The sequence below is a fragment of the Ciconia boyciana genome, chromosome 3 (assembly GCF_034638445.1).
Source record: "Ciconia boyciana chromosome 3, ASM3463844v1, whole genome shotgun sequence".
NCBI lineage: Eukaryota > Metazoa > Chordata > Aves > Ciconiiformes > Ciconiidae > Ciconia > Ciconia boyciana.
The window spans coordinates 10,605,318-10,893,675 of NC_132936.1; the positions used below are offsets into that span (position 1 = coordinate 10,605,318).

The following is a 288,358-nucleotide window of genomic DNA, read 5'->3' on the forward strand; positions in this document are numbered from 1 at the left end:
TATGCATTACTCACATAATTTTTTTATTTGCTACAGAACATGATTCAGAATCATATTCACTCTGGATTTAAAATCTTCATGTAAAGGCAAATATACCACATCTTTGGAACGGTGGATTTAGTCATGAAAAATAGACGATACAGCCCTAGCCCTACAGTGAAAGAAAACCCACAGTCTGTTCTGTTGTACTGAGTGCAGCAAAGGATTAACTTGAATAAAACTGATCACAGGTTATGCAGATAGTTCAGAATTCATATCAACTAGCACAAAATCCCCAGGATGAAAAGAGTTATCTAAATTAAAGGGTTATATGGATATATACAATACAATATAACTTGTAAATATTGCTTCTATTGTTTATCTTAATCCTAGGCAGTAAACTCACAGGACCTTGCTGGTTTAAATAAACCACAAGAAGGAACTGACTGAAGGATACATTTTAATAGCCCTCTGTCAGAGAGAGTTAACACACTTGCACCTCTAACAACAGCATTTTTATTAAATCTTTATTATGTTGTATTAAAAAAAGTCCCCTTAGCCCTCAGGTAGTTGGTTGATGCTGAGTTTTCAAATGAAATATTTATGAAGTTCTTTGTTTAGAAGTTTAATTGTATCTTTAAATGACTTTCATATGTTTATATGCTTTACCCTCCAATATAAATGCCATATGATGCTCTATCATACTGTCCGGAATAGTCATTATGCATTTCACCATCACAACTGTTACATAACAATAAGCAGAAAAAAAGGACAAAAGGATAACTAAGTTAAACCAGATCCTATACATACTTATTTTGTTGGTAACACAGATCGTATCTCCAGCAAAATGTGCTTCTAATCATGTAACATAGCATAGTACTGTAATACTTTCCATATTTAAACTTTCGGTCAATGTATAATACTATAAAAGATGCTAAAATGTACTCTGCACTGACCTTTCTATTTCTCTGCCATGGGCGAGAGGAAGGAGAAGACTCTTACAGATAAAGAACAGGGGTGGAATGAGGAGACCTAAGGTCTATTCCTTAAATGAAGTTCAGTTTTGCTTTTATAAGGGCTGTAGAGATCCATCACTCTTGTGGTACAACATTTAAAGGAAAAGTCTGATTTAGAAGATTTATTATCTTTCCAAGTAATGGATGACAATTTTGAAATCACTTTTCTGATTTAGGAGCTAAAGGGACATTTTCTAAAGTGAAAGCACGTTAGGGATCCATGTCACTTCATGTGAAAGCAGAACTTCATTAAGTCTGATCCCACTGTCTTGTACAATGCTCTTCGGGTGTTTCCTGTAGAGCAGATTTTGGCCATCTGCTCCAGGAAGTCTCTATGGTTAGTCTTCAAGGGGTTTAGACCAGCTAGATGACATGATAGGAGATCCCAAATAATGTTGTTCGCAGCTTTACACATGCAAGACACTCACCCATCCACCTGTGCAGCCCTTTTCTGACCCACAGCTAGGGAGTGGTATCATGAAACCATCTAAATTTTGTTGTGAAAAGTGACACCCTTCTCCATGCCCTGGGCAGGCTGGAGAGTCATCACAGGCAAAAAGTAGAGGAAAGAAAACGGTATGAGGCAAACTTGAAGGAACAAAGGAAACTGTGGATTCATTACGTGGGATACTTGCTTTGGTAGTTGTCAGAGCAGATGGTGAAGGATATGGTATCTCTGGTTTATATTAACCATACATCACTGTTATACAATTATAGGTATTAATACAGTACGTTAGCTCACAATGCTATGTGAATACACTCTGCAGACTTCTTATTTGTTGTTCAACTACTACATTAAAACCCTTTGAGGGAAGTAACAGTTCACAGCTCATGAAAGCCATTAGTTTTGCAAAGCCAGCATAAAAACCACTGTTGATCCAGAGGACTGTCAGTGTATGACTGAATAACATTCCCCGTCTTTCTAAAATAGCAAATACTGTCTTGCTAAATTTGTTCTCTTGATGACAATTTTCATTGTAACAAATGGCCCCTAAAATCTGTCTTTCCATATAAGGAACCTACTCCAGTTGTTATACTAACAGCAAACAACATCTGAGAAATAATCTCACTTACCTTTTAAGGTAGAAAACAGTATTTTCTTACATAATACATTAGAATAAAGTCTATGTGAAACAGGAAAAGCTCTGTAAAGTATCTATGGGGACTATTGGTTTCAGAAATGGAGTTAAGGAGCATTAATTCTTTTTTTAAACCATGCTGCTAGTCTATCACAAAGTCCACCTGCAAGAACTGACAATTTTGCAAGTTTTTACAAAATTGGTCCAGCAACATGTACGTAACTTTGACGTCCTGCATGTCAATTACATTAGCTGAAAATTAATGGAACTCTTCTCATCAAAATGCCTATTTTGGAAAGACAAACTTTTAGCCAGACGTGATCAAACATGGTAACCTTTTATGTCACACCAAAAAAACTAACTGCAAGTTTTTTCAATATTTTATAGTGTAAACAACATTTGCTGCTATAATTTTACACTCAATTGACAAAAGTATTTCACCTATTTCAGTAACTAGTTAGTTAAATGTATCACACATAAAATAAATATTTTTCTTCCCTGTTTTGTTCTCATACAAAGGCTGGATTTTATTCTAGTCTCATTGATATAATTCTATTTATTTCACAGTCATTACTTATTAACACCAATGGGAAGAGAAACAGAGCCATTAAATCAGAGTTTCCTCTTTTTTCCTTGATGCAACCTGATGCTTTTTGGTTTACCATGGAATGGTTGCATGGTGAGAGAGACAGATTTGCTTGTGTTTTTAATAATGTGTTCTCTTCAGAGAGAGTCAATATTTGCCCTGCCTGGTTTGGCTGGCTTCATTTAAAAAATCTTTATTTCTGATTTTAAAAGATTGGAGATGCTAGAGAATACATTCATTAGGACACTGCTACCATTGGGGACATGTGACTGAGAGGAACATCCATTTTCATCAGAGGGGAATGTATTATGCAATTTCTTTTGCGAAGTGAGCAAGTTCTGCCCTAAAACTAAATAAAGCCCTTTACATCCACTGGAATGTGATCCAAGAATGTGACACTTAAAACCCTGTCAATTCTCCGTGTCAGACTTCATGACTATTTCATCTCAATTTGTTCCTGGGCCAACACTGTCCAATAGCCATTCCTTGTGTGTGTTCATCCCTTTCCGATACACTACTAGACAGCAAGTGTGCACCCCTTGCCTCTGTTTCCTGCACTGAATAAGCTTGGTACTTCCATCTCATCTGATAAGAATTTAATTCCCCTTATTGTGCTGGACTTTTCTGCTTTCTTGAAAATGCTTACCAGAACAGTACATGCTATTCCAGATAAGGTCTTATCAGAGAGCTGTATCAGGACAAATAGCCTATCTTTATGGAAGAACTGTTTTGGAAGTATTTCAATTGAAATTTAATGGAAATACCATTAAGCTTTGTTTGGCTTTGTAAAAGGTGATACAAAATACCCTGAATCAGTGCAGCTGAAAAAATACAGTCCTCAGTGATGTTCACTGAGAAAAAAAAAAATTCCCTTTTGAGATGACTTGGTTAATTATTTTGCTTATTTGTGACCCAAAATGAAAAGAAAAAGCAAAAAGCACTGTCATTACTCATTATGTACACAATTTATCACAGAATACAGTTCTGTCCCTCTGCTATTAAGCCTCTCCCAGACATTCTTTTGTGTTTTGGGCTTCTGAAAAAGCCTTAAGTAAAACTGATGCTACCTAACTGAATCACTGCAGTCTTCTGCAAACCTCTGAGCTCACTGCTGTTTTCTCACCAGTATATCGAAGTTGATTTGGGATTTTAAATATTTCATGCGCTGCATGAAACAAAAGAACTTGATTATTCATGCATTGCATGGGTTACTCTCTTTTTTATTATGAAAAAAATTTGTACTTCTTGTTATATTTCATTGTGCTCAGGCAGGAGCCTATGCTGCTGACCTCTCCAGTGCAGCCTTCTGTTAGTGAAATATTATACCTGGCATGAATGGGTGAGCAAATGTACCACACGAGAATGCAAGGGATCACTTTGCCTTTTATTTCTTTCTCCTTCTCTGACTGATCTCTCCTTTGAGAAACTCTTGCAGGCATTTGCCAGTGCAGTTACAGTCCTCTGCTGCCCAATAGTGTGTAGGTCTGTCAAAAAGATCCAGGTGGGTTGTGTAGTTATTAGCTCAAGAGACAAAGGCTAATTGCCCAGTGATCCTTGGAAGCCATCTGGAGGGAGTCAGCTCCAGCAGTTAGCCAAGACTGGTGGACAGGAACAGACCAGAAGAGTTTCTCAAAGGAGAGATCAGTCAGAGAAGGAGTCTGCAGCTGTAGAGCAGGGAGGTGCTCTGTTATTGCTCTTGTTCTTTCTTTCCTTTTTTTTTTTTTTTTTAAATAAAGTAGATTATTATTCCTTGAAGTAAATCAGGCTCACCCACGTTAGCTGTTTGGTTCAGCTCTGAGTGTTATGTTGGAGCTCTATGCTGAAAATAAGGCTGTGATTTTCAAAAAGCCTAAGGACTTTGCACAGACAGAACTCAATTAAAAGCTGGGATATTTTATGTTGACATCTTTTGAGTGATTTTCAGAGTCGTGCAGATGAAACAGAATCTGAGTTTGCAGTGAGACCTATGCAACAGCTGAACCACATTCCCACTCCTCTGGGCTGCTTCTTCTCCCTTGTACTGCAGAGAACAAACAAAAGGGAAGGATCAGGCTGTGCTGTATCAGGCAACGTTCTTCACTCTCTTCCTTCTCCCTCCTTTTGTTCTGTGCCACTGCAAGAATGAGAGGGAACGTAATCCTAACACCATGTCCAGAGTGGAAGAGTGACAACCCAGTTTTTGCCCACGGTAGATAGGAAAGGTTCAGTGACAAATCATGAAGTCACAGGCCAAGATCACGCTGTGGGCATGTTCAAGCAGGCTTACGGGCTTTCCTCACCACAAAGACCCTGGCCATGCCCTACCGCCCGCCCCAGGGAAGCCTTGCTCAGCAGCTCAGCCCTGCCAAGCCATACCGCTTTGATGCATCATGCTCGGCGGAGAGTATTTCTTCAGGAACAGCTTTGCACGAACAGATGCTGAACCTGAACACCAGACAGTAGAGGTGGTATCAGGTATTGGTGAATTGCTATTAGTAGTAGTAAATAAAATGTAAACATATGTAGCTTGACTTTACAGTGCCTCTGTCTACTGTAAGAACTTTTCCTGGGTGTAGGCATATGGATGGCACAACAGGCTCCCCCATGGGAGGTGACACTAACAGCCAGCAATGGCTATTCAATTTCTAGCTTCTTAGCAAAAAGGCAATGAACTATCCTAGTTCAACTTTTTCCCTCATTTTTGCAAGCCCCAAACCCCTCCCCTACCCCCAAAGCCCTAATCTTTTTATCTGGGAGAAAAAAAAAGAAATAGAGAGGAAGAATATTTTTCTGATGGGTTTGTACGGTTAAAAATCACAAACAGTAAAGAAATCTACGTGCTAAGGTTCCAACAGAAACAGAGACTTGGCTGACTTCTGTAATCTGAACTTTGCATTAATTAAGTGTTTTGAATTTGATTAGAATAAATTAGCCATCTCATTTGGTCCAGCATTTGCCCCTTTCCAGCCATTTTAAAAACCATATCCAAGATGATCCAGGATCCTAACCAGAGGAATGAGAAGAGAGAGCAGAGGATGGGGAGTTGAGGGCAGAAAGATAAGCAGGGACCAAATGGAAAAAACAGTTGCCATTTGCCTAGGATTTGCATTTGGATTGTGTATTTGTCCTACCTTGTGAGAGCTGCACTGATGACACTCCCATCTTAATCCTGAATTCACATATTTTATGCATGTATTTTTTCATTGGAACATAATTATTTTATGAAACTAAGAAACATCAAATAAACATGGTAACAATTATTGGTGCTTTGTTCCTGCTTTTGTTGGATCTTGGAGAGGCACTTGACAACCCAGACCAGGGCTACTTTGACAATGTTTGAAGAACCAGTTCAGCCATAGGTTGACGTCAACTGCACTAATCAGAACTCTGTCAGTTGATAACTGTATTCATATGTTGCACTACACTACTCAGATATGCGTGGCAAGTTCCACGGGACACACAAGCTATTTGACATTAGCTTCTTTTCTAGACAATTTATTCTGAAACTATTAATTCAGCTGTGGTGTCACTCTAATTTTCCTTCAAATACAGATTCACTCATTCCTTATAACACGCATAGAAGTGTGACTGCCTCACTCATTTTGAAACCTTGGAGAAGCGTTCATTTTTACAACACTGTAGCCTTGTAAGGAGAGCGCAGAAGCAGGAGGAACATACCTGGAGTTCAGTTCCCGCTTCAGCTACAGAGAGCCTGAATCCTCAGCTCCCATTTCCCAGTGCTCTGAACAGCAGGCTACGCACCACGCTTTGTTTGTGCAAGCATGCGAGCATGTACACATAGAGAGGAAAGGGGGAAGGTGTTGAAATCTGTTCTGTGCCGCAGCCAAGAATTCAAGATTCATGGGGCCAGACAGACACTTAACCAAGTCTGATTGTGTAATCTGCTGGGCGACCCACAGTCCTGGGAAGCAGAAGCAGAAGCTGCTGATCTGAATTCCCCATCTTCTCCCTCGACCTTGTATTTTAAGTGTAGCTGTGGCTGTTATGCTCCATATTGGATTTAACATTGCCTATGCATCAGGCAGCTCGCGCACCATGCGTTGTTTTCTTGTGTAAAAGCTATACGGCCTTCTGGGGACATGGTTTCAAAACATTCGGCTGCAGCAAAAGGTGTCTTAAAGCACATGCTGCAGCAGAACTGTAGACACTTAAAGCTTTTACCAGAATATTTAGGACCCTATAACAACCCCAGTTATTATTCTTGGATTTAGATGTTTCACATTAGTTGTGTTCCGGGCAACTTTGTGTTACTCTGGATCTCATCTTAGACAGCCACAACTAAACAGACCTTTAGCTCCTGCTGTTAACTCCTGCAGTACCCCAGTGCTTTAGGTTTTCTATTGAATGAGCAGAGATATGTCTGAGCTGAGTCCAGTAGTTTCATTACTGTGCCACTTAGGATGTGTGTGTTCCTGTTCAGGAATTTAAACACTGATAGAAAAATTGGGTATGTTGAAACGTTTCACTTCTCTTTTGATCATCTAGAATATTTTCCCAAGTGCTATATGTAGCTTGAAAAGCAATTTTATGCTAAAAGCTGTTGCTTTTTTAATGCAGAAGTGAAACAGAGAACCTGCAAACAGTTTCCTTTCCAAAAAAATGGTGTGTTGTCAGAAAATTGCTATGGAGTTGCATTAGGATCTTAGTCCTGATGGAGTTTTATCACTTGAAGACTCATCTCATGGGAACCACAAGACCCATGTTAGCAGGGGGAAGAGAGTATGCTGAGCACAAACTGGTAATAACATGTCTGTTGATCCGGCAAGTTGCCACGTTGGGCCCTCCAATACTGTTGTGATAGTGGCAGAAGAAACAAGGTTTCTTCCAGGTTTCTGACTCAGCCATGTTCCTTTCCTCTCTGTGCGGACCTGGAGCCTGCAGCCAAAGTCCATGGTCCCAGGCATTTCAAAGAACACATGCAGTTTACTTTCTATAGTTACTATTTCACATTGTAAAATACTTTTCTTTTTATAACACCATGCCTATGACATGGCATGGTCCTAACTACAGTCTTTGTCCTTGCCCAAGGCTTATGTATCAGCAAAGCAACCTTTTGCTTGGTAAGCCTTGTTCTGGTGTATCTCACTTGGAATGTTGTTTGCAAGACAAAGCTCACAACCCCAGTGCTCTACTTATCTGTATTAAGTTACTCATCCTGTTGCTACACAATGAGGAAACTTGGTATCAGTCAATTTAAAATGGATTGCTCTACAATTGTAACAGACCACAAAAAGATTTCTGAATGCTCTGTTTATAATAACAAACAGGAATTTTGTTTCCACCCAGTATTTTCCATGATGTCTACAAAACAACATTAGAGAGAATGCTAAAGTGCTGAGATCACTGTTTGTCATGACGACCAAAATTATTTTACCATTGCCCCATGCTCCCCATTCCCCTATAGCTATCTGTTGTCTCTTCTCTTATAACCAGACTTTTTCCAGGTATCCTTTTCTTTGTTTTTACAGCACTTAGCACAACAGGATCCCAAGGATCTCAAACGTTTCAGTAATACTACAACCAATAATGAAATCTTTGGTGTTTAGTCCAGTGTGTTTTAGCTGCAAATCTGTAAAGATAGGGAAAGAAAAGAATTATCTTTACAGTTCACCTTTTCCACCTCCTTTTGACATCGTTCACACAGTTCGTATTAGGAGGGCTGGGTTGACTGTGTGGTCAGTCCAGCAGTACAGTTGTCTCCAGCTGAGCTGTCTGCCTGCTGTACAAAGCTGAGCTCAGTGGGCTTTATTATCAGGAACAACACGGGCTATGGCATCCCCTGCCTCTCTAGTTATGTTTGTACATAATTTTTTTTATTTACTTAATCAAGAATACCCACTCATAATAAATCAACTCAAAGTCATTCCTAAAGATCCTCTTCAGTACCAGAAGTGTGAGATTACACCACCCGACTGACAAGAAAGCTAACTAGAGGCAGATTTCCACATGGAGTAGCCACAAGAGAAGTTAAATGACCCCCTCTCTTCTTCTACAGAGGAAACGTTTCACTTCTGAGACATGAAATGGACAATGCTTGAGAACAAGAGAATCTAGAAAGGTCCTAGGTTACACCCGAGGAAGAACGTAGATAGCATTTGTGCAATATAACCATGCCACTCCCACTCTCTCACTGCTCATTATTAGCAGACAAAAAAATTATTGGAAAATGCATTTTGAGTGGCTGCTGTGAAGGAAAAGGAGAATAAATCAGGGCTGATGTAATATTTTGGCAATTCGACGAAGAGGTAGGAATGGGTTTTGAAGTGACAATGGAGAAAGTAATGACAATAATCATAAGAGAATTAAAAAAATAAGAAAAATAACATCTATTGTGTGAATTTAGGCGTCGGTGAGCAGGTGCTATTGCAGGTGCTGACAGGTGGGAAGGAAAGCGAGTGGTTATGCTTTGGTTCATTCTGCTGCAAGGATGAAATGTTTCGCTGCATGTGTAAAAAAAACCCAAAGTGGGTCAAAGAGAAGGAGATGGCCAAGGAAGAAGGCTCTGTGGTGCTACCGAGACAGCTAGGTGGCAGAACAAGGGAAGGAAGAGAGGGAAGAGGAAGGGGAAAAGGAGAAGAGGGAAGAGGAAGGGGAAAAGGAAGGGAAGGGAAGGGAAGGGAAGGGAAGGGAAGGGAAGGGAAGGGAAGGGAAGGGAAGGGAAGGGAAGGGAAGGGAAGGGAAGGGAAGGGAAGGGAAGGGAAGGGGAAAAGGGAAATGCAGAAAGCAGAGAGAGAGATACGATCAATCAGTACACCGATCAGTAACATCAGTGGCCTCAGGAACTCGCTATTAAAAATCACTCCTGTAGATGGAAAAAACTGAAGAAAAAGCTAAAAAAGCTTCTCATTTTAGGTTTGCTTCCCTATTTTTAAGTCAGATTTTTTTTTCTCTATTTTTTCCATATGCCCAAAGTGAGTTTCTTAAATTACTCTGTTTAGAAATAAACACATGGAAACAATAAACATCTAGAACATTAGCTTGCATATTTCCTTAATGTATGCATATTTCTCTCCAATTTTCCACATGAAATGAGACTAATTCACTTAAATTTCTTGGGATCCACCCTCTGTCAAAGTTTCCATGATGTCAGGGTTAGCTCAGTAGTTGATTAATACCTTTGAGAGATAATACATAGAGTTGTGGACTTATAAATTTTAAGTCAGCTGCTCAGCTTGTGCATAGCACAATATTTACACTGAATTCAAGTGACCTCTGTCAATTTACACAGATGGTCCATTATTTCTTTTTCTTATCATGAAAAAATAAGGAGAATATTATGTATATAGAAGTCACTCCTAAAGGAATACAATCAAGGTTTCTTCAAAGGTTTTTCTACTTCGGGATATTTTGTGCCACATTTTTATATATTCTTTGAAATTTCAATGTGCTGGTTTATATTCCACAGTTATTTGCAAATGTAAAATTAACTCACCTTTGCTCATGTTCACAGTCTTCCTCTGGATTAATACTGAAAGCAGAATTTTGTTCAATAGTGTTCCCTCACTATTCTTTTCTTGCATTCTTGGAGCAAAGAACTTGTCCTCAGACCACCTAACGCTGCTGTCCCTAGAAGTGACAAAAGGAGACGCACATGACAGCACATGATCGTGGCTACTTTTTGTAGTACATGCCCTTCAAAAAATCCCATGCCCCATAGCCATCATATGAGGGATGCCAGAGAATACATACCTGTCTGGTCCTTCTAATATCTGCTAATGGACTGTTGTCCATTAATTTGACTAATTCCTGTTTTGAACCTGCTGATGCTGCCTCCACAACATCCTGGGGCAGCACATTTCAGAATTTCATTCTCTCTTTTATAAAGAATAACTTTTTCTGGCCTGTTTTCCCTTTTTTTCATTATTGTGCCCTGTGACAGTTCAGATTCTGTATAGGTGACTCATGCCAAATTCTCACTGACTACTGTTGTGAATTATCCCACCCAATTCAACCAAGAGAGACTATGGCCTGTTTTGCTTTTAATTTTGTAGTGACAACAAATTCCCTGGCTGGAAGGGCAGCCTGGCCCAATTTGCAGGAAGAGGTAAAAGGGAGAGGATGTAAGCACAGCAGCATGCACTCCAGGTACCATGAACTAAGAGAGCAGGTCATGGGCAGCTGAGGAGATCTCTTGATATATTGAATTATTCTCAAGGACTAGTTTAACATATGGTTGGAGTCAGGCAAAGACAAAAAAACCTCCTGAACTTGAGAGTCCTTCCCCTGACACATATTTTCATAGAGTTCCTGATGTTACCACTAAAGATTTTATGCTGTTCTAACCCAGTGGTCCCCAACCATTACCAGCTCATATGCCATAACACTGGTTAGAAACAACCTGTGTGTACATCCTCTTTTGGACTTTCTGTCTGATTGATTTCAAATGTCTTAATGTCCTGCAAGCATGAACAATAACAAAAGACAAAAAATCCATCACCTTCTAAAGCATGGTATTAAGATCTCGTCTGTTGAATAGCAGAGGCCAAATACCTTATACCAAGTGTTATGGAGCACTGGAGCTTGTTTACCAAGCCCCGTAGTTTATCAATGGACAGCTAGAGTTTATCTGTTACAAAGACTTCCATTATTTATTTATTTTACATGATGTCAAACCCACTACAGCCCTCACTGCACAACACTCACTGTGAATTTCATCACTGTGAAAATCAAGCTGCATACTTCTGTTTTTCTCCTGGTCTCCAAATCCTGTGCTATTGGATTCTTTCATCCCTTTTCTTTGTTACACTGAAGAATGCTGTAATATTAAATATTTTGTTCTCTGTACACACACATGTGTTTTAATAAATCTGTTAATTTGGTGTATATATCACTGAATTCCTTTATGCTTTATTTTCCAAATCGTGAACCATTCTTTTGCTTCTTCTTAAATCTTTTAGTTTTATAAAATATGGACATGCGGAATGGACAGAGCATGCCAGAAGTGGCTGTATTAAGTGCAGAAATTACATGAGTGATAGAAAGACAGAATACTCTCCTCACTTCTGCCCACTATTTGCCAGTCTCCATGTGACCTAAGGGTGTGCAACTCTGCACTTCAGTCGTCCCTGGGATAGCTTACTGCTTGTTGCTACGGATTCATCATTATGTATACAACTACTTTAGCAGTTATTTTTCATGTAGGAGATTCCCATTGATGTTTATTTTTAGGCATCCAGTTTATTTTCTTTTGCTCTGTTTAAACCAGCATTTTCTTCATATGATACCTTCTTTTTCTGTGATCAACTGCCAGTGGTCCTCCCGTAGAATCTTATCTCTCTATTCCACCATACCCTTAAAGGTTGTTTCATGTAAAGGCTATAAAAATGTCAACATGGATTAGCTACATTCATATTTTTAATTATCCAATCATTTGTGAAGGAGCCGCTTTCAACTGAATGGCTCTGCAATTGCTTCATTCCCTTCACTCATTGCTTTTATTAAAACCGACATGCTATACAATGTCTTTGACAGCCACATAGGAATCACACAAACAGAAGACAAGGAGCTGACAGAGTTTCACCCAGGTGTTTTGACATCACCCCATCATATGCACCTCTGTGGAATATAGAGTTATGACTTTCAGGTCTACTGAAGGATAATCAAGTCTGTCGGATGATGCTCTTTCTCCCGCTGCTGCCTGTACTCTCATAAATGGAAAAGGGATTTCCTCTATTTGAGATTTACTAAATTAATTTTAATTTGGGCAGATAATAATTTTCTATAACTGAGCTACAGCTGAACTTACAAGAATGATCCCTCTATATTTTTATGAGTTTTATAACTTTTATAACTTTTATTTTATTAGAGATCATTGTTAATGTCTCAAAATTTAATATTTCAAAAGTTGCCAAGGCCCAAAGTCAAAAAGGAGCACTTGAAACTTTTAATGGGCAAGCTCTTGTTTGACAACATACCTACCTACACATAAGTATAAGCTTAAGGCAGAAAATTCAAAGTAGGAAAAAGTACTCATTTTCAAAAGTATTCACTGGAACAAATTACACAGTAATATGATATCTTTTTTTCCCCTTAGTATCTTCATATCAAGACTCTTCCTGCAACTACAGGTTAACCAACCACAAGGTATCACATGCAAGAAGGAGTAATTGTTTGACATTTACCATATATATACTGAATAATAAAATTATATTGAATAATATAACATTATTCTGGCCATGAACTCCATGAACTTTATAGGATGTACTTATGTCCTGGTTTCAGCTGGGATAGAGTTAATTTTCTTCCTAGTAGCTGGTATAGTGCTGTGTTTTGGATTTAGAATGAGAATAATATTGATAACACACTGATGTTTTAGTTGTTGCTAAGCAGTGCTTACACTCGTCAAGGACTTTTCAGCTTCCCATGCTCTGCCAGGTGCACAAGAAGCTGGGAGGGGGCACAGCCAGGACAGCTGACCCCAACTGACCAAAGGGCTATTCCATACCATATGGCATCATGCTCAGTATAGAAACTGGGGGGAGTTGGCCGGGGGGCAGGGATCCCTGGTCAGGGACTGGGTGGGCATCGGTCAGCGGGTGGTGAGCGGTTGCATTGTGCATCACTTGTTTTGTACATTATTATTATTATTATTATTATTATTATTATTATTATTATTTTATCTTCCTCTGCTGTCCTATTAAACTGTCTTTATCTCAACCCACGGGTTTTACTTTTTTTTTATGATTCTCTCCCCCATCCCACCGGGGAGGGGAGGGTGAGCGAGCGGCTGTGTGGTGCTCAGTTGCCGACTGGGGTTAAACCACAACATGTTATTGCAGTCTATGACAATAACAATTCATTTACTTTGAAATTCACATGTCATTCTGATGCAGTAAAATATATTTTAGAAAGGCAACCCCAGTAAATCTTGATCTTCAAATTTTTTTTGAAAAAAATTTCTACACAAAAAAGCTGAACTTCTTGACACAGTCCAATGATGTTCTGCCAAGATGTTAAGGTAAAAAAAATATTCCAGCTGGGCAGAGGTGCATGAAGCATTCTCAGGAGAAAACTTGCTTCTATGACAGTAAAGGAATTCCTTAGTTCCACGTTTTGACCTTTCTACAAAAATAAAACTTTCCCTTTTTTTTCCTAACCTTTCTAAAATCCACTGAATATAGATTCTTTTGCTCAATCAGACGTATCTATCTGCCTATTTTCTACCCAGCATGTTTCTCTGCTCAGATTGCTTAACTGCTCGACTGTTCCTCAGAGAAGCAGGAATGGGAGACCTCAGCTTTCTCTATGGCCTCCAGTGAGGTAGTGGGTTGATGGATAGGATGTAGACGGACAGTAAAGGTAGGTCTACTTTACTGGATGGTCAGATGGAAAACAGGACTTCTTTTATTCTTGCAGCATTCATGTTTCTCCTGTTTGCAGCAATAGGTCCTGATTGCATTCAACAGGTATGGTGATATGGAAATAGCAATCCCCTCCTGACCTATTAATGAAGAAGCGTGTTCCCAATTCTCATCACATTTTAAGCTCTGCAGACCCGAGGCTGCAGTCAGGTAAGAGACTCATTGCAATTGCTCCTCCTAGGAGCTTTGGTTTCTTTTGTGAGATGCAGCATTTATTTTGTGGACGTCAAGAAGCTGGAGGGGATGGTTTGTTAACAGAGACTTACTCTAAGATATGCAAGTTGAATCTCAGCTGAGGAGGCGTGAAGACTGGAGGCAATAAGGGCTGCATTCTTATGTATGTCTCAAGGGAACTCCAAACAATACTCACAAAGGTCTGATAAATGAGCAGAGGATCCGGGCACAGACAATGAATGATTCTTTACCACCTTCCTCCAAATGTAAGTATATCCTGTTCCACAATTACAGACTTGAAACCAAGCCAGACCAGTGGCTGTGAAGGTAGGTGCAATAAGACTTGGTCAACTCATGCTGTGTGAAAGGTGTATGTGCTGTGCCATTACCTTCCCCTCTCAATTCTAGCTGGATGTTTCCTTAATTGTTAGCACATCATTTTTTGTTTTGTTTCTCTTTTGACTACTTTTATTGGGAAAATATTCAGGTATTTCCCCTGAAATGCAAGCTGGAAATCAACCTGAGATATGATGGGGTCAGTCTCTGTTAGCAGATGATCCCTCCCAGCCCTTTCACATACTCAAAGTAAACGCTGGAGCTGGAGTGGAATTTAAGTCCCACAGGTTCAACGCAAAACAGATTTTAATCTACAGTTTGTATTTTTGCTGGTAACACACATTAAGATACTTGATATCTTAATGAGTTGCCATATTCAAAGCACAGAATTGGGAAAAATAGATTTCAGATGGAAGCTCAGCCCCCTGTAAGCATCCTGAAGCACAATAGCTATTCAGACTGTATGTTTTCCCTTTCAGAGGCACACATGGAAACGGATCGTTTAGGGCCTCCTCCCAGGCAGTACATACCTCAGGAACTTCAGTCGTGCCTCTCTGCAGAAAGCATCTTAATGGCCCCATTTACAGCAGTAATGAAAATGAACCATGACTTATTCTCTGCCCAACTGACATGGTAGAGCTTTCATCCATTCAAATGAACCGTCTTACTCCCCAAACCAGGTGGTACCTCCGAACTGTTTTTTGGGAACCACCTCTGGTGTATGTCACCCTTCGGCCTCTGTTCAAGCATCACCTGGAAGACAGCTTCTTGGCACAAGTGAAAAGCATGCCCAAGACTGTGTGCTGACAAACAATATGGATGATCATGTGGCAACGCTTGGGCCCATGCCAGCCCTGGTTATTTTATTAGTAGCGATGGAGCCAAAGTATCTAGCTCTAATAATTTAATGTCAAAGTGTTCAGTAGCCATGAGAGCCCAGCCTGGGATACTTTCAGTGCTGCTTTTGGGTGCCTTATCCTCTAAGCCTCCAAACAGAAATACTGCAATGAACACATAAGCAATGTCTAGGATGATGCTCGTTTATCAGGATGAATGGCCAGGGCAGCTGTGCTTCCAGTAGTTTTTGTTGTCGTAAGTAAACCCAGTGGAGCTGTATTGGTCAAACTGACAGACCATCCATCCAGTCTGCTGTAGAGAAAAGAGACTCAGATGTCTTTTGTCCGTGGCAGTAATTCTTCCATAGTAATACAATGCAGTTGAATGGGTGCTTTCCAAACACAGTCTACACTATTCTCACAAGCCTGGAGAGCTTTTATTTATCTGTGCACAATGTGTGTTTTTTAATTGGACATTATGGAAACTCTGACAGTAATGTAAAAGATGATTAGCAATAAAACAAAATATAAACCAATGGCTTCTAAATTTAATAATAGGCTAAATGTCTACATTCAGACATGGTTAATCAAAACCAGTTTGTAAACTTCATTTTATTCAGGTCAGCCAGTCAACAGCACATGTAATGCATACTATAAAACTGATTTAGGGCTTTTGGACACCCAAGCATCTACATAAACCAAGCAAGGATTAACTAGGTCTGTCTACTCATAAATTACAGCACATTGTTTTTAAGTGAACAGGATAAAAAGCAACATGCCGTGAACCATCTACATCATGCTTTTTTCTCCTTTGACCAATTTCCCAGTTACTCTCTCAAATTATCACTCCAGTTCCTTCTTTGTTCATCCCTGTATTGTTTCCATATAACTGTCCAAATCCGCCTGCAAGGCAACTAATCAAAAAAGGCTGAAGCACAAGAACATTGACCACTTGATAGTTTGCCCAGCTTATTAAAAATATGAGTTTGACATCCTGCAGCATGTTTTAACAATTGGTTTGCAAATTACAGCATGGCTAAATACAATTAAATTCATTCCATTGTACACAATAACTATTTAACATATGCTGTGAATCTTGTACACAGATCAGGACTCTGCAGTGTTTTTCTACAGCTGTTAGTCAAGTCTTGTTGCCTTCTGCTACAGTCCCATCAGATCTCATAACATAAACAGGCTTGGGCTGGGTCATAGCTTGGTTGGGATTTTAACAAAACAAAACAAAACAAACCTCAAAACCCCATTCAGATGGTTTTTGGAAGCGGTGATGGCCTTCCATAAGCAAAGTTCTTCACTTCTCTGTAGTCACTGAAAATCAGTACTGGGTTCAGTCACTGCTGTGCTTGTAGAGGTGAACCATGCCTAATCACCGGACCAGTGCCTTGACTCCTTATCTCAAATACCTGAACACATGCAGAGCTGTAAGCACTTACCGCTTATTCCAATTGCAGATTTTGCATAACTTTATAGTACTTTTCCTCCCCTTTCACAGGTTGAACCTGCAGATTACATATTTTATCCAGTACAATATATGTGATAATATATTGGCTCACATGAACTAACATGATATAGTATCTGTCCCACAGATATTACATGCCACTCCATATGCACCAGATCTAAGCAGCACATGATATACAACTCTCAGGGGATATGAAACACATGTGGGTCTGATTCGCCACTTTGTTATCCCAACTGTACACCGTTGCAACTCTAACGAAGTTACACCAGTGTAAAACTGTTGTACTGAAGTGGAGGATTAAACCCATATGTCTTTCTATATGAGCCAAATTTATGGGACAAAGTTATTCAAATAAATTCAGTAAACATTCAGACTCCTTCAGAGTCCTATACCTGCTTAGTCCTCAGACAGTACTTTTCCTGCTTCAGGAAAAGCTTTACCTTAAAGACAGCAACTATTATTTGTTAGAAGGATGTCAATAACAATCTGAGTTATTATAAAAAAAAGCAAAAATATTGAGAAGATTTGTGACCTACAAAACATTTAAAACAAGACGGCATTTCCTCAAGCTCACTCAGCCATGATTAAAACCCTTTTTGCCTGCTTCTATGCATACCTCTTTGTATAATTAAAAGCACGACCCATCACCATTTGCAAATTCTTATGATTTCACTGTGCAACTTTTCAAATGTTTTTTCTGGCCTCTTTCCATACAGTACGCTTGTGTATTAGTTTAGCAACATTTTACTGCAATTGAAAATTAACTAATTCTGTTTGATTTAGATTTGTATAAAATTCTGAAAACTTATAAGCTACATGTTTATATACTAAGTCAGATAGATACATTTATCCACCAACAGATAAAAAGACATTTATAAAACAAATATCAGACTGATTCACATAAAGTGTCGTTTAGAAATAGGAATCTTTGCTGGTGCTCTGAGGGTATATGATTAATCTAGTTCAATGGACAAACCAAAAAATTCAGATTAGCTCCATATATATTTCTTCAGAACATTTCACTGTATTCAAAAAGTTGAAATTTCCTTCTGATTGAAGAAAAATGTTTCAATCAGCCTAAAGAATCAATCAGGCTTCATTTCCTTTCAAAATTTTGATTGCTGCTTTTAATGCTACACAAAAATACTGAGGTAATGTAATAATGAGAATAATAATAATTATTATTAGTAGTAATAGTAATAATAATAGTAATCGTAATAATAATAATACTTTATTTGGAAGACATAGTAAAAAGAGTGGTAACTTTTTCTGCTTTAAAGTTATTTCTACAATTCACCAAAAATACACTTTCAATAAGTTTCATTCACTTAAATTCTACATTTGCAGAAAGAAAAAGCTTCTTCTGAAAAAAAAAAAGAAAAAGAAAATCCAGCCCCAGCCTCGCTATGATCAATTCCAGTGCTACTGAACTCAATTTGATTACCTAATGAGTAATTTTTATGTCATATATGTGGTGACTGCAAGATCAGTTTTTTATATCATCTTCTGGGAAGTTTTACTATTAAAAACATTCAGCGATATTGTTCCAGTGTCAACCTAAATAATTCTAAAATAATATGATGAAAAAAAAAACCTTTATGTATTTTAATTTCAAACAATTCTGACTATATGTTATGAATTCTTTTCCTCCTGGAAGTGTCTTTGATAAAGGCATCAGTTTATTTGTTTTGTTAAGTATTTAAAAACTATTCTATACCTCCCTACTTATACCTGCAATGTGATTAGATCTGGCAATCAATAAATAAACTCTGCGACCAGTTTTATATTTAGTTATTATACTATTATATATTAAGATAGTTGTTAACATGGTAACCAGGAAACAGTATTGACTTCAGTTATTGGGGACCATAAATAATATCTCACAGAAATATTTGTGAAGTACGTTAGAACTAAAGGGCATATCTAAATACCAACATTTCTATGATATAAATACCTTTCTTTTTTTAAAGAATTACATCTAGACACTAATTTAGGGTGTGATCCCTCTCACCTAATTCTAATATTAATGAATGTTAGGGAGTTGGTTCAGTCACTTAAACTTGGGTGTCATATACTTAGGTGATGGCGCTGAAGACCTAGGGTACAGCAGGGGACCCAACGCACCCACAGAGCTGGCAGCTCTGATGTACCGCTTACACTCATCTGGAGCAGCAGCTGGAGGTCAGTCAGGGAACAATTATATTCCCATTACAATCTGAATTTCCAGTTTAAGCAGCACAGTCAGTAGCACTGAAAGAGCAACTCAACTCACCTGGAACACTTAGGGTAGGATTCAGTTACTTAAACATAGGCATCTGCTGCCATTGGAAAGCGTGAGGGTCCTCTGAGAGTAACATCCATTCATCCCAACCTAATAGACATGTGTAAAATAGGACAAAGGAAGTAACCATTCCTCTTCATTGAAAATAAAGAGACTTTCATAAAGCTGAATTAGATGGTGAGCCCTGGGATTCCATTCATTTGCCTACATATAGACATTTGCCTACAAATGTCTAGTGTCATTTTAGATTCCCTATTGTGTCTGAGCTGACCACGTGGTGATGGACATTCTGCAGCCTTCTTCAGGCCTTCTGCAGCAGCAGCTAGGATGCAACTGAATCAAGGTCTTATGGTGGGATCCAGACATTAGAACCCATCTGAGATGCCATTTTAGATATCTGAAACTTCTGCATGGGGCTGACAGATATTAAAGAGAACCTATAGAAAAGCCACATCTTTCACCAGCTGAAAGGCAGGTGGGATCTCACATATGATGTCTCATGAATCCCATCCATACAGTCTAACACCATTGTTCCATCCCTACTCGGGATTTGATCCAACATCCATTAGCTGGTAGAAACACTTGGACTGTTGGTAGGAGCTCTGCTGTATGGGAATTTAATTAAGATAATTGACCAGCGAATCCATTTCACCTCCTCCCTAGTCTCTATGCTCTCTCTGGGATCATTTCTGTTTCTAGCACAGGTTTCCCACAGCTCTCTGGAGAATGACTGGTCACTTCACATGTGCTGCTGTTTCCCAGAACTTCAGTCTCACTAGATGATATTTTGCAGTATTGTGTTCTCATGGACAAGATCTTACAACTAATGCTGCTAGAAATACATTAATTTTGTGTAGTTTCACCTCTAAATCCTATAAACACCGAGTCCAGGATTTGGGTTTTTTTCCCCACATTTCTGAGGCTTCAACATTTTTATATAAGACAATTAAGCACCATTCCAAGCCTAAAATGTTACAGAAATGGGTAAAGATGGCAAACCTTTGGGCTAAGCCCAGCTACGAAAACAGAAGGAAATATTACGACACATTTCTTGTACATCTGAATATGTACCTAGCATCTGAATCAAAATAATTTCTACTTAAAGGACAATTATATTACACGTACTTTTAATAATACTGCATACAGCATGAGACATCACAAAATACAAAAGCCTTTGTGATGCTTTGGAAAAGCAACCAGAATTTAAATGAGATAAAAACCAGACATCTTTTAATCCTTCTTCAAGTTTTGTCCCTTCTTTTCTTCTTCTTCACAACATGACTCAGAGGGGCAGATCCTCACCTGATATAAAACAGTCAGTCCAGCTTTATCAAAGCCAAAGAAGCTTTAGTCACACCAAAGGAAGATCTGGCATGGTGCATCTAAACTGCAGATATAACATTAACTGTGACTAATTGTGAATGTTGTAGATGTTTCCTTCCTACGCACGGTTATGTCTTTACCTGAATATCTTTTTGCTTTTTATTATTAGGCCTAAATAGGACATCAAAGGTTAATTTTTTTAAATCTGCATGGAAAAATGTCTCTCATTTGTATACGACTCTCTAAACTTCTCCTTCTTACTTTAATTTGCTTCTAAGCACTTCAAAACATCTTCTTGTCCGCAGTAGAAGAAACATCTGTTGAAGTCATACATAGTTTATGGCTGGAATCAGTGATAAAAGACAGCATAGAGACTCACCAAAACATTTCATTGCTATCAATGTAAAACAAAATATTATAAAAAGCAAGCATGGGGAAAATTTTGCAAGCCAAATAGACAAGAAAAACTGTGACTTTAATTCATCAAGCCTCACATGACTGTATTTTGTATCCCAGCCAGCTAAGGCCTAACTGTGCTGCAAAAAAAGTGTTTTAATTAGATAAGAAAGAGAAACAATTTATGAACAATGGTACTTCTCTCCACAGGATTTCCTGTTTAGAGTAATTGCTTTCCACACTACAATTGATTTTTGCTCTTTCTACCTACTGATCTGTTTTACCACTTGCCTAGTGCAGCCTGATATTAATTACTACTCTTTTTTTTTTTTGGCATAAAACACCAATATGGCCTCAACATTGCATTTCAGATCTAAGCCAGCCTCCTAGGAGGTGAGGTGGGAAGTATATGCAGTGAATATAGCACTGGCATATTTTTTCCCCTTTTTATTAGTCTTCTCCAATTCAGCACCTCCCTGCATTAGGCACAGAGAATTCAAGAAAGAAGACCACCTGGCAAGCTTACTGAAACCTGACTATCTTACTGACCTGACAATACACAGGCAAATAATTTGGATAAAGCCTCTGGTAATGAGGAGGAAGAATTGCAAGGTGATACATCTGAAACTTCATTTCACAAGTTACACTTCTCATGTAGGAGCAAGGATGACTACATCATCAGAAAGGACTGATACATAGCAAGTGCGGTTCCCTTCAGATATTTTGGCAATTTGATACACTTGTCTATTCAATTTCCGCCTACTTGCAGGTCTTCAAGCAGGTTCTAGTTCTAGTGCTTTTGCTCAATTATTCTTTACTCTCTTGTATTTTGATATTCGATTTCCTTTTTAATGGTACCCTACCTACTTTTTGCTTTATGTGTTGTTTTTTTTCTCCCTTACACCCTAGAAAATTAAAATTTGCCCATTTTCTCATTATCTAGTTCCATCTTTTCCTTTTGTAGATTCTCTCTACTTTCCACCATCTTCCTTACCCTTATGCACAATTCTATGTGATTTGTCTTTTCTCCCTTCTGAGTCCTACTTTTCTTCTTTTCCTATTAGCACTACCTATTCCCTTTTCTTTTCCTTCATGTTCATTTTTGCCTAGTTTATTTTATTTTCCATTTCCTTTTCTGCCTTTTTTTTTGAGGCTCTCCGTTGTACCTCACTCTCCATTGTACACACACATTAGCATTAGAGAGCGTGGAATAAGGCAACAAATGAAATGAAGCCTACTGGTCAAAGCACTGGGGATCTGGTTCTCTCTTACACATTTCTTTTCTGCATTTCTCTCCAGCTTGACGATCATTTTATTCCTCAATGTCCTTCACACTTTTCCAATAGCATCAGTTGTTTTTGCTTGAGGTAAGCACTGTTTATTCAACAAAAAGTGTTTTGCTTCTGCATATACAATTGTGAAAAAGGCACAACTATTAACTATGGATGAACAGATAGGTTTTGCCTTTTTGTGCCAGATTTCTTAATTCCAAGGTTCAGAGGTTTATGACTTGTTTCTTGTAGTTCCAGATCTGCGGTCAGGATGCCCTAGCATTCAGTTGGAAGGATCTATGGCTTCTTTAAATATTTTTTGTATTTTGCTATTTCAGACAACTCTGTAACATTTATGTCAAGATAGATATTTTAATAAATCCATAGTAGCCATGAGGATCTTCTTTATAACCTTTTTTCTAAAGCAGGTAAGCATTCTGTCTCCTTCAAGGAAGCTGCAGAGTATCAGAATATCAGAATTAAATATATTAGGATAAGTCAATGTCAATGATTCAGAGCAGAATCTTTACAAAATTTAGTTTAACAAGGTAAGAAGTAATATGTTATAGATATCTACAACGTAAAAAGCAGAATCTGTAGCAAAGAGTCATTGTTACTTGCTCCTACTCAGAAAATGTTTCTGCACTTGGCTGCTTCTAGAGATGCTAGAAACAGCACAGAGCTTCTCTGTTTCTGTACCTGAGTTTCTAATCTCTTCCCATAGTTGTGGAAGAGAAAAAAAAGTCTTAGGATACTACTGATTTAAACATAGATTAAACAAGATTATGTTCCTCTGCAAAGATGCACACTTTAATGGATCTTGGGTTTTACGATGCTTATGGATGCTGCCAGATTGTGTGATGAGCAGAAGCTAAGAGATACTATCAAGATTCATGGAGTCAGAGAATGTAGCTGTATCATAACTATACAATGAGATTTTTAAAGTCACACTATTGTTTTTTCTTTCCTAAAAAAAAGTAGTAAAGTTGGCATAATAAGCAGTATGCCATATTTTCCAGTGTAACATCTTGTTGAATTTCTGTAGATGAACTCCCTAGAGCTTTACTAACTAAACTAAGCAGCCACACAGTCTTGTTTCTATAACCTTAGTCTTGTATATTGTAATTTCCTGAGAATACAGACCTACTACATTTATGTCTGTTATGGTGATTATCAAGCACATAATGAGTAACAGCAAATAGATTGGGTCAGCATTCAACAGGTAATCTAAGGCAACACACCCACTTGCTGCTTCAACAGAAAGATATATTTTTGCTGAAGAAACCAAATCCTAAAGGGACTGTATGAACTTAACAGTAATGGGAGAAGTTGTTATAAAATGCCGATATATAATTAAATGTCACATTCTTTTAAAAAAAAAACAGGATCATTTCACCAGAGCTAAGGAGACCTGAGAATATAAACTAAGTAATTTTTGGTTGCTGGTTATTAACCATTTGACAGGTTTTCTATAACCTGTATAAAATGGAGAGGTAGTCTTAGTCACCTCCTTAGAACTGCAGGCCATTAACAATTCCTTTTGTGCTAAAAACTCTTTCCATAGGAAGTAAAGGTGTGATTTGTCTCACCTAGCTCTATGGCTTGATGGCAGGTGCCAATACAAAGGAGTCCCATGCCATTTCATATGTCTTATGGTATCTTGTCTGGACTCCAGATGGGTTTATTGTAGATTGCATGCTGCTCCAGGTGGACAACTCAGGTACTGTAGGCCACAGGCATCAAGCACCTACACTTAGGCAACTGCAGAGTTAGTTACCTACGTCTTCACTAAGTACCAGGGAATCTTAGATACCCAGCTCACATGCAGATGCATAAATATTGACATATATTTAAGTTTAAGCTCTGAATTTGAAATACAGTTCTCAATTTAAAGTTGAATTCTAACCCCCAAATTATGGAGGATTAATCCTACCCTTCATGTTATTCCCCAGCAATTACATCACACAGAAAAGATGCTGTTTTGTAACTCTAGAACTTTAGCTATTGCTATGTCAGGTACTAGTTTGCAGGCTCCTGGGGTTCAAGTCTGTTGCCTAAACTTACACACCTGAGATGGCCTGGAGTATCTCAAACACCCACATGGCACTGGCAGATATGGCTTAGGAGCAAGAGGAGATTCATGCCTTTCTGAGGTGTCAGTTTGAGGCCACATGGGCATCTCAAGTAGCATGTTGGGGCAACTGAACTGCACCAAAAGCATAATTAGCTCACTGCTGGGAGTGGCTCTTCAAGATCAGAGATGAGGCACAGTAATAAGGTGATGCCTATTGAAGTTTATGATGCATTTAGTGAATAAAAGGACAACTGGAACATTTCTGTTCCTCCTTCAGTGCATTGGCCTCTATCAATCAGATTTACACTCCCTGAGAAAACAGAGGGGAAAAAGCCAAGCACAGTTGCAAGGCATCTCAAAATTGAGTAAGAAGTAGGCTATCATAGTAAGGAATATTTACATCCTCTGGGTTTGAGATGTGTTAAAATAGTCAAAATAGTAGACAGAATTGTGTTAAAGGTTGTGTTCTTACATATGTTCCCTAAATTATTGTCAGTAGTTTTGGTCAAATAGTGCAGGTATTTTTCAAGTAAGTGCAGCTGATCTTCAGGGTCTGTAGCCCCTTTATAGCTGGTAGCCTCTACTAACCCTCTGGTTATATAGACCTAAAATGTTAACTACCATTAAAAGGTACATTATTTTTATTACAGAATGATGGCAGTGAACTCATGGAAGTTTCAGTGGGATATACTGCAAATAAAACAGTTTAGAAAAAGTAAGATAAAACTTCCAGAATTTTCAGACCATTCATCTAACAAGCTCCATACATATGTCAAAATATGATGAGAAGGTTGGCAGATCATAATACGGCAAGGCACTCACTCTGTTATGTTTAGTTGCATCACACAATGCTAGTTCAAAGAATTAATAGTAACAGTTGCTGTGTGTGATCCAAAGCTGGTAGCCAAAAGGAAGATTTGCTTATGCTATGCTCTTAAGCTAAAGTCTCACCATATTTAAATTGTTTAAATTATTTAAATTCATAAATCATTTACTCTGCTAGGTCAAGAAGAATTATGTCTTTGAATTATGTCTTTCAAAGAATTATGTCTTTGTTCATGAGGATTTATTATTGGTGTTTCCTTGATTACTGATGGTTGCCTGCACCAGCTGAACCATCACAGGTAGAGCAGTTATTTCTGCCTTTAAACAAGTTAACAATTCCAGTGCCTTATACAATACTGTGTAACAAATTACTAATATTTGGCTTTTCTGGTAACCACTGAATTCAAGGAAGTCAAGGAGTTACAGATATTTTTATTATCTTTGGATTCTCAACGGACATTTATTTCAAGTTCATATAAGGTACACTAATTAAGTGATAGAGGCTTATCTATCTAAGTAAGTGCTTCGATATTCATTAACCTCACAAGTAATCATTGCAATATTCAGCGTTGAGTAAATGCAGGGCAATACAGGATACCTATAATTCACTGAGTTTACCTCTCTGCTTTGGTCAGTCTGGATCAGCTTTAAAGACTACCCTGAACTGATCAGTCATGTTATCAGGATTATTTGCTTTCTGGTAATGTCAAAGAGATCAATGTGGACTGAAACCCCGTTAGAGCAGACACTGTGCCTCCTTTCCTTTAATAGCCGATCTCTGCAGCAGTGCTTCCAGACTTCAAAAGGCAAGATCAGCTAACTCTTCTTGTAAAATAGGCCAAAGTCTACTCAGAGAGTGCAAAAACATGTGTAAAATTGGATACAAACTGACAAGGTCTTCAGATGTACTGTAGGTAGTGAAAGAACTGTACTGTAGGTAGTGAAAGAACTCTGAAAACATGAAATACGTGACTGAGGCTGGAGCCTGTAAAATTGCTGTGGTTTTGCCAGAATAACATTCTCCTACAGAGTTGGAAACACTCAAGAAATTTAAACATTAGAGAACAAAGCTAGGATAAAATGAACCAAAAAAATTAGGATTTTATGCACTTTATGGTGAATTATACTTTTAGGATCAATCCAATTGATAATTTTCCAAGATTATACAATGAAAGGGTTCCTACTTAAATTGAGTACTTAATTGGCCAATGTGCTGGGTTGACCTTGGCCTGCAGCCAAACACCCACCCACCCGCTCGCTCGCTCCCCTCTCCCATGGGACAGGGAGAAAGTAGAAGGAAGGTGAGAAGACTCACGGACTGAGATAATGGCAGTTTAACAGGGAAAACAAAAGCTGCGTGTGCAAGCAAAGCAAAATAAATAATTCATTCACTACTTCCCATCGGGCGGCAGATGTCCAGCCTCTTCTTGGGAAGCACGGCCTCTGCACATGCAGTGGTTACTTGGGAAGACAAACGCCGTAACTCTGAACATCCCCCTTCCTCCTTCTTTCCCCCAGCTGTTATTGCTGAGCACGAGGTCATGATGTATGGGATATCCCTTTGGTCAGTGGGGGTCAGCTGTCCCAGCTGTGTCCCCTTGCAACCTCTTGCCCTCCCCCAGCCTACTCGCTGCACGTAGGGAAGGGAGGAGAAAGCCTTGACTCTGTGCAAGCACTGTTCAGCAAGAGCTAAAACATCGATGTGTTACCAACACTGTTTCAGCCACAAATCCAAAGTACAGCACCACATGGACTGCTGTGATGAAAATTAACTCCATCCCAAGCAGACCCAGTACAGCCAAACCAAAGAGAAGTCAGAATTTGTCTGGCTAGATACTAAATACATAATAAAGACTAATTCAAGTATAACTGGTAGTTGATGCATTGTGGAAGGAAAAAGGGTCTAGAAGAGTCACCCACTACCAGTAAATAGGGACTTAATTGAGGATCTCATTGTCCAACAAACCACGTGCTGCAAGAGCTTCCATGACCCCACAAGAAGGCAGAGGAGGAAAAAGTGGCATTTCATGGAGGTGAAGGATCTCATCATCATAAATAATACAGAACTGGCAATTACACCCATTCTGTAGGGAGAAAACAAGAGGGCTGTAATGCAAGAAGGGTAATTAGAAGAAGTCTAATAAACATATTCTTGAAAACACTGCAATACGAATAATAGGTGCAAATTCTTCCTTCTGACGAAGAGGAATTATCAAGCCAGCAGGTCAGGCAAGTTATTTCAAAGTTGTTCTGGTTTTGAGCAGTTTCCATAGATCTAGGCACACTCCCTGCTTTTCGCACTGTTTTACGAGAGAAAGTGGTCATTTTCTTTACATTAGCATTTCCCACAGACCCAACCACAAGTGAGCTCACTCACCCACTTGTGCAAATGGAAGTGGGTTTTCAAGCCCGGCGTTTTATGCAAAAAAGTTTTGGAACCCTCATTTGGCCTGGAACCCATTCAAGTGTCACAGAGGACAAAAATTTTGCTGTCACAAAAAAAAAAAAAAAAACAAACCCAAAAAATCATCTTTTCTTTGATGCTCTGTACCTCAGATCGTTCTCTTCAAGAACTTGGCTTATCCTGTTGTCAATGCAGATTAAGTTTGGTCAGTGTTCTGGATTTCTTGCTATGCACAAGAAGTTTTCTCACTATTTTTTGTAAATTCTTCCAAGCATGAATCTGGCAGGGTGCTGACCATTCTGGCCTGATCCAGAAAAACACTTAAGCCTGTCTTTAAGCACCAGAGTAGTTCTAACCAGATTGAGCTCATAATACTATTGTTTTACAAGATGGTGAAATATTTGTTTACTCATTAAAGTCTGAATATTAAGATTCGAGATTGCTCGTTATATCCATTACAGATGTTTTCTCCTCATAAATGACAATCAAAATTTCATTTGTTTGATGTTTATATCTTTGTTCAGTTCTCTACTCCATTGGATAACTCGCAGTGAAAAATTCCAGGCTCTTCTTGAACAATTTATTATTCTTTTCTCTTTCTTCATTATTATTAATGGGAAATTCCAAACTTTGCAGATAAGATTTATATAGTCTTTCAAATGGGTCAGAACAAGGGAATATCAGAAATGTTTAAAAAGCCTGTTTTGCAATTTATGGCTTTATTAAAAAAAAACCCAAAAGCTTCAATTGCTTTAAAAAGAATAAAATTGCCAAAATCTCTGAGACTGATGCACCACAAAGGAATCCGTCTTCCAAACATTTATGTGCCCAATTAATTTTAAGCACATGAGTAGCACACAACATTGTATACTTTCATTAATGACCTAGATAATAGGAGACAGAACATGACTATTATGCTTTCAGATGACACCATGAGAGGAGAATTAACAATGTCATGTCGTTAAAAAAGTTAGGCTTTGTGTTTGCTGCATAATAATAGATTTATTTCAGTTTTTAAAGGGATTTTTCTGCTTTTACTTTTAAATTAAATGTAATTAAATTGGGGACCATAATGATCTTTCAACATGAAAAACCTCAGACTGAATATTTTCAAAGAGCTCAGCACTTCATTTAGCACAAATCTATTAATCCGAAAAATCTTGCACAGCTCTAATATTCAATGACTATCATTTCTTGCAGCAAAACACAGTTACCTGTACATCCTTATTCTCTCTCAGGATCAAAGCGTGTAGGGTCTTGACTGATACAAGAGATGATAGCAATAAAGTCTTACTGCCTTTTGCAAGACTTTTTTGACTATTTCTCTGAATTCAGGATTATTCATGTTGATTCATAATTTCTCATCTAGAAATTAAATTGCTGTTTCTTACCAGAAGACCACTTTCAAGTTCAAGTTCAAGTTCAAGTTCCATGTCATGAAGTCATCTCACACCTTTTGAGGCTTCAGGGCTAGAAGAACACCCTGAGTAACCCCATCCAGTCACTTGTTGATGCAGGTTTCATACCACAAATTCCTTCCATAAACTTTTTAAAATCCGTAACAGAAGAGGTAAATTTATTTGCCCCAACTACCTGAAACCTTGCTGGTTGCTCTCTATTCTTGACCCTTGCAAAGGCCATGGGTCTATTTCTAATGCCCAACCTAAGTTAGTCATGACTTGTTTATATCCAGTTGTCCTTACGCTATTCTTTAGTTTAATTAGCTCTTTTCCCTCTTTGGTGGTCACTTTCTTGATACAGCTAGAGATAGCAATTATGCCCTTTTCCAAACAATCTATTTAAATGCTCCTGTAATTGATCATCTTCTCATCTTATTATCATGACTGTGTTCCAGATTGTGCTTATTTTTCTTAAACACATATGACTTGAACTGCACAGTGTTTCAAGTCAGTCAACCATTTTCCTTCTTGTATGATATTCTGATTCTTCCTGTCCTCGGGCTATTCCTCAGCTTTGTATCAGTGGATTTTATTGGAAATGTCCTTGTATTTCTTCTGTAGTCATGAATATTTTTTGCCTTGGAGAGTCCATTTAGTCAGGGAAAATTCGTTCAATCATTTTTTTTTCTGGATCCTCAGGTTTATTTTTGTCTCTGAAAGGAACTGAAGGTAGTGGCTTTTAGATACATAAACCACTATGACTTTGGTCATGTAAAACTGATAGATATTACCTCTCTTTATAAACTATTATAACAGTCCAGCTTATTTGCACGAGTTGACATTAGAGCATACAGATTAAAACACTACAGTCTATCAGTAGTATGGTATCCTCAGTGATATTTCCACTCTAGGATTCTTCATCTTTTTCTCCTCAATTTTCAGACAAGGTATGACTTTTTGTAAGACTTTGCTCAAGACTTTTCTCAAGCTTTTGGCTGTGCCTTTTTGCAAAGATAAGTGTTTGCATTTGAGCAGAACTACAATAATTTTTAATAAGCTTAGTATCTAAATGTGTGCTGTACAGTTTAGAGTACTAAAAGACGGGATGAGAAGCATTGAAACACAAGAAATTCCATTTCAAAAAAAAGAAAAAACTTATTTTTTTTTTACTGAGAAGGTGATCAAACACTGGAACAGAAAACTTGTGGAGTCTCCATCCTTGGAAATGTTCAAAACCCAACTGGACACAAAGCCCTGTGCAAGTGGATCTAATCAACCGTACTTTGAGCAGGTGGGTTGGACTAAGCAATCTCCAGAGACCTCTGACAACCTCTGACAACTGTGAGTCTGTGACTCTATGAAACCTGACTCTTCATTGCCAATGTTGAAGTACCCAGCAAGGATGTTGAAAACTGTCATCCAAAAACTACAGCAGTAGAACATTTAGTTATCTTACAAATTGAAGCCGCTCTAAAAAGAAAGATTGATAGGAAACCCAGCAGCAAAGAGAAAAGAGCACTCTGCTGGGATATTAGATGCTGACCTTAGGATTGTTTATAAGTTTATGTTAGACAGTCACTGGATATAAAACCAGCTTCCATACTCCTTAGCAGTGAATACTGAGTAAACTGCAAAGTCAGGCTTCCTTGTGCTTCCTCTCCTTCCAGCCACCGTAACTTCCTCATTTGTAGGTGCACAATGTTTTAGCTTCATCAACAGAGGTAAGGTATGAACTGTCTTACTTCTTCCTTCTCTCTTCAGCTGCCAGACAGCTTGATGGTTAGCATAGTCTTAGACCAACAGATAACTTTACAGTCCCTTCAATCCTATTTATTAGGTAAATACCTTAACTGAGAAACTGTGAAACTTCTGTACAAAAGACATTGCTCCATTGGTTGATGCATAAGGGCTTAAGATATTAAAATCTAAGTGAGTGCTGACTAAGGCAGTCTTAATTCGACCGTGACTAGATGCTTAATATCATAGCCAAGTGCTCTTGAGCATTGTTCTGAGGGATAAGCATAAAAGCTTATAAATCAGTTAAAGGGTTTTTTACATTATTCTTTACTACATGTATATAATATAGCAAAGAAACTAAGAGTTCAAACACCAGTCATAGGTAAATGATATAGGAAATGTGTGTGTATATATAATTATAATTTGCATCCTGTAAAGATAATCTTTGTTATGGAACAGTGAAAGCAAACATAGAATCAAAACCACAGAAAATGGGAAAGAACGAGCAGAGAGGAAAAGATAACAAGTAAGATTAATGCAATCTGCAGTATATTAGTCTGCTATCTGATACTCAACTTGAGAGTGTGTTCTGTAACACTGAGCTACGACTCGACTGATCTGATTGGAATAAATGGGTCAGTCAGTCAGGTTGTGACAACCAAAAAGTGCAGCCATAACTAGTGTTACATATTCAACTTATTTACACGGAGCAGGTTTTCTTCTGTACAAAGCTTCTTGCTCCTGATAGAAAATCTTAACATTGCATCATAAGATAGTTCTTAATAATAAAAAAGGATATTATTTTGATCATATTTGCATTGTATGCTTAATATTGCAAACAGGAAAGTAAAATGAAAAGACTAATCAATTTCCTGATTTCTATTTTGTAGATATCACTAATCCTCTTGTAGCATAACATTTTATAGAAAATATTTATCTTTTTCCGTTGTTAACTTTTCCTTACTCAAGAATATTTGTCAAAATGTGTTTGGCTAAAGTCACAAGACCAAGGGTATTGGTTTTCAAAAGTGCTGTGCTGTACAGGCCTGCCAGCTCATTTGGAAACAACTCAAGAATCTCTAACATGGCACTGTGTAACAACGACAAAAACCTTAACCTAAAAGTGCTATGTCACCTTTGAAAATAGGACTCAAACTCACTTGGCTGGTACCGCTAGAGCCTCTAGTGGATTTTCTTTTACATTGCAAAACTATAGTGCAGATACCAAATTCTGTAGTTGATAGATCTGTTATTCTACTGGAGAAACAGTGAAATTTCACAGCTTCCAATATAACTGCCTCAGTCTAAATAGTATCATCATGACATGCCCTCCTGAGGACCTCAAATATTTTTCTCTGTATGCAAGATTCTTCAACATGTACTTAGAAGTAACCTTTCATACTATGCTCAGGTTTTGAGGGAAGACTCTATGCCTTTGTCTGGAAATTGGAAGTGCTTTGATGAGAAAAAGACGCATCTTTGTAATAAATATAAGGAGGTGGATTCAGCTGCGCACACATAAGCTGCTCATGTCATTTTAGATGAAGCAGGATTTACTGTCCAGCATGCAGATGCTCCTTGAGTAAAACACTGTTTTTCCCTACACTCTATGTCTCACCTGCGAGCCTAATGTAGATGTCTCAGATATTTCTAAAGCATCTCAAATAGCTATGTATACATCTGTAGGCAACTGAATGGAGCCCAAGCAATGGGATTCAGATGCAGACATCTGAACTTAGGTGTCTACCATACAAAGTATCTACAAGTGAGCTAGATGTCTAAGCTCCTATTATAGCCAGTGGAGATGTACTCAATACAGTCACTGCAGCCTAGAGTAGTCCCACCTTACAGTAGATATCTAGGTCAGTTGCTTATGTATAGGCTCCATTTACGATGCCCAGGGTATTCCACCTGGCTCCAGCCACCTCTTCAGAAGGCCAAGGAACTCCCACAGACCCTTTGTCACATCTGCCAGCCAGATGCAGTTGTCTCAAATGCCCAAGGGCATCTCAAGTGGCAGCAGACACTTAAGTGCGGACAACTGAATCAAGCCCATACATTTTGTTTACTTACCTAGGTCATACATAGATACCTATACTGTAGACATCTCAATTTAGATGCCTGCATCTGAATCTGAATCTGAATCCCAACAGGAGTTTTGACTTGGCATCTAATATTAGGCATACATTTCCATAACTGGAAAGAAAGAATTTTCCAAGCCAGCATATTAACCAGAACTCTGTTACAAAAAGCTTAAAGGAAGTCAGTAGTAAAATCCCTAGACTTTTACTAGATACCTAGAATTAGATACTTAGAAGCTTTGCAAAATCCAATGTTGCATATCTATGTGCTTTGGTCCTTCAGTATATTAAGTGATGACATCAAATGACCTAATATGTGAGAGTCTGCAAGCATAGGACTCCAAAAAATCTTCTGCATTCTTCTGAATAAAATGAATTTTACAATAAAGTAAATGCATTGGCAGGAGTAGATGATTTTGGTGAAATACTTCAGAATTTATAAGCAAGAATATTGACATGATGGTTGCACAGTACCATCACGATATGGTGCAATTACATGTAAAAGGAGTTTTGTGCATCTTGGCCATTATATTAAAGTGACGTATTTTCTCTTATACTGATTTAACATCTTTTTAATGCTTTCTTATAGTACATCAAATTATTCCTGAAAATGCATGGTCACGTTTGGAAGCATACAAATTTATTTTGTAAAATTGCTTTCACATTTTAAGAAAATATTTCCTTTACTGATTGTGTTTTAGAGTAATTAATCGCAGTAAGAAGAAAATTGGGATTCTTCTTCACATGTCAGCGGCTGGCCACACTTGTAGTTTTCAAAGCACAAAAGCTCTAAGGAAGAAACAACTGTGCACTTACAAATGACAGATAAAAGCAGGAGAACTGAAAAGGCTGGGGTTTGTATTTTTCTTAGCAGATTTCTTTGAGGATTTTTCATTTTAGAAGTTCATCACTTAATCTTTTTTTCATCATACATACTTTAAACAAAATCACCATAATTTTCAACAGTCTATTTATTGTGCTACACATCACAATTAGTAATTTAGAAAAATTAACAGTTTCTCTAGAACACATTATCAAAGAACATGTATGACTCTTATTTACCAGAAGGATTTTTTCTTGCACAAAATCCACTGATGCACATCCAAGAAAGCCCTGGACAGAGCCTGCTGAAGATCTTTTGCACTTCATGTATAAGACTACTCAATTCAAATAATGTGTGCAATGCTGAACCTAAAAGGCATTAATGCCAGAAACAACAACTGCACTATATCAAGCCCAGGAAAAAGTAATGGGACTAGAAAGGGAGATTTTCCAAAAATCAGAGTTTTTATTTCATCTGTAATATTGTTGATAAATGGAAAAGCTACCATACAAAATCTCAGGACTTTTTTGGCCGGAAAGGCACTCATGCTAATATAATGAGTCTGTATTACAGAGGTTTGCCAAGCTTAGATCATGTATAGATTAATAATGATGTCTTTTAATGTCTTAATGATCTCTTAATGAAATACATTTATAATGCTACGATTTGGTGAGGACTCACTAAACATTTTTCATATCAGAACATGATGTTCAAAGCTAGGTTCTTAATAATAATTAACACATGTACTGCGCTTTTTCTCTTCAAAGTGCTCTAGGAACATTAGTAATTAGTTAAAAACCCGTGTGCTGCATGTATGCTATCTGTTTAGGCTCTAAGAGGCCCACAACAATCAAACTGGAGCTAGCCAGGAAAGTCCAAGCAGAAAATAATAATTTCTTCTGTGTTCTGAAGAATTTTAGATCAAGGCAGGGAAGACATGTCACAAGATAAATTAAATGCAGGTGGCGGCCACTTCATACAAATACTATTAGACAAATAATATAAACATAGACTACACTTTAAAAAATGTATCCAGAATATTAAAGCTTAATTAATTTTTTCTAAAAAGAAGTGAAAGAAAAGGCAACCTCAGAAAAAGAAGACTCCCCCAAACAATCTGAAACTGCTTATTTTGCTATTTCTGTTCTAAGCATCCAAAGTGAGGATTTTAGCATAAGCAATGAGAGGCTTATGGTGCTGCTTCAAAACTTGCTAATACTCAGTATCTGCAAGTTATAACAAACCCCTATATAAATCATATCCATCTGCTCCTGTGGCTGATACCTGGCAGCACAGGGGTTAACTGAACAAATAAGAGATTGCAGCTGGCTAATTTGCAAGGGCTTATCATCTGCCAGACAAGTACAGATAGGAAAAGAAATTAGAGATCAGTTGTAGCCAAGCAAGACAGGGCTTGAGTATCCAGAGAACATGGTAGCTTGGGAAGAGAGACTTTCCTTCTAAGATTCACAATAATATGTCTCCCAAACCAGGGAAAACTTTATTCTGAGAAATTCCCTTCAGTGCTAGAATAAAAGAATTGTTTCACAGCATTGTACTGCTTTGTATGGAAGAATTAACTAACTCATGATAATGTGAATTCAGAGACTTTGTTCTATATCTGCGAATATTACAGAATTTTGATTTTCATAAATAATTCAAATACATTTTTGAAAACTCATGCAAGAATCTAGCTGTATATAAAAATCTGGGCTCTCTAGTCAGGCTAGATTTTAAGGTTGTTTCAATATGTAATGCAACCAATGTGCTTGTTTTCTAAGTAGAGACAACAGCAATTCCTACATTCACAGGGATATTGTGAAGATAAACATATTAAAGATTCATCAGTAATAGGGTTATGTTTTTAAATCTGTAGCTAAATTTAGTCAGTTGAAGTTGTGAAAGATTTGGTTGTCTGCTCAAGATCTGTTTCAAGGAGAAAAAAAATCCTAAGTTATTATACTTAGTTGAATTTGAACTTCAGCAGTCCAAAAAAGTGTTAACTTTTATCACTTCTAATTTTCTTTGCCATTTTTCAGCAATGTGAGATTTAAAATAAACAAAAGAGATACTGCAAGCTTAATTAATATGAAGCCCTATGAAAAAAATCTAATATTAATCCAGTATGCTTTAGCAAAACATACATTTTTTTCTATTTTATTTGAGAAAGGAAGAAGTTAGGGGGAGTGGAGGATTCAGTGATCAAAAGAATGGCATGAGATATTCAAATAATAAAGAACTGGTTGTAACAAAGGAAACACCTTTAGTAAAGGGCAGAAGCTCAAAGTCTGATTCTTTACACATTGCACTCACTTGGACTTCTTCCAGCCATATACTGGAATGTCACTTTATCTTATGTGAATTTTTTGGCAAATGGCAGCATGATGCTTGTGAGGTCTTCAGAAATATGACCTAGAAAAAGCTGATAGCAAATTCTTGAACACCTTTGTTCTATTTAAATTATACAGATGGCACAACAGAAATACAAGGGAAAGGGAGAAGGTTGAAAAATGCAGAGCGAGGCTATGGGATCTCAGACTTCTGAGTCTGAAGAAAGAAGTGACCAATTTCCATTCTTTTTCTTGGAAGCCGCAGTGAGGCCAAGTTTCATGGAGCAAGACTTGCCCTACCGTAGCCACCTCCCTCCTGCCTGCTGAAGAGTCAGTCTACCCAGTAAGGCAAGCAATTCCAACAGACCTCTGAAATCTAAGGCAGGAAATTCCTTTCAGCACAGCTTTCAGCAATGAAACGGACTGTCAAAACATCTTCCCAGAGGATTACAGGGCTCCTGCCCAGGAGTTAGCAGAGAAAGTTTGGCACTTACATTAGTACAATGCCCCCGGCTCCACTTCAGGCTTAACAAGGGCAGCTTTAACGTACATTTATGCTGAGGGTAGTTAACACTTTCAAACTCAGTGCAAGAATGTCACTTTTGTAATATAGGCTATTAGAACTTCTAAACACACATCAAATGTTAGAAAATGCTTCCTCTTGTCTAAAGCACAATCTAGTGTGTGTCCTTCCCAGCTTGTAAATGGAATTGCTTTCTTAATTAAACATGCAGTCTTTTTTATTTCTGTCCCATGTCTTACGTAATTTTATTAAAGACCTTTTTATAGTCTTCCCAAAGATCCCAACCCAATGCATATGCAATCACATTCTGCATATACAGGTGTCAGTGGGAGGAGGTATGCATTTATATGTCTTCTGCCCTCTTTCAGCCATAGTAACTTGGTGAATTTATCGGCCAATTTGGAAATATTGTTAATTCTAGAGGCTTTTTTAATTCAGTTGATAACGTGGTGCTGCTCACTGGAATTCCCTCAATGATGGCTGACTGCCAGGACAGGATTCAGTTGCATAAACACATATGAAAATGCTAGCTGTCCCAGTGTATGTCGCTAGTGCCCTGAGATGTTCAGACACCAGCTGACAGACCAGAAAGTGCCTGATAGGTCCTGTCTCATCTTTGCCAGATCCCTGCAGATGTGTTAAATGCACAAGAACATCTCAAATAGCACTAGATGCCTAGGTTTAGGCAGCTGAATGCAGTTTCCAATGATTTTGTGAACAGAATGAACAGTGTAACTGCCACAACAGCAAAAAAGCTGACAGCTGAATAGCTGCGGTAACAGCCTAACCCCACCTCTGTGCTACTTCAAAAAATCATAATCTTGAAAATAGCAACTATTTGAAATGTACACCCTCCCCTCCAAAAAAAAATCCCAACAGGTTCCCAAGATTATAGTGGAAAATAACCATAGAACATTAAAGAGTATCGCTGAAATGGAATTGCCTGTTTTTATTATCTTGGTATACCTTGTAATTTAACAGGAGTTTGTTTGCAGTTGGGTGCCAGCAATCCACAAACTAACATTTATATGTTTGTTATATTTTTTTCTTTTTAAATAGGTAAATATCCCAGAGCAACAAAGAAAGACCATAATCCCTGGCATCCTCCCCTTCCTTTCCCCAAATTATGTAGTAAATGCACCTGCCTTGGACCCAAACAATAAAACCAGTAGAAACTGGAGTGATGTGTCTGTCTATAAGCCAGAAGGAAAGTCTGCCATCTTTTAGAAGCTTGTCAAGGAAAAAGTGGAGTAATGTTACAGAAAGACAGATGGAGACTCTCTGAAAAGTCTGTGCCCAGGCAGCATTCTGGAGGGAGGCGTTCAGGAAAAGCTCCATTATTGCTAAATGACAGAAAATATAAACCAGAATGAACTTCCCTTCTTCTGTACAGGGGAAAAAGATGTCCTGTGAAGTCAGAAACACTAGGTACACGGAAAAGGCAGAAGAATTTATCTGAGAATAACGGATGAGTCATTCTAGGCACTTTCTCGCAAACTGTAAGGAAATCTGATGCACTGCATGTTGGGAAGCCGTGCCAGAAACCATGGCAAAATATCAACAACCAAGAGCCAGAACTAGCCAGTGGACAAGCTTCTTTCTGAAGAACAGGCTGGAAAGCTAAGGAGGACAACTTCATGATCTCTGCAAAAGAGAGGCTTGAATGCAAGGAGTTTTGCTTTAGAAAGAATAGTCAGATGAGAGATCGCAGACAGGGATCAGAGGCGAGATCAACGCAGGAGACTTCGTAGCAGGCATCTGCCATACGCTCCCTTATCAAGAGGACTTTAGTCAGGCTTTTGACACTGCCTCCCATAACATCCTCATGGACAAATTGAAGAAGTACAGGCTAGATAAACAGACAGTGAAGTGGACTGAAAGTTGGCTGAACTGCTGGGTTCAACTGCTGGGTTCAAAGGCCTGTGATCAGTGGCACGAAGTTCAGCTGAAGGCCAGACACTAATAGTGCACCCAGGGGTCAATACTGGGACCAATACAGTTTATCCTCTGCATTCACGACCTGGACAACAGGGCAGACTGTACCCTCAGCAAAACTGGAAGGAATGGAGGTAGAAGTGCTGCCATTCACAGGAACCTCGATGGGTTGCAGAGATGGGCATAGAGGAACCTCATGCAGTTCCACAAAGGCAAGTGTGAAGTCCTGTACTAGGAAAAGGAATAACCCCACACACCCGTGCAGGCTGGGGACCAATTAGCTGGAAAGCAGCTTTGCAGAGAAGGATCTGGGCGTCCTGGTGGACAAAAGTTGACTGTAAGCCAGCAACATGCCCTTGCAGCAAGGAAGGCGAACAGTATCCTGGGCTGTGTTACGAAAAGCATCACCAGCAGGCTGAGAGAAGTGATCCTTCTGTTCTACTCAGCAGTGGTGAGGCCACATCTGGAGTGCTGTGTCCAGTGATGGGCTCCCCAGTGCAAGAGAGACATGGATTTACTTGGGCAAGTCTAGCAAAGGGCCACAAAGATGACTGAGGGATAGAAGCATCTGACCTACAAGGAAAGGCTGAGAGAGCTGGGACTCTTCAGCCTGCAGATGAGAAATCTCAGGGGGATCTTATCAATGGGTGTAACTATCTGATGTGGGGGAGTAAAGAAGATGGAGCCAGATTCTTCCCAGTGGTGCCCAGTGACATGACAAGAGGAAATGGGCACAAATAGAAATACAGGAAATTCAATTAAGAAAACCCAAACCAACTTTTTTACTGTGAGACTGGTCAAACACTGGAAGAGGTTGCCCAGAAAACTTGTGGAGTCTCCTTGGAGAGATTCCAAACCCTACTGGTCACAAAGCCCTGAGCAACCTGCTGCAGCTGACACTGCTTTGAGCAGGGGGGTTGGTCTATATGATCTTCAGAGGTCTCTTCCAACATCATCCATCCTGTGAGTCTGTGAATCTGTAAGTGTAGTTTAAAAGTACAGATGAAAAAGGTGAAAAATAAAAATTTTGTTTTGTCTGTCCCATGCTTTACTTCAAGTAGAATTATATCTACCTACCTACACTTGTCCATGTACTCTATTCACCATTTGTGCAAGACTCAGGAGCAGACAGATTGACCTCTCTTTCTTTTGACATCTAAACTTCATGTTTGTTTTGGAACTACATGTCTTTCCAAAATTACACAAGGAAACAGAAAATCTAAGTCACCTACTCTGCCCTATAAAGTACTGCACCAATATAATGGTGGCAGGGAAGGGAGAAAGAGGATTTGAAATTGCTAAAACTTTCTTTCATGTAACACTGACATACATTAAGTGAAAATTATAAGACATCCCTAAATTAAAAGACAGTGGTCACAGTATTAGATTGTATTTCACCAACACAATACAGTTTTAGAGTACGAAGAATATTGCAGTATTATCAAAGATACAGACACAACATACACAGCTTTTCAGGGGATTTAATGTAGCTAAACTTGTGCAAAAGCTGTTGTAAAAGAGAACAATTTCATGTATTTCAAATGGCTGAAGCAGAAGGAATTTTAATTTACTATCTGCTGAGGGACTAAAACCAAAACATTACCACAGCAGGTCTTTGCTGCATATTGACCTCAAGGGAAAAGTAGTTGGTTGCATCAATAACAAGAATGAAAAAGTGTAGAAAGGTGTTTGGAAAGTTCACTACTTTCTAGTGGTTTAGATTTCACTGTCTCCGTCTAACTTTGCATATGGGTCTACAATTGCTTAGTGGGAGACCACGTACAGGTAATCATAAATAACAGTTCGGAATAAAATTCACTATTCTGCAAAGGCTAAGCAGAAAAGTGATTCATGGGGCTTAGGAAACGGTTAGGGCTAGAGCTGACTTTTTGCAACAGACTAAATTCTATACCTGAGCTGAAACCTGCATCCTCTGAAACACCAGAAAATCTCTGATGAAGAATCTTGGCCAAACCTTTGTGTGATTTACGACTTACAGTTCCCATGGTCAGTTTTAGATAGCAACAGGGGAAGGCAAGGGGAAAAAAAAAGCAAATGATTTGACTAGTTCTCAAATGTACTTATAAATGGAATTTACTTTCATGAAATTCAATGTTTTATTTCATATTACAGTTTGCAGCTATTAAATATGAGGCAGTTGCTGTGTGAGTTGTTCCAGTACACACAGCTGCATTAACAGCTAACTACAAATACATTTTACACTAGTGGGTACTTTCAAGAACCAAATGTCTCTTCAGAAAGTTTTACCAGTACCTTTTTTTCATGTATTTACGCAGTTCCAGCTAATTCTGTATGTTACTTTCCACATATATGCGCTTTTTTTCTGTCTCTGCTGCCTGAAAACTAATTTCCACTCATCTGTGGGGCAAGATTAACAAAGACACTACCATCTGTTCCTCGACAGGATTTGCTATCATGTAACTATGGACATGTAAAGGGTATTTTATATTTTCATTGGACATTAATTGTGCTTTCTTTGGATTAAGTATTTTAAACTGAACTATGAAAATAGCCTTAAATATATAGGTCATGGCAATTATTGTGTTATTTACTTTACTAAACAAGTACGCAGCAGATGGCCTCCAGGGCCCTGGCCAGAAGAACCTATCTCCTGCAGATTTATTTGGTGCTTGGAGATACTACCAACTAACCTCTCAAACCCATTTGAATGCCATTGTGCCTCTCATTTGTTGCCAGCAAAAATATTCCAGGCTTGTTTGTTGGTGTTTATTGGTTGTGTTGGTGTATTGTTGGTTGTGTTTATTTCAACACCAATATTTCTCAAGGCCTTCCTGGCACCTGGCTATACAAAATGTTCATACTTGGGCCTCGTCAGAGGCCATGCCCCTGCAGTTAAATGAAGTAGCACCAGGGACCCTTAACTAGACAAGGGGCCACAGTCTGGCCACATCTACACTTCTCAGTACTTGGCCCAAGTCTCCTTTTGGACCTGGGTGGTACCACTGTGGCCATTAGCCATAATCGTTATATTGTGCAGGGTTTTTTCCATTTATAAGTGCCTGAAAAATACAAAGACTGTATTGCAGCCCTCCACTGTGATTCTCCATTTCACGAAACCTAGGTTGTATGCAGCATGACAGTATGTGACGGTTGAGAGAGCAAAGCCTGCTAGGACAGCTTTGGAAGACCACGCGAGGTGCAGAACAACACGTTTGGACCAGTCTTGTCCATCCTGCCTATTGAGCACGGCTTCTGGTGCAAGCCCGTACCCTGAACTGCACCCGGGATTGTTCACAAGAGTGTTTACGGGCCCAAAACAGGTTAAGACTTAACCAATCTGGACAATCAGTGGTCCAGCACTGAAGGACACTCACTGGTCCTGTTTTATGTAGCAGTAAAAACATAACCAGGGAAGTAATGCAAAATACTTGGGAAGATCTGACCTTATAAAGCACTGCCCCAAGCTTTCATGACATAAATTCTTTCTTTTTCCTATCCCTGAGTTAAACGGGCCCTTAAATGTACTTACTCTGTTCCACCCTGATCTAGCAAAACTTTTATGCATGTGAGCTGCTTTAAGCTCACTGTTTTCAAGGGGGCTGTTTGTAAAAGCAAAGTCTATGCATGCTCAGGAGCTCTGGGACTATTGCTTTATTTGAGACCATTCACATCCTCAGTTTTGTGTTTGCTGTACTCCAACTTTATATACTTAAAAAAAGAATCACATGAGAGTAATACTATATATACAATATATAAAAATATACAACCTCCAATTAACTTCCATTTCCAAATGGTTGCAGTTAGCTTTTTTAGTCTTATAATACAGGAATACATACTAAAATATTATTGCTGCCATTTATGACATGAACATACTCAAATGCATACCACAAGGTCCGCATGTGCCCACACATAAGGGCACAATGACCCAATTAACACTATGTCAAGTCCATTTTTTTCCATAGAGATGTGGAATAATAACCTTTTCCTACTTAAAGTTTCCCTTTCTTACATTAACTACCTGTAAAGCCAGCTTAGTCATTGGAAGAACTTTATTCATTTGCAATCTCTGTTTCAGTTGTTTTGGGAACTGATGATGCAACTACTTTTTGAAACATTTCACTGTCTCTAGGACATCACTTCTAACTCATAATTTTAAAATACATGCATTTCCAACTGCTCTGTAATTAAAAAAAAAATGTAATCTGAAAACCACCAAGAATTTATTTTACATACTTCTGAAAAATTCTCTTCAGACAAAATGAGTATGCACACAATAGCTGAACTGTTCAGTGTGAAATCTACTTCCATGAGCAATCTAAATATTATATGAACCATGTATATTTTTAAACTCTTAATTTTAAGATCTTGGTTATATAGAGGTTTGAGATATTTAATTCTGAGAGAGTGAATAGATCTACTGAAAATCCATTTAGGATCCAAATGTTGCAATCTATTGTTTGCCTTCCCAGTGCAGTCAAATGTCTCCATTTAGCTAGTGCAGTGTGTGTTCACAGAATAGGAAACATAATGTTAAAAAAAAAAAAAAAAGAAAACAGGATTGTATATAAATAAAAAATTGTCATGGAAGCTGGACATAAGATGCAGATAAACCCTTTTTTCCTCCCATTGATTAAACAGGTAATTTAAAATATTAGCAACACTGCAGACACATGGACTTCTTCAAATACAATTATATCAGTGTCCTGTGAGAGATCCTATTTATCGTTATTGTAACTCTACCTTTAGTAAACTGTCTCCAAAAATACTATGCTTTAGCAAGACGAAGACTAATGTTTTAACTGTAAAAGAATCACTGAATTATTTTCTCTTGACTGTAGGCTACTCTTATGGCATCACCTTTCCCTCTATCACCTTTAATTTATTATGTTTATTTCTGTGGGTCCATCAAAGAGGAGCCACACAGACCAGAAACATCTTTCCATTGTGTTCAAAGCACCAGAGAACAGAAGAAATAAAAAGCTGGAGAGTAAAGGCATTTGTATAATTTGGTGAATATTAAAGATGACTGGTTTTCATATTTACAGACAATCTACTGAAAATAGTAAATCATTAGGTGTGTCTTATTGATACATATGTATGTACTCATATATACTGTCCCACTTTAGTAGTAAACTTATACAAACAGAAATTGGGAACAATTTGTGATCACCTGAAAAGACGTTCTCCAGACTGAATGGTAATGAATCTTTGAAGAAATCTTTAAACACTGCAAAGATTCAAAAATCTTTGATTCCTACATCATACATAGAAATTTGGCTTAAGAAATAAGTTCAGAAATTGGAGAACTGATGATTTTAAGGGGTTAAGGAGATTTTTCCCCTTATGTGAGGATATAAGTGATGAAAACACATATCTAAAAATCAGTTCCGGAGATGAAAGGAATGACTGCCTAATGCCACAGGTGAGTACACAGTGGCTATGCAAGTGATGAGCTGAGATCATGGGCTATGAAACAAAACGTCACCCTCAAAATACCTGCTTCACCTGCTTTATTGACTTACATTCTGCCACTATATTATTGATTCTTTAGTGTAGACACTGGTTTGATTAACTTCTATTTTCATCATTTGTTTACTACATTCAAATACCCAGATCAACTACAGGTCTGTAATCCATAAAGTTAGTTGTTAATTCGCAAAGAATACCTACGAAAAAAAGCACATTGCAAATACCAAGACAGAAAACAAATCAACAAATAGCTAGCTTATACTGAACTATTAGTAGCAGTATTATTATTACTACTAAAATATTGGTGCATATGAGCAATGTTTTGAGCAATGCAAATGCATCACAGAACCCTGTTTGAACAAAATGCACGAGATGCTTTAAACCACCCCTCCGTGCTTCATGCCAAGTGAAAGAGTTGTTCATGCAGTCCCTTCCCCAAGGGAAACCACTACGAAAATTCATGCTAATCAGCAATTTTATGGTCTCACTCAAGAAATTAAAAGTCACTGAGAACCTATTAAAGTAAATTTAAGAAAATAAGCCCAGCCAAGTTACAACACAGCCACTGATAAACAGAATATTGGTATGATCACACTGGGGTGACCATTCAAACCCCCTCCTCCCACTTTCTGTCATCTGCCCTCATCACAACTAGCAATCAGATCACAAAGTGCTGAGCAAAAGCCTAATGTTGGCCCTCTTGCAGGGAAGGAGCCAATGCCAGCAACCTTGGAATTTGCATCTAACCATTACGATTTGGGTTGTTTTTATTAACATTTTTAAGTGGGGAACCTAAATGTCAAAACATTGAAATGATTTCTTCAAGAACAGAAATTCACATGTAAAATCCAGGACAGAGCTGAGGAATTCTGATTCCTTTGAATGTCCATTCAGAACAGACCAGGGCAAACTGCCTCACGCTTTTACAAAGTGAAAGACAGTATTTTTTGTGACTTCGCTGCAGGAACTTAACAACTCCAGTTCATATCAAATGTAATACACACAGTCATTATTTTAATATTCAGCCATAAGCTTACCTGCTGCTGACAGTCAAGTTTTAGAAACAGTTTAATAAAATGACGTACTCAGATCAACAGTAGCTCAAGCACCTAGATGGCCCTTTGATATTTTAAACGCACATGTTAAATTGAGTTCTGGAATAAGAAATGACCTGCAGGACTTGACGTGAATTTCAGAAAAAAGCAATGTTAATTGCAAATAGGAACATGAAAACTGTATCAGATCAGGCCAACAGTCCATTCTGTCTTTGATAGCATCCAACAGTAGGTGCCAAGTAAAGGGCAAGCACATTGGGCTACTTCCCTGGTACAACCTGCAGAAGACTGATGGCTCTCAGGGCTTCCTGAGCCTTTAAGCAGCACCTTCATGTTTAATAGCCCCTGATGGACTTCCCTTCCATAAATCTGCCTTATCTTTTGCAAACCCCTATAAACTTTTAGGAATCTGTGACACCTCCAATGAAGTTTAAGACTACATTAAAATACTTCTTGTTTTGAAACTGCTGCCTATTAGCTTAAGTTGCTTTCCACAGGTTTTGCATCAGAAATCACAATGAGGAATCACTGTCCATTCAATTCAGTTTCACAAACCATTGTATAGGCTTTTGTCATTATTCCCCCAACCTCCTTCTCCCATCAGCTTGTCTTCCGACTTCCATTTTATTTAGTGCTCTCTATGCGGAAGAATTTCAGACTTGTGAAAAACTTTGGCACACCTTTCTATATCTTTCGTAGCTTCACTGTACGCTTTCTGAGAGGTGGGAACTTCTAGATCTGCAGACCCCATCCAAGCAGTGAGCACATCACCATCACAGAGTGACAACTATGGCATCCATTTCCAAATGGTTACTAAATCTTACTTGATTTTGACCACTGGAAGCACAAAGCACTGAGATTTCATAGAGCATCTGTTGTGACTCCAAGGTCTCGCTCGTGAACAGCAATCATTTGTTAAGAGCTTTTTATTCCATCTAAACACTCAGTTTTATCTCATGCGTCAATACATGTCTATCATTTTACTGCTCTCACTAGGAATTCAAAGGTCCTTCTGCAACCTGACAGTTACTTTTACTAACATGAATAAATCGGTATGAACAACAGATTTTACTACTCCGCTATCCGCCCCCTTTTCCACACTATTTACGACTATGCTGAACAGTACCGATCTTCACACAAATTCCTGTAAAACCCTACCTGTTACGCCAATGCATCGAAAAAGATGGTAATTGATTCCTACCTTTGCTTTCCTATCTTTTCACTGGGTATCCATCCATTTGAAGGTTGTAACCTTTATCCCACAACAACTGAGTCTTAGAAGAACCTTTGACAAAAGCTCTTGCCCAAACACCTTTTCGAAATCCAGGTTCATTGACCCAGCTTGCCTTGGCCAGGTGTGGTCACTTGGCCCCTCCAAAGACTCCCACAGATTTCCGAGGCACGATGCCCCTCCATGAAAAACAATGCTGACGTTTCTCCATTGTATTGCATCTATTCCTGTTCCACTTGCTCTTGTCCTTGTTATTCTTCCTACCGATTTGATCAACATGCACATCGACCTTAGGGGATCCTCTTGGAGCCGTTCAGGTTTCAGCTACAGGCGACACTCCCCGGTCCTCCAATGCCGTCTTTAGCACATGGTTACATGGCATGCTCAGCAGTCCAACTGTTTCATACCCAAATCCCTCTGTAACTCCTGGATAAACACACTCTGATCTTGCCAATGTCCTATTATTAAATTTATTTATTTTTACCTCCTACCATAACTTGAACTGGAAACAGCTCCTCCAACGTATTTCTCAAAGCAGCAGCATTTCAGCATGAAAACTTCCCTGAAGTCCTCTTTGACAACCATGGGGTTTAGTTTTTTTCATTACAGCCTATCTTCCTTGAGCTCCTTTCACACCTTATTTAGTGGACAGGAGCCTGGTGGGTTGAGAAAGGATTTACTGCTACTTTTTATGCCTTCTGCAAGTTGATCCTTTAAATCTTTTATTTTGGGGGGCCTGCTTTACTGTGGTGTTACACTCGAGGTGCCCGGGTCCAGTTTCCTCATTTAGATGCAACTTCAAACACTTTGAAGGGCGAGTCTGTGCTTCTGCTATCGCTTTCTCTGCCTTTTTTTTAAGCACCCCAGCTTATTTTGCTTTTTCAAAACTACCTTTTTTTTTTTCTTTTCCAGAATTCCCACAGAAACTGTGATGTTTGGGCAAGCGTGCGTGACAGAAACTGAAGGAAACCCTCAAGGCGTGCGCCTCGGGGGAGCTCAGCTCTTGCTCCCGCCTCTCCCCAGCGGGCGACGGACGCCGGCCCTCGCTCGGCGCCTCGCCTGGGCTGGGGCTGGGGCGGCCCTGCCGGCCACCGGCCACCGCTCCGGCGGGAACGGCCGCCCTGTCGCTCCAGGGGCCACTCCGCCAGGCAGGGAAGGGGCTGCCCAAGGCGGCTGCCTCGGAAGGGCTGCCCCCTTTCCTCTGGGGGGCTCGCACGGCCGCCGCCCTCACAGAGCGGGGCGGCGGCGGCGGGAGGCGGGGCGGGGCGGGGCTGCCCTCAGCCCACCCCGCGCGGCCCAGGCGGAAGGAGCGGCCCAGCCGCAGCCACCCCCTCCCGCCGCCGCCCTGCGCGGCCTCGCCGGCTGCTTCCGCCCGGTTTCGGTAGACGTCGCTGGCTCCGGCTGCTTCCTCGCCGCCGCCGCTATGCTGGGTGTCGGGGAGCCTGCGAAGGGGGAAGGTACGTGGCTCAGCGGCGCGGCGGTCTCTCCGCTCCCCGCCGCCTCGGGGTGCCGTGTGGGGCGGGGGCAGCGCGGAGGGGCTGCGCCGCCGCTGAGGGCGGGCGGTGGGCCGGGGTGGCGGGGCTGGCCGGGCCCCTTGCGGGCTGCCGGGCGGGCCCACCCGTCCCTGCCCCTGCCCGGCGGGCGGTGTCGGGTCTGAGAGCCGTGCAGCGAGCGGCCGTGCGCCTGGGGCCTCGCTGAGCCCCTTGCCAGACACCTACTGCTGCTGTGTGCTGCGGCAGCCGGTGACCTGGCGGCGGGGCTGACACGGTGCCTCGCTGAGCAGGGAAGTGTCCCCTAGCCCTTATGTAACGGCCGTGCAGCCGTCAGGTTTATGGAAGCGTGTTCCGCTAAATAACGTTGGTGATTTTGAGGCATAAGGGTAAGGATGGAGTAGCGCATCCCATGCAGTAAGCAATGTTTCGTACGTGCTCCTCTGAGTTGTTTTTCCTTGGATTGGGAGGAGACTTCAAGAAACAAGTCCCAAGCAGTGTCTCCTTTTCCAGAAAATAACTGCGGTGATGCTGCTTGTAGTGTTTTTTTCTATGACAGTCCTTGTTCCTGTGAAACATTTCTTGCAGCTGACTGGTGCTCATTATCTATGCAGCAAGTTCTAAAACAGGTAGGAAGAAAAAGTCTGTGGACTGAAGGGTCTATAAATGAGGAAAATAAGATTATGAATGCTTAGAAGCTAAAAGCAAGATGAGATTTGTAAGTGGAAAAAAGTGACTTTTATTAGAGGAATTCATCTGGTTTGGAAAACCAGAGAGTCTAGCAGGCGTACACACCCTCCTTCAGGAACCCTCTGTCAGGTTTGTTCTTAGTACTGGTTCCTGAGCATCATCATTGTTAGTAAATGCGGCCTTGAAGGTAGCTCCTACAAAAGAGAAAAAATGCCTGTGCCAGACAGGAGGTGAGCAGCAGGTTCAGGAAGCAGTGTAAACAGTGATATGGTAAAAGAAATTACGATAAAGATGAAACACTGTTGAGACATGACAGTTGTCGAGGGCTTTCTCGCTGGTAACTTTTTTTGTTGTGTTTGCAAAAATGATGCAGCAGCTTCTTGTCTTGCAACTGAAGTATAATACTAAAGCCTTATCATCAGAAGACTTGAACGGCTTGAATGATGCAGACCCTTATTTTTTAAGGTGCAGTATACTCCTGGCCCTCTGGGACTTTATGATACCCAGTTAAGGTCTGGCAGTCCATCTGCATGAACCTGTTGCAGAATCTGGATATGAATTTGTATTTTGTGTGTCTCAGAGACTAGAAGCCTTCAATTATTAATTAGGATTGTTGCAGTTCCCTGTTTTCTTGTGGCGCTTGCTTATGATGTCAGTGAAGGTAGCGGTCACACGTTTACAGAACTGGGTAAGCGACAGCACTAACATTTAATCTTTTCCATCTTGGTATTACTACAAGGATTGTATAAAGGCAGTTGAAGTCAGTGATCTTTCAAGAATCTTTGACAGTACCTTAAGCAGATGCTTGTGAAAGAGGCAAGCGTATATGATTCTTTACCTAGTCCCGCTCTGTAAGTACCCACTCAGCCTGCAACAAAGTGCAGCCCAGGAACTTTCTGGAACAGATGTACTGAAGACTTAAAGTTCCAAAACAGATTTCTTTTTCCATCAACTCATCCCTGCCTTGCACCCCTGTGGAGCTCTAGTGTTCACAACATCCAGCATCGAGTAGTTGTGTGGATCAAATACACATTAACTTAGGAGGCACCTCAGTTGGTTTTGAACGTGCTTTCTGCTACTTCTATTTAGTATTTCCTACTCTTTAAATTAGAAGAGACATTGATGGGTTATTACCTATTTATCTGCTTCATGAGATTCACAAAGGCAATTACAATAAATTGTGTATGGGTAATGGTAAAACAAAATTTCCAATATGACTGCCAAGCCAAAGAACTTACCAGTAAATTTGACAAGATTTACTCTAAAGCTTCCTAATAGCACTGTTTTTACTGGTTTTTTTAATTGATAGCTTTGATTTATTTTAAATTACATTTTTTCTATTATTGTGATTTATTATAATAAGGGCACCTTGTCTGCAAAAAGAGGTAGTCCCCATTTTGAATAATGTCTAGGTTATATTTACCAAGTATTAGGAGCAGAATTTCAATGTTTAAGCTTTAGTGGTGTAGTGCATGCATTTGTACAGACAACATGCATTCAGAATATGAAGAACAGGTAGTTTTTGCTTATTTAAATGGGGCATGCTCTTAATAGTGGTATAACTATGTTTTTTCTGCTCTTGAAAAACCACTGTGTAATACTGTGAATTTTCAGTGAAGTGCTTGACTGAATTTGATTCCATCTTAGACTTTGAATGGTAGTATTTAGATGTCCAGTAAGGTTTGTAAACAGGTTACACAGGGGGAAATAAGTCATTGTGATAAAAGAATATTCGTAATAGGAAACAAATGTGTAATACGAAAGGTCTGAACTTAACAGAGTCTTGAGCTTGAAACAGATCTGGAATTTCACAGCAAGATACTAGCCTGACTACATAGTTGACTAGTAAAATCAATGAGAACACTGTTTATTTACCTAGCTGGGGTTGCACAACCACCTAAAGCAGCTGTGCGTTGTATGGCAAGTGCCTTGTTATCATATGTTAGGTAATCCAGATGTTCCAGAACAATGTCTAACCAGCGATGTTACAACTCCAAGCATGGCACAATCTTTCCTCAGTATCCTCGCTTCCTCCTGCTGCTGCCAGTAACTACGCTGTTCTTTTGCTTTTTCCTTTTTCTGTCTCATCTCCTGCTTCTGTTTAGATCCTGTTCCCATTGTCCTTTGTTTAGACAGGTTCTTTACTCAAATTTCTTGTTTTTTTAAAAAAAACCTTTACTGATACAAAGTTTTAGTGGAAATCCAACCCTCCAAATTTTACCTCTCAAAAGAAATTGTAGCACTAATGGGAAATAAAATGTGTCACATGATAACTGGATTATTATTTGCACCTGTGATGAATGCAGGCTTTGTTTAGGTGTGTATTTGTACCTAGTCATGTGTTGTCAGGGTTTGGCAGGATTATTTTGTTGGGAGGAGCTGGGTCCCTGTGCAAAATAGTGATGCTTCAAGGGTTGCTCTCATTTTGAGGGATAAGCTAGCAGTGTTTCCAGCACGGTGAATTGACTTGGATCCTCTTGTTACTATGACTGTAGGTCTGTCTGTCAGAGCACCAGCATGTGCAGGCCTTCCTGCCGCACTGGTTCTAGGAGAAACCTTTTGGCTACTGTACCATTTTCTCCAGCCTGACTGTTCAACTCTCTGCCCCACCCACCTGATTAGCAGAATGATGATCATCACCATTGCTTCTTACTGGGAAGGACTCGGACTCCAGGCCTCATACTAATCGTATAGACAATTATATTACTGTAGTGACTCAGAAAAGGATCTAATGCTGTCTGGTATTATTCTTTGTAGTCTCTTGTTTATGTCTCCTGTTCATTGATTTGATTCTTCTGTTTGATTTCTCTTGTCCTTTGCACAGAGCTGCATATAGCCTATTTGTTTTCGTGTCTCTGCTCGCAGTGCCTTCCTAGCCTGTTTAGGTTAGTAAATGAATATCAGAATGTACAGCTGCTGCAGCAAACATAAGAAGGAGGTGGTAAGCAGCAAATGCAGGTTGAGAGATTACTGAAGAATGCTGTTGTGACTAGGAAGTTGGTCCACTGTAAGTAGACAGTATTTTGACTAATGCTTTTATGTCCTTGCTAGAAAGCAAGAAAACCGTCAGTAGCTAGAGATATGAGTTGAAGGTGAGATAAACAGTTGATGTAAGAACATATGCAAGTTGAAATAATAAAACAAGAAGAAAAGAAAAAAAGTGTTTTGAATTCAGAGCATATGTTAGGCTAAAGGAGAATGTGGAAATATGGAAGAAACATATAGAAATAAGGGATAGTTCCATAAGGAGATTCATGCTGAACAGCACAGCAAAGGATGGGGAAACCCAAATCAAGGACAGTGTGAGGCTAATTGGATTGGTGTATGGTCTTTTTGCTTTGATAGCTGCTTCTTGCTAGTATTCATTATGCTCTTTGAGCTTTGCCTTCCTTAACAAGAACAAAGAAAGAATAGTGCTCTCCATTGAGTAGTGATCTTATTCTGATAGGAAGTGGAAAAGGAGTTATTTACCATAAGATGAAATAGCAGTTGCTTTTTACTGCTTTTGCCTGTCATTACTGCTGCTGAAAGATGAAAGTTTCTTCAAATGCCTAACCTTTCGGTGCTGTAGTTTACATGCATATATAGGTTACTGTTACTTTAAATTCTTGCATTTTTGTGTTTCATTGCATGTTGTCCAGATTACTGGTATGACTTAAATGGCTGTCCAACAGAAATGTGGGGCTTGTAATTTTTTGATGTAGGAGGAAAAAATAAGAGTATAGAACATACGGTTGCAGAGCCAAATGGTTCTTTGACTTTTTTTCTTTTGAAAAGGCACAAAGTTCTCATTTTCCCTAGAGATAGCAGGAATCAAATGGCAAAGAAGCATCATCTTTGTTTAGTGAGCAAGCATTTTTTTCCAAACCCTTAGACCACAAGCAAACCTATTTGCATGTGAATGTTTTCTCTCTCTCAATACCATTTTCAATTTCTTCTTGTTCATGTGTCCTTGATTATCTGTTCTTTCACTTTTTACGGTATATTCTGCTATTTCTCTCTCTCCTATTGAAGCAATACCCTGTGAAAGGCCGTGTCAATTCTTCTCCCACATAATTCACATACCTGTTCAATTTTGAACCTGCTCTGTTTTGCATGGTGGTATGTGCTGAAGTTTGAAGGCCACTAATGTTTCTTTTCTCTGTATCCAAACATAGGCGTGATGGGTTCTTGTTCATGCAGTATAACATTGCCACCTCTAACTTCAACAAGTTTTTAACCCAGTCTGTAATCATGGTGTTCCATTTCAGTTTTGCCCAGTGGCTCCCCAAAAACTGATATTCAACGTAATCCACATTCAAATAAACAATTAAACACATTGCACACTTCACAGACTTTACTGTATTTGTGACAATTTTCTCATGCTATCCATTCCAAACTGTGATTTATTTCCCTTTGATTTTCTAATGTAGAATTTTTGCTTTTTGCTTGGTTTCCCTGCAGGCAGCTGCGAAAGTTCATTTACAAGATTCTCTTGACATGAGTCTGCTCAGAAGAGACCTGGCATAGTTTTCTCCCTGGAAACCTTCTTTACCATGAAGACATTGTACTTCAGCAACAGCTTTTTATATTCTCTCGCATAGAAATTCTATCTTTACTTGACTGAGGTTTTGCTAACATTGCAGTCTAATATCAGAACATTATATTTAAAGTGTATTTATTATACCCACCTGTTATTCATGCCCACCACCTTCTGTTTATTCCTCCATGAGATTTCAGTTATAAACTCCCCAGGGTTTTCCTCTGGGTGCAATACTTTTATGCAGTATTTGGAGGGAAAGCTGTCTTTGAAAGTTACTTTCATTTGTCCAGTAGATCTCAATATTATGTGCAAATGAATACCTTTTTCTTCCATTGGGACTAAAAGGTTTCCCAAAATCCCATTTTCTCTTCTGGAAAATACCCCATATTACACAAAATTAAACCATCCTATTTGTTTTCATGCAAATGAAATCATCATTACTTCCTTGAGTGCACTTGTTTCTTTAAGCAGTTAATTTATTGCTCATTTCTTTTTAGGTCATCAACATTATTAGCTTTATCATCAGGCTTGCATATTAACTGGGAAATGAGGGAGTTGCTAGGAGTATAGCTACCACTTTCTTGTAATCTGTGGAATTCCCCACCTTAATTATGCTTATGAAGTTACTTTAAGAAAAAACAAACCAAAACAAACTTGCACTCTCTTGGGGTCATTTTCATGTTGGTAGCTCTGAGCAGTTTACAAATGGTTTGTGATGCTTTAGCTCTTTTGAAAAAGTGAAAGTTACCATCTGGGTATGATTAAATAGATTGACAGGACATGATATGTAGGACCTCTTCCACTGCATGTTGAAATGTGTTTGATAGAACATATTCCACTTTTAGAATGTCATGTCTTTTTTCTTTTGGGTACATTTATAGTTGCTGGTATTGTATGAAGCCTCAGGAGACCCTCAGCTGCACCAGAGTAACTTCTCAGGGTTTGCTTATGCTTGCTATGACTCTAGTACCACATGTTTCTAACTGAATGTTAAAGTTGCAATGGCAAATGGAAGACCTTTTGATCTAACTAGTAACAAGGGACATGGACTCTGCTATTTGAGCACTGGGCAAGCATAACTGGGGTTTTGAGACCTTTGTTAAAGGAGCGTCAGTACAAACAAAAACTGAGGTCTGTGATTGCCAAAAGGGAAAAAGAGACTAGGCATAAAACTTAGTGTCTTGTTGCCAGAACTGCAATGAAACGTCAGATCCCCTTGCCGACTGTGGTGAGTGCTGTAGACCAACAGTTGATGCTTTCAAGCTTGTGACCGCTTTCATAAAGGTTGCCATTGTGCCCGATTCCCTTGGAAGTCTTTCATTTGCTGTTTCGTCCTCTTGAGAGTAGTATGGAAGTCAAGACCAAAAGTGCTGTAATAGTTCTATTATGATAATTAACAAGAGCTCCATTTTTTTTAAGTCATTAGTACATGCTGAACTTTTTAAAGCCAAAACTCTCAGTGAGATGTAAAGACTGGTTAAAAGTTATGGTGGGCCTTCCTAATCCATTTCCCCAGGGTTTTGACCACCCTCTCTGTTGAATAATTTTGTACCAGACCAAGGTAGACATGTATCATTGCGGGATCTGAAAATGTTTTCTGATTTCTTGATTCCTTACTCTTGAAACTCTTTCAAATTGTTCATACCAGAGCAAAGCACCTTGTTGGAACAAGGTTGATGGGGAATCCATCTATTCCTGATTTCAATCCACAAAATCTAGACCTTTCTAAGCTAACACTTTTTCGATTTGTGAGTCCTATGCTGCTTTGCTGAAAAGGTGTCTCAATAACTGGTTTTATAGTGTTTGGCACTGACAAGGGACAGCTTGTCCAGTACAAAATTGATACCCAGAAGTTATTTTCCCTGCTTCCCTTCTACCGGGACAGTACACACTTTCTTGGTGATTGCTACAAGGTTATTAGTGGTAATGAAATCCAAATTTTGTGATGATACCATAGGTTCAGTTCTTAAAACTAGGCTTCTTCCTACTTAGGTCTATGCACAGTCGCCTGTATGATGTCTCTGTACAAGGTTCAGAAATGAAAATTGATTCCAGTTTTCATTCTGCACTTTAGCTTTTTATCATTACAACTCTAAGCATGAGTAAGCTGTACCCCATTTCCACGCATTTCACAGATATTTTTTGCACAGTCACCAGTGAAATTCTCCTAGCTTTTTTACTGCTTGAGGGAGGGGCATGGGGGGAACGACACAAGAACAAAACAAATTGAGGGCATCGGATTGCTAGGTCATTGAGTGATCCCTGAAAATAAGGCCACCTAGTTACTTCACTTGTTTTAGACAAAAACAGCCTGCTGCTCTGAACTGCCTTAGGTATAGATGTTTGGGTTTTATTGGGTTATTTCATGTAACTACATTGCTTTGTTTAATGTGTCCATAGTGTTAACTTTTTAGCTTTGCTCATTTTTACAAATAACACCTAACAATTTTTATTTACTAATTCAGAACTAGTGTGAAAGGGACTAGCAGGTCCTTGCCATCGTATGACTTTGACAGAGAATTATACTGTAAAGTACAATGAAGAAATGTTTCAGTTTTATGTGCCACTGGCGGTGGCTGCTGCTGCTTTTCTTGTACAAAACTGGTCAAGATTTGTCACTGATGTCACAACAGCTTGCAAAGTCTTTGGCCTACGTTTGCTGTTTTTCTGGCATCCACTGTTTGTCTGTAGTTTGTTCAAAGAAATCCTTGATGAGATCTAGGCATCCTGTGTTTTCTCCCCCCTCCCCTTGTTCATCTTTGCAGGTTTTCTAGCAGGTTGGTCAGTCCGTCCCTTCTGCTTCTAGTTCTTAGCTATGAGCACGTTAGTTCCAGTCTGCAAATCAAGGAGCTTATGTCAGGTCTGGATGATTCTCTTCTGGGGATAATGTTGCAGAAATTGGTTGAGCCTTAGCATAGCAGGCAGCTGAAGGAATCTCGCTTTCTATTTTTCCAGTTACTCTTTTGCATTGTCATATTGAATTCAGTCACATAAGCTCACCAATTAGGGCAGTGTTTCTTTTTTATTTAAGCTGGTACAGCTAATCCATGGAATACATCTACTTCAGTTTCCTTTGTTTTGGGGGGGCTGATCTAGTTTAGATTCCTTTTCTCTGACCTATATACTTAGTTATTGTCATCTACTGTATTCTCAAAGCCTTCTACGTTTGCTAAGGTACTAGAAAAATTGGCTGCAACCCTTGTTGCATCTCACCCTTTATCTTTTTCTGGTGTTTTAGGGCCGTAAGAATTGTAAACTGTTGATTTATAGAAAACTCTGGAGAAAATTTAGTCCATCCTTCTGTTTAGACCAAAATTATTGTTTTGTCCAGCTGTCTTAAAAACCTCCAACAAAAGAGGTCCTGCTGCCTTCCTAGCAATCTTCCATTGCCTTCCTAGCAAAGATTTTTTTTTTTTGTAATGTCTTAAACTGTCAAGACACAACTTGTAGCTGTTGTCTCTTCTCTTACCATCTGCTATTGCAAAGAAATGTCTGGCTATGCTATCTTTGCAGGTCTCTTTCAAATAGCTCCAGGTTGTTATTCCATTACAACTTAGCCTCTTCTTGGCAGACTGAAAAAGCACAGTTCCTAAAGCTTTTCCTTAGAGGTCATGTGCTCCAGGCTGCTCACCCTCTGGGTAGTCATCTACTTGACCCTCCCAAGTTTCCTTATGTCCTTCTTGACCTGTTGGGGTGAACAAAACTCGGCTCAGTATTGCAGGTATGTCCTCACTGCTGTTGAATAGGAGGGAAGAGTAACTTTCCTCAAACTGCTGGCCATGCTTCTCTAATTTCAGTCTGATACATAGTTTACCTTACTGTGTTGAGAGCACATTGTTGTCTTTCAGTTTGGCATCCATGGTGACAAACATATCTTTTTCAGCAGGGCTGCTACTCAGCCAATTACTTCTGAGCTGCTTCTGATGCATGGTGTTCTGCTCCAGGTGCAGATCTTTGTGCTTTCCACTATTGAGCATCATAAGGGATTTGTTGGCCCAGTCCTTAAGGTTCTCAAGGAAACAACCCTCTGAATTGAAGCTCTGCTCCAGCTGTATCCACCATCCCAGATGATTTAGCATTGTTTGCATTTTTTTGTCTCATCCAGGTTTCTGATGAAAGTGTTGAGCTTTATAGGCTCCAGTATTGACCCAAGATTACTTGACTTGTTTGACATTCAGCTGACAGCCAGTAGTTGACTATCTTTTAAGCTTGTTCTGTTAGTTTTCAAACTATGTGAGTCTGTTTATTCAGCCTGCATTTCCTTAGCCTGGAAAGGAGAATGCAGTGGGAGATGGTGCCAAAAGTCTTAATAAGGCAATGTGCATTACATCTACGTCTTTTCTTTCATTCTTGTGGCCAGGTATTTTATCATTGAAGGCAATCATTGAGCATGATTTGCCATTGGGAAATTGGTTTCCTATTCTGGATTAATGTCTTTTCCTTTATGTGATTAGAAGAATACATGCTCCTGTGATTTTTCTGAGGACTCAGCTGAGCCAGATCAGCCTATAGTGCCTTGGGTGCTCCTCCTTACCTTTCTTGATTGAAAATGGCTATGATTTTGGATTTTTTTTTTTTCCTGGCTTCAGCCATCAAGAGCTGAAGCAGATTTGACATTTCTCCTTTACTTTGGTTCCACCACTGTTTTATGCAATTTATCTTTGCCCTTGTGACTACCATCTCTTGCTTCAGCATCATTCTTCAGTTCACATACATTATGCGGTGCTAGACTGAGTTTGTGACCATTCTTTTGTTAAACACTATTTTGGATGCAGATCACAATTTTTTTTATTCCCAAATTATCTTTCAAATAAAATGTCAAGTCCAAGTAATAGAGTAGAATGGAACAGTTAATATGCTATCAGGACAGTTGCATAAATAATTAAGCACAATGTGGTCAAAGGAAACTCATTGTTACTATCAGCATTTTACTTCAGAGTCAGCTGAACCAAAGATGAATATGAAGAGACTTAGTCATATGGCAGAAGTAATCTGCTCCCTGTGGATAATTCTGTTTCCAAATATTCTTCTATGAAACAATGACAGTAGTGGAGTCCAGATCAGTAGTGAGACACGTAAATATATGTGTTGGTTTGTCAGTGCAAGTGTATGTCTAAGTTCTCATTATAGGCTTTGCTAACTAGGGGATGATTTCACAGAATTGTATAGAGTCAAAGAATCATATAGGTTGGAAAAGACCTTTAAGATCATCAAGTCCATTTGTCTCATCCTGAGGTAGAAACCTGGTGGCTGGTCCCATGGTTATTCACTAATCAGTCCATCTGCTGTCGCCTAGATCTTTGTATCCTGTAATAGCAGTTTGTTTTCAGGTAGACATCTCCATTAAGTGTGTGTTAATCTAGTGCTGAAGTCCTACCCTGTAAGTCAAAGCCCACATTAATGTATTCTAGCAGAAGTTTTGTTGCTAAATTAAGTACTGTTGACAGAAGCTGCCTTTCTTGTAATATTTTTCCATGTACGTTTAGAGAGTTTATGGGCAGGGGTTGGAGAGAAGGAAGAAAATACTGAATGGGACATAATAAGGCCTGGTTTCCTACATGGTTGCATCTCTTTCTCTTGCTCTCTTACGTTCCTCCATGATGACTCATATGAAACTCCCACCAGTCAAGTCTGTGCTTCTGTCTTCTCCTTAGTTTGAGCTGCAGCGCAAACTGTGCCCTCTCTGCCAGCGGACTGAGCTGGTAGGAGTCTCATCTGTCGAGACCTCTGCCCATTAAATGTGTTTGGAAATTGATAGGCCATCTTAAGGTATTTCTAGGGGAAACGCAGGCAATTCATGCCAAAGATAGATGCCTATAATGGAAATACTGTTCTTCAAAGCTTCATTTATGAAGAGGGAAGGAGATTCAGACATGTTTTTGGGTATTACTGATTTCATCTTAAAACAGGTCTGAGTAGTATCGTAGGAGTATATCTACTGTCTTTTATCTGTTTTTCTCTTCAGTCCATTTCTATTACTAAAGGCCATAAAGTTACAGATTAAAAACCCAACAATAAATAAATAAAAATCCTTCAGCTATTATATAGAGTTAGCACTAGGAAACCTTTTGGCATTGTCTCAGATGGGCAGTTTTTCTGAAAACCTTTTCTTCTCTAGTATACAGTCTTGCTTTCAGTTACTGCAACATTGTGCATATTGGAAATCAGAAGTTAAGTTAAAAACTAGACCAAAGCTGCTACAAGAGTCTGTGTGAACCTTAAAAGCCTACCATTCCAGTCCATAATGTGTTGCTGAGCTGCCTTTATTCGTTGCTTAATTTAAGACCTTACGTTGCAAATGCTGCTTGTGAATGAAGAGTTGTCAGTGGGATTTCCATTTGGAGTTGTTCAGTGGAATCAATTCAAAATGAAACTTTACAGCTGATTTTATTGGTTCATGATCAGAAACTTTGTATAAAACCTCCTTTCTTGGGTAAGGAGTTGTAACTTTTGCTGCTTGGATTGTAAACACCTCAGGAAAGGGATGACAAGCTCAATGTCTACTTTGGTTGTTGATGTAACTGGGTTTCTCTGTCAGAGCTGCTCTTGACTTCCTTCAGGTTCGAATAATGAAGAAATAAAAGCAGGAATAATGCATTGCAAAAAATACCTTATCGTTTGACAATATTTGCTTCAGTTACTTATGTTCCAGTCACTGTAAGTTAAAGACAATAACATGGCAAATAATGAAGTAGTAAAGGTGTCTCCTTTGGCATTAAATGAACTTTTGGGGGGGTGGGGGGTGTGAAGTAGGGAGGTGAGGAAAAAAGCTTCATCCAGAGAATTGTGCTGTAATTGAAAGTATTAAACAACACTTCTCCCTTCCCTCCAGAAGCATTTTCTGTTTGCATTATACTAGGCTTTTTTTTCAAGGTACTACTTGTTAGTTCAAATAAAGCATTATCTGTCTCTTCTGTATTGCCTGTTGTTTTAAATTCATGTGACATCTTCGTTCGGATCTGTTCCTCTCAAGTTGTGTAACACTGAGAATTTTCCAGTGACTGTTCGTGAAGGTAGTGCCCCCACCTCATGGTCCTGCAAATTTTGTAGATCTTAGGCATGTAAACTGAAGCGTAAAACTTCACAAACTGATTAGGAAATAGAATTTGGATCCTTGTACTCAAAAACAAATGGTCCTTTTTCACTGAGCAAAAACATTTGAAAGGCCTAATGTTACCCTTAACTAGATGCTTTTGATCTTTTAAAGATCATGGTGGTATACAACAATATCCAGTTTTATTGTAATGTTTTTTGTTTGGGTTTTTTTTGTTGCATCTTATGTGATCATATTCTTATTTTGTTTGAATTATTTATCCTAATTCCATGTGCTGATGGATTGCTGCTATATAAGTTATACATGAAACAATGGCTTTTGAACTCAGGAAAGATCATCTTAAATAACATTAAAGGTGGTTGCACTTTTGTCTGTTAATTTCAAGATGAGGCTTACTAAAAAGTTTTCCTGCAGTGGCGGCCTATGAAGTCCTTGAGAGTTCCTTTTGAGAATTGCTGGCCTATAATCTTGGGTTTTTTTGCTTACTATATAACATAACATATTTCAGTCAACTTTCAGGGTGTACTAGATAGAGACACTATAATCTATTTTTTCCCCCTTTGTACGTGACTTGAATTACAATTTAAATTGGAAACAGTTAAGCTGGACAGCCTTTTCCATTATAGATGGTCATGTATTCAATAAGGAATGCATAGTCGTTCCTGTAATAATTTAACAAAGTTTTTCAACTCTGTTTAAGCCGGATCTGTTGCTTCAGAAGCCTCAAATGTGTTTCTTATAAGATTGGAAATATTTTGTAGAACTTAAATAGCCCTTGAAGTTGATACAAACAGCTTTGTGGACTTAGCAAGCATGGGTCTGTTCCAAGCGATGCACATGTGTGATCATACTCCAACAAGGGCAGGCTTCTGACTCTTTGTCTGGTAACTGCACCTGTAGTTGCAAATGGTAAATGGTTATTTTGGCAGATGCTTGTGTATGTCGTAGTTCATCTTGAAGACATTTTAATTCATAAGTAGTCACTTGATGAAGTAGCTTTTTTACTGAAGGAAAGAGATGGGAGTTTGGTCAGTCAGCCAGTTCCAGAGTGATAGCCTAATAATTATTTCATATATGATAAATACATGAACTGATGAACATGCCTTGTTTATTTGGCAGCATACTGTTTTATTTCGTATCACTGTATTCAGATAACCAAATAATTTAAGAAAAGCTATAAAGGTGAGCATAAATATTTGCCTGAATTGGTCAAATCTTGATTAGCTTTAACTGACAAAGACTCCTCCTTTAAACCTTTGAAAATTTCTGGAGAAGTAAGTTATGCTGCAGTTAAAATGAGGAGCCCACCTAGTGCTGGAAGGCAATCTAGTAATTAGCATGTTCCTTTTGGCCTCTGGTATTTTCTTTTGGGTTTTATTCTGGTTGGGTTTTGTTGGGTTTTTTTGGTGGTTGTTTTTAGGCGATGCTGTGCTCCCCTGGCTGAGGCACACAGAATTTGCAAAGACATTAATGCAGTAGTTCTGTTTGGTATGTTTTCTTTTGTTTGCCTTCAAATAGGTTTTAACTGAATCTTTTCAGTGGACAGTGTGAATAAGACATTTAAAATTATTTGCCTTTAAGGCAAAGTAGATCTTATTGTCCAATTCATCACCATATATTTCTGTGACAGAAACTGAGAGATGCATTCTCTCATATAGTAGTAACATGTATCAACTTCTACAACCTGTTCAAACATCAAATATTGAATTGGACTTCTGTTTACTGGAGATGGCAGCTGTTTGGGAAGGGTGGTTTGGTTTTTTTTTTTACAATTATTCTATGGGAAGGTATAGTAGCAAAGAGCCAGAAAATACTTGCTGATCTGTTATAACAGTATCTTATTCTGTCTAACAGCAAACATGAGGTCAGCATCAGAAGAGCCAGTCCCATTACATGAAGAATTTATCTACTGTTGTGGAGCTGCTACCCATGTCTTAAAGTGTGGGCCCTGGAAAGACCTCTCAAAAGATGAAAGTAAAAATCTACCCAGGCTCTTATTCATGATTATTCCTGGTAAGGGTCTTTTTTTTGTTGTAAGCCTAGAAATACGATGATTGGAAAGGGTATGTTCAATTTCAAAAATCTCACTAGATAAGTGGTAGAATTTGGTCTGTGCATATGGCCAAAAAGTCAATAGTATTGCAATGGTGAAATTGCTTTGTTATATTTGATTATTACTATTATCTGTATTCGTAATGGTGCTGTAAGGTAAAACTGAGAAATTAGGATGTCTCACTCATTTACTCTGTGGTGGTGGTTTGCTGACAGCATTGCGGGTTGTTCTCCCCCCCCCCCCCCCGCTCTCTTTCCATTTATCCATTTATTTCTCACACATTAAAGTGATACTGTAATGTCAGCTGTGTGCCAACTGAAAGATGAAAGTTTCAATATTTGAGGGAAAATTCTGGATACAGTAGTTTTCAAAGTGGTTTTTTTATAGTAAATGTTTTAACTTAGATTTTTGCACATGAATTTTTATGATAAGCCTCTTGAACTAGTGAGCATCATATAGTTCTGAGTTATATTTAAATCTGATCATCTTAAAATGAAAGCTCTTAACTTTCATTTAGCATATGTTAAAATTAATGAAGTCCTAAATTCATTGAAGTCTGCCAATGAACGGTAGGAGTTCTGCCATTAGAAAAAGCAGAGCTTGAGCATGCTCAAGCACAGATATTGTGACTCACTTCACTGTCTTAGAGTTTGCAGATTTCTAATGCTTCCTGTAGTTTATTTGAATGTTTGGATACTATTGTTACTTCCCCAAAATTAGTGGTGCAAATAATGACTTTTTTGATTATCCAGATTTTTGGCTTACTGTTTCTGTTAAGGTATACTCTGCTGTTTATGGGCCAGCGTGTGGCTTGGCCCTTACTTAGTGGTGAAAGAGAGCGCAGGTTCTATTTTTCAGGTTTTTTGCAAGGTTTTGGAAGCCCCATGGAATATTTTATGTTAGTTTCTTTGGGCACAATGATTTTATGCCCTTGCCTCCTGGAGTTGAATAATAGTGTAACTTTTAACCCAGTGACAGTGAAGTTTAAATTATTTCCTGAACTGAAAAGAAGAAATAAGCCTCCTATGATTACATCTTGCTACTGTTTCGTGGGAACAACTTTTAAAGCCAGATACTATATAGTGTAACTTTTTAGTAAAAGACTATCTGTATGGATCCAAATAATCAGTTTTCTGGAGGTACAAGCCTGATCTGATGCTTTTCAATTGCTGCTTTCTTCCAGTTAAGGCATTTCTGGAAGGCTTAAATGAACAGCTAAGTTAAGTGTTTCTTTTTCCCCCAAGTTTTGGAGCTTTCGTCTCTCTTCAGCTTGTGATACCCTTGTGTTTGGATTGGTGGTAGAGCCTGTAACTAGGGTAAATCTGTAAAGCTAACTCTTATCAGTAGAAGGATTTGTAGGGGAAGAGCACAAAAGTCAAACATTAGCATCCAAGGCAAGATACCTCTGCGAGGCACCTAAGTTATTCTGCTTGAAATATACTAAGTCACACAGAACTTATGGGCTCTATATTCATCACAGGAAACTTTTCGTGCAAGAAAATGTAGTGGCAGGGCTACACGGAGCTTATTTCCTGCAGAACAGTTCTGTGGAGACTCCTTAATAACATCATCTTATATTAACTAGATAGGTACCCAGAAATAGACATCAATGAAATATTTAGAGTGCTTCTGTCATGGTCTGCAAGATTTTGCAAGCAGCTGATTTATGGTTTTGCTCTTATTTCAGAATTATATTGGTAACAAACTAGAAATAGTCTCACTGAGAAAACAATTAAAAAACACAGCAACCACAGTAATGCTATCTTCATTTTAGATACCCAAATTCAGCAGTGAATCAAGTTACCCAAGCTCCTTGCTGTGGCTGGCAGGGAGCTGACTAAGACCTGACATAACATAATGCAGTTTTGCTTCTCATAAATTAAATGTTTTTTTCCTACTGTATATGGCTCATTTTTAGTCTTCAAGGGAAATTCTGTCTGCCAACACAAAAACATACAGCCCTAGGAGAGATCCGGACATTTGGGTCATCTGGCAACATGTTTGTGTACCTAAACAGTTAGGATTAGATAGCATTCCCCTCATGCTTTTGTAACTTCCCGAGTATGAAATGCGGAGCCCTTCTGGAGTCCAACAATTTTCACACTTGAAAGGCATGTATCCCTAGTTGAGATTCTTTATAGAATGAAATAAAGAGGGGTAAAATGATAGCTTGGTAGAGGTCAAGGAAAGAAATACCCAGACAAAGCCAGCCCTCACTCAAAAAGGAGAATATGCACAGCCAAGTGTTCAGTGATCCAAACCAAGCATGGTTAGTCCTACTGCATGTGATACATTGTTCTGCATATTAAACTGCTCTGGTACATATTTTCCAGTCTTAAATGAAATTCGTGCGTATGATTTTGTTTATATGTAATCAAACAAAATGGGGTCGGTGGGTGCATATAGAAGAGAAAGATAAAATTCTCAGCTTCTGCTGGAATCTAATTGTTGCAAGAGATTTGAGAATAAATCCTATATACTTATTTTCTTTTTGGTTTTTTTAGCCAGATTTCTTCATAATGGGGAGGATTTCTCTCTGATCTGACTTATTTTTTTAAAAAAGGGGGGAGGGGGAAGAAGCTGACTCCAAAACATTCTTCTACTCTGAAACCGATGGTGAAATTCCCATTGACTTTAAGTGAGGCAGGATTCTGCCTCCTGAGGACTGATGGCTCACTGTACTTGAAGCACTTGGAATACAGAACATGCAGCAGAGTTCAGTCTCATTTAACTACAACAAGCTAATGTTTTTATTGATGGCAGTCTGTGTAAATTTATCATTTGAATAAAGTTTTACTGTATTAGTTGATATGTTTAATGTGCACTTTTTTGTTCCGTAACATTTTTTCCTTGTGTAAGCAAAACCTCTGTATAGGAGTAATAATGTGTGTACTGAAGTAATTACTGTGTGAAAGGCCCAATTTTTCCTCAGCCCAGAATATATGCATATACTTGTTTGCCTTTCTTAATATGAATTCTTTTCTATTAAAATCGATGAGATTTACTCATGAGAGTAAAATTAAATGTGTACAGTTGAAGGATCAGGTCCATGGTTTTCTGGAAATGTAGGCGTTATGGAAAGGACAGGAATTACTTTTTTTCCTCTTGTGTCATAAAGGTCTATTTTCCCTTTTGCAGTGTTTGTTTAGTGTAAAATTAGCAGTGAAGTATAAAATCTACTACAGCAATATTTAACATTGCTTGGGTTTATTGGAAACCAGGATCCACAAAAGTGTAATGGAATATTTTTTTACTGTTTTAAGAGTATCTGTCTATTTGTGTCTGTGTATTTATGAAACATTTAACTTTGTAAATAAATACAGTACAAACTTTAAAACCACTGTGCTGTTTAGCTCATGAAGTTTTGCTGTTCATCAAGTTTTTTTTGTTTCATTGCAGGCGTGCATTGCAATACCTTAATTCCAGGCTTCGTAATTTTTGTTACCATTGCTGTAAATGATGCAATTTTGTTATTTGCAATCTTGTACTCAGGAAGCTTAGTTCACAGTTGATAATGTATAATGTAAATAGCATTTTTTGTGGTGAAGCATGCAACACAAGTTTTGTTCATTAATATACAGAAATCATTTCAGAATTCGGTTCGTTGATATGCATGTGGAGTACTCCCTATGCTTGCCAAGTTTCTTGATCTGCCTACTTGCAGTTGGATTGCTGCTGGGTTATTGGATCATCTTATTGTTATACCAACTCATGCAGTGACTTGGTGATGTTTAAGGCCTATGAGGACTTAACCAGACACTTTTTTTAAAGTATAAAGATTTAATCTCCTGAGCTAATCCTCTGAATCAACCTCTGCTTATGGTTTTCTGCACAACAAAGCAGGGGCTTGCATTCTGATCTTTTCCTAGGAGTAGTTACATGTACTTACTTCAACAAGACTCTTGTCACTTGAAGACTACTGTTGCGTTAAGAGTTACTGTCACGTACAAATAGGAGTCTGAGGAGTGGCTGTGGGGGGGGAACCCTCCCGTTGAGTCATGAGGTTCAGACGGGAGCCCCTTGCTTTCTAAACTCCTTCTCAGAGAGGAGTCTAGGTGTGGCTAGGTCCGGTCTTAGTCTCAGACTTGGTCAACGGTTTATTTTCTAAGGACTGTGTGTATAGCATCGTTAAGGAGACAGCATCAGTTTTACACCCCCCAGTCTGGTCGTGTTGAAGGAACTATCACAGCCAGAGCAGTGAAGAGTGCAGTTTATTGGAGCAACAGACACACAGATTCTTTGGATTACCGGTGATAAATTCACTGTCTGCAAAGCACATACAAATGCCAAGAATATGAGTATGAATAACATGGCTGGACACGAACAAGTATATAACACGGCCGGACAAGAATATAAGTAACACGGCCGGACACAAACACGTTAAAAGAACAAGAAAGCGACTCTAGAGAGATTTTTAAGTTTTCCACGGAGGCACTTGATATAACCAAGTGTTCGACTCTTACCCAAAGGCATCCCGATGGGGGGGAAGAGAAGCTCAGCCCGTCGACTGATCCCAAACGTCAGAGTGGTACACGATGGTGTCTTCCCTAACATTCTCTTTCTCTTAAACCATTTTATACTATCTTTCACCTTTTGGGTGGAGCTTGAGCGACTCTAGTCATACATACCTTTGCTTAGGACTGGTGTAAAGTTTAAGCTAGAAAAATTCAGTGCGCAAGCTCAGTGAGGGGTGCTCGCACCTTGGAGGCAGGTAGCTTTTGGGATGGAGGTGTGTCTTGGTATTATAATGATGTTATAATGAGCAGAGTTCACCAAAAGGACAGCATTTTGTCAAAAACGTGGCAGGCTGTTGGCCCAGGGTAGTAAATATGCAGCTTATCAGTTCCATGACACCTTTAAGTTCCCCTGTTATTGCAGAGGCTGGCCGTGGCATCTCCACACCGCTCCACCCTCTGGGCAGCGCCTCTTAGAGTCAGCACACCAAGTTCCCCTGGCGTTACCAACACCTAAGGTTGCAGGCCTAGGGAACTCCCATGGAATGGATTCCTTACATGTCAGCCGCATTACACCTGGGGAGCTTCTTCAATGCTGTGCCTTACCTAAAAGTGTGAATATAAGTTCTAATTTTTAAGTCACCTCAGCCATTATCCCACAACTACTTAACTATTTTTCAGCAGCGAAAATAGTGCAAACGATTTGTCTGAATTATGACAAGTCTTAATGTGGTCTCCCTTGAAGTGAGACTTCCTGTTAGCTTTAAAGTCTTTGAAGTTCTGGTTTTGACTGTAATGTAAGGACTCTGAAAAGCTTTCAATACATTATCTGGCTTTGTCTGCACCTGCTGTTCTGATATTTAACAAACATCACCCTCAACATTTGCATAAGAAAAGTTATATTAAGAATCACAATATAATAATACTTTGCACTAAAACTAATTGTATAGCCCTGAAGCTTAATTCCTTTGTATTTTGTTTCTTTGGCTCCCACTAAAAGTGTTTTTTAAAGTTGTTAATCATTCCCTCTGCTCAGCAATCACTGGAATGAATAGTTTTTCAGAGGTCTACTGTCACCACTGAGACCAAGGGGTTTGCTTAATAATGAAAGAATCTATTTCCTCATTCTACAAACCATGTAAAGCATGTTTACTCCAATTATTTTTAATTTGGGTTTAGAATGTGCTTTAATTTATACAAAATTTATGTGATTAAATGTGCTTGTTGGTCCATAATCTGTAAGTTACAACCATTCATCTGCAAGAACTGCATTGGATCTAATAAGGACTCATAGTATCGGCAGATTAGCTTGCAGTATATAGCTTCTGGCAACCTTGGCCAGAATGTAATCCAGAATCCTGTATGTGAATCTTGGTATTTAATATGTGATTAAATCAATTAAAAAGATGGATCAGAACTGTTCATGTGAAGCAAAATCTGATTTTGGAGTATAGACCACTGAGTTACCTAAGGATGGTACTTCCATCTTCTCAGACACTACTTCAGTCAGCAGTGTTTACCTAGTGCTCACTATTTGCCTTTGAATACATCTGGAGGAAAGGAGAATGCTGCTGGCAATGGACAGCCAGGTTAAGAGGAAAGATGACTTTTTACCTTCTGGGCAAGGGGACTTCTGCGTTCTAGGTCATGTTCTGCTCCGTATGCTTTGTGCTCAGAGTCACCGAATGAGCCCCAGCAACAATTTTATGAACAAAGTTGAGAACCTCTTCTATCTGAGTTCATTAGGCAGTAAAAGCTGCTTTTTTTCCTCTTTCTGGTTTTATGGTTTGGTGGTTTTTTTGACTGATTAGTGCCAGAGCATCAGCAGTAGGAAAAAATGTCTGTCCAGCCTCACCTCATCTTTCACCTCTACAGTTTTGTCACTGTGGGCCTGGTTATGAAAGCTCTGCTATGGTTTGGTTTTTTGGCTTTTTTGGTGTTTTTGGGGGGTTGTGTGGGGTGGTTTTTGGTGTTTGGTTTTTTTTTTGGAGGATCAGGCTGTGTCCATGTCACATAGTTCAAAAAGGGACTCTAAGGCCCGATTTCATCCAGCCTAATATTAAACACCTAATTAAGATGCTAAAGTAAGGAGCATAAATTCCTAGGTACTTTGTGTAATCAGTAGTTAGGGATGGGCACTGCTATGAGCATTTCTGCCTACTAGGAGGTTACATTGCCCTGAGATGATGTGAAGTCTTCAGCTGTGAAGATAATCACAACTTGACTGGGTGCAGACCTGGGCAACCTGCTCTAGGTGACCCTGTGTGAGCAGGGGGTGGGCTGGGAGATCTCAGGTGATCCCTTCCAACTTCAATGATCCTGCAAATGTGACCCAGGGACTGGCCATCCAGGCTTCTTGTCCAGGTGTAGATTCTGATCTGGACTGATTTTGAGGTACCCTCAAAAGCTAATAATGATAAGTATATGGATAATCTTAGATAAATACTTGATTAGAATTAGCCACTCTTGAAAGAGCTGTAATTTAAGGTACCCTCTCCTTGCCTTCACAGCCATACTGTATAGTAAATGCCTTAACACTGAAATTGGGTTTGTTGAGTGTTAGGAACCAAACAGAATTAAATATTCGTAAGGAATGTAGTACTTAAACATAGTATGGAAAGAGTATGCCAGAAGAGGGAGCTGTTTTAAAGATTAGAAAAAAATACAATGGTTTTTGGAAAGCTTATTGCTGTAATAGCCAGCTATACCATGTACTAGCAGGCTTCAGGGTGTCATCTGAAGGCATAGGTAAGCACTGAGTGTTTCTCCACTGTATGGATATCACAAAAAAATTAGTAGCTTTATAAGACCATTCATGTGACAGTGATTAATTGGTTATGCTGGTTGTTGAGGATCATAAAAATGCCTTTTACTTGCGGTAGGAGTGAAATAAAGGAAGTCCAGTTAGAGCAGAGAATATAAGGATTGGAGTGCTGGGGCTTTTGGTCCTAGCCTTTCCACCGGCTTGCTTTTCAACAGATGCCCAGTCATCCTCACAAATTGTGTACCAAACCAGCAAACAAATCTTCTTCATCCACCTTTCCAAAAGTTATATAATCTGTCACCCAAGTCTCTAAGCTAGTATTCAGTTACAATCAGCTAACACTGAGTAAATAAATTAACAATAAAAGCATAGCTGCCTAGAGTAAGACCATGAATACTTCCTCTCCTGGAATGTTTAAATCATTGACCAACTCCATGGGCAGCTCCACTCTCACTGATTGTGTGAAATTCTTGCGCCAGGACATATATCGTCTTCTCATTGTACAGCAGTAAATACCCAAAGGACATAAGGGAAAATAACTAATCACATCTAATCACTAATCATATCACTAATCACAAGGTCTTTATTAAAGGAATCATTCATTTAACTTTGGATTTTGGTGGTTTGGATTAAGTAATCCTTTTAGATGCAATGAGAATTTTTAGATGGAAGTCATAGAGTGTAATGTTGAAATAAGCTTCATAGGACTCCTGTTTACACACTAAGTTGCAGTTTATTTTGCTTAATCCTGTATCACATCGTTTTGATGACCTGAAGCTGAGGCTGAAAAGCTGTGTTCTGTGTGGATGTATATTTTCCATCATATTAACACTGTGCTTTACGTATTTATCTTCATTTACCTCTGCTAGTGTAAGATACAAGAAGTTGCATGGGTTCTATTACCTGTGCTTATTTTGACCATACCTCCCCAAGTAGAGCAGTGCTGCTGTTGTCCATTCTCAGCTGAAGCAACGGAGCAGAGAAGAAGGGAAATTTCGGTGCTCAAAAATGAAGGTGATGCTATTTAACACACCTGGTCCAGAGAATCAACTTAAGAACCTTGTGTGGTTGGAGTCTTGCCTCCCCTGACAAGGCGTGTGGAGGATTATGCAGCTCAGAATGGCATCTAGGCCAGCTGGCACACTTGAGTCACAGGCAGCTAATCAGCAGGAACCAAAAAAGTCTCAATTTTGCATCTAAAATTCTGTCCTGAGGTAGATGTTTATATCCAAACAGCTGAGCAGGATCCCCTCTCTGTGTGTACACAGATACTCTATTTATTTATTTAAGAAAAGTTCTTCTTTTACACATTAGCTTAGCAGCAGCATTCATCTGTTCTCCGGTATTTGCAGTGCTTGAAATTAATCTTAGTCTTGAAGATTGTTATACTTGAGCAGAGTGTTCACTGTAGAACATCATGCCTGACTGCGAGTTAGCCAGGAGAGAATGGCAGTGAATCTTCAGCCCTTTCATGGAGAATGGAAGAGAAACGCTATACTCTTTTATCATGGCCTCTCCTGCACAGCTAAAGCATAGGACTTGAAGCAACCACTTGATGCTTTGAATCTATTACTTGCCTTCTGGGCTGCTCTTCAGTCTGGCTCTGGGAAAGCTAGCTGGTGTTCCTAAAATTTTCAAGAGTGTCTTTCCCTGTATCCCACCTGTCTGTGTTATGACCTTACGTGATCAACATCACGTAATCGGAGTCTTCCTGGAAAGTCTCTACCATTCCCTGCTTTATTAGCAGGTGAGACTTAAGTAATTGAACCTCTGTTTGCATTTGGGCAGCCTGTAAGGAGACTGGGTGGCAGGACTGGGCTATTCATAGAGCTCTTGCCTTCAGGTACCTTTTAGAACCATCGAGTAAGGTATAAAGCAGACATTGCCGAGTCTAACGTAGTGTGGAAGTTAGGAACTGTTTGTAGAGTGCATATTAAGACCCACCAGGCACTGGAAATCTAAGAGCTTAGTGCTTGGAGCACTTAAAAAAAACTTCCGAAGGCCATTATTTCACAATCCAAAATGTTTGTCAACAATACTGGCATAAGGTATTCCTGTTCCCACCACACTGTGCCACTCCACCCCTCGGTTATGCCAGAACAATAGTTTGAGAGATCATGCTGTGAATTAAATACATACATACATTTATTTCTGGGGTCTTTTTAAAGCTGGAACAGTTCCCTGTTTGGGTTCACAGCATGGCCCCACAGAGTTGTGCCAGTGTAATTCAGGGGCTGGTGAGCCATGGTAGGGGGGTGGGAATGACAGTGGAGAAGGTGGGAGTTCCTTCAGCTGGACTTGCTGCAGAACTTTCTGTTGTTAAATTATGGTGTCAGTCCACAACACGCAGCGCGTGTATGTGGGTTCACACGCTTAGTCTTGAGACTTCTCTGGAAGGAGTTGGTGCCCCACCAGTCACACCAGGTGGTAGTGATTCACTGAGAATGCCTCTCCCTTGAGGCTTCTGCTTTTGTTTACACTGCAGCTCCAGATGAAGCTGCCAACTCTTTGCATTTGACCCTGAGTTCTCAGATTTTGACATGGAGCATTTGTATTTTACATTGCTTTGAAATTTTGTATTTTGCCTGAATAAAAAATTTGACAGTGAGAAAGGAGCTTCCTTACTCTCCAGTAACTGGTATATGTGATGCAAAAGCAATCGATGAGAACAGACTGTAGAGTTCAAAGTTTCTGTAGTGTAACAATCCAGGTAAAAGGGTCTACACAGAGCAAGATAATGTGTTTTCACCTTTCCCTATGATGACAGGCAGCCTTATCAGCCGATAAGGTAGTAAGAGCACAGCTTTCTATTTCAGTGAGACATAAACACAGCAGAACACTTTTCATTCACATGCTTGCATAGGATATGTATTATACATGACCACATTTTTTAAATTTGCAGTTGAACAGGAGCAAAAGCACACAGAAAAAACCCCAACCCTATCTTCCTGATACTTCCAAAGCTGCTACTTCTAACTTTTCTAGCCACTTCTTTATTTCTAGCATGAATATTCATGGCTTAATTATCAGAGATCAGTCTTATTTTCAGCTGACCACGTATTTTCTCAGATGACGATGCATATAAGGTACTGTTAACTGGTGGAGTTCTTAGTGGTTAGTAATGCTTTAATTTTCATGCATAGATTATTTGGTCTGTTTCTTTCTCATTTATAAAACAGGAATAATGAAATCTCTCTCAATCAAGTGTTTGAGGACTTGTCAATGGGATGTGTTGTCTTGACTCAGACCAAGGTTCTTTGAGGGCTCTCCCCTTTATTCCACTGAGCTAAATAGTTTCGCTTTCTGAGAATATTATTCTTGGGGGATAACGCTAATTTGTACCTATTTGATTTCTACTTTCAACCCCCATAAAACTTTGAATACATCAGTCAATTTTCCCCAAATTTTTCTGAGAGATAGGGGACTCAAAATACCAAAAAAATAAGAGTTTGGCTGGAAGACATACATGCTGGTAGAGCATCCCCTGAAGGAAAGGTGTAAGTGTGTTCTATCCCATATTATATATTAGAAAATTCAATTCTTAGGACACTGCTCTCCATTATTTTTACTGCTTATGGACCAGTTGTTTGTGACTAATATTTTAAAGTATGCTGACAGTTGTGCCTTGTTTACTGGGTCAGCCCACCAGCTCCCATTGTCTTTAGAAAAGAAAAAAATCTTTCATTAAAAATAAAAACTTCCTCATGCAGAGAGGAGCCTGTATGTCAGATCTAGGCTTGAAATATGCCACTTTTGTTGAATTTCCCAGTGCTCCAGAAGTACCTCTGATGGGGGCTTGGCACATTTGAGCTTGTTAAGTTTGAGGAGGCAGAGTAATGACAGGATGGTTGAACATCCAACTGTGCTTTACAGTATTTCCCTCCACTAAATCTGGGTGGCAGATGTGACTCACTGAAGTGACTTACTGAAATTTCTCAATCCGCACTCTTCTCTTGGTGTCCTCTCCCTGCAAATGAGGCGTCATTTTCAGCATGGATCCTTCCTGCCTGGCGGCGTGCAGCATAATCAGGAGAGGAAGTGGTCCCTCTCCTGCAGCACGCAGAGGCTTGAGTTGGCTGGAGTTATGGAAAAGCTGTGTTCTAGGGTATTTTGCTTGATTTGACCATTTAAAAAAGGATCTCTTTCTCTTCATATGATGTCTGAGGCGGAAGGGAAGAAGAAATTACCTACTGAAGGACCTACCTATGAAGGAAATCCAGTGTTTCCATGTACATCATGTACAAATAATGCAATTAAAATGTTTAAAGCTACAGCACCAGTGTATAACGTACTACTTCCTTTCTGGCAGCTGCCAGAAGTACCTGAGCTGATATGGATTTGCCTTGGCATTATTTTGACCTAGTTATTTCTGAAAATAATAAAAAATAAATATCTCCTTTCAGATTCTAGTTAACACATGGCCTCATTTCTATCCCAATAGTAACTCCTATGGATCATTAAAGCTATATTAGAAATAAATTTGACCCATTATGTTCAATAGATATGGAAAACACTAGAGCCAAAAATGCAGTAAGTCATAGCTCTTGCTCTTGTTTTCCTGTTAACGGGCATGATGGAAGATTTTGATCATTGTCCTGACTTCCATTTTTGAAAACAATCCTTGGTTATCCTTGGTGGATTTAAAAAGTCCCATAAGAATAAACAAATATGTAGTAATACATACTTATATACTGCCTTCCACCTTTAAGTTTTAGATCTTTTATCTCTGTTATCGCAGTCTTCTCTTAGGAGGCAGAAGCTCTTCACAATAGGTCTTAAATGGGTAAACATTTGTGCTTGTGGAGTGACTTGTGTTTATGAATGAGGAAAGTGTTTGCCTGAAATAAGTGTTTGGATTGAAGTCTTCACGGAGCATCTACTCAGGACCAGTACTAATATCCTAACTACAAGGCCTTTTTCCTCAATTAGAGATACAGTGGTGTCAATGCAAAGAATTTTTTCCTAAGGTTGTGGATTGGTAAATCTTGGTTTATCCATATGCAGAACAGTTTGTTCTTTTGTGTTGCGTTTCTGAAGACCGGTAACAAATACAAATGCAAAATTCGTTTGCAAAATCACCTTAGACTGTTCATTTCAAATATTGCATTCCCTTGACAGTCTTGATACACAAAAATTGCAGGAGCACATTTTCAGTCTTTTTTCTGAAATTAACTGTCTTTATGTTCCCCATTGCTAATTTTTTCCTGTCTGTCATTTTATTCTAAAAGTGATCTTAAAGAACAAAAACAAACCCAAAAACCTAATAACCCCAAAGCCCCCAGACCTATGCTTTTCTTTTTCATAACTCTGACCAATGGTACAGCATCGAGAAATCTGTGATACAGATTTGAAAATGTACTTTCTGGTGCCTTTTGCATGTATTGTTTGCTTCGTCCTTGTATATTATTTAAAAGTGATCAAATCTGCAGAACTGTTTATCTGCGCAAAACAAATAATTTGTGGTTATCTTGGTTTTGAATTGTTTATTTTTCTTGTCTTTGTCTTTTTCCTGCTGATGATGTCTCATGAGGGTTGTTGTTATTCAGATGTGTTTCATAGGCTTTCTTGTGAAGCCATCTGACACCAAGTCTCATGTTCCTCTTCTGCACACTTCCTTTGTTCTCCCCCATTCTTTCAGAAGGAGGTTTGTTTTCTGCTGGTCCAATTCTGCTTCAGTCCCTGAAACCGACTGAAAAATTCCCGCTGGGAATTCTAGACCCAGTGCAGAGCTCATTGCAGCCTCTCTGCCAGCATTGGTTGTAGTACAGATTGGATCAGAGAGACCAACCACATCTAAGGTGTTAAAAGTACTTAACTGTCTTCATCTGCATAAGCAGATGCTTAAGAGACTGTATGTGTAGGTGTGTACCAGGAGACCCAATTAGATGTGTTAATTTTTCATTTGCTGTGGAGAAAATGGAACAAAAATTATTTAATTGTAAGCACTAGAAAATCCTGGTTTCCATCTTTAAAAAATGTAGTGACAAATTCACTATTCCATTATGAACTCCATTTTTTCAGTTTTACATCTCAATCTTAACTACCTTCCAAGAACCATTAGTTTACAGGCATATGAAAAAAATAATAATATCAAGGCTTTTTTATATTTATGTACCTATCTTACCTGGTTGAGACATTAGAGGTGACTATTGAAATACATGCGTGGACTTTATAACCCTTGCAATATCACTTAATCACAAAGTCCAGTAGGTTTGCAGTGGGCAAAATCTGGATTTCAGACTTTGTATCTTATGTGCCTGGAGAGATGCTGTTAATCATTCATATGAGAAGAGCGGCATGTGCTGTCCTGTCACAATTTCTAGCTGGGAATTTTTATTCACAGGCTTCAGGCACAATTGTCACTTGGGCAAAACCAGGTGTGTTAGGTTAATTCAGGTTTATCAGGCTGTCCGTGAGATTTCTTTAGAGGTAAATGAACCCATGTTTGTCCTACAGGTGGAACAGTGTTAGAGAATAGCAGGCAAGCTTATTTGCTCTGCAAAATACATACAAAGAACGTGTTTTATAAAATCCTATATGTAAGTTTTATAGCTGTATCAAGCTAAAAACTCTGTGTGTGTGTGTGTATATATATAGGGAAAAAATGTGAAATGTTCTTGAAAAACCTCTCTAATAAGCTGTGTTACAGGCACCTGGCTGAATCCTTCTGAGATTCCCTATTTTCACAACCCAAGCAAATATATTAATGTGCTTTCCAGCCAAATTCATGATTCCAGAGTTAGAGAGGATCAAACAGAGTTTTCACATGTGTTTCTGCATAACGTCCTTGTAATTGTTTGCTCTTTGGCTGATGCTGCTCCCCTAGTGTATGGACTATAAATGGAATACAGCACCAAGAAAGCCAGTCCCCTAGATGCGCAAACAGGTGAAAGCTTAATTGACGTGACTTTATGATGATCATTCAAATGTTATTTGACATGTTTTATTTGAAATCCCTTGACCTTCCATGTCAAGAGGAACCTGTGTGTTTCCTTTTAAGGCCTGATCATCAGCTGTGGTGTCAGTTTCTGCAGTTTTCTCCCAAGTGTGAGAACATCATTGTGTTTTTTACATGCTCCATTTAAATCCTTCTGACATCTGCGTGGGCTGCTTTCCATTCATTAACATAGGGGAGTTGCATCTTCTTCCATGGTGGCTGGTCAGACGCCAAAGGCAGATTAAGTTTCCTTGAGCGAGGAACTTGTAATTTAGGCTCTTCGAGCTGGAGCTGGGAGCTTTGGCAGCTCTGCGAAGAGGCAGTGAGAATCATTGCCACAAAAATGATTTTTGTGTGGTCCTGCTGTGCACCCCTGGATTTCAAATTTGATTTATGGCTGCTCATTTAAAAAAAAAAAAGTCTGCATTTGATTTTGTTGCAGGAGATTATCATGTAAATACTGCGGCATACATACTTAATTCTGAAACTGTGGATTATTTCTAAAATTAAACTCATAGTAATTGCTGGCATATTTTCCAGTTCCTCAAAGTTCTCTGTAAACCCACTGTTGGCTGTGTATTTCCCTTCTCTATTCATGTAGCTGCCTTTATTCTTTATGCTCCTGCTGAGGTCCCAGAGCAGACAGAAAGCAACTGCTAGAGAAGTGCATGAAGCACCACAACTGAATGCCAGCTACTACTCCTGCAGATGGTCCGACTTCTGCAGACATGGCTGAAAACAGTGGGGAACATCTCACAGGACAGTGCACACAACTCAAAAGCTTGTTTCAAAACAAGGTGCAAGAAACCTCGTCGCTGTTTGGGATGATTTAGCTACACGTAAATTTCTTCTCCTTCACTCCCCACCACTCTTGGTATTTACTATAGACTGCTTAAATAAATCCTTTTCAATTTAGATATCGCTTCCAGAACTGCTAAGAATTATTTTCATTTTGTGCTTTAGTCTCAATTTCATTTGAGTAAGCTCTATATATTTTCAACCTACCCCTTTCTGAACAGAAGGCTTTTCCTATATGTTTTGGTGTATACCTTTGTTTCTAATCTGAAACATTTTGCTGTTGTGGTATACATTGTACATTCCTCAGTAAGTCTGTGAATTATTTTTGCACAGGGTTACCTAATGCTAGTGCTCTCTTAATCATAGTTTACATTTTGCGTTAATATTTTCCGTTGCAGAAGAATTCAAAATGCTTGATAATTTGTAAGCCACAAAAGCTGTCGTTGCTTGTGGGGAGTAGCTATGGTCTGTGACTTTAAATGAGCATTATATGTTTGTTGTTCTGCATTCAGAATTAAGCTGATTGAATTGCACTGATGGCATACTGTATATAAGTTTAAACTTCCCAAGTCTAAATAACTGATGTGCAACATCTCAAATATTAGTATGTATTTCATTTTAAGACAGGCCAAGTTTGACTTTATGACATTTTGTATAGGAAATCATGTGAAATCAGGGTAAAAGTTATTCTTTATCAGTGATATCCTGGGGCAGATGTTTAGTTTGTACAAATTGTTCTCTCTCCACTGCTAGCTGTCTTCATAAGAAGGAAGTGGTTGGTATTTAAAATCTTGATTTGATGGAAAAAGGATTAACAAGAAAGTCCTTGAAAATGAAAGGCAGGCAAATGCATGTTTATAAGTAATTTTAATGTTTTTAGCTATGTGGATGATTAAAGAGTAGTATCCCCAGTTCTTGAAAGCCTGTATCTGCAATATATGTAAGTGGAGAATATTTACCTCCTAATATAGCTCAAAGTTACACCTCTGCACATTCAGTCGTTCTGTACCGTTTTGCTTTAGCTGTGGGTGGAACAGATTGGAAAAGGAAGAAGTGGATTCCCGTCTCCAAATTAAAAATAGAAAGACCTTGGGCTTCCCATAGAATAGCTGGATGAAATGCTGTGTATTACAGAGAACAGAAAAGGTGGCAGGAGTCCTTTGGTTATTGAAACTTATGAGTACATCAGATGAAGTGGCCCCAGTGTGTTCTAATGCACTGTGCAAATTGTCCCTTTGACGTACTCTTCCCATGAAATGCTTAGAAATCTTTTGCAAATTAAGCTAATATGCAGTGTATTGTAGTTTTGTGTCTTCTTCTGTTATGGTCACCATTTACAGCTATTGTTTAAAAGATTTCTGAAACAACTTAAACACTGTTGGAAATTAAGCACAGTTGAGAGTAACTGCTTAAGATGTGCTTCTCAGTTCAGATGACTGCAACTTGAGATTTGCTGGCATGCATGAATGATTCAGGTGCCCTGAGATGTCTGAGGATTGACGTGACATTCAAATAACTGGAGTAACCTTCAAATCATGGAGGTTAACACTGCATTTACTTATGGTTTCCATTTTTTGACAGTTGCTGAGTGAAAGAACATACGCAGTTTTGGTTTGATGTACTGGGAAATCCTTAAAATGCACAAGTGAGCACTACATTGCCTGGGTGCCTTTGTGATGAACCGGGTAGTTCTTCTGCTATAAAATAAAATAATTTAATTGAACAATATTTCAACCACAGTAGATGAGCCCAAAATATTGTTGATCACAGACTGCTGTGCATATTAAGCCCGTTATTTCCATTAGCTGTTACTGTAACTCTGTGGTATGAAAAAAATCTTTATCTGTTCAGGTTTTTTGTTTGCTCCCCTTAAAGTATTCTGACGGATAGCAGCTAAAGTAAAAACATATAAAATGACTGAAGTTGCAGAGATGCGAGTTTGAGCTATATTAGGAGATAAACATTCTCCACTTATAAATATTGCAGATGCAGCTTTCAAGAGCAGGGACTATTAATCTGCATTTACTTAAGTGAGTGCAAATCTGGAATAACTTCACTGAAATGGAAAGTTCAATAAAGAATAAATTTATAGCTGCTTTACACGTGGTGATTTCTCTACAGAATTCTTTGCTGTTAAAATCTTGGTTGTTGATTTTCCTTTCCATTTGTGCCAACGGTTCTCATTCATACCCCTTCAAGGCATTTTAAAGTATCAGTAGCAGTTCTAACAGCTGACCCCTCAGAATGTCTTTTACCATGAGCAGATGCTTATGAAGAGTGGGGAGAGGGGTTTTCTTTTGCATTTAAGGATCTTCTCTTTTCGCTGCCTAAAATATACATCACATTTATCACAGGATAAAAATCCCCTTTCCCTCAAAAAAGTATTAAGAGCGCCTTGAGCTTTGTATAGTATTTGATGCAAAGCCTCACTGTTAATAAGCAGTTCTTACTTCACTGCTCTTCAGCTGATGACTGAATCCTGAGAATATTTACATGTTAGGTTCACCTGGCTGGTGATGGGAAAGAGCACCAAAATGTCTAAGACATTTCTATGTCTAAGAAATGTCTAATACCATTTCTCCCCCTTTCCTTGTTTTGCACTATTAAAGGAAAGAAAAATGTAAAGAAAAATGTCTGGTTTTGAGATTAATTTTGTAATTGCTTGATCTCGAAATACCTAATTGCATTATATTCCAGGACTAAGCGTAGTGCCAAAACGTCATGATCATTTCTAGTACAACAGACACACTTTATTTTGGATTGCTGCTACTTTCATCTTCAACCTTGCTGAAAGGTTTCCTCTATGTAACATCAATCCAAGGAGTTTGACAGATGATGTCTAGATTTGATTTTATTGTCTCTGGGGCCCTCTCTATTATATATTTTTGATGTATGAGCGTGTTGTACAGTTGTATGGATGTGTGACCCCTGTGAATTTTAAATTGTTTTTCTGGAAATCAGTTTGCAAAAATTTGATCATTCATTCTGGAGTTTATATATACAACAACTTTTTTGTTTTAATTCTCCTTTAATGTTAAGCTTACAAAGAGATGCTTAGGACATAGGATAACTGATATTGTGGTTTGAGGGTTTTGTTTTGTCTTTTGATTTTCCAAATCCAGGTACTCCAGTAAAAATAATGTTTTAAGATCCGTAATTTTATTAAGGTTTAAAAACCATCAGAGACACTTTTTAAATGTAAATGAGGGATGAAGCATGTGTGATACATTACTTAGAGTGGAAGGCTTCCCTACTCTGCCCATGTATCATCACTGGTGTGAGCAATGGCATCAGCTCCTACGCAGGCATCTGTGCTGGAGGTGGCTTTGGGTGGCTGGTGCATCGCTGCTCTGCGACGAGCAGGCTCTGTTCTGGAAGCCTTGGATTGAGGGAGGGTAATGAACTTACTGTGTGTTACCTGAAGAGCAAAAGGGTTGAAGTAAAAGAAGACAAAATGAAAATGCCCACTATAGAAAGGGAAGAAGTGGAATAAACCTAGTTTTTAACTCCACACACCATTTCTACAAGTACTAACTTGATTACAGCTCTGATTCTTCTTCTCTGTCACTATCAATACTTACATGGCTCAGCCTCTGTTATTACAATTAGACTGATATAAAGGAGCTTACACAATTTTAGTGAGGTTTTGTGGTTTTTTTTCTCTCATACCCTTTCAGTAATACATTTGTGTTATTTGGGATGTCTTTGTCTTAAAAAGTAAATGCCTTTACACAATACTGCTCTTGCCACCTTTTGCTGTTGATGATATCCAAACTAAGAATTGCCTAGTATGTGAGTGAGACATGTAACTGAGCAATCCTAACCAAGATGGCAGGCTTTCCTGGTGTCTAAATGATAATAAGAAATCAGTGGGACTACCCTGGAAAATTAATAAATAAACAGAGAGACATTATATGTTTTTATGTCTGTGTGGAATTTTTATGCATCCTGTGGGAATCAGGAAACAAAATCTGCTTCTTCTTCATATGGATTTACTTTCCAAGTTAAGTCCTTTGACACTGTCACTACTGATATCCAAAAGAGAGAGAAAAAAAGGAGGAAAGGAGATTAGAGTTTTGTATGGAAATCCTGAAATCCCTACTAGATATATATTTTTATCTTTGGGACAGTATTTCAGTTTCCACTTCAGCAATGGTACTTGACTGTCAATATCGTCACTGTTAAACAATGGATTTAGAACAAAGTGGTCTGCTCTCTCAGGGCAAGCCAGATTTGTTCAGACACCAGCCTCTTCTAAGAAGTTCTCTCTAAAGCTGATGGGATGCGGGAGGGAGGACAGATTATCCCATGGTTCTAGAGCATGAGGGTTGAAAAGGAAAGAGCTTCTCAAGAGACGTGGAAGAGGACAGAGAGAATATGAAGTTGCAAGCAGAAAAAATTAATTTAGTCCAATGAGTTTAAAAGAAAATCATCCTCTCTTTTAGGGTCAGTACAGACCTTTGTATTGTCAGATTACCACATACCTATTTTGAAGTGGTAACACTGAGATATTCTAGAGGGCAGACATTTGGATCAAGTGATATACGCTGTAGTCTTTGGGATATTTTTATAAGATCTGGGGGTTTCTTTGCCCAATTTTCATGTATCTGTAACTTGATGAGATAGCTAAGCAAGCTGGTTGACCTCTGGTGGAAAAAGATATTTTTCTCTGGTGTTGGGCTTCAATTTTACGTTCTGCAATTTCAAAGTAATTCTGTAATATGCTTCTCATGGGTGCCATTGATCAATGGAATTAAACCAGTTCAATAGTGTAGCCCCTGAAATTGGGAAAATAAAAATCGGAAATGTGCTAATAAATTAACAAATTGCTGTATAATGCTGTTTATTTTGCTTTGAAGCAGATTGCTTGCTGTTGGAAGGTTAATACTGACTGTGCTTGTATGTTTTGGTTTTTGGCAGGTAACCCTGGACTGGCAGGTTATTACAGGACCTTTATACAGGCCTTATATTGCGGACTAAATCAGCAGTATCCTGTTTGGGTTGTGAGCCATGCCGGACATTGTAAGCCTCCTAGTGGTATGGAAATGATAGAAGGTACAATACTATAACTTGTACATACAAATATTTGTACGCCCCCCCGATTTCACTAGCAGAACTTGTGCCTATTAAAACAGCATGACATGGTTTTTAAATGTCTCCATTATATTTCCACAGAACAGTTGCATGAGAAGAAAAGTTACTGAGGAAAAGGGTATTTTTAGGTAAATTAGATTTGCCAGTCAAATAAGTGCCATTAAGAGAATAAGAGAGTTTGCTGATTGCAATCTTTAGAGTCAAGTTATAGAGAAGAAGGTCTAGAATGTGTTTATGTTGCAAAGAGTAGATTAGAAAAGTACATTTTTAATGAAATGTCCAATTCAGAGGTTGAATACTTGAGGAGAGACTTACTTATCTCTGAATTCAAAAACAGTTGTACTAAATCAGCAAATTTCCAGGAAGCAAGTAAATCTTTCTGAGACTGGGGTATGGGGCGTTTGCAGGGTAGAGGTTGCTTGTTTGTCTGTTAAAAGTCTTTTGACATGCAAATCGCCAGCAAGACATGGTAGCCAACTCTAAGTGGATATTGGTAATGTACGCCATTGTAAGATGGGAGGAGCCAATAGCGAATCCTGTCCTGAAAGCTGCTTAGTGTCAGAAGACCTCTGGACTTGGTCAAGCTACGGTGATGTAGGAGTAAATCAGTATGATTCCTTAGGACCAAAAGGTTCAGCAGTGTGAAGCAACCTGAACATTTTGAAGAAGAAACTGTATTAGCTGTTTAGCATAACTTTCCCTCACTAACCTTTGCACCCAAGCTTTTAAGGCTTTTTATTGGTTTATTTAATCTCAAGTTTGAAACCGAAACATGAAACCTGTATTTCTTTGGTAAAATTCCTGCCAGTTGTTGTGTTCAAGTGTCGAACTACCAAATGCTAGCACTTTCTCCTGATAGGTGAGAAATCCCTAGGTTTATAATTTCTGGTACAATGTTAACTGTGGGATACAGGTAGAAGTATGGCAACTGAATGGAGCTGAGTTTATTGCAGAGAACATTTGCAGGTCTCATAACCTGCCCTGGGATCATGTCTGTGTGTAGTTAGTGAAAAGAGCCTTTGATGGAGAGAGATGTGTTTGGTGGCTTGAGATGGCTGAGCTAGGTGAAATGGAGAGGTTTTTAGATGGGGCCAGCAGGGATGTTGTACAACTGTCCCGCTTCCACTGTGACAGCCCGTGTGCTGCTAAGGAGAATGTAAATCTGGGGGAAGGAGAGCATCCAGTAGGAAAGAGGGAGCTGATATCTAAGTTGAAACCAAACCTCCAGCTGACTTCACGTTGTCCTTTTGCACTGGCAATGCTCCTGTGAGAGAGGGGATTTTCAAGGATGCGATAGCTTGTTAGGGTGGACAGGTCAGAAGTGAAATACCATAAGGATTGGTGCTCTGTCAAGTTTTATTCAATATATTCACCCATGACCTACAGAATGAGAGTAAACAGTGAAATTTCTCAGTTTGTGGATGGTACTTCATAGCATTTAGTTACTGGGAAGATATTAGATGTCAGGGAAATACAGAAGCATCTTACAAAACATAATCTGCGGGCAAAAAGATGGTAGATGAGTTTCAGAGTAGGTAAATATGAGTTCATGCATCTGACAAAAAAGATCTCCTTTAACTGTGCTTGGGCGATCCTGAACTTGGAATTCATTTGTAAAACTCGGGAAGGATACTGGCATCATCACTGACAGTTCTCTAATATCATCTCTCATTGCACAGCGGCAGACAAAATTTAAGTCAACGAAATATTGGACATAGCCCGTGTTACAGACAAGGCAGAAGGCATTGTTTTATTACTGTCTATAACCATAGTGGAGCTGCATCTTGAATATTAAAGTGCAGTTCTGGTGGGCATTCCAAGGACAACATTTCAAGAGTGAAGTTGGTGACTGTATGGAGGAACGCAACTAAAACAACAGAGGGGAAGCAGTGTCCTTGTTATGAGAGATTAAATGGCTCTTCGGTTTGGGGAGCAGAATGCTTCTCAGGAACGTGACTGAGGTTTCCAAATCATGACAGTAAATAAAGTAAATGCATAATAAAATACAGCAGATTCAGTAATGGAACTAATGGTCACTTAATGGTACTAGCAGGTTTAAAACAGATAAAAGAAAGTATTTATGCGACAGGTAGAAAATTTAGGGAACTAGCAGCCAAAGCACTATACTGTGGGCAAATTATATTAGCAGACTTAAAGTGATAAAACAACCTCATGGACAACTGGTCCATAAACAGTTGCTGAAACAGACAGGTTCTTTGTTGTGCAGGTGCACTGAGGTCCTTGCTTTGGACGCTGACCATCTCCACACTTCCCTGTGCCGCTCCTGGTCCCAGGGCCATCTTGTGGCAGGGTTGTGAGCCTGAGAGGTTCACCGCAAGGGGAAGGGATGCAGAAAGTGGCCAGGCTTGGTTTCTCTCGCTGACTAGCAAAATACTGGCAAAATACTCTTGCCACTGCTGAACTTGGGGGACTCACTTGCCTGACCCAATAAGGTGTTTTGTGTGTTCTCAATACCTTGTGCCAGGATCTGTACTTACTGGTGCACTTACTGTAGCACCATGGAGCTAAGAAAAGCATAGAAAGCCACTGATGGATAGTTTAAAAAATAATGAAAAGACATTTATGAGGTTGTTTTCATATTTATTTTATTAGGAGCACAGGAGCAGGAAGCTCACATCCTGTCATTAGTATACATTTAGACAGTATTCCAGAATATTCCACAGGGAGCCTTTTTCAAGCTAGTCTTCTAAGGAAACCCTGAAAAGTTTAGTGACCTTTGTAAATAATGATGTTACTACAGTTGCCATGGGTAATACACTCTGCTTTGCAGTAGCTTTGAATGTAATGAAAGAAATATGGTTCATTTAATACAAACTCAAGGGAAGGCACAAAGTGGCTAGAAGGCCTTATATTTTGCCATTTTATGACAATGTAGGTTATCTGCAGGGGGAGAAGAGATTTGGGGTAATTTGCCCTCATCCTTATGATGCAAAAGAAATGAAAAGCAACTTTTAGATATTAGAAGCTGATTCCCTTTCTTTTATGTATTTATTGCCAAAAATGTAATTTTCATTAATTGACTATAAAAGTGTGATCAAAATCACTAGACAAAAAATTGAGCATCTTTGCAATTTCCCAGGTGACTGACTGAAAGGAATAGGGAGTCATGGACTCCTTGCTGATATTCTGCTCCTGCTCAGTCATCCTACAGGAGTTCTTAATTGACATTTTGTGTCATTACAGCAAGAAAACCCAGAACTCCAAGGACCAACAGAAGCACATGCATAGGGACAGATAACTCTGTTCTCTGCAGCTCTTCATTGCCTTCTAGGTTCTGGATTTCTAAGGCAAAGTTCCTGTGTCAAGGACCACTATATAGGATTGTGAAAACCATGTCAATTATTAATATGCTGCACAAAACCAGAAAAAGGGGATAATTTGGCAAAGAACTAGGCACGGAACTGTTATTGTAAAAATTCCATGTATTCTTTCATGCTTCTGATGGGCATTTCATAATTCTTCATTTGACATAGCCTCCTGCAAATCCTCTGAGGAAGTTCAGTATTTCTTGATAAGAAGGATGAGGGCATAAATTGACAAAGACAACATTTCCATCTCTGACACCATTGATTCTTGAGGTTTTTCTTATTGGAATCTAGTAAATGAAAAAAAGAAGGGGGGGAAGCTACTATGAAAGACTAATTCATACTGATTCATTTAGAACGGTGGTCTACAAGATTTTTTGATCAAGCACTCCTATCAATAAATAATTTCTATCAGTAAAAAATTTTTCAGCATGCACCCCCAGTATATCTTTTTTATTATTAATATAAATTGTATACATATGTTACTGAATTTCTAATATTTTCTTCCTGCACCCCAATGTGCGTGCACCCCACTTTGGAGACCACTGATTTAGAGTGTGCAAGTATGTAAATAGTGCACTTAACATATAAATGATGCTGCCTGTAAAGTAATAAAGGGTTTAAAATGAAAGAAACTGTGTTGGAATAATATGCCCGGTTATATTTAGATCAGGTAGATTTTGAAACTCTCAGAAAGACTAAAACAAGTTTTCCAACAGCAGCCATCAATCACAGACTAATTCCTAATTTACTGGAGTCACGTCACGTAGTGATTTGAGAACCGAACAAAGCTACACCCTTCATTTTTACTTGTGTATGATATCCTTCTATTCAGAGAGCTCTTGCAAGCTATGCTCCACAGAGACACACAACGTTAATTGAACATTTCACTGCTCCTAGCAATCAATTCTGCTCCTAGCAATCACTCCATGGTGCAAAAAGATTTGAAACTTATTTTTACTCAGTGAATGCAATAAAAAAGTTATGCCTGAAGTTCAACTTCTTTATCCTCCTCCTTAGCTTTTAAAAAAGCAGTTGTTTTGAACACTGCTGTGACTGTAAAACAGGCCAACATCAATCCTTAGGTGCAGGCAAACTTACAAAAAGGAGAGTAGTTTTCTATATCTCTCTTAGTTATTTTGTTTAAAACTGGCATAATCTATATATGCTTCATAAATGTTCATATAATCTTAAGTGTTGCTTTTTTTCTTTTCAGTGCCTGATACTGAGACTTTGACTCATAGTTTTCCTAATGATTAAGGTGTTCATGCCTCTTGAACAGAAGCTACCTATGAACAGGTTCTTTTAGAATACCAAAACCCCTGCCTACTTACTTATTCTGATAGTTTACCATGCCAAATATATTATGATTGTAATGTAAGTCTTTTTAAGGTGCAGGTATTTGCACATCATTTGGTTAATTTCTACCTTATGAAGACATGTTCATAAGAAAGGAAGAATGTATACAAATAGATCATAATTAAGATATGTCAAATTTTTCCTTAAAATTAAAATAATAGGTATACCCACAGTTGATTTATTCTTTTAAGTTCTGGAGCTTTTTTTAATGTGTTGCTTCACTGAAGAATTTGCATTACACTTCTTTTGAGATTTCTGATCTGATAAGATATTGTCCTACGTCTAATGTAGTAACTTATTACATGTTGTGAGGGTTGTTTCCTATATGAATATGTTAGAAGTACACTATAGCTCAGTGCCCTTGCTGTCAAAACAGAGGCTACTGCCTGAACGCTAGTATCTGTAAATTAGTATTTTCCTAGGGATTAAATGGGTGGTCTTTTGACTTAGTTACAAGACTAAAGGCAGGTCATGTTTTCATCGTATATAGCCGTCACTGAAAGTTTTATTTTATATGCAGTGAAATCAGAAGAAAATAAATTGTCTTGGATTGCTCTCCTTTAGACATATGATTTCCCTTAAACAGGAACAAAAAATACTTTAAGAAAAGAATGAAAAAGTATTTTAGTGCTTCTTAAAGAAATTAGATCGTTAAACAATGTTACTCTCAAACGCTTTGTAAACTTCTTGATTTAAAAAAAAATATAAAGGTACAACTGAAAAATAAAATTGAAATAAAAAATATTCCATATTTATTCATACTCAAATTATTCTGTCAAAATGCCAGTATAGCTGCTCAGCTTGTGGGCATGGGCATTACAATACATTACGAATTGTGGAGACTCGTGCTCTATACTTTATATTACGAAATCCAGTTGAGTAGAAATGCTTGAGTACTGCAGAAGGACTAAAGACTTGTGTTTAGGAGTAGCTCCTCTGATGGCAATGAATGGTAGCCAGTTGGAAGCTTTTTGACAGCCTTTCCACTTCTTTTGGTAGGAAACAAGTGTCTGGTTAAAACTAACACTTATCAGTGAACAAATCCTGAAATTATTCATTGCTAATTTTACGTGCATTGCTAATTGAAGTGCTGTGTTACAAATACCCCACTTTAAAATAAGGACTAAAAGACTCAATCTCACACAAAATTTCTTTAAAAACTGTGGAAAATAGGAGATTAGATAGGAAACCCTTGACACTCAGTCCCTCTAACACATCCCTCACGCATCTTTTTAGCACCCTGATTGGCTTTTGCCAGGAGAGGCTGTATAGACAGCAGGTGTACATACACAGCCATGTAGAATGGTGTAATTCTGTGGACATCTGCTGTAGTTTGATAAGAAATAAGAAATACAACATCTCAGACAGAAATAAGTATAGAAGAACACAGGTTTGGCTTTGTTTCTCCTCAGGACCGCCAAGATACTTTTCTTTGTAGCAAAGTAAGATTGAGAAGTAAAGAAAAATGAAATCAGAATTAAACAATTTATTGATTTTTGGTAATATTCTATGTATGTCAAGTGCTATAGAAATATGAAATAGTATGATTCATATCTTAATTGATTAAAGAGACACAATTGATGCACTAAAATATCATAATAAATGGCTAGTCATCAGTCATGTCTTAATGATACAATATTTGGTCACATCATAAATTATATTAAAGATAAATCTCTAGAACTTTCTAAACTGTACAGATGAGTATTGAGCTATACACAATCATAATACAAATAATTTCTATTGTTTTAGCAAGGTATGTTTATCTTTTGGAAGAGATTGTTTACTGAATTTTCTGTTGTTTTGTTTCTGACTCAGTATTAGGTAGCTTCTGAATGACAGGGAAGTTTGAGTGACATTCTTAATAGGCAAGTTACAAGATAAAATTCTAGTTTGATCTTTTACGTCGCCTGTACTGTAGAAGATAATAGTGTGTCCTTAAAATCTGTTAAACTATCCTTAGTTCATTTTCCATGATAAAAAGAGGTAGGTAAGGATTGATTTATAGTCCATCAAAAGGGTATTTCTGTTGCTTTTTCTTTATACAGGGAGAGTAGGGCCTTCAGACCATTTTGAAACTGAATTTTGTCCTTAAGAAGCAATATGGGAAAAAGCACAGAAGTGGTGGAGGGATAATAAATTATCTATGAAGACATTGATTATGTGATCCCCAAATGTTAATGTACCATCAGTGTGAAGTTTTGAAGTGAAATGAAGTTTTGTATAAAAAAAAAAAATTATAGTGTTACGGGAAAATTTGGAAGCCATGTGCAGCTTGAATTTATTTGATATATTGCTTCTTAGCTGTTGTTACAATTCATCTGAATGGAGTTTGCTTTTCCATCCCTCTGACTTCTAACGAAACTGCAGAATTGACTATGAGTGAGATTCTGCCTCTAGCTAAAGTGATATAAATCTACAAAAAAAATGACTGAAATAATGTGGGTAAAACTGAATTTATACTTCAGCAAGTTAATCATCTCATTGATTGATGGATAGTTGTCCACCAAATGACAGGTATAAGTGTGGGCATGATTAGCAGATACAAGCCGTAAGTTTCTACCATCATAATATGCTGTGCTGGCGGGAAAAAAACTTAAAATAGTAGCCTGAGCAAGACAAGGAGCATGGTGTGCTATAATGAGAGGGTTGTGAGTTATTTAGGACAGTGATTCCCAACCTGTGATCTGTGGGCCACTGGTAGTTCCCAGGACACTTGCTTGTGGTCCAAGAAGAGCTGGCTGATCAGACGGAGTTGGCTCTCTCACCGGTTTCCACTTGCTAAACGGAATTAATGGTAGCTAAGAATACTTTTCCAATAACACTTTTTTTGTGTAAGCATTTGCTGCGGTAGCCTTAGAGATGTTGTGCCACCATGAATGTGTGGCGATGGTGGGGAGTGGGGTTGTGGTCTGCACTGCTGCAAACAGGAGGGGAAGGAGATCATGAAAGTTAGGTGTTCCAAGAACTGGGTTCCTAAAAATAGGGGCTCATCCTTAGCTAACAGCCTTTGTCCTTGTTGTTGTACATAACCCCAAAGGAGAGAAGTTACACAAAGGCACAGGGAGCCAGTATTCATTTGGTAATTTTAGCTAGCTTGTGACTTTCATTTATTTTAAGTAGTACGGATGTTTTTAATGATTGCTGATGTTGGAGAATACCTACACTGCTGAATCAGGTCAATCAGAGCTACTGGCAATCTCTTTGGTCGGTACAAAAACACCTCAGAATTAGTGTCTGTAGTGCTTAGAAGGTTTTTGATCAGCGAATTCTTATCTGGGCTTCAGCACTGTTCAGTTAGATATCAAACAGCAGTAGTAATGGTAGGTATCTGGCCACATTCAGGTACACAGTGATAGCTGTGTTTAAAAGGCATTTACGTCTTGTATTATACAAGTAAAGGGAGAAAAGTAGGAGAAAGGCAGCTGAGCTGGCATCCTACATGCATACTTTCAGCCTATGTATACAGACATTTAATTCACATTACACACATTTAATTCACATTAATTTATATTCCAGTAATATTTTCTGCTTCCTAGGCATATAAATTAAAATATCTGAGAGTTATTTAAAGATGGGTTATCTTTAATATAACTTCTTTACAGGTTTAGTCAGTTACGTTTAAATATTATAGACCCGGAGAACTCTGTAGTCATGTCTGTGTCCCAGAACACATAGCACTGCTTAATTTTAATGCAGAACTATATGGCAATGTGTCTCCCAGTCCAATGGTATCACACTACATTAAAAAGCTCCATTAAAAAGAACCAAGTTGTAAGCATGCCATCCAGGTAGAATTAAGCTAGTTTCATATCAACGTGACAATTTTTTTTTAATCTATAGAGAGGAGAAGCTTCCTGTTTACGAAGCTGGCCTCGGCACTGATTAATCACATTTTGCTCTTCACATGGTATTCGTCAACAGCGAGGGATCCCACACCGGGGTGTGCATGGAGGAACTGGTTGTTTTCACAGGACAGGACAGGAACCGTCGGCTCAGTACAGTGCAGTCCTGCTGCCCCTCCTGCTGTAGCAATTGCTGCTGCCCAGAAACCTTATTCCTGCCTTGTCTTTGGAAAAGGCAGCTTAAGGAAGGGAGTCTGTGTGCATATGTAAAAGTTATGAGGCATTTAAATGCTGAGGTTTTTGTCTTTGCCTGGTAAGATCTGCATTTTACTGTATGTTTTAGTGGTAGGTGTCTATTTTAAGGAAACAAATGATCATTTCATGTTATGATCCCACTGGAATGTTTTAAATCTAAATGTGGGAAAAGTAAGCAGCCTTAGGGATGCTGCAGTACTCCGTTGATGTAACACTTCTTTCCTTTGAGCCACATTCAGTTAATTATTCATAGAGGTCCCATAATCATGCCCATAATTATGCAAATAGATCATTTGAGTGAAATCTTGGCATTTGGAGTTGACTTTATCAGTTCTGCTTAATTTTAAGCATGTGTTTAAAAATCTTGTTCCATTCAAAATCAAAACTAAGAAAATAAAGTTTTGCCATATGTGAAGTATTTCTAAGTTGCTCTGTTGTTTTCTTTTCTGGCCAACCAAAACGATATCAATTTTAACTGCTCATAGCATCATACCTTAACAGCCATGTATTTATTTGTAATGATCACTTAAACACCGTTAGCTGATTCTGGTACCACTTAATGCATAGCTCTATATTCCATTGACTTTGATGGAGTAGTGACCAATTATTGCTGGTGTTACTAAGAAGAGAACTTTGTCTTTACTTTTATTATACCTATATGAAAAATAGGTTCTCTATTTTCTCTGTTTCTTTCAAGGTTTTCCACTGAGTCTGTCAACATAATATCTGTAGGCATATTACTAAAAAATATCCATGAATAGCTTTCTAATCCACTCTAGTACTTTATTCAACTAATTCCCCTGTTAAAAGAACAAGAATTTTGCATCCATATCTTCAAATAAGGTTAATCTAATTCTGTTTTTAAAGATGTGTTTTAAAGTAACAAGTTTTGAAGCCTGATACAGTCTTCTGGATCCTTATCCAGAAAACAAGATGTTTTTAAAAAAATTGACATTCATCCATTGGAGAGTATAATGTCTTTACTGCATTCCAGGAAACTTTGGTCGTAGGTTTTGAGATTGTTTATGGATCATTTTCTGCCTTTCACCCCATGACATAGGTATGTCCTCCAGCTGATACCATCGCTTCTAATTAGATGCAGATGGCTGTTAGTGGGGGGAAAAAAAGTGTTCAAGAATGTGAACCCTATGAAAAGGTAACATTTATATCTTTTGGTGTCTTGACTTTAGAAGGCATGTCACAGTTCACTGAGATGAGCAGTGCTGTGATGTGTCAGAGTAACTCATTTAAATGTTTACCATACTATTGTAGGGAAAGTAAAAAAGTAAAATAATTTAATAAACAAAATATTGAGACGAATCAGATTTTTTTCCTCAGGGAGAATGCTCAGGAATCTTTTAATCCAAGTCAGTTTGAAAGGTATATTTACATCTGCTACCAGAATGAAAATGGACTATCCCCACAGCAGAGAATAATCTCTTCTGTCTGAAGGTGTAACGGATCTGGATTTGTTTTGATAGTTGAATCAAAAAGTTTATTCAGTACATAGGTTAGCTGTAGGAATAAAGCTGATCAATACTTCTATTTATTAATAATAATTTATACTTTATGATATAAACCTTAGATTTAATTTTGATGCCCACAAAGCTTGCAACAAATGATGCAGATCTTGATGGGATCAATCTAGTGTTTAATGGCAGTTTTATTTTTAATTCACAGTAATCTACAGTCGTAAGACTGAGGAACCATCAGCAATGCACAACATAATTCCAGATTCTAAAAATAATCAGGTTTGGAACATGGAGTCTTTCTGCTTGCTTTGGTTTTAGGAGTTGCCCTTTCTTTAAGGAGCAATGTAGGCATTTCGGGGAAGTGCAGGAAACTGTAAGGCAGACTATGCAGGAAGAAGTAACTGCAAATGGCCTCATTCGTAGATAATCAGCTTCATTAATGAATTATTCTTACCTCTTGTGCATCTACTTAAATCTCTCGGCAAGATCCGAGTAAGGGCTGTGTGCTTCGAGAAATGATAAAGGACAAAATGATACAGTACTGTGGACTCAGGTTGAATGAGGGGGTCTCATGGCTGCTTGCTGGATGAAGCAGTTTTTCTTTTTTCCTCCTTTTGGTACTGCATGGGACTATTCTTTTTCTTTAAGCTAGACATATTCTTATCTTTGTAAAGGTTGAATTTTATGTTTTGTGCATTAATATATTTATTCAAATAATCTAATTTACTACAGCTATCAAATTACTGGTGTGGCCAGGTGACTACTTAGTTGCCAAATTAATCCCTGTTGGGTTAAATGTTATAGCAGACTACTAAAATTGTCTGGGATTGTCATTGCAGTGTCATTTTTTCCACAACAAAACTGTGGTTTTGAATAGGTTACCACTGAGTCTTTGCTGTCAGAGACTCCACTGACTTCTATACTACTGTTTACATGATTTGGAGGAAGAAGTTTTATCCTGCAATTAATCATGAAGAGACCAATTTCAGTATTTCTGAATGCACTTTAGTATATATTAAACTCTACATGATCCTATTTGGTTCTGTTTATGTGTAGAGTGCAGGTCAAATTCAGTCACTGTCTTTTTACATAAATTATATTGTAAAGCTGCAGGCAGTTTCAAAGAGTTTATAATGAGGTATGGCTTCGATGTCTGCTAATGTAAATGAATGAGAAAATCAACCTTTGCCAGACGATGACCCTAGCACTGCTTGTGGATCACAGGTGAATTGGTTTGCTTTCTGTGTAGCACATCTCGCCTGTGTAAAAATGAAGACCAAAAAAATCCCTTATTCATCTATAATGACAGTTCAGCTTTATAGCGGTGGCACTTTAGTCTCTATTTCAGCTATAATGCAAAACTTCAAGACAAATAAAGCCATCACAGTATCTTTGGCATGTTGCCATACTTGCTGTGCTAGGCAGTTCAGCTAGGTGACTAAGAATGAAACCTTCAGCATTTTCTTCAGGAAGGTTGGAAAGGAAACTGCTATCTTGGTAATAGGAATAAATCTGCCAATTATTTTTTAAATAATGTAACAGAACACTGGAGAAGAGAAGATATAAATCATAATTTAAAGTGGTCAATTTGCCAAAATGTGTTTTGTCCCCAAAGATATATAATTTGCACTATACAGCACACGCAGATGGTTATTTAAAGCATCGGAAACTGATAAAGAAACCTGCTATATTTAAAGACAGTACAAGGTGAAATTCTGTTTCTTCTCCTCAGTTTTGCCACTGATTTTAATGAATTCAGGCTTTTACATATGCTGTTTTATCCGCTTCTCTTTTGCCTTATGCTGTGCAAAGCGATGAAAGATGGAGCACGGAGTGCTCAATCAAAATCGTGGCCTTTTCCGATGATGGCAGAAAGCATAACTCAGTGGAGGGCGTCAGACCAGAGAACTAGATTCTCCTGGCTGCTGGATTCACTTCACGTCGTCTCAGCCAGCAGCAGACCCCCTGTTGCTCTGACGTCCAGTGGGGATCAATGCCGGGAGTCACCGAGCCACAGCTGGTTCCCTTTGCTGTCAGCTTGCACCCTTTGTGCAAAGAGGAGCCCAAACAGAGACTTACAAGGCTTTTCAAGGCAGGTAGTGATTAGAAGCATTGATTGAGCACTGGGAGGTAGCGCTGCATTGCAAAATATTTTGCATACGTTTTGTGCTACAGGCCACAGCGCTGGTAGCGCAGGGCCACGTTCTCTGCTGGAATAAACTGACATAGTTCTTTGCAGTCAGTGGTGTGGCACCAGTTTACAGTGTCAGGGAATCTAAGATAATAATGATGAAAATTTCTTATAATCCATCAATTTTGAAGGATACAGATGAAAGATGGAAAAATGTTATGTTTGCCTAAGCGGGTCGTTTACTCCTTAAAATAAAAAGGATGCTAGGCAGTATTGTTAAATAATTTGGATCTGTTTACCGCAGGTAGTTGTTAAATTTAACTTTTCCATGGACAAATGAAGATAGAAACCTACACTTTCCTTTTTACTTCTATTAAAATAGTATGATCCAAGATGACTATACACAAGAGTAAAGAAAAAGGACTAAGTTATACTGAATGCCATCCTAATGCCATTATAGTAGCTAGTGAAGTAAGAAATGTATTAGTGTTATTTTAGTGTTACTCTAAAGATGGGTGTTATTTTAGTATTATTCTGAAGAGTCATACTTATTTGATCATTTCAGTCTTGGTCTCTATCACAGTTCTAAATAAAATTTTGGGATGGATTTTCAAGAGAAATCAGGACTGGCCTAACAAATTAAAAATTTTAGCTTGGATTCAGTGGAAGCATCGAGCACATCAGAAAACGTCACCCATTGATCTGTCCAGTCGCTATGAAGTACAAATTCTGTATTGTTACTTGTGCTACTGTATAACTGCCCCTCCAGGTGTACACTCAGCTGCTTGCTTTTTCCCCTTTCCCCCTCTTAACATTGTGATGTGCTCCTTGTCATTTTCTCCTACTTTTAAAATAATTCTTTTTATTCCCTGTCTGTCAATAACATGGGTTGTCTTCCTTGACCAGCTGTCTTACTTTGCTCCAAATTTCGGCTCTCCCTTGTTTTTTCTCAGTCCCTCTTTCTCTATTTGTATCGGTTTAAACTTCCCAAAGTTTTGAAGTGCTGTTTTCAATAGGTGTGACTGTTAGGCTTGCCTACTGTGGCGCAGCACCTCATTTATCAAACACCGACTGAATCAATTCCTGTAAGTGATATTCATCCATTTTTGTTCCCTGCAACACTCACACAATTGCCACTGTCCTTTCTTCACCTCCTATGCTATATCTACCCAGTCTTGGCGATGTGCAGAACGTCATTATTTTATTTTTCTTCCATTGTTAAACTGTACAAACGCAAGTTGTTGTTAAAGTATGCTATTTACTGAAGTAGCTTTTAGTTGCTTCATTCAGTAAGAAAGTTCTATGCCTCAGTTTCAAGATTGAATTTTGCCCATGTTAAATTGGAAGATGTTAGATCTGGCCAAACATGAAAAGGTCGTGATACTGATACGCTTTTCAGTAAAGAATTACCTTAAGGAACATTATACTCTGTGTGCATTATTCCTGGAGAGACTCATATGTCACATGCCTCAGGCTGATGGTGCAAGATCATGCAAATACCAATGAAGCACATTTGCCCTTGCAAAACTGGGTGATACTATTTCAGATCATACATGAAATGAGTATTTGTCAGGGAAACACACAAGGTAAACATTTGCAGGAGTACCACTTTGGTACTTTGGAGAGTCAAAGTGCGTTTTGGGGGGCCTAGACTGATTTTTGCAACATAGCCTTTTTTTCTTGTGTAAACTCAGGAAATCAGCAAGATAATGGAAACTGCAAGGTTTTCTCTATGTTGCTTGGACAGACATTATTGATACAATGATCCCGTCCAGAGGCTCAAACTGAATGTAGAGCATGTGCACACCTAGGTGCACACTTTTTCCTGAAGGACTTGTTATTGACTTCATTTTCTCAACCACCAGATCTTCAAGTAGAATCATAGATTCATAGAATCATTTGGGTTGGAAAAGACCCTTAAGATCATTGCGTCCAACCCTTAACCTAACGCTACCAAGTCCACCACTAAACCATGTCCCTAAGCACCACATCTACACGTCTTTTAAGACGTGTAGTTTTAAGTGGTTGAGTGACCTCCAGGGATGGTCACTCAACCACTCCTCTGGGCAGCTTGTTCCAATGCTTGACAGCCCTTTCAGTGAAGAAGTTTTTCCTAATATCCAATCTAAACCTCCCCTGGTGCAACTTGAGGCCATTTCCTCTTGTCCAATCGCTTGTTATTTGGGAGAAGAGACCGACAGCCACTTCGCTACAACCTCCTTTCAGGTAGTTGTAGAGTACATGAGCTCTGCTTCCTCTCATTGTTTATGAAGTCTCTGCCAATGCAAGGCTACTTCATTGCTTTCTTCCTAATCCCTCTTTTCATCTTATTTTTTCCTGCAATGCCAGAGAGGTGTGCTTCACTTCAGCACCTGGTATGGAAAGGCTGAGCCTGGTTATGTTGACAACTGCTCTGGTGGCTTGTCTTTGCTGTGGAGTTACTCTGGAATGCCCAGAGACCTCAGCACCCTAGGAAGAGTAACGTGTTCAGGGGTTCCCACTACACTGGTGTTACTGGTTTTGTTTGGTACCTGTTTGCTTGTATGTAGTCCTAACTATTTCAGGCTATGTTCAGTGATTCTTCCATAATAAGCTGTGGTAGAGCTGATTCATTTTGGGATTACTGGAAGAGGGGAAAATTGCTGGAAGGTTTTGAAGGGCTGCCAGTACTGAAATTATTCGTTATTTTGCAAGTGTAGGCATGCACACCTAGACATGGGATGACTTTGAAACTGGGAAAAAATGGGTAAAGCCTAGATAAAAGCCTAACTTATGGTAAAGTAAGGGCATACTGTTGTTTTCTTGTGCTCTGTAGTTACTTGTCTCATTGAGGGTATCCTGCAAAGTAAAATGGTGTGCTGAGTGGGATACCTGGTGTGTTGGAATGACCTTACTCGAGTTTTACAACCAACTCAGCTACATGAGCATGATGTTACAGGTCTTTCTCTTCAAAATAGTTAGGACCGCTGAAAAGCGATCCTTAATAGTCCAAGTAGCGTGCTGCCATAAAATGTGCAGCCTAGAAGTGAAAAAAGTATGAGACCAAAAAAGTCACAATGAGTGTTATACTTGTTCCTGTATCAAGATACATTTTACATAGCAGTCAGGCTCAGCAAGGAAGTCATAATAAAACACTGTTTAATGGTGTTTGCCTTGTCAAAATTGGAGACAACCAACAAAATTCTACTTCAAAGTTTATACTGTTATCTCATCATACCTTGGTAATAGCTACTCTGATCAGTTAGAGGGAAGCAAGACTGGGAAAGCAAAATAAAAAGAAGTCTCTCACCAATATCTTAATTTAATAAGTTCAGTGTGCTCCTGTATGCTTTTAATAAAAATTTGGGGTTTAGTATTTGTCATGTTTATTAGTTCATTCTGTCAGACTATGCTTGTACTAATTTAATTATAATACAGCTTCCTTTGAAAAACAGATTAGGTGTTAAACAAGTGTCCCAGCAATAGGTATGTAGATAGCAAAGGAAATCAGCCATTCAATTTGTAAATTAAGGTCTTGTTATTTTTCTAATAAAGAAAATAATACATATGACCACTTCAGTATCTTGAGTAAATGGTAATTTATTTGTGGAGGATACCTTTACAAAAAGTAATTGCTCCAATAAACACTAATGAGTGCTGTGTTTATCTTAAAAGTTGCATGAACAGCTCCTGAGGGTACTAGGGCCAGATTAAGGTCTAAGGGTTAATCTAAAACACAATGCTTTAAGACCTTGTTCCTGGTGTCAGGAGGAGTTCTTCAATATTTACTGAACATTCTTTCACGGTTTCCGTCCAATTTCTTTGGCATTTTATCGCTTGCTGATACAAATTATAGAGGTTTCAATAATCAAATGAAAGATTGGGTGAAATGTTCAGACTTTAAGCAATATATCTTTAGGGGATGTATTTTCTACACATTTGCCCATACTAGACCCACAAACCTGAAATCAGTTTTTAAGCTTACAGTTGTATTTAAACATTTTCAGATGGCATCATTCAATGGTAAGGAATGACTGTGTTTTCCTATAAGAAAAAAACCAATCAAATAATTTATTTAATTTCCAGAATTAGACTTTTGACTATGCACACCACTTTAACAGGTAATCCTTCTACGTAATTTAGTTGTGGGGTTGCTTTCTGCCTGTCACTACATGAAGGCAAAGATAAACTTCCCAAAACTTTCCACGGGTTGCTCCATCTAAACAGTAGTTACTCAGTCACAACTGCTGCTCCTCCCACCAGTGTTTGGATGTATTTGTAGTGGAAAAAGGAGGTGGGGCATAAAGTCTAAAACATTTGGCCCTATATGTTGGTGGCACTTACGGTATTTGATGGAGATGGCAGTGGACTTACCATGACCCTGAGCTAGCTCTCCTGAACTATTTGGTTGGCCGTACTTGATGCCTTGTGCCTTCCCTTTTCATAGACTTTGATACTATCACTGACCTTTCAGTATCTTCTCCCTCTTTGCTTTTCTTCCTCTTGATACTTTCTTGTGATGTTACTGCATTTTCAGGTGTTTAAACTTGTTATTTCTCCTCACTGTTAACATTAAGCAGTATGGTGATGTGTCATGCAGCTGAAATGAGCAGCATCTTCAGAGGAAGAGGTGAATCTTTGTCCAGTCCCCTGGTTCAGTCTCCAGATAGTTCCTTGTCCTTATCCTGTAAAAGGCCCGGTTCTGAAAAATCTTGACGACGAGAGTTCATATGCTAGGTTCATTAGAGTTTGTCCTTAGAGACCCTGGTACTACCTCCTAGAGTAAAATGACCCAGGGAAGAAGAAGATACAGTGCAGGTAGGGCAGTGGGTTTTACCTCCCTTTCCTTCATGGCATATAATTACAAGTCACCTTTTCACACAGTTCCTTACTTGTTCATGAGTAATTTGGAGGCCTTCTGTATGAGCGGATCCTGGGACAGGCTGTAAAGTCACTCCATGACAAGTGGACAAGTGTCCATATGTACTCAGCTCAAATGTTCAGTCACCTCTTGTGACCAGGGTAGCTGGGAGTTTGGACGCACAAGCATTCCCTTGTGAAATTAGGGAAGTACCAAGGAATGCAGAAATTTTATGCACAAATTTGAGGGTAGTGTTGGAAAATCTGGCTTCCAGTATCTTTTTGAATCATCCAGTAAAAAGGAGTCTATGATTTTTGGAGATTTTTTAATGAAAGGCTAAATTTTATGAATCTCCAGTCTAAAGTCTGCTCACATAACTGGAATGCTTTTTTTTCTCTGCCTAAGAATTTCCCTTGCATACACAGCAGAAAAACAAACAAACACAATTCGCTGTTATTTCCCTGAAAACCAAAGTCCTCTTTCCTAGCAAGATTAACTTGTCGACTAATCGTAGAGCAAACACTTTATTTTAATCTATCATTGTTTTCTGACTGTGGGTTTAGCAGAGGTCAGAAAAAGAGATTCATTAAAGTGATTGCGCTTTTGTTTTTCCAAAAGCACATCAGAAGATTAATGCTTTGCCAAAGAAAATAAAGACATACAGTATTTCTTTTAATACACTTCAGCTAAATAAAGTCTTAAAATCACATGTCTTGGCCCAGATGGGCTGTTTGCAGCATAAGGTACAAGTCATATAATTTCTACTATCTGAAACCTGCTTAAATGAGCTCTGCTTCAGCCGTGCCATTTATTCCACACCTGAGGTGAAGTAACTCTGGTCCCTTCTCTGATGTAGAGCCATCGGAGAGCTGACTGCCAGTGTGTTTGTGCAAGTCTGTTTGCTTATATAAGGAACCCATTTAAGCTTCTCCACCCAAGAAATTCATGTTGATTTTGGATAATCCCTGGGCGATTTTATTCTGTAAAATAAATAAATAAATCTTCCAAACCTGTGACGCAGCCCAGCTCTCACATATTTTGGACTATTAGAATTGTAGCATTTGTGCTGGGGAAACATGAACTGACATGAGGCATGGGCAATTTTATATTTGTCCAGAAGAAAAATAGGATGCGTATTTCAATATAGGGTTATGTGACATTGGAGTTTCACCTGACAAGAGTGCAGGGTCAGTCTGTGATGAGGAGAGTTTTGCGTGTGGATCACCACGCTTATCCTCCAGTCTGGCTTCTTTAGGAGTAGCGCCAATGTGATTTGGTTTGGCAACAAAACAGTATTTCAGAAGAAAAGGAACAGTTGTATTAAACAGCTGAAACAAGTCTCTGGGGTCAGCATTGGCTGTCGGGACTTGCTTTCAGTCTTAGGGAGATCATATGTGTATGTGGCCAGTAGACATGGGAATCTGAGCATCCTTGCTCTGAGTGGTGCTGAGCAGGGCTGCACTGAGGATGCTTTGGCCCAGTGCAGTAGAACAGGTCTCTGTGATCATCATCAATCGTAACTAATCCATCTGATTAAAAATTTCTTCTGCAAGCTCTGCTCTGCTCTCCCCTGCTCCCTTAGGAAAGCACTAGTGCACAGGCTTGAGTTGGGTATGCTGAAGTCCTAAACTCAAGTCTGGGTAAATGAGGAAGAAGCCTTTATTTTCACTCTAGTCTTAATCCCCACCTGTATGATGCATATCCTTCCTCAGGGTTCTTGCTTTGGCAACAAACCTGATTCTGAATAGGCACATCTCCGCTGAAATCAGTAATAGCTATAAATGTTGCCCTGAATCTCTACACTGCTATTTATTAGGTGACTAATTATTAAATTAGATATCTAATGTCTTAAATAACTGAAATAATTAGCTGTATCTGTGTAACATAGTTATCTACCTTAACTTGGAAAATGTTGAGACTGGGCTAGACTGTCTTTGCTGTATTGTTTATTAATTTCATTGCAGCAACGTTCAGCATCTCTTGTAGCAGATACTGAATTCGTGTAGTGAAAAGCAGCCGTTAACCTCATGAGATTGAACAACACAAATAAAAATTTGGTTTGTTTCCTGCTTGGTTTCTGGGGTCTTGTGAACCATGAGAAGTTCTCTAGAAGATTTATACACCTACTTTACCTCCTTTTTCCTTGCTGTAACCTGGAAATAAGCTGAAATTCTTTTAAAATCACTTATTTTCAAGAACTAAAGCTATGAATGGAATGTCAAACATTAAAAAACATGCTGATAAATCACTGGAGATGGCAGTGCCTGAGTAAAACAGTATGGAAATGATAGCAAATGTTTACAAGGGAAGATTGACCTGCTCAAGCTAACGCACGGTAACATACATATGCTCAACATAACATACTCTTTCACTTGTTGCAGTATCCAGTGGGCCATCATATTTCTAGTATTATGTGTTTTATGTGTGTTATATATACCCTTAATTACACTTGCGATGTAGACAGCCTACTTCTGCATGAGGTTAAGCTGCTGTGTAAATAAATAAAAAGTAGGACAGACAGCTTTTGCTAAAAATAGAAACTAAGTTTAAAAACAATGTTTTGGCCTTAGGCTTTTATTTAGGGTTTCGGAAAACAGAACAAGCTCTTTGTTTTCCGTTACTTCTAGAAAGCCTAATAGGCAAAATATTACTTCTCATCTAATTTTGCATTCCTTCAGTGTGTTTTACTAAGCCCCTTTTTCATTTAGAATAAACTACTATAAATTATGCTGGGATATGATCATTAGTAGATTCAGTAGAAATATTATTTTAACTGAAGAACTTCTTTGTTGTGACCTCTGTGGTAATAGTTTAAGCTCAGAAAAAAGGCATCAGAACACATGCGTTAGCAATTATTTTTCTTCAAAAGATTATGTTTCATACCGATGATCAAAAAGGCAATATAGTGCCAGCCCACTTAGGCTACCAATTAATACTATCACTGTCAACCCCCCGATAACTTCACTGCAGTAGCATTAGTAATTTTTAGCATTTGAAGTTACTGACCAATTGCCATCAAATTTACCACATGCATATTAAAAAAACAGTCAGCCTTTATAATTTGATGAACTATGTTCACAGCCAGAGGCAGAAAGGCTTCTGTTATCACTTTCTCCAAGCAGGCACAAAACCAACTACATCTGAAATGGATCTATGCTGCTAGCTAACTTTCTCTTACAGTAGTTTTTCAGTGCCTTTCAGTCTCTTTAATGTATGTATCTTACAGTGTCTCTGCCTGATGGATACTTTCTTCCACATCTATTTTTCACATAAGGAACTGATGCAGAGGACATCAAAAGAAACTAAGTGGGAAGTTAAACACTTAATACTTGGTGGGCTGGTTAGGGCTCTGTGTGTGCTACCTCTGTTAGCTGCTCCTGAATTGTTAGAGGTGGGTGGCTTTTGCCAGGAACCTATATGCTGTCTGTAGGAACATGGCTCAGTAATGAGCCTGTCCCCATCATGTGTCTGAACCTTGCTGCAAGGAGATTTGGCTTATTCCAGACTAAAGCTGCATTGGAAGTCAACGTGTAAGGAGTGTAAAAGATCAGGGGTTTAAAGTGGAGTAGGAAATTGAGCCCTGAGATGATAGCATGGATTTAAGAGATAAAGTTATATTAGTACCAGTACATCTCTTTCAGATAAGCTATAGGCATACGTTCCGTCGTGCTTTCTGCCTCTTTTCTTTCACTCTTTTTTTCAATATTTCTTCTTACAGTCTTTTCCATCGAGTAGTCCAGCTTAAATTGGAGTTGTGTATCCTTAATATAGCTTTTAGTTTAGTAGGTAGAGCACTTTTCTAGCAGATGAAAGAGCTGTGAACGCCCTTAGATTGGGGAATTTGAGAGCCATCTCACCCACCTCATGAGGAAGAGTTAAAGATACCTAAATTGCTGTAAATTGTTACAGGCACCAGATCGTCCTTGTCTTGTTGACAGGCCAGGAAGCAAGTAGCGAAGTCCTCATCGTAAGTGATTGCCCAAGCTCCTTTAGGAGGTCCCTGGCAAAACAGGAATGAAATTGCATAATAACCTAGAACCATGAAGCTTTAATTTGATCTTCCTTTTTGTAGCTGGATTGACAATAATAAGAACCTGCCTAAACAGGGGTAGTTTATGTAAGTGCTAGTGCTCCATGTTGACACATATGCATTTCATATTTTTCCTCATTCCATGGGACTTTTTTGTGCATCTTTATTTTAAGACAGGAGATTTTGGATATCTGAAGGCTCTTACTGCATAAGAACATATATGGTAGTTTGTCTTGAGTGAAGGGACTCTTGTTCCTGGCCAGTATTGCTGTTGTAGGTCCTGATCTCTCAATGTAAAGTTGAATTGATTTAAACTGGTCCGTTGCCTTGAGTCTGGTCTTGTACTGAATGAAGGGGAACACAATGCTAGATGATGTGCCATCAAGTTCCATGTGTTTCTGTATCCTACCCTGGTTCCCCAGATACACATAAGGCTTCACATCCTATACATGTGATTCATCAGTCTATATTTACAAGTGGTGGTAACTTAAAATTAATTTTTTAAGTTTGTTTTTTTGTAGGCTTTTTTTTTAACTAAAAAGTTTATTTCAGAGTTTTCCAAAGAAGTGAAAAAAAAATAGATACTTGAAATTTCTATTATTAAAAAAAAGGACTTCTTTTCTTTTATGTTTCAGACACAGATATTAAGGAGCTAGAGGATGTTTTTGGACTTAACGGACAAGTAGAGCATAAGCTGAACTTCCTCAAAAAGAACGTATCAAAAGATATAAAGCTGGTACTGATTGCTCATTCTATTGGTTGCTACATCACACTGGAGATGATGAAGCGAGCATCAGAACTTCAGGTACATTAACCTTATAGAATGGGAGTGATATTATTAGCAAAGCAGTGCACGTGCTTAGCCTATGGGTAATGCCATGTCTTTCCTGTGGAAGCTCTATTCTGCTATACACAAACTTTCAACTAACATGAAATAAAAACATTAATGCCTAATCCTAATAACATATAATAAAGTAGTTTGATGGAAAATAAAGTTCTTATTCTGAATTTGGACCTTTAAATGCCCTTGTAATATAAATGATTAATAATGGTGACAAATGTATTTAGGACTTTCTTGTTGTCTTCTCATCTTTAAATAATTTATAAATGGATCACTAGATATTTCACAATTACATTATGGTATTAGACCAAAAATTAAGACTGGTTATGATTTTAATAGCAGCTTCTTATCTCAAGGCAAGCAGATTGCTGGCTATACATGGGGAAATGTATGGAAAAGTATAGTAATATAAATTGTGGTGAGTAGTACAATGAAGAACATTGTTTTTAAAATTAAATACATATGCATATATCATTGCTTCTGCAACTCAGTCTTGGTTTGTGTAACTTGATGAGAGTGGGAGGTGTTACTGCATGTTCTTGTGTATCTGAACATTTTTCTTTGTCGCTGTGAATCAGTAAGAAGGCTGAGGCAGGACCATGTCCTTGCAACTCTGGAAATGGCAAACTGTTAGTGCTCAGCAATAACTCACTCTGCTAGTGGATGATGAATGAAGAATAGTGAATTTTTATTCTTAAACATTCACTCTTGCTAAATGATTGCCTCTTCCTTTACATTATAAAATCTTCAGTGGAAGGAAGTGCAGTGTTAGCATAAAGTCTGTGTTTAATACATGCATGAGTAGGTTCTTCATTTCTTCATAACCATTTCCACTGCCCATCTAACTTTTTTTTTCCCCTTTAAAGGAAACAGCAACTAAAAACATGAAACATGAGGTTAACCTGATATATTTCCACAAGCGTATTTCACTATGTGATTATAAACAAGGGCACTTTTTTTGAGAGAACTTTTATTACTGTTTTTATCTTTTCAAGAGGAAGTGTTCTAGAAAATATCATATGCAGTAATTTGTCCAAAAATATCAACTTTTCTTTGGTCAACATCTGTACAGTCTTTATTACACAAATGATTTTATCTGGTTTCAATTAAACTATGAATTGTTGAGTAATTTTTTTACACCTGGCTCACTGGATACTGGCAGCATGCTATTCATCAATGTTTTGAAATGTAGGTGTCTTTGGGACACTCTTAGACTGCATGGTGCACTATGTGATATGAAGTTAATATATAACAAGCTACATTTAGGATGCATTTAACAATAGAAAATATTTGTGTAAGCCACAGTGTTGTGCAACCTTTGTCCCTTTGCCAAAAATAAGTTAACTGTTAGCTTTTATAACATATGAAGTGTGATAATAAGAAACTTGTGTTTCCATCTCTCCCTTTATTTTTACTGGCATATTTGATTCCCACAAGATTTTGAGCACATATGTGTATTTTAGTAGCTAGATCATCTGATTTTATTTTTGTGTCGTTCTTATGTGATATTCTTTTATTACATGAGTTTTGGTTTTGGCCTTAAATTCTCTGCTTTAAAAGCCTTTGATTGCTTACAGTTTATTATTCTGAGTTAGAGGTTAATGTGTTGTATTTATTGTTCAAATAATTCAGTAAAAGTTTGTATTTGGAGTGTATGTTTAGCAGATTTGATTTTTGTTACCCAGTTTAAAGCCCTTTCATAGTCTAACCAAATATAGACTGGATTGTCCCTCTCTTGTACAATGATGAGGGAACCTGATGAACTTGAGCTGGCATGCATGAAAAGGAGAAAGTACTATCTCCTTATCTCTCCTTCTTGGTTGCTTTTCAGCTGTCCACTTTGAATACTGCTAATTTCTTGGGCCCTTGTGCTCTGCAGGTTAATGGGGTACTGTGGGTTTTTTTCTTAAACTTCTGTGAAATAATGCTTTCTTATTTCATTAAAAGAGAAATGAAATAGGAATTGCCAGTTTACCCAGGATAAATTCAGTTTTGGACCCCATCTCTATTTTCCTATTGACTCTCAGGGAGGCTTCTGTTAACAGTTGCTTCAGGAAACCCCTTAACACAAACTTAGTCTTAGGTTGATGCCTTTAACTAAGTCTGATTAGTAGAGAAGGGCCACACAGGTTACATCCATATTTGTAAGTAAGTGGAGCTACTGCATGGATTTGAGTACTGGGCCAGCCATGTAATGACATTTTTGGACTAGTCTTTAAGAGATTTATTGGCCCAAAGCAGCCAGCAACTCCCAGACAACACCCTGGCATGGTTCTGGACTTGGCGGAGGCCCAGGACCATTTCCAGTAGTTAGTTTGGATGCAGACATCCTGTTTTGAGGCAGGAGGAAATTCAGCCATGTGGACACAGACCATCCCATGCCATCCTGTTCAACGTCAGGACCAGGGAATAGTTCTTAGCCGGTCTGTTTGCTGGTACATATGTAACCATGAACACTTCTCAGTTGTCATGGTGGGCATCAAATCTTAACAAGATTCCCCTCTTCATGGCAAGCGGAGCATCCAGAGTTTGTCAGACTGCTAAAAAATTTTGACACTGGGAAGGAAAAATGTTGATCAGCCTTACTGTGTGGAGACGGAAAAATGCAATAATGTATAGCTTACTTGATACTTGGTCTTAGCCTCATAATCTTCTTCGCTCTTCATTCAGCCAGCAGAACTGAAAAATGAAGCTGAGTGACAAAATGATTTTGTCAGTTGTTGGAGCTTGAGCCTAACTCGTAAATATGCTACATCCTCCAGGCATTCTCTTCTAAAACACAAAACCTTACTTGGAGGATTTCCTTGTGCTTTGCTGGCAACACTACTGTGTGTTTCCTAAAACACTCTGTTTGATCATTAATTTTATCAAAAAATTGACACATTTCCTTGCTAATGAAATTCAGTCTGTTACAGCATTAGTTTTCCATTTGCAATGATGCTTTTGAAATGCCAGCACCTTTGTGGTAATAAATTAACGCTTATTAATGAGTGAAACTGTCATACAATGTAAGCATTGCTCTTCCTGTAAAACTCATTGAGTATGTATCAGTTAAAACCTCTGAGTATGTATCAGTTTAAGCAAATAAATTTTGTGTAGTATATAATTCAAAACCATGCATTGCTACGTCTCAGTGGTGCCAAAGAATATTGGGTATTGCTAGAACTTGGTTTATTTTTTAAATAATAGCTAACAAAACATAAGTTGGAATAGTTGTGTATAAAGGAAGTTCATACCTTGGAAACCCTGTCACGTCATTTCTGTGCACACATTCGAGTGCATCTGCCTTTCCTTCACTGTGTTCTCTTCCAAGCAGAAGTCTTTTGATCTGTACTTTCTTTTGAGAAATCTGATGAGCCTAACAAATTAACATAGTTTGCATTTAACAATTCCACAATTTTATACAGTAGCATAACCATATTTTCATGTTTTTTGTTTTGTCTGTATACGAATTGCATTCAGGTCTTTCACTTGAGGAGCTACAACTTGTTCAGGATCTGGTAATGTATGTAGCTTAGAAGGTTTCTGCAATGTGTCTTATTCTTCATAAATTGGTACTGACTTTCACCCTTCAGGAGGCTGTCCACTAAACAAGCTTTCTTGAGTTAAGCAAACATTTCTTCATTGCTGACTATTCTAATTATTTTATGATGTATAAAATGTTGGTGCTATTCATTCCCTTTTATAAATAAATTAAACATGCCTAACAGGAGGTACCAAGCATTTTTTGTTAACGTTTTGAGTTACTGAAATTGGCTATATATCCCTGCTGTTGGTTTTCTGTCTGTTTAGCCAGTTTCTACTCCATATAAAAATGTTTCTCTCACCCATTATTGGTATTATTAGTCGTCACAGGGATTGAATCACCTCAGTGGGAAGCATTTTGTTGGAGCTTTTTGAATATAGTTATTTTAGATGATGGTCCTATATGAGCATGGTAGCTTTATTTCTTGCTTCTTTTTTTAATTTTTCAAAATATTTAGTTAAAAAAGCAAAGGAGCTTTCATCTATACAACATTATTGTTGTTACTTCTGATGTTAGAAAAAGCCAGAAATATATTTTATCATTCTTTTTTAAATTTAGCTGATAATAGATTAGTCTTTCTTTTTTGTCATTCAAAGTTTCTGTTGTTGCATTGTTAGTAATCAGGTCTTTTATTACCCTTGGTGCTCCCCTAAATCACAGCTTTAGTGTGACATATGTAGTCCTCATTTTGTGGTTTCATACTTCAACCAAAAGGCCACATTCCATCTGTTGTGAACAGCTTGCTTGGAAATATTGATGGCCTACAGGTACACAACAGAATGACAGATGTCACGACTCTGTTAGCTTTTTTTTTTCTATTTTCTAGAAATCTGCTTCTTCCTGATTACCTGCAGCCCTTTGCAACACATCTTAGTGGGAGAAGACATCTCTGCACATGGCCCTTCTGACAAAGACATTGATCGGGATATGAAATTTCAGAAACACTCTTCTCTTTGCCATCTCTTGGCCAGGAAGGTGGTTTTTTTTCCGCATGTGTGAGAAATTACCTGTATATATAGAAGTAGTTTGTTATAAAAGAAGCTTTACTAAACCAGTGAAAAATGGCAATAGATAGTTTGCGTTGCAATGTATCTTTGTATACAACATAAAATGCAATAAATCATTATTCACTTACAGAAGAAATGAAATAAATTTCTCTTAATGAGTGAACATCTATCCATAAATACTGTTTTACAGTAAGACACAATATGAAGTTTAAAGCAATTTAGCTATTCCTGAGTAAGTCATGTAAAACATTCTGATTCTAAACCAAATGTCTTTTTCTGATATAGCTTAATCTATTTTCACAATAGCTTAAGACAATGGTTTTGAATGTATTCTAGATTAATTCTGGACAAGAGTGTTCACACATGAAGTTATTCAGGAATAATTCCATGTTTAGATATTCTTTACTCAGGAGTTAATTTATCAAGTCTGTTGGTCAACATCAGTTCTGTGAGTTATCAAAGCTTTTCCAAAGTTTACTGGCAGAGGTAATCCTCTTTTTGAAATACAGTTTCCTGAAGATAGAAGCTTCAAGTAGGTGTCTTTTTTTTTTTCTTCTTTTTTATAAGCTTTTGCTTCTTCCAAGAGCTGGACTGGACTGGCAAAGTTTTATTTTGCCACTGTTTGCAAATTCATAATTGGCCATCATAGCAAAAAGATCCCACCTGCTAAATGAGTTGTTTTTCACATCTTTTTGTGTGATGAGAATAGTTACTTATGGGGAGGGAAGAAGGAGTGTGTAAGTTATTTCGTAATGGTTTAAAATCTCACTTGGACAAATACTAGGTTCTCTCATGGCTGCCTTTCTGCCTCAAATCAAGTTGGTTCTTTTGTCTCTGGTTTACACTTAGTTCCTTTCTGTTGAAGTACTTGGAAATCTCCCCCTAACTTTAGTGAAAGTAGAATTAGGCCATAAGAGAGAGAAACATGTCAGAATTCGTCTGCTAAGTGATTTATTGTGATACAGAATTCAATGCAGTGACCCTTTACGTTAATAATTTAGTTTCAGTTGTGTTGAAAGCTTAATTATGAATCTGGGAAGCACTTTCATAATGTTAGGAAAGAGAAAAGTCACCATGTTTTTAAACATGGTTATTTCTACAAGAAAACAGAATTCTTTAGTATAGAATTACCAGAAATCCATAGGGACTATGAGACTATGAGATTAAGAGGGAGATTTTTTTAACAGTACAGAAAGTGCTAAGCAAGTCTGGCCTTTGAGATAATAAGGGAATCTTTTCAGCAGCATGAATGAGTGAGGGAAAGACTGTATAAAGGCAATGACATTTGTTCAGTTCCTATTTTGCTCAGATTAGAACCTATATATGTAATCCAAGACTGGTGATGTCATCATTACAGAAAACATCTTTGGAAAGGACACTAATTTAGCAGGTTCGGACGTCCTTAGAAGTTCTAGTGCATTTTTGAAGTAGAAAGAAAATGAAAATATAAACACACCTGAGATAAATAGGAATATAAATTTTTATTCCGTTTTTGAAAATTAATTTAATGTAATAGCATCTAATTGAAATGTTGATTACCTAAATTAGAATCATGGAATCATAGAATTGTTTAGGTTGGAAAAGATCTTTAAGATCATTGAGTCCAACCGTTAACCTAGCACTGCCAAGTCCACCACAAGAGCACCACATCTACCTGTCTTTTAAATACCTCCAGGGATGGTGACTCAACCACTCCCCTGGGCAGCCTGTTCCAGTGCTTGACAACCCTTTCGGTGAAGAAATTTTTCCTAATGTCCAATCTAAAACTCCCTTGAATTAGATGTCACAGGACTTTAAACAAAGTCAGTTTGCATAGCTGTTGTCTGGGTAAATTAACTTCTGATGATGTCACTGACAATTATGAAGTTTAAAATATGCTTAGTGAACAAATATATTTTTTACCACCTTGCATGCTCTCTTACAAAAGTAAGCTTATCTCAGATCTTTTGAAGAGTACAGTGAGACTGCATAAAATAGAAAAATAGTCAGAAGATTTCTGAAGAGAGATAATTTCTTCTCTCATGTAGAGGATTATACTTCGTAGACCTGTGTGCCAGGGTGCAATGTAACCAACAGCACAGTAGAAGCGTGAATAAATGTCCATGGTTTGTGCAGCCTTGTTTTGATTTGTCCTTCCTGAGAACTGTTTGCTGTTGGTTCCTTAATGGATCGCAGTGATGGGTAGAATATGGATACGTAGTTATGTCTAGCGGTAGGGATCATGATCTGGCAAACAGAATGGAGAAACGCTATTTTTGTATGAATTTCATGTTACTTGCAGGCTTAAATGATAAAGTGCAAAAAAAAAGCCCATAAAAATTAAAATGGGTAAAAGACTTACAGTAACACAAACCCAATGACAACATTAGCAAAATTATTGTGCAGGAAAAAGATAGGTGGCTATACTTAGCAGACCTCACAAGGGAATTGGTACACATTTCAAATAAATGTGTATCTTGTGAAGAAAGCTGCAAATTTCTAGGCCATAGTATAAAACTAAATTGACTCTGATGTATTTTTCTTCTCCTTCAGTCCATCCATCCAGATAAATGAGCTTCATATTAAAAAAACAAGCAAACAGCGTTGAGCTGATATACACCCACCTTCACCCCCTTTTAAGTGTTGAGGGAGCAAAAAAAGAAAGACTCTAACACAGTTTTGCACAGATTTAATAATGAGTCTAAGTTCATCTGCCTTCAGTGAGATGTGTGTGTTAATTTAACCTTATGGATGTTTTAAGTTGGTCACTAGATTGGACTATTTCGATAATATATATATTTTTGGTTCTTGATAGATAGCAAGTCTTTGGGAGCATATACAAGGAAGCACAGGTGGTCTGAGCCAGCAATTAGACTAAAATTTGCTTTAGTTGACAGTATACACATTGCAGGGTCTGCATAATCCACCTTGCAACAGATGACAAAGTTCTGACGAGTATGTTCTCTCAGTGACGCCTCAGGCAATATCAGTAAATCTAGTGGAATAGCCAGTAAAGCAAGCAATAGGAACTTGGTGCATATGCAAACATTGTGCAGCTCTCTTATTTGGAAAACGTGAGAAGTAATGCAGATGATTTATTAAACCTGACCAAATAAAATAAATCAGACACTGTATCTTTGAAGCATCAAGGAAGTTTCTACAAAGATTTGTGGAGAGATTTTTTTTTTAAAAAAAGGAAAAAATGAAAACAACCTTCATATGAAAACCTAAGACAAACATAAAACCTTCTCTCTTTGGGGTGGGAGGCTGCAAAGCAAAGAGCAATAGTGGGTGAGTTCATGGCAAACAAAGATTTGTTAGAGAGATACTGACTTTTGACGGAGACACTCATAAAAGGCCACCAGCCTGAATTTAAAAGCTCAACAAAACTTCAGAATGCCGTCGGTGATAACTGTGGATTGGGGTTGAGAGTGTCAGCTCACCCAAGAGACCACTAGCAACCATTATTTTCACTGGCTTGATGACAGACTCTAATCCTGATGGTCCCAGTCATATTCTTTTCTACCTCTCCCCGCCAAAAAAAAAGCTTTAAAAAATGTAAACTGTAAGAAAATGCAGCAGTCAACAGGCAGATGGGATTTTCTGTATAACCCTCACTGGATGCCGCCTTTGTGAACAGGAACAGGCACTGTCTAGATTGCCATGTGCTGCGTAGGTCTGCCTGAAATTACTTTTCTCTTCACAGACAAACAACCCACCTTGTAATATAGAGGACAAAAGGATGTGAAATATCTCAAGGATACAAAAAGAAATTTAGGAAACTTAATATGTAATGAGAAATAAACTGTTGAAGGTGATACATCTTCAGATGTAAAATGCCTAAGGGCAAATTAAATAAGGAGTCAATTTGCTTTCACTAGGGAGAGGCATGCATCTTTCTCCACATTAAGAATATAGTTTTTATCATGGAAAATTGACTTCAAGCCAAAGTGGCATGAACTGTCAATTGTCAGTGAATAACTGAACCTATCAGGAACTTAAATGTGATCAACAACTTGAGAATAGTCTTCAGTCATGCTGTGAAGATACCTGACCATTATTGCTTTGTGTCTGTCTGGTTTTCTGTTTTCTGCTTTCTTGTCTTAAGCAGAGAAATTAGCTTTTAATCATACTTGTGTATGGTTAAATACATCTGACTCTTATGTTGTGTTCAACAGTGTATAACTGCTTGCTAGTTAACAATCCAATATCCTCTAAACTGAGATAACAGGATTTATGCTTTAAAGTTGTTCCCCCCCAAAAAAGAGAGAGGAGAGAAAGAGAGAGATAAAAAAGTAAAAGAGATTTCCAGAGGGCTCTACTTTATATAACTGTCCTGTCTGCAGTCCAGACTTGTTATTGCTTGTAAATGTAGAAGTAACAAGCAAGAAACAATGAAAGGTGAGACTCAAGTTACCAACATAAGATGATAAAATTCTGGATTTTTTGACAACATGAAGCTTTAGGATTAAGAACATGTAAAATTTTCGAAGTTTCATGTTGGGAAGGATTACCTGTTGAACTATGCCCTTTTCAAGATCTTCTGTGTCGTCGCTGTTGAGGTCTTAAACTTCTAACCCAAAGCCTAGAGTTTACCAAGGAAGCATGAGTGGGAGGTTTGGATGAGGCTTATGGTGCTGGTCAGCCTACTTGGCCAAAGCTCATGCCTGATTGTCTGATCCAAAGGAAGCTTTTTGAAATTAACCTTGACTTGAATTGCTTTGTTTTATTCTGCTCACTAGTGTTTTATGCCATGTTTCTGTTATATTGTGTTAGTACACCATGGCTAACCTCATGTTAGCCATATGGAAGCTGTAGTTCAACATATTGTCAAAAGCTAAGTTGTGGATTTGCCTGTCTGAGTTTAATATCTGACCAAAAAGTGTCGATACAGAAACTCAGTTTAGAAAACAAAAAGCTTAAAGATTGCAATATGACAGTCTTAAGAATAGAAAAAAAGGATATATATTAAATGAAATAAAACTCATTTTTAAATTGACTCTTTTTGTATCTACCAAATATAGACAAAAGGCACTGTCTTTATGTCTTATCATTTGATTCCTAAATGTCCCTCCTAAAAATAGAAATAGAGATTCTAGAAAGATGAGGTACAGTAAGTATTAAAGCTCTGTTTTGCCTTCTAGAAAAGGCTTTTGAAATATATATATCATTCATTCTTATTACTGCCTTATACGTATTTTGAAAACAAATAATGCATTTCTGAACAGTGCTGCCATGTATATATGTAGCATACCTTGTGTGGTTTTTGAAGCAAGTGAAGCAGGTAGATATCACCTGCTCAGTCCTAGAAGTTTATGGGAAATACTAGATTACATATAGTTCAGTACTCTTCTGAGTCAGAAAAACTTACAGGCCAGAAATGTTGAAGATCAGATGAGACTGGAAAATAGTAGAGTGATAATTAAAAGCACAAGTGCAAATTTAATTAAATTTGATGTCTGGTGCAATTAAAAGACAGGCTTGACAAAATCAGCAACAGTATATCGATCAGAACGTAATTACCAAGCATATGAATACAAGTTTCTTTTTTTAACATTGATCGCATTTTTAAGAGTGAGGATTCAGAGTCAATAATAACATTGCCCTAAGATTAGCTTGTTTAGATCATAAGCCTGTGATAAGAAGGCCTGAGAAAAAACTAATTCCAAAGAATTTCTGAGGAAAATCGTATTTTGTTCATAATGTTCACTGAAACTTCAAATTCTGTCACCTTGTTTAACATATTTGGTTTACTGCTCAGTTGAATATAGAAACAGTATGAAAATTGAGGTTTTCGTCTGTGATAATTCGAAGTAGGAAGACATAAGAACAATAATTTTAATTTCAAGAGACTGAATTTGTTTAATAACGTGTTCATTTCGCTGCTAATGAAACATCTGATTTCTTTTCAGATGTATGTAGTCAGAATTCAAACAAACCTATAAAAATTATTTTTTCTAGGAAGTTAAAAGACATTAAAGTAGCCAAATGTACAAACAGAAAAGGAAGAAAAATAAACTGAAAAGCGGAATCTGTGATCATTCATCAAGAATCCAAAGTAAAATATGAGAATGAAGAGGAAATGAAGGACTAAAAATAAAAAGATGGCTAGAATGGTAAATGGCAGAAAAACAGGATTTATTAAGTACTGTGGATTTTTACAGATTTGTTCATAAAATCTTGTTATTTTGAACCTCCAAAACTTTGGATTCATATTGTAATAACTAAGTGAAATGATTCTATAAAAATGAGGGAATCTTAAACATATAACAAGAAGTGAATTTCAAAAACAATTAGGATTTATAGCATATGTTTTCAAAAGAGCTCAACACCCTTTTGAAAGCCAGATCCCAAAGAACTTTTTATGCTGGGTGGTGAGATCTTTTGAAATTCTGTCTGCAGATGTGTATGCATAGCACTTGAAAACCAGAGACTCATCTCTTTGGAGAGTTGGACCAAACGATCAAAATTCAGTATCAGGATATGCCGCACATAGCTTGAGTTTGTTTTGTTTTTCTACTGCAATTAATATGCTTTTACAGAAGACAACAGAGCCAGAAATCAGCAGTTTTCATGCTAATTTAAAATTGAGTAAAGGGGAAAGCCATCAGTTAGGGCTTTAAAGAATTGGTCATGAAAGGAGACTGTGAAAGGACATTGTGGAGTTTTTGAACATACATAGACTTTGCAAACATGTAGTTAAACTTTGAGCTTGGCTATAACTCTAGTAACCAATAGCTATTCCTAGAAGCTCTATATTAAAATGTAATTTCGCTGGCAATCCTGAGCCCTCAACAAAGAAGTTGAACTGCTTCATCAGCTCTTGCCTCTCATTGTATGTGATACAGTTACTCAAGCAGTGAGGAAAGACTTGGCTTGGATCTGCCAGTTAGAAGAGGTTACTTAGAATGGACAGTGTTGTAATTAAAAATATTTTCTACTCTGCCATATTGTTAATTTGTTCATTCCCCATGGTTTACAGTGAAGTCTAGGGATGCTTACTTTAGAGGCTAGAGTGGAAAAACGTAGTCCTCTGCATTAGCTTCCATACTGAGCATGATGTGTCCTGTTCGAAGAGTTCACTGCAGGAGTGAAAGGAATCTGAAAAAGACACAAACTTTATACAAAAAAGTTATAAGATCTCTGAGCTTAGATTGCACATTCACTGCATTTAGGGCATTTCTAATACACTAATGAATTAAGTTCAGATAAATACTGGAGAAGTTTTTTTCCCCGTCTTTTTAGTATTTCTTTGATTACTGATTTTTTTAGGGAATTTTTTGCCAATGCCATGAAGGATCTTTTCAGATACCTGAGGATATGTTGAGTGACTGTAAACCTATGTTTAGAGAGCTAAATCAAGCCCCTAGATTTCTTCTTAAGCATCACCCTCTGTACTCTTATGACTGAGGTTATCTTCAAAATTAAATGTAATAGAAGTCCGGTTCCATTTATTTAAATGTATAAATATTCAAAATGCTTGATTTCTATTGTTTGGACGCAAGTCTACTTAACTGTGACATTTTGGAAAAAAAATCATTGGAGTTTGCCCTTTCACATGTAATTCAGTGTTAAGTATACATTTAAGTGGAAGTCCAGGAACCACAAATGTATTTAATAAACTTGTTACCTTTGGAATCCTGCAAGAAAGTTCAATTAATGTTAATGAAAATATGCTTCTAATAACTTTGTTACAGCATTTCTAGTCACTGGAAAATTGTAAGAACATTCCACTCCATTTCAAATTCCAAAACGAAGCATAATTCTGTATGAGGAGTAGAATTCACTGGGTCCTAACTGTTCTTGAAAACATTAAATATCTGCTCCTCTATTTTAAAACAGCAGTATGACTACTGTAAGTGTATTTTACTGAAATCAAAGGTACAAACCCCAGATCTCAATAAATATAATTTGAATTGTGACCTTTAATGGCAGCTGGCAGAGTTCAGAGTTCAGACTTTTTATCTGGCATTGGCAATTGAAAGGTATTTTTCAAATTCTTGTTCTCAGTTGCACAAAAACCCTTCCTACCCAATGACCAGTTTTATTTGCTTCATAAATTAGATATGATAAGTTTGCTATTTTAGCATATTCCCGCCTATATTCCATTTGTCATAATAATTAAGGATAGGAACAGTCTGTAATATTGCGAAGGAAGGAGTTTTGTATTTTTCCCTTATTATTTAAAATTGCTTACAGTTCTGGGAAAGTCAATGCAAGGATGGAAAAATGAGCTGACTGAGAGAATTCCTCACTCCCTCCTCTCTCTTTTTCTCTTCTTCCGATACCCTGACAAGACTTTGGGATATAAGTTTTATTATGAACCTCAAATATTCCTTGTTTCTTTTCTTCCTTTGACAAAAATACAAAGTTCGGCTTTGTGTTCCGTTTCTTCGCAGTGTATACTTCCTGACTCACTCATCCTTTTGTTCTTCACTGATACCACAAGTCAGGACTTGTTCTGCTCTTGTTCCTCCAGAGTACATCCTTAAATAAGCCACTTAAAATGGTTAAAGTGGTAATGGACTGAACTCCTTCCAACATCAAATGTCAGCTCAGCTTTCCTTATCTGTCTACTAACGCTTCTAGCCAAGAAGGGCTATAGGCTTGGGTTGACTGGATGCCTTTTTGAGGGCTGACTTCAGTGAGTGGTGAAATATACCCCTTCAAAATGTCTTAAATGGAGCACTTAAAATAGAAGTTCAAGGATCTCGAGGCACTGATGGAAAATCATGGCCTTCCCTTTTCATCAGCAAAATGAGATTGTAATTGTAGAGCTGGTTTCTCATTCACCTTGTTCAGCCACTTTTCCTTAAACTGAATGGATTGTCATTGATATTTATTGGTAGATATGGCTGTATATTGATGACTGTGAAAGCAGTTGGTTCAAGACAACAGAAAATCTGATTCTTAATACTTTCTTTTTGTTGAGCCATCTCTCCACTTTAAGGACATACTACTGGTTCATCGTAAGTGGTAAGTGTCCCGGATCATGTCTACAAGGATCACATTTACCAATCTGTGTACTGCAAGGTTACCTGCAGATGCAGTGCAGTGATCTCATGGGAGTGCTTCACTGAAAAAAAAAATCCCACCCTGTACTTCCAAAATGAAAACGGAAAGAATTTCTTCTGGAAAGTGGCAGCTGCATTCTGACATTCATGTAATGGGAGCAACTGAAAGCTTTATGGTGTGTAACTGTGACACTGCATTCCAACATAAGCTTCTCCCTGCCCTTCTTCCAACCAATAAACTATTCTTCCTCTCTTTTCACTCTCACCCCTCCTAATCTTCTTCTGTTTATATGCTTTAATCATAATAGCAACAAATCCATCCCTGCCGGTATTATCACACCGTTGCAAATTTTGGCCGTCTCCTTTGGCACTTCCCTTGTAGATGGAATGATATTGCCCACTTTGATGGGGCTTAATTCTCTACGTAAAATACTGCTCTGTCAATGAATATTTTCTCTATTAAACTATTTTCAGTCCAACAATAAGATACAGATTTTTGGGAGAACAGTTTTCTCATTATTACCTTAAACCATAAAAAGGCTTTTTCTTTTTTTTTTCCAAACATTTTGGGCAGGTCTTCAGCTACCCAAATATTTGTAGTACAGAGTAATTTGCATTTCAGCCCTGTGAGACTTGTAAATGTAATGAACAGTCTGTGTTTAATATTTTTAATATTTTTAATAAATCGCAAATAGTTCAGTATGTAGAGCTGACCTGTTGAGAAATAGTTTGCAGTGTCTGTAGAGAACACTTCTGAGTTCTAGTCTTTTGTATGTTTAGCAGAATTCTGGGCTTTGTCTGGAAAAATTCTAGGAGTACTTCTTACTGGAAAATATTTCAAGTAATGTGAAACAACAGATAATTTTTTCCTGAGCCATGACCCACTTGTAAGGTGAGGTATGGATGGTCCCTCCCCTGTTGCCATTAAACAGGTTTCAACGTGGGAAGTCAGGTATCATAGAAGATACTGACAACCTTTTGAAAAGTGGGATTGAAAGCGTATTGATTTCAAGGGGAATTGTCGAAGGTCTCAATTTGCTTCTCCATCCAAGAGGTTATTCTGTAACTACCATGATAAGTGTTTTATGGCAGCCGTGGTCTTCATCTGTCTATCCAAGAATAGATAAGAGAATCTTGGTGTCTAAAGCTGGGAATATTGTGTCTTTGGTGAGATCTACGTTGACTGTAGACTGTCATATTTAATAACTGAAAAATAAATCCTTTAATCAGAATTTATTCATGGGGGAGAATTAAGGCCCATTACATTGATGGAAATTTTGCCACTCGTTTCAACAAGAGCAAGATCACACACCCAGCCGTACAGTAGGTGGAATCACAGAGGACCAGAAGCATTCAATAAGATATCGGGCATGCTGCAGTCTCAATAGGGTTCTACCTTTTCATTTACTCTTCTTGTGAACACTGTTGGCAAAAGTAATTTGTTACTCTTAGCAGCTAAAGTTAGATACTACCAAGATTTCCATGCCTCTGACTTTCTTGCTACTGAAAGATATATCCTGAGTTATTTTCATCCCATTATAGTTCTTCTGTAGTTAAACTCTGCAGAGCAAGTTTTAGTATACTCCTAATAATATTATGTAAAGTTAATACTGTAGAAGCCTGATTGTGATTCACATTTTAAAAGGGCTCTTCATATGGCTGGTCCAATGAGTTTAGATGCAGGATTCCAACATATAAGGCTCAGAATCAAATTTATGCTAAGTCAGTGGAAAGTGGCCTTAAAGTAGACATAAATTTAGTCACACCTCACCTTGGTGCAAATGACACTCAGGCATACATACCTAAGGGTGTTATCATTGTACCCAGTTCTGTATTCATCATTATGCTAAAGACTACAGTTTGAAATACAAATACATTAAAAAAAATGCTGGTCCTTGAATTTTGTTTCCATCTAAGTGGAACAGCCAGGAAGCACTGGAGGCTTGGGGCATTAAAGATGTACTTCAAATAAAATTGGATAATATATGTTAAATAAAGAGGGTGCCAGGACATGGAAAAACCTTGTGATCACTGTAGAGCATTTTAAACAAATGAGAATATTGCCTGCTATTTATATCATCAGGTAGAATCTCAAAGAAAATAGTAAAAAAATAAATCCAAGTTTTCATTCATTTGAAAAATGTGTATTTTATATATATTTGAACTTAGTGGGTCAAATTCAGATGTTGAAGGAGGTGTAATTTATATGATAATATTGGATATATTGAATGTAAGAAACTGTAAGTATGAGTGATAGATGGACAGATTGGGAGAAAGTGTAATTTTTAAAATGGTGTGGAGCAGGTACATTAACTTTTATTTTCAAGGCATCTTAATTGCTTTTTCTGCTAAATTCTTCTCTTCTTTCTACCACATAGAGTAGAAGCAAAGCTGTGCTAGATACACAGCTGAGTTAAGGAGACTCTTTGCTGCTGACAAAAATTGGTCATAGTTCTGTTGGTTTACACAAGGGAATCCTGACATTTTCCATCAGCTGGGAAGTTGAATTTTTCTGTTTCCACGTCACTGAATAGCATCAGCTAAAAGTTAGCATCTACTTATATCTTAAACTACTCCTGTCTTCTTTTTCCAGGGTAGTCTGTAAAAGTACAGCACAGGTTAGCTGCTTACGAGGTGCTTCGGTATATTAATTTGTCGTCTGCATTTAATTAGTAAGGAATAGTATGGGTATTTGTAGCTAGTGTATGTGCTACAGCTAAAAGAATGCCTTCGACTAACTTGTCCCAGAAATGGTGACGTACCTCAGGCAAAGAATATACCGGAGCAGAGTATGAAAGCAGTACATGCTCCTTAAGGTTTTTTTAATAATATTTCTCTGATTAAGTCATGAAAAGTAAGAAAATGATTTGGGATTGTGAATGAGCCCGTAGAGTGGGGAAAGATAAAAAATCAGTTTGTTGTGATCTATTGTATTACACTTGACTACTTCAAAAGTACAAGAAAACTGATGGTTTGGGAAATTATGAACCAGCATACACAACAAGGAAGTTTCCCCATAAATTTCATTAACTGTTGCTTGGCTCACAGATATTTATGTGCCATTTACAAAGAGTGACTTTGTCTAATATCACTGAGGACAGCATTGTCCATACAACTGTTTAATCTTCTCTTTAAAAAAAAATAAGTCTTAATATTATAGATCTTATAATATTATATAGATCTATTATATTATTCTATATATTATATATTAATATATTATTCTATATATTATATTATATATTATATATTAATATATTATCTTATTAATATATTAATTAATAGACAATATATTAATATATAATCTATTAATATATTATATTGATATATTATCTATATAATATATTAATATATTATTCTATATATTATATAGAATAATATAATAATAGATCTTATATTTTGCAACAGTTAATACTACAGTAGAATACTGTGAAGTTGTGAAGATTATGCACAACTTCACAAGATGAATATCAGTGTGTCCTGTATGTTTCATTGCCCTGTATCTTGAAGGAAGTTAATGCTATTGAAATGTTTGGAAACAATGCATTTCCGAGGTTTTCAGGAAGATTCCTATGTATGTTGTTTCTTAGAGAAACCTGTAGAATGTATAAGGAAGTATATATGTATGTATACTGTTTCCTGAAGAACCGATATAGCTGATACTTTATGTGTATGTCCAAATAGAAATACGTAAAAACATTGGACATGTGGTTGTTTGAATCTGTTACCCTGAATCCAGTCTGTTGTAATCTCCAAAGTTCTCTCTTTTGTAATTCAAAGCGATGGAGACATACCTAAGTTGACCAACTCCCTTAAGGTCAGTAATAGTCATGAAGTTTTATAGAGGTCAGAAGAGGTCCGCATGGGTTCTGCCTGTGGTCACAAGAGAAGCACGAGTGGTCTCTCTCTCACACACTTTGGTAATTCTCATTTTGCCTGATTTGTTCAAAACCAGAATAGGGATTGAATTGAATTGAATATCCCAATCTATTAGACCATGCTGTAAGTAATTTTAACTATAAAAACATGAAGTTAAGTATGAACAAAGGAGAACACATCAGATGCCAAGAGACAGAGACATCCCTGACATCAGACAAAGATGAACGGAAAACAGCACTTGAACAGGAAACAGCCCTTGTCACAAAGCCAACCTGAGCTTAGGATGTGATGCAACACAATATTAAGGCAATATTGTTTTCTTAAAAATATGTTATGAATTTCTAGTTGCTTTGCTTTGCAGATCTCTAGAGGAGACATTGATTGGAGCTTGGCTACCACTTCTCCCCTGCCTCAGCTCTTGCTGACTGTGCTCTAGTTTGACCTTTGAGTGACAGTCTGGCCAAGGAACATGAGTGAGAAGGTTGAGAAGACAACCATGTCAGCAGAGCACTTTAAGGAGGCAGCCTCATCTGCTGTACACATATTGTAAGAATTAAAAGTCTGGGTGTGCAGGAGAGGGACTTAAAAATGTTATCTTCATATTCTCTGTACTTACTGTTTCTTATACATCTCATGAGTCATATTTGCACAGATGAGGTTTAAGAAAACCCTGCTTTTCTCACTGCATGCGTGGAGTAACAAAGTATACAGTAAAGGGCTAAGGGTCTCCATCAGTGCTTTTGTGAAGGTGAATGACATATGTCATCATGGAGAGAACTCACACACATTTTCGTTCAGCATAATATGGTTTATAGGACAGAAAAGCGTAAGTACTATTGTACAAGGTAATTTCTAGCCAGCTGTGTTCAAGATGAATTCAAACTGAAATAAGTAGAGGGAAAACCTAGGAAGATAATAAGGAACCTAAATTATGGGAGGAGCTCAGGGTATCTTGGCTGATTTAACCTCATTAAACAGAGAATGTGTGTATGAGTGCCTTCTATAAACATTACAAGGAGTAAATGCAGAGAAAAAATAAAATTGTTATGCAAATCCATTATGTTATATTAGAATGCAATATTTATATAGGATCAGATGGATATAAGTAAATTCAGAAATTAGAAACTACTTTCTGGACATGAAAATATGAAATCTGAAGTAATCATCCAAATAAGTAACAGCAAGAAAACGATATTGGTTTTATTGAATGTGAGTAGTTAATGGAAAAGACTGTAAAAAAAGGTAAGAGAGTACGTTTGTTGTGGTTGCTGTAGTTTTTGCACCACGTATAATTATATAAGTTCATATATTTAAGTTATATATTGTAAATGTCATTCATATATATATGTATGACATTTAATTATTAGCATAAAGTATGTCTTATATTTCAGTATTTAAACTCCTGTTTGTGGACTTTCCAGTAGTTGTCCAAGAAATACTTTTTGCCCTGACTTGAGGTATAGCTTCTGTGGCCTCAGTTGCTTTCCTTGGAAGCAGTAAAGATTGACCACAGGTAGACAGTATATACAGTGTTCCCCATAATACTGAAAACCTTGTAGGTGGCAACTGGTGTGTCTTGTTTACATGCTTACAAGAAAATTAATCAAAGATTTGAAATCACAAAGGAATTCTCCATCGGCACTGATCTCTGTGTTTTGTTTTGGTAGCATTTTCTGTTGGCTGAAAGAAAAATCCTTTCCTGGGATTTTTTTAATATTTTAATTTAATGAGTTCTATATCAGAAAAGAGGGGCCATGCCAGCGGTAGTGCTGTGAGTCTGCCATCTTCTCATCCTGTGCTGGATCATCAGTTTTGGGGGTTTGGATCTTTTTCCAAAGCATCATAAAATATGTCATTGGGTGCTGAAGGATTTCTTGTGGCTTGATGGGAAGGAAATGCAGAATGGTTGTGGACTAGGTTTAATGATCAGTCTTGTGCTGGAGTGTTAAAAAGTTCATTTTATCAACAGAATTCTTTGAATTAGAGAGAAATGTTTTTTCTGTAGTGTTCTGAACTTCATGTTTCATCCTGATTTTTTGGAGGAGGGGTAAAAACTTTTCAAATAACGTTTGATTGGTTTTCTCCTCCTGAAAGGGTATGTTTCGTTCCTGGGCACAACCACTCTGGAAAGATTCTGCCAGCTTGCTGTATAACTGAAACATGCTTTAATTTATTTTTTTTTTAAATTGTGGTAACTGTTTACAGAAAAGGAGGGATAGAAAGAAAAAAACCACATTTTTAGTCAACACATTTACTTTTCATTCTTCCTGGATTATTAGTTTAGTCAGCGTATGTAATATGCTGTAGTCCCAGGACAGTGTAGTTGCATGAGAGAAGTGAATGTATAAATAACATTATCAGATCTTATGTTAACTTTTTTACAGCTTCCTGACACAATGTTCTGGTTTTGGAAATCTAGAGTGTCTGTCACATCCATGTAAGCTGGCATTTCTCGCACACCGTTTCTATTGGTAACAGTTCTACAGTTGGGACATGATAGCTTGGTGCAGCGTAAAAGTTGATGTCAACACAGACTCCTGATACCTGCTTTAACATTTGAATTTTTTCATTTCTTTCCATCACATCTACTTATGTCACTTGTGCCACCGAAAATATATTATTTCACATCCTTTGCGTTTATGGCCCTTAAAAATAAGTGGAGTTACGGTTCTCCACCCCATTGCCTCTTTGCTCCCACTTTGCCAAGCTATTCATATTTTTATATATATATATATATATAACTTCCTTTAGAAATTTTATCATCCAAGCTCTCCATTAATTTTATGCTGTATTTGTGGCTGGCTTTTGGTTGAAATCTTCCCTTTTAAGGTGTACAGCACAGAATGCAATCTGCGTTGTCTCGCAGGGAGTCAGAGCTTCCTCTGGCATTTGTGATGTGTTTCCTCATTATATGTAACATTAACTTGCAGGGCTTCTCTCTCGCTTGCTTTCTGCACCATATCATATTGCAAACTTGCATATCATTTGCTGTTCACCATCTCCCATGTGTCCTTTCAGCTTTATTACTTGCCAGGTTTTTTCCCACTCATTCATGCTTTAGATTATTTTTTCTGGGCATATTTAAAGATAGTAGTAGCTTTAGTAAAAGAGTAAAGATAGTAGTAGTTGGTTCTGTGAGCTGAATAATTAAAGTACCAAATTTAACTTAACAGAACCTCATTATTATACTGCTTCTTTCCATTTCTGGGTTGGTTTTTTGTTTGGTGTTTTTTTTTTTCTGTACTTCTTCTTGGAAAAATTGCCTTAAGCATTGTTGAAGCAGATATCCAGATTGGATCTCAGAAAGCTGGTTTGGTGTGTACTGAAGCACTACATTCACTGGAAACTGCAATCTAGCTACAAAGGAGAGGTAGTGACAGTCACTGTGAAATACCTCTAGTTTCTCTTCTTCTACTGCCTATCTGTAATTTGAAGACTAGATCCGCAAACATTGACCAAATACATAGTATGTTTCTTATTTCTAAGCAGACCAATGTCAAGGTCATTTGGTGCAAATGCAGACTTTGCTTGACTAAAAAGTAATAGAAAAGCAGTAGATAACTTTTGCTCTATATCAGTGAAAGTTATGTTATAGCTAATTGAAGAACTCACTTCTTAGCTGGATCCCCAGTATGCCTATGAAAACTCTGCCAGAAGGTCCTGTGATCAAGAGTCTTCATCCAATCTGTTCTCAAGCTATGAAAACTCAAATACCCCTTAGTAAAGCTGAGCTGACAGACATTGCCATGATGCTGTTAGTGGCACTCAAAAAGTTTGCTTTTCCTAGGGAGCAAGAATTCCTTCAGCCCATCAGAGAAAATGTAAGTGTATTATTTAGTTTTAACAGCACGTTCACAGAGTTGCACACACTAACTGTGCTTTTGTTTGGAAAACAAATTAAGCTCTGCAGGGAGCAGATTATGGTCCTCATATACAAAGAATTTTCTTAGAAAATTAAAAAAAAAATCCTCCTTTCTGTCACTTAATCTCACAGATTATATGTAACACAATGAGAAGTCTGGAATGAAAGGAATAGAAAAAATTAAATTAATCTGATGCCAAAGTGAAAATTTGGGCACTAATAAATAGGAAATGCAGAAAATTTAAGTTGATAGCATGAAATCAAGTGCATGTGCCCCTGCCTCACAGCAGTATGTTGGGAGGGGGCTTTAGAAGATGGTAACAGAAGACTCTCATGAACTAAGCAGACACTGACAAACTAAGCCACCATGGCATTCATGGTAAAAAAATACAAACTTTTCTACAAAATGTTGCTTATTTACATTTTTTTTACTACTTTGTTTTACAGAAACAATTCGGTTACCCAGAAGAGTAAGCTTTGGTTAGAGCAAAGGATTGCAAATTACCACACACTTGTTTTAAATCTTCCTACTTTCACGATGTATATTTTTTTGTGGAGTCATCTGACTCCCTGGTTTTCAGGTTATTTGTCCATAAAAAGCATGCTAAGACCTCTGTGGGACTTAATTCTTACACAGGACTGAAATTTTCAGTGATAAGATTCTCTATTAACTGTGAGATACTTGTTCTCTAGCCTATTTAATATGCCCAAACATTCGTTTAGGATCACAGTAGATCCATAAAATAAAATAGAAGAAAGTGCACACAGTATGTTCTTACTTCACACCAGGAGTGAAATAATTTTTTGGCACTTGTGTTCATGCTTTAGTTCTTTTGCTGTCATGAAATCATGTGGGTTTGTTGATATTGAGCTGTGACAGACAGCCTGCTGGTACAAGAAACCAAATAGCATCTTGAACAGCTGAAGAAGAAATTATTCAAGATTTTAAAATATAACCCTGTATTATATATTTTATATTATATTATATTGTATTGTATTGTATTGTATAATATAATATATAATTCATGACTGAGCAAAGTGAACTGGCAAGTCCAGAAAGTCCCACTCTGGTGAGAGGAGAGCCCAAGCCAACGCTGTCTGGTTTGTCCTGTGCGTTTTCTTGGAAATCTGCTCGGCACAGCTGTGGTAATAAAGCAGGGAACACTTCCCTGACCCTCGTTGTTTTGCCTGCAGGTTTCTGCATACTGAGTAAAGGAAATTGTGATTAATGTGGCACTCCGTGTCAAGGGTAGACTGTAGATTACCATTAAGTGCATCATTATGTTATCTTTGAAAAATTTACTAGATTTCACCTGACAGATAATAGCTTTTCCTCTGCCAACACAAAAGAGGAATAATAAACTATATATGGGATGAACTAAAATGTATCAAAAGAAGTGTTACTTTTGACAGAGAAAAAGCTTTTGCTTTTTGTAGGGTTTTGAAGGAGTTTTAAATAAAACTTCCTTGCTCATTTTCTTTCCAGCCCTGTGATTGGAAGTCATGCCTCCTGTGCACGTAGGGATGCTATTGCTGCGGAGCAGGGGTGTGTGGCTGCAGGGTCTGCGGGCGAGCTGCAGAAGTGTACCTGGGTGCTTCTTCACCGAGCGTCGGTCGGTGCGATGGGTTGGGTATAAAACGTAAGAGATTGCTTCCTGCTTCTGCCCCCTGATTTGATCTCTGGAATTCCTTGTGGGCTCTGAGTTGCATCACCGGTGCAGAATCTGAGTCTTATGTTCTTTTTGTTGGTGGTTATTATGTTAACCATTTCTGCACCCCCAGTGATTAAGAACAGATTATGCAGCAGGAGCAAATACTTTCCAAAACCTTTCCTGCTCAAAAGTCGATGTGAGCCTCCAGCGACCGCTGCTTCTGCCATTGAAGTGGAGTGAACCAGCAGGTTATTTCTGAGGAATTTTCACTTTCTGATGGTGTAGGAGGGATGTTTTCTTCAGTGGGTCAGTCTTGTTGTTTTACCACTTTGGTAGAGAGATCTGACCGTGCCTGTGAGGTGTCATGGGCAGGGACGGTCTGTCCCTTGAGAGCCAAGGTATGGGACTGACAAAGCCTCGCTGTAATTAATGAATTCACCTACTTGGGGTCTCTTCTGAAACAAATCTTTAAAAAGGCCTGTACTCCTTTCTGTCAGTCAGTGTCTGCCTTTTCGCATCCTGCCTGCTTTTCTCTCCCATTTTGTTTCTCTGAGCAAAATGTCACTCTATATTAAGAGCAAGCAGCACGGTGTCACAGCTCTCTGCACGCCCTTGGCTGAAGTGTCTGGGTGTTGTGGTTTAACCCCAGTCGGCAACCAAGCACCACCCAGCCGCTGGCTCACCCTCCCTGCCCCAGCGGGACGGGGGAGAGAACCAGAAGGGCAAAAGTAAGAAAACTCATGGGTTGAGATAAGAACAGTTTAATGATTGAAATAAAATAAAATAAATAAAATAATAATAAAAAATTGTAATGAAAACAACAAAAAGAGAGAGAGGAACAAAACCCAGCGAAAACAAGTGATGCAACTGCTCACCACCCACCGACCGATGCCCAGCCCGTCCCCGAGCAGTGTTCCCTGCTCCCCGGCCAACTCCCCCCAGTTTCTATACTGAGCATGATGCCATATGGTATGGAATGGCCCTTTGGCCAGTTGGGGTCAGCTGTCCTGGCTGTGCCCCCTCCCAGCTTCTTGTGCACCTGGCAGAGCATGGGAAGCTGAGAAGTCCTTGACGAGTGTAAGCACTGCTTAGCAACAACTAAAACATCAGTGTGTTATCAATCAACATTATTCTCATTCTAAATCCAAAACACAGCACTATACCAGCTACTAGGAAGAAAGTTAACTCTATCCCAGCCAAAACCAGGACACTGTGTGATCTCAGGAGGGTACACCTGAGGTGCCTGAATCTGTAACCAAGATTTCTTGTGCGTAATCAAACCAGTCTGATTTCGAAAGTATTGAGCTCCTCTTGTTGGCATCACGGGCGTTAACAGCTCTGAAAAATCAAGTCACTTTTCTGTATACTGGTTGTAAGTGGCATCCAGCTTTTAAGCGTGGTGTTATATCCTCAGCACTGTCGTTGACCAGTCCTCTAACAAGTAGTATTACCTGCTCAAACTTCAAATCGTAGCTGATTAATGTCTTTCACCTCTTCAGTAGAAGGCATTAATGAAAAATATTAGTGTGGGGCTTTTTTGGCTTGATCTGATTTGCATACTTTTCGTGTTTTTATAAAGAAACCATTTAAACATTTTACCAAAATCCTTTGCTGGTGTGGTTGAGACTATTAAATTGTGCAATGATAAACAACAATTTGTTGTAAATTTAATTGTTTGTCTTTTTGTACTCTGTTCTCATTTTAATCAAAACAAAAAAACTTCCAACTGTTTCTGCAAATCCAAAACCATGTTGACATAACCATTATCCAGTGAAGACCTGAATGTACTCAATTGTCACCTTGTCATCTTGTTTTAGATAGATTAAAAGCTGGATAGAAAGCCCAGATGTACAGGAATGTATATGTTCTTTATGTAGGTAGTTTGGAGGAAGCTTTTGTTGTATTCTTTAACACTTACATGAAGCAGTGATCACATGAAGTGAATCATACTCATTTAAGGATCCTGCCTAAACAAAGCTCCTTGGTCAATGCCCTGCTTTCAGGGAATGGGCATTTAATATTCTTTGCCTTGAGGGCTCACTTTTCCTATGAAATAAGTAGTTTCTCTTCCTCTGTCTTGTAAACTTTACTGTGCAGGTCATACATACCTGAAGTTGATGGACTGATAGCTCTAGACACCAAAGTATATAAACAGTGACAAAAGTGAAACTCCGAAAGTCCCCACACCTTCCTACTACGGTGCATGTTGAAGGACTAAAGGGCAGAACATATTGGGCTTCTAGGACAATTTGTTCTCTGGACACGTGCTCAGGCCATGCCCTGTTCATTTTTTCAGTGATACATATACCACTTGACTCAGGACTAGGAGCTGCCTTGGCACCCACATTGAATTATGTGAAGAGCTTGCAGATAATGTTAGCTTTTTGTTGTTAACAAGACTTAGAACTTGCAAGATGCTGCATCATATTACAGTCCCTTGAACCATTCAGGTCTTGAGCCCTATGTAATTCAGAGTTAAAAATTGATGATGAAAATAGAAGCAACTGCCTGGTGACTAACCCAACGAGCATCTGTGCCTTACACATTGAACTTTAATGTATGCATCATCCTGAGTGTTGAAATCTTGCAATTTAGTAGTATGTTAAATAAATAACTGTTAAATAAATTAAATGACAGTTTTACAAATACTGTTTATTGTCACAACAATCAACAGTGACGATTCCAGTATAATGTAAGAATACATGTACTATTTTTATCGGGTTGACCAAAGCACAGCAAGGGTAGGTGATACGACCCACAGCTCTCAGAGACTCGTGGGCACAGGGTGTGTTTGCCTTCAGTAGATTCACTGGCCAACTTTCAGAAATCCCCAGATCCGCTCAAGTCTCTGTGACTAGTGTCTCTAGTTGCCCAGCTCTCTGCCTTGCCATGTGCTTAACCAATAAAAATCACTGGACTTTGCATTGGGGGTAGTTTAAACCAGGTGAATCTGGATTTGTCTCTCTAGTTATGTGTAATATGTTTTGTATTTTGACTGATTGTTATCACAAGAAACTTCTATCATTAAGGATGAGAAGGGTTTCCATAAATAAAGGGGTCATTAACCTTTACACATTACTTAATGGGTCATTAACCTTTACAGGTTACTTAATGGCATATACCGTGGCATTCATAGGTGTGACAATACCTGGTGCTTATGATAGGCGATGTCCTCCATCTTCAGAATGACTGGTCTTATAATAATTCTGAAAGTTGTAAATTGAATATAATTCTGTGCCGTCTACTTGATTTCAGCAGTGTAAATTGCATATAGATAAGATCCTGGCATTTGAAAAGTAAAAAATTATTAACGGATGTTAAGCATTTGAATCTCATTAATTTCTTTCATTTTACCTGTATGTTTCTACTTCACTTATTTCAAGACACAAATATACTTTTTTATGAACATGTGTGTCATTATAATAAAATACGTTAAATCTGTTGTATCTGCAGTTGTGTCACAAAGATGTTGAACTACATCTTTAAGCAATTCTGCAGTCAAATGCACATTTCAAAATCCTGTCTCGGGAAACTAGCAGTAAACTAATAGTTGATAAGTATTTGAAAAATATGCATTTTACATTTCTTTATTATTGTCTGCAAAAGATTAAAAAAAGAAAGAAATAAAATTATCCTCCATCTTACCACCATCCTTTTAATTGTGTGCCATTAAAAAATGCAGGAATGCACGGGACATTGTAACAGCTTTCTTGGTTTGTCTGCTTTCCTCCAAGGTTTAGCAACTTCCCCCAGTGGTTAGTACAGCACTCCAAGCAACTAATCCTGTATCTATAAACTGCAATGTCAAAGGATTAATGTGTGCCTGGGAACGCAGGTCAAATCTGCTTTAGATCACAACAGTTTGAGTTCAGCTCCTAGCTGAAATATCACGAAACTACCATATAATTTAGTACAAGTCTTGCATTCCTATACTTCAGCTGCTGGTTGCCTTTAATAAAAAGAGGCCCAGGATTGATTTCCCTGAGAATGTATTTTTTTCTTTGTCTAAACCCAAAGTAGTATCAGCTGGAAAGTAGAAGGATTTCTTAAAATAGTTCTGTATTGAATATAAATAGCACTTTCAAAGTCTGCTTTTAAAATACTGTAGAAAATACAGTTACTGTTATTTCCTGAATTTCTTCTGTTTGCTATGTTACAATGCCCAGATCTTGTAAGCATCTCTTGGTGGCATGCCCTGCCTCCCACTGGATACCTGCTGAGACCAGTGGCATTGCACACAGATGCAGTGCTGAGTCTCATCTGAGAGTAAAGACAATTATTTTTAAAAATTTTTTACAAAAATGTTAATCTAACTTGCGCAATATGTAGAATGATACATGCAGTAAGCTGACATATATAACTACATCTATTTTATTTATGCTGAGTCACCAACAAAGCACAGCAATTTATACCTTATTATCTGCAAATGCAATATCCAGAATCTCTCTTACTTTACTTTCTTGATACTTCTGTTAGGTACCGTAGTCATGTGTCTTCCAGGGTTTTTCCTGTATGAATTCTTGTAATATGTTTTTACTTCCAGAAAAAAGTGGCAGGTATCCTTTTAGAATATTTGTTTGATCTCAACATTGAAATATAAGTGAGAGTAGGTATATTTATTCACTTTTGGTTAGTGTGGGTGGGTTTTTAGTTACTTTCATTCTATTTTAAGGCTACAGTGTATTCTGTTATCACAACATAAAATAATTACCAGCTTTAGAATATGTCTATTTCATTATAACATATAAAAAGCAATATCGTGCACCACTGTACACATCTTGTGAAGGGGCTGTGTGCTTAGACTCTTGTTCTGACCAAGTTTACCTGTATTGAACTGCAAATTGAAAACGCCGTGTGTTGTCAAACTGTGAAGTTACCGTCCCCGTGGCTGGCATTTTTAATTTGTTTGGTTGGTTTACTTAGAGAAAATAGATTACCAGATGAAATAAAAAGCAATGTACTGTTGCTGACATAAAAAATCCGCCTGGACTGAAGTGACGGTTCCTGCCTGCTGCCCTCTGGTGGGGTCACCATCCTGCTGGAGCAAGTGGCTGTGCTCGCCCTCCTGGGCGCTTGTTTCTACACCGATAGCACTCAGCATTTCATAACCACCTTCTTGTTTGCTTCCTCTTTTAAAAAATTTAACCTGGGCACACCGCAAAGCCTGCCTATGTGTCTGAGGTGCAACGCACCTGGAAACCCAACGTCATTTCAAGCAGAGACTCATTTAAAAATTAAGTCTCCTAGGCTGGGGTGCGGTGCTGTAGGACTTTGCTGACAGTCATTTTCTCATGGCCTGACAGGTTCTTCGCTCTGTGCTGCTGTTCCCGACGATAGAGCGTATGGCTCAGTCCCCTCAAGGAAAGCTCATGACCCCTTTGCTGTGCAAACTTCGTTACGTTCTGTACATGCCTGTCTACCTGCTGTCCTTTCTACCAGAGGGAGTCAAAGCCTCCCTGGTGCGGTTTGCTCTGCGAGGAATGAAGACCTGTGATGAATCTTCCATAACAACCTCTGTAAATCTCTTCAGCCTGGACTGCATTGGTGAGCACGTGTTTTGTGGTTTTTTTGTTACACCAACTTTTGTATTATTCTCATTTAGTAAATGTTGATGTAGTTTGGTGGGCAAAAGCTTAATACTAAAGCATGAATAAGTTTTGAAGGACAGGTCTAATCTTTTCTCAAATTAAGACCATAGGTACAGGAAGATCTCAAATGAGTCAATTTTGAAAAAAAAGTTTTAAGGGGAAAATAACAAAATATTTCCCCAAAGAATATATATTTCTTAAGAAAACTCTGACCTATACTACTAACAGTATCTCACGTGATTAAAACACTGTTTTACAATCTAGTTTATGTTACTTATGTCTGCTTCCTTTTTGCATTTCACTCATATTGGATGGTGAAAATAAATCGGTAATCAGTTTCGCAAAGGGTTCTTTGCATCTGTTTTTTTAAAGCTATAGTTTAACCAGCTGTATAGATTTTGTCATCTGAATTGGAATATTGGTAAATTCAGAAAAGGGCCTTCAGTCTACAAAGACACATAGAAGTTATTTTATGCACAGAAGAATTTCAGCACTTTTTTGGGCATACGGAGAAAGACAGAAGATTAACGTTCCTCCAGTGCATATTGTACGCATATTTTGCACATTCTAGCAAGAGAAACAGCTTTAAGAAAGGGAGTAATTTCAGATAAATTATGTTAAGTTTAGAATGAAAACCAGAACGTGGATTGTGCTATACTCCAGGTATTTTGGTAAGTTAGCAGTTGAAACCAATTTGGAATAGAATTGACGTGCTAACACAGTAATAATAGCAAGAAGGAAGTTTTGATTGCATTAATAGTAGTAAAAACACATTCCTACATTTCCAGTTGTGCTCTGTCTTTTATCAGTTAAATTTTACCTACTAATCATCCAAACGGATATGCCAGAGTAACTGTGATTGCAGTGAGGTCCCTTACCTTTCGCAGAAACCTGTGGATGTGTTGGTCTGTATTGGAGGCTTGCTGTAGGACTGTACAGAGACTGAAAGCAGGATGGGCAGTGAGGGTTCTTGCTGCCAAACCTAGACAGCCCCCTTTATGTTGTACAAACCTGTCATAATGACAGTCGCTCCGTTGCAGTACCCTGTGCCTGACAAAATCAGGCTCCCAGTTGATAATGTAGATTTCTGATAGGAGTCCTGTGGTTTGTTGCTTGAGTTCCTACTAATTTATGGCAGTTTTATGATGACCGAGGAGAAAGCCAGCATGCAGTCTTATGTACACCAGGCTTCCAGACTTCTTCCTTTGATAACTTGGTCTTGGAGAAAGCTGTGTGAAGCTCTGTGGGGTCACATCTCCACAAGCCAGGAATCCTTCTCTGGTCCCCACAGATACACTTTTACTTCTCAAAACAGGTTATCTACATCCAGGGTTGTATTGGAAGTGATCCTTGGCCTGCATTAACCTCCAAAAAGCGTGGCCAGCCATTGTTTGTGAGTGCTGTTTGGCCCAGACCACAGCAGTGGCAGGAATAATTGAACAGAACGGATTTTGTGGGCTGCTGTTGGAGCCTGACTCTCCGAGCTCTTTAGTCTCCAGGTGAATGAGCCGGGTTGATGTGTGCGTGTCAGCCTGCTGTGTGTGCACCAGTGTCTGATCTGTGTCCAAGCTGTAAGGTAAATTGAGGCAAGAAACCAGGCTGAAGGCTCTTTGCTCACAGGAAGTGATCTCCGCCTATGTTCAGTTTATTGACTGAATTCATTATACCAGAATGAAAACCCCTGTGAGCCAATGTCTTGTAAAACTTGCATAAATAGGCCTTATTGATGCAACTAGTTCCTTTGGGCTTGTGATATCATCTCTCTCAAGCAGAATTCCCCTTTGGTTTCATCTTTGGAAACTGATGATGTTTTACAGCCCAGTGACTCAGGACCACATGTGTGGATTAATAATATTAAGGCTATCCAGATATTGCCTGTTAACCTTCTCTTGTATTGTTTGCGGACAATAGAAAATGTTACCATTCAGCAAAAATTTGCTAAACCTAGCACAACAACCGCGTCTGTCTTATGGGACTGCTCATTTGTGAGTTTCTGAAGCCTCTGAATTTGTCATAAATGTTTTTCTGATTGATTTCTTGTCCCTTAATAAACTGCTCGATATTGTTCAGAAATATTCAGCAAATGAAGTTGTTTCTCCTCTCCAGGAAGGTTGCATGTCAACTCATTAAAAATACACATATTGCCTTTGGCATGTACATCTGTTGCATTACTGTAATTGTAATAAAAGCTGTGATTAAGGGCAGAAAAGATGGTAAAAGTTTCCTTAAAACTAATACGTCCGTTAAAACAAACCAACCTGCCAGGGTTTTGTTACCACATCCAAAGCTTAGTCACAACAATGTTTTCTCTCCTCTGAAAGGAAATGAGATCTGAAAACTTAATTACAGCAGAACTCTAAGACCGAGTGCCACTCCCATTGACATCGAGAGTGAAAAGCTCCATTCAGTGGCAGCAGAATCAGGCCCTTGGTTGAAAGAGTCAGTGAAGGAAGAATTATATGACCTATCTGTCCCACTGTTTCAAATTATGTTTGTTCCTACTTCTTATCCAAACTCATCTTTCCGTTGTCCCAGCTTTATAGCTGATGATATGTAGAAGCCCCGGTCACACAGCAGAAGGCATTGCAATGACACTCTGCAGAAAGGTAACGAAACATAACGTCTTGTCCCAAAGGGGAAATAGTACAGAAAGAGGAGAGAGAGCAAGGACTGTAAAGAAAATGGATTGTAAGGAAGGCTGGGAAGACATAGTGTATAAATAATAAAGGACCTATTAGAAATAAGCAAAGGGGTCTGAAGGCAGTTTGCCTACCTGGATTAAACTTCTGGCGAAGATATCTTAGGGCAGAAAAAGCATTACAATGAACAAACTAGCATTTGGGTACTAGTATTCATGAACCTAGGAGATGAATAGACAGAAAAATTGGACATTAGTGACCTTGAGTTATCTGAAACATTGTCACTCTGTTTATTCAGGCTAGCAAAACAAGGATACCCCTATCTAGCACAGTGGTGGTTGGTTGTTCTACAAATCATGTACAGTCCTGCAATGCTGGAATACTTTGGCACTCCAGCGTGTTGAAATTTATAAACATTTCTTCAGTGACAGATGCCAGTAGCAGACTTACAGTGACAGTAAACCGTTCTGTCTACACGGGACAGGATTTATTGTCCAGCCGTTTGACTGGCAAACTTCCTCCATTTGTTTCTGTAAAATTTCCACAAAAGCACAGACATTACATAATGGGTAAACACCGCAAGGCTTTTTCGAGAGGCGGGCTGGCAGGTCAGAGGTTAACGTCTGGATGACAGTGAAGATACAGATAAGCACAATAGCAAGAAAAACCTCCAACTGGCCCAAATGCGGTGCGTCCTTTGTGATCTTGAACCTGTGACTTCCCTGGAGGAATCTCCCTGTTTGTTTAACCTATTCGGGGAGCAGGGGAGCACGGAGATCTGGGGCGGGGGGGGGTCTGCTTTCTGCAATTAGGCAGGTTGGGAAGGAGGGGACTCAGAAACCTGAAACGAGGGTTTCAGATGGGTTCAGGCTGTCACACGAATGCAGGCTGGAGACAGTAGATTTCCAGTTTATTTTAAGTGTCCAAGAGATGTTGTAAGAAGACAAGGAACTAAGATTAAACTTCAGAGTTTGGATTCAAATTTTATCTTGTTCCAAGTGTGGAGACATTCAGATTTCATGTGGAGTGTTTACATTTCCCTCGTTTTACAGAGAAAAAAGGGCTGAGGCATTTTCAGACACTCCACTCTTATGTCCACAGGACTGCCTAGGAAGCGAGAGTCACAACTGAGGTATTGCGGCTTGTCTCCCAGCAGTAGCTACCTCTCTCATGTTGGCTGTACAGGATGGCAAAATCACATCCCTGAAGTACCATAGAGTAAAAAGCTTTCTCATAGGATAAAATTTGCAGAACTGTCAAAGAGCATCTGAGAGATAAATCTGTATCAAAAGCCAGTGAAACGTAGGCTTCCAGTTGCTATGAAAATGGAACATAAGCTTTTACATTGACTAAGTTATTTTAAAATTTTATCTCCAGGGAGCCAACTGGAAAATTTCATTCTGGGTTTGAATTATCCCAGCCTTGGGAGTTGTCATGCCTTGAGAGCTGTTTCTATTTCAATTCACTCTTCTTAATCAGAGAGATTTTAAATATGACATTATGGATTGTCTTCAACTGGATTTACCTTACTGTGGACATCGTGCTTCCAAATAGTAGGCATCTAAAGCAGGACAGGTGAATCAAACCCTACAGATGACTGCTTCTCTTTACTGACCGCAAAGGGACCCTTTCTCTACTAGGTACCTAAAATTAGAGGAGATAAATCCCACTCTGTCTACTGGCTGCTCATGTTGCTGCAGACATCAGAAAACAAGGTGATCTGAATTGTCCATGCAGCCTTTACCCTTGCTGCCAGGACAGTCAGATATCCCATGCTTTGGCTGCATTAGAATTTACAGCTGCTGCTTTCTAGTGAGAGCCCTGTTGTTTGTTTCCTACCTTCTTTGAAAATTAATTTTACATCTCCACCTCCATTTCCTGACAAGTAAGATGGGAAATTTTTGGAGAGTTCTTTTTTGCGACTAAAGTGCTGTAGAAATACCTGTTTAACTGAAATACTTGGGTAAGGACAGTGCATGGTGTTTTATTCATGGCACTCAATAGCTCCTCCATCTATTCTGCTCCTATTTTTCAGAGTTAAAAAACAGTGTTTAAAGTATTAGGTAAGCACTTGATAAACAAATTCACCCGAAATGGTGAAATAAGAGGGCTTTGCCCCCCCTAAAGTGTATTTTAAAAAGCTATATAACCACATAGGTAAAATTTAGTTTACTTTTCTTTGTCTGTTTTCAAATTTAAAAAGATGTTCTTTTCTTGCATTGAAATTAAAATTTAACTCCTAAAAGTAACAGAAGATATGATGAGCACCTCTAAATTCATCACGGAAGGCAGAACTCTTTTAATTTTGTTGTATGGAACTAAAAGTCACCATTTAGACATGCAAGGCCAAGGGGGAGTTGCGCATTATATTTTCATCTAGGTTTTATTATTTCAAACACTGTACTAGCACATTTTGAAAAGGATCTGACATTCAAGACAAGCATTGAGCTATAGGCCAGCATCACATAGCTGATCAGCAGCAGAACTGTATATGGACCTACATCCCAGGGCAACAGTTGATCTACTGAACCTGCTTAACCAGGAGTTTAACTTTATATATATATATATACATACATATATGTTAGTCATGAGCAGCTTCCACAAACCACATTGGCTAGACAGGCTGATAGTCTATTTAAAAATGCAGTGCATTTTTTAATAGGGACAGAAACTGATACCTTGCACCTTACAATCTCACAACTACATTTTGCATTGCGGGCATGAGGAAAAAAGCTTTCCCTCCCCCCTGCCACTGGACAACTCTGCAGATCTTTGAACCTAGACCAGGACATTTTCAAGCTGATTTTCCAGGCTGACTGAAATCAAAGCCCTGGTAGTAAAAAGTGATTGCTTTGTTTCTTCTGATGAATGTAAGTTTTAGATAATTTCTGGCTATAATGCAGAAATCATTTTGAGGATATTTTTCTACTTTTATAATTAAATAAGTATAGAATTTCAGACATGATGTATAGCTAGAAAAAATTTCATGGAGAACTGAAATTACTGATGGGTAAGTAAATTGTATCTATGTAAACTAAATAATGTTAAATCTGAACAGTGTAGTGTAGTGTATCACAGGTGGGCAAAAAGGATGAAGCTCAGCAGGTCTCCTCTCTTCTTCCTCTGTGCATTCTTTGATACTCAGTGGGGCAGAAAGAGGTCAAAATGATACAGCAGATAATCTCCCTCCCTCTCGCTAGCATCTGACTAATTAGGATTCAAGAGAAGTCGTCTTTCCTGAAATCAGGTAACCCTACAGCTGTCTCTTACAAGATGTTTTTTGCCTGTATCTAAATTCGCTACTGCCAGATGTTGCCAAGGGTCAGAAGGCTGCTTTAGGTAGCCCAGCAGTCTGACCCGGCACGCGAAATCTCTGCTTCTGCAGAGTTTCTCGGCAGGCTCCTGTGTGCTGTCACAGTTGAGTCCTATCCACTTCTGACATTTTAAGTGATGATTGTAATATGTATTTCTGCAAAGTGTTTAAGAGTGTGTTTCCTTACCTGTGGAAACACAGTAATATTTTATCACCTGCTTCGCAGGAAAAGGGGCCAAAGAATAACAGTCTTTAATATTTTCATGTTTCCTCTGCTACTGTTTATTTTCCTGTGTGATGCCTGACTAAAATGTTTGTTTAATGTAGTTGGACAACTCACCTTACCAAGCCAGCACTTAAGCTGACGGAAAAACCTCACATCTGCTTTATTCTTTCTGTGAGTGAACTAAACTTTTCCTTATTTCACAGTAGGATGCTCAGATTAAATTACTGGAGGAAGGCAACAACTTTTATGTATTTATAGTCCTATTTATTTTTTAAAGTCAATCTGCTTCATAATTTACCCCATTTCCAAAAGAAAGAAAGATGTTTAACAAGGACTTTTATTACTTGCAAAAGCTTTTACTTTCCTGTGAAAGCCTTGTGAAAATAATAATAATAATGTAGAAATTTCTCATTGGGTTTATTTCTGTTAATTATTCCTCTTTCTTCTTGGGGGAAGAACCCAACGTAAAAAACTCCCATCATAAATATTACTCATAAGGCGTGAATGTTTTGATAGTGGAACTGCTGAACATTTCCATGAAATGTGAGGCACAGCTGGGATTTGGTCGGGGAAGGGGAGATTGTTTATTCACCCCTGGTGGGGTTTCATCCCCAGGGATACGATTTACTCCCACAAATTTGCAGCGAGTCTAATGATGTGTTGCAAATGGCATGAAAAAGGAAGGGGTAACATCAACAAAGCAGAAAGGATGTTGAAAATAAGTATATGCCAGCTAAGTGCTAGCAGCTACAGTTGCTTTGTGTTAGCCAGTGCCAGATAGTAATCTGCAAATTGGCACTTTATTTTCCCTGGGCCCAATTCAAAGCCCCCTGAATTCAGGGGAAGGATTCCCTTCTGCAGTAGGCTCATGCCTTCCGTCTCAGAGGTGTCTGTCTAAACTCCCCCAAGGAATATCTGAAGCAGAGATCGTGGCTCTGTCATGACTTGTGTTTACTGGTTGGGAATTTAGCTTGATTCATTGAACTCCTTCATCATGCAGTCCCAGCAAAGCACTTAAACACACACTAAATCCATACCCATGGGTAAACTATAGGCATTTGTGTCTTGGAATAAGGTTTTTTTGGAAAATGACATTTACAAAGCTGCTAATGAATGCAGTACCTGTCATTCCATGCGCCTAGAGGGGACACTGGTCTGGATGTAATTCTAAAACAATATTGCAGTCTGCTTTGCTGCTGCTTCTTGTCATGAAAATGCTCACCAGCGCTCAGCATCTCCCTTGCCTAATTCTTTAACGTGACAATATTGACAAGGAGAAAATGCCTACAGAGTCTTCGTGGATCTGTGGAGGAAATGCTGGCTTATCTTGAGCAAACCCAGTGGTGCAGGAGATTGCTTACTGGTTAGTGAAATGGTCAGGTGTGTTTAAAATGAGCTTTAAAAACAGTGGTTTATGTTTAATGAAGGGTGGTGTAAAGTTCGCCTTTCATACCAATCAAAGCCACTGAGAGGAAGTTCGTCTCATTCAAAGGAGGGGTGGTCCAGTTGCTGAATTTCATCAGGGTTCCTCGAGAAAGAGTCAGCAGCAGGTTCTAATCCAGAAAAGCACTTAAACTAACCTCCATATAGCTACTCACATGCATAAACCCTTGTCTAGGAGAGCATATTTAATTCTCTGTAGAGCTCAGGCAGGAACCACAGTGTGGAAACGCTAAATTGCTGCTGACACTGTCGCTCCTGGCCACTCCCTGTGGGACTGAGCACCACCTACACCAGACCCTTCTATGCCCCTTTTGCAGGGTAAGAGAGCAGACACTTTCCACAACCCAAAATCTGGACCCTAGCAGAAATCCCATTATCACAGCCATCTGCCAGGGTATGTGAGAGCTTAAACTGGAGATGAATTTCTCCAGCTAAGGGATAGTTCTGTCATTTGAAGATGATGGGAGTTGTTCCAACGTAACTTAGGGCCGGATTAAGTCCATGGACATTTCAGTTTCCATCACAAACCCCACTTCACCTGCACATGCTTCATCACACAAAGTAAATGAGTGTTTTTCTCACTCCTCAACAAAGCATCTATTGTTTGTAAAGCACCTGTGTGTAATTGTTGAATAACTTTTTATTTTTGCCTTCAGCCTCTACTATGCTTTCTCAAGCACAGCTGACTGATTTTCTTGTGTAGTTCTGATGTTCCTGCAACTTTAATACCAAGCAGATTGGAGAAGTCCGTCATAACAATTGCAGCTATTTCTGCCTATTTGTGTTGATCATGGTTCTATATTAACGGGTATTTTTTCGTTCTAAATTCAGTGTTAACTTAAGCAGAACCCAAAGTTAATGTTTACATCTTGTAAACCTCTAAACATCAACATTTTATGTAATGCGTGTGTGCATGTGTGGAAGCACATGTTCCTGCGTTAGTCATCCTTGATACTAAGCAGTTCCTTCTGTTTGATGTTTTAAACAATAAGTTATACGATATTTCCAAGATTGCTGTTGGCAATAATTACTGGTAGAAAAAATGTTTTCCCCATAGGAAATTACACTGCTGTTTGGTATTATTAGTTCTTACCACTGTTTTCTGACTCTTTCTGAGGAATGACAGAGATTGCTTCCTCAAGAGCAAAGGATAAACTGAAAAGGAAACTAAGTTACACTCCTGAAGAACTTTACAATAAGACAGGCAACTTACCAGGAAAAAAATGTGACCAGGTAGTAGTACATTCCCTGAGGAAAACTTATTTTCAAAACTTCAATCTACTTTTTGCAGGGCCTTTCGATTTAGCATGGGAATCCAACCTAGAACTGACTCATCACTTTGCAATTTAAGCAATTTTGCTTTACAGTTTAGAGGACTTTTGAAAGAGTCATATTAAAGCATGTCAAAGTACAGATGAGCTCTGTTGCACATAAAAATAGTAGTCTTTGGCAATAATTGTCCCATTGAAGTCAAATTACTTTCTTCTTGTACCTTCTGCTTGTAGTCCCTCAGAAGGACGAGCAAAACTCTGCATGCATATCTGCAACTCAGTGTTGAACAGTCATGGATTTAGAAATAGACTGTAAAATCTGTGGAGCAGAAATGATGTTTCTCCTGATAGTTTGAATAGTCTCTGAGACACTGAAGCCAACCCCTGACTGGGACCTTTAGCACTCCCACACAGTATAACTAATTCTTAGTTACAAAAAAGATCCAATCAGGCAGACAGTTAGGACTCTTCCCTTTTGCTACAATTACCGTCAAATTATCAATTTACTTGTATATTGTCCAGTTTACCTTTACAGAGGCCAGGAATGGGAATTAAAACTTGCCAATGTTTTGCATATTTTAAAATATTTCTCAAGCATTTCGTAATACCAGATTATTGTGAAATTATCCTGCTTCCAGGCAGATTTACTGAGGGAGGCGTCAGTGAAGCCTTCTGGGAAAAGGAGACTAAGAATTTGTGGAGGTTCTGTGGGAGTCCCTTGTGTGACAGAAGAAAGCATCATTTCAAGGCTTTTCTATGCGCAGTACTGCCGGTACTTGACAAAATGTGTCCCCAGTCTCTACTGTGGTCTTTAGCCAACACAAACAAGAATCTGAAGTAATAGCAATAATAGCAATTAAATGGCAAATGGTGAAATAGCAGATGCGTTCTGTGAAAAATTTGACAGTAAATTATAGTTTTGTAAGGCAGAGCATCAGAACTGTCCTGGGAAGCCACAGTGTCAACATGGGAAAGAAAGATGTATGGAAACAAACTATAGACACTGAGAGACTAATGACATTGTAATGAGGTTGCTTGTTTTTCACAGGGCGTAAGACATGGGTATTAAAACCACTGTACTTCCTCAAAAGAATATTTGCAAGTATGCACGGGTGTACAGAGGTTGGAACACTTTCAGTCAGACCAATGTCATGGGAGCTTTGGCTTCCTTAACCATGAAAAGGTGATTAATGTTGAAACATTTAGTAAAGAAGGCTTGATGATGAGTTTAAGGGGAAAGATAAAAAAATCTGTATCATTATGAGCAAAAGTGAGCTCGTGAAGGATCTAAAATTATGGTAGACAAAGAAATTCATAAGAGATCAAAGGAATACTGGCAAGAAGATGGTAGATGAGCTAGGTGATGTGCAGGTAATGTAAATTCCGAAAGTATGGAAAATAAAGTAGTAGTGTTAAAAATCACCAAAATTATTAGTTAATTGGCTTAACAGACATAGGTGAGATAACTGACAGAACTAGAATATCAATATGAAGGGACATAACTTGCTTGGGAAAGAAGAGCAGGGAGAAAAGAGAAGGATGGATGGTCTTGTCTTTACATCCAGATATTAAAGACAGGGAGACCTGTTGAATATTGTGTCCACCAAACGATGCCAGATGGATTCAAGAGTCTTTTTCTGAGAAAATTCCAAGCCATCCGAAATGCAGGATGTAGTGTGCTTGATGTCCGTAGAGGAAGGAATCCGGCAACATATAGACTGTTCAGCTAGTTCTCATAATGCATTGCCTTTTACATATATATATGTATATATAAAGTAGAGAAAGCAATTGGCGGAGAATATATGGCAGTTTGATACAGAGAATTTGAACGTGAGAGGCAGATTGGCTGAATATATTCACAAAAGGGTAACATTTGTGCTAGGACAGAAATACTTAACATGTCTACAGCATAGAGCTCTATTCATCCACTAATCCCCTTAAAATTCTGTCATAGTCAGTGGAGAGATATAGGTAACACTTGTCTAATTTATCTAGGTGACTACTTTAGGATGAGATGAATAGTGTTCTTTCCACTGACTGTGAAGGGAGAAAAATTAAGCTTTAGATATCCACATTTAATCAGGTGAATCCCATGACAGATTTCAAGAAATTATGACCTTCAAGGAAAAAAATAAATAAATTAGAGTTGTTTAGATTAAACAAGGGACAACTGAAGGACATGGTTGAGTTTTCAAGTAAAGGAGAATAATTCAATCCACTTTTCCATGGTAGACGAGGTAATGTGTAATGGAGTACATTGCAACAAAGGTGATTCAGATTAGACTTCAGTTAATTATAAGAATGGAATTCTAGACTGGATTTCCTAGGAAGATAATGAAACTTTCATCATCTCTGCTTCCTAAGGACAGGATGGAAAAGTGTCTGCTGAAAATGAAAAATGTCATTGATTCTCCTTAAGACAAAAAGACCAATGTAGATCCCTTCCAGCCCTACGATTTCATACACACTGATTAAAGATGCAAGAGTAGCATCCAGAATTTCAGAACTCTAATGAGGGACAATTTACCATAGTAAGAACCAAGCAAAGCAGACGAACAGATGCAATACAGAATATTTGAGGAAAACAAAATGTAGGCAAAAAATGTCAGGCATTAGTTAAAAGCATATCTGAAAGTTTAGAAAATGTCTGATTGAATGTCTGAATGAATCTGCATTCTGCAGGTTGAATGCAGGATACAGAAATGTTATAGCAGGACCTGCCACAGATAGGTAGGTTACCTCTAGAAATCAGCTAAACAAGTATAGGACTCATGGTAGCACTGGAGTATGATCATCCATACTGTTTAATTATTAATGAATTTTCTGGTATGGTTTTAGCCTTCTCCAACTAGCATTCTCCTAGTATTCAGGCATGGTTCAGGAGTTAGCACTGCCATGCACTCCTCCCAATAAGCAGTTTGGGTAGAGGAAAAATTTAATGCTGTGAAAACAACCCCTTCAATTCCAGTTGTCCTCAGGGCCACAAAATAGTTCCTGGCTCCATTTAGTACAGTGGCGCAGATATAGCACATATTTATACCTGCAAAAGCAGCAACAGTTTCATTGATGGAAAGCAGTTGTGAGAAAAGAGACTGTGGAAATTTAACTTCACAATTGTCAAAGCAGAAGCTGAGAAATTGATAAGTCAAAGCAAAAGATGGTGCATTTAATGTTTGAAGGGGGGTAAGATAGACTAGGAAAGGCATTTTACAAAGATATTGATCAGTCAAAAGAGGAAAGGCTATCAAAAGCAAGCCAGTGTGGAAATACGTTCTTCACAGACTGACGTTTATGGAACAACAGAGCAGATTGTTCTATAACAAATGAGTACTTGATGATGATATAGCTACAGGTAGACAGTAAACCCTCATTTTCCAAACCATCAAGCCATGTCTGGAAGAACTGTACTATGCCCTGGGTTTAAGAGTAAACCTGTAAGTCTCTAACGTCAGGAAAGGCAAACTAATAAAGAGCTTTGCTCAGACTTTAATGTGAGAAATGTGGACTAACTAAACAAGTTGTCGCCACTCTTCAGTTTTTTACCTGAATCTAGTAGAACTGATGTTCAGTACTTGTGACCCTGATAGTACAGTACTAACCTAGCAGGATATTTTCTTAGAGATGGTGACAAATATTGCTCAAAAATTAGTTCAAAATTGGATGACTGTAAGCATTATTATACTAACTGAAATATCAAGTCTCTCATTTCCAACAATAGTCAGAACAAAATGCTTCCAAGAAAGGAGCAAAAACTCTGCAATAAGAAAGTCTACCAATTAATAAAGGCATCGTTCTTAGAGGTAGAGGCTTAAAGACCCGAGGCTTTTATAGTAGTATGTAGCTCTAAATTTTGGTTCATTAAAAGAGTTCTAAATATTGTTGAGTTCCAGTGTCTTTGTTGTAACTTGCTAATTTCTTGGCCCTGAGAGGTTCTTACTGTAACTGGCTGTATCCTATGTGCTGTATCATATGTGCTGTAAAATGGATTTCCTTTTACAGGTTCTGATATTTCTACCTGTTAATATTCCTTTGTATTACAAATGAGTTGCAAAAGATTTTTTAAGAACTAAAGGGATATCTTCTGGGCCTGGTTGCACTTCAGATTTGTGTTTTTTAATCATAATGAGCTGTCTTTTATTCAATGCCTCAAACACAAGGGAGGACAGAGACCAGCTGGAAAGTATTATTTGACTGAAAAATACATGAATTCACTAAATGACATTCAACCTGGAAAAATGAAGCTAATAGAATACATACAAAGAAAAAAAAGTATCTAAAACATAGGTTCGCTGAAGGTGGGGAACAGAATCAAGGGAGCCAGAAGTAGCGGACAGGTGAAGGAGGTCAGGAGGGGTGATAAAAACTTGCCATGCTGCAGGGTCTCAGAATACCCTACAGAAGTACAGAGAATACCCACAGCCTGCACCACAGTCATGAGAGGATCGCTGGTCTCTTACAAACTCCTCCAGTTCTAGCTAAATAAAGTTTATTCATTTTCTGGTGAAAAAAAGACAATATGTATATGGTGGTCTTAGTAAGACAGCATAAGAAGTCTCTCCACTGTCTGTATTCATCTGCTCAGGGGGTCCGTGGGTCAAAATATGGTAATGGCACCAGATTTGCATTTGGGAATCATGATGAAGGTAGGGCTGTGGTCTCCTTTTCCTCTGAATTTGTCCACTCTGGAAAATCATACAGTATATTCTTCCAAGGTTAATGCTGTTGAAATTGTGCTGTCTGGACCTTGAAGTAAAAATTTGGCTTCATGTTTCTCCCTGTACCCATTCCAGAGCATAGCTCCTACTAACTTACAAAATAGAGCAATATTTTGATGTGTGGGACTTAATAAATTTACACCTACAGCCACAATCTTGTTGATAGAGTCAACACAATCTGAAGCCAACAGCAGTAGGGAAATGAAGTGAGCTCGGGTAACCCTTTGTAGTCTTATGTTTATTTTAGTCTGATGAACAAGCTATTAAAGAATGTGTGTGTGCATCCATTAAAGTGTCCAGATTGGGGCTATCTTCACAACCACTCATTTTTGTTGGAAAAGGAACTATTCTGATTATTTCCTGAAATTCATTAGCCAATGAAGTTGAAAAGGTTTTTCTTCTTTGTTATTGTCTCTGTTGTTTCATTAGTATGGCATCTCTTTCTGTCTATTCTTTCTGTCACAGTAAATTCATCTCCTTAGCCCAGCAAAGAATACAATATTGTTTTTACGTAATTAAGATACTGACTACAGAGCAAAACCACACAGAACGAGATCTAGTCATAGCACCACAACACAGAGTTGATTTTTAAATTAATCAAGGGCATGTATATCTCTCAAAGTTTATCAGGGTTAAGTTGGAAATACTTAACCCTCCTTTATATTTTACGGATATGTGCACCATGTGTAAGTCTTTTTTTTTAAGATTTCTTTCCATACAGACATAGTTCCAACTAATCTTGAATTTTCACAGACAACATAATGTGACCCCTCAGTTTCTAGTGTGAGTTTATGATTAATCTATCCCTAATCTAATATTTTTCTTGCAAATAAGCAAACAAATGATCTTTGGATATTCAATAATCACGCAAGAAGTTTATAGACTTGAGGAAAAACACATATTTCAGTCCAAGTACAGGATATCTCTGTATTGCTTCAAGAATCAAGTATAAAGAGAAAGTTTATCTGTCCCGAGTTAGAATCATGTTTCTTCCCTGAAATTAGCACAGCTTTCCAAGTTCCAGCATAGATCTGTTGATATCTATAGAGTCAACCGACAACATATTGGTTTAGCATATAGATCTAAAATCTTTAGAAAGTAATAATAACGCTGCTAGACATGTGTTTCTTCAAAATCGGGAAATCTTCTATTTCATATGTTATTTCCTTGACTGCATTGTGGATATATCAATGTGTTTGAAGTTCAGCTCAATAGATACATGTATTCATATAACAACTGGCTAATTGGATTGGTGGTTAAATAACCCTAAGCACTGAAAAGCATGATTGATTTCAGTCATTATTGTTTGTGAAAACTAATAATTTAGCTGAAGGATATTAAGTCCTTGCTGTGACACTTTGGGTTAAAGAGCTACCAATGATATAAAGCACTCTTTTCTTTTCTGGATCCTTGATTTGAGCCCAATCAGGGTTCCTCTATCACAAAACCACCGCAAATAAATCAAACACATTTTGGCACAGTTTGTCGTCTCTGCTTAGCAAATGTATGAGACTAAACTGACACTGATCCTTAATCACCTTTAATCCATGGGGAGGGAATGATCCTACCAGGGCAGGAGAAAGGTCATTGGCAGGATCATGGGGAGAAACTAAGTTGGCAGTTAATTTCATAAGCCTGACCTGGGAATAAATGAAGGGCTTCTATTTTCAAGGTAATCTGTGTACATAAAAGATCTGCATATAAAAAGTTAGGATATTTAAGAAGGTATTTATGTGTTAAAAGCGTGATAACCATGGTATTTGTCTGTTAAAACTTTGATTCACTTTTAAGCTCTAAGGCCTTATTGTTTATGATAATTATATAATTAACAATAGATTTTTTTCATTATTAAACTCTGGTGACCTGGTTATGAATTACAAGGGGTATCAGCAACTTGAGATGGAATAGAATATAATAAAAATGCTTTGAGGTTTTACAGCTGTCACCAGATATGTTGGCCAGTTTCTGTAGGTTTGCAACCACATTTTCCTTTTTTTTTTTTTTTTGAGAAGTGCTTTTCCTTTCCTAGTTGCTATGTGAAAAACCCACATGAAGGAATATTTACAGAGACCATGATACTGCAAAGATTCATGTTATATGCTTCACTTTCTGTGCTTTGGGTTATCCCTACTGACCCAGGCTGAGTCATAATGTCCAGCATATGCATAAGTACAGATTTGAAGGAATGGGATTAGACCATGAAAATTCAGAAAAAAAACCACTGAAATTGTCTTTAGACTGTTAAACCAGATAAACAAATTGAATAAGCAAAAATACGTTGGCAGGAAAAGCTGACAGGAAAAGATCTTCTATACATTCCTTCCCTAGAAATCCTAGGCTGATTCAAGACCAAATCTTTAGGAGCCTGTTTCCTAGGTGGGAGTTGAGAGCACAGAGGTACTGAGCTTTTGCCATGCAGGCAAAGGATGAGAAAAGAATAAACTTTGTTCCTTTCTTCCCAAGTCTTTTCAAGAGAAGACTGCAGTTTATGTATCCCCAGTGGATGGAGATAGCTTCTTCAGTCAAATCTCTGCAAACCAGGATTTAGGATTCAACTCCAGCCTTGATATTGCAAACCATCCATGCCAAGTAAAGTGCTCTCAAGTCATTGTGTGGGTCTCTGAGTGGAGTTCTGAAGTGCTCACATTCATGTCCGTGAGAACTCCCTTCTCATTTTGAGGTCTGAATATCCAGTTTACCAAAGTAACCGATGTATTTGGTGTTCATCTGGTTTACACATCTCATCATAGCTGTGCTGTGCTGGGGTTCTTCAGACGCTGAATGTTTTAATGATTTATCTCTGGTTGAGTTCCTCCTTCAGCAAGCAGGTAGGACTGGCTTGATTTCAGTAGAAAACTGTATCAACTGCACAACTTTTCATAAAGCTCATGCAAACACTGCATGCACCTTCATTTTATGACAAGATCAGCTTATTTCAGTTGAACCAAATATCAGTTAGGGATTGATGGAAGACATACCTAGTTCAAACTACAGGACAGTTCTGATCCTTCAAATATTTAACGTTATCACGTTAAGCATTCCTGTTAAAAGCAAAGAGGCAGCAGATCATATGCAGAAGTGTATGTGTGTGCAGTATTGTGTCCTCCAAGCTTTTTGTGTTGGCTTCACTAAGCCAGTTTAGAGAAAGATTTGAATTTCAACAAGTACAATTTCCACACAGAGACACATCTTGACTTTGGGTACTTATGCTCTAGCCCTTAGCTCTGTTTTTGATGTATTCTTCATCCGAGAGCTTTGAAGATTTTTCTTACTTACTCACTGTAAAATGCAACGTTCAAGGTAGTTGTGGGCAATTCTAAAGGGACATGATCAATTTGGCTCAGTTAAATTTCATTATTGTTAAAGAAATATATTTTTCAAGAACTAATTAATAGTCATTATGTTTACACAATGCTTTTCACTTGAAATATTTTTAAGACAGTCTACAAAAACCACTTCATTGTCATAGCAGCCTGAAGCATGTTTTTAAAATGAGGAAACTGAGACATACAGATTTTGTAATTTGCACAGGGTCTCAGAGGACTTCAGTGATAGTTCAGAAAAATTCTAGGCCTCCTGACCTTTCATCCCACATTCAGTCTTATCTTTCACATGTAATGATTTTTTAGAATACTAATTTCAGTCTTATTTTGTCTTTACTAAACCCCAGATATTTCCCTCTTCAATGAGTAGTAAGATATAGTGGTGAATGCCAAACAAATTGAAGCTACGCATTCACTGTAACTTCAGCATGGACACCAAGGTCACAACTCCAATACAACTTCCACCCAGACCATTATGGGAATTCTCCATGCTTGCATTTTGAGCCAGGGTCCTGCAGACTCCCAGATGTACTTCAATTTGTGCAGTGACTCATTCTGCAGATTACGGCGAGACAGCTTAATCACTCGGGAAGTTCAGCACAGGGGCTCTAGGTTGCTTTTTATATTGTACTTGAAATCATGATAATCAAAACCAATAAACATTTTTCCAGGACTCTTGGTAATGATTCTGGGCATCTTTAGAGATTTTCAGCTAAAGCAAGCATTAGCACAGGTTGGAAGTCTTTCCAGAGACTGTAACACCAGGTAGCAAGCACTGACAAGGTACTCTCACAAGACGACCTTCCTCTGCACAACCTAGTGAAAGATTTCAGCGGTCATTCATTTTGTATGTCTCAACTTCTGGTTGTGCCCAGTTCACAGCCTGATTTTCAGAGCTGCCAAAATGCTCATAGTAACAGTCCCTGGGAGCCTTTTGAGATGGCTTTGTAATTACACACAAAAAGTGAGTGAATTCTTCTGAGTTATTTCCTTTGAAAAAGCAGCTTGGTATTCATGAAATAAGGAAACAGAACAAGTTTTTTTGAACTAAAGGAAAGAACTAAATATTCAAAAAATGCCAAGGTTAGCAGAGTGTGGCATTAGGAAATAGCAGAGAGATTTCTCCCTGAACTTGTGACTTAGCTTTTGAGAAAAATAGCTTTTCTGAAGAAGCCCAGTTTGACATTCCACAGCAGCAAGAGAGAAGGTTACTGTTCCTGCTCTATAATGGTATCTCTTTCCATATAGCCTTCCATAGACATTAAACTTCTTACAGTGTAATGTGGATTAGAGGGAAGCAGTAGATTTAGGATATTTTGACCTTAATAAAGATTTTTACAGTGTCTCCCATTATGTTTTTATAACAAAGTTTGGGAAATATGACCTACCTGAAACAACTACTAGACAGATGTATGACTGTTTGGAAAATGGGATTCAGGAGGATTTTTGAAACTGGAAAGATGTAGCTAGTAGGGTTTTGTAACAGTCGTATCTTCATTCCTTTACTATTCAATAGTTGTGTTAAGGATGTGACTGACAGAATACAGTGTGTGTTTACTGAGTTTACAGATAGTACCAGGCTAGAATATGCTGCAGATATGCCAGAGAGGGACAGGATCAAAGTGACCTTCCCAGGCTAAGAGAATTGGTTGGGCAGGGAGAAGAGAATGCTGTCATTCCTTGAAGAGCCAAGTTGTTCTGTACATAAGTTAAATACAAGGATGGGAAATCACTGATTAAGCAATAGTTCTGCAGGAAAAAGTCCTGGGAATATCGTGGGTCACAAGCTGATGTGGGTGAACATGTCATGTTGTAGAGTGACAGACGTGATTTTGGTACATATGAAGAGGTACATGGGCTGAAAGAGCTACAGCTCTACGGTTGAAGAGAGAGACACTCTCCAGCATAAGCTGAAATACCATGTCAGTAAAATTCAAGAGAGATATGAGCCACTGGACATATCTGGAGGAAACCCAAGCAAGAATTATAGCGGACCTAGAGAGCAGTACCTGAAAGGAGAGATTGGTGGAAGTATAAGTTATCTGGCCATCGTAGATATTTGCCCTAAGATTAATTGCATTAACTCTATTTACAATTAGGAGCTCAGGGCAACATGCTTAGATGTGAATGCAGCAAATACGTATGCTTATCAGTTTCCTGTGGCAGTAAGGTTCACAGTTAATTGCATATGACATTAAAAAAGTACTTCCTTCTATTGTTTCATATTTTAATGTATTATGCTGTAAGAGAGAGAAAAACAGTTTATCATGAAGTATCATGAACATGATGGCAACCGCACATCTTGAATTGTACTTCTTTCACTGTTTTCACCACCATTCTCAGTTTTGCCGTGTCCCACAGAGGTTGTCAGCATACACGGTTGTGGTCATGTTATGTGTTTTATATAATGACATTGCAGAATTCTGTATCATCATCATCCTATTTTTTATGGAACATCATATATGAGTTTATTGGAATTTTGAGTAAATGTGCAGTGAACAAGAGTCATCTTAGGGGTCTTTGGGTTTCTGATTCCATTCCTTGCATTAATTTAGAAGTTTGTAAAGGAAAAGAATATTTGGGGTTTTTTTTGCATGTATGTTGCTTACCATTTCTTCAATTTGAATTTCCTTTGCTAGCATGTCAATTTTTTTCTTTCTCCTCTTTAGGTCTCTCTCACATTTCTCACTTCCTCGTCCTCACAAACTGACTAGCATTGTGTCCTGTGCAAATGCTATCAATAAACTACTTATCCATTGACCGGATCATTAAGAAATAAGTTACCCATGATTTTAATATGAAGCTGGACTAAAATCTTAGGCCAGGATTCATCCCACCTCAGTTTAGGCACTTCATTCAAGTTAAGTTCTAAAGGCCTTATCACTGAAAAGAGAGTCATCTTGAGAGGTGATTTATCCCACCCCAGAAATGATCAAATCGCCAGGTGTGTTCAATGATTATGTACAGGTTTTAGTAATAATCACTACTTTTTTTGTATTTGTGATGAATCCAGACCTTATTCCTTGCTGTGATGAAAACCGGCTAATCTAATCTAATCCTAATCTTTTTTCTTTGCTTTCAGACTATTTCTTAACACGTTACAACCTTTCATTTTATAGCTGTTTAGCTTCAACCAAAGTTTGAAATGTAACAGAGCTTTTAGAAGACCAATAATTTTTGTCATCTGGTTGTGTTTATTGAAATGTTCAAGAAATTCTAGATCAGTAAAATGCTATTTTCCTTTGTAAAATCAGTAGCGATTAGACACTATTTTTAACTCCCCAAACCACTGGACAGGGTGATTCTTACGTAGCAGGATTGTTATCAGCTCAGCAATTCTGTATTTAAGGTTCTTCAAAACTCTTAAATGTACCTTCCAGCCCTGATATTCTGTACTGTTGCTACTTCTTGATACCTCACTACCCAAAGAGAAATCATTGTTGTTGCCAGAAAAAGATTACAGAGAGCAGAAACCTCCTGAATGTTTGAACAAGAAAGGTGCGTGCAAAAAAGGGAAAATCATTTAGCTTCCAAATAGTGTAATTATCTTCTTTAGCTACTCCCTTAGCCTCTACAAATTCTGCTGTAGGCCTCTTGTTTCTGATATACCTAAGGAATATTTTATTGTTTATTTTTAAATCTTTTAATGTTTGTTCTTGGAAACCTACTTTTGCTCTTTGCAATTTCCTCTTACTTAACGCCTGCTGAAGTTTAAGTTCCTGTTTATTGGCTTCCCTAGGATCATGTTTCCAAAATTTGAAGGATTTCTGTTTGGTTGAAATAGACTCTTGAACCTTGCCATTCATCCGGTTTAGCTTAATCCTGCCTTCCTGGTTCCCTTTCTTGCACACTACACAAGCCTTCAGAGACAGTGCCTTTTAAAGTACTGTTCTTACTGCCTTTGCTCTCTTACAGTTTTACTTTTAGGATCTTTATGACTAATCTACGTGTACTAAGTGTGTGAATTCCAATTCATTTCTTATTTTTTACTGCAAAAACACACAAGCAACTCAGGAATATGAGCAGAACCCACCAAGAAAAAGAGGTAGGACAAAGAAACCAGTAAGATGGGAGAAGGGGAGCAGGGGAGTATTTACTGTTCCCACTTTTGGTTTATAACTGCACTGAAGGTGAAGAGCTGCCTGCAGAATTCCAGTAAAGTTGAACGAACTGGTATGTGTCAGGTTCTGCACTGATGGCCACCAGTATTTTCACCTCCACCTGCCATCCACTGCTGATGCTGCAAGGTAATGGCAAAAGTTCTGACTGCCGGTAGGCTATCCACCATGTCCTACTCACAAGAACCTTATTCTGGACTGGAAAGTAAAAGGCCTGGCATGCTAAAATCCTCATAAAGCGGGTTGGGTACAAGTTCCGTTGCCACAGATACCCTGCCAAATCCAGGCTCTTGCACTTAGTGCTTTGTGAAATCTTGTAAATCCATAGTAAGCCACATCCATCACCTGAAGGACCAGCACGTAGGGTAGCAAGGGTGGCTCTCCATGTTCTGCCTTTCCTTCTGACGCAGTGCTTTTGACAGACAGATAGCGTCATTTATAGGTAGAAGTTTTGAGCGTTAAAGTCGTATTTGTCATATTAGAAACAGGAATCAATCTGAAATTAATGAAATACCTATGGAATTCGTCATTGTCTTTCATACTTCTTGTTTAAGCTTTTCCTAGATTATTTTTGAAGGTGCGTTCTAAGATGTGTGTCCTTCTAAAAACAAAGGTGTATAATGCATCAGTGTTTGGAGCTGAATTGAGGAAAAGAAGACCAGTGTCAGGGCATGAACTTAACAATGCTGTAGATGGACAGACTTTTGCAGGCTGCACCACAGGATTAGATGACCGGGTTGCTAGACACAAAACTGCACGGAGGCCCCTTTGCCCAATCGAATAGGATGAGACCAGCAAATTTGATGGGTTGTCTATATGATGTCACATCTGCAACCCTTTCATCTTGTCTAGGAAAGGAAGAACTTGCACTAGCTGCGTTGAACATTTAATTGAAAAAGACAGAGCTCTGCAGGCATGTAACTGAATTGCATCTTCTTTGTCTGACTCAGAAGTAGATACTACTTTCTAGGATTTTTTTTGGTTTTTTTCCACTTGAGAGCACTGGCGTTGTCTTTCAACATTTGATCTCTGGAGCCATCACTCATGTCTCTGGTGGCATTCTGTTTCCTTAGAGCACTGCTGGAATTCTGCCAACTCCATCTTTTGGTCACCACCAAAGACCTATGTAATTGCCATTTCCTCCCCTATCACACATTGTGAGAATGCATTACTCCTGTCTCAGAGCAGTATCAGATCCAACACTGTCATTAACTATTTGTGCACAAAACTTCATTGGTTCAAATTTAAAAAATTGTCAGAGTCTTTCCATTTTCTCCTGTTTTTCAGGAGAGGATTTAGTATTTCAGAATACTTTCAGTCATTCTAGAACCTGGAAATTGAAATGCTTTGAGGTAATTTAGCCATTCAGGGTCTTCCACTGGTTTTGCAAACTGGTGAGAAAGGGGAAGAATATTGCCCTTCATTCCCACATATAGGTTAATGAATGTCTCTGTGATCCAACAAGCATAGGGGCTTCAGATTGTAAGGACAGGAGAGGCTTGGCCATCTTATTAGCACAGTAAGCTGACTGGGCAGAAAAAAAAGGTAAAAGAAGTGCTAATTCTTTGGATAGTGATATCTACACATTCCTTCAGTACGGCATTGATGTCAGAAATGGATAGCCCCTATTAAAACTGAGTAAGTCTGAACTCCCTTTGGAGGACCTCTCACTTTCTGCAGACATAATGCAACATTGATGGTCATGTAGCAACTCTTGATTCTGCAGTTGAATACATGGGGTTTATTCTAGCAGCAAAACTGATAATCTAACATGTATGTCCTTGTTCAAAGCCAGGTTTTGGACTGTGCACTGAAATTTCTTGACGAGCTTCTGTAGGTTCTGTTGTAACAGAAGCCGGGCTAGGTGGACACAATGTGATCCTTCTGTGTCAAAATGTTTAAATTTATGAATATCTAGGCATCCAGGCAAACTGACCCACTTTTCAGAAGTGCTTAGTTCCCACTGCTGTCTAACATACACGGGACCTGCCAGAACTCAACACCTCATAAAATTAGACTGCTTTTAATTAGGTGTCCAAGTATTAGACTCAATCATTTATGTCTCTGAGACAGTATCTTGCAGACCAACTCACAATAAATTGCGCTGAGTATTTTTAATACTTTACATTCCAGAAAGGTAAGGCTTAGGCATTTGGTGTCCAGCCCAGCCCTGTCTGGGTAAGTGCCATCAATATTATGCAGGACTGCAGTTTTCAATGATACTTGTATTTACCATTATTTTTATTATTTGTTATGTTGAATATTTGAATGACTTGCATATTGAAATGTCAATAATTTAATAGTCTGTTGATTAACAATGCCTTTTAATGAATGCTTTGTATTTAAAAGCCCACTCTTGCAAACACTTCATGGGTGATTTATCATGCTTACCTTTACCTTTCTGAAAGTATGTAGTGAAAGGTAGTCATCAAAGTTCCTTCGCTAGTCAGTAGAGAGAGAGAGTCATCACCATGGGCTGATTCAGAAGTCTGTAAGATAGATGGATAGAGTTATGTTCCGAAGGTGTCTTTCTCTTTTCATTAATTATGGAATTAATTAATGGGGGGTGACTTAGGTTAGTCTATATGCCTTTTTGATGATTCGGTTAGTTGAGATAAATTCTGCCATTTCTGTCAGTGGGATTCTTTTCAGTGGGATTGGCAAGATGATGACTGCTCTAGGTGCCTTACCTTTTTGCAGGTTTGGGCCCATATTATTGTTTGTAAAACATTTGCTGTGTAATTATATTATTGAATGTTTCTTTTTCTGCAGCCAACATCTTGTATATGGCAAGCCAAGAAATGATGAAGGTTGTGGAGAGAGACAGTACAACCATAAAGCAGAATTTAAAGAAGGTAACTATTTAATCCTCAGAGTTTTCATGGGAAGCCCACATGCATGAGGAAATGTTACATCCAGTTATATTTGTGCAAAACCAGAATTTCAGCAGGCTTGATTCTGCTTTTATGTTAGTGTCATTCCGTTGACTTTGGAGAAGCCATTAAAGGGGTCACTGATGATTGAAGTGTCATTGATCCACACCTTTGTAGATGTAGCATTCACTACTGTCAGATGCAGTATCCCATCTGGTATGTTTTCCTTGGTAGAGGAGAAACAGTGTATGTTCTGGCTAAGCCTGAGATGTGGTTGCCAGTGAGGCCAGGAGTTACCTGGGTTCTGATCAGACAGGCAGATGGCGAGCCAGGACATGAGTGCCAGCTGATTGACCAAATCCTCTGACTTTGCTGCTGGACAAACAGAACATGTACCATCTGTGTTGTGTGGTGTCAGTTAATATCAGGGGATTCTGCAGGCTTGATTTTTGCATGGCATCAAAACATAATAGAGAGGAGTCAGCAAAATTATTATGGTCCACAGTTTCAGCCATTCGACTAGTGTAAGAGAAAGATATAGAAAGTGCATTCCTCAGAGACTGGAGCTACTGCTATACAAACAAATGAAGGAGTTTCAGGGACCTTTCTCCTGCACTGAACTTTCTTGTCTGTACGGATTTATTGTTGAAACAGATCCTGGTACAGTTTTGGTCTGGACCGATAGCATTCTCCCAGTCAATTTCCAGGCACAGTTCAGGGGTTGGCACAGGCCAGGAACTGTTCCTAATTGGAGTTTTGATGTGGTCACCCTGTTTTGGAGGCTGAGAGAATTTAATAGTGTGGCCATGGTCAGACAATTCCAGATGGCTTATGAGCCAGAAAACTGTCACATTTCATAAACTACTATTGGTGTAGCCTCTGTGTGAGTAGATAATCAGTATAACATTATTCTGCTGTGTCCCCTTCCTTCCCTCCCCCCATTTTTTGTATCATCCCTGTCTTTTTGCTGGAAGAATGATTCCAGCACTTTGCACTGGCAGAGATTTTCCTTGGAGAATGGAATTTTCTAGGACAGAGGTCCTAGATCTCTGTAAGATTACTTTGTGCTTTGTAAATAGATATGGTACAAAGTTCACTTCATAAATCAGTCTTTCTTTTTTGGCTGAAAATTTACTTATTTTTTACTTATCCCATTTGCCTTCTCTGCACTTTGAAAGGTATGTTCAGATGTTTCAGTTCTAGTTTTTTTAAAGGAGTTGAAATAGCACACGTGAACAAGGAACTGTTCACTGCACTAGGCATGCCTTTTTTCCCACATTTTTATTGCAGAGCATTCAAAGATCTCCTGCACTTTGGCGGGAATCTCAGTGAAGAAACTGAAGGGGTGATCTTGCAGACTGCAAATATTCGTATTGTCTTAAACAAAACTTTCCATGGGTTGATCCAAAGCCCAGTGAATTCAAGGAAAACAGTTGATTTTACTGACTGAATCATGTCTCCGAGTGCCAGGGAGCTGCAAGGTCTGCTGTTCCCTGAGGGAAAGGGAGCCGTGAGCCAAGGGTGACCCCAGCACAGGCAGTGCCCTCACCGAGCAGGGTCCAGTCCCACAGCACCCAAGCGGGGCAAGGTAACAGGATCCATCGACTGTCCCAGACAAGGCAAAGCAATGAACCTGGTCCAGCGTCCCTCCAGAGAATCCAGTCAGGAGCAAAAGGAGACAGGGCCAGAGGCAGGACTAGAGACAAGGCTACAACGTGGTCCAAAGTCCATCCAGGAGGCATGGCCAAAGACATGACGGAAGGCAAGCTGCAAGGTGGGATCCATCCAGGTGACAGGCTATGTACAATGTAGGTCCAATGTCAATCTAGGACACAGGGCCAGGGCCAGGGCCGGAGACAGATACTCCTAGAATGTAGCTTGAGAGGCAGAGACTAAAGGTGAAGGACAGAGATGGAGACCTGGACCCATGGGCAGGGAGTGTGGGTTGGGGTCGCAGGCGAGGCTGATAAGGCCTGTTAGTGCCCTGAAACTGAGGGTAACACTGCAGGTTACTGTGTTCGCCAGGGTACAAAAGTGAAGAGTTTGCAGGATCAGGACTTCAGGTGCTTTTGGAAATTTTAATCACAAGCACACGTGCTTGAAGTTAAGCATAAAAGCTTCGCTGGATGAGGATGATAGCGGTGGCAATCAGCTGCAGCTCCAGTGACTTCAGGTGGTCTACTCAGATGCTTCATGTTACAAAAATACTTATTTCTTGTACTGAATGAAAGCCCATAGCAAACAGTAAGAGTTTACAGGTGTCCTGGTCTGCTTCATCTGTGCTTTTGTTGACTCTGTCAATCTAAGCATGGCCTTGGCAGGCAGGAGCTTTTTTAAACCTGTGTTAACTTTCTTTTATTGATTCTTCTATGTCCTCATACTTTTAAAGTGGCAAACATACTCAAGAAAACAAAAAAGCTGAAGCAAGCTTATAAGCAGTTGGCAAACTGAAGAAAAAGCAGGTCTAAAAGTGAAGCTAAATGCTTCTCTTTTTTCATCTTCTAGTAATTTCTGGGAATGTAAGAATTAAGGAAATTTTTGAGTTGGCATTATGTTAAATTTGAAGTGTATTGACAATAAAAATGGGCTTAACTTATAAAGGTTGGAAGTTTATAAAAACAGGAACTATAGTCCAAGTTGCTATAGAACTGGCAAGCTGTCACTTCAAAAAATTTATACTGTTTAGTAGTCTCTGTGATCATATGGTAAAAGCCAATCTTAACACCTGACTTTGCCAGCTGCTGTGGAATAGAAAAGTTATTTCTGGATCTTATTTGCATTCTGTGATCTGAAGAAGAAAGAAGAAGAGACACTAAATTATTCCAATCTTTCCATGCCCAGGTTTAACTATAATTATTACTAGTTAGGGACCAGGAGAAATTTTATCTCCAGACCCCAGATTCTTAGTCTAACAATACTAATTGCTCAGATTTATGTTGAAAGAATGGGAGCTGGAATATTGTTTGGATAATTAAGTGAGGTATTTCACTTATAATCTTCTAAAGACAGAAGTTGTGCACATTAAATAGCAGTGGAACTGTATGAGGAGGATGGAGAGCTGTCTTCTAACAAAGTAATATATGATAGAGCATTTAAAATACTGGCTCTAAAGCAATTCATCTGGATCAAGCAGTACATAAATGTAGGCTTCTTATTGCAATGACACAAGGAGTTGTGATAAATCACAAAATCCAAACAATTAAGGTAGGGGATACTGATGTAAGATTTGCTCAGCTGTGATGGTTAATTATCATTAGCTGATTGTGTCTAAGCCAGCTGAGCTATGTTCTTGCACGGCAATAACACCAACTCCCTTTCCTAACAGAAACTGGAGGCAAAGGTACTACTGCACTAGAGGAAGTTTGTTGTAATTCTTGCCCAAAAGGAAGTGGGTGTAATTCTGTATTCTTAAAAGATGGATCAGTATTAAGCATCACAGAGCTTTTACAAATAGAATAAAAATTTTAAAAGGAAAGGGAAAAGGGTTATGTTGGGCATTCACTAGTGTGCCTGTGATGGACAATGATACTTCAATATAGAGGCTCTCTACAATACTTAACTTTTTAAGTCTGCATCATGCCACATTCATTGCTTTATTTTAAGACTTAGCCTTTTGACTCTTTTTCTGTCAAGTAAGCTTATAAACCTGTTGTAATCAAGAAGATATTGCATTAAAGGGTAAAACTAAGGTGCTTACAGATGAAATTTTGTTTTAAAAAAATCACCCCTCAGATTTTATATTTATTGAGATATATTTTATTCATTACTCCATGTGTAATACACCGTAGTCCTATTTTTAAGTGTAGGATCTGCTCCAAAGCCCATCTAAATCAATAGAAGACCTCCCACAGACTTCAGGAAGTCTTGAATCAGTTTGGCAGTGAACTTTCTGTAGTGGTTCATAATTTCTTAAGACCATAAATCATCTTCTCCAGCAACTGAAAATCATGATTCTTTTGGTTAGCATGTTAAACCAAAAAAGGTTTATATGCTCTTAGAGTTTAGTTTTGCCAGTGGTCTGGTGTAGCAGATGCATTGATTGTGTAAGGAAAAACACAGGAGACATCTGAAGTAGAGATACAAAGATGAAAAAAAATCCATTGTCTGAGAAGAATCATTTTTAAGCAAATGGGAAAAAGTATAAACTGGAAGTTTATGGACACATGAACCTGTTTTCACTCAGATTGAGGAAGTCTGTATTGTGGGTGGCTTATAACCACCCATATATAGATGGTTAGGTGGGGAAGAAATTCAGTTTTGAAAAAATTAAATGAATTAAGTATATGTTTACCACTTCCTGCTTATTTCAATGGTGTATTTAGAATTTAAAGTAATACAAGTTTATATCACACCAATAATACCATAGAAAATGTGTTCTCCAAGAGTATCAACTAAACAAGTGGTATGCAGAGATTAAGAGTAAAAATTGCAAAAATGAAGTATTTCCTTTCCACAGAAAAGTGCTAGGTTTTTATTTTGAAAAATTGTCTTTGCTAGAGAAAATTTTTAAAACTGAGCAACCAAGAAATATTTTCACCCCTGAAGCAGCTGTTTTGATGTTGCCCGGTGTTTTTGTTTGAGTCTTGTAGACATCCACAGGGGTTTAGCAATTATTCCCAGTGAGAGGAGCATGATCTGAAATAAGTGGTTAAAAGAATATTACAAATACTTTGCCTGCCCACAGCCTGAGTGAGTTGCTTGCCTACATTTGTGAAAAACCTTCCAAACACTCTTTCTGAATAGGTGCAAAGTGCTTTCTCAAGCGAGTGAGACCTCTTTTTTGGCTGGTCTCACATCCTTTTTGGCCTGCACTCCCTGGAGGTGCAGAGTTGAAGTTAGGGAAGTTGCACATGTGCTTGGGGATTTTGGTGCCTCTGTCATTTAACCACAAAAACAACCTTCTCTTTGAAGCACCCAGAATGCCTTATCAGGGATCAGCAGCTTCTCTCCTCGGTGGACAAGGATCCCAGTGAGCATTCAAAAAGTTCAATGGACCACAATATACTTATCTGTGATAGTTTACTTTTTCTATAACTAAGCTCCTGTTACCATCGTTCATGCTGTGTGGTATTCTAATAAAGAAGCAATGACATGAATTTCCAGAATTTTTGGCATGGGTGTAAGGTGTGTGCTACACACAATGAGCAAAGGCAGCAATATTTCCGCAGCCTTCTGAAGAATACTTAAGAAGTTACCATCCAGCCCTTAATCACTTACCTTCCCTCCCTCTGCCACAGAGCTCATTGCACGGCAGTGAGCAAAATTGCCATTTACGGCCAGATGCTGATCCTGATGTTGCACGAGAGATCTGGCTGATTCACCTTAGATAAAGTCCCACTGAATGTAGACAGTCAGGCTGATATTCAGAGGGAAATACGGTTTGCAGTAAATATGATTGGAAGAATCTGGCCCAGTAATAGTATTGCTTAAATAGTGGTTTCAGGTCTGTTTGTTTTTATTTTGGTATTTATACAGACTTGACTTCTGAAATATTCATGTTCCTGACACTTCTAAATATATACCCTCAAAATGCTTTTAAGTCTTTAAAAGTAACATAGTATAAATAAGTTAATCGCCCTCGTTTGTTGGTGCATCCTTTTTAAAAGCACATTTTTGCTTTGCGTTGAGTATGACCCTTTGTTATCTGTGAGAAAGTGGAAATAGAAGTGGCCTTGCTTGATCTCTTGGGTCTACATGCAGAGCTGCCGGCAGCGTTGCTAATAAACTGCAGCAAAGTTAGAGAGAAGCCCTTTCCCCTTCCTCGATTTACCAAATTTCCAGTTAACACTGACAAAGGCATGAAAATAGGGAGCCTGCTCCCTGCCCATTTGGCAGAACACCGTACCTGACACCGGGGAGAGGAGTAACACATCTTGAATCCCATGCAAAGTAGCCACTCCACCTGGCTGTGCCTCAGGTTTTGCATCTTAATTTCTCTGAAAGTAAAATGTTTCTCCACTCCCTTTCCAGACAGGGAGGTTGGTTTTGTTTATTATTTATGTTGGTTTAACAAAATTGGCTGCATTCCTTAAGTTAAATAGAATCACCACAAATACTTGAACTAGCCATTACACCTTTACTACAACCCCTACAGGTTAGTATTTAAAACTAGCATTGTGTATCCCAGATTGTCAACTGCCTCCTCTCACAATGGTCCAGCAGAAAAAGTTTGGCTTCACACTGCCCTTGGAAAGTTGAGAAACCCTAATTCTGGTAAAACAAGCTGAGAAGCAAGTTCCAAAGACCTTGCCATCAAACTGGCTGATCTCAACCACGGCAGGATCACGAGGGGTGAGAGATGGTGTCTTGGAGAACCAGATCCCAAAGCATTTAGGCTTCCTAGGGCAACACCAGCTCTTTGAATTCTTCCCAGAAACTCATTAGTAAAGCCGAAGTACAACTGAAGCAAGTCCAAAAAAAAGTGTCCCCCAAACCAGTCTGTTCCCGTGTCATTTATACTGGTTTTTTGGCAGGATAAGGTGGAGATGCTTCCATAATTCCAGAGAAGCTAAGTCATTTTCTATAAACCTTGATTGAAACTACAATTAATTCTGGGCTAATGCCTTTTTAAACTAGTTTTCATCCAAGAGCAAATGAAACTATTCACTGGTTACTGTTGAGAGATGTCGCCCAGAGAGAAGCTGCTGTCTCATCCAGTGAATGCACATGGGAGTAATACTGATAAAAAGTTAATGTATCAGAGACAAGGATTTCAGCAAGGAAACTGGTACGGTCTTGCTTGCCATTGCACATGTGCTATTAGTTTATATCCACAGAGATCTGTCCTTCGCTCTTTGCCATCAGCTGGAGTGCCTGCCGATGTAATAAGATCCTAAAGTTGTTATAACATGTACCAAATTCCAGAGAGATAGAGGAAACTCAATTAATATTTTTTAACTTTTTGGATTTGTTTTTCAGTGTTGACCTATGACAGCCACAGAAGAAGCATAAAAGAAATATCTCTGTAATTTATACTTCTGTGAACTGTCATACATACTAAAACAAGTGCCAATGGAGTCAACTGCAGGAAACCTTTATTATTTTCTTAGAAACTTTAAAATGTAAACATCCTGTTGATATGAATCTCAAGATTCTTCTGATGTTTACTTAGCAGCTGCCATCATTGTGCAGTGTCTGAGTACACATACCATATTACAGGGTACTAAGCTGAGGGAGCCCTATTCTGACTTGTGTTTTATTTTACAGAAGCTAAGGCTGAAAATACTTCTGAGCACTTTAATGGTAAAACAGCTTACAAGAACATTGCTGTTATTTTAAGACTATTTGAAACTTAGAAGTTGCGTAACTATTTCAAACACAGTATTGAAATGGCCAGCAAAGATAACCCACATCCCCTTTACTCTGCCCTTCTTGTCAGATCCTGAAAGAGGACATGCTTTAGTCACTCATAACAAGCAGGGTATTGCATCAGGAATCATATAAAGTCTTTGTCATGTCCAGTGGTAGCTGCCATTTCCCTGCCGAGTCAGGAATACCTGGAAGTCTCAGCATTCAATATTGCAAAAGAATGAAAAATAATCCTCTCGTCCTCATGGCAGAAAAGTTAAAAAATGCAAATACTGAAAAGTTGAAGCCCAGAAGAAAAATAGAAATAAGCTTCTATTTATTGTTTTGTAAATCTGTTTATTTTTAAGCTAGTCGCATTATTTTGGTGGCCTGACTCACCATATTTGAATGCTTAGGTTGGCAGCAGTTTTCCATTGCTGGTACAGTGGTTGTGCTGACTCAGGATGTCTTTACAGCCATGCACAGTCCACAGGAAAATATGTACTTTACCGATCCATGCAAATCATATAGTGCATGCCAGTGTTTCCTACCATTAATGAAGAACCCATGTGCCTCTGGTTACACGTGGTTCGTTAATTATGCCTGCCTGCGTGCTGCAATAGCAAAGCTCCTGATGTTAAAATGAAGATGAGAACATTTGGATTCTGGAAATTTTTGTTTAACTATGTCTAAAATGAATCTCTCTTGATATATTAGGAAAATAGGTAACACCCTAACATCTGTATATTTTGTGGCTGTGTGTGGCATAGGCAAAGAGCACAGACATTTTGTCATTCAGAGGGAGACCCTCAACGCCACAAATCACAGTCAAGTATCTGTCAGGTTTCATAGGCCTTGTACCACCATCTGGATCACTGAAAATTTACACCTTAATTGCAATCCTGCTTTTAGATTTTATTGCATAGTCCATTAATAGGGAAGCATTTTCAAAACAATTCAGAATTCTGTTGGCAGTTTCTAATTAAGAAACATGTATGTTAAAGTTTTAGATTTGCAGGCGTACGCACGTAGACGCACAGAATGCACACACCAACATCTGCACATGAAATAAGCAGACAAAATAACTGCAGCATCAAATAAAGTTCCTCAAGTCTTCCTGTTATAAAACTGTTCTTAGTTAGTTGCTTATAATGTACCCAAACTTTAATTGCATATATGACACAAGTGTCTATCCTACCTTGACTGTTTAGTTTTTATTTCAATCCAAAGGGTTCTACAATGTCTACAAATAAGGCTCAGGGGAAAATGCATTTTATTCTCATGGTAAAAATTCTTGGCTTGGAGAAGGAAGCTCTTCATTCCAGTGCAGAGGAGATACGTGCTGAGCTAGTAGAGACGGAACTAGTGAGTGGGGGGTAAACAGAGAGGAGGAGGAGGAGGCAGGAAGAACCAAAGGCTCCGTTTGTTTGGCCAAAGGTAGGCTTCTGGTACTGTATGAGGTGGTGGATTTGAGCTACCCAAGCAAGACTGACATATGAGACACACGAGCTGCCTGTAGCAGCAGTGGAGACCAAACAGGATATGCCAGCATATCAATCTTAAATTGCATGAGATCATAGAATCATTTAGGTTGGAGAAGACCCTTAAAATCATCAAGTCCAACCGTTAACCTAACACTACCAGATATTTATGTATGGGCACCTGAATCATGCTTTATGAGTTTACTTGTAGGAATCTACGAGTGCAGTAGGCATTAGAGGTGCAGATGACCCCATTAGAGTCACTAGAAATCTATTGAAGAAGTCAAGATGGAATTTGGCCTTAAACATGGACATCTGGTTTAATTTTGGGCACTGTGGAATATCCCCATCTGGCCTCCAGCTGTTTTGCCAAAAAGTTGTGGGTCTCCTATAAAATCTGTCATACCTGCCAGTCTCATGCAGATGCCTCATATCTAGAGGACCTCAAATGGCAGTAGGTACCTACACTTAGGCAACTGAGTTCTTAGTGGAGCCTGAAGTGCAGCTCCACCCACCTTACAGTAGACACCTGCTGTTTCAGCTGAATAGCTTGCTAAGCACCGATGGCTTTATTGAGTATATCTTTCCTGACTGTGTGGTGGGAATTTGGTGCCTGGTACACATGTAAACACCACAGTACAGTTACTTGTATTTACATGGTTTTATGCTGAACTGAACCCAACCCTGACACAGAACAACTGATAGTTTGAGAGATATTTGAGGAGTAGGGCTGGGAATAGAGGTTCTAGGCTGATAAAAAAGTGGAGAATTGCTGGGGGGAAAAGCAGCTAGGGTAGGAACTGAGACTCAGAATGGGATGGAGAAACCAGAAGACTAAAATTTGGACTTGGCAGGGCAAGGATGTGGGACTAGAATAAGAAGCAGAAGTAGTGGAAATTGGAAATTACTAGGTAAGGAGAATAGAGCTGAAACAACGAGCCAAAGGGGGTAGAGCAGTCCTCAGACCAGAAAGGGACAAGACAGAAGAAGTCATACTTGGAAAGACTGGACAAACGACTGGAGAGCAAGGCCAGTAGCTGGTAAATATTCTGCCCTTTTCTGCTTGGAATGGAACCTAAATTTCCAAAATGTTATTGATCGTGTTCTCAGCAGGTGCCTTTGGCTATGTTTGCCTTGAAAACAGGAGCAGCACAATAGAAGAGAATTTGTAGAGATAAATAGTAAGTGGTGAGGACCTGATGTTCCCAATGTAGGCATCTCAGAGTGTTATTACTTTAGCCAACAGTTGTCTGGTCCCATGGACTGAATGTCCATTAGTGACTGGAGCTCACTAAGTGTAATCCTGAAAAGCATCTTTGCCTTAGTTTTAGAAGTTGAAAGGAGTTCATACATTGCAAGACTACTCCACGATGTGAACCAAAGCATGGTAAATCTGGACAAACATGACATTTGCTCCAAAAACACACAATAGATCCAAACTAAATCACTAATTTCTGTGCTGGACACCCCCAGCGTGAGACTCAGCAGGAAGGTGTCCCATGTTCCTCTGGCCAGAAGCTGACAGTGCTCCTTCTTTCAATTACCCCATTACCTTAAGGGACAGAGGTCTAAAGCAGCAGATCTAGAGGTGCTAACACTGTTGCCAATACATGTAGGTGCCACATGTAAAATACCTGGGGTTTGGTTTACCTCCTTGAAATCTAGCAGACTGTATACACAAGCTCTGCTAAAACCAGATGATACTGCATTACCAAGCATGTCAAAGTTAGGGAGCACGAATCTTATTTCAGACGCCTTTTATGTATGCATTAAGAGGTGGTCTTTCATTAAAACATCACTTTTCCTTTTTTCCTCTTTCATTAACCAGAAGAGCTGTGTAATGAAGGAGACAGCAGGATGCAGAACTCTTACCTCATTTGTGGCAGAAGTGGTAAAATGCCTGTTGAAAGAAACAGGGGACTTTATGAAGTAAAAATGGATAGGTTCATGGTAAAGGCACCTAAACTTCACATCCAAGAATGGACTGTTGGTGAAGTCATTAATATTTTTCATAGATGGTTACAGTTTGTCCTCGCTTTTCTGAGTATCTTATTTAAGACCTTGAAATCTGTTTTACAGACAGATAGACAGTGTTTCAGAGCACCTGCAAATGAAGTCCAGGAGTGCTATCCTTTGAGCATAGTCAATATTGTGTAATGCTACGCACACCAGAAAACCAGCTCTAGGTGTTTCAGACTACACTACATACTTTCAAATTAATGTATGTAGTTTGACATTCTGTGCTCTCCGTCTGCAAAATTGAGATAAAAATGGCCACTAAGGTGTTGCAAAACTAAATTAATAAATGTCAGCATGCAAATCCTGTAGTGGTGCATGCGAGAGGAATGCACATAAGAAAATATATTCTGTCTGTAAACCATGAAATATGTAGTTAATAAATCCTTAGACCACACACAGAATTTAAACCAAAAAATACTATCAAATAGCAGCTCATCAGCTGAACATCATCCTGTCAGTGGATTGAATGAGTCAAGGATCCTTTGGACCATGCAATGAAAGATTAACCTGTAATGCACATATACCAGAGGCAAGCTAAGAATGCACGTAAATCTTCTGTTTAGGCATTTCCAAATCTGTGAGTTCTCAAGTTTACAACCCTACCTGGAGAACAGCCCATTTCGCAGTTCATGCAGACTAAGCCAAGTATTTTATCCACCTTCGTAAGTGTAAATGACTTTTCATCTTTTTCTAAATGATCATGTGATGAGAGTCTATGACTAGCCTATCAGAATATCTAATAATTTCAAGGACTACTCCATTAAACTGGAGTTGCTCCATTTCTTTTTTTCTCAGTTTCATAATCTTTATTTTTGTATCTGTTGGTAACGGAGCCCAGGGTTAAACATAATTCGGTCAGATGTTTGGCTTTCAAAAGGGCTGAATGCAGCTGGCCATTTTACGTTGGCTTTTTTGAAGAATTTTTGCTAGTGTGACATCCTGTGATTTATTAATTGAAGGCAAGATCAAAAGAAATTTTCTGCTAAAGCAAACAACATACCTTATTTCCAGCAATTAGTGAGTGACAAAGGAAACCAATAATGTTTGTTAACATGGGATGGTTTCTGTTCTATGTTTTACGTAGAAGTGTAACTGGGGTTGGTGTCTATGCAACTGAGATATTATATTTTGGATACAGCCAATAGTCAGTAATGTCCAAGATTTGGATACGCTTCAACAAGAGAAAAGCGAGTTAGACAAAAACTTGTAACATTTTGTGAAATGCAGTCTGGGCTCTTAGCCCACCTCTGCCCCAGTGGGTGCATTTATTTGTATTCCACATGGCTACAAAAATGATGGAATTGAAGATTTTTGTGATGAAAGGAAAACTTCTTGTCCTCTAATTTATGTTAGCATTGCTCAATTATTCACTGAAGTACAGAAATGAAATATGAAACAAATGAGAGTAATGGAATTGGGCCAAGCTGTGTGTGTGATATGTTGAGCAATCAACATCCTTCTGGTACCTGCATTCAAACACTTCAGTATAAAGAGTCCTCGTCATTAATCTTGTTCCTGTATAGTTTTAAATCCACAGGTTTTTACTCTCTCCCAGACAACTACTCTCCCTTCAAATACTTCCTAGAAATTGAAAAACATAGCTATAGCATACAAAGTTGAGATGAAAATGGGGGGAAATGATGACTTGGGAAAGTGTGATGTTCAGTATTTCTAACAGAGAGAAAAGACACTTTGTTTATTATGATATTTGGCTGGAATTCATGACTTTTGTGTTTAGGTGGGCCCTGTAGCACCTGCTTCATGTATGTCATTGAACAAGGTTATTAGGGCAAGATCAAAACAAAATGGACTTTGGTAGAATTTTAGTTCCACATTACAACGCAAAAGAAAATTGCTCGTTGATCTCCAGGAGGTGCCTGTGCTCTACATGGGCAGCACTTCACAAAGATAAGATAGAGTTGGGGTTGTTCAGCCTGGAGAAGAGAAGGCTCTGCGGAGACCTTGTTGCAGCCTTTCAATACTTAAAGGAGGCTTATAAGAAAGATGGGGACAAACATTTTAGCAGGGCCTGTTGCAATAGGACAAGGGGTAATGGTTTTAAACTAAAGGAGGGTAGATTTAGACTAGATATAAGGAAGACATTTTTTACAATGAGGGTGGTGAAACACTGGCACAGGTTGCCCAGGGAGGTGGTAGATGCCCCATCCCTGGAAACATTCAAGGTCAGGTTGGACGGGGCTCTGAGCAACCTGATCTAGTTGAAGATGTCCCTGCCCATTGCAGGGAGGTTGGACTAGATGACCCTTAGAGGTCCCTTCCAACCCAAACTATTCTATGATTCTATGATTCTAAGATTCTATGATTATAAAATTCTCCAAGCAAAAAAGTTTCACTTCTGTGAATGACCATAACTGCTGTTACTCTAACATGACTGAGTGAATCACCTTTAGTTTACATCTAACACCAAGGCTAAGAAAAATAGGTGCTCCTCCACCCAAGGCCTCAACCAGGCAGGTGGTTTGAGATCACACCTAACAGATGTCAGTAAGACTGAGCTACTCACAGATGTGGAGTCACCTCCTATTTTCTCTTTGTTTATATCCAGAAGGCGGCCATAATGGTTAGCCCCTTTAGCTGGGACATAGTATGAAGTTTACTGGTAATTTTGCTATTTGATTAAATAGCTAGAAAGCTAACACAGAAAACAGCTAATAGGTAAGGAAAACACAGCAGCTTGCCTGGTTAGGGGTGGACTCCATGGCCAACTAGATGTTTTGATCCATAATAATGAATTTCTTAAGACAGCCAGACTTTCAGCAGCAGATCTCTGTTTTCAGAGTTAAGCCCGTATTGTGTTCCACAGTTTTACAGATTAGGAAACTGAGTCACAGAGAATTTAATTGGCTTCATCATAGTTGCAGACTTGGAAACAACCAAGAACTACCAATCTGCTATTCCTCACAGTATATCTTGGGTCATGAAGCATCACTTATTCCCAAATAGTTCAGTGCTCTTTGTTTGGGTGTTGGTTCCTTCATCAGTAACTTTTCAAATTAATGATTTGATATGCTTTGATCTCTAGCTGATTTTTTACTATGGAACTGGAGACAGCTGGTGTCCACAGCAGTACTACGATGAAATCAAAATGGATTTTCCAGACGGGGACATTCGACTTTGTGAGAAAGGGCTCCGCCACGCCTTTGTGCTAGATGCCAGCAAGGAGATGGCTGCCATGATTACAGACTGGTTACAGGATGATCTGACCAAATTATAAACACGGATTCAGTGATTAACAAGAAAATTATGTAATTATTTTGTGAACGTGTAATTTTTTGTGAGAGAGTCTGTTCTATTTTTTTCTGTTTATTATAGATTATGGCTTGTTTTCTATTGAGATGTTTTAGAGAAAGCTAAAGAGAGACTGGCTGGTCCAAAGTATAGTTTTATTGATTCAGTGGTGATGTACCTTCATCCTGTGTCTTCAGGACTCTGCAGGACTTGGCAAAGGGTGGAATATTTATTGTCTGCTGGCACTCTAGACAACACTGATAGTAGATTCACTGGGTACAAGTGTACCTGATTTACTACCACCTTACTCACCTGCTGGAGAACTGTCAGGGATGGGTTTGGGACAGCCCAGCTGGCCTGCTTTAGAAAGAAATACCACGCTACTCTGTATGGATAAAAATCCCCCCCCGGATGGATCCTGGCAATGGATCCTGGTATGCTGTGAAAGACCTGGCCCTCTCCACGTGTCTCATCCATCCATGTAACCGTGGTGCATGACAGCCAGAAGAGCCCAAGGCCGCAGGACAGCCCTAGCGTTGCCTCCTCCAGGTCAGATGGGGTTGGTGGTAAATCAGAGGTTGGGCTGAGTTCAGGATGAGTACAAGGGAGATGTGTACATGAGGTGTGCAGTTTCCCCCAGTCTCAGAAGGGGTTTAGGGTGCTGCCAGGACTCCACAGGGTATTAAAAATACCATAAGGTAACTGTGGCTGCTCAGAAAGGGGATACATATAGAGCTCTTGTCTGGAACATGCCCAAGTGTTTCATTTTTCAATTGACTGTAGAGAAGGTAAAGGACGCTGGTCAAAAGTGCCAGTATTAAAAGGTTAAAATGGATTGCAGAATCTGTATATAACTACTTATAGGTGGGCTAGCTCTCCTGATGAAGTCCATGAGAACAGTGCTTGCTCAGCAACTTTAAAGAACTAAACCAGTTTTGATGCATGCCTAAATTTCAGTTCTTTGCTCTAAGGACTGAAGTATGAAATTTTCTGCCAAGCCACAAATTGGGTAAGTCCACCGTGAGAAAATGGCTATGACTCTGCCATGGTTGCACCCATGAAATGGCATGAAATGTTACTATTGAGAACCAGATCCTTGCTATAGCACGTTGCTGACAAGTATGCTGTACCTCACATCTGTTCATCCCTCTCCTTCACAGATAGCAAAAAACTAGAAAAAAACATCCTACCAGTTGCGATAACAGAAGAAGTTACAGGCGATAGCTAGAAATGAAAATAATGTAAAGGGAATAGAGCCAAGTGTAATCAGGAAAAGCTTTCTAGCCATGAACCTGTGAAACAGCCTCCCTGTGGAGTTCATACAGACATTTATAAATAAACAAAACACTACAGAATATAGTCAGGGGAAGTCCTGCCCTTGCAAACAGATGAATTTAGATGATGCACTGGGTATCTAACTTACATGATTTATTAAGAGTTTTAATGTGGTACTAGTGAGAATGGTACTGGAGAATGTTCTCTGTGATGCAGAAAGACTGATTAATTCCTTACTTTTCTTACACGATTATATGCACACCTTCCACTTCTCTCAAAATCCCCCTTGACTCTTTCACTAATATTTAGAGCAATTTGTAACAGAATTCAGTTTCTGGACATTTTGGACTAGTTTTCAAACCTGCAGACAGACAGTGGATTTAAGTGACCTTCTTTGCATCAGAAACTGGTTTAGCTTTTGAGACTAGCCAGTGGATTTTCAGATTACACTGCCGCGTAATGAAACAGATACTGATGCTTGAGGCAGAAATGTTGAGACCACAGTTGCAGCAGCATGGGGAGGAACCAGATACCTTCAAAGTGAAGGGACTGTGCCCGTGCAACTGGTTCTGTTTATTGGAGAGTCGTGGGACTTTCCTTCTTTCTACAGGGCCATATTTAGTCAGGATCAAAACAATTCTTGTGCTCACTTTAGAAATCCATACTTGTATGTATCTGTGTGTGTTTAAACGGCCCCCAGATGTTGTCATGCATTCCTGTTGGATGGCCTTATGGAAGATGCCAAATGCGTCTGTTGGCCTAGGTGCTCCCTGGGGCAGAGTGGGGGGGGGGGGTGTTCACGTACGTGGAGATATATATATGTACATGTATATATATATACATATGCACACGTGTGTATGTTAGCAACATAAAAAATACAGTTCACTTGGTTGTTTTGGTTTACACGTTGATCTGGTTGAACAAAATATTTGTTCTTCAAAGTCTGTGGAATCAAGTAATCGAGCAAGGGCTCAGTTTGTAAAAGTTCAGCTGTTGTAGTGGATCTCCTGAGGACAGAAAAAAAATCTTGCATTAACCAAAGATGACAAGCGACTATTAAAGCCTGGAAACTGAAGCACCTATGAGAAGCAGTTGTTTACAGTGCATTATTCGTATACTTTGTATGAGGAATTAATTTAGCAATACTTGTACTTGACTTGTGTATGCCTTTTATACAAATATTAATCCATTATAATAAATCCTACTGACTGCATTAAGACCTAAACTGAGATTAGATCCGATCAGTGATGACCAGATCTACTGCAGGATAATGCCTTATGATTTTCTTAAATGAATTTTCTCTAAGATTATCAAAACCATATTGATTCAATTGCTACCTTCCTCCTAGAAGCTGTCACTGTAAGGCTAAGATCTGAAAATTTGCTACTCTATTCATTGCAAAAAAGCACGGGTCTTTTTAGCAGCTGTATTTCTGAAGAGGAACAGATCTCACACAATGAGAATCCAGCTCCTCTGAAGCCCATGGTGTTCACCGTGACCCCAGGCAAAGAGCATCGAAAGTGCTTATGGTCCAAATGTGCCAACTTACCATGAAAACACAGTGTGGTCTTGCCTATTTTAGACTGTTTTAGAATTCTTGGGAAACCTGTCGCAAATGAATTGACTGTATGCAGTAGCACCTAATCTCTGTCATTCACATTTGTGCTTAATTCTCACCACGCGAGTAATCCTGCTAGCTTCAGTGACTTTGACTCATGTTCAAGTGTTTTGCTAGATCGATACCTTTTATGAAAAAGTACACAACTCCAATAACAAAATAAAGACATTTGTGGTAAAATGTAACTTGATTCTTTATTTTGATAACTCGTTTAGTCTTAATTCACCTTCTTCATTACTTCACGCATACAAAATTTACAAAAATACTTGCCAAACCCCAAATTTCACATGCAACGTAGACATCTGCTAAGTGCAGAGAAAATCAGTGGGTGGTAGGCACCTGACTCACTTAAGCATTTTTATCCAGAGCCACTCCAAAATAATCAATCTGTGTTTACCCCTTCTCCCTCCAGCTCCGTGTTTGCTGCTTTGAATGAGCTATGGAGTGTGTGGATTAGTGAGGTTTGTCCCTTCAGGAAGCTTGACGAGTGCTTGCCCAGTGTTTATGGTGAAGAATTTGGAGCTGGACTCCAAGCTAAACACCAGTTTCTTGACTCACAGGAGACAGATTGCATACATGAGCCACAACAGATAATCTCTTCTCGGCAGTTGAGGTCATTTACATATTTATTTTACAGAAAATTGGTTTATACGTGCATCCACTCCCCGTCCCTTTCTTTGGTCTAGCTAATTGCAGCAAAGACTTTAAACAAGATGTTCAATGTTATCATTAATGAAATTGCTCAAACTATTACTGGGTTCGGATAAACTTACTAGACCCAAGAGACTTGTTTTACTCTGTGTCACAGGTCACACTCAGACTCCCAACTACAATAAGTTTCCGAGGCTCTTCACTTGCAGGCAAATGTTCTCTTTCCTGGCACATTTACAAAATAAGAATCCAGAGAGCATTTGTGAGTGACCAGGAACTATTAAAACAGCATATATTTCTGGAACAGCTGATGGGGTTTGAGTACAAGCAGCAGATACAGCAGTAACAGTACAAGCCAGCTGCCAGAAGCGATCGTTGCTGTCAGTAGCATCATGCAGAAGTTATGAAACAGGGTAACACGCATGCTCAGATGGGACAAGCAGGGAGAGATTTAATTAAAGACTGTTTTCAAATGCTTAAGCTGATAGTAAATGGACTTGAGTTTTTCCATTCCACCTATTGCAGGAACGTGCTTGCAGGGAAGTAGCGTTGTGGAAAGTAGTTTGCAGCAGCTAATAAAATGCAGAACGTTGTCTAAAACTTCTGACTCTATCTGACTGCAGTGTTTGCCAGGCAGACACTCGAAGGAGACTTTTTGCCATCCTGTTCGAAGCAATTCACAGTGAAAGAGGCAGCGGGCATGCCCCCCACTCTCCCAGTTTATGAACATCTTCAACAAACTCACCTTAAAGCCCCCAAGCTCTAAAATACACTGAGCTTCATATATTAAGAGAAATCCTTGTGTATGAAGCTGAGATGGCTTGGAATTGGGAAAAAAACAGGCATTCCCAGTGTCAGGATTTAGCTACTCCTTTTCCCTAACAGGCATGCTTAAAATTTGGTAAGGATCCAGCTGTTCCAATCTAACGTGTTAGAAACAGGAATACCATTTACAGAATAGAAATGTTTTGAAGCGTTAACATCATCTGCTCTCATGATGCAGGGGGTACTGCAACTTATCAGTGTTTATTAGGAAGGAACCTGTATTTTCACCCACAAAAAAAAAAAAAAAACCCAAACAAACGGATTTTAAGCATCCGGGGTGAGCTGGAGTGTGTTAATTCCAATTACAGACCCAGTACAGCCTCAATAAAGTCAGTAGGATTGCGCACAGGCCTAGGGAGACCCAAGTGACTGATTGAGACTAGGGCAACAGAGGTGACGTGACATGAACGAAGAGCTCCAGTACAAAAATATTATGTGCAAGACAGGAGTTTCCTTTTATCCTCATATCCCTGTTACTTTGCACCAAAACAGGACACTCCAACGCAGCTGGATTCCTATGGAATTAGCATTTTGTGATAATGAAGATTTAAGTTTTCGTACTAATGAAAACATGCCTGCCTAATATCAGTTATTGAAAATAAGATTAAATTCTCATACTAGAATACTTTGGGACTGCAGTTGAGCCTCACAGCAAACACATGTCCCAGTGATCTCCCCACGCATCTTCTGAATAGGTCTGCATTCTGGAGAACTGTGTGGGATGGTACCTGAGAGGCTTCAGGTAAGTCTCAAGCAGATGCTAGAGCCTGGTCCAAAACCTACCAAAGTTAATATAGACATTAAAACTCATTTCACTGGATTTTGGATTAGGGGCTAAGAGGAAAACTGGTGCTCCAAGCAAAGTCGAGCTGGCTCACCTAACTTGCCCCCAATCCATAAAGCAGTGCTTGCAAAATAGATGTCTACATTCCCTGTCTGGTCTAACTTAGATAGCTAAATGTAGGGGTACCAGATCTCCCTCTGGAGGTCCTGGCAGGCACGAACTAATGTTTTTACTACATAAGGGACTTAGGCATTTGCTTTAGGGTTAAGTCACTAGGCGCCCAAGTCAGACTATGTCCTGTTTTAGCAATGCTCTGCATTTTCTTCCATTGTATCCGTGTGTGACCTTGGGCATCTCACCTGTCTTTGCTGTCCCTCTGATTTCTCTCAAATATAAACTGACCGTGACAATGCTTGGCTTTCAGAATATATATGAGGATTAACTAGTTTATCTTGTAAATCGCATGAGTAGTCTGAAGTGCTAAGTTAGTACTACGGACTAAAAACCTTTCTCCACTGAACGCAAACCCCCCACTCCCATTTATTTCAGTGAAGACATGGTTGGATTCCCCTGAATAACCATTTGCTCACACCCTTCAATGTTTTGTAGAAAATACCTTGTTCCGATAAAACTTTCCTGTAAAATTGCACATAGAGTGGGCAGGGGAGCATGAGGGCAAATGCCATCCTGTCTCCCTCCACATGCCTAGCCGGACAACTTGTGCCAAAAGACCCCCTCAGCCAACATGACCATAAATGAGCATGTGAGGATGCAGGATACTGCCTGAAAGGTGGCTCGTGCTTGGTCTGTCGCTCCCTGTGCCACTGGAAATAGAAATTACCACGCCTCGCTCCAGCTGAGCCGTGTGTTTGTGGAGGTGCTTAAGATGAAGGGACAGCCTAGAAAATACCAGTCTTGTAAGAATTAATTTTTAATTCCTTCAGACAAACCTCTCTTGTCAGTTCTCCATGTGTTTCTCCTGGGTCTTAAAAACTGAGGTTGATCTGCTATGACTGAAACACATACCTGATGTCTTGAAGACTTCTTCCATGCTTCCAAATGTGCCTTACCCCCCATCTGCATGTTCACAGTACTGTATGCGGTCGGGATGTAGCAGAGGCAGTTGTAACCCTAATACCTTCACTCTCTGTCTCCAAGGCACTTTAGTGATGTCCACTGCAGGAGCACATGCTAAAGCAACTCACTCTCCCTGAAACTTCTGGGTTTGCCACTATAGTGTCCTAGTGAAAGCAGATGAGAAAGTCATATAGCTATTTGACAGCCCATTCCTGAATGTGCATGACATTAATCTAATGTGACGAATTAAGCTAATCTTACAGATTCCCTGCTTTCTGGATGTCCCATAACTTTTGAAGTTCACCTACTAGAAATGCAAAAGGATTTCATGTCCCCGGGTGCTTTATTAAGCTATTAAAAAAAAAAAAAAAGACTTTGAAAGAATAATAAAAAACAATCTTCAATAAAAGCAATCTTTAACAAAACATTTGCTGCAGTGGTAATAAGCAACCTAATCTCTCAAGTACTAGGCGATGTATCATGTGTACCAGTGATACCTAACAGGAATGAAACTACCAGACCTGATTTGGGGGAAAGGAACTCTCTACTACATACTTCCAGGTATTTTTTCATTTCCCAAATTTTGAAATTGCCAATTTCTTCCTCATTTCCTAAGGGGAAATGTTTTCACCAGACCTAACCAAATGGGGTTCCTCTCTCACCCCTCCAGAAGACTGTTGCCTTGGGACCCCTCTGCGGGGACCACAGGGAGCCGGGCACCTGCCGGGGCAGAGTCCTGTGCTCAAGTCAAACCATCAAGCCAGCTTTGTGTGATCACAAGCATGATGGGACCAGGGGATATTCTGCCAGCTCTCATATTTACCACCTCAGTTCAATGTTTCTGAGCCTCTAAAGCTTTCTGTTCAAGTCAATGGAGAGAATCCTGTTTGGCTGGCTGGAGCTGGGTAGCTACTAGTCTAGGCAGGTGAACTGTATTCAGAAACGGAGGGAAGAAAAGGGATGTACATTTTGATGATAAATCCATCGCAAGCACTCACTGTTCTGTGACTTTTTTGTTGGAAAATACCTGAGGTTGCCAAGGAAGGCAGTTTAAAATGAATGGCTTTTTCATTTTTGGTTTTAACATCTTAGGTAGCCCAGGAAGCAAAGGTGACTGATGAAGGCTGCTCTGAAATGAGCCATCTGGTTTCGGGACACAGGCACAAGTCTTCAAAAGAAAAAAATCTTGCAGAAATCTATTATCAATAAAATATTTAATAAACTTATCTGTACAAAATATTAAAAAGGTTATTGAAGAGTATACAAGAATACTTATTTAACAAATATATACTGCTATATAATATATTCAAGAAAATATAGATTGCTGTTTACAGTTCATTTACAATCCCATATGTACAATCTATTTAAACTTTAGAATACATACAAACAATGCATTTACACCATCACTTACAGAGCTATCTTCTTTAGAGATATTTCACACACTCAGACCTGAAAAAGCTGAACAAATACATGGATAGTTTAGAGGCACACACAGGGATACGAGTATTGCTTCAAAAATTATAACTACTAGAGATACAGCTATTGGAAATGTGAGTCCTTTTTCATTTTTTGATATTTTCCTTTCTAATCAAAGAAAAGAACATATAAATAAAACCACGACTGACCAGCAGAGAGGCTCGTTTCATCAAAGGACCTCCAGAGAGTGTTGACTTGACTTCAGAAAAAGAGCACACGGTGATGGGATACGTAGTGACTTAGCAAACCGGATCAACAAGCAGGGCTGACATTGCTCCTGCCTGCATCTAAAGCGGGGAGCACCAAGAGCGGAGCAGGTCCTTCCTGCGCAGACATGTGTTCAGTTCTTGTGAGCAGCACCTACACCAGCTTTTCCAGCAAAGAGCCGCAGCGCAAGACAGAGCTGGTGACTCCAGGTGGGCAAAGCCCCTAACTACTCCTCAGGTTGCAAGAGCTTGGTTTGCAAAGGCACTGCACAAATGTGGCTTCAACTGAAGCGCATGGGAGCACTGGATATTCAGCACGTCTGAAACTCAGACCCTTCTTTTTTGGCACTATTTAAAAGGTTAGTTACTCACAGCACGTGGGATGAATATAACCACAGTGATCATCCCCCCTCCCTGGCCAAGGAGGGCATGAGCTGCCCCTACAAAATGCCCCGTCCCCAGCTGATCACCACCTACACGACCACTTAACTTTGGCACCTCTTCAAGGACTAGAGCCTGGCCCCTCCATGTGCAACCATCCCTTTTCCTGGCCTGTGGATGTTATTTCACGCTCTGCTGCTGACGGCTGAGCTCCTGTGAGCCCCTTGGTGCTCGGCAGTTCCCGGCACACAGCTGGCACACAGCGCCCTGGGATGACCAGCTTGGGAGCAAGCGAGCCCTAAACTTTTCCTCTTGTTTTTTTTCCCTCCTGCTCTCCTCCTCTCTCTTCACCAAGGCAGGATGGAGGAAAGGAATGAAACACCGTGGGGAACGCTACCATCTCCCTAAAAACTGGGACCAAAGCCAACGCCACAGCTCCCAGGGAGGCTGGGCTTGACCCAGCCTCTGGGTCTCATTCCTCTGATGGTGGAGACCTGGGTGGCACCAGCACAGGTTGACACCGTGGCAAACTGGAGGGGAAGGGAGACCCAAACACTCCCACCTTCCATCAGAAACGCACTTGAGCGTGTGACCTACCGTGAGCAGGTCCCCTCCTCCCACCGGCTTCAACCTGGCCAGACCTGTTCCCTCACTGTCCCCTCCTCGAGGGCCCAGACTGTGCCCCAGCCTCCTGCTGCTGAGACTCAGCCTTTCCTTCCTCGCTCTCCCACCGCCCACACCACAGCAAGTCTCCACACTCCCCATCCTGAAAACCCCAAGTATGAGCACAAGTATCAAAGCAGAAAAATGAGCTCACAAAATGTACGAACGAACTAATAAATGGTGATGACAGAAAAATGAAGAGCCAAACCTGCTGAAAAACCACTGAAAAATGGCTGGGTTTCATTTTCAGCCATTTCTGGGAATGGATCAAGCTTTGGTTCAAGATTTTTCAATACCAATCTCCATGAAAACGTTCCGCTGCACAACGCTTCCTACCCTAGTCCGCTCAGCCAAAAGTTAAACACGGTGCATCAGCCAGCCTGCCGGCGGGCTCCTTCCCACCACCACATAATCAGGCTCCTCTCCAACACGGTACATTCAGGGGTTGATCGGACACTGGTGCCAGTAAAAGGAAAAAGCAGCCGCATGGGCTACACATGTCTTGAGGTGCAAGGCTGCAAAACGTCCTTTGAGAGGTAGGGTGAGGTCCTTGGTCAGTGGGTTACACCAGCAGGACTTCCAAATTTTGGTAATTTTTCGAAGGCCCAGAATGCTTGCTGATAGGGCATAACTCATTTTCAGAGACATCTTTGCACCTCTATGTACCTCGCAACATGCTGTACTAGGAATAAAGAGCCTTAGAAGACTGAATGCAGCTGGTTTTACCATGGAAGACATAAAATAGCTTATGACAAAATTCAAGGTGTCACGTACACCAGCCTGGTGGAACATCTCGCTCTTTTACCAGCCATTAATTCAAAGACAGGAAAGCCAGAAAAACTCTCCCCCCACCACGCCAGGTCACAGGCCCCTGACCATCAGCAACACCCCATCCATGGGACAGTTACTCCCCAACTCCTCTCCCTGATGTGTTTTTGCGGAGGACACGCTCCTGGCGGTGAGCACGCCACTACACTCTGTTCCTGCCACCCGGCATCCCCATTCGGACTCCACGTAGCCGTAAAGGGATCCCTGATGCCAGGGAAGCTGCTCTGATGCCAGTGGGACACACATGGTCTCTCCATCTGCTGGTCATGGTGACTTAAAAGAACAACACCGCTCTCAAAGACCAGAGCTTGGGTTTGCCCACGCGGGTTTTCCTGCCCACTCACCTCCCCAGAGGGTGATCTGAAGAGTGAAAAATTCACACCGCAACTCCGGTTTCACCCAGGACGGGACACAGCAAGCAATTTGGTGGAACTGCCCAACCAAGGTCCATGTGATAGCCCTTCGGTCTGACCATCTTTCAAATCCAGTGGCACAGCCCTGTTTCGGGTGACAACCCCTGTGCAATACCCAGACTCTCATTGCCGTTGCCCCACGCAGGTTTTTTTCTCCCTGACAGATGGTCATGCTGCCCCAATGCAAACAAAAGAGAAGGCACTCATATTTCAGGACTTGCTACATACCCGGCAGGAATCCATGACATTTCCCACCAGGTTCACTCCAACGTGAGTATGAGCTGGTCGGTGGATTGGTATTTATGACATATCTGTCACATCAACGTCATGTGTTTTTTGATGCGAATAACTATAGATGCTGCTATTGCAAATAAGCACGTCAAGCCAAAGCTCACGGCAAAACTTCTGTTAAGTCTAGAGAGCAAAGGCAAAGGTCCCATCAGGGCCCCAAGGTGCTCTGCTCTGTTTGCCCAGCTGTAGCCCCGTGGGACGCGTATCCCCAGGCATCCTAAGTGATGCCCCAGATTCTCTCGTCTCTTCCCTGCAAGAGTCAGCGCTGCAAACAGCGGTGCACGTGTCTGCTGTTGCGTGGGGGCCAGCACAGGTGACTCTCCCTAAACACACACTTTCAGGTCTGTGGGATAAGGACCTAAAACTGCCAACAGTAAAAGGAGCTGCTTGTTTTGCAATGGGAGTGTGACCAATAAATCACTGCAGACCTACCCAGTTTTCTCCAGTAGCGAGAGCTGTGTAATCAAGACGTGAGTTAAAAGCCATATGGTGTAAATAGACACAGAAGTCGCTGGCACTCAGACTTGAGCAGAAGGCTCAAGGCTTGGAGTTTGCTTTTAATCAGAAGTGCTGCCTTTCCAGTCTTTTCCTGACGGGTACGCCAAGCGTCAGCAAACAGCCAAAGAGGACATGGCTCCGTCTGCCAGTGCTGACCAGAAGTAAGGCCGCTGGGATCAACGCAACTATGCTAGGATGAAGCTGCTGCGAGCCTGAAGCGAGCCCTTTTCCATATGAACGTCCTTCTCCCTGCCAGAGGATACTCATTGCACTTCTGCCATTGGATTTGAAGTACGAAATTAAAAAAAAAAAAGGGGAAAAAAGGGGGGGGGGATGTTAGACGATCCCCTTATTTTAAGAGAATTAAAAAACAATTATTCCTTTAAAAAAAAGGGAAAATGATAAAATCTGTGTTTCTTGGGAATTATTTATAGGCCAGAAGCACCCTGGTCATCAGGCAGTTAAACAGAGCATAAAGCCATTTCGCTTCTGACTGTCCCTGCTATAGGACTCCACCGGACAGGACACAGCGCAGGCAGTGGCTTAAGCACTGGCTTTAGTTTTATAGACCTCAAGGAGCCCAAGGCAAGGAACACGCATCAGTCCTGTCCCAATTGTGTGTGCTTCCCCAAATCGCAGCCCCAGCACTTTCAAGTCGAATGGGATCACTCTGCGAATTTCCCTGCTCCTGTGCAATTACGTTCCCATCTAAGAGTGGAGGGAGCCAGTTAAGTGTAGATACATAGTCCTTTCAAATGCTTAATATTTCTAGCTTCACTGTAATTATACCCTGCAGACAAAAATGGTGCTGAAGGTCAAACAAATCCTCCAGGAGAATATACTCTGCATGGAAATTGTGTTTTTTTAACTGGAAAGGTTGTATAAATACTGCAGATTGAGAACCTATAATTATCCATTAAAATCACTCTGAGTCTACTGAATTCACATTTGTCCATGTTCAACCTCTGGTCTCCTATTTATAATGCTTACATCTGCCCAAAAATCAGCTCAGGCAAGAGGCAACTGATCAGAAATACATTTTTCCTGGACTGTTTCTATGGCGTTAGAGGGTGATGCTCCGTGGAGGACCAGCTCTGGGGCTGGGGCGCTGGGCTGGGCTGTGCTACCACCCTCCTGCAGCCGATGCCCTGCTTACCTGCCTCCGAAGGCAGGGTTTACTCCTCCGTACTCTTTGCAGATGCACCCCCATGTTGCTCCCCAACATGGCAGGGCTGCAGCTTCTCGGCCGTGGGAACCTCCCTGCCTGGGAAAGGCTTTTGCACCCCTCCGGGGGCTCAGCACCTCTGTTTGCAACGGCTCTGACGACTGCATCCCGAGCCTAACCCCACGGTTTGGCTACAATCTCTGAATCTGCATGGGGATGGAGAGGCAGCCCTTGCTTGCCAGCACGTGGGGATGCGAGTCCACCCTCATAAGGGAGGGCTGGTGGCTTTTGCTCCGGGAGCAGTGAGCAATGTGACCGCCAAGTGCTGTGGCCGATACCCTTGCCCAGGGCAGCAGCAGCACAGTTACTCACCGGGAGCCCCAGCCCCGCTCCCCTCCAGCCTTGCCCTGCTCATACGCATCCCCACGGAGCAGCCCCGGGCAGGGAGCTGCCCTCCCCTGTCCCCTTTAGAGATCTTTCACCGGGGCAAGGGGAAAGAGGGTCCAGCACCATCCTTTGCCCTCCTGTGGTCCTCTGGAGGTTGTTTGCCCAGTAAAGGAAGAGATACTCTCCTAAAAGAGCGGCTGGCACGGGTACAAACACGAAGGGCCACACCGCCGTCGAGGGGCTGTGCTGGGCTCACCCTGGGGGGCTGAAGTTTGCTCTCCCGCGCTGGGTGGGCATGGCAAGGGCGGCCAAGGAGCTCCTCGATGCATGCACACCCTCACTCTGCCAAAAACCAAACATGTCTGTTTAGGGAGAGGCACCTGCAGCCGGGAGAGCCAGGACTGGTTCCCACATGGGCAAAACCACAGACGGCATCGCTGCCAGCAGCGGCCTCTGTGCTCTCCCCGAATCCTCCCCATCCTTGTTTACTGTAGCGATCCAGGCTAGGAAACTGCAGCGACTGAGCCACAGCTTTTCTTGCCAGGGCCAGCAAAGCCATGGTGGGGTTCAGGGCAGAGCCCCAGCAGTGCACAGCACCCCAGCACTGGGGTCAGGGTAAAGCATCGCGAGACCCAGCCCGTCACCCTGCTCTCCGTCGGCCACCTCCAGACCTGAGGTGGGTGACATCTGTCTATCTATCCATTCCCAGCAGCTGTGGCTGAACAAGAGCCACAAGAATCAGGGGTCAGTGGCGTCAGCACCCCCTCGGACACGGTCCTGCAAGAGCAGGTCTCAGGCCACCTGCTCAGACGAGGCTCAAAAGAGCCACCAGCCAGGAGCTATATGTATCTTGCCTGGATTTGAACTGCCCACGAACTTCCACCACAAATATTTGGAGGAAAGGGAGGGGGTAAAAGAAATGAAAACATTAAAAAAATTGTCTCAGCAGTGAGAAAAACTATCAAGCAACCAATGGCAATTGAAAATTTAGGTACTTCGAAAGCTTGGTAACTTTATAAATGACACGGTGTTTCCAGAGCAAGCTGCTCTGGCGCTGCTCGTGCCAACTTCCTTCCTCAACCGCCCGCTCCCGCTTTTATCTGTGCTAAAGCCGAGGGTCAGAGGAAAGGTGTGAGCCCTCCTGCCGACCCCTCCTCACCCGCCTGCTGCTCCTCGCCCCCCCAAATGCCCACAGTGAGAAAACCCACCAGCATGGACCTGCTCCTTCTTCTCCCCCACTAACCTCCATCTCAGAAACCTCCCCAGGTAAGGGTACATCGCACTTAACACATATTTACATTCACGCTGAGTTAGGAGCCAGATTTTCCCCTTGGATACGCAGATGTAAAGCCAGAGGAGCTCCACAGGTGTCCAGGGGGTTACACGAGACTTATGGGCACCACGTTCACCCCCCTGAGCTGCTGCCGGCCGCAGCCTGAGGATGCAGAGCAGACCTCAGCGGGGCGAGGATGGAGGGAGGCTGGGGGGGTTAGCCCAGCGGATATACCACCGTTATTGGTGTGCACGGTTTACTCCCTGCTGATGTACGATTTTCTTGCGGGAGGGGGCTGTTGGACTTCCACCGAGGCTTTCCTGACCTTTCAAATCGTTTGGATCTCAGCAGAGCTCTTTGAGGTGACCCCCTCTCTGCCCTGGCTCAGCTCAGAGACCCCTATGAAAACACCCCTGCAATGGAGGACAACTGGCTTCATATAGAAAAAACCCACGTTTTCCAGCAAAGACTTATCTCCCCCAAAAGCAAACTACTGTTGCTAATGAGCACTGATGTTTACACACCAACACCTTCATCGCCAGTAAAAAACAAACCATCAAAAGCAAAATCTGTGCAAATACATCTCTGGTCTAAGCCAACCCAGCCGTGAAGCTGAAGTTCGGTACCAAATGCCACGGAGGTGCAGCAGAGACGCTTCCCAGCATCCAGAACACGCCTCGGCATGGATGTAAGGCTGCTCTGATTTAAAGGCATAATTTATACTCAGCTCCTGAGTTATTTAAATCCTGTAGCCCTTTCAGCATGGGTCAAAGCACCCCGCTTTACGTAGCAGTCTCCGAGGGTGGTGTTCAGCTGTTTGCATCCATTCCCAGAGAATCCAGGCTCCCTTAACGGAGTGGGGAGAGGCAGGCGCCCTGGGGATGGAGCTCGCTGGGAAATTGGTGCCAAAGGAAGGTAGGGTGGAGCTTAGCGCTTTTATAGAGATTATTTGGAAAAAGAAGAACCCGAGCGAAATTACTCTTTCCCAGGGAACTTGGGACCTTTGCGTCTCTGCAGACACACTGGGGACGGCTGTGTGACTCACGGGCTCAACACCAGGTGCCCAGTGTGCCTTGGAAATGGGGTTTTGTGCAGGAAAGGGAGGGGACCCACCAGCCGGTACCTCCTGCAGCAAAGGCTGGCAGTGCCCGTGCCAGTGCTTCAGACCACGCAGAGCCACGGCATCCCCAGCTAACACCTTGCAGGGCTGTTCCCATCTCCACCGAGAGCGCGAGCTCTACTTCAGACCTGACTCTTGCTTTAGCCTCCAGCTTTGGGGACCATCTTTCCTGTCCCTGACAGCAGACTCACAAATCTCTCTGCACTGCAAACAGGCCCAATGATTTCAACCTCCCATGGCCACAGGTCCTCCACCTCCCGCCTTCCCCCGGGGATCCCTCATTTTCCCCCAGCAAACCCAGGGCAGTGATTTGAAGGCAGCCAGGAAATCTCCTTTAACTCAAAGAAAAGAGTGTTCCCACCTCCCCGCCACCCCACCGTCGCAGCCGGAGGGTGATGCTGGCCTGACCCCTCTGCGCTGCAGCCACCGCTCTGTGACCCCCCAGGGTCGCCCCCCACCCCCACCCCAAGACAATTTTGGTCAGACGTTTTCCAAAACCTTTGGGAAAGAAGGTGTCAGCTCAGCTTGGGCAAACCAAGTGGATCAAGCAGGGCTGGGAGGCTGAGCTGGCATCCCCAGAGGCCTCTGCCGGGCTGCGTGCCCCCCCCTCCCCAGGGGACAAGGCACAGAGATGGGGGCAGCTCCGAGTGGGGAGCCTGGCCTCCTGCCACAGGGCATCAACCCTGGCTGAGCCCCAGAAAACCCAGCGTGGGTGGTGGGGCTCACCCTTCCTTTGAGAGGGCCTGGGGGGGCCAAACTACAGCCTCACTGTCTTGGGGGGGTATCCCCCATCCCTCCTGGGCTCATGCCCAGGGTGGCCCTGGGAAGGCAGGGGACACCTGCTCTGAGCTTGGCTTTTGGAAAGGCACACATCAAAATGTGTATGTATATATATATATATTTTATATATATATATATATATATATTTATATTTATATATATAAAATGGGGCAGGGCTGCTGGGTGGGGCAGGGCGGGGAGGGGGAGAGCTGCAGAAATTGCTACCTGCAGCCACACGTCTCCACGACCATGTCCTCGTACTGTTTGTAAACCACATTGTTCCCGGAGTCTATGTAGAGGATGCTGATGGGACTGAGCTTGGAGGGCACACAGCAGCTGGGGGGGGTGGACTCCGGGTCCATGGAGTTCATCAGGGTCTGGATGATGGCGTGGTTGGTGGGCTCCAGGTGGGAGCGCAGGGGGAAGTCACAGACCCCCTCGCAGTGATACGCCTCGTAATCCAGGGGGGCGATTATCCAGTCGTCCCAGCCTAGCTCCTTGAAGTTCACGTGCAGGGGCTTCCTGCTGCAGCGGGTCTTCGCCTTCTTCCCGTGGCCTCTGCCCCCAGACCGGGCGGCGATGGTGGTCCGTCTCTTCCTCCGCTTGGGGTACGCCTCCTGGCCGGGATCGGGGGGCTCCAGGAAGGGGGGGCTGCCCAGGGCCTTGATCTTATCCCGGATCTCCTTGAAGAGGTTCTCCTTCCTCTGCGTGCGGGAGAAGGCCACGAGCAGGGCTCGCTCGTGGGGCTGCGGCCGGGGCTTGCTGAACCCCAGCTGCCGAGGAGGCAGGAGCCGCCCCGACTGATCCGAGACGATCCTCAGCAGGAAGCACAGCAGCTTGCCCGAGGGAGATCTCTCCCTCCGATCCCGCAGGGCTTCCCAGACATCAAACACCTCCCATCTGGAGGAGCCTGCATCCAAAATGTCTGCAGCCCTGGAGTCCAGCAGCCGGGGCTCCTCACCGTCCCGGCTTGGGCAGGTGGAGAGGAGGAGGTGGTGGAAGGTGCCTTCGGGGGACAGGGCCAAGCTCCGGTTTTCAGGGAGGGCACGCAGGACCCGCAGCTCCGCGCCTGTCACCTCTTCCGCCTCGGGCAGGCTGGAGATGTCAAAGAGGTATCGCTGCTCAGGAGCGGACAGGGAGGCATCTGGAAGAGATAAAACAAAAAATAAAAAAAAAAAGGAAAAAAAATATAAAAATCCAGCAAGCTGAAGCCAAGCGCTCATTACGGAGGTGCAGGGGACACAGAGCTAACAGGGGAGACCATGGCCTTGCAGCAAGGCTCGCTGAGCATCCCAGCGGGGACGCAGCCCTGCATCCGGGAGCGTCACCCTGGCTGGAGGCACCGAAAAAAACCAGGGAGGAGAATGCGGAGAGGGAGGGAGGAATCAATTCAAACAAGTGGCTTCTCATCAGCGCTCTTCCCCGCATCCTGAGGTGGCTTCTCTGCCTCCTCCCGGCTGTTTCAGTGCCCCCAGCTGCATCACTATCCTGCATCGCTGTTTTTGCATGGAAAGCCACATCGGAACCTGTGCGGCACAGTCCCATCCCCAATCAGCCGGTTGTCACCGATTTCTTCTACCCTAAGTGTCGTTGCCCCCCCAGCCCCGGCCATGCCAAGTAAAATGCTATGAAAAATCTCATTTTCCCTTGCAGGCAGGCACAGGCACACACGTCAGGGACGCAGACGCTGTGCCTCAGGGTGTCTGATAGAGGCATTCCTCACAGAAGCTGAAAGTGAGCCCAGCTTGAATTTGTCACTATTTTTGGTGGATCCAAAGCCCAAACACAGACTTGCGCAGTTTCTGGCACTGATTAAATATACTCGATGCGAATTAAAAAAAAAAAACAAACCCAAAGGAGGTGGGGTTGGGGAGAAGAGATGAATGAGTTCTGGGAAGGTTGTTTTTTATTTTCCCACTCTCTAACAAGAAACCTGATCTGGGCATGCTGCAAACATTGCTGCTGTGCCCGAGCCCCCTGACCAGCTGCCGGCAGAGCCTGGCCTGACGTTCCCACACCGCAGCCCCTCCGTGGGCAGCACCGCCAGCCTGCAGCCTGCACCGCCCTCCGGGTGGGGAAGATTTTTCTCCCAGTCATTTGCTATTATTATTCTTATCATCATCATCATTATAATTATGATTACTGTTACTATCATTATTTTAAAAGCAGATCTAAAATTCCGGCTAGGAGCAGATAAGGAGACCCCTTTGAACAGTTCATCTGGTTTTGTTTTGCGATGAAACTTCCCAGGACCTGTGCCCAGTTTTCCCCCGGCTCTCCCAAGCCGGGCACTGCCCACCCTCCCATCGGAGCATCCTCCCCCCTGTCCGGCCTCGCTCCCCCACCGTTTCCCCCACCAGCTTTCAGCAAAAAAATCTCCCTGCAAAGGCTGCCGGCAGGATACGGCCCCTGCTGGGTTTGGGTTTGGGGACGGGGCTTGTGTATGGGTTTGGGGATGGGGTTTGGGGGGCTGCCGGGGGCTCTGCACCGCCAGCCGCCGCTCTCCCACCCCGGGGCAGCCGGCGACAGGCACGGGGGGAGGCTGGGGCTGCTTTTCGGTTTGTCTTTTCATTTTATTCGATGGGGATTTTATTTTTTTTATTTATTTATCTCCCCCAGCCGAGCGAACTTCACCGGCAGGGCGCAATGTGTATATATACATGTATATATATAAAATATATCGTTAAGTGCGTATATGTGTTTGTTTGATTATTAGCATTAGATCCGCGGTTATGAAGGGGGCAAAAGAGGGGGGGAGAGGGGGAAGGGGACCGCGATGCCGAGCTCAGCCGGGGCTCACCCCTCCTCGGGGCACCGCGACGGGCCGGGACAGGGAGGGAGCGCGGCCGCGGTCCCTCCCCGTCCCGTCCCGTCGCGGTGCCCCGGGAAGTTTTTCGGGCTGCAAAGGCTCTGGCGGGGCTTCTTCCTCGCGGTCCCGGGGATGCTGCGCGCAGAAGCTGCCCCCAAACTGCGCCGCACGCCCCGGTCCCCGCTGCCGGGCAGCGCATCCCGGTGGCGGGAGGTCCCGAGAGCTGCCCGCACCCCTGCCCGCCCCGGCCCGGCTGGGCTGCACCTCGCAGCCCGTCCCCAACCGCATCCCCAGCCCCGAGCGGCATCCTGACCCCGACGGCATGTGCCATCGCCATCCCCGACCCCACGCTCATGCCCAGCCCCGTCCTTACCTCCATCGGCAACCCCAGCTCCAGGCACAACCCCACCGCGACCCCAGCCCCATGCCCACGCACAGCCCCATTCCCACCCCTGTCCTCATCCCCATTCCCATGCTCAGACTCCCGCACGGCTCCGTTCCCGTTAACCAACTGACGCGCAGCCCCTGCCCCGTTAAGCTCCATCTGCATCCCCATGCGCTACCCCATCCCATGCAACCACCCCCTGCTCAAGCCAATGCACAACCCCACTCCCCAACCAACGCACAAGCCCCATCCCCGTGCACAGCCACGCACAGCCCCATCCCAGGCACAACCCCCGTGCTCGGACCAACGTGCAAGCTCCGTCTCCGTGTGCGACCGCGTCCCCAAACCCATGCTCAAAGTAATGCACAACCCCGTCTCCATCCCCAAGCGCATGCAGAAGCCCGATCCCCACACCCACGCAGGAGCCGCAGCTCCATCCCCAAGCCCGTTCATTCCCGAGCCCCAGCCTCAAGCCCGAGCCCATCCACATCCCCCCCCCGCCCGACGGCGGGGTCCCGGCGGGGCAGCCCGTCCCAGCCCGCCCCCCTGCCCCACTGCGGGCGTCGCGCTGCGCGGCGCCGCTCCGCGCTGCGCTGCGCGGAAGGATGCGCGCCCCGCACTCACCGCTGCGCGCCCGCTCCGCGAAGCCCGTCACCGTGTCGGCGCGGCGGCCGGGAGCGCGGCGGGCGGCCAGGCGCTGGTAGAGGGCCACCATGTAGTGGTGCGGCACCACGGTGCCGTTGCGGAGAGCCCCGTCCCTCCGCGGCGGGGAGGAGAAGGGGGAGGCGGCGGCGGAGGAGGAGGAGGAGGAGGCGGAGGAGGAGGAAGGCGCGGCTGCCGAGGGTCGCTGGGGAGCGGCCGCCGACGGGCCGCGCACGGCGGCGGCCTCCAGCCCGCGGCGGAGGCGGCAGGCGCCCAGCAGGCACAGGCAGAGGGCGGCGGCGGCGGCGCGGAGGCGCATGGCGGCGGCCCGGTGCTCGGCGCTGTGCTGCTGCCGCCGCCGCTCCCCGCCCGCTTTTGAACATCGTCTTCGCCCGCCGCCGCCCCCCCCGCCGCCGCGGCCGCCGCCGCCCGCCGCCGCCGAGGCGCCCCCTGCCGGCCGCCCGCCCCCCGCCGCGGCGCCGCCCGCGCCGCGGCCGCCGCCCCGCCTCCGCCTGCAGGTGAGACCCCGGGCCCGCCGCCCCCGGCCCGCCTTGCAGGGGGCAGCTGCGGCCCCGGTGGGGCACCCGCACCCCTAGTTTGGAGGGGAGACCCCCCCACCCCCGCTGCGGGGTCACCGGGCCTTACGGGCGGGGGGACCCTTACTTTGGAGGGCGGCCCCCGGTCGCAGGCTGGAGGGGGTACACCGCCACCTCTATTTGCAGGGGCCCGCATTTCGGGGAGGGGACCCCCCCCCTCCCCCCCCGTTTTGGAGGGGGAACTTTCACCCTGTACTGAGGGGGCTACCCGCCACCCCGTACTGGGGGGGCCTGTCACCAGCCACCCCCTATTTTGACAGGGGCACCCCGGTCCCGTACGGGAGACGGTGCAGCCCCGGCGCTGCTTCGGAGGGAGGAACCGCCACCCCACAGCCTGGACGGGGCCCCCCGCCCCATGTTGGAGGGGGACACCCCGCCGCCCTTTAGGAGGGGGGACCCCCGCCCCGGTGGTGCAGGACCCCGCTGTGCCCACCGGGCTGGTACCGGGCGGCGGGGCCGGGCCGGGAGCGGCCGGGGGAGCGCGGAGCGACCCGCTGCGGGGCGGCCCCGGGGGCCCGGGCTCCGCGCTGCTCCGCGCCTCCATCAGCCCCGGTAATTCCGCCTCGGGAGACCGACACCGGAGCAAAACAAAGCCCCGGCCGGGCTACGGGCTAATGTTTTCCCTTGCACGGAGGGTTTCCTTGGTAAAATTCAGATGTTTCCTTGGGTCTCGATTAAAATAACAAAGTGGGGTATTTACTAGGATGTTATTTCAAGTCTCTTAAGTCCCTGGTTATGTCTGTTGCGATTTCTCCGCAAATACAAAAACAAGTGCTGCGATGATTTATTTGAAGGAATGTAGGTGTTTCGCCAAAACAAACACGGCTTTTTTTTCCTCTCCCCCCCAAACAATCGCTTCTCACGAGCATTTGTCACTGCAGCCTCTGGGATTTCTTTCTCCTGTAATTTTACAGGTGCTTTGTCACAGTATTGCGAGTGGGTTTCTAATGCCAACCAGCGGATTTGCTCGGTACGTACGCGTGGCACGAAGCAACGGAGGCAGCTCCCGTGACAACGTCCCGAGAAATCCCCGTCCCACGCAGTGCGGGATGGCCTGGCCCGAAGCCATTTGCACACCTCGCACAGCACCTTGCGTGGCGTTCGCACGGTTCACGTGGCGCTTGCACAGCCTTTGCGTGGTGTTTGCACGGCTCGCCCGGCGTTTGCACGGCTCGCCCGGCGTTTGCACGCTTTGCGCACTTTGCACGGGGCCTTGCACGTAGTTGTTGCACCACGCGCTCGGCAGCGCCAGGACCGCCGGGAGCCCTCACCTGGCTGGGGCAGGAGGTAGAGGAAGGGCGGGCAGAGGAAGGCTTCACTAACTGTTTTTCTTCTGTCAGCCAATTATTAAATCCAGCCTGACGCTGTTCAGATGCTAAAGGTCACTTTAAAAAAGCATCCGACAAGACCTTCCACCCCTGATGCCACACTCCTCACCGGGGCTGACTGCTGGGACCCCAGTTGGGTGCCCTCACAGCACCGGAGCAGGTGGCAGCAGGGCTGAGCACTCAGGGCAGCCCTTCCCGAAGATGGAAAGGCTGAAAAACACTGTCCTGTCCTGCACCTCTCAATCCCAGCTCCACCGGCAACCCCAGACCCACGGACTGCAGTCCTGATGCCCCCGCCGTGGGATACGGCAGCGCTCCCTTCCCAGTGCTGCCCAGGGAAGGGACCAAAAGGGTCAGCAGAAGGATGGAAGGCTGATGTGATGGGAAGGACTGCCGAGCTTCAGAAAATGGGCAGACAAGTCTATCCATAGACCTCTGGGCTTCTGGCAATGGTTTCTGGAGCATCCTGCCTGGATTCCTCTCACACAGCAACTTTCATGGGAAACAGTGAAAAGTACAAAAATGGGGAGTGCGGGCCCTGCCCTGGGCCACCTGGGTCTCTACATCCTCCTGCGTGTTGGAGTGCATGTACCTGCCACACGTGAGGACCCCCAGGCTTCTCCAAATTCCCAGGGGCTGGAACTGTCACTGCATTTTTTCCATATATCTTTTAAAAATTAAAATTACATTGATGCAACAGCCAGCCAGCCTGTGCCCTCTGGTTTTTCGTTTCCCCCAACTTTTTCACCCCCAAGATCAGTCCTCTTCTCAGCCCCCAGTGTGGGCAGCAGGGCCAAATCCCCGTTTGGTGCAAGCCGGCACAGCTGAGCAACCGGTTCCTCCGCGGCGGTTCGCACCACACCATCCTCGTCCCCGTGCACAGCCGCCCCCGTGGTGGAGCCATGTGCTGCTGGGTGATGAGAGCCAGATCCCTGTCCTCACCGTCTGTACGGAGACCCAAACACAGGCACGCACACACCCACACAACCCCGAGCGACACGTACACACGTCTGCACGCGCCAGGCACACATGTCCGCGCCAGGCACACATGTCCGCACCAGCTGGTGTGCACACACACACACACATGGGCACACAGACCCAAGAAGCAAATCCTGCCTGGCTGTGCCAGAGGGGAGACGTGAAATCCCTCAGCCCATCCTCTCAACCACGCAGCATCTATCGAGGTGCACAAGCCCAGAGTTTCCCATCTGTTCTCCACTGCAGCTTTGTCTAAACCCTTTTGGGCTTTCTTGAATTTCCATCAGCCCAGTCCAGCCCAGCTGCAGGACCTTCCCAAGCTGCCCCAGCCCTGCGCAGCGGCACGGCAGCTCCTGCCCCAGCCCTTCCCCGCTCCGAGGACGGGCTCCCTTCTCTCCCAGTGCAAACCTTTTGCGCATAATTTCACACTGGCAAAGAGCCACCCTCTACCAGCCCCCTTCCAAAACCAAATTAGCACGCTGCTGCAGCAGCAGAAATTGGAGAGGAAAGTCTGCAGTTTTATTTTACAACTCAATTAGCAAGTTTATATAGAAAAAACACCCATATAACCAAGGGAGATTTTATGTCCGTTCAGCTTCACCAGCAAATAGACTTGTTCCTCTTGAGGGCACTCCCCATTGCTGTGGGTACACCAATGTGCTCCTGCCCATGGTGGCCTTCAACCAACACGGTGATGCTGGCTCTGGCCCTGCTCACTTGCTCCATCTCTCTTTGCTCTTACACTTACAAATCCTCTGGGTACTTCCAGCACGGACTGAAAAACACAGTTCTGAGACTGTCCTGTCACCCCGTTCACTAAGTATTAAACGAACCAGAAGTCTGCCAGAACATAAGATGAAGGTAAAGGGCCACATTTGCCTCTAATTTTTCCCTAAGAACCTGTCCCAGATAACATGAAGCCAATGGCTGTATGCCCAGGAGGGATACTGACTCCCATACCTTAACAACTCGCACCGTGTCCCACCAGGGTCTCTCCCTTCCTTCACCAATAGGCCCTTCTCAGCGGGTTTTTGGAAAGAAGGGGGCAGTCAGCTCACTACGCCTGTTTTTTTACTGGGAACGTTTTTGGGATACTGATTCCTTCAGGATCAGGAAGGAATCATTCCTGCCTGGCAGACACTTGAGCTTGTCCCCTCTGTTGCAGTCTCCCTCCCTCCGCTCCCTCTCTTGGTCCCCAGCACTGCCCTGCTTGCCCTCCTGCGTCGCCCGTGGTGGTCGGGGACCTTTGTGTGTGGAGCATTGATTCATTTCCATGTGTGGGGCTGAGTCCTGGGCAGGGTGGACTCTCCTACCATGGCTGCATCCTCTTTTGCAACCGTAGGCAAGGTCCCAGCCTGGGACTCTCACAAGCCAGACAGGGGCTGCCCTATGGATGCTGTTCAGCAAAGGAAAGAAGGGGGTATTTAATTCAACCAGAACCCCACCAGCTGTGGAAGACCACTTCTCAAAGGAGGAAACTGAAGCAGAAAGGAAATCCTCAAGCAATAACCATGTACCTGGTGTCATAGCCATGTTCCCAGAGCCCTATACCTCCACAGATGTTCACCCTTCCTGTCATCAGCACTTTTTGATGGAACAAAAATAAACTGCGGTGACAAATCCCCTCCACGCTTCAAAATTGGAGGTGTTTGTGGATGTTTCCATCAGCCAAGCCAGTGAGGCACAACCAAATTTGCAAGTCTTGAGCAAGTTCAAAGCGGTCACAATATTGATGCTAGTGGTTGTTTGGAAGAATATGTTTTCATGTAGTGACCACACAAGAAGCCTCTTGTGGCTTCACTTAACAAAGGTCTTCTAGCAAGATGGCTACAAGTGACAGCAATGCCAGCTCAGCAAGTAACCAAGCAACAGCATCATTTTCTTTGCAAATCTTCCAGCAACTCCTTCCAAAACTTACTTAAACTGAAGCCAAGCCGAATTCTTCTTGATTGTCTGCACGGGGATAGCCAGGGAAGATAAGACAAATCAAGGTACAATCTCCCTGCATGAAACATCAGATGGATTCAAAGACCCATAGGGCTGCTTTTCTTCAGGCCCAGAGACCTTGTGTCACGGCAATCTGGATGTCTAAAGCTATGCTTGTCTCACATCACTTTCTATTTTAACACTATACTCTAGCTAAGGGACAGGAGAGTTATGGAAACACTTTGCTGAGACTTCAGTCTTTCTGGAAACATAAAAGCTTCTTGGATTAGGCTTTTCCCCTTGGGGAAAATTGTCCTATTAAGCATCTGGTCGACAGGGACTGGCATAAGCCACCTGAAGGTAGCAAGTCAAAATACAGTTGAGTGCTCAGTCAATTTTTTAAAAAGCCCATTTGCTTTTTGAAAAGTGCAGAGTCAGCAGGTAATTTGTCAATGCACCAAGCCACAGATGCCGAATGGGGGCGATGTCTCACTCCAAGTGTCCTTATGGTGGTAGTCTAGGCTAGTGTCTGGTCAGAAGGGGTGGGATTCACCTTGCTTCATTTTGGGTTCTTTCTCAGTCAAACTAATCACCTTCCTCCCATTAATGGTTATTGGAGGGAGAGCTGTACCTCCGGAAAGTGATTCCTACAGCGTTAACCAAAGAGCCCAGCTGAGATAGCTGTTACAGAGGTTTTGGTCTTCCCATGCAGAAAGACCTCAGCTGCCTCCCCAACCCAGCTGTCCATGTGAGATGTCAGCAGGGGAAGTGCTCTCCTACAGCTCTCCTCAAGCTCTGCTCCATGCTTCCTTATTTTTACATATTTCACCCTTTGACCTCCACTCGGTCCCTTTTTCTGTCATCTGTCTCCCGGATTATTGCGTTTCTCCACAACTTCTTGTCCTCCAACTCCCAGCCCCTTTGCGAAGGCTCCTCAGACCTGGAGTATCAGCCAGTCCCAAAGGGGAGACCTGACTGGGAGAGCGTCTGCCAGCGGGCACCCAAGGGAGCATCAGAAAGGGACCATTGCACACAGTACTTCACCCCAATCTTCCCAGTTCCCAGCTATTCCCAGAAGACCCCTTCTCTGCCCTCTCCCCATCCCTCCCCAGCCAGGGCTGCTCATGGCTGTTGTGTCATTCTCACTTCTCTGCCACTTGAGACAAAGAATTTCTCCATACAAACCCAAGTCCTCTGCTCTCTATCCCAATGCAAAGTCTGACCAATAGCCTCAGTTATGGCTCACTCCTAACTTTCTGGACGCAGGCGTTCACCACTATGAACATGGGAGGAAGGGGGGCATTATTTTTTCCCCTTTAGGTTATCTTCCCATCCTTTGGTATTGTTATTTCTTGTCAGACAGCTACTTTTGCTCTCTCATTCACTTCAATGCTCTTAATCCCATGCTTTTATTTTCTGCTGTAGACCAGTCAAATGGAGCTAAACTCTGAAGTCCTTAAGGTCAGCCCAATAGTTCTCCACAGTGACAAGGGTCTGGCAAAGAAAGTTGTGTCCCCCAGAACTGATTTCCCTCCCTTTTGGGAACATCACCTTGAGCAGGAATCAACAGGTGGATCCATCCTACCAAAGTGCAGCTAACAACGCAAGCTACCTAGTTGGAGGTATCAACTTTGGTTTCCTTGACAGTTACTCTGGGAACACCAATGAGCCACAGGGGTCAGCTGAGGCATGCAGGGGCCAGAGCAGACCTGCCACCCCCTCTGCTTCAGCCCTGTCTTCCTCCCTTCACTCCTCTGTGCCTGCTGCTGCGCTGGGCTTCGAGAAGGAGGAGGTGCGGAGGAAGGTGAGTGTCTGGGTAGGGAAAAGGATGTGGTCCAAAGTCCTGTTTGCAACTTTGCATCTCCTGGATCACTTCTCTCAAAGACTATGTCTCTCCGACCTTCTTGCCAGGGCAGTATGTCCTTCCACGACAGAGGGGATGTGGGTGATTTGGACTGGGCACCCGACAGTTGGGAGAGATGCCTCTCACCTAAAAGGCCCCACAGAGACCAGCATAGACCATGGGGCAAACTGAGCAGCTCATAAACTGCTCTTTACCACCACTGTATCTTCTGGCTTCCTGTCCAGTTCTGCATTTTAACCCCACAATTTCTCTTTCCTTTTCCATCTTGCCTTTTCCAACTATTTTTGTAGACATTTCATGCCCTGGGCCTCCCTTCTTCTTCAGCTGTTGAGTAGCATGAGAAGCTCAGAGGAGAAGAAACCGTCCCACAGGGCCATCCAGACCCCCTCAGCAGAAGGGCTGGGTGGCTGCAGTGGGACCGAGCACCAGCAGGCAGCCGAGTACCGGGCAGTGCCCGGGCTTGCAGGAGGGATCACTCCCAGGGCAGGAGCACCATCTCCCGGTGAAGGCATTCATAGCAGCAAGCCTCCGTGCAAGGTGTTTTCCGAAGCACAGATGAAATGGGGAAAACACCAGTGGGCTGGAAGACACTCACTCTGGTTTCTCTCCCCTTAGGCTGTGAAACATACGTAAAGCAGCCCGGTACAAGTATGTACCGTATATAAGAGAGGGAGATGGGAAATTGGCTGTGGAGAGGAATACATTATGCGGGCACGTTCCTTTTTCGTTGTGCCATGCTGTCAGAGGGACTCCTGAGTGTGTAAGGCTTACAGCATCAGCTGTTACAGAGCTTTTACTATAGATGTATCAGGTGAAGCTCCATCTTATTTTGCATTGCTCCAACTCTGTCTCAAAGAGCCCTCAAGTTAATAAAATGAGCAAATCACATGTTTAAGGGTCCTTTGCATAGTTTTACTATATACGTGAAAAAAAAAAAAGAGCTTTTTGCCCACATATCTTTGCTTAGATAGATGTATTAAAAGCAGATATATGCAATGTATTAAATCCTGCAATCCCTGCACATTTATTTAGTGCTCCCACCAAAGTTAACGGCAGGCCTCCAGGCAGTGACAGCTGCATGGACAAAGCCACAGATACACGCTACTCGGTGGGATGTCAAATGCTCTGTTAGCAACGACCTTGCTTTCCTAATACGTTACAGTGGCACGTGTTCACGACTGCAGAGACTGCAAGTTGGTGTGGGCTGTGCTGCCATTAGTATTTAGGTAGCCTATGTTTCTGCCTTTAATATTTGATGCAGGCAATATGCTCTCTTTGCCTTGCCTGCCTGCCTGTTCCTACCCACCCAAACACTCATGTGCAGGTTCAGGCACCTGAGACCATCTCAGATGCTTAAAAGTGAGCATCTGGTGCCATCTGAGATATCCGGACCTCCAGTTGCTGCCTCAGAAAAGAGTGAGTCTGTCCTATACCTTCTGCCTCATCTACCAGCACCACGTGGATGTCTTGGGTGCCCTGCAGCCTGCAGAGAGACCCCAGGTGCCTATTTTAGCACCTGAGAAAAGCACATTCCCTTATGAGAAGATCATCAGAATTTAGTAGGAAAAAATATGTAAGATGGGACTTTCCCATATTGAAGAAATCCTTGAAGAGCACACCACTGTGTGTGGGTCACTTCAGCAGTGTATGGGGAGCTCTGCCTATTTCTGGGGTTCACACATTGATCCCACCAGGTTAGGAAGTCAAAATATGCTATTTTGGGCTCCTTGCTCTGTGTCTAGAAGAAAAGTGCAGCTGAAAATGATTTGATATGACTGGCTCCTGTATGAAATGAAAAGATTGTCTGGCAGGCAGCTGCCGATTTGCTAACAAGCACTTTGCACTTGGAACAAGGAGGCGTTAAATTCTGCTTCTATCCTTTCTGAAGGGCCTCACCCTGCAGCACGGATTAAGTCTGGGCTGACAGTTTTAATAAGAGCCAAAGGCACAAGGACAGTTAAACGTCTTCCTGGGCCTTTGATTTAGTGGTGTGGAAACTGCAAGTGAACCCAGCTCCGAATCTTCTCTGTGGTTTTTTCCTCTGTATAGTGATGGCTTGTGGATACAGTATTTATAAGACAGGTTGTGAATGTAAAGACTCGTCCCACGAGCTCTCCGGGTAGACATAATTGTGCAAGTATAGCTAGCCACTTAGGCTACATCTATACAGGTAAATTAAATGTTTGTAGGACCACTCTTTGGCACCAAGGTCAATTGCTGTGGATCCCTGTCCACGTGGCTAAACTCCCTTAGCCTCCAAGGCTGATGGCCATGTGCAAGCTGTCGGTTGAGAATGGTCCCTGGCCCGTGTTAACAACTGAACTGCCCCCAGGAACCGTTCAGCAGAGCCCTAGGCTGAAAACATGCCAGGGATCCTTTTAACAATGTGACAATGCTGACATCGCTCCCTGGCATTATTTAACCTGTGTAAATGGAGCGCTGGAGACCCTGGAGACCAGGGCAGGGTAGCTGATGGGCTTGTGTGTTGGAAACCTAGCTCATTGTCAAGATTGTCTGTAGTCTTGCCTTCATTGCTTCAAAAGCTTATTCCAGCAAGGTTAGGGTGAACCTTAGCTATCCAACAAACAGTGGCTTTTGTTTTGAAGAAAGAAAGGTCCGGACCTTTGGTATTTGGTGGGGAGCTGGGAAGTTGGCAGCGAGAGCAATGAAGAGCTGGAGATGGACCTAAGCCAACTCTGGCCGGGACCTTGGGACAGCCACACCCCCTCACATCTTAGTTTTTCTCTCTGTAGTAACGCACGAGTTTCTCTCTTGCAGGCAGCTTGGGCAAAGGATTAAGGAAATACTATAGGTGTATTTCCAACCTTGCACAGAGTCGGTATGGACGTTCCTGATGGAGTCTCGGGAAGGAAGATCACCTTCCATGCAATCATTTTTTCCATGATTCCTGGGTCTTCCTTTCTACTCCCCAGCTCAGCACAGCCCAGATCAATTCATCTGACTGTGTAATGCGTGGGTAGCATTTATCATTCTGGTTTTGTAATTGTAGCTTTGAACACCTGAGTGACTGATTTCAGCAGAGGCTCCAGTCATATGAAGAGGGAATGGATACAGCTGGTTGTAGGAGCAGCTAGAACAACGTGGTCGCTCAAGGAGACTTCATTTCCATTCTCCTCAGTCTGACTGTTTCTCTCACCAGGTGGTGGTTGCTTCTTCTTGCATTACGGAAAGCTGAAAACTTGACTCATGAGAAAAATATACAAAGTGTGTGCTACACCATTGTACCATAAACGGCTACATCTATCTCTAGAGCTGTATTTTCCTTTGTCTTTCTGAAGGACCATCACCCATTTTTATAAAATCTCTGACACCCATATAGTATCATTTTAGTAGTTACTGTTTTGGAGGAGTGTGATAAGGAAGCATTTAGGGTGGATTCATTTCACTTGATCTAAAATGTAAATGTGAGATTTGCTAGACACGCATCAGCTGTACCACTCTTTTAGCTCCAGAGACCGTACTGACTTGATTTTCAATTACTGTAATAAGTACATATATACTTAATGCGCATGAGGGCACCAACATGGTGACACCTGCTTCTAAGGTCATGAATTTCAACCACTTAGGCCTCATTCCGTTGCCTACACATAGACACTGTAAATCGAGATGTACCAGAGATCCAAGACATCTACCTGGAGATGCAGACATAGCACAAGACCACCATGAGACCCGCAGCCCTCTAGGGCAGCAGCTGGAGGCCATGTGGGATACACCAAGGTCTCTTCAATGGCACCAAACCATAGCTGAACAGCAGAACTGGGACCTGAACAGCTAAGCTAGTTGCTACATTCCCCCTATAGCCACTGGAGAAAAGTAGGCACTTTTAGGGCACAAATCATCATATCTTGAAGTGAGCACCTGAAAGACATCCCAGTAGACCCAGAAATGTGTCCCAGAAACGCTCTTTTCTCCATTGACTGCAAAGCCAGTCTACCAGATCAGCACAGAGGAAGATGCTGAGCAGGTCAAAATCTAATTTTAAGCAAGAATAATCTCACTGTGTGTAACTGGATATGCAAACTGTTACGGCTTTATAACACCTTTACAACTGCAACCACTAATATCTTCATTAAAAACCACAGATTTCAGAAGCCCATGTCCATGACCTGGTGAAACCCAGAGTCTGACTGCCAGCCACTTTCCAGTAAGAGTCAGAGCATCTGACTTAAAATGTTTGTTGCAAAACACCTGTGAGCAAAACTCAGCTCCTGGATTAAATACCATTGACCTGGAAAGATATTCACCTTCCTACTACGGCTGTGAATGAACGACTGGTTGATGAGACGGGTTGTACTGGTTGTGCTATGAGACAGAGGCATACTTACAGATCTCCCTGGACAATTGGGTAACGCTATGCTGGCTTGCTGTCACCAAGAAATGGTTGGGTCATTGTAATCTCTCTCGCACAGCATCTGCCAAATTAGTTATCTTGAATTGAAAACAGAGCAGCAGAACTAATGCAACTCAGTTTACCAAAAAATCAGTATTGTACTTCCCTCACACTTCCATCCCACATTGGAGGTACACAAGAAGTGACTGGCCTACTGGCACTTCCAAATCAAACAGGTATCTGCTGAGTTTATGCTTCAGTCTCTCCCTTAGAGGGACGCAAATGCCGGCCTCTCACCTATTGAGCTGCCAGGTTTTTACAATAGTTGGAGCAGCTGAAAGTTGTCCAGCCATCTGCTCTTCTGTTGTATTTGGTTAAAATTGGCCATCGGGTTATTACAATCTTATTAGGTGAGGGGCAGACAGTTAGACTGCCAGATACATGGAGTGACAGACAGAGAGAGCAATTGCATACACCTTCTTTTTTTAGGAAGAGATGCTGAAGAATAACATACTAACACCCTCTCGCCTCCCAGCCCCTTCTCTTTTTCTTGCTAATTCAGAAAGTTGAAATTTTTCCATTTGGGAGAATTTCAGTCAGGTCCAGAATCACTCATAAAATGGAGGAATTGTTCCAACAACGTCCCTGAAAAGTTTCCTCATTTTAAAAAGAAATCCAGGAACAAAATCTGGCCAGCTCTAACCTGACTGGCTCGAACTGTGCTGCGATGGGTAGTTCAGCAGAGGAGCCTGGGTCTCCATGAACCTCAGCCTTTTCTTAATCCTGCAGGCAGGATCTTCATAAAGGGAGTCATCGTCACACTCCACGCAGGTAATGAGCAACCAGGAGTCAGCACCAAAGCCAAGCAGACCTTGGGCTCTTGTTTATCTCCAACCAATTAAGTTAGCATGGACATAAACACCTCCAGAGCTTATTTGGTGGGAGTGAGGGAAACCAAGGTAAAGTCCTTGAGCAACAGCGTAGGTCAGGTGTGGTGAAGATGTACTTGCAGAACTTGGCAATATATTTGGGAATCTACCTGGAAACTTGTGCAATTACTGACTGTTTCTTCAACTTTCCTTTTCTGGGGAAATACTCTTTTCATTGCACCTATGTAAAGAGTCAACTACCCCAAAACTAACCTTTCTTTGGAAAAAAAAAAGTCTATTGTATCTATCTACTGTAGATGTGATTTTTGAATAATATAGACAATTTTCTGTATTTTAAGGTTGGTTTTATTAAACTGGGGCAAACCAGGAAATGTCATCTTTTCTTCCTCACTGGCTACCATGAAATTTATCCGTGATTTACCCAGGACCCCCAAACTTAAGAGAAGTGGAATTTTAATTCCAGGGCTGCAGCAGGTCAAGAGCCAGGTTTATCTTTCAGCAGGGATTACCTACGGTTTCTACTAGATTATTCCTGACATGTGGCTCATCATATTACAGGTTAACTGTTTAAAGGGGGGGAAAGCATGAGGCATAATGAAGAACAGCTATATAACTCTCCTCCCTTCTCCCCAGAATAAATCTATGCTGAGTTTAGGAGGTGTGTAGATTAAAAGACTGCCTTGACAGGCTATCAACAACCTTACCACATCATATACCAAGAGTGAACTTTAAATCTACCATTTTGGCTACCTTTGAAACTCACAGAGAAGCCCTGTCCTAATACAAAATCTCCTAGTGGTTCACATCTGGGTTTTGTAATTGTCATCTGAAAACAAATAGCGTTAGGAGTGATAAGTGATTGGTCATCTCACTGGAATCCTATTACTCTAGTGCAGCCTTTTTCAGTAATTAAATAATATTGTATTTCTCCCAATATGAATCAAGGCTGAAAAAAAGTTTCATGTTCAGCTTTTAAACTGTGTTTTCATAGCCAATTTATTTTGTTTTTAAATATGTTCCTCTGCCCTTGCTTTTTTTCCCTCCATTTTATTTACTATACCCTAAGCAGGGCTCTGATTTCTCCTCATCCTGCCATGATTACAGGCAGAGTCCTCTGCCAGGGACTCAAAAATTGGTGGACAACTCCTCCTGGGCTTATAAACTCACTGTTGTTCGCCTGCTGTCTTGGGGGAGATGAAAAGCAAATCCACGAGCTGCCAAGAATCACACCCAGGCAGGGATGCAGTGCTGCGAGAGCTGGTCCCTGCTCGGCAGCCAGGAGACAGACGTGACCCTGGGACGAGTTCATGGGGTCACACCTTGGCCCTGATGGAGACCCCCATCCCCTCGTGCCCTCATGGGGAACAGAGAGGGATTAAGCCGTACGGCTGCAGCCCGTTTGCATCGGACTGAATGAACAGACCCCAGCCACAAATCACTCAATATTTTAACAGGCTTTGGGAGGTTTTTCTTCCTCGCTTTAACCCTTTGTGGGAACTCAGGGCCTGCAGAAGATGGCCGGTGGGCAGTCTTCCAGCACATGTGGTGAAAGGCTACCTGGTGCAAACCTTTTCCATGTCCCAGCCAGGGCTGAAGGGACAGGGAGGACTGTCCTCCCCATCACCTCTCAGGTCTGGGGTCTCTGCTACAGCTGCCCTCCAACGCACTCCTCCCCGCCGATGTTTCCCATTGCCTGCTCACCAAACAGGTCCCCAGTTTGGCACCAAGCCGTTCCCCAAGGAGGCCAGGACCTGGTTGTCAGTTATCTCACAGGCATGGGATCACAAGCTCTGCAGAGGACCTGGCTATCTCACAAGCGTCAGATCATAAGCTCTGCAGCCACCTGCCAGCCCCCAAGCCATCTGAGCTTGCCCAAGTCCTTGCAAACTTCTTTCACACCTTTTTTAGGTTGCCACAGGGAGGGCCAAAGGGAGAGCTTTTTAGTCACGGCTGGCAAAGGAGAGCAAATGTGTTCGTGCCCCTTTCTGAGCCCTGGGGAGGGGGATGGTTGCTGAATATCCATCATTTCTCCCTGTATTTCCTCGCCTGTCCTGCCCCAGGCCAGTGGATGGAGAATGATCTATTCTCTGGCAGAAAAGCCCTGTGCTAGTGCAGGGAGAGGTCACAGAGAACAGGAGCTGTAGGCTGACGATTTCTAACCTTTAGCATTTCTTTTTTCTCCCTCTTTTTCATCCCACTCCCACTTGGTCCCCTACAACCCCCTTCATGCTGCGGCAGGTGGCTGAGAAAACTCCTCTGGGCTGCGTGCCAGTGAAAGGCTCTTAGTTTAGCTATTGGGAGTAAAACTGTGTACAAAAAGTAAACACAAACATCAGCCCTAACCGCAAATGCGGTCATATCACTGTCTGGCTTCAGCTCTGTAGAAAATCCCAGTGTAACTGGTCCCAGAGTCAGGCTTTGAGCATGAGCTGAGGGTTAGACTGGAGTCAGTGGGACTGCCTGTGCAAGTAAACGGTGCCAGACAGGAGCTGGGCAGTGGACCCCCAAAGGGCGAGACACATCTGGGGACTGCAGTCAGCACCAGCAACCCGCCCGTGGTCTATAGGTTGTACTTGAGTGCTCTCTAGTGGACAGAAAAATTAGTCCAGACAAACTGTCCCACAAACACAGCTGATGCTCACTCTCCCTGAGCCGAAGTCACCCTCGCCTGGGTGCCTGAGGCATTGGGTCGGTGATACCTGCTCACCAGGGGCCTGTGCCGAGTGTCTGGGAGCAGGGTTTTGGAGGGCGGTTCAAAGCAGGGTCTTCTCGATCCGTGCCCCTGCAGGGCAGAGGTTTGATGCGGGAGCGGTGCAGGGTTGCGGGGGCTGCACACCTCATCGGATAAGAGCTCACGCACGGAGCACAAGGAAACATCCCAACCCCTTCCCCATTACACGGCCTTTCAGTGCTTCTCCTTGTGTGGAAGCAACCAGCTGCAGGACCTGCTCCTGCGTTTGCAGTCAGCAGGTAGAAGAGCAGATAGGTACTGTGGAAGGAGAGCAGAAACATTTTTTGGTCATGAAAGGGATTTCATAAAGAGGTGGGGAAAAATGATGATATTGACTCATTTACCAGCCACGGCTGAGCCTCCAGCAGCCCTCTGCTCCGAGAGCCCTCCAGCGCTGGACATAGTTGCTCTGAAGGAAGGTAGTTCTTGTTTCATAGCACAAAGTGATAACCCACTAGATATAGCAGAAACTTAGACTACTTCAGTACTTTTATGGAAGTCAGCTCAGGACGCAGGCCATAAAGTGGTTATGTAGTGGGTGCTCCCAGATCAGCAGAATCGTATTGCTGAACCCAAATGTTCAAAAGGTGTCCCAAAATCATGAGATTTATAGGGACACTGTATTGCAATTGGGATTTACCTACAGTAGGTATCTGAGTTTTGAGTTCTGAGAATAACTCATGGCATTTTCCTTTTATTTCTGTGAAATGACAGCTAAAAGATTTTTTATGATGGTGATGGTAAAAACTGAAACAGCCACTTGACTCAGGAAACAGCTACACCAGCTATAGAAGTTATATGCATCTCTCCTTAAATTCTTTGTTTAAAACCTGGCTTCTCCATTACCCCTGTGTTGTGGGGGCTGCCATTTTAGGTTTTCAGGATGATACCGTCTGTCAGCAAGAGCTCCTCTTATATGGATATTTCCCAGTGCTCAGGCATCTTGAACACCGATTAAGCTCCTTCTACCTCCTACTGAGATTACTTGTCTCCCATTCATTCTTTTCCTTCACTTTCTAGAGGCCTTTGACTGAAATCAGACTGGCCTCCTTTTCTTTGAGCATCTTTCACTTGGAGCAGTCATCTTTGACCTTGCCTCATCTAGTCAGAAACCACTGAGGCTCTAACACAGTACCACACATACCTGCAGTAAAAAAATATGGGATTGTATATGGGCAGTTATTCTATGCAAATTCATTAATAATTTTGTTATAGAGATGATGCAGCTATGCATAATTTAGGTTACCAAATACTGACTGCATGAATATGTTGATTCAGTTTGTTGAGGGTCCAGAGAGGAAGGAAAAAAAAAGAACGGATAAAAATAAATCAAGCAACCTACCAAACCAGTCAGCACTGGAGAGTTAAGAGGCAGGAAAAAAGTCAGCAGTCCCAAATAAAAGAGCCCTGAAACTTCAGAGAGTTTCTTCCTTTTTCTTTCGCTCATTCACAACTGAACTGAGGCAAGGGAGACCCATGTAGGTGAGAGGAGCAGCTGAGGGTAACCCAAATATTGGTAGGAAATCGTAACTTCATTAGTGATGACTGTTACTGGTATTGGTTCTCAGATTCGCTGCACATTCTCCCATGGGCCTTACCCTGCAGGTTTCCAGTTGACCATCAGCTACACTAACGAGTCCCAGTGCCACTGTGCCTGATGGCCTGGGTGCAGGGTCTGGCCAACACTCATCAATGTGCTCTCTTCTGCCAGAAAAAAAGGGAAAAAAATGGGTCCAATGGAAGAAATTTTCTATGTAGCATGCAAAGCAACAAAGGAATCAAACTCCAAATATTCTGGGAGGTTGCTTCAGAAAAAGGCGAGATTGTTGCTCAGCTCCAGCAGACAGCTCTATCGGCATATTACAGTTTTCTTCTGTCAGGTTTGATTTTTGTGCACCTTTTATGCTGAGATTCACTCTTCACAGTCACCACCTGATGAAAGACCCTACCCTAACCTCATGGGTAAGTCAGCTCATTCTTTCCACAACTTCAGAGGTTAGCAACATGGAGACATTTGTTTTACTTTCCAACTACATTATGTTTTTGATGATACGGGCTCTGGAGTTATAAAAATGCCACATATGATGAGACTTCCTAAGAAATCGGATAAATAGGCAGCGCTTGGACTTCTTCATGAGCATACCGACATAGTGCACACAACCTCTCCAGGTCAAAGACAGAGCCCAGCAGCATACTGGGGCTGAGCAGCCACTTCTGTCTGGGGAGAAAAACCCCAGTTTTTGAAGCATCTTCACAGGCACTGGGCAACGTTTGGATGGGCACCGCTCAGCGAGTGCCACAAGCAGTGCCTCAGCTGAGGCTCACGGCTCAGATCGTGCTCTATTTTTGCTGTCTCAGGTGGCAAACTGCCAGCTGCTTACTCCTTGTTACTATCTGAATAAATTGGATTAGCCAGGAAGCCAACCGGGGGTAAAAATGCCATTAGAGAAGTGATTCATTTAGACATATAACTATTTAGGATATACTTATGCTTTCAGGAACTCCAGCACAGAGCTTTTTAACCCTTCAGAGGCCACATGAGAACGATTCATGTCTCAAAAGCATTTTCCAGTGGCTTGCAGCACATCTGGCAACCACAGCTCCTGTGCCAGGAAGGCTGCAGCCATGTGGTGGTATTTACACTCTGCTGAACAAAAGGTTTCCAGTGGCAATAGCCAGGGAGAGAAAACAACCAGGATTTAGGAAGGAACTCCACTTATGAAGTCTCCCTTTTTTTGTTTGTTTTGACTCATGAGTTTCATGATCCAGACTTCTCGTTTCACCAAAAGCAGCAAAAGATCGTTCTGTATCTGCCACCTTTGGATCTCTCTTGGTTTTTACAGACTTTACATCACATCCCCAACTCCTCCAGCTGTTTCATTCTGGGATGAAAAGCCCAAACCCACTCCCCAGGTCCTCTTTTAGGGGCTGCTCCTCTCTGGGGGCACCCCTGGACCCCACTGCATACCCACTCGGGGTGCAGAGCCTGTTTGGGGGGCGGCTGCACTGATGCAGTGGCAACGTCTGGTTTCTATTGCTTTTCTAATATTCCCCAGCATCTCCTTAGGTTTCTGCCATGATATTGAGGCGTGAGCAGCAGACAGCAGAAAGTTCTGCCTGGTGCGAAGCTTTTTTTTTTCCTCGGTGCTTCTCTGCACGGGTGTGCAGAGCTTCTGCAGGGAAGCACCGACAAAAAGAAGCACCCAGGTGGACCCAGAAGCGTGAAAACGCAGCAGGGGTTCCCAGGCCAGCTGTGGGTGCCGGCGAGGGGCAGCAGAGGGAGCAGCTGCTTGCTGCTTTCCTTCCAAAACACAGGCTGGAGCAAACCGCCCCTCTGAGCAACCCTGTGGCCAGGGCTGCGGGGCTTTGCAGCGCCCTGCGCCCGGCTGCGCTCTCTGCCCCGCGGAGGGCGAAGGGCCGCCGCGGCGGTGGCAGCCAGCGGGCTGGGTTTTATTAAAGCTAACGCTCTCCAGCATCACCGTGCCGATTGTTTTAAGGCAGATGGATGCGTGCGAGCTGTTGCCACTTAGGAGGAGAGCACACGGATGCCACCGAGACTTGGGGGAAATGTTTTGGTCCCGTAAGGCAAAAAGAAAGGGCGCGGAGGGTGAATTAGTGGAGCTTCCGTGTGAGAAACACTGCCTGTCGGTGTAGTCGTGGCCGAGTGGTTAAGGCGATGGACTAGAAATCCATTGGGGTCTCCCCGCGCAGGTTCGAATCCTGCCGACTACGAGCCGGGCCCGTTCTTTTTCTCCCCCGGCCCGGACGTTTTCCTCCCCCCGCTCTTCCCAGCGATCGTTTTGCACCCAGGCCGCCCGCCGGCGAACATCCGGCAGGGCGGCCGCTTCCAGCCCGAGGGAAGGGAGGCGGGACCCCGTGACAGCCGGACGTGGCCTCTCCTCCCGGGCCGGCGCCGATCCGGAGCGACGCCGCTTCCCCGCGCCATGCAGCACAGCCCGGCGCCCGCCGTGCTGGTCACCACCAGGTATCGGGGAGGGCAGAGAGCAGCGACCCCGCCGCCCTCCTCAACTTCGCCAGCCGCTACGGGCGCTGCCGCCGCGGAGCCGCCCGCCGCGGCCTTCCCTCGGCGGGACGGGCCCGCGCAGCCGTCCCCGCAGCGCAGGGGGCGGGCGCCGCTCGGGGAAGGGAAGGAGCGCGGCGGGCGGCGCCTCACGGGGACCCCGGGGCGGGCGCTGAGGGGAGGCCGCGGGGCGGCAGGCGCCGAGGAGGCGCTGAGGGCGGTGGCGGAGCTGAGGCGAGGCCGAGGTGGGCGGGGGGTTGCTGGTGCGTGGGTTTGCCCCCAGGACGCTTCGGATGTCTGCGGTTCCTCGAGTTTTTTGGCATTTCACAGCCGGGAGAGACCCCTGGCGTCGTCTGGCCCGTCGTGTGTAACACCGGCCGTCTGGTCCTTTCCTCCTGTGGTAGCTTAGGGTCGTTTCCCTTCCACATTGACACTGCTGGGGACGCAGTGTGTGCTCCCACCCTCCGGAAACGTCTTTTCCTTGTCAGTATTTCGAGGTGGGTCAGAAGACATTAAAATTCGTCCTGAAGTGTACGCCGGTGTCTTTGAGGCGTGGTGTTGTCAGTGCTTTTGGCTGACCCCCGTTCCTGCCGCCATGCCCTGCGCCCCGATCCTTGTGTGCCCAGGCCACGGGGAGCCCGTCTGGCTTGAAGTTAGGCCGGGGATGGGCAAAATAAGTTTATTCTGTTTTCCCACATTCTTGAAACCATGCACTAGGTGAGTGCAGCGGCACTGTTTTCAGTTGCATGGAATTTTTAAAACCTGTATTTTCCTAGATGTGGCAAATGGACCCTCAAGAGAAATGCCTCGCGAAGAAAATGCTTGTGGCAATCTTTATAGAGAAATGATAGAGATATTTCTCTCTGGTTTTTACCCCTGCGAGATATTTGAGACCACATGGAAGCAGTTCCCTATCACATGTGACATGAGAAACAGAAGTGTTGATTCAGCAAGGTCCTGACTCTTGCACCTACTTCCTAGGACAAGTAGAAACTATTTCAATCACATTAACTTCAAAGCCATTATTTTAATCCTTAAATATTTGGCTATATCAGGGCCTGACTTCCTTTGGAGCAGTGGCCTTGAACCCTCAAACATATCTGACTTAAATCACATACATGTTTTGTAGGACTGACTTTATATTATGTTTAGCCTTGGAAATGGAAATCTGAACACCTGGATTTATTTTACAGTCAATAGACTTTACCACTTGCAAATTGTCCCACTGACACTGGAATGCTTTCAGTGATAAAATTGGATATATATGTATGTGTGGGATTAAGGCTTTAGGAAGTGAATATATTTTATAGCTTGTGAAATAAGATAGTTGTATAGTTGTGACCTTTTTCACTCTTTATCCATACTGGTTTTGGGAGTAGGATTCCTAGTTGTTATGGTGATATAAATAAATAATAATCTGTATATTTGTAGTTAGACTATACAGGGAAATAAAAACATTTGCTGGCTAATTTGTATCTGATATTTTGCCTTCACTTAATCAATAAACTAGTACAAGTTTTTTCTCCTTTTACTGTGACCTGGGTCGTCACAGTTTGGTCCCGTGTGGGCAGAGGTTGCTGGAGCTGGGTGCTGCTGATAGGGCTGACTTTATCGAGGCAGAAAGTGCAGAGTCTGCTCTCCTGACCACACAGACACTGGAATAAAGTTTCTCTGGTCACAGCCCTTGCATCCATTACTTTGCTTTCTCGCTTAGCAACGGCTGCTTTCCCTTCTCTCCCATCTTGGCCTTTCAGCACAGAAAGCAGACTAATTAAAATACAAAGCCTCTACATTATAGCAAATCAAAAGACAGGAATGAAAACCGGTGGCTATTCTGTGAACTGTGGAAACTGCTCTGTTCAGCTGATCTTCACATAGTCTCCCTTTCCTCTGTCCCATGCCGATCCCGCATGATCTGATTGTGCAAGCGCGGTGTTACTGGTATGAATGGTCTCGTGTTCAGGTGAAGTGATTCATGTTAGGAAGGTTAACCATGTGCCCAAGTCTCCCCTGGGCAGTCTGCATTGTAAGCAAAAGTTTAACTTACAGATACACGAGATAGATTTAAATAAGGAGTAGAAGCAATAAACCTCTGTGTCCGACTTAAACAACCAGCTTTCTCTTGTTGCTTCTTTTTTAAAGCTACTAGTGTAAAAATAACTACATGTGAAAAATGCAATGAAACTATATTCTGTCTTGGGATTTGTAGGTGCTGCTTCCGTTTTGAATGACAACAATAACAGTCTCAAATGAATTAAAACACTGGGGGCTGCTTATTTTGAAACTAAGGCATTTCAAGAACTAGTGTGCACTTTGGATATTATGCTGTATCTGTCTCGGCCTCCCTGCTAATTTCTGTTGGTTTAGAATCATTTTTGTGTTTAAAAAAACACACAATCCTGTTGCTATGGAAGAGATAATAGTGGTAGGTTTTGTGTAGGAGATGATAATGAAAGTGATCAGAAGGCCTAAAGCAAACAAACAAAAATGTAGCTATTCCCCCTACCTCTAATCGCTTTCCATTACAGTCATTTTAGCTGAGACTTTTAACAACTTTAAAAGAAAAACCCCAGGTGTAGGTAAGGTACTTACTAACTTAATGACATTTTTAGAACTCTTTGATGCAGCAGCTCTTACAGTGAAGTTGTTGTTGTGTCATCTCAGAACGTCTGTACGTGGTTGGTGTTTTAACCTAAATAAGGCCATTCGGGAAGGATGGTTTACTGGTGGTTTTTCCTTTTGTTTACATCAGAGGTGAAAAGCGGCTTAATTTGTCATTTATACTCTGTGGCTGTGTTAACAGAAGTAAATCACTCCTGAGTACCATCCGACAGACCTTTTTGCTGTCATAGCTGCAGTCACAACTTTTGAGTGACTGCACATCTGGAGAGCATTTCCTCTGCTGCAGATATATTCTAAAAACCCCAGATCCAGCTGATTTTATTGTCAGGTGTCCTTCAAGCCAGCTTTTTGGCTGCCACTGAAGGAGACAACACTTCAGGTAATGACTCTTACTTACAGGTTCGACAGACCGCTGTGTGAAAGCCAGGCACCTATGTATTTATACATAAGCACTATTGATTTTGTGTTTACAGCCTGACAACGTGTAACTGAGAACAAAATTTTCTCTGTTAGTGTAAAGTCAAGTCCTTGGCTGGCAGGAAATGAGAACAAAATTGGAGCAAACAGTATAAAATCTTGGCAACGGTAGAGCTGTTGTTAAAGCCGTAATGTTTTAAACATGGTTTGCAAAGAGGACTGGGTACAAAATTGGGCCTGTGCCTTTGTTTGTTGCTATCTGATTTATCAAGAACTCTCGAGATACTCTCTTTAAAAAGCTTTTTATTCAGTTTTGCTTTGGAGGTTCAGAGGTTGTCTTCTTGGGAAGACTCAAGTTTCAAAAGAACTGGTCAACTTTTGACATGATGAGAGGAGTCTTTTGAAACTTTGTTTGAAATTAGGTTGTTTAAACCTCTTTAAAGTGTATTTTACGTTCGTACGCCTCATGTATCCTTAGGTGAAAGGGCACCTGTGTTAATTAATCTAAACTTCCTAAAGAAAGAGGCAAGTATTCCACAAGACACCTGCAATCCAGGAAGTCCAGGGAGGATGGGACTTGACATTCCCCATGTGGCTAAGGTTAAAAAAAAAAGGCAGAAAAAATGTTTAATGAAAAGAAAATTGCTTTTTTTCAACAGTCCCTGCTGATTTCATTAAAAAACATTCACACATAGGAAGGACTCGGAAATGTGTTCAGAGAGTATTCAGTGCTCTGGATGATAAACCTCTTTCTGCGTCTGGCAGAGTATTTGGTTCCAGTGACAACAGTAGTGAGTGTGCTGTGGCTTGGCATGGGGGTAACTTTGGGGAAAAGATCTCTGATCAGTTTTGGTTTCCAGTCTATTGAAACAGACTGTTTATTTCGTTAAACATACCGTTCTCTTGTGCCCCAACAGCAGCTGCTTGGTCTTACCCTTATCTTAATACGATCCTGGCGTTCCTCTTGCAAAAATGTCATAAATATTTCCTTGGGGGGGAATCCAGGGGGAAGGTGACGGCACAGTTCGGTGGATCTGAAGCTGGCAGGAGAAGAAAACGCATTGAGTAACTGCAGCAGCAGTGCCTTTGTTCCATTTTCCTCCAAGAGGAGCCATGGGTGGTTCTGACTGTTGGCAGCTCTCAGAGGTTAACGCTGTGATTTTTTGTCTACCTTAACTGGTTATGAAAGGACAGGTGGTTTTGTTTCCAGTGGGATTTTCTGTGAGAAAGCTGAGATACGTTAGCTAGTGTACCCTTTCTGCTATTTGGCAACAAGACTGTCAGTCAGACAGTCAAGACCAGAAGGCAGCTCAAAGAGGTCATGTACTCCTTCAACTTGCTCAGTCCTGATGGGTATTTGCCTAATTTTCCTCAAGGACTTCCACAGATGGAAACTGTGTGGTTGGCCCAGCAGCCTGCTCCAGCAACTTCTCTTTGTATTTCAGGCTTTAATCTAGTTCCCTGGGTGGCTCTTACAAATCTCACGTTGTCCCTGCACTCAAGCAAGCTCCTTCTTCCTTTTGTCGTCTCTTTCAGCTATTGTCTCTGCCATTCCTGGGGGTGTCCTAAGACAAAGGAGAGGTGGATAGGGCTTGGTGAGAATTGTAGTGAACAGACCTTTGCTTCAAAACAAGCTGTGATGAGGGATCTCCTCTGCCCTGCTGGGTGGGACAGCACCTTGCGCTCCTGTGAGTGAAGTCCTGTTCTCAATGAATCCCCATCTTCTGTTCCTAGAAATGCTACATTCCTGGCATTTTGTCTGCAGTGGCCAGTGGCAGGTGCTTTGGGATAGAACATAGGAAGCAGGCCATGTCCAAATTTGTATTGTTGCAGAGTAGGAACAGTGTTGGGGTAGGGTCTGTCTGGTGTGCTGTTGAAATGGGAGTCTTTGCACTGAGCTTTCTTGAGCTTTGAACTGGATCCTCGGAGAGGGTCACTTAAAAGTCTCTGTGCCAATGCCTGAACTCTGCATGTGTTTTCTTCCCTAGGCAAATTCAGAATACACACACAGGGCTGGATTTGTCAGTGCCTGAATACCAGGAAATCCGTGGGAAGATGATGTCTGGACACGTAGAGTATCACATTGTTGCTGTTACCCGACTGGCTGCCTTCAAATCAGCAAAGCACAAGCCTGAAGATGTAGTTCAATTTATGGTAAATGTTTAATCAGTGCTGTATTAGTGATAACTTTCTTATTCAGCTGTGATTATTTTGGTCCTGATGTAGCAGATACTTTGTCATCACAGCCTCCCTGGGTCAAGGTCCTTGGCAGGACAACACAGTCTGTACCGTTTCTGCAATAGGAGTATTACACATATATTAATTGAACCTTTTATTCCAGGAGCTCAAAGCAACAATGACTGTTTGTTGTTGCCTTTAAGGCATTTTGTATTATGGGTCAACAAATAGAAACCAATGAAGCGTTTTAGAAGCCCTGCTACAAAATTAGTTTCTTTTTCATATATCAAAATTAGTTTCTGATATATGTATCAGCACTGGGACATGGTACATAAACATGAAATAAATATATAATAGTTTACTTGAATGGAGGAAGAATCATGTGGGTCAATAAGAGGAATTAACCTTGCAGTAGGTTAGCCTTGAGCTATTAGCCTTGATCTCTTAGCCTTGACATGTTTTTTAAAATCCTTAGTAAGAGAGTTTTACAAGGAAGTGTCTGTATAAAACATTATTGAGTTGGATTGTCTTTTTCATGATACCTGCAGAGTAAAGGTTTGAAAGCATAGCACATGAGATTTATTTCACCTGCTTTAAGTCATCTATAGTGTGTGCACATTCACTTGAGCTGTCTCACCTGGGACTGTCTATTGAGTCGATGGAAAAAGGTGCATTTAAGGGTACATTTCATTTGATCTGCTTTAGCTGTCTGCTGAACCACTCCCAAGAAGTGCATTTCTCTCTCCATTGACTATAAAGGTACTCTAAGGGGATGCACCGTGTTGCATGCTGTGAACATTTGCTCTTTTCAGATGTTTTGGGGATAACTGTAATGTTGGAGTGATGTGAGTACATGGTTACCTGGTAGACCATTAGCCCTACTGTAACTCACGCTTCGTAGGAGGTAGCTGATAAATGGATATTTACACAGTCTGATTTGCAGATAAAGCCACATCTGTCAGTGTTGTGAAGAGGTGCATGGTGAGGAGATGTCATTCCTTTATTACACTTCTTATGCTATATATAACTTCATGGTAAAAGCAGCAATGCTGGCATAAGAGTCTGTTCTCTTCTCCCTCCTTGTCCCTGACTGCTTGTTCTCGATCCTGCAGTGCTTCCTTCTGTGTGCCAGTGTCATGCGGCTATTCTGTAATGTCAGCTGTGGAACTGGTCCTGGCTAAAAATGGGTATTTGGGGGTTTGTTATTTAGTACTAATTTACACCTGTTTCTTCAGCCTGTGAGTTGCGTAGCCCCATTAAAGTTTGTTTTAGGACAGCAGAAGGGCCAGACATGGGCAAATAAGAAAGGGGATGTGGAATCGCTTTTTTTTCTGCAGCAATGCTTGCTTATATTATGTAATATTTCCATGCAGCTCTGTGCAAGAAAGAACCTGACTAAACCCGAGATGTTATACTGACCTATTGTCATCTAACATTTTGCTTCACTTAAGAAAAAGTAGATAAAATCAGCTTGTCTATAAAGACGAGAAACAGACTTCCTACTGTGGTCCCCTTGCTTGCTGAGATTGTCTGTTCCCATCTCCACTCTCTCTAGGAGGATTTTCAGCACTTAGTTGCTCTTCTCAAGTGAAATGAACCTATCTGATTTCTTCTCTGGTCAGGCCTCCTGACATTTCATTCTTCATGAAGAAGAAAACTGGTGTAGTCTGACGGGAATAACATTTATCTCATCAGATACTTTTTTTTCAGCATACTAAGTCTGATATATTATATAGTTTGGTGTATGAAAGTAATTTAAAACCCTGAGCTTGGAGATTGGAGGATGGATGCTTTGCATCGATTCATTCCGATGAGTCTTTTCTGTATGTATTACTGGAAGGAACAGAGGGATTCACCTGTCCTAACTTATCTCTCTGTAAGTTGGATATTTTAATCTGAGTCTGTCCCTGCTTTTATGGTCAATGGGGAGGAGGGGAATGAGGTGACTCATCCTCTGGAAATGCCTCTCTCCTTTGACCATAAAGGGAAAGCATTTTACATTTTAGACAGCTGGGGCAGGGGGCTTCAACTCCAGGCTAAAATGCTTAAGGCTCAATTGAATTGCACACAGCCCACTGTCTATACCACGGGCAGCTGGGGTTTTCCACCTAGCCTTTAGAAGGTTGTGGGTCTCCCATAGGTCCTGTGTGATATTTGCCTGCCGCACGCAAGCCCCTTGGATATCCCAAAGCATCTCGGATGGCATGAGATGCCTGTCTTTAGGCAGAACAATCTGCTCTCTATGATTAGATGTCTGCATTTGCTGCGGATTTCTAAGCTCCCATCCTAGTCAGTGCAGTACTGTTGAGAAGAATGTAGCTGAGCATCTACAGTGTGGGGGAATCCACTTCGCACAACATACACAGCTAGTACCATTTGAGAAACACTAAGTTATGCCAGGTGTCTGCACAGGGCTGGCAGATGTGACACAGGACATAAAGGCATTGGCACCGCCCTGGAACAGAGCGAGGTGAGATACAGTACACCATCCAAGGTACCACTAGTTGCCTGTGTTCAGGTGAGTTGAGTTTCAGTTGCATCTTGCCAAAATGCAGTGACTATATCTGAACGTCATGAGAGCTGAGACATCTCCTGCATGTAGGCAGTTGTCTTAACCTGGAGGCAAATCCCAACCCTGTGGCTGCCAGGTCAGGTGAGTTGCACCCGTAGTGTCTGCGTAGTGCCCTGTTCTGCTGGATGTTGTACCAGCACAAACAAGAACCACGACCCTTCCCCAGAGAGTTTGCAGGTGAAATGTAAGAGAGCCAGGCGACTGGGGAACAGCAGAGAAGAATGAAGTTACGTTGGACAGCAGGTCAAACACATCAAATTTGTACAGCAAGGGGGAGTGAGATCAGACGTCTGAAGGAGGAAGAAGAAACAACTGTGTGCTTGTTCTGCCTTCTCAAGTATGTGAGCAGGATGGGAGAGGGAACTTATTTTTGCTACTGTTGAAATTATCAAATTTGAGAGGCTGAAGGAAGGAACCAGTGTCACAGTGCTGAGATGACGGGAAGGTTAGAGAAGACAGGTAGGCATGGTAGGATTTTCATTGGCTCTGGATACGTTAATCCAATTTGGCTACCTCAGGAGCCAGGTCTGTGTTTTGAGACCCTTTGTTTTTCTTTTTCTTCGTCCTACTTCCCTTCTTTCTCTCCCTGAAATATTAGCTAAATTGATTTTCCTTGTCTAGCTGTTCTTCCCCCTGCTTGCAGTTGAAGTGACTGCCTTCCACGCTCTCATGCCCTAGGTGGCAGCAGCGAAACTGGCTTTCTGTGCCAGGCTGTGAGCAGCTGCAGGCAGCGATGTGATTGAGCAACATTTATGGCTCAAATAGCTTCTCTGTATCCCCTGGAAAAAGATGGTGAGCGGGACAGAAGCATCCTCTAAGGTAACTGTGATCTCTAGGCTGCGATTTAGACCACACTGGATCGCGATATGTTAAGGGGCTATGACCAAGACCAGATGAACAGCAAAAAAGAGATTTCATATTTGACCTGTGGAGTTACTAGCCTTTAGTGTGGGTCTGAGCAATCCAGAGTTCCCTGTTCCCCAGCCTTAATGGGACTATGCAAAAGCAGTATCATAGTGTTTCTAATTGTAACGTTTGTGAAGCATTAACAGAAGAAGAAATTTACTTCTGTGATGACTTTCAGATCTAAATTCTTAGAAACTGGAGGGATTTTTTAATTAAAAAAATGCCATTTGTAAAGTAGGACAAATGGGATGTAGAACTGCTTAACCTTGAGGTTATATTTGTTAACCAAAGGAAAACTCAGCTGCGTTTCTTTCAAAGGTCAGAATACTCTTGCCCTATTGAAAGAGTGAAGTTGGTTTTATCTTTGGTACTGCATCAGAGATACTGCTGCAAAGGTGATATTTAATTATTGCCTGTAGATCTGCCATTTTCTGTGAGAAGAAAAGGCTTTATTTATCTTAAACGCATTTCTTCTAGCCACACCTTACCTTTTTTAGCAATTAACTTCTCTCTTCCCAGCCTTATTAAAAATCCACCCAGCCTATAGTGCCTTCTCTTTCTATCTGTGCCCAGTTTAATTGCTTCCTTTTTACAAGTTACTTTTGTTAGTCAAGTTTGTTCTTTTTCAAAGCTGAACAAATAACTACTGGTGTTTGACAGGCACAGCACATTTTTTGGAGGAATTTACTATAGAACTGTCTTCCTCTCATACAATGAGGGTGTGTAAGTATGTGGGTGTGTATTCATCTATGTCTTCATCATTGCCTGTTTGCATATGTTGGCCTTCTTTCTGTGGGCCTCAAAATCTGTGCGTTGGAGTTGCTATTTCCTGATCATACCGGTGTGTTGTGAAGATAAATTCCTTCACATTACAATGTTTGTGATGTGAGGGGGGAAAAAAAAATCCCTGCTCAGTGTAGCAATAGGTTCAGGAACCATTAAGAATTCATGTTGATTACAAGGAAATATTAGAGTGCTTGCTCTTCTGCTGGGCAAAACAGGTGGGGAGAACAGCATGTGGTCATGTAATTAAAATCTACCATAATGCATACCCATGAGGTCACCAAGCAACATTAATTCTGGTATGGCTTGAATTGGGAGTCTACAAGTGAAAGCTTGGTTTGTGCTCTCTATGAGAAGCGACACTTTTGATTCCTGAATCCAAAGCTGGTGGTTCTATAAAGGACAATGTTACTGTACCTCCATTTTGTGACAGTGTTAAGAAGTGGGCTTTCTAAGAAGAAAGTCACATTAGCCATTAAGTATTTCATGTAATACCATAAAATCAAGAGTGTTCTTCACTAGTGTGCATTGGCTGGCCAAAGGGCTTGAGTTAGCTCTATCTGAGGCCTCCATTTCATTGAAATCCTTGCAGTAAATATAAAGCATATGAAGACAAGTTTGAGGTCAGAAATGGGGCATTAAAAGGAGCCTAGGGAAAGGAGGCATTAAATCCCACTAATACTGAATGGGATCACATTTTCCTATGCACATCTGAGAGTCCCAGGCTCGTATCCTGCAGGCATTCTGGTGTGTGTACTTTCATGCATGAGGTTCTCCTGAAGAAGGGGCCAAGGCACATGCATAAGATTTGAGGGATTAGCAGCAAACTTCATGCTTTCACTTTGAACTTCCCGGTGGTTTTCTTAACCTTCTAGCTATATTTGATCATATTCAACTTACTTATTTGTTCCTGGTGCAAAAAATGCTCAACCCATCCCTGTCTCTCTTTCAGTTCTATGTTGGATGTTAATTGTTACAGGCAAATAGGGTCTTGACCTGGCAAATATGCACATGCTTTGCTGTATTTGCATGATTAACTCTTTTGAAGTGAAGTAGATTAAGCCTTTGATATTGTGACTTGACAGAACTCCTTGAAGTGCGTGCACTCAGGATGACTTACAGGTGGTGGGGGTTTAGCTCAACAGTATTCACAGAGTTCAGTTAGAGGCATGGAGGGGGAGAGGATAATTGCAAGATCAAGACCTAAAGGAATTACAGGCAGCAGAAGAAAAATAGTTTAATATTAATCAAATAGGACTTTGTATACTTAATAGGAATGATAAAATGTATTTTAGAGCAGCATTTTTTTTTTTAACCTGACATTTTGGGCCATAGGATCCATTGACTCTTTTCAAAGGGTTGTAAGTGGTAACCAGGAAAAGCAAGACTTAATTTTGTTACATGCTGATACACCTTTCTCCTGGAAAATTGCCAGAGGACGTCAAATTGAAAGGGTCCAAAATTGTCACCGCAAAGCAGTGCTTCCAAACTGGAGAGGTGTGAGGACGCTCTGGGTGGCGTATGGGACTCGACCTGAGAAAATACACTCTGTGAGACCTGGCCAGCGCTGTGTAAGGCCCCTCTGTGCTGCTGCATCCAGCTCAAGTCCCCAGTACAAGGCAAACATGGAGCTGTTGGAGCGGGTCCAGAGGAGGGCCACAAAAATGATCAGAGGGCTGGAGCACCTCTCCTGTGAGGACAGGCTGAGAGAGCTGGGGTTGTTCAGCCTGCAGAAGAGAAGGCTCTGGGGAGACCTTATTGCAGGCTTTCACTATAAATAGGGAACTTAGAAGAAAGATGGAGAGAGACTTTTACCAGGGCCTGTAGTGACAAGACAAGATGCCATGGTTTTAAACTGAAAGAGGGTAGGTTTAGATTGAATATAAGGAAGTAATTTTTTATAAGGATGGTGAGACACTGGAACAGGTTGCCCAAAGAAGTTGTGGATGCCCCATCCCTGGAAACATTCAAGATCAGCTTGGATGGGGCTCTGAGTAACCTCTTGTAGTGAAAGGTGTCCCTGTTCATTGCAGGGGGGTTCGACTAGATGATCTTTAAAGGTCCCTTCCAACCCAAACCATTGTGATTCTAAATGCATCAGTCTGAGGTTGTTGGATTCAGCCATTCTTACTGCTGCATTTCCAGCACCAAAACCAAGGTAAAGATGGCAGTAGTGTTGAGTGAAGATGTAGAGGAGACAGCGGCAGCCAGGGTTTGAGACAGAGGGACGGCAGGCAAAAACCCTCAGCTGGCAGGGGCTGGCAGGGGCCAGCATTGGGCTTAGGTAAGTGGGGGATGGTTTAGGCTGGAGGTTTAACATCTTGCCTGTGTGGTAGGTTATCCCAGCAGAGGGCATCCCCACACTGTTGGATATTAGCTGGCATGGTGTGCTGCAGGCGTTTGGGTAGCATATTAGTATGCTCTGGGTTTAGCGTTATCACGCTTTGTATGCTGTGTCGCGTGTTATGGTTGGTGGTGTTGTTCAAAGCCCACGCAGATTCACAAAGGCTCAATTAGCGATAGGATGTGAGGGTGTGCATTTACTTTAGGTTCAATGGTGTAATTAGACATAAATTGAGATTTATGAATAATTTAGAGAGTTTGATAGAGGAGGAATGAAAATTAAGTGAGGAAAGAAATAAGTTTGTATGTCTCAGTTCAGTATTATTTTTTGAGTATTTTAAAGTTGTTTTGGCATAATCTTGTTGATTGGCTGCTCTCTTGTAATGCTTTCAGACACTAATTTGTTATTTATTATTGAAATTAATTAGATGTTAAACATTTTTCACAAATCAGACTTGATTTTTTTTTTCCTAGGTGGAAAGTAATATTGTTTATTCTTTTGAAAAAGTACCAGTGAATTCCTCACTGCCCTTACATTTGTGCTTACACAGTATTTTTGGGAGGGGCTCTGGTATCGTACCCTGTTCAGAGTGCTACTGGGACTTAGCAAACTCGAAATGTACAGCAATTCAGAAATTCCAGAATTGCTTTCCTCTCTCTTTTTGGGGTATCTTTCAAAGGGAGGATTGTCTTATTCTGGGAACATCTCTTTATTGCCATCACTTTAATGCTTGGCTGCTGAATTGCATGTCAGACCCTGCATGCAGGGCACATTGTTGCTCACACTTACCTGTGTTGCTTACAGGAGACAAGTCTAAAATTCTTGTTTTTCCTTCCCCTGTTGACTCAGGTTTAGTTTTGTGTTTTTTGTGATTTTTCCTGTAGAGCTGCTTGCCTTTTGTGACTGGACGATGAACCCAGAGTGAACGTTAAACAACTGAAATGCAAATACTTTTCAAATCAGCTAGCTTGGTTGATAATTACTGCAAAAGGCAAGGAAGCATGAAAGCTAAGGTGGTTATTGCTCTTTATACCTATATCTAATTTAGTAAACTAGTCGAGGTGTGTCTGTTAATGTCAGGACCTGTTCTCTGGCCTGGAGGGCAGCTAGCACAGTCTGGCTGCCTCCATAGTATGCAACTTTCTTACCATCTACAGTGGGCATCGGTACCCAAACTGGCTACTGAGTGGTCTCTGCACCAGGCTAAGTCTTGGGCTGAGAAATTATCTGGGGCAGTGCTAGCTACCCAGAGTCAAAATTGTGCCAGGCATTGTCAGGTTCCAGTAGACGCTATAAGGTTCCTAAAAGGCACTCTCAGGTTCCAGTGCCTGGGAATATGCCCTGATACTGTTTAGTTTGCTAGTATAGATGCAGTTTATGGATTCTGGATTAATCTATGACTTGTTTCCCTTCTACTTCTGTGCTTTTTGTTGGGTTGACTTTCTTTTATCACTGTGTTGGTGGAAGAACTCTGCCTTCTTCCATCCCAAGATGTGGTGCTTGAGTCTCTCCATCTTTTATGTGGCAGTATTAATTAGAATTCACTCCGCTAGAATTCACCAACATGTGTTACAGGAGGATAAGAACTGGACCTCAGTAGAGGATCTGTCCCATACGCACCCCACTAGCACTAGTTTTTGGGGTTGTTTTTTTTAATCTAACTCTGTATTTGTTGAAACACATTAATAGATTAGGGGGGCGTGGAGGGCCAAGATGAATATGTCGTCTGTATAATACCACAGTCACAGAGCATGACAGTCACTCCCCATTATGCCTCTAACTTCAGTTAAGAGATAGCGTTTTGTTTGTGTGTGGGTTTTGTGTGTTGATTTTTTAAGGTACTGAATTCAAAACCTAACATGGTATATAAGCCACCCCATTTCTAACCAGTGTTCCCATGGTTATTGCTTTCCTTGTAATATATTGGGCCTTATTTCTCCTCAGGCTTCCTGTCTTTGTCCGCAGAAGGAATGACTCCATTCACTGTTGGCATCTTCTCCCTGTATAAGAACCTGTAGGCCATGGCCAAGTTGTTGGCTTTTATTTTCTCATGGATAAACTGAATAGTCAGGGGTCAGCTGAGGTCTTTGCCCTTTGGTTTCTGTATTAGGTGCTCTGCAGCACAGCAAATGTGCCAGTGTTTTAGGCCTTAACAGCAAGAAGGGTACTGAAGCCCACTAGGGCTGAGAAATGGGTCTTCTGGCTCAATGGTGAAAAGATTCGGGCTGCTTTCTCCATCAGAGAAACGTCTTCTCTTCCCTCCTGTCTCTCAGGGCTGGGCATCGTATAGCTCATTTTTAGTGGACAAGGATTTTTGCTGTCAGAGAAAAGTACCTGGAGCAATGACCTTCCCAGTATTTCATTAGTTGATGAGTCAGATAAATGGACGCTGGGTATCTGGCAATGAACTTCAATTCCATTAGGGAGTGGATTTTAATAACAGAATTAAAAGACCAGCAACAATGCTTGGGGATTCACTGTGTAGATAACAGGCTTTTACTAGGCTATATGTAAAGCTCCTTAGTAATACATGTTTTTCCACTTCAGTTTCCAGGATTAATGTTTCACAGCGCTTAAACTGCTGCTTGCTGCTCATGTCTCACCTGTAAAGAAACTTACCCAGACAGTGTATTTCATTGCAGGTTTCCAAGAAGTACAGTGAGATAGAAGAGCTCTACCAGAGACTGGCAGCACGATATCCACAGGCTTCTCTTCCGCTCTTGCCTAGAAAAGTTCTCTTCGTGGGGGAATCTGACATCTGTGAACGAAGAGCTATGTTCAATGATATCATGAAATTCATCTCAAAAGATGAGGATCTAGCAACGAGTCCTGAGTTACTGGAATTTTTAGGTAACTAAAAGATGTGAGTGTCCCCTCTCTCATGAATGTGCTTGATAAAAGCGTTACTAAGTTCTTGACTCAGGTAGTTGGAAACTAGAGAATGCCAGAATAAAGGCTGTCACTGAAAATATCCTCTTGTGCATCTACAGTGGTGCATAGTCATGTTTGCTAGTTTTCTCCTCTTCTCAGTAGACACATGCCTCATTCAGAAGTGTTGATACCACAATGCTCACTTTGAAGATATCTATCCCACCACCTCTGTTTTCCCTTAGGCATATACCTAAGCTGTGATTCAGAACACCTAAGCTTAGAAGGCTAAATAATCATATATTGTCAGTGGAGAGATGGTCCCTAAAGGGACAGTGCAGGGTCTCTCTTAGTGATCAACTGTTCCACATTTTGTCTGGTTTTAATTCCTAATAAAATTGCTAGGCCTTGCTGAAGAGGGTCCTAAAGCAAATTATTGACCCTGAGAAAGATTTGAATAAAAGGCAGGTTCTTCATTAGTTAAATCCATTCTCTGGCTTTTTTTAATTATTATTATTTTTTATTTTCCTTAGCCTCATGTCCAGCTCTTGTTGCCTCTTCCAGTGATTCATATAGTTCCTTTCTTATGTTCCTTAGGCATAGCAGGGAGTCAATGAATGAATGGAACAGATGGTCTCTCTGCTCTTAATTCAGCTGAGAGCTGCTGAGCAGGGAATACTCCAGCCTGTGCTGTGCAGGAAGATTCTCAGTGTAGCATTAGTTTTAAGGAAGTGAAGTTGCAAGGTGCTAGCAAGTCACCATGTGTGAACAGCCGATTTTGCAAAAGTGTCAAGTGTGGAGAGATTAGAAGTTCTGTGAGACTGGCAGCTTCCTAAAGTCAAGGGGGGCAAAATTGTGTGATATTTGGCAAAATTGTTTTGCTAATAAGGTTTGGGATTTTTTTTTTCTTTTTTCCGTGGCAGTGTGCTCTTGAAAGTAGACCCCTTGCACAGAGAATTCAGAATTCATGTTGATTAACCTTTGCGTGCTGATTAACCTAACCATGGTGCACATGTCTACAGCTGAATTAGTCTGGACTGTCTTTATACTGTGAACAGATTGGGTGCAAGTAATGTGACCTGTTCATCAAAATCTGCCTTAGAATAATATAAGTCTCACCCTACCAAACCAGGTGAAATTCAGTACATACACTGCAGATCCTCAAGCTAGTTGTGTACACTTTCCTTACAGATGCTGGAGACATAGTCGCAGTGTTTAGGGGGAATCAACATGGTAAAACACAGATGACTGTGGGCATAAGATAAGCAGCATCCTAATATCCACTTCCTACCCTGACCAGCACTCTCTTGCCTATAAGGGGAGCATAAGACCACTTGCTCAGTGTAGACACCCACATTTAGTCAATGAAGTCTGCCCTGGGTGATTTGGCAAATGCAAGCATGAAAAGGTGGGTGAGATGAGTCTCCCATGCCAGGTAACTTTAACAGTCAAAAGGATGAAAGCATGAATTTTATCCATCGTGGTTTTCACTAGCCTATTTTTAGCTAGTCTCATTATTTTAAATTGCTTTCCTGAACATCCAGAGACTCCACAGCAAGGAATAGTTCTCTCCTCATTCTCCTGGGCTTTGTGTATAACAAGTATGGTGAGAAGACTTGGTCAAATCGCATGTTTCTGTTTGCTGAATTTGCTCAGTTGCATACTGAAGGGAGTTAGAACTTCAGGCTTCATTTTTTGAGTGTAAATTGAAGAGATGCTGTGGAAACTCTTTTTCATACTGTCCAAAGCTCTAATTTTAGCTCTGTCCAAATGAATTAAATTAGTAATAAAAAGTGGACTTTATCTCTACTAGCTATGTGAAAGTTAGCTACCTACATCTAAGCAGAGTATTTACGGCCTCTCTGTAGCCAGTGGAGAGAAATAGGCAATTCCAAGGGAAACTCCTCAGACAACTTTATTTGGTTGCGATGAATCACCATGTGGAAATTCTATTGTTTCTATTGACTACAGAAGGAACATAAATAAGCAGATTAGACATGCACTGCTATGTTTCAGATAAAGTTAATTTCCTCTGTCTTTCTCTACTTAACTACTTTAAATCAGTAAACAGATCAGACACGTAATGACACATCAGTGGATAGAAGGGACAGACAGGAATGTTGAAAGAGTTTCACAAAAGCTGATCGTGTCCGTCATTCCCCAAATAAAACCATCAGGAACAGGTACAAGGTATTAAATAAAACATAGTTGTTGTCCTGTGTACTCAGTTTTGCATCCATTATTGTATTTTGCAGGAACAAAATCTACTAGTGCCATGGACTTCAAGGGTAAAAACAATCCTGATGACAAGGAGAAAGAAGACGAAGAAAATGAGGCATTGGATTTTTTCAAAGAGGAGAAGACACCTGACTTAATCTCACAGCTTTCAGCAGTGGAAAATGCCAAAAAAGGGGGGGGAAAAGAAGAAGAAGAAGAGGAAGACGAGGAAGAAGATTTAGACCCTCTTGGTATAATGAGGTATGGCTGGTAGTGCCTTTGTTATTTAGTTTGTAACCTAGTTTTTTAAACAAATAAGGCTGTTCTATGTCACTTTTCCCTCATCCCAACATTTTATAACATTGACCACTTTCAGCTGAACTTCGCGGAGGAGGAGAGGCCTCTGCAGTTTATGAAGAGGCATGCAGTTCATGCCTCAGTAGAGGGAAGAGACTTTGTAGTGCCTCTTTAGTGCATTCTTCAGGAAATCCAACTGACAGAAGGACATTGTGAATGCCTCCATGACACTCTCAGCTACAGTAGGCATTTTACTGGATACTGCAGGGTCCCACCACAAAACATAAAGCTACCAGGGTCCATTGGTTGTGCCACTCTGGAGTACACTGGTGTTTACAGTGTCTGGAACTGCTTCTGAACTCACTTGTGTCTACAAGGAGGTAAAGTTATAGCAGTGTAAAGACCAAAAGAGCCCACATTTCAATCATGATGTTCACAAATAGGCTTTTCTTTCCTTCTTCCATTATCTGAAGGTGTCACATGCTAAATGCTGCTGAGACATAAGCAATAACAGCTTGAGAAACAATAATTGAATCAAAGCTTGCTGATGTTAGTATGTGGGTTTGCTTACTTGTCCAGTAATTTTCAGACAGTTGTTTTCTTCACTTCAAGATGGAATTTCTCACTTAATTCCCAAAAACATTTCTAACTACTGAAGCCTGGAAGCAAATTTAGTTTCTCAGTGGCTGGGATCGTGAGTAGTGACTACTTTTCTTAGGGTGTCTCAGGCTTTAGATGCCCAAGTAGAAAAGGCTTAGTTGTTCTTCATCTTCAGTAGCACTGACTGACTCAACTGAATTGTTTCAGCCACCCACAGTCACCAGCCACTACTGAATGTTTTTTGTCTTGGACCCAGACAGTGCTTTCAAAATGCTTCTTCATAGCAATAGGCAGTAACTGATAGTAACAAGCCAGAGCCCTCTCTTGGTGTTTCCCAATTACCTTGAATCATTTCCAAGGAGATCATCCACTCCAGGCTCTAAGCTGGAGTCTCCCACACTAAGTCGGGTCAACTGCAATGACTAATACTGGAAGCGCCACTTGGACTTTGCTCCTGCTATTATAATCATATGTAATTGTTGATCTCCAGATATTGTCCTTTTTACTTGAAGTATTTAATTCTTTACATATCACCAGAAAACTTTAAATATTATTCTTTTGACAAAACACGTGCTTAATTACTCAGCATCAAAATTATTCTTTTGTTGAAGAAGAGTTTAAAAGAGTTAAATAACTATTTACAATGAGAAGTTAGATAAAGCAGTACTTCCCACAAAATGGTCCTTAGTTGGTAAGTTTACAAAAGAAGCCGTCCTTTTTTGGATAGGAAAATGATCTATTGGGTTAGCAAATGCAATGTTGTATTTTCCGACTTAAAACAAGTATAAGCTGTAAAGAACTTGCTGTGCCAAAACAAGCAAGAAGTTTGCTTTTCTACTCTGCACAGTTTGACATAGCATTTGAAAGTCTTGATTATTTTGGTCTTTTAATGCATTGCAGGATGACAAGAGCTGGTATTTAATCCTCATTTAGTTTATTGCTTCCATTCCTTTCGAGAACAGATTTCTTACTGAATCAGAATAACTTCATTTATATAAGAAGTATGGTCTTTACTGGTACAGAGCGGCAGCATGACATGTTATACAGTCAGATGTTTTTCACTCTAAACCAGTGATTGGTTATCTATAAAAAACCCCTGTCCATATGTATTTATTATTATTTTTATAAATCTCACATGTACAGTGTCGAGGCAGAAACATGAAAGTGGAAATGAGAATCCTGAATCTGATTTTACATTGTCTCTCTTCTCCTGTAACTCACCCTGCTTCCATGGAAGATATTTTCAGTTCACATCAATGGAGATCAGATCGGACATAAGCATCATATCCCAGCTTTATGCCATCTAGTAATAGGTGTCTAGGTAAGAGGCCAAAGGCAGGAGCTTAGCTGTCAGTGGGTGGGCATTTCTTGGGTGACCATTTTAGGGTGTCTTCTATGTCCATTAAAATGTTAGGTGCTTACCTGCTTTAAAGAGGGAGCTTGGAGGCCTCACAGCGTTAGTGCTTCACATGTGCTTGAAGTTACTTTGGCATGGGGATGAATAAAAAAGGAGGTGATGCATACTGGATAAATATGATTAGTAGTAAACTGATCCCTAATGTATAGTAAATTCAGATTTAAAAAAAAAAATCCACAATCCTTTCCTCTGTGAAAAATTTTTGAAAAGGTGTAAAGTCAGCAGTGAAAGAAGCCAGTCGATTCCAAGCAGTATCAGTGGCCAGGGTGCTTTGAGTAGCAGAGCTCTGACCTAAATTGAATCATGTGTTTGGCATAATCTTACAGGTTTTTTTTCTTTCTGGACGAGGATGAAACTGCTCCAGTAGCACAGGCCTCCATATGTTGTCAGCACGCTTCATTTGGTAACAACTTTTCCTCCTGGGGCAGAAGGCTGTGACTTGGATTTGGCCCAGCACTGCTGCTGTGCTGCTGAACCACCAGATATCCAGTTAAATGTACTGGCCTTAAGGGTAAAATGCTAAACTAGGGCCTTTTTTCTGGTTCTGTATTGCCGGTGATCATCCAGGTGGAAGCTCATAATGGTCTGGTTCCTTTTGCCTGGAGGAGACATCCCAGTTGTGCTGATTCTCTCCCTCGCATTCAAGGCTGTGTCTGAGTTGCTCTTTCGTGGCTGGTGGGCAACTCACTTGCCAGTTGTGCTCTTCAGCTTTTGTGGGTATAATGATGGTCTACAAACTTTTCTCTGCTATATGACTCTCATGCCCAAAAGCTTTCTTTCTGTTAGCAGGGTGATCTTGGGCCATGCCTGGGATTCTTAACAACAGGAAGACTGTTTTTTTTTCTTGTCCAAATCAGGGACATTTCAAAAACAATAATACATATTTCTGATCAAGTTTTCAGCTTTTAACACCCCTCGTCCTTTTTTTTTTTTTGCCCCAGGCCCAGTTCTTCCTAGAATAAGAGGTGCCCAAAATTAGGTTACATTTGTGGGGTGCACTGTTGAAATTCATTTGAAATATGTTTTTGAGGGGTATATCTTCTCCTCTTTTCTCACTGCCCTTCTTGATAGTTTGGAGTATTGTTATTCCAGTGTATTGTCACCAGTTACTCTGCAAGTTTTCCTGGACATTTTTGGAAATCTTTTCAGCTTTGGACAGAATGTACAGGTCCTGTAAGAACAAGCACTCCTAATACTGAGTAAGAAGGTCCTTTGACATCAGCTGTGCAGCAGGGAATGAATACAGTGTACTCACTTTTGTAGCAGTGGCACATTTCTAGCTCTATTTCATTTTTCTTGGCAGTGTAAGTGTACAGTGACTTGTAAGTCACAAGGCTCTCATAGCCAAACTTTTTTTTTTAAAGTTAGCATCTCTTTTTTTCTTTTTATTTTTTTTCTGGTAAGCCATGATCATTAGAATATCCCTTTGTTAAAATGTTTTAATCCCTTTATAAGTGGGAAACCAGATATGTATTATACTCCACATTGTAGGGACAATATTACATTGACTTATCTTTGTCTCTATTGTTCTCCTTAAAGTGAGCGCAATACCGCTCTTTATCACTCTTCTCTAAATCCATCTATCTCAATGTTTGCAGAAACATATATTTAAATGCTCAGTAGGCTACCATGGTGCTTTGACAATACACCTTGGTTTTTAGAGGTGCAGTATCTTTTAACACTGCTGTCTTTTAAAGGATTTTCCTGGTAAATTATAAAATATTACTGTGTGGCTAGTCACAATTGCAGGGGTATCTCCAACTGGAATGCCTTCAGGAATGAAAGAAGCAAGAATAGTAGATCCGAAAGAGGCTTATCCTGTGAAGGGACAGGCATGGAAGACAGCCATGAGATGGAGGAGCTCTTCACCCGCAGCTAGGATATTCTTGATGATACTGCTGAAAATTCTGCAATGGAGCAAGGTGTAATTTGCCAGTGGTTTGAGAACAGATTTGCATGGAGTGAAGAGAGACGTGTGAAGCAGGAATCCTGAGCAGCATCAATGCTCGACGTGCCAGGGCACGTTGGCTGAGGCTGACTGGGCAGTATCTGGCCATGTCTATGCTGTTACATTCCCCTGTCCTCCAGATTACGTTTGCTACATCCAGAATGACCACTGGAAATGGCTGCTGGCCTGTGCTGCCTCCTGGGCAGCGATTAGGATGGTTTAGGAGAAGGCAAGTTGTCCCATGCCAGGGGAGCACCAGGGGCTGTCCTAACAGTTGAATTGTTGAACTGAGCTCCTGTGCTCAGGCCCAGGGTGTGAAGGAATTGCTAAAAAAAATAGTATGGCCCTGAGCTGCTCTGCCCACAGGGGTTAGCTTTCTGCCTGCTGCTGTGTTTGCTCCCAGTCTGCCCTGAGGGTTCCTTAGGGTTTTGCTTTCTGTAGGGAATTCAGGCAACTGGTTGTGGATTTTTTTTTACTTGATCCAAGCAGGATCAAGTTAGGCATTTCTAGCTCTGAATCTTAAAATAATTTTAAAAACACATCACAGACATCACAGCAACTGAATTGGGTTTTGTCTTCTCCCTCTGTGGATGAACTATGCGGTTTTATTGTTTGTAGGTTGAAGCCAAGAACTTTAGCATCTCTCACCTCTCACTTTGTAGTTAAAACAACTGAATTTAGTACTTGTATTCAGTTTACTCCAATAAACCTGAGACAGCAGCTGATTAAAATGACTCAGAACCAGTTCCTCTCAACAAAGCAGCAGCAATTTTGCAAAAGGAGTGTGACTGCTTCGTGGGTTAAAGCATGCAGTAGCCCTGTGCATGCATTTCTTCAGCTGCAATTAACTTCTGAAGTAATATTTGCTCACCAGCTTGGGAAAACCCACCTTTTCCTGTGCTTTCCTTTCCTGCCTCCATCAGCTCTCCGCAGCCCTCGCAAGAGCCTCTCCTCCACATGCGGTTCCCTCCCTTCCGTCCTTTTTCCTTTGCCTCCCTAAATCTTTCAGTGACAGCATATCCTCCCTCAGCCCTAGGTTTTTCCTGGCAAACTGCACAGAGCCCAGAGGTGGCTATTCCCCAGGCAAGAGCTCTTCTGTCTCCTCATGAGTCCTGGAGAGCTTCTGTCTCCACTCTCTACCTTTGCTATTGTTTCAGCAGATTTCCCCTTGTGGCTTCTCCTCATCCAAATTTGTGCCTTCCCAGAGGAATAAAGGCACGTGGGTAGGTGGAAGCTTTGCATCTGTTGTGTATAAACACAAATGCAACTAACTCCTGACAATAGTTAGGAAGGGATGGGGCCGGTGAGGGCTGACCTTTTTTGGGCCTGCTGCCAAAAGTTTTTAAAAGCCTTGTAGCTAGTTGTTGCTGGGGTCAAGGTCACCCACCCCTGGTGCCAGAGGTTTGCTGTTGCTGGGTTTAGTTGGTAAGGAGATTATTATTAATGGACTCGGGCCTTTTCTGGCTGCAGACGAAATGGGCAATTGCTTTGAGCAACAGATTGGCAGGGAAGGAGCAGCCAGGCAGCCAGCCCTGGCCTTGCCAGAGCCCCGCAGAGCCAGGCTGGCTGCAGGAGGAGGTGGATCAGCGCAGGAGCCAGCATTTGTTTCTGGGTTGTGTTCGACACCTTCACATCTCCCAGCCCCTTAATGGCAGCCAGGCTGGAGTTTGACTCCCGAGCTGTTCATCCCAGTGCTCCCTTTCCTTCCCTTTTCTTCCCTGTTGTGGCAGAAGAGCCTAGGATGGCCTCAGCCTTTTGTCTTTGGGGAGGAAATGAGTGGCAACGTTTGCTCTTGCTTCCTCTGCCAGAAACCTTGGGCTGCTGAGAATGGCTGATGAAGAGGCAGAAATCAGCTTAAGGGGAGTCCTGCATTTACCATCTTTCCAAGTGGTTTTATTGATGGAGTGCCCAGAGCTGTAATAGGTGAGGGCAGTGTGCTTGCTGGTGGATTTTCACCTCCAAGGAAGAGAATTTCTGCAGGCTGGATCAGTGTCACGGCACAGCTGATGTCTGCTGGACAGATGGTCTGGAGCAAACTCGTCAAAATGTGTGTTCAGCTGCTGTGCCTTCTGGTCCTTGGTTGGCAGGATTGTACTCCTGCCACTCCTCAGGATGCCACTCCTCAGGCATCCTCCTACTCCTCAGCCACTCATAAATTTACAAGTGCCTTTTGGTCTAGCCAGGTACGTGCATAACTTCCCCTCTGAATCCAGTCGGATTCATGCATAGCAGTAGAAACACTGGTCTGTCTGTCCTGATCAGCTGAGAGAGTGTGAAGGTGTCAAAACATCAAAGAAGAGGGAAGATACAGGTTATTTTTTCTTTAATGAAATTCAGATAGTTAAAACAATGAACAAGAAAAGAAAGAGTGAGCCTTGTTTTCCTAGCAGTGTGTGTATCCATGCTCACAGCTGTGAAGCCTTCAGAGATTTAAACAGGCAGATCTTTATTTTCTGTCAGTTGTTGAGTCACAAGCTTAGGTTGCAAGGCATGCTCGACCGTCACTTTGCCAAGTGACACAAGTATTTGTCACAATTCCAATCCAGCTGCTGTCAGATTGGCAACTTGCAAAATCCCAGTAAACAACCTCGTTGGTCTTCTACTGAAACATTTCTGACAGTTGAAATTTTTCCGAAAACCAAGGACATAGTCTGGTATAGTGTTCTTCCCCATCAAAGAGAGGAAAAAGAGGAAAAGGCAGCAAAAAGTGTGTATTACCCATCCAGTTAAAGGATGAGACTTGCTTACTTTTCATTATTTGTCTGCTCTCAACCCTTTTTTGGGGCAACCTTATAGCCTCTCCTTGGAGGTGTTTTAACTGAGTGGCTAGAGAGGAAAGCAGGATGGCAGGGATGCTGTCCTTGCAGGAATTCAGTCCCTCCAGTTTGTCTGTCCTGAACTTTTTTTATGTGTATAGGTGCTTTATGAGTGTTGTTTTCCCATGCCATGGGCTTTCCTTTCCCTTCTGCCTCCGATCCCATCTCCTCATGTTTCCCTCCCATCTCCTCCCAGCTTCCCACATGTTTCTTTACTGCAAATCTTTTTGTCCCCCCACAAATGGAAGGTTGAGGTTGATTGAAAGAAAACAATTGAAAATGAAACCATGTTTAGGTATTGAATCTCACAGAATCATCCATATTCGTTCTGTGTTTTGTCTTCTGAGTGATTGCTCTTGGAATATGTTTTCCTTGGGAGAACTCTACCAAGGCCTGGGTGGCTCCAAAGGGTGGGACTGAGAACCTTTTCCAGCTGTACCTTCCAACAGGGGAATTGAGTTGGATGTGTGAAGGACTCAGCCCTCTTCTCTCATTGATGTTCTGGGGTAGTGCTAACTGAATGTAAGTGCGTTCAGGAAAACTGATATTTTCTGGTACTTCTGGGCTTGTAGTTGGCGTAGGTTACATCTATAGGCACTCCTTCAAGAGAGCATATTTGACAGGTGATTGAAAAAGCCCTCCTGGTATGTCCACTCTGGCAATCAGAAAGAACTGCTCCTTGGGATCAGAGCTAGGGCACTCAGACTGTCAGAGAGGTTTGGAGAGGAGTGAATGCATAACTTACAGATCTAAAGTTGGCTGTTCTGTGTTTTCTTTTACTCTGGAAATAGTCACTTCCCTGACCTAAGGAAAACTTGTGAGAGTCCTCCCTTGTGCCAGCATTGTCCTTATCTGCATTCATATTTCCTGCTCTAGTGTTGGATTTTTGGTCCCATAAGATTATGCAGTCATTATTTCCCCAGGTTTTATGTAGCATGCTGAAGCAATTGCCTTGGTTAAACTTCAGTGATGAGTTTCTGTCATGGCTGGCTTGAGTGATTCCAGTATGTACACAGCTGGAACATGAGGATCCTTTGGGAAGGAGTTTAAGTAGTTATTTTAATGTGCTTCATTTTCTTTCTGATTAGAACACTGAATATGCTTTAATGGGTTTTATAAATAGTAAATTTGTGTTTATACCATCATCCTAAACCCAAAGGACTGCAAATAACTCTATAGTCTGTGTAGTGTTATAGTTGTGTATGCTATCTGGCAGTGTTTTCAAGCAGAACACAAATGTAACTACACCTGGGGTAAAATGCAGCAAGGACTTAATAGCTTAGTGCAACACCTCATTGCAGCATCAGACAGGAAGTGAAGAACATGTAATTCAACTGGAAATGCAAAGAGAATTGCACCGATGTAAATGTAAATACCTAGCTTGGAATTTGACCAGCTTGCTGAAGTAAGTATGTCTGCTTTTAAGAAAGATGTCACAGGATTTTTAATGGATCTGGTTCATTGTTTACAATGTATTAAAGCAATAAAACTTACCATACACTTTTCTGTATATAGAAGAATTGTAGAGCCAAGTAATGTCAAGAAACTGGAATGAAATACCTTTGCCACTAGCTGGCACCATCTTTCAAATAATTCCCTTAGTCCTGTGAGTGAACTCTCAGCTTTTGATTTTCCCATCCTGTTTAACAGCAGTGTGCGGTCATTTGTAGCAGTGCAGAACTAAACAGTGATGAAGGCGTGCAGAAGCTGCCGTGAGCCATTCTGCAGGCATATTAAGCAAGTCCTTAGTTAACTGAGACAGATTCGTAGGAGGCAGGAGATCCTTTAGAAGGATACAGGATAAATTTACAACTACACAGAATCAAAAGTGTCTTTTTTTTTTTATTATTATTTCTGCTTTGGAAGAGGATTGAACATGATGTAATTGGGCAGATTTAAACATGTTTTGTTTCATGGACTTTACAATAATAGGATGACTCAAGTCCTTAATTAGAATAAAAAGCATTACCTCATCGATTAGCCTGCTCCTTTCACCAAGGCTCGGGAAATCTTTAATCGGCAGACCTGGAGAACTGCTTGTAGATGAGACAGACTGCTAATGAGGGATGGATTCAGAGATGCCCTGTTGTTTTTCTGTTCATCAAGTATTATATAATTGTTTGCTCTAGAAGAAGCTGTCTGTGGGGTGAATGTGTGCTCAGTTTAAATTGAGATGGGAGACTTGCTTTTGCTTTCATCTGATGCTGTCAAGTTCCTAACTCCGCAGACTTAATAAAACCATTGTTCCCTTTTCCCTGTGGACCTGCTGCAGAAGTTTCTGTCTTGGTTTCAAAGGATCAAAGAACTGGCTTTTGGAAAACCATTTTTGGAAGCAATCTGTAAAACCTTGCCAAAAATGCATGAATTAGCCATTGTAACTACAGGCTGGTACTAATTAACACACCTGGGGATCACATCCTCTTGCTACTGCTCCTTGCAGCAGTTGGCCAGGTCTGGAATAACCTGAAGCCAGCAAAAGAAGGAATGTCCTTAAGGACCGACACACATCTGGGACTCAGCAGCTCTTCATTCTGTGCTTGAATTTCTCAGGTCGCATCTTGGGTACAGTACTTAAAAGTTAGATCTCTCCATTATCCCTTTGGTAAAAGGAATAAAACTGATTTCATAGGTCTGCCTGTGGAAAAGTTTCTGTTTGCACAGAAATGTAGCATTCAGATAATTGTTAATGGCAATTGTCATTGAAGTGAAAGAAATGCTTTCTATTACCTTTCATAAATTTTGGATAAGACTCAAAACCTTTCTTTCCATGTTGCCTGAGATGCCCAGTCATGTCCAGATCATAAGGGGTAGTAAGATTTATCATCACAGTGAAATATGCAGCTGTGATAGGGTGATTTGACTGTGACTAAACTAGTAAATAAAACCGGAGAGGAACTGTAGTCTTGCTCTGTGCCAACTATGATGAAGTAGCTCCTGTCCAACAGCTAAATCCTTCCGCTCCCCAGAGCAAGCTGGCCACGTCCAAAACAGGAAGGGCCCTGAGCTTGTACTGATCCCTAAACTATGTCCAGGCATCATTTGGGAAAGCAATAATTAGCCTGGGCCAAATTCATGCTAGGAAGCATGCTAAAAACTCACAAGACAGATATAGCGTGCCATTATCTCAGCCTAAGCCCTGACCACGTTTATTTGCTAGTATAGATGTTGGCTTTTCATTGTCATCAGGACAGGCTGAAGAAAGTGCACATTTAGGAGTCAGAATTGCAGCCGTCGGGGTCCTGTAACGAGGGTTTTCTTGGTGCAGGTGGTGCTGAGTGTATGATGTCTGGCACTTAAGGATGCTCTGTGAGCATAAAACACCAAGGACATTTTGCAGCAAATATGTAGCTGGCTCCTATCAGCTAGCACTCTTGTGGGTGATGGTGGGTACAGCTCAGGAGCTGGCCCAGGACTGGATGGGTGCAGCCAGCCTGTTTTGGAGTATAACAGAGTTCAGCCATGTGGGTGTGAGCCATGGTGTGTCAGTTGGCTAGGAAAAGATCTTGACTTGGGTTTTTGCTAGTATAGGCTATTCTCTGAAGTCTGGTCTCTGAACCATGATTTTCTGTAATAACTGCTACTTATTTGGCACGATACACAAACTGGTCAGAGTGGCTTGGATGGAAGATTTCCAAGCTTCTCTCTGCCTTGCTTTATTGCTTTTTGTCTGTAATAGCATCCGAGGCATTCTTGAAGGCGTCATTAAACACAAACATGGTGTCATGCCCTCAAAACCACCTTACAACATTATCTAGACCCATTTGCTAAAGATGTCTCATTTTTCATCTGTGTGATGGGTTATCTGCCAGCATAGGCTGTTGCTGTGTATAACAGTCTTGTGCTGGAAACTTGTTCCCGAATCATCCGTCTTTCTCATCTTGGCTATGAGTGACAGAGCCATGGCTCCAACTGTTTCTGTAATATGAAAAGAAGCCAATGCGTTCTTAAGAGGCTCCTGAGGGCTAACCCTGACTTCCTCCCTCAGGAGCTGTTACAGCAAACCCTGACCTCACTGGAGTTTTTATTTGTTCAGTGGTGCTGCCAAGGGGCAAGGGCAGTGCCACACAATGCAGGATGCTCAAACGGGAAGGAGAAGCATGTGGTCCAGAGCCGCTGGCCAAGGTCTCAGGGGACTTAGTTTCAATTCTTCGTTTCAAAGACATCCTGTTTAGGCTACAGACAGCTCATTTCTGGTTTTCAGGACTGCGTTTCATTCCCGATCTGTAAAAGAAGAGTACTGGCATGGCCTGCCACATAGAGGTGCAGAGAGAGTGAATTCTGAAAGGTTGTGAGGTGTTTGGGGGCTATCCAAATGTTGCAGTCTGTTGGCAATAAGCATTGTTTTAGTTGCCCTTGGGAGGTGGTGGGACCCAGCCTGTCGTATCCCTTACTCTCGTGGAGGAACTTGCTTGGTCTCCCAGTCGTTTGCCAGCTGTTGGCAGCATGGCACCATTGCTCACGGGCAGGGAGCCATTGTGGTGCTGTTGAGTGCTACAAGACAGATGCTACTGATGGATATTATGAAGGATGTCAAGGTATCCTTAAACCCTACAGACAAATGGACAACATGGCAAAGGACAGTCTCCTTTCTGCTCTCTGCTTATCTGTTCTTCCTGGGAGGGACTGGGACCCAGGACCCCTTGCAGGTACCATTTCCAAAAGGTGACATGGAGAGGACTGCATCAAGTTTGTCTCTGTACACAGTCCTTTGGCAGTATCTCATCAAGCTTTGCTCCTTCAGACACCACCACACGCCTTTGTTCTGTGCCCAAAGCCTGTCATAAGCACCCTCTGTTTCAGGCTATGATTTTGCAGAGTTCTAGCACAAGCCTGATTATTTCAAGTGCTTTGAATTGAAAATCCGATGCAGAATAAATAATAAGTCCAGGACACCACACAGAGCAAGGGAAGACCAAGACCAAGTGTTTTATAGTATGGATACAGTCCTGCCCCAGCCCTCTTGTTCAGCAGGGCAGGGGTGTGTGCTGCCTCCTGTGCTCATGGCACCTCTGCTGTGGAATTCTGCCAGTCGTGGGAAGGTGGCAGCCTCAAAACCCTTCCCTTCCTTGGGAGACCACAGGCAGGTGTGGTGGGTTGATGCCAGGGTCCCACCAAAGCCCTTCTATCACTCTCCTGTCCTGGCTGGACAGGGGAGAGAAAATATAACGAAAGGCTCGTGGGTCAAGATAAGAACAGGGAGAGATCACTCACCAATTACTGTCACGGGCAAAACAGACTCAACTTGGGGAAAATTAATTTAATTTATTACCAATCGAATCGGAGTAGGATAATGAAAAACTAAATCTTAAAACATCTTCCCCCCCCACCCCTCCCTGTCTCCTGTGCCCAACTTTACTCCTGAATTCTCTACCTCTTCCCCCTGAGCGGCACAGGGGGACGGGGAATGGGGGTTGTGGTCAGTTCATCACATGTTGTCTCTGCAGCTCCTTCCTCCTCAAGGGAGGACTCCTCACACTCTTCCCCTACTCCAGCGTGGGGTCCCTCCCACAGGAAACAGTCCTCCATGAACTTCTCCAACGTGAGTCCTTCCCACAGGCTGCAGTTCTGCATGAACTGCTCCAGCATGGGTCCCTTCCATGGGGTGCAGTCCTTCAGGAACAGACTGCTCTAGTGTGGGTCCCCCATGGAGTCACAAGTCCTGCCAGCAAACCTGCTCCAGCATGGGCTCCTCTCTCCATGAGTCCACAGGTCCTGCCAGGAGCCTGCTCCAGAACAGGCTTTCCACAGGGTCACAGCCTCCTTTGGGCATCCACCTGCTCCAGCATGGGTTCCTCCACAGGCTGCAGGTGGATATCTGCTCCACCATTACCCTCCATGGGCTGCAGGTGGATATCTGCTCCACTGTTAACCCCCATGGACTGCAGGGGACAGCCTGCCTCACCATGGTCTTCACCAGGGGCTGCAGGGGAATCTCTGCTCTGGCACCTGGAGCACCTCCTCCCCCTCCTTCTTCACTGACCTGTGTGTCTGCAGGACTGTTTCTCTCTCATATTCTCACTCCTCTCTCCTGCTGCTGTTCCACTGCATATTTTTTTTTCCCCTTCTTAAATATGTTATCACAGAGGTGCTACCACACTACCAGTGTCTTGCTTAGGAGGGAGAGTTTTGTGTCTCCGGTGCTCCCTGGTGTGACTGTTCCTACAGACTGACTTCCAGCAGCATCTGTAACATCAGAACTGGAATTGCTTTGTGCAATAGGTATATCCGTGGCCTGGGGAATATTTCACCCAGAGCAATTTTATCTTGCCTCTGTTAAAAAAAAAAAAACAACACAAGAAACCTCTAGGCAGGAAAGCTGTGCTTTCTTTTTATGGAAGAGGTTTTGATCTCGTGATAAGCAGGAGAGGCAGCAGCCAGAGCACGGGGCTGTGTCTGCAACAGCGGTATCATTTAGCTCTGACAATGTCTCACTGTCTCCTTCGCTATTTTATTTCCTATGGAGCCATCTCTGTGTTGCGGTGAGAGGTTTGTTTTACCCATGGCGCAGCCAAGAGAAAAAAGTGACCTCTGTGAACAGCAAGATGTGGGGGAGGGAAGACAGTGGGGCACCAGGCTCAGCCCCATCTTCCCTCCTCGGCCATATCATGGAGCAGTCGAGACCCTGTGCTTGTGAAGCAGTCTGCCTCTGAGTGCAAATCCTGCTTGGCTACTGCTGGAATCTGCTCACTGCCTTGGTAACCGGCCCTTCTCTGGCTTTTCATAAGCTCTCTAGATGTGGTGTGACAGGTATGTCAGGCAAAATTTTAGACTGGAACATCACTTGTAGTTTGCTAGAGGTTTTCCGTAGGTTGGGGGTGGGACTGTGGAGGTACCAGGCAAAAAAAAGAAGGGCACATTTCAGACAGTTTTACACGGAGCCTCTGGGATTAGAGAGGCCAGAGGTTTTTTGATGCAAACATCCTCTCCTTATGTTATCTATTTGAGGCTTTTCTGTTCACAGGCAGATAAAAACTAGAGTTGTGCCCGCAGTCTGTGGTCTTGTACCCTTTCTGCTTTTGGATGCAGCGAGGAGGGAATTCACATGAGGCAGCAGCACAGGGGAAATGGTCTCCTCCTGAGAATACAACATGGCAGGAGATGCTGCTGGATATGATGGCATTCTGTTTGCAAGGAGGTGAAGATTGGGTAACAAAAAATTAAACCTTTGCAAAGTAGATGTGGAACAGTCAGGCTGCCTGTCCTTGGGAGGAGGCACCAAGCAGTTGCAGGTCCTGCTGATTTGACTTTACCAAGGCCTGTAGTGACAGGACAAGGGGCAACAGTTTTAAACTGAAAGAGGGTAGGTTTAAATTGGACATAAGGAAGAAATTTTTTATGATAAGGGTGGTGAGACACTGGAACAGGTTGCCCAGAGAAATTGTGGATGCCCCATCCCTGGAAGTGTTCAAGGTCAGGTTGGATGGCACTTTGAGCAACCTGATCTAGTGAAAGATGTCCCTGCCCATGGCAGGGGAGTTGCACTGGGTGATCTTCAAAGGTCCCTTCCAAACCAAACCACTCTGTGACTCTGTGGTTCTGTGATTTAGAGGCGTGAGTGCCGAACGCTTCTGGAAATGAGGCATCAACTATTCATGTGTTCAGTGCTTTTTGAGAAATTGTTCAAATACATCTAACAAGAAGCTGCAGTGGTACGTTCATGTGTGTATTTGGCTTTTTTCGCCATTTCAGTGTTGAAGAAACTAATTACTTCTCCAAAATAGTTGCTGTTTGCATTTGTTGCTTTTACTTGCTAGTTGTAAGAATTCTTACCACAACATTGGATACTTTCAGTACCATCAGTTCCCTATTTGTGACGCCTTCTTTTTTTGTGTTTGCTCCTGAATCTGTTGAGCATGTGGCAGATAACATGCTCACTAGCTAGTTTTTTTCACACCTTGCTTGTTTCAGCTTGGTTGACTTTGATTGTGAAGCTGCTCAGGACATTTTGTGAAGAATGTCTCATAAAGGGACCATGTTGGCAGGTTGATTTCATTGCAGTTGTCATATTTATATTCTTGTCACACATTTTATTGCTGAGTTATACTGCATGTAGACATCACTTTACAGGCATGCAACACAGTACTTGCCCAAGAATTTGCTGTCTTTGGAGCTACAGACCTGTCACAATTATTAATTAGTGTAAGGGAATTGATTTTTTTCTTAGAGTGTAATTTTTATAGGGTCAAAACATAAAGCTAGGGCCTGTTCCCAAAAGTAACTCCATTAGCTTAGGTGGTGGTGACCTTAAAGGAAATAGATCAAGGAATAACGTCTGGCAGAGTTTAAGTCGAAACTGTTCATCCTATTTTTTTCCTGGAAAAGCTTCCTTTCTCCAGAAAGATTTTATGTTTAAGATTTAACATGAATTTTACCTTTTATTGAAAACTAACTGGTAAACGTCGTTGTTTATTTTTGGTGGTCAGCAGTTATAGCTGGTTATCATTTGTGATCAGTTTCAACCTCTTCCCTTTCTCTTCCTTTGCTAACTTGCCTTATCTCTGGTTAATCATCCTTAATTGTCAAGTCTGGAGGATAAGGCAATACTGCAAATCCTGGAGGTGGAGCAAGAAAGTGCCTGATACTGGCCAGGAATTTGGGGAAATGGATTGAGGAGAGATGAAAAGGGGAAATAAGATTATATTAGGCAGAAATTGCAAGGACTAGACACAGGGTAAATAGAAGGTGCTCCAGAAGAGGGAAGAAGAGCAAAAATCAATGTTTCTCTCCTTTTATCAATCTGAAATGAAGTCCTACCAATCATACAAATAGAGAAAGAGAATTATGGGCATAATAAAAGCTGGTATACATGAAGCTCTGATGCTGCCATCATCATGCTTGCCTTGTAGCTCTTTTCCTAATTCATAGACTGAACAGCAAGACATAATATTGTCTCCTCCTCATCCCACCAAAGCCATGGAGAAGAACCAGAAAGAGAGCGTTCTGGTTTCATCCCTCCTTGCTTGAGGCATCTGAGTGCCTAAGTTAATGCAGAGATAGCTCAGGCTCTCTCTCTACAGAGAAGCAGATACCTGCAATGCTGCAGTGAGATCCCTGTCCACAGGAGCTGGAGGATAGGGAGTCCTGGTCCTGGTCCTGCTTTGGAAGAAAACAGTGGGAAGTCTCAGGACTGCTATGTCAGTCCTTGGATAAGATACCATTACTGACCAAGCCTGTAGGCTCATAAAAGGAAAACAGCAGCATGATTTTGTCAAGACTTTAGTAATGAATGTTCTCTTAATTACTTACTGATTATATCTGATTATTTGCCTTTCTTTACCAAGCATCAAGGTAACACTCACCAGCGCATGCTTCTTTGTGTTGTACTTTTCTAACTTTTCTAATTTCCAAAATAGCTTTATTTTTAGCCCTCTGTAACCTCCCTGAAGTTCTAAAATGTGTTGAGTAGTTACATCCAGGGTGCAGAAAGATGCCTGGCCAATTTTTTCCAAAACACGTTAGTGCGTGTTATCTGGTATTGCATATTTGAAAATGTGCATCATTAACATGAGTATTAGGTTAAGAACTATTTCACTGTTGTCAGAAACTCTGAAAGTACCATTCTGCTGCTTTGCAGATGAAACCCAAAATACTAGTGAGTATTTTTGGCTTTTTCACTTCATTATTGGCAACTTTATTATGCCCGTCTTGTTCTGGACCAGTGTCCTTGCTGTGGTTTAATTTAGTCAGGATTACATTTTGAAACTTGTCTTTTGTTGTCCTTAACTTGTTTCAGCAAGTCGCACATTCTGGTTTAGTCTAGAAAACCAAAGGAAAACAATAAAGAAATTTCCTTTATGTTAATTTTCTTTCTTTGCAATCTGCTCTGTAACCCTTGTTCCCTTGCCAGGCATATGAGTGCCTATGTACTTCATTAGTTATTTAGTTGAAAACTTTTTAGGAAATGTTTCTGTATTATGATTATTGCTAATGAGCTGTATACTAAACAAAAGTTGGCCGTCTACGGTCTTGTCATCTGTTTTCAAATTATATTGAAAAAGGATATAATCAAAAAGCTTAAGGACAGATTATAAAAATGGCTTGGCTTCTTTTAAGAAGAGGTACTTCTGGGTTCTGAGCCCTTCAGAAAATCTCTCCACAAAAGCAGGTCCCTAGATGGGAGCTGAACTCTTGAAAATCTGTTCCTTCAGGCTTTCTTTCCATCTGTTGCTCTGCTGGAACAATAGTCCAAGGCTGGCCTTATCTGGAGGCTGCAGCGGGAGAAACTTTGCCTGCAGTTGAATGCTCTTCTTCCAAAAGATTTCTAATAGGACATTTATTCCATCTATTATGCATTATCTTATTTTGGGATATGCCAGGGCCATTTAAAACACTGTAAGTTACTGTGATGTCCACAAGAAAAAAGATTACTGTGTGAGGTAAAATATCCCTGCGGCCAGCGCTTGTTACAGTTGCTTAACGCTTAGCAGTCAGGCTGTGTTGAGCTGACGGGCTTAGAATTTCTATTCAGCATCCCTTGCCCAAAGCGGATGAGAATGACCCCTTTTGTCCTGTCTGTTATCATCAGGCGGCTTTGGAAAATGAGCACTGTTGAATGAAAAGAAAGCAGCAGATGACATTTTGTTTTCTGCATGAACTAGTGTATAGGTTCTTTGTTTTTCAGAAATGGTTTTGAAGAAGATGTGCTAATATTGCTGCTATTTTAGCAGTAGTTCTTTTGTTCAAGCCTGAACGTAGATTTGTGGGAGTTGGGGTGTCCATTTATGTTAGTGAGCTCTTTCCTTGTAAAATCACATGGATACCTAAAATATGAATATATTCTGAGTTAGTCTTTTTTAATATTACTGTAACATTCCTTTCCTGGAGCATAATCTTATTTCTATAAAAAAGAGATGATCATATTTTCAGAATAATAAGTTCTGAAAATTTTTCTCTGTGTGCTGAGATTAGACTTACTCTGAATAATTACACTCACTATTTTAACCTCGTAGTGAGCATGGGTTAGGGACTCCTGTCTGTATTGAGCACAGTAGACATGCCCTTTGATTTAAGCTATGTGTCACCAAGTGTTAGGTCTGGAGATCCAGTATTTCAAAATACAGCTATGACATACACAGGTCTGGAAATTTTCTGATTTTGAAGTGTCTTAGTCATCCTCATCGCCGTTTTCTACAGCTGACCAGAAAGCTCTTCTGCATTATTGATGTGCCAGTGAGACATGGAGGCTGCCAAACAAGTGACCTACATTGTGTCTGTAAACAATAACATGAGAATTGAGCTCACAAAATGGGTTAGGTTTGAAAGTAGGTGTCTTCTGCATACAGGTTTTGTTGACATTTTCATGGGTGATTTGAGAATCATTTGGGAGCCAGGAGTCTCAGCTGGATTTTCAAGTGTGGCAGCAGCCTGACTAGGTGGATTCATATACTCTAATTTTTGATCATCCAGTTTTGGTTCATGTCAGTTGGGAGGCTAGTCTTTATCTACAGTCACTTATGAGACAGTTTGACTCCTTTTGGACTCAGAGCAGAAGATGGTAGCGTTATTTGAGTCATTCTCGCAGGGCTTCGTGTATAGAAGTCAGTGAGCTCAATTGAGTAAATAGGATCAGCTGAACAAAGGATACATCATCTTTAGGGCTGGATTGTTTTTTGTTAAGATTTTAAAAATTCACTAGAGTGATGTTCCAAGGTTCACTTGTTTCAGGAACAAAGAAATAGCAATTATATGGGTCGTCTTCTGCCAGCTGGATGCAGGTAGTTTCAAAACGTCAGATGCCAGAGTTGTGAGTGTGATGTATGAAGAAGGTGCTAATGAAGTGCAGGGCTTGAGTATGGTAATACTTTGGGAGACTACATGTTTCTTCATTTCTGTCTTCCCAAAAGCCTCTACATCCCTGCACCAGCTAACTGCACCCTGGCACATCATGATCATTGAATTAGCTATCCTTGCAGCTTCTCCTCTGCATGCCTACCAGCATGTGGCTTCACGATCAGCTCAGTTGCAGCTAAGTCCCTGGTCCACTGCTTATGGGGAGATAGGAATATATAGAAAGAGGATGAGTGGGCAGGCAGACAGACACTCAGGCCAGCTGAAGCTGATTGTGAAATCAGAATCTCAGACAGGCTCCAAAACTTCTTACACACCCTTTCTCATCCCTTAACCTCTGCTCAGCAGTGCACAGCCTGGACTGGCACAGCTAAATACAGAACCGTGGGAATCCTGTTTCCCAGTTAGAGACTGACCTCAACAGAGTCCCTGTATGGATATGCTGGAATTACATGGCAGTCCAACTGTGGCTTCCTTAGAAGGGTAGTGAGGGGAAACAACTTGAAAGCAGAAAAACAACTTATTCATGTTCCTACTGGTAGCAGTCAAGCCCTGTGGGTTTGGCCCCACGCCCTGTAACTGCCAATGGAGTCCCCTGGCAAAACAAAAGTGAGGCAGTGTAAGTGGGCCACTTTGATGGCTAGACTAAACAGAGGGTTATTACCAAGACCTTTCAGTTCAATTAATTTTCCTTTACATGCTGTTCTTTATGACACTCTTTATACCTTTCTTTGGTATTTCCCACCGTTCTGGTACTCTTTGCTGCAAATACTTTAGCTAACTATTAGTAAACTCCTTATTAGCTTCACTGTGGTGGAGACCTGTTGCTTAGAAATGTATTGGCTCATGTACATAGGTACCTGTGGCATAACAGGCTCTTATGGATCAGGACAGCTGTTGTAACTCTCTGAATGGACAAGGGATCTTGTCAAAGACTTTTTGGTGTTCTGTAGATTGGCAAATCCTCATCTATGTTGTCATTTGCTTCTCAAAGAATACTTTGCAAGGCATGAATTATGCAAATAAAGGTTGCTCCTTCCCCAGTAGATTGGATTTATTTGTGTCTACTAATTCTATTTTTAATCAATTTGTCAGCTCTGAAAGACTCAGTCTTACTGTTCTTCTGTTTTTGTTGTTAAATATAATGGCTCTCATTTTTTATCTTTTCCTTTAATACTTCATTTCAGTGATAGATTAATAGTTCATTTGAGTGATAGATTTCTTACCACAGTTAATAAAGCAATGAATTTGAGTTTGTTAGAAATCCTGGGTGAAAGCTGTCTGGCTTGTACATATTATAACTTCAGATTTTGTCACATTTTGCAAGAAGGCTCTTTTACAAGTGCTTCAGTTCGAGGCAGTTCCTTGGAGCTGACCTTTCAAAAGTAGCTCAAATTCAGAAGTCACTCAAGGCATATCCATAATGAATGTAAATGTGAAATAAAGCAAGCCATGGAAGTTTCTCCTGCTTTAAAAATAAGGTTTGTATCATAAACAGTTCAGCAAATTAGTCGCTGACAACTGCAGATACCTTTCGTATATTGAATAGGGTATATTTCCAAATAAGGCTATATTTAAGTTCTACATGGGGCTTGCTCTTAGGCCTCTGAAGTGCAGCATTTCCCATTGCTAAGAGATGAAGTGGTGGTAGCAAGGTAATATCATCCATGAGTTCTATTTTGGTGACTAAACTTGTGAAAATAACTGGAAGTAACTGGACTCCACTCTTTTGTGTGCAGCTGTAACTGGAAGAGGATTTTACAAGATTCTTTAATGTAGTTGGAATGTATGTGTAATCTTTTGACCTTGTTCTTAGTTTTTGATGACTGTGGCATGTTAAGTGCTGATAATTGGGTTTGCTCTAGGCTGAAACCTGACCTGCTCTCTGCAAAGGAGAAGATCAGATCTTCTATTGTAAGAGGCACTCAGAGGGGCTACCTTAGAAATTGCAAGGCCATGACCGCTAAGAGTAAGGATCTCTGAAATATGGCAATTTCTTAGGAAGGGCATGCTGTCCTAAGGAATGCATCTCTTTTGGCTTAGTTAGAATTGGACTTTTCATCCGAAGGTTTTTGTCCTGTTCTCTAAATTTTCTCCTTTATGCCATCTGGTTTGCCTTATAACTCAAGCTGCCCTACTGTGAAAGCTGCCTTGTAACTTCAGCTAGTGGAACGTGACTCCTAGATATGACAGCATGAGGCACAACGCTTTTCACTGTTCTTGGTAGGGGATTCAGCTCTCCTTGTTTAAGCCAGGTGCAAATCCAAAGGCCTCTAATCCAAACTATTTTTTTGGCTTCCTTCTCTAGCCAGGGGGAGAGGAGGAGATCTTCAGAGATCCAAATATCAGTGTTCAAAATAGATGGGATTAATTGTCCTATGGAGATGTCTGTCTCTTTCCACTGAGTTGAGAAGCAGCCTAAAAATTAACTTTGTCCCACTGTCAAATTTTTAGAACACTAAATTTAGAGGAAGCTAATACTGTCCTTGGTTCAAGAAAGTACTGAGTGACATTTGTAAATTCTGCAAATAGCAGTCTATCCAACCACGTATCTTCCAGTCCCTGCTTGCTTCAACTTAAAGGTGATGTAGTCTTCCTATCATGCCACTGAGGAGGAGGATGAGGGGAGTGTCTGACACCTTTATGAAAGGAGTATGCAGTAGTCAAAAACAACAGCAAGCACTGACAAGGAAATGGAGCCAAAAAGATTTTTAAAAACCTGTCCAAAGGGATCACTGTGATGGTCCAACCTGCACTTTGTTTTTCAAGCCATCCCCTTTCTGTCTGTCTGTGACAGCGTTGCTGGAACTGCTCTTCTTTCTCCTTTTAAGCATTCTGTGTGGGAGGAGTAAGCTGCTTAAAACAAATGTGATTGAGTGGTAGTTTGCACGGTACAGCATTCTTAACCCTCTTACAGTTCCCATTGGGTTCCTTGATAGTTCTTAATACAAAATATGAGTACAGGTAGAGTATGTCAGACCAATAGTCCCTCCAGATCAATATCCTGTTCCTGCCAGCGACTAACAGATGCCTATGTACCTTTCTTTAATCCTTTCCCAGCCTCCATTTTCAGCTTATGAGACTTTCTAGCCATAAATCTTTCTTGTTGAATGAAGAATTGCAGCTGACTTTCTTGTCTCTTATGTTTTAGAACTAAAAAAACAAAGAAGGCATCTGCTCATCCAACCAAGGAAGAGAAGCCCAGATTAACCATTTTTGAAGAGGAAGTAGATCCAGATGAAGGACTCTTTGGCCTAGAAAAAGATTTCTCATCAATTGGTCCCAGAAAGAAGATGAAAGAGAGTAAATCTGTTCTATATTTGTATATACACAGATTGTTTTATCTAAAGCATCTGTATAACTGAGCTTTTAAAATGTAGTGGAACAGAGTATACAGGCTAAATAATGACTTTGGAATGTTAAGGCAAATCTTCAGCTGGGGCAGAATCATCTAGAATCATTCAGAAAGAATAAATAAGACCTGTAGTTCCCATAGCTGTTCACTGTTGACATTTTGGGCTGGGATATTCTAGGTCTGTGGGAGCTGGCTGTCCCACAGTCACTCATGCCACACTAGCAAGAGTAATGTGACCTACTTTTGAGTGCAAGAAGAAAGCGGAGTTACCAAGTCCGGAGAGTGCACAGTATCACTGCACTTTGTGGATTGGAAGTCCTTGTAAAAAAAGAATTGTCTACATGATCTTTTTTTTCAGCCCAATAGACAGATTTACAAGCTAGTGTTAATGCAGGTATTCTGTTATGGAGCATGATTTAACTGCAGCATTTTCTGGTTCCCCTTTCTAGATCTGAAATTATTTGAAGATCCAGACCTTGGTGGGGTGGTAAGACTGGGTGACTCACTACTGCTACCAGCTGCCTGTAAGAACAGGGAGTATGTGCTGAACACGGGTCCTGAGGAGGACACTGAGAAACTGCTGAGGTACTCATCTTAAATCTGTCATGTAGGATGAAGGTGATCTGAGGACTTATTTGGACCTCAAAAGAGATGAATTTGAGGGCAAAGCTTAAATACTTTGAAAGCTAACTGTGAATCAGTATTTGTACTTACAAGTAAAAGGTAAGATATGTGTCATGGAGCTTGGAAATCAAACACATTAAAAAGGGAATTAGGAAGACCCTTTGAGAAAGGTAGGGTACAAGGTATTATTCTGTGACTCCAAAGGAAGGGTCTTGAAGGCCCAAGGAATGCCATCTAGTCTTTGTTTTCTAACATGACACTTCTGCTTTCTGCAAGCAATCCACAGGGGGTGAGAACTGACTGCCATTATAAAAAGTGAGAAACAAAGCCCAGAAGCAAAGAGGAACTCAGCTTCAGTGAGCTGAAATCAGGGGCTCTTGCCACAAGAGGAATGATTTTCTGCTGGTGGCTCACAGATCTCCATGCACACTCCAGGAGGAATCCTGCGCACACCTCCACAGCTCATTAAAATCTCTATTACCCTGCATTTAATTTTTAGTCTAGTGGAAAGGAGGGCCGGAGCTCAGCGTTACAGGAGGGAATAATGTACTTGCTCTTAGACTTACCTGCCCTCTTGATAGTGTAGTGCTGGAACATATAATCTCATAATGTGTTTTATTCCTGACATCTCCCTCACACGGCTAGATTGCCTGCACTGATAATCCTCAAGAGATCAAGCAGGGAGCCAATGCTCAGAGAGACCAGCATCAGTAAAGAGTCAAATTCATGCCTTCTGGATCTCAGGCTGGCATCTGAATGATGAGGCCAACCTGCTTCAGGTGCTAATTCTTGCCAGCCAGCTCCTGTTAGGATGTATGATTTCCGCAGCAGGTACTAAACCCAGGAGAGAGAATCTGTGTGTGGTTTCAAACCTCTCCCGAAGCAGGTAGTTTTGCAGCTATTGCTTTCTACGCATGCAAAAGTGCTAGCTATCTCAGCGGTAATACCTGACTTAATTTAAACAAAGGTTAAATTGGGTTGGGTGCCATCTTGCATTACATCCTGACAGCCCACCTGATGTTTATAGAAGCTGATGGGGCAGGACATGACCTGATTTAGTGCTGTGGTATATTGGGAGCAAACACATATGTGCTTGCAATATTTTCAGAGTAAGCTGGTGAACTAAATGCAAGGCGATTTGGGGTAAAGGAGAAGCTGTTAAAGGGGGTAAAAGGAGTGGCAGTGCTGTTTTAACCTAGTAGAATACTTCACTCGCCTCTATGTAAATTCATTGCAGTCACCTGAAATCCTGTATCTGAACTTTCTCAAGTGGTTATACGCAATGTACTTTTTCTGTTCAGCTGGAAGCCTTAGCAGAACTGTCAGGTCTCATAAATGCAGAGGCAGCATTTGAATCATCTCCCACCTTCCCTTACCACCAGACTGGTGTTACATGTTCTTGCGGGGTGGTGCCACAGTCTCTTTTCCAGGCAGTGACCCTTTGTGGTGAGAGGAAATGTTCAATGTTAGCTGAACCTTGCAATCTCTTTGGCATGGGGGCTTGAGCATATTTTGAGGCCTAAGAGTAAGTCTTGCCTTTGCCCTGTAGATTGTGACAATCCCTCTCCCTTCCCAAAGGGGACTGAAGAAATCTCTCCCCAGCCCTCAGATCAAAGCAGGAGCTGTGACAACCCATTCCTTTAGTGGGCTAGAGCTGGCTAAGCTACTAGAGGAAAACTGGCAAACATCTTGGTCTGTTGGACATACTCTGTTATACCATACAGAAGATTTGCCTGGACACATTTTGTCAAGACCTAAGACCGGCCTGAGCTATGATGCACCAGCCGGTCTGTGGTAGGTCCAGAAACCTAGACATGTTCACTGTAGATGGATGGATTAGGTGAATAATGCAGATGTGGTAGCTCTTGACTTATGTAGTGTACATTTGCATGTACCACATCATCTGGTCGCATGCATGTGGTAAATCCAAGAAGTGTCTGACTTACTGGAAAATGTATTTTCCAGTGAGTCATGGGCAGAGATAGGAGAGCACTGCCTAAGGCAGAGGAAGGCAGAACCTTCTTCTTCCAAAGGGGAGACGGGAAAAAGAAGATGTTCAGAGCAGAACACAAGAGCAACCAAGTCCTTCGTGATCTTTATGGTACGTGAGTGGTTGTAGCAGCAGTAGCACCACAGTGCTGTCAGCACAGCAGTGACTTTCAGCTCTTGAGGAAGAGACTGTTATGGAGACAAATGAGTCTGCAAAATGTGTGTGGGCTGTGCTTGTCACAACATGAGGGAGAACAGAATATGATAAACGTTCTCATTGCAAACTGAAGACTCTGCTCTCTGTGGATACCTGCTCAAATGAAATGAGAATTACTGTTTTAAATAGAATCACCTACTTTACATTAACAGGTGTTGAGCTTTGAGAAGAACCAATGCTTTGTAAGTGTAATGAAAGATTTCTTTTTATGGCAAAATACCCATGTCCATTCAAACAAATATCTTCCCTCTTCCTGTCCGTTGACCAGCCTTTTACTGGTTACTAATTTATTGGCTTACCAACAAATATTAAGTGATGGTGATGGAGAAACTAGGTGAGCTACCTCACTCTAACCACTGGCATTGTAGATGCAGGCAGTCTTTCATACCACTAGGTCTGTCATAATACATCGGTGAGGTGCCTGTTGAGCACTGTACTTGCATGTCCTTACAGAACTTTTGGAAAAGAGATAAATTGCTGTGGTAGGGACCAGCAAGGTCAAGTCCCATCATGTTGCCTTCAGGAAAAAAGGAGCACATCATACTCTTCCTTCATGGGATGTGCTTTGAGAAAGGGAGGGATAGGTAACCAAGTCTTTTTGCTTATCTCTTCACCACTGGGATACAGAGGAACCCAGGCTCTTCCGAGAAGTCCTGGGCCCCATTGCTTGGCACCCTTGGCACATTGCTGGGCACCCAAGGTGCAAGGTGACCAACTGCAGTGAGATGAAAAGGCAGCTGATCAACCCTTTCCCAGATGTTAAAAGAATTATCCTTGGGAATGGATTTAGGATCAGGCTTCTCTTTTTCTCCTGTCATTTTCCTGGATCACATCATACCATATAAAGATTCCTTCTGGATGCATTCAGCCATTTACCTCCACTCTCAAAGCTCCTCTTCAGGTCCGAGTTCCATTTAAGCAAGAGACAGAAGTCAGCTTCTGCAGAAATCAGTATCCTGCAAACTCTCCCATCGTGGATTCTCATGCCATCTTATTTTCTCATTGCCGTCCACCCAGTGGCCACAGATGTGCAAATTAAGTTCTCATGGAGCAGGACTGCAGTCGACCTCTTCTGCCTCATTAATCTAAATTGTGCCTGCCTGCTGTGATGGATCAGGTTTTTGTGGAAAACCAATGCTAGAATTGATCCTGTGAATGTTGCAGCAGCTCTGCGGGCCACAGAATTACATAAATTATCACACATCCTAGACTGAAATAATTATCGCAGTTGTCTGAGCAGCTTTTTAGGAGAGATTTAATTAACTTCACCTTTGATAATGAATAAGGAGTTGAACTGGAAGGAAGCAGCTGTCAGCATAAGATTTGTCTTTTTCCAGTGCTGAGAACAGTGTCAGCAGCGTGATCCCAGTTCTGCTGCCCTGTGCTGGTAGACCTGGTGTATTCTTTCTTAGGATTATGCTGATCTAAGACTGCTGGTGTTGAAAGGGACAGTCCAGCTCTTACCTTTGTGCTACAGCTGCATCATCCTGCCCATGCCCTTAAAAGATGAATTTTACAGGTTGATCTGTATTTAGAGCTGTGAGCTGTGCCATCAGTGATGCAAGTGATGACCCTTTCAGGAGCATTACATTGCAGAGGCTGAAGCTGTTTGTGAAACCACGTCCTAACAATGGCCATTTATAAACAACATTCAGTGCATACAGCTTCTTGAGTAGGTTTGTTAGCTTCAAGTTTGCCAAGGAACTGTTGCCACCCTTGAAGCAGAAAAAGTTTGTATGTTCTTCATTCAGTAGTCCATTAGCAGCTGCTGAATTCAGAGCGCAACACTTATATCTTCAGACTAGCCAGGAGTCATATGGGACACCACCTCCAGCACCACGTGATGAGAAGAGCTTTCTTGCTGTCCTGAGGATATGAGAGCAGCACCATGGGTGGGAAAAGAGCTTTGAGAAACTCCAGAGGATTTAAATCTTGATGCTTTGGGCAGAGAGTTGTTTGGCTGATGGGCAGGTGGTAGAGGAGGTTGCAACAACTGAGTCAGAAATCTCCTGACCACTCTAGGGCAGTTTCCCTTGCTTGTTGTGACCTGACTGTGGGGAAAGAACCTTGATTTGGCTGCAGTAGCTTTCAGTAAACAAATAAAAAACTATTCTTTCCTTTACCAGTTCTTGGTGGGTTTTCTTGCTGCCCAAGAGCACTTTCCATGATGGTTTTCAAGCATTTATGTTGTTCTTTTTATTTTTCCTGTGATGTATAGGGACGTTACTTACAAACACTGGAAGAGCCACAAAGTGAACTTGGCCAACAGAATAGACAGGCTTCTGCCAGATGGGAAACATCAGTTCTTGCCCCACCCCTAGCACCAGATATGGGTTGTATAGAATAATGCAGAGAGGTGACCTAGAGTCCTAGTCTCTCCTAGTCTAGCAAGAGATGCTTTTTTTAGGCTTGAGAGTCACCAGATTTCAACCATGTTGCCCCAGGTTACTTGCATTTTCAACAACCATCTTCAGCTGGGGGGCAAAAGCTGCCTGCTCTCCCCTGCCCCAGCTATGCCTTTGCCTGGTGATTGGGGAACTTTCTAGGAAGCAAGAGAGAGAGGTTTGAACTTCTTCAGGCTGGGGAAAAATTGAACCAGCTCTCTGGTTCAAATTGTAATTGAATTGTCTCATTTCCTGGGTGAGTGATCTAACCAGTAGGCTGTTTTCCTCAGAGGGCTTCTTGTGGGCATATGCATATGCATATGTAGGACTTACTTACTTGTACTAATGAGTCTATTCTCTGGCCCTCGGCCAGACAGCACCACCGGGCTGCATCCATGCTATTAGACTCTCTCCAGCTCCAGAACAGGGTGGCTGTACGTAGCTGCCTGCTGGGAATGGTCCCTGTCCTGCTGTCCCAGCTCCTGTCCCAGCTCCGAGTTGTGCCTGGGAGTTTTTTGGAGGAGGGCTAATCTGTCCCAGACCAAAGCTGTGCCAGTGGTTCTTCTAGCATTTCAACAGTACAGACTCTCACGTTCCAGTGTCCAGACATATTTCCTGGCAATGGTTAAAGTACCAGTATGAATTTACCTGTAATGGATTGCAGGGGAAAGCAGGAGCAGGCGGGGAGATACCTCCTACACAGCCCCCTATGCTTTGCACTCCTGTGGTTAATGCCAGCCTATATAATTTCCGCGGGCCTTGTTAGACATCACACTGTCTCTACTGACCATAGCAGAAGTGATGGTCAACAGCTACTTCGAAGCCTCCTGCCTGTTTTGGGGCACAAGTCTTTTCCCAAGTCATATATGTGATATTACACCTCTCCCCAAGGCTTCACTAAGGTATCTCTTGTACTTGGAATTAACACCAGACAAAATAAAGACACCGATAAGAAGATAGGGAAAGATAAAAGTCGATTCTGCAAGAACTGCTGTGAGTTGCATAACCTAGCTTCAAGCATGATCCTTTTGGATACTTTAGCAAATGATGCAAGTCTTTGCCTCTTGCTTTCATTACTGATTCTCCTCATTAGAGCATTCCCAGCAAGCAGAGGTCACTGTCCCCATCGTGCTAGATACCATACACGCACATAGTCATTCCTGTCCCAAAGATCTTGTTCAGATAGACAGGACAGATTCAGAGAAGTGGCATCTAAAATGTTGATGTTCCGATGGCAGCTGCGTCTGTCTCCAGTCAGAACTCGTTTACTCTCTTGAAGTCCACATGCTAGCAGTCTTATCATAGGGCTTTGTGACAGCCTTTCTTCAGTAAGGGTTTTGATTTCTTTCTGTGTCTGGAAACAAAGAGATTTTCCACCAATAGAGTCTGTGAATCAGCACAACAGTATGGCAGGAATTTTAAACAATGTGGCGCTGCTTTTCCATTACAGAAAAAGACTAATTAGAGAATGATTAATTACATGGATTCTTTGCCTGATTGTCTATAAAAAGATGGAGGATGGGGGTGGAAATGTTCTTCCTTTAATCTCCTTGTTATTTCAGAATAGTTGCTTGATTTTTTTCTTCCTCCTCCTGGCCTGGAGTTAAATATGGTGGTTATGCACTGTACAGTTATGCACTGTAACAATTCATTTGCTCCTCAAGAAATAGAAGTCCTTGTTTCTATCTCTGCCTGAGGCATTTTGCATTTTACCTCTTTAGTTTTCCAAAGACAGTTGTGTCTCACATGCTCAAATGGCAGTGGATCAAACAGTTTGCCTATCACTGCAGCATTGAAAAGCAGGTTTTGAGACAAAGACCACATATTACCTGCTCTGTTCTCTGTAAAAGACTTCTGTCTAGCCAAGGTCTTTAAAAAATCCAGGACAAAAAAAGGAGATTTACATGATCAGCTTCCAGACTTTGAAAAATCATCTCCTGCAGAATTTTTGGCCTAAAAGCACACTACCAAAAAACTCCACCACCCCCAAAAAAAACCCCACAACCTCCTGGACTTCATCTTTTGGGGGTATTTTATGACTGCGCTGAGTGGTTTTGTTGCTGTGGTTAGCACAGAAATTAAAATAGAGCCACACAGGACTAGAGAATTCAGGAAGCTGTACCATATGATCAGGTTAATGAGCTGTATTTACTGCTGCCCCTGCTGGGCAGTGCACCTAGTTCTCAGGCAGTGCACCTAGTTCAAAATCATGCTTCCTCCATATGATCTGTATGTATATGTATGTACTGTTCATCTGGTTATTATGGTTTCTGTTATTTATGACCAAAGCTTTATGACATGGACACTGATTCATTCATTTGTTTATGCCAAGGAGGGAGGCATCAGATCAGCTAAAGAAAGCTAGGCTTCAGAAATACCAGCCCTAACATGTTTTGTTTATTACGCAGCAAAGAGAACAAGAACATGTCTTGGCAATGTGATCACAGGTGTGATATCTCTTGGATATCAGAGTTTGCAGCAAACAAAAATGCCTGAGCTTAAATTAAATTAATTTCTTCTACGTAGATGAGGAGTTCAGAAGGAAGAAATATACTGACAAGGTGTTTTGTAAGTTAGGTGGGATATGTCACCCACAGGGAATCACGGAAACTAAGACACATCAGAAACCTTATTATCTAAATAAAAGAGAATATAATCTCCAGAATTACTTGGGGCATGAAATTTGAGGTAACAGCAGGAGCTGCCTGCTGGAATACAAAGTCCACAAGGTAGAGTTCAAGATGCAGAGCTCTGACACAGTGGCCCAGCTCTGTCCATCAGTTGGTCTGTTTAGGTATTTCCTAGTTTTAGATATTAGAGTTCGGGCAGTTGATTTTACAAGATTAGCCTTGGCTAAAACTGATCCTTTTTAGATTCCCTTTGGGAGTCACAAAAAGATCTGACTTCAAGAATGGTTTTATCTTAAAGGGTTCTGACCATCCATACAGCAGAAAATTCAGGCTAATCCTTGTTCACTTTATGGCCAGTTCATGGTGAGTGTAGTTTGTTTCAGCCTGGACAGTGCAGTCATAAGTTCCTCACAGCTTTTAATAAGGGCGAACATAAAAAAGAAACCCTTGAAATGATTCAATTTTTCTTAATAATAGTGGGATCCTTAGCTGAGGGTGCTGGAGCTCTTTTAAGTACCTATGGTTTTAACATTCAAACAATGTGCACTAGGGATGGAGCAATAAAGTGTCTCAGATACATTGATTCTTCTGTTGATCATGTTCCCCATGGTCCTGGCCAGTTACCCAAATAAGTCACTTTCCAAATTACGGAAGAGCTCAGCTTTGCTTTAATTGCCTACTTTATTTTAACTGTCTGCAGAAGGCCCCACCAATTGTTCTGCCGTGTGGTAGAAGCATTTACAGAATCTCTCGTAAGGCTACCAGTGAACAAAGAGAGAAAGGGAGAAATCACAGTCCCATTTGGTCAACATAAATTATTCCAGTGGCTTTGCAGGGGTCTGGATGACACACCGCCCCCCCCCCACCCTCCGAAGATGGCCTCATTGCCTGGCAGTGAGGAAGATACAAATTACAAAAGACAAATGTGTGGAAGGACCAAAAAATGCCTGACATGAAATGAGGTGAGACTCATTCATGCTCCAGGGACTGCCTACCTATGGGGCTTGTAGAAGAACAGACTAAAAGGCACCTTCCTTAGACTCCCTGTATGATATCCTGTTCCAGTGAGTGGAGCTGCTGGAGAGCTGCTCCAGCAAACCCCTTCCAGTCACTAGGGGCTTAAATGAGGAGCTTCAGAGAATCCTCCCAGAGAGAAACAGCTGTCATCTGTTCCCTTAGTCACATCTCCATTTGCTCCTTGCCATTTGCCACAAGATGGTTATGGGTGCTGTGACCAACAGAGAGCATCCAGCCCATCCTCCTGGATGGAGGGACTTTGCCACCTCTTGATGTAGTCTAGCAGAGACAGAGGGAGACGATGGGCTGCACATGTGCTGCCAACTTCTTTCTTGTTTAAGAATCACTTGACCAGACTTCCTTATCCTTAGAAGTCCTCTAAAAGTGAACTAAGTAAAACTATTTGAAGGGAATTTTAGCACCGACGAAAATTCCAGTCCCTTTAGAATAACTCCTGCACCTTAATTTTGTCTCCTAGTTCATTTGTAGCTTCCCTGACAGGCTACCCTTTGGCTGAGGCAGAGGGAGTTTTACTGCTGGCATTGTTACAGCCTAATGGGCTGATTCAGTTGATACTGAAGTTTGGTAAAAACAGTTCTTATATCCGTGCTTGTAAACAACTAAACAGTTAAATCATTTCACTGCTTAAGACGCTACAGTCGTAGAGTAAGTGTATCACACTAGAGCTGGGGTTTGGCAAGGAGATACCTACATATTACAAACCTGCTGTTCCTCTTGATCTTTGGTTCCTTGTCCCCCATGTAAAAGTTTTTGCTTGCACTTCTTATGCTTTAGCTTTCTTCGTTTTGTATGCTACAGTTAGGGGTAGATCCTTTTGGAAGTCGTGTATTTTGTAAGCGTATATGAGGTATGCATTTAATCAGGGGCTTCACTTTTGTAGCTGGTCATTACACAGCTGATGATCCGCATGGATTGCTGGTTGGGTTTTGACTGCTTGACAATTATTTATCAATCAAGCCTTTGGGAAATTAACAACTATGTTTACTCCTTATGGTATTTTGTTTGACCATTGTGACCAGAGGACCAGAACAAGAGGCTGTTTTGATTCAGAGCAGAAATTACTGTGGCCTGTAAAGACTTCTCTAGCTATGCTAACTTCTACTTTGCCATCTCTGCTGTATCTTTTAGAGATACGATGTGTCACAGCCTTCTTTCTGTTTCCTTCACATACTCACTTTCCAAAGGCAGCTAGCTCTTTGGAGTCACAAGACAATCTGTTAAAAGGGCCCTCTCAAAATCGTTTTACAGCTTCAATGGGAACAGAGTTGGGCACACACAGCATGCTGTCTCTTTTGATGAGGTCAGACAATCCAGGTAGAAAACATACTTAACTGTTTCAGGTGGTTTGGGATATTTCACTAGGAAATACAGAACTATTTCCTAGTGAAAGAGTCACCAAAAAAAAGTTGTTGAATACATTCACAGATGGCAAAACTCCATCAGTTTCTTGGAAGCAAATGTGAATGTAATATTTTTAAAGCCATTAGATTTTCCAGTTTCTCATGATTGAGCATAGGGAATGCTCAATCTCAGTCTTGGGGGATGGGGATGAAGAGGAAGCAGAGCTGAATGTGAAAAATTTTACTATCCCATGAAAATTTCTGAGCTCTTGAGGAAGCAAACCATCCTGTCAGAGATCAAAAGCAATTTTTTTTCCCAAACTGAAATCAAGTTCTTTTTATTTTGATAATTGCAAATTGCTTTTAATTTAGACATCTGAAAACATGCTGTAAAATTAGTTAACTTGCATGGTGAACTGAAAAATCACACTACAAAAAGACAGTTTGGTAACACTGAAACTTTTATGGAAAGCTCTTCCTTAAAAGAGAAATTCATCAAAGTTGATCCTTTCCTGCAGAAAGTTTTATTTTGCAAGAACGCATTTTCTTACAAAACAAAAAGCAGTTCAGAAATTCCCAAAATGTTACTGATGTTTTCTTCTCATTCCAGAGTTGAAGATGACTTAGAAAAACTCTTGAAAGTAACCTCCAAACCAAAACCTAAGGTGCCATCAAAACCACCATTGCCTCAGAAGCCAGCAGTTGCCCCCAGGAGCACTAATTCATCTCCACTGGCAAAGCCAAAGGAAAACAGAATTCAGACAATGAATGAAGTGGACATTCTCCAGTATATCCAGGAAAATGAATCTATCAACAACCAAGATACAAGTCTTTTTTGAACATACATATTTTTAAAATGTAATGATGCCTTCTTGGCCTAAACTCCCAGTGAGCTCAAGTGACGGTAGCAAGAATTGACCAGATCTCTTTACTGTCACAGTGCTCATTTGTGTACCATCATATAGAGAGCAGCAAGTTTGACTAGCAGAGGTTCGATATGATGTTTTCAAAACAGTGCAGTTGTGGTATAATGTTGCCTTAGATTTTCAGGGTTTTACAGGGAATGGGGACAAGGACATAGTACTACAGATTGTCTACTACTATTTTAGTATCAACATAGTACAGCTTCAGCCAGTTTAGTCCTGACTGAACATGGTAAGCGTGTTGCACACATGGCAACTGTGAATGGTGTCCAACAAATAGCCTGAGGCAGGACAGGATGCTGTTCCTTGTCATTTTAGACAGTGTATTTCAGCTCACTGGAAGGGTCATTTTCCTTCTATCCTGTGCATTTTTGTAGCAGCTCTTTCCTCCCTGACTGGTATTTCAGTAATTTATAACCAGGAACTGTTAAGTATAGGTAACAGTTCCTCTGTAGTTCAGAGAAGCACTGAAATCCCAGCTAAGCCTGACAATTTGCTGCCTTTGTTGTTGCGCAAATGCCAACTTGTAAGAGAATTTGTAGGACTGCAAACACTAGACGCTATGCATCTCTGGCCCCTGGGGAGAACAGCTAATGACTGAAGATAGCTAAGAGTGCAGCTCCAGACATATGTGGAGGTTGCAGTGTGTAGGAGGTTTGGATGCTGTAGGACTCTTGTGAACCTACTCAAGATTCAAAAGGGCTAATTTTTTCCAGCCAAGTCTTCCTGGGCTCCCACTGTAGTTAGTGGAGAGAAAGAGATTTCTCCAGGAGGTGATTCAGTGCAGGTGTCCTAATAGAGGAACTCTGAATTGCTCTCTGGAGTCACTCACTCTCTCTTTCTCCTTCCCTTCTCCCAGAACTTAGAGAAGAAGTCATGATGATTAATTCCACTAAGCTAAAAGGAGTTTTTTTGATAAAACAGTGGTCTGTTCATTCCTATGGGAATGGTTAAAACAAGGGAGGACAAACTTGGGATTATCCAGAGGAAAAAATAGGAAGAAAATATACTGGAGAAATTTTAATGTGCAGGAAAAGAAAACCATGGTAGAATAGGCATCCCAGACTACCCTTCTTCCCTGGCTCAGGCACTCTGGTTGAACATGCTGAATTTACATCTAATTTGGGTTGATACTTGCTGTCATGTAGAAAGAGATTCCTGAACTCATTCTGCGTGTGTTCTATCCAGATGTGAAGACAAGCTCCCCAGATGGAAAATATTAATATATTTAAGCCATATCACTATCCCCAAATTTGCCTTTCTAATATAGAAAAAAATAAATAGAAAGCATTATATATATATTTTTAATACTGAAATTATATCTATTAGTATTCCCTTTTTAAGCCAATGGAAAATATGATGAAGGTATTTTGATTTTGATTTGATGGGACAGATAAAACGTAACCATTGGCTCTCATCTATGTACAGTATGTTTCAGTATAATAAAACATTTTGCTAACCTGCAGGTGTTATTGTTATTGTTGTTCTCTAGGTTGTGCAGTAGCAGCAAATCGGACTTAAAGGCTGGATTCCCTTTAAGCCTTGAGGAGTGTTACATGGTGTTAAAGTGCATGCTCAGCTAAAACCTTGTGTAAATGAGTATGAAAACAAGAATTTAGCTGTGCTCGTATTTCCTTTGAGAGCAGCTAAAGGTAAAGCTGTAGATGGGCAAAGGTAGTACCTGATCCTGTCTGTTCTCACGGTGTCCTGGTGCAATTAGGAAGCTTGTTTATCCCATCCTGCAAAAGGGAAACAAAAGCACTGAGGAGAAAATAAATGACTTGCCAGAGAGCAGGCAGAGAATAGCAGGCAGGAGAAATTAATTCAGGACAGCCTTCGTGTTGCCCTACCTGGTATCATGAACAACCACTGTATATTTAACTGAGGGTTGAGGAATCTTGATCTGCACTTTGTTCAGCACTATCTGGGGAGACTGCTTGCGTTTCTGTATTTTTGGCCTACAGCCCATCACATGGCCTGAACGCTGCTAAAACTGCCATATTGAGGGCCATGGATTTAATGATCAGTAGACTGAGTGCAGATCTTCACCCTCAGTGGGGGATCAACAAAGGAAAAGGATTAAGATTTTGTCAAGTAAATTAGAGAAATCATAGAAGAACAGAGCTGGCAGTGGCCTGGGAAGACCAGTTTGTCCGCCATCCTGCCCTAAGCAGGAACATCTGGCCTGTGTCCTGCTGGTGGCAGTTCTTACTGGCCAGGACAAGGTGTTATTGATGTGAGGCTGCAACTGGAAGAGGAGTCAGATGCCAGAGCAGGACATGGTGGCTGAACACGGTTAGGGTGGAGAGATACCTGAGCATGGGCACTGAATTATTCTTGCAGTGGCAGTAAGTATGCCTGTGTTATCTCTCATAGACATTTTTCTAACCTGTCCTTAAAAGTTTGTCTGTCTGGAGAGCAGCACTGGAGATGTCATAGCCTCCCTGGGTGTGCTATTACAATTCTTTGCCATCCTGTTAGAAATGTTTTCCTACTGTTTGACATAACTGTTCCTTCCTGCAACTTAAGCTCGTTACTTCTAATTCTCATCATCACAGAAAGAGAACAAAGTATATTCCTTTCCGTCTCTTTTCTAGACTGAACAACTCTGCCCAGTGAGGGTGGCAGCAAGACAGGTCAGGATATCACTACGGTACCAGCTTCTCACAACTTGGTGTGCCCTAGATGAATGTTGTCATCTTGCATTGGATTTCTCCCATTTTTAGAATTGCTACATATCCACATACCGATTTACCAGGGGCAATAAAGGATGCCAGCATCCCACAGCCTTTCATTAACACCACTTGGTGCAGTGACACAATGTGCAGCCTTTGTTCCAGCTGGGACTATGTTTTTCTTTCACCGTTCCTCATAGCAATGTCATCTGTCTGCCTTCCACCACCTCTAAGAGCTCCACTCAGAAATGGCTTATGCTTTTGCAAAGCAGTGGGAGGGTAGGTATCATATATTACCATCATAACCATGGGAACATTCCCAGTAATGCTGATGTAACAATAGTATAGCTGTATCCATTTTGAAAGGCCAAGGAATACTTTGCCCCCCAGCCCTCCCTAAAATTGTCAAATTACCTAAACAACACAGGGAAGGATAAGCTGTCAATTGTTTCCTGTGCTAGTTTTTTAAGATTATTTTAAGGTCAATGTTTTACTTCAGAAAAAAATCTATCTTTCCTGTCAAGGAACTAACATAAAAAGATCCTTCATAAATCCCAGTGTTACACATTTGTTTTACAATGCAAATGTCTATCTGCAGTAATATTTATAGGCACTTAGAGGTGAGTTACAGTCCTTGAATAAATTATATATAATGAATCATAATTATACAAGAGAAGAATATCAGACAAATGTAGCCCAGAAAAATCGAACATATTATTTGAAATTACATTGGGAAACCACACAACATACTTTGCATCCTGCCAGACCAGAACTTTTTTTTTTTTTTCATACGTCACTTCTAGTAGCAGCTATTTTATTAGCCTGCTCTTGACAACTCTTGAAATTCAATTATGGACTCTAATGTAGTTCTTGGCTGACAGGCATCACCTTTCGACATTAGTAATAGCTAGTTCATCAGAAGATTTGAAAAGCAAGAGAGTTATATTTAAACCCTTACAAAAGATGTTTTCTTTAGTGATTAGAACTCATAATAGGTATTTCTATTGCTTTAGAAGCTGCTTCTTGTTTTGCATAACCTTCCGCTTGTTATGTGGTACAGCACTAATTAACAAATAACACTATATACTTCATTATTTGGGTTGCAGTTAAAATACTGATTTCACCAAGCTGGGTATTTCACAGATGACCTGTGGGTCATCTGCTCAGGTCTGTTCTGTTGCTAAATTTTTAGGAAAGCTAATTCCCGCATAGCATTTAAGGTCTAGTTCTGTCAGTGACAATTTGGGTTGAGTCTAAAATTATATATTAATTGAAACTGATATTTCTGCTAATCTTTGCCCAGATGTTAACTTCTGCAAAGAAGCTGAGCTTGCTACAGCAGAATACACAAGGCAGCCTGTGATTTAAGGTCATGAAAATCCAGCACACTCATGGGGCACTAAGGTATTAGGTAATGAAAGGAGACTGTAAATGATCAATCCCTGTGGTCATTAGATTTAATACAGACTACAAGCAAGCACTGATATTTCACTTAAAAATGTGACTGTCACTAATCCACCAAGGATTCTTGAATCTGCATGTGTGTGCATCAACCACTTTTTTATCGATCTATGTGATCACACATTTGTGACAGTTTAAACCTCTGTAAGTCAAGAAGAGAGAGGAGTTTTACTGTGAGGTTTCATCTGTATTCTTACTTTTCATCTCAACAGCTATAATAACGGGACTGAATAAAGTAATTCAGTTGCTTTCTGTGTTGCACCCATTCCTTCCTTGATTCATCTTTAAACCTCTCTGATGCAATTTTTCAGCCCTCACCATATCACTGATCTTCCTTTATAGCCTTCCACATACTACTGGTATTTAAAGTCATGCGTTGAACCTAATGAAGAGTTAAAGTGAAGGGGTATCATGCGCCTGTGTTTCTAGAGAACCATCTGTAGGGTACACTGCTTTGAGTGAAAATACTAGCAGTGAAAGGTGATGATGGTAAATTAAATTAATTGTCAAATTAAGTGCTGCTGTGGGAGTTCAGAAGTCAGTGAAGCTGCTTAAAGGATTGATTAGTCATAGATACTTAGGGACTAAGTTTTATTCATACCAGGATGTTATGAATGCTAAAAATTTAGATGGGGCCAAGGAGACACTGGTTAGACTCATGGAAGAGAAATCTATCAAGGGTTATTAAAGTTGCTGCTTAGAGCTTGGGAAGTCCTTGAGCTACAAGTTGCTGGAAATGAGAAGAATATTCAACAAGCAAATATTTTCGTATTTCCCTATAGTCATCCGCTTTCGGCTGTTATGAAGAATACTATACTGGGCTAACCCAAAACTCACACTGAATGAGTCACTTAGTGAGGGTCTGATGACTGAAAGAACAGAACATCCTCAGTGCTTTATCATCCTGCTTCCCAGGATCCCCAGTAAGATCTGTCCATTGGCCTTATAACAACAAAGCCATTACTCCTGTTTACTCAGGAGAGATTCCTGAAGTCAGTGGAAATTTTCAACATATACTTTCTCAAAAGCCACTTTTGACATGTATGTGTTATATTTGCAGTGAGCGGTAAAAGCCTTATTGGTATCAGAGGAAGATTTCAACTATTCTTGAATGCTCCTCCAGATCCCACCTTTAATGGTAAGATTAGTAGATACTATGACTTGCCTAGGAAGTCAAATGTAAAAGATTTGCCAAGGGTAACTGGGCAACAAATGGCATCATCAAAACACCCAGCAAATTTCAGTGGAATAACCCCTAAATAGAACATCTGAAGTTATGTTATGCTGTTTTTCAGCGAGGTGCTCAGGAACCTCAGAGTTTGAAGTCATCACCGAACACAGAAAGACGTGACAGCCCACTGCCCCTGCTGCATTAACAGCCATCATGGTTTGTTACCCTCAAGTATATTGTTTTTATTATCAATTACCTAGGAATCATAGTATCAAATTTGGAGGTTTGGAGCTGTTAAAGCCATGGGGAAGCATTGTGGCCAGTGTGCCATCTTAATGTGGGAGTTTCAGTCACATGGTCAAATCAGGACGATGTATGAAAATCATAATTTTGTCGTTTTCTGGCAAAAAAATGCAAGCCAGTCCCTCCTTGAACTCATTAAATATTCTCCGAATGCGATTTAGCCATTTTCTGCCAAAGGCAATGTTTCCGTGCCATTTACATCACCAAAGAGTCGCTTCCTGCGACTGCTGGGAGAGTCATACAGTCAATCTGATCTGTCAAAATCCCATGCAGATCATTAGAAGCCTAGTGATGCTGATGCTTGGGAGAGGAGGTAAAGGAATAGGATGTGACACCACTGTTCAAGCCTGATCGACTTGGAGAGCACCACTGAGAATGGGAAGGATACGACAGAATGAAAGAAGGCATCTGCCTGATTTATACACAGAGCTCCAGAGCCTCTCACTTCCCTTGAAAGATCAGGGCTGTAGAGCTGAAACAAACAATTTGTTTAATGGTTCTTTGGTGAGATAAGCACCATGTTTTTTTCAAATGAACATAAAAGCAAACAAAATAAAATTACAAAATTCTTGGTGTATTTACTGAGCACTTCTAGTACTTCTCTGCTAATTTCTCTGCTTTTTAAGTTCATCCAGAGAATTTGTGTTAATGACCACAAACTTCTCAGATTATTTTGTTGCTCATAATAATTTGAGGCCACGGATTTCACCTCAGAAGAGCTTATAGGAATGATTCAGTTTGATAATGTCCAGGTATGTTAGCAAGTTCTTACTGTGAACAAAAATAATAATTTCTTTACCTTGACTGCTGAGAAGCACAGCTACCTGGTGCTTTCCCCCTTATGCAATCAAATCTGCAGGCTACTATGATTTGTTTTCCTGCTTATGCCTTCCTGTGTCTTGTCCTTTAATAGTTTACATATTTAATCTTGTGTACAGTCCGTGAAAGGAATTTTTTGTGTCCAGAACTGCTGGCTAATTATAGTTGCAATGCCTTACCTAAAAAGAAAAACTAATTCTGCATGGGATGATGTGGAAAATTCATCTTTTTCATGAGGAATGAAAAAGAAATCCGGGGCTGTCTTCCTCAGTGGTTTAGTTTAGCTCAAGGGAGCACTTTCATAGTAAATCTCCTGATCAGCTCCACCTGCCATGCACTGGTTCCCATCACAGAGCTGCCATGGAGCAAAAACTGGACACTTGGGTCCAGAGGACCCAACTAGAAGTAGAAATAACTTCCCCCAGATGTGTACATGTGGGCAGTGGGTACTCACCACCAGCTGTTCCACTTTGCAAATCCTCTCCTGTTGTGCTGCCGCACTTGCTGATGTCATCAGTGCATGTTTGGTGGTAAATTGAGCCCAAAATCCAGCTGACCTCACTCAGCCTGTTTCCTTCCACCTTTGCAGTAAGGGATTGTACTGAGGGAGCAAAGGGAGGAAGGGGCAAAATCACAGGGAGGTTCAGGTGTCCCCTGGTCTGCAGATGCTGGAGAGGATTTCACAATACCCAGTCAGGTACCCTTAATATAGCAGCTTAGTCTCTGCTCATCTGTCTCTGCTCTCTCGGCTGTTAATGAGTTTTGCATTAAGCAGACATTGGCTGAACTAAAGGAACAATTTTGTATTGTGTGGGAGTGGCAGGGGGAGAAAACAAATTCCCACATCTCCTGCTCCCAAGTAGATGTCCTTCTTACTCGCTATAAAATCCATGTTTCTTCTTCTAGGAATCCTATTTCTTCCAGTTTCAGCAGGGAAGGTAAGGCATGATTTTGGCACTGCCTTGCTTCATGGTTGCTGGAGAAATGGGAGATGGAGGTTCGAAAGTCCTTGAGGCTGAGAAAGGCAAAAGGCCCACATTTCTCCCCTCCTGGGTGAGTACTTTAGGCAGTGTACCAGAAAAAATGTAGAAGAAATAAAAATTTCCTTAAGCAATAAGACAGGAGACTGTCTGTCCCAAGCCTGGCTCAAAAAATAGTGACTGGGGGTCACTATCAGACACTGTTGCTTCCTCCCACGTCCGAGCTGGCACCCCACAAACCATGCTGGATCCGGCAGCAGGGTGTTGGCATGGCTGTGCCCCACCTCCCAGGCTGTGCCGGAGGAGTGCTTTTGGCTAAGGCTGACAAGCAACAAGGCTATTCTGAACAGCGTTGCACTTGCTAGATTTACCAGCTCCAGTTTTCCTATATTTGCAAGTCTGTGCACGACGACTCTGTTTTGCAGAGTAGTCATGAGCTGACCCATTTCTTTTTAATGCAGTAATTACCAGATTGACTGCCTTCCCCTTCAAGGTACCGACCTACAGTGGCTCATCCAGTAATTACTGTGGATGAAATCTGTAATGTCTGCACTTACCACAGCTTTTTTAAACCATTTCTGTTGCTGTTTCTTTTTCTTTTTTTTTGCTTTTTCTTTTTTTTTCATTTTCCTTTTTTTTTCCTCTTTCTTTTTCCCACTTGACCTGCAGATTTACTGTGAAAGAAAATCATGGGGTTTTTTGGGGTTTCATATCAGCCATATGATAAGAAGAGAAAAAGAAAAACTGAGAGTTTAGTGGAAAAAATAAAACATGTTTGAATAACGAATCCCATTTAATTCTACCAGAGATCCACACAGGGCACCATTAGAAACCAGTAAGAGATGCCAGGATAGCAGGTATCATTGTCGTCTGCTGTCTGGCCTTGCTGCGCAGACTGTGCTGCTTGGCAGGGACACTTCAAAATGCGCTGGACAAGAGTGACAAAGTGAGCACAGCACCGTGTCCCTGCCCAGGGGCTGGGGTGTTCACCTGTGTGCGACTGTCAGAGACCTGCTGCCTCCCTTTCCTTTTCCTGCAGCTATTTTAATAATAGCCATTTCATGAAAACACTATTCAGTTATTTTAGACACTTCAGTAGAGACTGGGATTTAAGACTTTGGAGTCATTTATAGGCTCTGTGTTTCTCTCTGTCTGATAATGTGTATGTATATAGTACATATGAGAACATGGAAAAAACAGAGAGGCTTATTAATCTTCCCACAGTTAAACAGGGACTCTGTAGCAGAGCCAGCAAAAGATTTGTCTGGTTTCCTATCTTGGCCATGAACCTCAAGGCTAAACTAAAAATACAAACAAAACAATCTTGTGGGTTAAGAGATTTTCTGATTTGTTTTCGCTTTTTTGTGATGTGCATAAGGATGACCTGAAATATTCTCCCTCTGAAAAATTTTTGCCTGCCTTTTCTCTGTTTAGTTAGAAATTCAGGAAGATGCTTTGACTGCTGGACAGCCAGTGAACTGGTGACACTGCAACAGATGAAAGGGAGGGAAAACTAGCAATAGGACAGGATATTTTGGTATTACAAGTTTTAATTTCTTTTCCAGTTGAATTCCTGTTTCATTTTAAAATGTCTAACAATGTTTGTGAGAAAAACAATGTTTGTTAGGATCGCTAATGAGTTTTCCCAATACTAAGGGTGTGAGAATCTGGGTTTCCTCCTATTTTTTCCCAATAAAATATAAGAAGGAAATGAATGACCTTTAAAAATAAAAGAGGAAAAGCTTAACTGTTTTCCTTATTATGTCAGCAAAATAGGCCCAAACTACAAATTCCTTTAAAAGTCACCTTTCTCTTCCCCATCCAGTCTCCAGTCCCTGAACCAGTCACAGTTCAGTCACTACAGACTACTCAGAAGCGGTGTGAATAAAGCATTTACTGGATTTGTGTCAGAACACTGTAAGACAGAACTTTTTAAAGGGAAACTTTTTTTAAATCATAGTCAACTTGTCACAGCAAAAACCACAGATGCCTTCAGAGGCATAAAAACTAGAAAGCCATCAGTGTGGCTTTCCCCAGGATTAAGCACTAGGACTGTAGCCTTTGTGGTTTCCTAAAAAAATAGGCACTGGATACAGATACGGGATAGGCCCCTTTTTTTTGAGGTTTTGCACAGCTTCCCAGAACCAGGGCTGCTCTCTGAACAAAACAGAAAAATGCTGCTGCCCCTTCAGCACGGGCAGGGATGTAACCATGCCTGAAATGGAAATGGTATCAGCCGCCGCAGAGGCTGAGCTGAATGTTCTCTTGTTGCAGGCTGAAAGCAATGTCCTGATGGCAGTCTTGATTCTTAGAAACACAGTTATGAAATACTTAAAGCGTGATGAAACGCTGACTAATGAGCAGTTATGTAGGAGCGTGACTATGCACTTCACAAGAAGGGAAAGCAAGGTCAGTGATTTAACACGGAAGCTTGCAGGTCACTGAAGCACGGCGGGCGATGGCAATGGGGCTTTCTGCCATCGCTGCACCTTGTTACGTGGGTGTGTAGGGCAGGGGACTTGCAGGCAGAATGAGAAGTGAGATTTCTGGAGTATGAATAAAAGCATAGTTTGCTGGGATCTGAGTTGTTTCTAATCATTGGAGGCTTCCTGTTATTCTTTCCTTATTGATTACACGTTGCAAATGAGACCATAATCCCATTTGGCACCTGGTTAAACCGATAGGAACCTGATTGTTATTAGTATTAAGTGGCAAGTTATCCCTGCTGCAGGTAAATACGTCTAGCCATTTCCTTTATAGGACACTGGGTTTAGTTCCTTAAACTTTGCCAGATTTTAATTGTTCAGGATAACATTTCACATGCTTGGTTATTCGGCTCCAGTTCAGATATTAAGAAAGCTTCAGCTCAAACAGTTCAGCAGTCTTCAGATGAGGATGTTGTAGAAAATTCCTCTTTTAGTCCATACAATTTTTTCTTAAAACTGTGTGGATGAGAAGGCTTTATAATCCCGTGTCTTGAAAGAAGGGTTTGGGAATCGGCATAGAAATCACTTGGATGTTAGAGTTGTGCCTTTTGCCTCATTAATTAGAAGCAGACAAGCAAAACCCAAACCTTCCAAAATTTATCTGTATGATAAAAAGAAAAAGGAAAGGGAAAAAAAAAAAAAAAGGAATGTATATGCTGCCAGTACTAAAATATCGTGGGCAATTCTGTAAATTCTCCCGTGAATGTGGTCTCCCCTGACAGTGCCCATCTGCAGCCAGCCCATGGACACAACATCTCCCCTCCGCAAGCCCAGTGCAGGAGGAGGCTGAGCAAGACTTGCCCTGCAAGCACATCTTTTGGCCACCAATGCCCAGCTCCTAAGGGACCGTGGCATCTAGCAAGTGATCATCTTGGAGCTGGACGGGACCTAGAAGAAAGACTTTTGGGGGCCAGCAGCTGCAGGCCAAGCAGATATTAGAAATCCATGTTTAGGCAAAGGAACCAAACCTCAAGGGTGGCGTTTCCTGTCTCAGAGCTGGCAGCTGAGAACCCTTTTTTAGTCAATGAAAACAACTGGTGTTTCCAGGCTGCTTCATCTGACTTTCGTCTGACCTGGGGTGAGATGAGATACCCTCTGGAAGTGCCTGTTTTCCTCTAACAGGGACCCTGGTGGACTCGCTCAGCTGCAGACTGTAGGCATCTAAACTTAGGTGAAATGGATCCTGCCCGAGGAAACTTTCTCCCCAGCAGTCGTGCTGGGTCTCCCCTGAGCTGTACGCGAAGGAAGCGGCCGCTGCCACCCACCAGCTGCCAGGAGGCTATTCCAGGCTGGGACCCATCGGCTGGAGCCGTGCCACGAGCATTATTTTGGGCCTGTTCCTGCACATATGCTTTGGGTCATTTGTTAGCAGAGAAGCCAGCCAAAAAATGTACTGGCAGCGGGTACGTGAGGAGGTTCCTGTCAGCTGATGCAGGGAAAATGGAGAGACGGTGGTTTGTCCCAGGTGGGACTTGGCTCCTCTCAAGCCGTGATGGGCCATGTCCTGTGGGTAAGCAGAGGTCTGTCCCTCCCTGCCGTGTGCTCGCCTCGTGGCAAAAGTGCATTGTCACAGGGAGTCTTTAAAAAATCGATTCATACATGTTAATCCTGGGAGGCCTGTAGCTGGAAATGTTGGGGTGGTGGATCTATTCGTAAGAAATATGAAGGTTTCAGAAAACATCTCAGTTTCAAATCGCCACAGAAAGGTAGAATCTCAAACAAACAAAATCTCCTAACCGCAACTGTAAAAGAAAGCACCGACCAGAAACAATGGAAGTAGGTTTTCATTTGGAGTATCACTTTTCCCCTAAAACTATAAAATTATAATTTAATTTTAAATTTGAACGAAAAGCCAGGGATGAGATACGTGAAGAACTGTGACGGCTTTTTTAAAGAAAATAAAAATTTTTAAACCCAGAAGTTCATCCAGAAAGACACTGCCCTGTTTCAATTCCATTTCAATAAAGTTTCATTTTTGGGTGTTAAAACCGAAGCAATTTTCTGCCCTGCTACAGACCTCGGCTGTGCTGTGCCACCGCACCCTTGGAGGGAGACGACTGCTAACCTGTGATGGAGGCACTCGACCCCTTCACCAAACTAGCGGTAGTTTGGTACAGGCTCCAAAGGAGGCAAAGGCCTGAGCCGTCAATGAGCCAAGAACTCCTCCAGTTCCAATCTGTTCTCTGAAAACCCACAAAGGAGCAGAGTGACACAGTGAGCATCGATGCATATGAGCTGGGAACACCGATCATGCCATCAACACATGAATAGCGGGTGGCTTTTCCAAGACTCATCTATCAAGGAACAAAGAAAGTTGTGGGTACAAGGAGTCTCATGCATACCTTTCCCATCACATGTAATTTGACTACAAGCCAACCACTTTATTCCACAAATATGACAGCCTAACTGAGCCTTCTTTGAGCTCTCCCGGCTGAGGACCCTGGCTGCATGGTGGTGATCTCCCCTTGAGCTGGGACACCTCTCAAGGTTGCTTCTCAAGGCAGAGAGACCTTTTACCAATGACAGATCTTTGGTAACCGACCGATATCGCGCGTAACCTTGTAGTATGGTAACTTGGATTTGTGCCTTGGTAGTTTTAAATCATTGTTCAAATGATTGTGCCATACAGCAACAGAGTGAACCTTGCCATCAAACTTTAAGTCGCACTTTTACAGCATCCTATTAAAACCATTTTTGCTAATACCTTTGCCGGTGATTCTTTAAATGATCTAAATCACCCATTTGCAACGTAACCCCATTTCAGCAGGAGGAAGGGAGTTGAGCATCGACTCCTCAAGACTGACAGCTCATGTGAAGAGCTGCCTCCCTAAGCAGAAGAGGAGAGGGCTCTGAGACCTCCCGTCAGTGGAAAAAAAAAAGCACATTCTCTGGCTATGAAGCCATTAAATATTTACAGCGTCAGGTGGCAGACCGCGGCTGTGGCATGACATCGGTGGATTACTTGCCCGTCATGAAGGTGGTGTGCCGGGGATGAATCCGAACCCAGGCGTGTTGCCTCGTGTGCCGTTAACCCCACCAGCGTTTCCTTGTCACCGTGACCCAGCGGAGGGGACAAGATGCCAAGAGCAGGCGAGGGGAGAGGGTGTCTGCGTGTCTGGAAGTGGAGACGGGATACGGCAGCGGCCCAAAGGGGAGGCACATCCACGTTGTGCAGTGGAACACTCTTGTTGCTCTGCAGGCTTGCATGGAGGCGATGGGAAGATCTTTGCAGAGGGTTTTCATCCTGCTCTTGCAGAGTTCGTATTCACTCCAAGTTCCTTTCAAACCTGAAGTGGAGAATGTTTTAAAACCCACAAGGGGAGACATTTGAGGAGAAAAATACCTTCTGCTCTCCTGCAATTGGTTGGATTAGTGGTGTATTTTGGAAAGCCTGGGTGATAAATATTTCAGGAATAATGAAAGGGAACTGTACCTGCAGGCAGCCCGTGGGATTTTAATGAGACAAGCTCTCTGATTTGCACTGCAATATTTGCACCCAAAACCAAGCACCATCCTGACCTCCTTGCGCAGACGGGGGATTAGAGAGGGGTGCCCCCACCTCTTTCATTCCCCCAAAGGGCTCTTTTTCCTGATTTTGCAAAAGGTGCATGTGGCGTCAGCCCGTGCAGCCAAAGATAAGAGCTACTTATCTCATGCAATGATGGAACAATATTTCATTGACAAGTTATCCAAAGGACCACGCACCTACATAAAACCTTGTATGTGTAAAATTAAGATCGTGCCTTTCCTCCATGTGTCCTGTTACAGAAGCTCCAGGCTCTTTGCACACAGTAATTAAGCTCATTTTGTCGAAAGGAGCACAAAGGCACAAACAGCTCATCATGCCTCCTGTCACATCACAATGAATCTAACCTGATGTGGGCACATGCTTCTTTATAAAACAAAACCTCTGAGCCCCCTTAGAGAAATGCAGGGACGCCAGAGAGAGCTCTGGGGTGCTCTGACGTCCTTTGGCACTTCGTGGATGGCCTCCAAAGCTACCTGGAGATGATCTCTCAGCAGCAGTGCTGGACTGAGGGGCTAAACGAAATCACACACGTGTGCCCAAACCCAGGCTGTGCTAGTCCTGCCCCAAGCCGGGACAGCAGAAGTTATGCCCGGCGGTGGACACAGAGGGAGCCCTTGGCCCGTTATTCCATTTTTCATGTGCGTGCAAAGAAACCCAACCCAACCCCATCCTGAGACACTGCCTTGAGCAACCGAGTCAAATAAATACAACACGCTCTTGGCAAGGGGCTCGGGGGCCCTGCCTTCACAAACAGTCACGGGAGGCTGGAAATCAATTAGTGGGGTTTGTTCTGACAGCAGCTAACGAGGAGCCCCGCTTCTCTTGCCAGCTCCCTCGGGGGCCCCCTCGGGTGTCGCTGCGAGCCGGCGCAGCCAGCCCCGCGGCTGGGGTAGGAGAGGTGCTTGGAAATACGGTTCTGCAAATCTGCATCGTGTGACAAGGAAGGGGAAACATGGGGGGTAGGTGGGAGAAAGAGGAGGCAGCGGGGGACGAGGGGAGCAGGGTGAGCTGGTGAAAGCCAACGTCAACGCCCCACTGTTCACTCTGCGTGGCTGGGGGCTGCCTTGAGGTACCTCTTGCAGGTCTCGTGGGGCAAGGGCCCTTCAGGAGTGCCCTCCAGGGCTGCAACACCTAGTCATTTCATCCAAAAGATTCATTATTTTCTCCGGGACCTTTCCTTGATGTGAACTGAAGCAGTAGGTGGGGAGAAGGGGGAGAGTCTCTTCAAAAGTTCACACCTGATCCAAGGCAAAACACTCAGGTAGATGCACCCAGGTTTCCTTTGCTGGTTCCAGTGGGGAGGCTCATATGGGTACAGACTTGCAGGACTGGGTGTTGTCTTTGTACACGGGATGAGATATATAAGTTTTTGATGACTGAAAGTACCTGTTGCTGTTAACACCAACACAGTGCCACCAGGGGAGAGACAGAGATGAAAAACAGCAGTGCTCAACTTTGCTATAAAAAGGCTGAAAACACTGTTAACAAAAACCCAAGCGCTTCCCTCAGTGTTGGGATGCCCCTGCTTGTCCCCACGGCTTTTAGGACTAGGAAGCCATAAGTGCTGCTTTAGCAGTTTGCTGGTCTGTTGCAGCAATCGCTAGTTCCTTATTTATTTGCCTGTTTTTAACAACCGCGACTGTTGCTACCTGCTTGCGGTCAGCCTGCTCGTGAACGTGGTGATAGGGGAGGGTTTGTCCTGAGCAAATTTGCAGCCCAGGGACTCTGTGGCCAGCTTGTAAAAGCAGAGACAAGCCCTTGAGAAAGCCACAGAGTAGCTAAAACATGAGGCTAATCCAGGCAGAGCATTTGAGGGGGCAAGGCAGGGTGTGCAAGGGTGGGGAAGAGGGCTGGAGCCGCTGCCAGAATTGCAGCCTGGCACTGAGACACCTCCCTTCTAGGTGTCTGTTCTGGTTCTGGAGCATGCATCCCAACAGGCCTGAATTTTGCAGATGAGAAGCGTTAGCTGCAATGTTGCAGCAGTCGTGATCTAGGGACACAAGCAAGGTGAGATTTGTAGGGAAGGTCTATATTTTTCAATAGTCCCATTGATGTAACTGGGGGAAAAAATGGATCTTCTTTTGAGCACGTGATCCAGGTCTTACCTCTTGGAGGAAAGTCATACACAAAAGCAAATTCCTCAAGGAACAGGTAGACCTAAGCCCTTAATCTTCCCCCCTCCTCCTCCTCTTCCCTCCCCTTCCCTTCTCTCCCCTTCCACTCTCCATAGCAGGGCTGGAAGAGGCACAATCATTTACTGCTTGGCTAGTAAGATGTCTCCAGACATGGGAGACCGTAGTTCACTTCTCCCTTCTCTCTGAATTGATTTTAACCTAATTCAATATAAAAAGTGTTCTGGAGTTTGATGTTCCCCTAAACAAAAACATTATTTCATGTTTTTGTATGCATAGGAAAAGTAAGTGTTCTTTAGGCCATCGAGTGCATGTAAATAAGTATGTCTCCATAATATAGACATGAGGGTATGTATCTGATTTTAGTCCCCCCCCTAAGATGAATGGAAGGATGATTATTTTTACACTAGCTATCCCCTGAAGTGGGGGTTAATAGCAGGTCTCCCTACTCCCAGGCAGTATCCAGCACTCACACCCTTTTTGTCCCAGTGAATACAAAATAAAACACCTTTCAGAAGAAAAACTTACTGAATCCCTGTCCAGAGTCTCTGCTGGCTGGACACTTAAAGCACTTACAGCCAGACACTGCCCATCAGGAAGGAGGCACGGGTTTGTCTCCCCTAAGGGAGGCACAGCTGCACACGTTTTCCCCCGGCAGCTGCCTAACCACTGGCCTAGAACATAAAGCACGGGTCTTGCCACATCCTCCCCACATGTGTTTTAAACATGGTTTGATCCTACTCAGCAAAGGAAAAGGCTGAGGCATTTCTGGGTGTGCCCAGAAACATGTTTAAACCTGTGACGTTCAGTTTTACCAATTTGCAGACCTCAGGGTGGGTGTCCACCTCTGTGTGATGAGAATAAGCCTGCTGACAGCAGACCTGGTTTTCAGCAGCTGCCCTGAAATTTGAAGAGGTAGGCATCAGCTCACAGATGCTGTGAACCATGGATGGAAAATCACTGACCTGGGGGACCTAAATGTCAGTGTCTGAGGGGTTTGCAGACACTAGATGCACCAGGACTAGGCAGCTGATGAGTTTTCAAAGGTCAAAATCTGAAGCTACATCCTTCAAATGGTGGCAGCCCAGGAGTCACCTGAGTCTTTTTGTGCATCATAGTCAACTAAAAAGGTTCTCAAATTTATGCATATATATATAATATATATATATATTTCATTCTTCGGGGCAGTGGCTCCTAAGGCAATCTGACAAATTTTTGACATCTACCTGGATGTCTGGGCTCAGAGAAACAAGGAGACCCAGCTCCCACTGGCTTCTATCTTTAATGAGGAAAGTGTGACAGTGCCCCGGGGACTGAGAAAAGACGAAGCTGGGGAAAAAGGAAGGTGGTTTATGCCTTGCTGACACTTTCTCATCTCATTCCCATTTACAGCTTTAGGAATGTGGTGCTATAATGCAGCTTGCAGATTGTGCGTGAGGCTGATAAACACGAGAGAAAGCTACATGTTCCTAAATGTCCAAAAAGCTGCACGGTCTCCACGTCCCTAGAAACAAATTTCCATCTGTGTAGGGATGTGCCTTTGGGATTGTTTAGCAGATTTTCGCACCCGAGGACAATGCGTACATTAAATCGGTTTGTTTTTTATCTGATTCTGGGTTTTTTTCACTCTTTTCAGTATGTAAATTGCTCCATCCTTATAAAGGCTGTTCTGCCTATGGTCTGAGCAGCCCGGGATGTCTCCTGCGAAGCCCCATGAACTGAGTACAAAGGGTGGCCCCTTTTTCCTTTAACATCACTGCCTTTGATAAGGTCTCTAATAGTCCTAACTCCTCCTATGAGTGTGTGAACATAACGACAACCCAAAGGAAGCGCTTACAGGAGCCAAAAGGAAAGCGTGCTTTGTGCTCTGCTTTTGCCACAGTGGGACTTCCAGCAATGAACCTCGGACTGGCACAGGATGCCAGAGCCCGGCGGCTGGGCACCCGCGATAAGCAGCTGCTAGCACGGTCTGTGGGGCAGACGCTGCCGTGCGGCGGTGGAGGCGATGCCTTGCTGTGGGCAGCAGGACCTTCTTGCCTTCTCCAGTCCAGCACACGTGAACGTGAGCTGCTCCACCAAGACTCCGCTACTGCCTTTCTGATACCAGCCTGACACCTCAACAAAATAAATACAGCAAATGCGAGCAGAAGCATCAAGAGAACCTGGAACCTGCGACTGCTTTTAAAGAAAATCTCCACAGATATTTTGATCTTAATGGGATTACCATGTGGCTTTTGTATCTCGAGCAATTATTTGTCATCGCCTTCACATCATATAGGAGGGATTGGTGTTTACTTTAATTGAAGTATTTGGTAGTGAATTTAAGAACAAAAGGACAGATCTCTATCTCTGTTCCCAGGTTTTCCCCAGTGTTGAGATATTTCTCCTTTACAGGGCCTGGGGGACAGCCAGAGCCCAGCCCCTGTGCTCCACGTGGACAGACACAATACTTGTGTGATTTGTAGCATTATGCAATTAAAATGCCAAGGAATGACTTGCTGGTTATTTCTATTGTTCATTTGCTCCTATAGCCAACTTCCATTTTCCCATAGAAACAGCTAACAGTAGAGAATCTAATAGGTTTCCAAATGTTTCCCTGCCCTTCAGGATAAAACTGCTGGGTTTAGAGGTTAGATTAAAAGAGTCAGGAAATTGCTTCAATAAGCTGAAATTTCTGTTGATACTGAAACTTTTCAGAAACCTTTGCTGCATTCTGCCAGTTTTGTCCCTAATCTGAGTAACTCCTCTACCACCAGGGTTCAAAAGGAGAAGGTCAGGTTGAGATGAATGTGGTCTCTCCCAAAGCTAACAAAACCCTCAGCTTCACGGCTGGCCTGGGACCACCCGTTGAGCCGGAGCTGGGGACCACTGCACGGCCAGGATGCATCAGCGCATCCCTGGGACAGCAAATGCCACGGCCGCCACGTCCTGAGGACCATGACACTGGGTGTCCCAGCAGAGGTGCTGGCGCTGAGGGTGGCACCTCCTAATCACAGGCTGTGGTGGGGGATCCGGTGCAGAAGAGCTTTCTCCTTCAGCATCCCTCCTGTGGCTGCTGCTTCCTGAGGCATGTCCCTATAGCCCCAGTGGGGTGGGTGCAATTTTGTGCAGAGCTGTGCTCCAGGCCAGCCCTGTCCTCAGAGGTGGTTTACCTCTGGCCCATATCCTTCTATCCCGTATGAATTGCTTCTTCCTAAAGCCACGCATCCCATTCTTGGCCAGCCTCCACTCCCCGCTGGTATGTAACCACCTTTTGGTAGAGGCAAACTCCTCCCATACAGAGAACAATTTTTTTGTCTATTAGCACACCAGAAGGATAAAGACATCATTGCTTCAACACACAAATGTGGGGCTGAGTTGTTATTGGAATGGCCCAGGAGTTTGCTCTGGCCGGGGGTTGCAGGTGACCAGCCGGGACAGCCCCATCCACCTCCCCCATCCCTGCGGCGCAGGAGCAGGGACACCCTCACATCCCGGCTTTGGAGCACGGGGCTTGACTGCTGCAGGTGGCACTGGTACATGGAAAGAGTTTGCACCTCCGTTCTCTTTTCTTATGAAATTATCTGCTGTTACCAGTGTCTACAGAAAAGTGCCTTTGCCCCTGTGTTGCCTTTTGTTCCTCCCAGCTGCAGGAGGACACCCGGAGTCATGGCACCCTTTGCTAATGGCAAAGAGCTCCTTCCCCATAGCCCCGGGATGTCTGACTCTGCAGGAAAAGCCTCTCCCAGGCCTGATCCTTGGATTTAGTTGTACAAAACTTCAACAAACACTGAGAGTAGAGCAGCACGACTGAAAAAAACAGGGGATGCCACTGACTCTTCTATGAGAAAAGGCCTTTCTGCACAGCCTTGTCACCTCGCAGTGACACTGTGTCCTCACCTGAGCTCAGCCAGATTTTTAATTTATTACAGGCTAATCAAACCAGGAGACATCCAGAGCTTTTTTGGCCAGTTTGATGAATCCCCTGCAGGGCAGGGTGGCTTCTGAAATGCTGTTGCTTTGGTCTATCCATCTTGAATTACTCTGGATCCAAACACTGAAGTTCTGGGATGGGATCCTTGGTGGTAGATCTTAGATCCATGCAGCTGTGCTCAGCTCTGCACCAGCCAGCAATGCAGAGGTGGGACCGAGGGTCATGCTGCTGGTTTCCTGAAACTGAACTTGTTTGGCTGTAAGCTGCCTTTGTAGAGGGCTGGGCGTATCTCTTGCTGGTAGCCACTTTGTTCTCGCACAGCGTGGAATGGTGGCGGTGTCAAGCCCCTCCTTTCCCTTTAGAAATGCTGCATGAAAGAGTTCCCCTAGAGAAGACAGGCGGTTAAAATAACCCTGTGGGCAGTGGTGACCAATGTGCTCATACACGCAGAGCTTCTTCCCCCTCCCTCTGTTGTCGATGGTCACATATGTCTCCTGTGCATGTCTGCGGTCGGCAACCTTGGTGGGTGCTGCAAAGTGAGTGATGGATTTACATTCGCTGGGAGAACATCCATTATCAGTGATGCTCTGGGTTTTAAGGCCTTCATGTCACTACCTTCATAACTGCTATAAACTGGTGGGAAGATTGTGTAGTTTCTAGCAAACACCCTTATCGAAGGCCGTGGTAGCCACTGTCTTATGATGCTACCTGGTCCTGAGTTCAGCCCCACAAAGGAGAGACCCGTTTGCTGAAGAGTGATTTGTACATGCAATAGGAAAGAAAGATCCGTGTCCTTTTTCAGACACACTTTTTCATGGCCATGTGCTTCAGCAGCTCTGGTTGCCCTCTCCTGGGGAACATCATTTCAACAATACGTCCTCCAGGACTCCCACCCGGGATGGTGAAATCTCAGCTTCTATTGAGGAAAGCTTGACGCAGCATTGCAAGGCTCAGACGTGGTGTGAGAAGGTACCTCCTGCCATGAGAATGATGCTCCGTCTTGGCCCCCAGCAGCGCTGCCTAACCTCTTCTCGCCACAGCCTGTGCTACTCCCATCCTTTCTCTGCTGGCCCGGGACATGCCCAGGATGGTGAGCTGGGCTCAGGTGCAGGTCTCAGCATGCAAAAACAGCCCTGCCCGATGAGATGTGCACCCCGAGGCACTGGAGTCCAGGTATATACAGCCATGGCTGCCCTCTCCAAAACTATTGACCAGTTTATGCTAAAAGCACAAATGCTTTAGCTCTGGGGTGCCTTGTCCTGCCCCAGGCACCCGAGCCATACAACACAGGGCAGCTTCATGTTGTTGTGGTTTAGCCCCAGTCAGCAATTAAGTACCATGCAGCTGCTCGCTCACCCTCCTCCACCGGTGGGATGGGGGAGAGAATCGGAAGAGCAAAAGTAAGAAAACTCATGGGTTGAGATAAGAACAGTTTAATGATTGGAACAAAAGAATAATAATAAATTGTAATGAGAAGGAAAACAACAAAAAAGAAGAGAGAGGAACAAGACCCAGAAAAAAAACCCAAGTGATACAACCGCTCACCACCTGCCAACCGATGCCCAGCCAGTCCCTGAGCAGCGATCACTGCCCCCCGCCAACTCCCCCCAGTTTCTATACTGAGCATGATGCCATATGGTATGGAATAGCCCTTTGGCCAGTTGGGGTCAGCTGTCCTGGCTGTGCCCCCTCCCAGCTTCTTGTGCACCTGGCAGAGCATGGGAAGCTGAGAAGCCCTTGACCAGTGTAAACATTACTTAGCAACAACTAAACCATCAGTGTGTAATCAACATTATTCTCATACTAAATCCAAAACACAGCACTATACCAGCTACTAGGAAGAAAATTAACTCTATCCCAGCCGAAACCAGGACACAATGTGCAGCCAACGCAGTGCTCGCCCAGCAGAAATGGTCCTGTGCTCTTCTGACCAGAGTCTGGTCAGGCATGGCACAAAGCAGAGCTGCTGCTAAGAAGCAAAGAAGAGCTGTCCTCTTCCCCCTGCACAGCTCAGTGTTTAAAGAAACCATCCAGGACTATTCACACTTAAGAATAAGCTGTGGCTTTTGAGCAATTTCAGTTGGCCTGCATCTGCCATATGAAGCAGGCTGTGCTCTTCTCTTGAGGACAGAACTTCCTTTAGGTTGATTCTTCCAAGCACAGACTGCACCACTGCTGCTGAGAAAGTGTTTGGCTGAGAGTTAACGGCTTTCTCTTTGCAACGCGGCAAGCACGTCTGCCGTGCCGGGGCCTTTCTCCTCTGTGCCTGCACCTGGGCACTGAAACACCTGGGTTTTAGTGAGAAAGCCTCCAGCACTGAAACCCAGGACATGGAGATCCGTTTTCAGGACTGCAAAGTTCTTGGGGAGGAAAGGAAACAAGAGGAGGTGGGTTGGAAAATGACCTGATCATGGTCTATTAATATTTACAGGAGGAGCCCATACCTGCTAATGAGCATCTTCTAAGTCTACCGCTTTGGGAAGCAGATATCATTCCAGACCGAGAAGTAGGCACAAGGTGTTCAGGTGTTTATTAAAAAGCACCTTGCAACCCTACCAGTAGATGACCCCCTGCAGGACTTCCATCCTTGAGACCAGTTGGCACAGGGGGACCATGCTATTGTAGGAGTGGTCCATGGTGTGAGCTGGCTCCCAGACCTGGAGAGACCATCAGGGCCAGACGTGTGCCAGGGACCACCAACTACCTCAGCATCATAGGCAAAGTCCTTCTGGTGCCTGGCCCCCAGGGCTGGTGCAGGTGTCCTTTCCCCAAGGGTCCGACCCAAGCGGACCCAAGCGCTGGGACTGCAGCTTTGCTGGGGCATTTGCTGGAAATCGCAACATGAAGCAAGAGCACAGCAGTTCCTGCAACTGCCTTTTTTCTCGCTAAGCTACACGAGCTTTTTACATTGACTCAGTCCCAAGGAAGAGGTTTTCTAAATTAAAAAATTCCCAAGCTGACCATGACTTCCCAAAGGATGTTAATAAACAAAAAAAATGCGCTCACCATGACGAAAGATGACTGGCAAGAACACACGGAAGATAGTAAAGCTATTTAGTGTCACGTGAGCTCAGAAGGAAAGATCTGTTTCCCATTACACAGCCCATTTCCCATAAATCTTAGCTTGAAGCCATTACTTCAGTGAGTGCCAGCCAGGCTTATATTTTTTTCTGTACAGTTTTGAGTAATGCATGACTAACGGGCCTAGCCTTGCTGATAAGCACACGGAAGGCTTGTTGCCTATGCTTTGCACTGGTGTAATTGACTTTTATGGAGATGCTCCTGATTTGCACTCGTTAAGAGGCTCCAAAACATGACTGCAGATTGGCAAGTTATCACACAGCACCTCAGCAGCAGCAAGTGCCCAAGCGCAATCTGAGCCTCTGGCAGCAGAGGTTAGGTTTGACATCATTTAGCTTGCAGTGAGAGAGGATACAGCTACACCAAATTGCCTCCTGTCTCCTGAAGGCTGCAATGTTGGTCCAGACAGTCATCACAACTCCCACTACGCATGGGAACAAATGTGTGGGACCCTCTGCTGGGCAGAATATGCTTCCCATTCCTCAGGATATTCTCTGTGACCTTGTCATTGCCCCTGGCTATTTTAGGATGTGGTGTCCACTCACATCCAGCAATGCCGGCTCCAGCCAAGCTACATGTCTTGCCACAGACACACCATGTGCTCGAGCCTTATACTGGCCAGTGCTAACCAAGATCTCATGGCCGTTTAGCATTGTCAGTACATCCATGCCTGCTGAGGATGGCTGGTGTCCAACCATTGCAGCTGGAAAGAGCTAGTTGGCACATGGGGTGGCACGTGGGATTGCCGTGCACCTTTTGGAGGTGCACCGTTTGGTGGCACTGCCTCCTCAGAGATCTCCACCTCCAGAAGCTTCATCCAACCCCAGTTGTGAACAAGGAGCAAGATGTCCCTGCTGAAACCCAGGGGGCCCTGCAGTAGCAAATGACAATTTTAGGAGGTGAGACCAAAGCCACAGATGGGCAGAAGGAGGAAAGCACTTGCCCCTGCCTGTTTGAAGTCAGTGAGAAATCAGCCTGGCAATGGGCTCTGCTGCCCCATAGGCTTAGCCCATGACTGGGACTCTGTAAAACCTGCTTCCCACTAACTGACCCAGCCCCTGAGGACCTCCACCCAGTGCCTCACCATGCATGCTGGGATTGCAGGCCACAAACCTGCACTGGCTGTGTGCAGGCCTGCCAGGGACCTTCCACATTAGGCAAGCACCCCGTCCTGTTTCAAGAAACAGACCTTCTTTGTTGAGCTGTAACCTAAAGCAAAGGTATATTTAGTGCTTTTTTTCGCCTAGATCAGGCGTGGGTGCTGCAAACTTGGATGCAAAGAGGAAACAGGAGAAGCAGCAAGGATGGTGTGGAGGGAGTTGGTTAAGCTTGTTGCAAGCAAGGGAATGGTTGGTAGAGAAAGAAAAGCATTGAACTTTTGAATGTTACTGGTAATTAATAGTTCAAAACCTCCAGCAAAATAAAACATTTAAAAATATTGTATGTTTCATGAAGGTTTTATACATGGCATTTTTTCCAACAGTCCCAAGTGTTTAATAAATTGTATTTATCTCTCCTTTAATCTGCCCTTTTGTTCATGAACTAGCTAAGTGAGGTCAGAGAGAAAGAGTGAAAGAGCATTTTTGGCAAAGGGAAGCTTTCAATATGTCACATTTAATAGAAGTAATAAGTACACAAAATCCCAGGATCTATAAAGGGCTTTGTACTGGGAGATTAATTTGCATTTCTATGGGATATCTTTCCCTAATTATCTTCTTGTTGTTGTTGTTCTTACTTTGTTTACTGTGTGGATGAGTATCAAGGCATTTCCTCTGCCAAGTGGGGAACGGTTGACACGGTTCGCTGCAGAGCTGGGACCCTTGAGCGCAGACCAGTCATCGAGAGTGCTGTGTCACACCAGAAGTGAATCGTTAGGGAGAGATGCCCACAGGGACTTCAACTTCTTTTTCCCTGTCTTTGCACTCACATTTTATAGCCCGTGAGATCGCCTGAGCAGGGGCATGCTAGATGTTATTTGTGAATCTGTGGATGGAGTTGAAACAGAAGGCTGGAGTCAAAATAATCCTCTTCCTGGTTTCTGAGGCACCCTTTATGTCTGAAGTGTTGGCAAATATTGAAGCCTGTTCTGTGCCAGCAAGGCCAGGCCAGAAAAACCCTCTCTTACATGCAGTCTCTTCAGCGATGATGCTGTTTTACCACATCTTTTAAGGACTGGCATATTTTCCTGTAAAATAGGAGGAGTAAGTGCCTGAATTCTGGAGAAAAGCAAATGTTGCTCCTGTCTTCAAGAAGGACAAGAAGGAGGACCCAAGGAACTACAGGCTGATCAGCCTCAACTTCATCCCTGGAAACCATTTCCAGGTACATGGATGACAAGAAAGTCACCAGGAGTAGTCAGCATGGTTTCACTAACGGGAAGTCACGCTTGACCAACTTGACAAACTTGTGTGATGAAGTGACTGGCCTGGTAGATGAGGGGAGAGGAGTGGATAGTGTCTACCTGGACTTCTGTGAGGATTTCGACACTGTCTCACATTAGATCCTCCTAGATGAGCTGTTAATGTATGGGTTAGTTGAGCAGACAGTGAGGTGGATGGAAAACTGGCTGAATGGCCGGGCCCAGAGGGTGGTGATCAGTGGCACGAAGTCTAGTTGGAGGCCAGTGACTAGCAGTGTACCCCAGGGGTCTATACTGGGTCCAGTCCCGTTTGACATCTTCATTAATGACCTGGATGAGGGGCAAGAGTGTACCCTCAGCAAGTTTGCAGATGACGCAAAACTGTGAAGAGTGGCTGATATGCCAGGGGGTCATGCTGCCATCCAGAGACCTCAACAGGCTGGAGAAATGGGCCAACAGGAACCTCATGAAGTTCAACAAGGCAAGGTGCAAAGTCCTGCACTGGGGGAGGAACAACCCCATGCACCAGTATATGCTGGGGGCCACCCCACTGGAAAGCAGCTTGGCAGAAAAGGACCTGGGGGTCCTGGTGGACACCAAGTTGAACATGAGCCAGCAGTGTGTTCTTGTGCCAAAGAAGGCAAATGGTATCCTGGGCTGCATTAGACAAAGTATGGCCAGCAGGTCAAGGGAGGTGATCCTTCCCCTCCCCACTTGTGAGGCCACACCTGGAGTGCTGAGTCCAGTTCTGGGCTTGCCAGTAAAAGAGAGACATGGACATACTAGAGAGAGTCCAACAAAGGGTCGTGAAGATGATTAAGGATCTGGGGCATCTCTCCTATGCAGAAAGGCTGAGAGAACTGGGACTTTTCAGTGTGGAGAAGAGAAGGCTCAGGGGGAATCTTACCAATGTATATAAATACCTGAAGGGAGGATGCAAAGAAGTCAGAGCCAGGCTCTTTTCAGTGGTGGCCAGTGACAGGACAACAGGCAATGGGCACAAACTGAAATACGGAAGGTTCCCTCTGAACAACAGGAAACACTTTTTCACTGTCAGGGTGACCAAGCACTGGCACAGGTTGCCCAGGGAGGTTATGGTGTCTCCACCCTTGGAGATATTCAAAAGCTGTCTGGACACAGTCCTGGGCAACCAGCTTTAGGTGACCCTGGTTGAGCAGGGGGCTTGGACGAGATGACCTCCAGAGGTCCCTTCCTACCTCAGCCATTCTGTGATTCTGCAATGGCCCGCAATAGCAGGAAAGTCACATATTGAGGTATTTTGGTGGCCTCTGTTGAAGGTGGTCACTCTGGAGATCACTAGCTCTTACCAACCCAGCTTTGGAGCTGGAAGAAGAGCGGTGAATTGCTACAAGACTCAGGGCCTACAGCCCCCCAGGGACAGCCCTCCCTTGACGTTGCAGCCCAATTCACTGGCTTCACCCACTCCCGTGTGCTGGGGCGGTCTCCCTCGCCTGCCACCCCCCTTGCAGCAGCTATGACAGCACCCTGCCAGCTCCCCACAGAGCATTTCTGTGGAAGTCAAAGAGGACTGAGGGCAGGATAGGAGATGGGCTTTACACGTCATTTTGGGCACTGTGGCTCCCCACCACTTGCGTTACTTGTGCCTTCGTTCTCGATGGAGAGGCTGCCTGTTATCACAGGCCTCTTCACTTAAGCTACCATGTTTTTCCTGCCAACTTGCCCTCAAATCCCATGCTGTTTATCAGTGTACTTACTTTCTCTGGAGGAAGGTGAGCAATTTAATTAACGCTGAATTTCAGCTTGTAAGAAAGCAGGCTCTCTCACTAACAGATGAAGATTAATGCAGATCCTTTCCCTTTCTCAAGACTTTATACTTGGCTGGCCTGACTCCTTGCATGGATGCAGCCTGCATGTTTGAACAAGGACCAACTGTTTTTCAGGCATCTTTGGCTCCTGCTGTGCTGAGATCTCCTTTGTTTTCTGCAGCACAGTGGTGACTGATATATCTTGCACCCATGCCAGCGCCTGAAGCTCAAAAGCTGAGGATGCTGGGCAGGCTGAAGCTGGTGAGCTGCAGGGACACCAACGAGCTACTCTTTAGCACCCTCCAGCCATCTAAATTAGGAAAAGGAAGAAGCACAAAAATGGACTTTTTCTGAAATACTGAGACAAACAGCTTAAACACTAGCTGTTTCTCAGCAGCAGAGTCTGCGCTGTAGTTTGAACAAACTCACAAACCCCCTCTGGCTCCTAATATTGTGTCCACATTACATGGAGACCAGCCCAGACCCAGCCGTGAGCTACAGGTGACATTTGGTGCTGTCTAAATGGGGAAAGCCTGAACCCAGGCCACCTGGGAGCACTGGTTCATGTTCATTCCTGCCTGCAACTGGGATGGGGTGGCTGTGCTGCCCTTACCTAGTCTGCCACCCACTTTCTTACCTGGTCTTGCAGCAACATGATGCAGTCAAGGTTAGGCAGGTAAAATGGCCATGAGGTCTTTTCTGGGGGATACACTTGGGCAGCTGGGGTTTATAGGCCACCTGTTGTTGGATTGCCTTTATAACACCATAGACTGGTCTTATTTCCACTTTGGCCATCCAAAACTGGGAGGACAAATCCTGCTACCTGATGTGACTCCTTCAGATGTTGTAGGTGTATAGTCAAGAAGAGGAAAGGAAGGATCATAGAATCATAGAATCATAGAATAGTTTGGGTTGGAAGGGACCTTTAAAGGTCATCTAGTCCAACCTTCCTGCAATGACCAGGGACATCTTCAACTAGATCAGGTTGCTCAGAGTCCCGTCCAACCTGACCTTGAATGTTTCCAGGGATAGGGCATCTACCACCTCCCTGGGCAACCTGGGCCAGTGTTTCACCACCCTCATTGTAAAAAATTTCTTCCTCATATCTAGTCTAAATCTACCCTCTTTCAGTTTAAAACCATTGCCCTTTGTCCTATCACAACAGGCCCTCCTAAAAAGTCTGTCCCCATCTTTCTTATAAGCACCCTTTAAGTATTGAAAGGCCACAATAAAGTCTCCCCACAGCCTTCTCTTCTCCAGGCTGAATAACCCCAGCTCTCTCAGCTTTTTCCTCATAGGAGAGGAGTTCCAGCCCTCTGATCATTTTCATGGCCCTCCTCTAGACCCACCCCAACAGGTCCATGTCTTTCCTGTGCTGAGAGCTCCAGAGCTGGACGCAGTACTGCAGGTGGGGTCTCACCAGAGCAGAGTAGAGGGGCAGAATCACCTCCCTCAGCCTGCTGGCCACGCTGCTTTTTATGCAGCCCAGGATATGGTTGGCTTTCTGGGTTTTGAGTGCGCACTGCTGGCTCATGTCCAGCTTTTCATTCACCAGTACCCCCAAGTCCTTCTCCACAGGGCTGCTGTCAATCCCTTCATCCCCCAGCCTACCTTCATCCCCTAGATACCAGGGGTTGCCCCGACCCAGGTGCAGGACCTTGCACTTGGCCTTGTTGAACCTCATGAGGTTCACATGGGCCCACTTCTTGAGCTTGTCCAGGTCCCTCTGGATGGCATCCCATACCTCAAGCATGTCAACCACACCACTCGGCTTGGTGTTGTCTGCAAACTTGCTGAGGGTGCACTCGATCCCACTGTCTATGTCATTGATGAAGATATTAAACAGTACTGGTCCCGATACAGACCCCTGAGGGACACCACTCATCACTGATCTCCATCTGGACATTGAGCCACTGACCACTACCCTCTGAATGCAATCATCCAGCCAATGCCTCATCCACCGAACAGTCCACCCATCAAATCCATATCTCACCAATTTGGAGAGAAAGTTGTTGTGGGGGACCATGTCAAAGGCCTTACAGAAGTCCAGATAGATGACATCCATAGCTCTTCCCTTGTTCACTGTTGTAGTGACTCCATCATAGAAGGCCACTAGGTTCATCAGGCAAGACTTGCCCTTGGTGAAGCCATGCTGGCTGTCTCGAATCACCTCCCTGTCCTCCATGTGCGTTAGCATAGCTTCTAGGAGGATCTGTTCCATGACCTTCCCAGGCACAGAGGTGAGGCTGACAGGTCGGTAGTTCCCAGGGTCCTCCTTTCTACCCTTTTTAAAAATAGGTGTAATGTTTCCCTTTTTCCAGTCACCAGGGACTTCACCTGACTGCCATGACTTTTCAAATATCATGGAGAGTAGCTTGACAACTACATCAGCCAATTCCCTCAGGACTGTGGGATGCATCCTGTCAGGTCCCATAGACTTATGGAACTTGAACCTGAGGAACATGAGTTCCCATAGACTTATGGGACCTGGTTCCTCATGTTCCTCAGGTTCAAGTTCCTCAGATGGTCACCATCTAGGGGAAGAGCTGTGATCAGTGCGAACATTGTGTCCCTTGAATTAGAGGTCTCCACCACTCCTCCCAGCGATGTTCTCCTCCACCTGTGCCTGCTGCCTCTCCCTCCAGACCTTTTGAGAAGAAGCTCTGGTGGAGGCAGGTGCTGCTCTGTAGGGACAGGAGCAATTGTGATCCTCCTGCAGATGTCAATGGAGTCAAACTGGAATGGCAACGCAGGTTTTGCTC

General features: G+C 41.6%; 3 protein-coding genes and 1 non-coding gene across 6 annotated transcripts; 3 read left to right on the top strand and 1 right to left on the bottom strand.

Annotated features, from left to right (window-relative positions):
• Positions 1 to 47,263: 47,263 nt before the first annotated feature.
• LDAH (lipid droplet associated hydrolase) lies at positions 47,264 to 173,457 on the top strand. Of its 3 annotated transcripts, none has more exons than XM_072858483.1 (7): positions 47,264 to 47,440; positions 61,594 to 61,752; positions 81,666 to 81,800; positions 103,730 to 103,899; positions 132,155 to 132,395; positions 156,260 to 156,342; positions 170,191 to 173,457. In XM_072858483.1, exons 1-7 carry the CDS (start codon positions 47,407 to 47,409, stop codon positions 170,380 to 170,382), a joined length of 1,014 nt encoding a protein of 337 aa, XP_072714584.1. In that variant the 5' UTR covers positions 47,264 to 47,406; the 3' UTR covers positions 170,383 to 173,457. The 3 variants fall into 3 exon arrangements, with proteins under 3 accessions (XP_072714584.1, XP_072714585.1, XP_072714586.1); XM_072858484.1 differs by having other exon boundaries at positions 81,666 to 81,767; XM_072858485.1 differs by lacking the exon at positions 81,666 to 81,800.
• Positions 173,458 to 186,280: 12,823 nt separating this feature from the next.
• Positions 186,281 to 190,289, bottom strand: GDF7 (growth differentiation factor 7). The gene is made up of 2 exons (XM_072857774.1): positions 189,926 to 190,289; positions 186,281 to 187,251 (listed from the first exon to the last, which is right to left on the bottom strand). The coding sequence occupies exons 1-2, from the start codon at positions 190,260 to 190,262 to the stop codon at positions 186,329 to 186,331; spliced, it is 1,260 nt and encodes a 419-aa protein (XP_072713875.1). The 5' UTR covers positions 190,263 to 190,289; the 3' UTR covers positions 186,281 to 186,328.
• Positions 190,290 to 208,257: 17,968 nt separating this feature from the next.
• Positions 208,258 to 208,339, top strand: TRNAS-AGA (transfer RNA serine (anticodon AGA)). The gene has a single exon. It is a non-coding gene; the product is annotated as a tRNA-Ser (tRNA).
• A 101-nt stretch (positions 208,340 to 208,440) lies between these two features.
• HS1BP3 (HCLS1 binding protein 3) lies at positions 208,441 to 260,352 on the top strand. The gene is made up of 7 exons (XM_072858486.1): positions 208,441 to 208,592; positions 213,656 to 213,821; positions 223,093 to 223,300; positions 225,574 to 225,796; positions 247,552 to 247,703; positions 248,205 to 248,340; positions 258,588 to 260,352. The coding sequence occupies exons 1-7, from the start codon at positions 208,552 to 208,554 to the stop codon at positions 258,814 to 258,816; spliced, it is 1,155 nt and encodes a 384-aa protein (XP_072714587.1). The 5' UTR covers positions 208,441 to 208,551; the 3' UTR covers positions 258,817 to 260,352.
• Positions 260,353 to 288,358: the final 28,006 nt, after the last annotated feature.

Excerpts from the sequence above, each read along its gene's own strand:
- LDAH (XM_072858483.1), top strand. The coding sequence starts at position 47,407 with ATGCTGGGTGTCGGGGAGCCTGCGAAGGGGGAAG. Across the intron at positions 81,801-103,729 it reads TGGTATGGAAATGATAGAAG|ACACAGATATTAAGGAGCTA; the intron begins GTACAATACTAT and ends TTTATGTTTCAG. Across the intron at positions 103,900-132,154 it reads AGCGAGCATCAGAACTTCAG|GTTCTTCGCTCTGTGCTGCT; the intron begins GTACATTAACCT and ends ATGGCCTGACAG.
- GDF7 (XM_072857774.1), bottom strand. The coding sequence starts at position 190,262 with ATGCGCCTCCGCGCCGCCGCCGCCGCCCTCTGCCTGTGCCTGCTGGGC. Across the intron at positions 187,252-189,925 it reads CGCGGAGCGGGCGCGCAGCG|ATGCCTCCCTGTCCGCTCCT; the intron begins GTGAGTGCGGGG and ends TATCTCTTCCAG.
- HS1BP3 (XM_072858486.1), top strand. The coding sequence starts at position 208,552 with ATGCAGCACAGCCCGGCGCCCGCCGTGCTGGTCACCACCAG. Across the intron at positions 213,822-223,092 it reads AAGATGTAGTTCAATTTATG|GTTTCCAAGAAGTACAGTGA; the intron begins GTAAATGTTTAA and ends ATTTCATTGCAG. Across the intron at positions 248,341-258,587 it reads GACACTGAGAAACTGCTGAG|AGTTGAAGATGACTTAGAAA; the intron begins GTACTCATCTTA and ends TTCTCATTCCAG.